The following is a 254,142-nucleotide window of genomic DNA, read 5'->3' on the forward strand; positions in this document are numbered from 1 at the left end:
TTAGACTATAGTCATTAAGGCTGACAAGCCCCTCTTTAGACTACAGTCATTAATGCCGATAAGCCCCTCTTAAGACCACAGTCATTATGGCCGACAAGCCCCTCTTTAGACTACAGTCATTATGGCCGACAAGCCCCTCTTTAGACTACAGTCATTAATACCGACAAGCCGCTCTTTAGACTACAGTCATTAATGCCGACAAGCCCCTCTTTAGCCATTAATGCCGACATGCCACTCTTTAGATTACAGTCATTAATGCCGACAAGCCGCTCTTTAGACTACAGTCATTTAAGCCGACAAGCCACTCTTTAGATTACAGTCATTAATGCCGACAAGCCGCTCTTTAGACTACAGTCATTTAAGCCGACAAGCCCCTCTTTAGACTACAGTCATTAAGGCCGACAAGCCCCTCTTTAGACTACAGTCATTAAGGCCGACAAGCTCCTCTTTAGACTACAGCCATTAAGGCCGACAAGCCCCTCTTTAGACTACAGTCATTAAGGCCGACAAGCCCCTCTTTAGACTACAGTCATTAAGTCCGACAAGCCCCTCTTTAGACTACAGCCATTAATGCCGACAAGCCGCTCTTTAAACCACAGTCATTAATTCAGACAAGCCCCTCTTTAGACTACAGTCATTAAGGCCAACAAGCTCCTCTTTAGACTACAGCCATTAAGGCCGACAAACCCCTCTTTAGACTACAGTCATTAAGGCCGACAAGCCCCTCTTTAGACTACAGTCATTAAGGCCGACAAGTGCCCTCTTTAGACTACAGCCATTAATGCCGACAAGTCGCTCTTTATACTACAGTCATTAATTCAGACAAGCCCCTCTTTAGACTACAGTCATTAAGGCCAACAAGCCCCTCTTTAGACTACAGCCATTAAGGCCGACAAGCCCCTCTTTAGACTACAGTCATTAAGGCTGACAAGCCCCTCTTTAGACTAAAGTCATTAAGGCCGATAAGCCCCTCTTTAGACTATAGTCATTAAGGCTGACAAGCCCCTCTTTAGACTACAGTCATTAATGCCGATAAGCCCCTCTTAAGACCACAGTCATTATGGCCGACAAGCCCCTCTTTAGACTACAGTCATTATGGCCGACAAGGCCCTCTTTAGACTACAGTCATTAATACCGACAAGCCGCTCTTTAGACTACAGTCATTAATGCCGACAAGCCCCTCTTTAGCCATTAATGCCGACAAGCCACTCTTTAGACTACAGTCATTAATGCCGACAAGCCGCTCTTTAGACTACAGTCATTTAGGCCGACAAGCCCCTCTTTAGACTACAGTCATTAATGCAGACAAGCCGCTCTTTAGTCATTAATGCCGGCAAGCTGCTCTTTAGACTGCAGCCATTAATGCCAACATGCCCCTCTTTAGACTACAGTCATTAATGCCGACAAGCCCTTCTTTAGTCATTAATGCCGACAAGCCGCTCTTTAGACTACAGTCATTAATGCAGACAAGCCGCTCTTTAGTCATTAATGCCGACAAGCCGCTCTTTACACTATAGTCATTAAGGCTGACAAGCCCCTCTTTAGAATACAGTCATTAATGCCGATAAGCCCCTCTTTAGACCACAGTCATTATGGCCGACAAGCCCCTCTTTAGACTACAGTCATTATGGCCGACAAGCCCCTCTTTAGACTACAGTCATTTATGCCGACAAGCCCCTCTTTAGACTGCAGTCATTAATGCCGACAAGCCGCTCTTTAGACTACAGTCATTAATGCCGACAAGCCGCTCTTTAGACTACAGTCATTTAGGCCGACAAGCTCCTCTTTAGACTACAGTCATTAATGCAGACAAGCCGCTCTTTAGTCATTAATGCAGACAAGCTGCTCTTTAGACTACAGTCATTAATGCCGACAAGCCCCTCTTTAGACTACAGTCATTAATGCCGACAAGCCCTTCTTTAGTCATTAATGCCGACAAGCCGCTCTTTAGACTATAATCATTAAGGCTGACAAGCCCCTCTTTAGACTACAGTCATTAATGCCGATAAGCCCCTCTTTAGACCACAGTCATTATGGCCGACAAGCCCCTCTTTAGACTACAGTCATTATGGCCGACAAGCCCCTCTTTAGACTACAGTCATTTATGCCGACAAGCCCCTCTTTAGACTACATTCATTAATGCAGACAAGACGCTCTTTAGACTACAGTCATTAATGCCGACAAGCCCCTCTTTAGACTACAGTCATTAATGCCGACAAGCCCCTCTTTAGTCATTAATGCCGACAAGCCGCTCTTTAGACTACAGTCATTAATGCAGACAAGCCGCTCTTTAGTCATTAATGCCGACAAGCCGCTCTTTAGACTATAGTAATTAAGGCTGACAAGCCCCTCTTTAGACTACAGTCATTAATGCCGATAAGCCCCTCTTTAGACCACAGTCATTATGGCCGACAAGCTACCTCTTTAGACTACAGTCATTATGGCCGACAAGCCCCTCTTTAGACTACAGTCATTAAGGCCGACAAGCCCCTCTTTAGACTGCAGTCATTAATGCCGACAAGCCGCTCTTTAGACTACAGTCATTAATGCCGACAAGCCGCTCTTTAGACTACAGTCATTTAGGCCAACAAGCCCCTCTTTAGACTACAGTCATTAATGCAGACAAGCCGCTCTTTAGTCATTAATGCCGACAAGCCGCTCTCTAGACTACAGTCATTAATGCCGACAAGCCCCTCTTTAGACTACAGTCATTAATGCCTACAAGCCCTTCTTTAGTCATTAATGCCGACAAGCCGCTCTTTAGACTACAGTCATTAATGCCGACAAGCCGCTCTTTAGACTATAGTCATTAAGGCTGACAAGCCCCTCTTTAGACTACAGTCATTAATGCCGATAAGCCCCTCTTTAGACCACAGTCATTATGGCCGACAAGCCCCTCTTTAGACTACAGTCATTATGGCCGACAAGCCCCTCTTTAGACTACAGTCATTTATGCCGACAAGCCCCTCTTTAGACTACATTCATTAATGCAGACAAGCCGCTCTTTAGTCATTAATGCAGACAAGCTGCTCTTTAGACTACAGTCATTAATGCCGACAAGCCCCTCTTTAGACTACAGTCATTAATGCCGACAAGCCCTTCTTTAGTCATTAATGCCGACAAGCCGCTCTTTAGACTACAGTCATTAATGCAGACAAGCCGCTCTTTAGTCATTAATGCCGACAAGCCGCTCTTTAGACTATAGTAATTAAGGCTGACAAGCCCCTCTTTAGACTACAGTCATTAATGCCGATAAGCCCCTCTTTAGACCACAGTCATTATGGCCGACAAGCTACCTCTTTAGACTACAGTCATTATGGCCGACAAGCCCCTCTTTAGACTACAGTCATTAATGCCGACAAGCCGCTCTTTAGACTACAGTCATTAATGCAGACAAGCCGCTCTTTAGTCATTAATGCCGACAAGCCGCTCTTTAGACTATAGTAATTAAGGCTGACAAGCCCCTCTTTAGACTACAGTCATTAATGCCGATAAGCCCCTCTTTAGACCGCAGTCATTATGGCCGACAAGCTACCTCTTTAGACTACAGTCATTATGGCCGACAAGCCCCTCTTTAGACTACAGTCATTAAGGCCGACAAGCCCCTCTTTAGACTGCAGTCATTAATGCCGACAAGCCGCTCTTTAGACTACAGTCATTAATGCCGACAAGCCGCTCTTTAGACTACAGTCATTTAGGCCAACAAGCCCCTCTTTAGACTACAGTCATTAATGCAGACAAGCCGCTCTTTAGTCATTAATGCCGACAAGCCGCTCTCTAGACTACAGTCATTAATGCCGACAAGCCCCTCTTTAGACTACAGTCATTAATGCCTACAAGCCCTTCTTTAGTCATTAATGCCGACAAGCCGCTCTTTAGACTACAGTCATTTAGGCCGACAAGCCCCTCTTTAGACTACAGTCATTAATGCCGACAAGCCGCTCTTTAGACTACAGTCATTTAGGCCAACAAGCCCCTCTTTAGACTACAGTCATTAATGCAGACAAGCCGCTCTTTAGTCATTAATGCCGACAAGCCGCTCTCTAGACTACAGTCATTGATGCCGACAAGCCCCTCTTTAGACTACAGTCATTAATGCCGACAAGCCCTTCTTTAGTCATTAATGCCGACAAGCCGCTCTTTAGACTACAGTCATTTAGGCCGACAAGCCCCTCTTTAGACTACAGTCATTAATGCCGACAAGCCGCTCTTTAGACTACAGTCATTAATTCAGACAAGCCTGTCTTTAGACTACAGTCATTAAGGCCATCAAGCCCCTCTTTAGACTACAGTCATTATGGCCGACAAGCAAACCCCAGCAGGGGTGTGTGTAAAAGCATTTGTCCCCAGGAATACTGCCAGTAATGTGCACACAGCCTGGGTGTCGGGGTGACACCACAGCTAGCTTTTGGCAAATGGGTTCTAAAACTCCCTGTGACAGACATAATTGTCTGGATAACACTATGCACCGGCCATGGCACTGGAGTGCTGCAGCCCTGGAGATACTATTTGAAGATGCAGTTCCTGGGGCTCAACACCTGGCTGTGTCCTGTGCACCAGTAGAACAATGCACCCATACAAAGCAGTGATATCTGTAAGCTATTCCATGGCAGGATGGATGGATGGATGGATGGATGGATGGATGGATGGATGGATGGATGGATGGATGGATGGATGGATAGATAGATAGATGTTTGAGGTATATTCTGTATGTAGTGTTGGTACGTACTACATACAGAGAATACAAATATTTCAGTGGCTGGCAAATTTGGAACCCATTAATAAAATCTTGCATTTGCCCCTCCAGTACTTCCACCTTAAGAAACCACAAAAATAACAGACGGACAATCGCCATGTTCATTACATTTTATTACCATTTAAGCAGCATATGTACAATTATTGGCCACCAAACCAGTGAAGCCTTTACACTGTTCACAAATGTCAAACTGCTTCCATGAATTGAACGTGACAACTTCCCTCTGAAATCCATGACAGTAAATGGACATTTACTTGGATGACATTTCACCAAGAGAACTCTGGGTATTGTGCTGCTATTGTCAGCAACATTTACCATTTTCTTCCCAGACAGAAGTCTGAAACATTCCGGAGATAATTTTGTGCCATGTAATAAATGGAAAGCCAGTTTGGTCCCCAAGCATGTTATTGGCATATCGCCCATTCCGAAGCTGTAAAATAAATTAAAGTCTACAAAATATAATTCTTCAATACACCATTCAATAAGAAAAAATAAAAAAAATCCCACCCGCTAACACATTATGCAGTTTTGGAACTGCAAAATCTTGGACTCCTATATTGCCCCATAAAAATTAGACACACTCTAGTATGGCATGATTACCGTATTAACCAATTACATTGCATTACAGAGTTCTAGACTGTCTAACATTCACTGGGGCCTACTAAGATATAGAAGATGAAGCTTCAGCACACCAGCTTTTATGTAACTACTATTCTGATGATGCAAATGTAGATGACAGTTGGTCATCTACAAAAGAGAGATGTATTCCAGCCAGTATGAAACGTAGGTTGGTGAAACATATTAAAAGACATGTACTCTTGGCAACATGGGATGGATTGAAACATGGACTCTGCAACCAATGTCATAGTTAAATTCTGATTCAATCTTCTGAATAACACCAATTAATAAAGGGAAGATTTATCAAAGCTTGAAGAGAGATAACATACCAACCAATCAGCTCCTAACTGTCATGTTAAAGACTGTGTTTGAAAAATCACAGGAGCTGATTGGTTGGTACTTCATACCTCGCCACGTTATCTCTTTCCAAGCTTTGATAAATCTCCCCCTAAATAATTTGATTTTCAGTGCTAATACCACACTTTAAAATGTGTTTAGTATCTCATGATCACATGAAGACAAATTTTAGTTTAACACACCTTTGGGGCAGATGTACTAAGTTGGGGAGTGATAAAGTGGAGAGAGTTAAAGTATTGACCAATCAGCTTCTACGTTTCAAAAACAGTCTGTAACATGGCAGTTAGGAGCTGATTGGTTGATACTTTCTCTCTCTCCAAGGCTTCGTACGTCGCCCGTCTTGTGTCACAAGCCTCTCAGGACCAGGTTTGCATAAGTGGAAAAATAGAACCAGCGATGTCTCCATGACTGAAGATCAGTAGATTCATCAGTAGATAGAGAGAGGACACACTTATCAAAATGTATTCCCCAAAAATAACTGAGGTATAACTGAATGCAGGACATTATTTTTAACAGTCGTATCAACAGTTTTGGAAGAGAAAGGGATAATACACAAAGCATATTTCTAAACAAATTTCAATATGTCATGTAGAATATATAGCAATTCAGGTTATCTCACCAAGGTTTCTGGTTTTAGGAGAGGGTCACATGCATCCCCTAATGTTCTGTGAATAGGTCTTCCAGAAAAAGCTGTCACTGTCAGGCTGTCTGGATAAACAGCTTTTATCAGCGGGACTGCAACACTAAAAACCATCAGAGGTAGCCATGAAACCAGGTGGCCTCCAACCATTGCAGAATTTTTCAGGCAGGGGAGAACATCTGAGGTTCTCAAAGACTCATGCAACATTGTCAATTATTCAAGTTAAAGTAATAAAATGCATATAATGGTATAGCATATATCGTTTAGCATGTTAGTTGCTTTTGTGTGCATCTTGCATCTACTTGTCTTTCACTACACATCCTTATTAAGTAGTGTAGTAGTGTTCCTCACAGTGACTGCAGGTGAAGACACTTGGTGACCATGAGACTAATTCAGATCTGATCACTGCTATGCGTTTTCGCACAGTGAGCAATCAGGTCTGAACTGCGCATGTGCAGTGCCCGCAGTGCACCGGCGCATGGCAGAGATGCAATCGGCATCTCAGCCCAACGATTGCCTCTGCCTGAGGGGAGGGGGCGGGACGGCGGCGATGGGCTGCCATGTTGGGGGCGCGGTCCGGGCAACGCAGGACCATGCGGGGGAGGGGCGGGCCGCGGCGGCTGCGTCCCCCAGTATGTCTGTGAAAGTCATCGTAGATGTGCTAAATTTAGCACCTCTACGATCAAGTCTGAATTACCCCCTGTGTCTACATGTATATGACAACATTATAATGAAACAGTAACTATTATGTACTTTATTCTTGTTGGGGGGTTTTCGGAGCCATCTTGATTGAAGGGTTTCTGAGTAGGGAATCCTACGTACACCCGTATATAATTTTATTCTGAAAATGAACCCTGGATCCTACTCTCCTAAGGATTTTAGGACATTCCAAGTTACTCTTAGGAAAATGCCAGTGATTCTCGTCCTATGAAAGATTCTTGGCAGTAAGGTGCTGAGTAATAATTTAGGTTTCCTTCCAGTATTTGCCTAATTCTTATTAGATGTAGTGTTATATTTCATATGTCATTAATTATTTTTGTATTATGTCCCACATATATTTTCTATTTATCTTTCTTGAACTTGAAATTAATTCGTTTAAAGCTGAAAAAATGTGATTCTTGATATATCAGGACCTGGATTGCCCTTAAGAAACAAGTGTAATTTTTTGATTATAACATTAAGGGACTTATGCAGAGTTGAATGTACGCCGATTTCCAGAATGCATCTGTGCATGCTCCAAAACTTGCCACACACAAGTATTGCAATGTCCTCAGCATTTTGTTCTCAGCTACACTTACGACCGCTGAGGCAGAACTGACGGTTGTCTGTGAAGGGGTGTTCTCCTGTAGACAAAGCTCAGGTAGGGTGTGTCCACGCAAATGCATCCTATGCAGACATAGACACCAATGAATATACACCTTTTTGGAATTGTATCTTTTGCACCCAGCATTGGGTAAGTGCAAGAACTCTAGGACGATGACGACATGTAGCAAAGCAGGCGCCTATGCTTCACAAGCAGATGCAGGCACATCTTGAGATGTGTACAGGTCTGCATATGTGTGAATATACCTATTTATACCGCACAATGTTTTTTTGACCCCTGCATGCCAAATCTCTTTCTGACACCAATATTATGAAAATGGTTTGATATCGATGTGGTTCTGGTCCCCAAATTTTGTGCACAAGCCAAACGGATGGATCATTTTGTGACATTTGTAAATCATTCACAGATGACTATTAACTGCAGTTACATGCTAATTGGCCCCAAAGGCATGTGACTACTCAGCCCAAAAGTGTGTAGCTCAGTTGAAAGGTGTTCCTGTAATTTGCCCCCAGAAGAGCAGCCGGATTAGTCCATGTGTGGCCAGAGGTTCTAAAGCCAAGGTACTGGTCCTACAGAGAATAACTACATAGACAATCTCTGGCTGTCTCTGTGCATAGGCCAAGTGCTGAGGCAGGCACTGGGATCTATTTACTAAGCCTTGGATGGAGATAAAGTGGACGGAGATGAGGTACCAGCCAATCAGCTCCTAACTGTCATGTCACAGGCTGTGTTTGAAAATTGACAGATAGGAGCTGGTTGGTTGGGACTGTATCTCCAACCACTTTATCTCCATTCAAGGCTTAGTAAATAGATCCCTGTGTGTGTTCAAAGGGCAGAATAAGGGGGAGATGTATCAAAGCTTGGAAAGAGATAAAGTGGAGTGAGATAAAATATCAACCAATCAGCTTCTGTCATTTTTCAAACACAGTCTGTAAAAAATGACAGGACCTCATTGGTTGGTACTTTATCTCTCTCTAATCTCTGATACATCTCCCACTAAGTATTGTTGGAGCCCCCCACCCCACCCCCAAATTACCATATATGTAACATATTAAAGTACGTTTAATTGCTTTTCAAGATTTTATACATTATTAAGGTGCTATAATCCTTTTCTTCTTATACTGTTACATGTTAAAGTTGAACGTCGGCAATAAAAAATTATGAACGGGGATCATTGCTTTGTTCCTCATTGGAAAAGCGGAGGCTTTGATACCTCACAACACAATAACACTAAAACACTGCTACCTTTATATATTTGTTGTTCATGCTGCAGACTGCATCACATCCCCGCAAGTTAAATAAGTAAAATAGGGTTTACACACGACACAGAGATAATGATGCCAAATACTCAATCATTTACTAGCCATTCTGTCCTACAGATGAACAGTCTTCTTCTCAAGCAGGTCATCCCTCATGTACGACGGCTGAACAGAATCCCATCTCTTCGTTATCATCAGAGGAGCTCTCTGATTGGGCGAGCCTGAAGCTTTATATATATTATACAGTAGATGTTTAAGTCCAATGGGCATTTGACCCACCACCTAAAGCGCGAGCTGCAGCTTGGTCATATTTCTTTGATGCATGTTGTGATGACGGACTAACTCGTCTGACCGGGCAAACTTTTTCTGACAGCTGGGCCACCTGCAGCTGAAAGGCTTCTCACCTGTTAAAGTGAAAATATCCAGTTACCATGGAATTACACCTCTGTGGTTTGAGATGACTGAAACAAAGTTCTAACACTACACTTTTGAAACAAAATATTTGGCCAAGTACAAGGATGTAGCTGATTGGAATGGACTAATTACTTCAATTGTATTTGACTTTCAAACACTTCAAGCAGAAATTTTGCCAGCACATTTAGCGTGTCAAGTACCTAGGAACTAGTAATTGATATGTTCTCATGAATATTGTTTCAGCCAATAAAAAAGTTGCCCCATGTTTGTGTTTTTCCATCCAAAAGTTGACCCCTACATCTTGTGTATTATAAGAGAGCTTTACCTAAGACTAACATTACAATAAACCCCTTCCTTCTCACCACTCGTGATACTGGGGATCAGGAAACACTAAGCTTCATGTGTGCAGGACTGACACATCATCAATGGCTGAAATTCTTTCTGTACATTCCACACAAAACCTCACATATTTTGTCTCTGTTCACTTTCATATCCTCCTGCAACTTAGCCAACATTGGGGGTCATTCCGAGTTGTTCGCTCGTTGATGATTTTCGCAATGGCGCGATTAAGGCAAAAATGCGCATGGTGCGCATGCGCTAAGTATTTTAGCACAAAACTTAGTAGATTTACTCACGTCCTAACGAAGAATTTCCATCGTTGAAGTGATCGGAGTGTGATTGACAGGAAGTGGGTGTTTCTGGGCGGAAACTGGCTGTTTTCTGGGAGTGTGCGGAAAAACGCAGGCGTGCCAGAATAGAACGCGGGAGTGTCTGGAGAAACGGGGGAGTGGCTGACCGAACGCAGGGCGTGTTTGTGACGTCAAACCAGGAACGAAATGGGCTGAGCTGATCGCAATGTAGGAGTAAGTCTCGAGCTACTCAGAAACTGCTAAGAAATTTCTATTCGCAATTCTGATAATCTTTCGTTCGCAATTCTGCTAAGCTAAGATACACTCCCAGAGGGCGGCAGCCTAGCGTGTGCAGTGCTGCTAAAATCTGCTAGCGAGCGAACAACTCGGAATGACCCCCATTGTTGTCTGACCATATCATCATACAGTCCATTAAAAAAGACCCTTGCCAATCTGGCTGGACCATTATGCAACAGGTAGCACCTATCCTTGTGTATAAATGTGTATTTCCCTATAGGTTGTAAGCTTGGGAGCGGGGTCTTCCTACCTCTATGCCTGTCTGTTATTTCCCAGTTTTGTTTTATCACTGTTGTTTCACTTGTAAAGCTCAATGGAATATGCTGCGCTAAATTAGAATCTGTTAATAAATGATACATAAAGTACAAGTTTCAAAGTGAAATCTGGACGCTGAATGTTTGTGCCTTCAGCTGATTGGACTGCCATAGCGGACCAATCAGTTAAGTTTACACCATTGGATAATAGTCTTTTACAAGTGCACCTGATGGCACGTTTGTAGGTGCACTCCCAAAGGACACTTTGAACAACTAGTCCGGGAAAAACAAAGCACCCCTAAATATGTTGGACCGCAGGTCCAAATGGCAGGTCACATGATTGAAAACATCCCAGTCTTCCATACTGACATGTTAGTAGCATCCCCTTCATTCACTTAAACTTTAAATCTTACTCCGTGAGCTCTATTTATCAGATGGATCATAAGAGTTAAAAGTTAATGGGATAGTGTTTATTACTTTTATGTGTTTCAATGGTTTTTATTACATTGATCAATGGTTTTCCTGTATAATGCGCAAATGGAAAGTGGGGAGAACGTCCCACTATAAGAAGACAAAAAAAAAAAAGGCGGACATTTTACATCAACCTAATCTGAATGCTTGTAAAAAAAGAAAATAAAGTTGATTTGTGGGGGGGAAGAATGCTCTACAGACCCTAACTAACCAGCAGCTTCTCTATCTATTAAACCACATTGAAATACACAGGCTGTAGTCAGGATCCCGGAGGTCACCATCCCACCGGTCGCAATCTCGGTAGTGGCATCCCGACGGTCAAAATCCTGAAAAATCCTTGCAGGGAGAATTACAGGTAAATTTACTAAGGTGGGAGTTCTTTAAGTAAGAATCTGAATGCCCTGCACTACTGGGTGTGTTTTTGAACAATAAACTTGTTACACTAGACCACTTGGAATACCTTGGGATAAAAAAAAAAAAGTTAAAAATAAAACCCCATTAAATAGGTCCTCAGTAGAAGGTAAATTATTATACCCAAGACTATTTTTACATGAGAGTGATTTAGTCATTTGATTAAGTAATAAAACAGCAAAACCCAAATTTCGTAGCCAAGTTATTTCGATCTATAGAGCAGATGCTACTACTAAGACAAAACATCAACGAATAAATGTGAATAAAGGTTTACGCACTTGTTTTACCTGTATGAGTCCTGGTGTGTGTCTTCAGGTGGTCAGACCTGGAGAACTTTCTCTCACATGTTTTACACTGGAAGGGCTTAACGCCTGAGAACATGAAACAAAAAGACAGTTTCTAAAGAGGCTTTATAGTATACTATGTGTATTTCTGGTCCAGTTCTATGACCAACAGACCTGCAGTAAAATGGATAGAAGAGGTGTAACGACCGAATGTTATATGTGCTCAAAGCCATTTCTCTGCATGTGTCACATACAGAGACGGAGAGAGGTGCGGCCAGCTGAAAAGCCAGGTAAAAACGGGGAACAGGAAGGACACACTGAGGTTTGGAGATAACGCAGAAGAGGGAGATGTACATACTGTACTGTAAACTGGGGACTCTCCTATGGGAATTATCATGAGCTGGGGCTGGGGCACTATTCTGGGGCATACTGTACACATGGGGGCATTACTATGGGGAAATACTATGTACTTTATAAACTTCCAGACTTAGCGGGGGACATATCAAACCTTCCATAAAGGAGAAGTTGCCTGTAGCAACTAGTCATCTTCAAGTTATCATTTATGAAATATGTTCTATAAAATGAAATCTAGAATCTGATTGATTGCTATAGGCAACAACTCCACTTGTCCACTTTACAAGGGGCCTAATTCAGATCTGATCGAAAATTTGTTAGCTAATGGGCAAAACCAAGTTGCACTGCAGGTGGGGCAGATATAACATGTGCAGAGAGAGTTAGATTTGGGTGGGGTGTGTTCAAACTGAAATCTAAATTGCAGTGTAAAAAAAAAGGCAGCCAGTATTTACCCTGCACAGAAACAATATAACCCAAATCTAAATTTCTCTGCACGTGTTATATCTGCTCGCCCCCCTGCAGTGCAAATGGTTTTGCCCATTAGATAACAAATTTGCTGCTGCGATCAGATCTGAATTACCCCCAAGGTTTGATACATCCCCCTGCCTTATGCTGCTCTGTACCCACTAGTGTGTGTATATGTAATTTTACAAACCTGTGTGTCGTCTTTGGTGCCTTTTCAGTTGATCGGAACGAGAAAATCTCCTCTCACAGTCTTTGAAGTCACACTGATATGGTTTCTCACCTTAGGAGACAAGATGTATAATAGCTTGTGTTTAATGAATGATCCTGGGATGCGAGAAACTCATCAAATGTACTAAGATTCGATTTTGGAATCGATTTCAAAATCTAATTAGATGTTCGATTTTGACAAGTGATTTTGTGTTAGGTATCAGATGCAAGAAGCCGCTGTGGTTCCTTCAATTTTGCTTTTCATACATGGTGGGGCATCTGCGCTTCACAGAATCTGTTCTGTGCATATGCAGTATGGGTCCAGCATCGTCGCGTGCAGTGCCCCCCAAGCCGCAGCCTGTCATCGTTTGGGGGCGGGGAATCCAAAGACGCAGGAGCAATGTGCACTGCATCCATCTCTGAATGAGGCCCATAATTCCTACAACCATAGTGAACCACATGTTTGGGATGCTTATTATTAGAGAAATGCACAAATCCTGGATTTATTTTAACATTGATAAAAACATCTAAAATCATGTCACAAAGAGCTGGCCTGATTCATAGGGAGACGCTATGGCGATTGTGCATGTTGACATTGTGCAAAATTGTGCAAAGGTGGAGCAACTGCGTACACATTCCTAGCGCGCACACACTTCGATAATCAGCGGCACAATTAAATCAACTGCCACGCAGCATGGCAGCCTGGACAGAGATGCCAGACGCACGCTGCTTGAGTACGGATATGCAGGCGCACGCAGCAACACACCCCAAAAATGATAGCGACGCGTCTGCGTTTTTGACACCACTCCAGCATCAATGCCCACAAAACGGTGCCTTACTGTCAATCACTCTGCGTAAAGGTAAGCGCTGCAAGTGGCATCGCTATTATATCTTGGCGCATGCGCTTAATTGCAAAGGCAATGGCATAGCGCCCATCATCTCTACTTTTATAGGCATCACAATTAATTTCCAACCAATAGAATGTTGTATAGAAGCTAAAATCGCCTGTCTGCTAGTAATCTATTATTTTGGGGATTTGTAGTTACATTTTGTGTTCGATTTGTGTGCAATTTTCAATTGGAGTGTTCGTAAAACAGGGGATCCTATATTTGTCTATGTAAAAGCACCGCTGTTTTGCTGATATTCGCTTTTGAGTGAGATTTGGTTTTAAATTGGATTTTACATTCGATTTTGCCTTTAGTAAATCTCCAAATGCAAAATTGAATGCAAAATCATTTACAATTTTTTGTACTCCTTACATACATTTGATTGACTTATTACTGCGTACTGCGATATGCAGATGTGTTACTTATTGTGCAAACTCTGTGTTTCAATAAAGCTTTATTGAAAAAAAATTTAATGTAAAATCACCCAAAAAACTAAATTGAACATTAGTAAATATACCCCTTAATCTCTTATTTTTGTGATCTGCACAATAATTATGCTTACTATGAACGAGCAGTGATCATGTAAAGACCACCTCAGTAATCTGATTTTAATGGGCTATTACATAAAATGTACATCTCTGTATCTCTCCACAACATAAGATGCCCCAATGGATGAACTACACACATCCTGTATATGAACATATCAATGTGATTTTAAACGGGTGTGGTTCATCAAATCGACAGTGTCTAGGTCGACAATGTTTAGGTCGACCACTATAGGTCGACAGTCACTAGGTCGACATGGATGGAAGGTCGACAGGGTTTCTAGGTCGACATGTGCTAGGTCGACAGGTCTAAAGGTCGACATGAGGATTTTTTTATTTTTTGTGTGTCGTTTTCTTCGTAGAGTGACCGGGATCCCAAATTAGTGCACCGCGTCCCCTCGCATGGCTCGCTTCGCTCGCCATGCTTCGGGCATGGTGCCTTCGCTCCGCAACCGCTTCGCTCGGCACACTTTACCGTTCCAATCGTAGTCCACGTGGATCGTTAAGTATGAAAAAAAAAAAATGTGACAAACTCATGTCGACCTTTAGACCTGTCGACCTAGCACATGTCGACCTAGAAACACTATCGACCTTCCATCCATGTCGACCTAGTGACTGTCGACCTATAGTGGTCGACCTAAACATTGTCGACCTAGACACTTCAGACCGGATCCCTTTTAAACACCATAGACCCGGGCTGTAGTATGGGGGGTAATTCCAAGTTGATCGCAGCAGGAAATTTTTTAGCAGTTGGGCAAAACCATGTGCACTGCAGGGGGGCAGATATAACATGTGCAGAGAGAGATAGATTTGGGTGTGGTGAGTTCAATCTGCAATCTAAATTGCAGTGTAAAAATAAAGCAGCCAGTATTTACCCTGCACAGAAACAAAATAACCCACCCAAATCTAACTCTCTCTGCACATGTTATATCTGCCTCCCCTGCAGTGCCCATGGTTTTGCCCAACTGCTAAAAAAAAATCCTGCTGCGATCAACTTGGAATTACTCCCTATATTAGAAATATTGTGCTACCTGTGTGCTTTCTACTGTGCATCTGCAGGTGGGACAGCTTAAAGTATCTCTTGTTACATCCAGGGTATGCACACATGAAAGGCCGCTTCTCATTGGTTTCTGCTGCTGACCTGACGATAGCTGGGGTCACTCCAGGAACACGTCTGACATCCTACGAGAATATAAATATATGTATAAATGCTTGTTGTTGAATTATATACAAAATCATCATTTAACACAGTGACAGTAATTGGTGTCTATCCATTAACAGAGAACAAGGGTAAATAGTCATTCCATTGCTGGTAGTAACACAGACGCAGTGCTTAAGGCACCCCAGCAGTCCAGGTTTTAAGGATATCCATGCTTGGCCACAGGTGACTTATGCCCTCATTCCGAGTTGATCGCTCGCTAGCTACTTTTAGCAGCCGTGCAAACGCATAGTCGCCGCCCACGGGGGAGTGTATTTTCGCTTTGCAAGAGTGTGAACGCCTGTGCAGCCGAGCGGTACAAAAACATTTTGGGCAAAACAAGACCAGCCCTGTAGTTACTTTTCTGTGCGATGATTGCTGAAATGAAGGTCCCGGAATTGACGTCAGATACCCGCCCTGCAAACGCCTGGACACGCCTGCGTTTTTCCAAACACTCCCAGAAAACGGTCAGTTGACACCAATAAACGGCTTCTTCCTGTCAATCTCCTTGCGATCGGCTGTGCAAATGGAATCGTCGCTAGAAGCAGTGCAAAACACTGATGCTCTTTGTACCCGTACGCCACACGTGCGCATTGCAGCCCATATGCATGCGTAGTTTTGCTGTTTTTTTAAATGATCGCTATGCAGTGAACAACGGCAGCTAGCGATCAACTCGGAATGAGGGCCTTACTTAGCACCTCAGTCTATTTGATTTAACCACCTGTGCTGAGCCATGGATGTACCTAAAACCTGGACCGTTGGGGTGCTTTGAGGACTGCATATGATAACCTCTGTCCTAGGCTGTTGATGCAAACACAACGGTTACTGAATATGCCTCAGTTAGTCTAAAAGGTTGTGGATAAGCAGGGGAACGTCCTAATCAGCCATGACTGTTCCTACAGCGTGATTTGGATAGATGCATTCATTTGCACGTATGCAGCATCTCTGTGGATGGACCTCACCTATCCATAGGCTTGGACAGTTACCTGTCATCAGTGCACCGTAGCATCAGCCCTTTCCTTGATGCATCAGTCTGAAAACAGGTGAAATTGCTGGCAGGCCCTCACTGTACTCTGCATACATCTGAACGCCCTGCTACAGCCCATTGATCAGTTTCCCACAGTTGCGCACACTTGGTTCTAGAGGGTGCGCAGTGTGAAAACGCACAAGATCCATCCTGAAACGTACTGTGTTCATGTCTGAATTACCCCCTGCCTTGATAATGCTCTGAAGCTGGAGACATGACTTCACCCCATGTTGGGCTTTTTGTGACCAAGACCCCTGCCTCCTATATCTTACCGTTATCCTGGCCACAATTATCTGGAACAAATAGTACATTACCTAAACCTGAGACCAAAGAAAGCTATTTCTGTATGGAAATTGGAAACAGGTGTTTACATACTACTGATTGGGGATATGGGCATAATTCAGACCTGATCGCTAGCAGGCGATTTTTGCAGCGCTGCGATCAGATAGTCGCCGCCTACAGGGGGAGTGTATTTTGGCTGTGCAAGTGTGCAAACACATGTATAGCAGAGCTATACAAACAGATCTTGTGCTGTCTCTGCGCAGCCCAGGACTTACTCAGCCGCTGCGATCACATCAGCCTGTTCGGGACCGGAATTGACGTCAGGAACCCGCCCTGCAAACGCTTGGACACGTCTGCGTTTTTCCAACCACTCCCAGAAAATGGTCAGATGCCACCCACAAACGCCCTCTTCCTGTCAATCTCCTTGTGAATGCCAGTGCGGATGGATTCTTCGCACAAACCCATCACTGAGCGGCGATCCGCTTTGTACCCGTGCAACGCTCCTGTGCATTGTGGTGCATGCGCAGTTTAGACCTGATTGCCCCCTGTACGAAAACGAAGCCTAGCGATCAGGTCATCCCCCATTGTTTTGCCCAACTGCTAACAAATTTGCTGCTGCAATCAACTCTGAATTGTCCCCATAGAGCGCCCAATCACAAGGTGTTATTTGCACACACATTTGTAAACTTTAACAATTATATTAAGGATCTAATTCAGATTATTTTTGATTAGCTTATGCTTGTAGTAATATACTGTAGTATAAGTGCTGTGTTCATATCAGGACAATTCATCTCTTAGTTAAAGCTGATTGCACCAGCTCATTATGGCCAAGATTTATAAAGCATTGGAGAGTGATAAATAGCACGGTGATAAGGTACCAACCAACCAGCTCCTATCTTTCATGTTACAGGCTGTTTGAAAAATGACAGTTAGGAGCTGATTGGTTAGCATTTTATCACCGTGCAATTTACCACTCTCCGAGGCTTAATAAATCTGGGCCAAATATGCTGAGTGCTGAAGTCTATAGTAGAGTCCACAATTTACCTTCACCAATCAGCCTGCTAGTATTTGCTAGTGATGTAATGTCACTGTAGCTTGTTTACATTGTCACAGATTGAAGATAATTCTCTACCCTGCTGTTTGTCCTGCTTATTGGGGATTGCCGGCTCCCGGCACACAGCATCCTGACAGTCAGAATACCAGCAGCGGAATCCTGACTGTCACAATGGCGATGGATCCCAGTGAGTATGTAACCCTAACCCTAACCCACCTGTGGTGGTGGTGCAGTGGCAAACGCAGGATTTGCATGGGGGGGTTTCCAGAACTGGGTGGAGCCAATCACGGGGGTGGGGACTGAGGTGACCCAGTATAACTAGTGTGTCTGTGTGTGTACATATATATATATATATATATATATATATATATACATATCTACATATATATATATATATATATATATATATACCGTATATACACTATATAATATATATATATTTATCTATACACACACATATATACAGTACACATATATATATATATACACATGTATTGTGTGTGTGTGTGTGTGTGTGTGTGTGCGCGCGCGCGCGTGTGTGTGTGTGTGTTTATATGTATGTATATAAATGTGTATATATGTATGCACATGGATATATATGTATTATAATTAAAATAAAGTTAACTTTTATTAAGCACTTACAAGTGCCACTCATGCAGCAAAAAAACAAACAAAAAAAAAAAATATATATATATATATATATATGTAGACCAGGGTGCGGCACTCCGTCAAAATAACTCAATGCAGTCGGTTTTAGTAGAAAATCAACGTTTCAATGTTAATACATTTTCCTGACGAAAATGTATTAACATTGAAACGTTGATTTTCTACTAAAACCGACTGCATTGAGTTATTTTGACGGAGTGCCGCACCCTGGTCTACAAATGTAAGTGTGAGGATTCAGTTTACACGTGTGATGGCACCCGCAGCAGTTTTGTTATTTTTAATGGAGTGCTGAACACTACCGTTGTTTATATATATATATATATATATATATATATAATCCAGAACAAACGACCGGCACTCTCTCATCAAATTGTTGCAGCTTTGCCGGGTGCCATACAAACACTGGTAGGTGTAATATGCAGAAAAAGTCAAGCTGTCGGCACTCCAGGCGAATAAAGAAAAAGGCTGCGTGTCAGCCTTTTTCTTTATTCGCCTGGAGTGCCGACAGTTTGACTTTGTCTGTATATATATATATATATATATATATATTATTTTTTGGGTGGAGGGGGTTTCTGGGTGCTCAGAAACCCTCCCTGCGTGCGCCACTGTGGTGGCTAGGGCTAAAACAGAGGGGGCGGAGGCTAGGGATAAGACACCCAGGGCCACCTGACAGTTCCGGTAGGCACTGGTACAAGGAGGGAGCGTGGCCAAATGGAGGGGGCATGACCAGACCGCCTCCATAAAAAAAAAATACATTATTCAGTGCACCTGCCACACAGGGGGGTGCTGCTGTCCAGGACTGCGACGTGCGGGATGCGATCACTCGTTCCTGCACCCACACAGGGAGAGGGAGAGAGGACAGGCTATCGCTGCATCTGTCAGTGACCCCAATGCATACCTTTGGGATGCCCGTGGTCGGTGTTCCGGCAGTAGGAATCTGAGTGGTGTCGGGATTCCAGGGGCCGGTCACATGGCTGCCAGTATCCCAAATGCCGGGGTGGTAACCGCATTCCTTCTAAGTTGTTTTCTTATTTATGCCCAATCACCATGATATGGAAAATACATTGTGTCCATCCTTATATTATTATACATGAAATATTACCTTCACACCTTTGTGTACAGGAGCAGAGATAATTGCAGTTACAATGTAACAATTGCAGCAACATGTGGTCTTTTTTGGGATCAGCTGATATATTTGCCTACAGATGTGATACAATATAACAGATTGTTACGTTTCGTCGACAGCAGACTGATGACGGCTGTGATTTTACGTTACAACAACCGACCTCTTTGTTTTCCCATTTCTCATCTATACATTTACCATTATGAATTGTGAAAGATAATTTCCAACTTCGGGCCGATTATACTGAAAGATATGAACGATCTTGTTCATTAATGAACGACATATCGTTCATATCTTTCAGTGTGTATGCACCCACGATGAACGATGCGCAGCCCCGCGCTCGTTCATCTTTGGTGCCGTCTCGTTTAAACATGCAAGCCATATTAGCATGCAGGGTTATGGGGCCAGGTGACGGGGGGAGTGAAGAATACGATACCGGGATCCCGACCACCGAGAATGCAGACAACCGTGCCAGGGCTATTCCCGCTCACCCCGTGGCCGGCATTGTGGCGGCCTGCTACAGTTTTGCTATTTGGCCATGCTAAAACTGTAGTGGGGCATGCTGGGATGTGTAGTTCAACAACAGCTGAAGTGCCAAAGGTTCCCCATTACTATTCTAGACTATGCAACAAGATACACCCACAGACGACATAAAGGGACAACCTATGACCAAAACTTCAAACTAGAGGAAAACACAGATTAAATGAATCCCTGTTATAAAGGAAAACAAAAATCAAATTTCTTAATACATGCAAAGGCATCTAAAGAGCCTTACTATAATTTATTGTATTTTCCCTATATCTTATCTGTTGTAATAGACATTAAGTATAAGATAAAAATATTACTATTATCAGTCACCTCATCTCTAATGATATAACTATACATTATACAAAAAGACACCCCTCCATACTTACTTGTATGCCTCTAAACACTCCATGCGTGTGTATCCGGTACTGACCTCCGCAGCTATATAACATTGGAGCGCTGTGACTGTCATTTTCATAGGTTGCCGCATGACTGCAAAAGAAAGAAAAAAAAGAAACCACTTTCTATATAAGTTAATATTCACATTAAACAGAAAAAAATATGTCATGAACAGATATAATGAGCCACTTTTATCACTGAGTTCTCTCCCCAATAATCTTGAATATCTGGGTTCAAATATTCTGTGATGTCAACTCTTTACTGAAATTTTACCTCATAAATTACTTTATATAACAGATTCTCAAAATGCAGAATCAAATCTAAGGTGTATATTTACTAAAGTGTGAGTTTTCAGAAGTGGAGATGTTGCCTTCAGCAGCCAATTGGATTCTACTTGAGATTTATCTAGCACCTTCTAGAAGATAGTAGCTAAAATGTGATTGGTTGCAATTGGGCAACATCTCCACTTCTAAAACCCACACTTTATTAAACATACACCTAAGAATCTGGTGTTAAAACACTCCCCTTTAAAACTTGAAGCGGCCATTTTGTGTGCCTAACCAAAGTTCAGCCAATCAATTCACTAGGAATATTGAAGCTTTCAGTAAAATCATATATCACTTATTGCACACAGAATATAAATAATCATCAAGCAAGACCCATATAAGTGACTGAATAGTAAAAAGTTGAAGATCATTTTTGGAACAGGCCATATATTACACAGATGCGCAAGGCTTGTGTTTATGGCCACTGATACTACACATACTGAACTGTGCATTTTAACTCTCAGCCAAAGACAGATAAATATTTTGGCTTTATGTCTTGAAGATGAGGCCATGTCTCGGCCTGATTTTCCACAGATTCTGCAACTTTGGCCTAAGAGAAAAAGAAAAAGAAATTTCTTCTTTTCTTGTAGGGCCATAGATCACTCATATAGATTTTCTTCCTTTATCCGTAAAACATGCTTAGGTCAAATATTTTTTGTTGCTAAAAGCCTGTGAACCTTTAGATATGCAGCATGCCATTTATTACAAAGCTGCATCCTTTTGTTATTACTATTGTGTCCCATACATTAGCCATTTCTTACAGAAAAACTCCCATCCTCATCCTTTACATGCAGAGTTCGAAAATTGGTCAAGGTTGATGTGTTTCCGCTCTGCAATCCTCATAAAAATCCTAAATAAATGTACATATACTGACTTGAATTCAGAGCAGATATTGTGCTTGACAGTGTAAGGTAGAGTTACTGAGTGGAGATTTATCAAAGCTTGGATAGAGATAAAGCATACCTCTCAACTGTCCCGATTCCAGAGGGACAGTCCCGCTATTCAGACACTGTCCTGCTGTCCCACTCTTGGGCCGCCGTATCCTGTGGGCTGGGGGGGGGGGAAGGTTGGGAGAGCCTGTGATCACCACTGCTATGCTCTGAGAGAAGCAGCCGGTGATCACTAAATAGGCGGTGAGGAGGTGGCTGCCCAGCTGCTTTGGGGAGCGGTGGGCACAGCCCCAAATTACACTGTGCCCCTCCATTTCAAGACACACCCCATTCTGAGGCCATGCCCATTTATTGGGTTCCGCCAGGGGTAGATTTAGAGGTGAGGCCGCCCCTAGGCACAAGAGTAAAGCACCCCCCCCCCTCTAATTGTATTATTGATTGACTATAAGCCCTCATTTTCTGATAGTCAATATAATAGAAAAATAAAAAAAGACCCTATGAAATTTTTTCTTTTTTATTATGTATCTTTTTTATTATGTATACATATTTACTAAGCGGGACAGTTTGCAGGGGCAGTGTGTGCATGTCCTTCCCGTTTATAACTCCATTCAAGTTGGAGACTGGAACAGTGGAAATAGTTTGCAGTTACTGGTACTTTTTGGGCTGACAGTACCAACACAAGCATCCAAGTGCTGCCCCCAAACAAGTGCCGCCCCTAAGCACGTACCTATTGGGAAATTCACCACTGGGTCCCGCTTTATTTTATGCTAATTGCTGATTGTTTGGTACTTTGTCTCTCTCCACTTTATCTGTGTCCAAGCTTTAATAAATCCCCTAAAACTTCTAAAATGGTAAACTGGAAGTGCAACCCATAGCAACCAATCAAATTTGTGCTATAATTGCTTTCATTTACCAGATAAATGATAGCTTGAATCTGATTGGCTGCTTTGGCAACATATACATTTTTAATTTTAGGAAGTAGTAAATTACCCCTACCCGTGTGAGCCAATAAAAAAAATTGGTAGCTGGCAAATATCAAATATTAAAAACAAGTAGAACCAGGAAGTAGTTGCCTAGTTGGGCGCACAAATATGATTGTCAATTAATTATTAAACCTTAATAAATCTTAGCTTTTATTGCTTAATCCTTCTAAAAAAAAAATCCCGCTTGCCGGGAAATATACAGCAAAACATAGAGGTTAAAATATACAACACATACAGACAAATAGGTGAGGAAAATAAAGATAAAGTGCAAATAGATTTAAAAAGCGGTACCTCCACTTATCACTCCTGCAAGGTGTATGATGAGAGATGCTGTTAATTAGGTTAAATCACTTGATATCCTATCTCTATTATAGATTTGGTATAGGGAAAACAAGTGACACACGTTCCTTATGTACCTGTGTTTGTATTCGTGTTCTAGTTAGAGATCCTCAAGAGAATATGGTGTTCCGATTGTACACTAATGTGATTCAGCTACAGTAGTTACTGTGTTGATGTTCTCAAACTTATAAAGCACAATATGCATTTATTACAATGTAGCAAAGTTTAATCCCGCAGTTGTCCCTGAAAGTATGTCAACTGTTTTATATGAAAGAGCTCTCATTATCAGATCCACAGCAATAGTATGCGGCTCTCGATGATCTGCTTATTATAATATTGGCCTTTGGCTATAGTGATGTAGCGTTATATTGTCACACAATACAGATGGTTATTATGGGTCTCTTTACCTCTTTAAGAGTAATAATATGTCCAGCTACTATTCACGGGCCCGCAAGAATAGTAATAGCACGCGGCTGCCGAAAATTGGCTAACCCTGGTAACCGTTAGTATAGTGATATAATATTATATCGCCGGGTAGTGGGATATCTAGATCTCGCAATATTGATTCAGTATACCCCATATAGTTGCCCTTATGTTTATATGTCCTTAAATAGATAGTTACACAATGCGGTTGTTAGGGGCAACGCATTACAATTTAGATGTTTACATCAATCATTCAGGGTTTGAGCCTTAATAGATTCACACTTATTCCCTAATGTTCACTGGACTGGACACTATTATTGACACTTGTGTCTCATTTGCATAACTTCAGTATTGGAAAATATCCATGCGGGTCAATTTAAACTTTGAAGTATGGGTAACTTCTGCACCCAATGCTATTCATGCGGGTTACTGCATTAAGTGTTGTCCTGAACAATTGTTTCGTTTGTCAGTATAACAAAAATATTACCATTGATAATCAATAGTGCTGCCAGCCGACTAGGGACAGTTATACATCACTACCTTTAGCCCAATATCGGCAGCCGCACATATTATCTCTTTCTACAATCAGTGGAACTGAACATACGAGTGATACAAAGTTAACACATTAACATCCTATGATATATATTTGTCATCAACATTAACTCCTTAACATATGTGATTCTTGCATGATCCACTCGATGTAGTAACCTGCTCGGATAATATTGGGTACAGAAGTAAAACATACTTTAAAGTTTAAATCGACCCGCATTGTTATCCAATACTGAAGCTGTGCAAATAAAGCATAAGTGCCAATAATAGTGTTCGGTTCAGTGAATATTAGGGAATTGAAGGGGAATCTACCAAGGTTCAAACCCTAAATGATTGATGTGAATACTTAAAGCAGAGGTTCTCAAACTCGGTCCTCAGGGGCCAGTGGCAAACGCAGGATTTGCATGGGGGGGTTTCCAGAACTGGGTGGAGCCAATCACGGGGGTGGGGACTGAGGTGACCCAGTATATGCTGGGTCCGTAAAACTAGTGTGTCGGTGTGTGTGTGTGTGTATATATATATATAAAATATATATATATATATATACATATCTACACATATATAGGGTTCACTATGGTATGCCGGCGGACAGGCTCCCGGCGACCAGCATACCGGCGCCGGGAGCCCGACCGCCGGCTTACCGACAGTGTGGCAAGCGCAAATGAGCCCCTTGCAGCCTCGCTGCGCTCGCCACGCTACGGGCACGGTGGCGCACTACACGCTATTTTATTCTCCCTCCAGGAGGGTCGTGGACCCCCACGAGGGAGAACAATTGTAGGTATGCCGGCTGTCGGGATTCCGGCGCCGGTATACTGTGCGCCGGGATCCCGCCAGTCGGCATACTGAAGACCACCCCATATATATACCATGTGTGTATATATATATATATATGTATATATATATACACACACACACACATACATATACACATATACATAGCATATTAAACATGCATATATATATATATATATATATATATATACACATACAGTAAACGTATATATACACATGTATATATATATCATATGTGTGTGTGTGTTTATATGTATGTATGTATATACATGTGTATATATGTATGCACATGGATATATATGTACTATAATTAAAATAAAGTAAACTTTTATTGCACTTACAAGTGCCACCAGGAAGACAGCAGGCTGCAGAGGACGCTAGAAAGCCATTAATAATACTCATGCAGCTAAAAAAAAAAAAAAAAAAAAAAAAAATTTTTTTTTTTTTTTTTTTTTTAGTGGAGGGGGGTTTCTGGGTGCTCGGAAACCCCCCCTGGGTGCGCCACTGGGGGCCCACACAGTGCATGTTTTGCAGGTCTCCTCATAGAATCGCAAGTGAATAATTAGCTCCACCTGTGGACCTTTTAAAATGTGTCAGTGAGTAATTAATACACCTGTGCACCTGCTGGGTTACCTGCAAAACATGCACTGTGTGGGCTCCCGAGGACCGAGTTTGAGAACCTCTGACTTAAAGTGTATTGTGTTGTCTCTAACAACTGCACTGTGTGACTAACACTTAATGCAGTAACCCGCATGAATAACATTGGGTGCAGAAGTTACCCATACTTCAAAGTTTAAATTGACCCGCATGGATATTTTCCAATACTGAAGTTATGCAAATGAGACACAAGTGTCAATAATAGTGTCCAGTCCAGTGAACATTAGGGAATAAGTGTGAATCTATTAAGGCTCAAACCCTGAATGATTGATGTAAACATCTAAATTGTAATGCGTTGCCCCTAACAACCGCATTGTGTAACTATCTATTTAAGGACATATAAACATAAGGGCAACTATATGGGGTATACTGAATCAATATTGCGAGATCTAGATATCCCACTACCCGGCGATATAATATTATATCACTATACTAACGGTTACCAGGGTTAGCCAATTTTCGGCAGCCGCGTGCTATTACTATTCTTGCGGGCCCGTGAATAGTAGCTGGACATATTATTACTCTTAAAGAGGTAAAGAGACCCATAACCATCTGTATTGTGTGACAATATAACGCTACATCACTATAGCCAAAGGCCAATATTATAAGCTGATCATCGAGAGCCGCATACTATTGCTGTGGATCTGATAATGAGAGCTCTTTCATATAAAACAGTTGACATACTTTCGGGGACAACTGCGGGATTAAACTTTGCTACATTGTAATAATTGCATATTGTGCTTTATAAGTTTGAGAACATCAACACAGTAACTACTGTAGCTGAATCACATTAGTGTACAATCGGAACACCATATTCTCTTGAGGATCTCTAACTAGAACACGAATACAAACACAGGTACATAAGGAACGTGTGTCACTTGTTTTCCCTATACCAAATCTATAATAGAGATAGGATATCAAGTGATTTAACCTAATTAACAGCATCTCTCATCATACACCTTGCAGGAGTGATAAGTGGAGATACCGCTTTTTAAATCTATTTGCACTTTATCTTTATTTTCCTCACCTATTTGTCTGTATGTGTTGTATACTTTAACCTCGATGTTTTGCTGTATATTTCCCGGCAAACGGGATTTTTTTAGAAGAATTAAGCAATAAAAGTTTAGTTTTATTAAGGTTTAATAATTAATTGACAATCATATTTGTGCGCCCAACTAGGCAACTACTTCCTGGTTCTACTTGTTTTTGTCTTAAACTCCAGTTGCAATAGGGCTGCACCCCCACTCAATAAGATCTACTAATAGATATGTAATAATAGTGGGGTTCACTAGTAAATGATGGCTGAAGTAGTCTAATTATTCCTTAAGTGTGCAGATATACCTTCTTGTCTTATCCAAATATCAAATATTAAATGGAAACAAATTGGTCACAGATCTGTATTATACTGTAGTTGGAAACAACCAGATTGTAATTTGTGTGGCCAACATACATGCATACATACATACATACATACATACATACATACATAATGAAGACGCCTTCAGCGGGTAAGGATTCAAAGAAATACCATGTAGTAACCCCTGGTACCACAGCATTACAGGGGTTCTAGGCTATCCAATGGTACATCATCTTACCACATTGTGTTCTGGAGTTAGTGAAGGCAGACATAGAACTGGACATAAACATTTTAGAAACTCAAACTGAAATGTGACATGATGCATGAATATTGTATTTATGGCGCGTGCTATAGTCAGCACAAATAGATCGCTAGGACATTCCGGAGATGTTTGTACAGGTTCCCTTGTCAACCAGAGCTGTGACAGGCTCACTGCATTGTGGAGGATTTCCGGGATGCTGAAGGAGATGCTCCACACACACACACACACACACACACTATATAATAATATATATATTTTGGGGGGAGGTCCCATTAAGTTTACAATTTTCAGGCCATTTTCTTTTTTTTCTTTTAATGAGAGGATTATTACATTTCATATACAGGACGAGTGGATCAGGGCCGGTTCTAGCCTTTTTGCGCCCCGGGGCGGGAAATAGGGGCGTGGCTTCATACAGGGGGCGTGGTCAGTTGCGCCCCCTGTACAGTAGAGTAGTGCCTCTGAAATGCTGTGCGGTGCGCGATGACGTCATCACGCACCGCACAGCAAAGGTCCTCTCCACAAAGGGAAACTAGACACGTAGCATCTAGTTCCCTTCGTGGAGAGGACCTTTGCTGTGCAGTGCGCGATGACATCTATGACGCGTCTAGTTCCCTTCACAGTGGGACACAGCGGGCAGCGGGGGGCACAGCAGTAGCGGATCTTGCCATGGTGCGGCGCCCTGGGCAAAAGTCCTGCTTGCCCGTGGCAAGATCCGCTACTGAAGTGGATCATTGTGTAGGATAGGGTCAAGGAGTCCAATGACAGTGGGGTAAATTTACAGAGCGGCGGCTATTGCATGACACTCGACATGTTTAAGCCTGAAATGTCAAATGGCAATGAAGTGTAAAGCAAGGCAGTTTTTGCTTTTATTATCATGTTAAATTTCAGGCTTAAGCATGCTGAGAAGTGGCGGCTTCCTAAAGTCTCTGCTTAGTAAATATACCCGAATGCTTCTCATGAAAAGTATGTTAAGGGAGGGATTGGAACTTTAAATTGTGCCTGAGCTTGGTTATATAAGTTGGCCTATGGGCACAAACATAGACTGAAGTAAATATTTGAATCCGTCAACAGGCAATATACCATCAGCATAGATTATTTCCATTAGCACTGCTCTGCTTTCCATGTATACGGCACTGTACTGTCCAATGTAACAGAGGATATCACAGTCTGGAACTTGGGGACAGATGTATTAACCTGGAGAAGGCATAAGGAAGTGATAAACCAGTGATATGTGCAAGGTGATAAACGCACTAGCCAATCAGATCCTAACTGTTAATTTACATATTGGAGCTGATACCGTTTATCACCTTTCACATATCACTGGTTTATCACTTCCTTATGCCTTCTCCAGGTTAATACATCTGCCCCCTGATTCCTAAAGGAAAGGGTGGGGCCCCCAGCAGTGGGGCCCACTGGGGTTTCCCCTTAATCCCTGTGGGCCAGTCCAACCCTGATAGCAAATCCCTGTCAGCAAAGGCAGCAATAGTACTGTAAGGATTTAAATCAGTATGAATATCTCTCAGAAACATGTAGCGCCTGCATAGTAATTGGGTTTGTGAGTGTAGACATTTTACATCTGCTGACTCTACATTTTATCATCTACTGGAAGAAACTTTATATGTTCTGCGAATAATTATTTTAGCTGGGGAAAAAATGTGTAAAAGCAGTAAGGATAGAAGCTATGCTATTTATGTTACCTCTTCAGAGAACTACCCAAGTTCATCTGATTCCATGTCATACATTCCAGCTGTGAGGTCATTTGGTAGAGATTATCACTGTAACAAAACAACACAAACAACACAAAAAACTTTAACTATTTAAAGCAAAAAAAATAAAAAAATAAAAAATAAATCAACATATGAAAGAGCACAGTTGGCATAGCCGGCTAATTTTTTTCCTGTGCATCAGATCTGAACCTGGAAGCATTTTGTTGCCCTGCTTCCTTCTAGGCCTCTCCCACCTCCTCCCACAGTCAAAGTTGCCACTCCCACTCGCTGAGAGTTGTGAAACAAGGGTGTGAGTTGGTCCCGCTGAAATACTGTAGCTAAGCTTTGTATTGTAGAACAATACATAATTATGGAACTGATTTGGCAATTACATCGCTGATTAGAACACGTTATGGTTTCCGTTTGAAATACGCCTATTAGGGCTTTAATTTGGGGGAAATATATCAAGCCTTGGAGAGAGATAAAGGGGTCTATGTACTAAGCCTTGAAGAGAGATAAAGTGGATGGCGATAAAGTGCCAGCCATACAGCTCCTGTCATTTTTCAAACACAGCCTTTAACATGGCAGTTAGGAGCTGATTGGCTGGTAGTTTATCTCACTCCACTTTATCTCTTTCGAAGGTTTAGTACATATACCCCAAAGTACCAGCCAATGAGCTCCTAAACTGTCACTTTACAGGCTGTGCTAGAAAACTGACAGTTGGAAGCTGAACAACTTCTCCACTTTTGCTCCTCTCCATGATTTGACAAATAAGCTTTCTCTGAGATTTGCTAAATCTCCCCCTTTGTCAATTATTTTTATGAACTGGAGTCAATATTTACAAATCAGTATTTATATATTACAGAATAGGAGTGGTTGTTTATCTGCATTGTGCACAACATTACTACATCTCCTTAAAGTAAAAAAAAAAAAAAAAAAACAGAAACTAATTAAACAAGATTTGGAGACATCTTCCATTTTTGTTTAAACATTTCTCGAATTCCTGTAGAATGTTTCTCCGGTGATAAGCAATGACCTCAGAACTCTGCGTTTACTCAGGTATTGTTTTGAAGAGTTTAAACATATATTCACACCACTTGTTTATTATAATAACTTAGAAATATTCAGAGCCTTATTTTATTAGTCATTTATACTATGTGTCTGTGAGTGGCGAGAGTTACTATGCATGTATAATGATCTCTTAGGTACTGATGTTTTGATAAGCCTGCAGCGTTCCTGCTGGCATAATATCCTGTGGCGTTACTGGTTTCTTTTTCAGGACTTTAATACTTTAAATCAGATGACGGAAGCACAATTGATACCAGGTGGTTTATTGCAAGGAGACACATTTATACACTGATTCCAGTTTATGTCAATATAATTTAACGTCAGTTTACGGTCATAATGCACAGTTATGTGTACAGACACCATGACCATCTCCAAACTGATAAACCCCATATTTGACCAAAGAGTTTTCTCATTCATATTTCTAATCCACGCAAATCGAGTCATCATGCCCCCTTACCCATGATGTTTTATTATAAGGATCAGTGATCTCTTCAGTGACATCAGATCAAGCTGTGCCCACTATGCACTGACTGTAGCTGAGGTAATATACACTCATTATATATAGGGGTCTATGGGGGTTTATTCATAAAGCAGTGAAAAGAATGGAGAAGTGAGCCTGTGGAGAAGTTGCCCATGGTCAACCAATCAGCTGCTCCGTACAATTGTATAGTATGCAAATTATAAATGTTACTTCAACGCAGATTGGTTACCATGTACAACTTTTCCACTGGCTCACTTCTCCACTCTTTTCACTGCTTCATGAATAGACCCCAAATTCTTTGTATTTTTCATATACTTTATACCAGAGGTTCTCAAACTCGGTTCTCGTGGGCCCACACAGTGCATGTTTTGCAGGTCTCCTCACAGAATCGCAAGTGAAATAATTAGCTCCACCTGTGGACCTTTTAAAATGTGTCAGTGAGTAATTAATACACCTGTGCACCTGCTGGGTTACCTGCAAAACATGCACTGTGTGGGCCCACGAGGACCGAGTTTGAGAACCTCTGCTTTATACAGTCAAAACTCTGGCTCAAATGTTAGTATGACAGGAAAGGCTCTGCCTCACCCCACCACACGTCACTGATACTAAGCCTTGGAGAGAGATAAAGTGAATGGAGATAAAGCACTAGCCAATCAGCTCCTAACTGCCATGTTACAGGCTGTGTTTGAAAAATTGCCGTAAGGAGCTGGTTGGTTGGGACTTTATCTCTGTTCAAGGCTTAGAACATAGAGCCCTCAGGGGCAGATCTATTAACCTGGAGAAGGCATAAGGAAGTGATAAACCAGTGATAAATGCAAGGTGATACACGCACCATCCAATCAGCTCCCATATGTAAATTAACAGTAAGGAGCTGATTGGCTGGTGCATTATCACCTTGCACTTAACACTGCTTTATCACTGGTTTATCACTTCCTTATGCCTTCTACGGGTTAATACATCTACCCCTCAGTCCTTAAACTTTCTAAAGAGGACAAGTGGAGAAGTTGCCCATAACATTTATCTAGTACATTCTATAAAATTATTTATTTTTTAAGACAATAATTATTATTATTATTATCCTTTATTTATATGGCACCATAAAGGGACCACAGCACCTTACAAAGTACATAGGGGTCTATTCATGAAACAGTGAATAGAGAAGTGAGCCAGTAGAGAAGCTGCCCATGGCAACCAATCAGCATTGAAGTAACATTTAGAATTAGCATACTATAAAATTATACAGAGCAGCTGATTGGTTGCCATGGGCAACTTCTCCACCGGCTCACTTCTCCACTCTTTTCACTGCTTCATGAATAGACCCCATAAACAGAAATGGTATGATCAAGATGAAAAGACACTTACAGTATAAACTGGTTGTTATGGGCAACTTAACCTCTTTAGGGGTGTATTCAATTATAGTCGGAACTGCCGTCTTGTTGGAAAGACGTCAGTTTCTGACTTTTTTAGGTCGAATCGTGATTCCACCTATTCAATGGGGCTTCCGTTTTACCGACAGGTCGGCAATTCCGACTTGACGGAAAACATGGGGATCGCGGATTAGCCGCGGATCAACGTGTTTTGTCGGATTTGCGGCCAAATCCGACAGCTTTTAGTCCCGTTTTCGACAATGTCAATCCGACTTTAAAAAAGTCAGATTGATATTGCCAAGAACGGACAAAACCTGTTGGTTTTGGCCGCAGATTGAATACTGCTTTGTCGGATCCTTTCCGTCGGAAAGGATCCGGCATGCATTGAATAGACCCCTTTAGAAGGTTTGAGACTTCTTCCCATAGCCTTACACTGGATTTTTTTTTTGGGTGGTGGAGTTACTAATTTGACCAGTGTATGGTCCCATTGTGCCGGATGACACTCCAATCCAGTTGGGTTGGATTAGAACTGCCAAAGTGAGAAGTTAACTTTGCCAGCGATCTTCATCAAACCTGTGTGAGCTCATTGGCTGATCCTCAAGCAGAGGGAAGTCTGATGCATGGACAGCTGTTTGTCCAGCATTGTGAAAGCCAGTGTGTGGTTACTATGAGTTACATAACATATCTGCTGTTTGGATGGTGTTATTAAACCCTCTAGGTAACTGTGTTCTACAATAGGAGCGGCAGCTGATTTTGTCCGCCAGCAGCTAGCTAGTCTAACGTGGAAATAAACCTGTCTGATTCAGGCCAGCAAAGAATAGCAGCATCATTCATAGCGGTGTCTGGCCTGGCATTAAGCTTGCACAATATCCTTCATATCAATTCCGAACAGAGTAGCTCTCCTGCAGTTTGCCCCCGTCATCCCGTGCTGGTCTGTACCACTACTTTTAGCAATTCCACAAATTCTTCCTGTAACGATGGTGTAATTAATACCTTCAGGACCATTTTTTTTATTAGAAATACCATCTCAGGGTTCTTGCAGCAGGAGTCTCTTGAATTGCGTTGACACATCATTTTATCATTTTAAATGTTTTCTTCATTTTGTTCTGCTGAGTCGTTTTCAACAAGTAATCTAATGTTACCCCGTTTGTCATTAATCTAAATGCATTGCATATCACTGCGTTTCCCTGGAAGGCTGTTAGCTATGTTACTAAACAGTACAGCCGAAACAGCGCCGACGCACACACACAGATCCGTCTCTGGTTAATTCATTTCATTAACCTTTCCAATTCCAGAGGGACTGTCGTAATGTTTTATTTTGTGGTCAGTGCTTTTTAACTATAGAGGTGGGTTATTGTACTCAGTGTTACAGAAACAAAGCGCCAACGTTTTTGTTTATCACATTGTAATATTGTCTATTTTATTGGTGGGTAATTGAATCAATTGTTAAATAAGTACAATTTAATATCATTTAACTGCACTTTACAGATGCTGACTTTCTGCACAGAAACAATAAAACCCACCCAAATCTAACTCTCTCTGCACATGTTATTTCTGCCCCACCTGCAATCAACCTTGAATTAGATCCTTGTGCATGATTTCAAGTTGCCCCATATGCAGCCGCATGTCCGACTATCAGCCCATATTCTAAGCGGTATGCATCTCTGCAACAGTACCCCTGCCCCCAGCCAGCCAGCAGCGAGAGTAGCCATCTTCTCTAGCAGAGGCACTTGCATCAACCCTACGCTTGGTGCAGAAGACGCAACTGAAAATGGCAAGGTTTAAGTCCTGCCACCCAGTACGTTGATACCCATAGGGTGCATTTAATGTGATTTTTCCTTGCAGCCTAAGGAGCTGCAAAGAAAGATCTACATTAAATGCACCCTCTGGGGCTTACTACTCTAGGTAACCCATAGAGTCTGAGCACTTAACCCAGAAATATATGGGTTAACACTTGTCAACCGCGGGTTTAACAGACGGGGAATCTGCATGCTAATTGAATGGATCTGGGCATTAAACCCGGAGCTTTAGCTGCACAGTAAACACAGCCGCTAATTGAATCTACCCCTTAATACGCTTAACTCAGAATTGGTCGCAACTCTAGACTCTTCTCTTGCATGCGAATACCCCATTGCCACCCTGTTGCCACCCTATAACACTTATTGAGCTGTCAGTAAGAAGCAACTGAGATGAGTCTGACTCAAAATCTCTAACAGAGGCTCTGAGTTGTGTGCACATGCTCAGTTTGCTAAAAATTGCAAGATACAACGTATTCTGAATTGCTTGCAACTCAGAATAAGGGCATTTGCACTTCTCCTCTAAGAAATCCTGGATGAGTGCTCCCAGGGGCAATTTGCCGCAAGTGGTGGGGCCAGCATGACATGATTCACAGCGAAACACGGCATCACCATTTAAATGTAGCAGTGGAAAGGGCTCGGGAGGGTTGTCTAATTCGGGACATTGCGGGAGAGCAGTAGGCAAGTAGGCGGCACTTATATTATTCTATGTACCTTGGATGTGCACAGAGCACCCATTGACAGTACTGTTTAATGTCACATCTGAGCCTGTGTTACAGTCAAAGCTGTTTTGCATCACTGTGCAAGGAAGGAAACACCTTCAAGTTTGGGTCACACACCTTGTAGCCCATCCAAATATCAAGTAGACCTAATAGGACCTTATTGAAATAATTGCTATGTGGAAATACATTGCAGAGCGAATAGATGAGAACACAGGGATCACAATCTGTATAATGAGCAGTTTATCAAGACTAGACCACGTACACTGCAAGCTGTATTTTAATAAAGCTCTATCGTGAGAAAAAAATGTTCTTGTGCAATGATGATCAATTTATAATAGGGATCATGATCCCTATGTTAGCATCAGTTTAAGCTGTTTTCACCATGACTTATCACCAGAGTATGTTGGGAATTGTCCCATACTTTCAATCATTATTAATTCATTCATTCCTTACAGAACCCACAGCGTTCCACTTCTAGTCCACCACTTCACCTTTCTGGATAGAGGCTACAGGCTAGGGAGGACAATCCCGGCTCTTTTTTTCAATATCGGGATTGAAAAATGGTCAATCCCTGGATACTCGGGATTGGGTTGAAGATTTTAAAATTAAAACCTTCAGGGATTTCCTCCCTCCCCCGGACTCACCCAGCCCAGCCCACACATCCTAGACAGGAGGGTGGGAAGGTTCACCCACTGGCTGCAGACTGCGATGTGCGGTCCAGGCGGAGCACGTCAGACAGTGCAGCGTGACCTCTGTCATGTCACACTGCGCATTATGCACAGCCGGGGTCAGGGGAGCCAGGAGGAGGGAGCCGGGCAGTGTCTGAGCCTGCTGAAGAAGTTCAATGCTGCTCGGCACTGAAAAAAACAGTGGACTGGCTAATCCCCAAATCCCCGGGATTGGAATCCCTGACAATTTTTGGCCTAAATCCCGGGATTCCACCGATCCTGATCCGGGGATTGGCCACCATACTACAGGCCAAAGCTGAGAGCTGCCACATTTAGGGGTAAATTTACTAAAGCTTCTAAAAGTGAAATGGTGGTATTGCCCATAGCAACCGATCCAATTCGCTATAATTTTCTAGGATACAACAGAGAAATGATAGCAAGAATCTAATTGATTGCTTTGGGCAACGCCATCACTTTCAATTTTTAGAAGCTTTAGTAAATCTACCACTTAGCCTTGCTTATAATTAAAAGTATACAATAGGTGTATTTGATGCAATAACGTAACGGGATCAGAAGCAGAACATGATATAAAATAAGGTAAGAAAAGAAGCCGTCGTATATCTAGAGAATCCACCTGGACCCAAAGTAGTCTGACACTGCCCCTTCCCTTTGTATCGGACTATCAGGGCGATAACAGTATTTATAAGGCTTTCATGTGGAGGGCCGGTGGAGGGCCGGTGAGGTTCTACTAGCCGCAGCTATGTGTGGCATTTGCTGAAACAAAACATCTCCTGTTTGTATGTATCACATTCTCAAACACTTCTACAGAAACAAGCTATACAATATAATACATGAGTATTATTCTGAAATAAACATTGGCAGAAAATAACAAATAAAACAAATATCTTTTTTTATTTTTACAGAGTGATTTATTTATTTTTTTGGCAGCCTGGAACTCAGTTCCTCTTCCAATTAAACAAATAATGAAACCTGCAGATAATAGATTTGTAGTTCCAGAGAATTCGAAATTGTTCTTACTCATTAATGATGTTGATTAGAACATTTCAATGAACATCTTGCTCCTAAGGTGAACTTTTGGCCTGTTGGAGAAAGAATGTCTAAAGCTACAACCCTACGATTGTTGAACACCTTGGATAATAGGTACAATAGGCTACAATCATCCTATGGACTGCGATCTTTATGACCAGTGATCTATTGTCTTTAGTTGTTGTTTTTAACTTTTATTTGAAAACTCTTACATCACAGGATGAGCATTTTGGCTTTTGTCACACATTAATCAGTAATTGGAGAGGCAGCAGTGGATTAACCATGACCTGTTTAAGGTATACTGCCACAGTAGGCTAATACACCTACTCTTTCTGGTTGTATCAAAACTCCGTCAACACTTGATAACTTAATGTGATCAGATGATTTTGCAACAATACCCTAGGTAGTGGGCATGTTTAGCCAGCTCCATAATCTTTACTGTCTGTTTTAAACGGTATCCGGACTCTAGGTCGACACCAAAGAGGTCGACACCCATTAGGTCGGCACTCATTGGTCGACAGTGGCTATGTTGACACTAGAAATAGGTCGACACAGCCATTAGGTCGACCTGAGCAAGGTCGACATGAGTTTTTCACAATTTTTGGGGGACTTTTCATACTTTACGATCCACGTGGACTACGATTGGGAACGGTAACCTTCCCAATGGCATGGCGAGCAAAGCACTATTTGGGGTTCCCGGTCACATGGCGGTGCACTATTTGGGGCTCCCAGTCACATGACAGAGAAAATTACACCAAAAAAGCATTAAAAACTCATGTTGACCTTTTTTCATGTCGACCTTGTTCATGTTGACCTACCCACTGTCGACCAATGGGTGTTGACCTAATGGGTGTCGACCTAATGGGTGTTGACCTTGAGTCTCATACCTGTTTTACACACACTTACAGTTTTCCAGTTCAGAAAAAAAAGTTGTTTACTTCCATAATTTATTATAATCATTATTATAATATCATTAGAAGTAGTAGTATTATTATTATTATTATCATCATCATTTATTTATAGTGCCACCATTTGACACATCTCTGTATAAAGTGGTCATTCATCATTCAGACCCTACCTATTGGAGTTACAGTCTAATGTCTTCAATGTACAAGTGCACACATACACAGAATCCAATTCATTTTGTCAGAATCCAGAGTAACTACCAGGATGTTTTGGAGTGTGGGAGGAAACCTGGGCACCCAGAGGAGAGCCACATAAACATGGGGAGAACATGTACACTCTGCACCAGGGGGGTAACTAGAACTTTATGGGCGCCATAGCAACTCAGTGAAGGGGCTGCTGTACCAGTGCTTCTTGAGATACACCTCTCTGCAGCAGTTGTTCATTATATGCCCCATAATAGTGCCCTAGTTCATCTTCTGAACCGTAGTAGTGCCCCAGTTGATATTATGCCCATAGTAGCGCCCTGGTTAATATTATGCCCCATAGTAGTGCCCTGGTTAATATTATGCCCCATAATAGTGACCTAATTAATATTATGCCCCATAGTAGTGACCTAGTTAATATTATGCCCCATAGTAGTGCCCCCCTAATTTTTTTAATAAACCATCGGAGTTCATATGACACACAGTGTCGCCAGTTCATATTATGCCATGTTACAATGCCCCAGTTAATATTATGCCACACTATAGTGCCTCCTCTTCATATCGTACTAAATTAAAGTACCCCATTTCTTATTATGTAACATTATAGTGCCCTCCTCATTACAATAAGCAGATCAGATTAAGACACATTACAGAGCCCTCCAGTTTATATTGTGCCACATTACAGTGCCCTCTTAACATTACAGCAGCAACGACACACTCCTCTCACTGTAAATGTAATGTCAGACAATACAGGATGGGCAATGGATTTGAACCATTTGCTTAGCAGGCAAATCGAGGGAATTGGTATGCAACTTTATAACCTGGGTCTAGGCCCCCTAAGTCTCTGGGCCCCATAGCAATGACACCTCTTGTACGCACTATAGTTATGCTCATGCTCCACAGAGATAAGGCCCTGGTCGTGAATTCAATTTATGACTTCAGTGCTGTGAGGCAGTAATACTAACCAAAATGCCACTGTGCTACAACAATGGATAGTTATATTTATGGATACAATGGATAGTGATATAATAACATTTTAGTTTGCAAATATAATTAGAATTCAGGCTATTTCTTCACACATATATGGTAGCCCAAAAGAGAGAATGTGGCAGCACTTCGAGTGTTAACGGTTTGGAATGTGCTGAGCGTTTGACAAGGGAAAACCTCCAGGATTACAGAGGTGACGACAGCTTTACTATACTACTTGATATTAAATAGGAAATCTAGCCTACCCATTGTTAGACTAAACAATTATCAGGAATGATCTTGGATGAGCATAGACGAAAATAAATGACGTGCTTTGTATTGCTGGAACTGAATGATGCGTCCGAACACAACACTTATAAGTATGCCCTGAAGGGGTGACTGCTATAGAGACCTGTAAAAATCATTAGCGTCTAAAGCGAAAATCGGTGAATTTTTTTTTTTTTTTTACTTTTATACATGTAATAGTGTTCATATATCCAAACTTATTTACTGTAGCTGATGGGCGGGTTACCACGGTCTGACCTCACACAAACAAATCACAATTGGCGCACAGCGAGCGATATATGTGTATGTGGCTGTGCGCAGAAATGACGTAGAGACGTGCGCAGTGTTCTCATTAATATGTCACATATTTCCTCTCTGATGCATGAGGTATTTTTGTTGTGCCAGACTGTTACTATTGTGTTTACTTTTCCCAAACCTGTCTGTGTGGTTGTGTGTACTCATCCTGGCTGCACCATAAAGGGAAAATATTCTGTGTAGTTGATAATTATTAGTGATGAGCGGGTTCGGATCCTCGGGATCCGAACCCGCCTGAACTTCACCGTTTTTGCACGGGTCCGAGCAACTCAGATCCTCCCGCCTTGCTCGGTTAACCCGAGCGCGCCCGAACGTCATCATCCCGCGGTCGGATTCTCGCGAGATTCGTATTTTATATAAGGAGCCGTGCGTCGCCGCCATTTTTCACTCGTACATTGGAGATGATCGTGAGAGGACGTGGCTGGCGTCCTCTCAGTTTCTATGTTCAGTGGGCTACAAATATCTGTGCTCAGTGTGCTGCAAATATCTGTGCTCAGTGTGCTGCAAGTGCAAATATCTACGTTCTCTGCCTGAAAAACGCTCCATATCCGTGCTCAGTGTGCTGCAAATATCTGTGCTCAGTGTGCTAATTGCTTTATTGTGGGGACTGGGGACCAGCAGTATTAAATAGTAGGAGGACATTGCAGAGTTTTGCTGACTAGTGACCACCAGTAATATACGTTCTCTGCCTGAAAAACGCTCCATATCTGTGCTCAGTGGCCCTCATTCCGAGTTGTTCGCTCGTTAATTTTCTTCGCATCGCAGCGATTTTCCGCTAACTGCGCATGCGCAATGTTCGCACTGCGGCTGCGCCAAGTAAATTTGCTAAGAAGTTTGGTATTTTACTCACGGCATTACGAGGTTTTTTCTTCGTTCTGGTGATCGTAGTGTGATTGACAGGAAGTGGGTGTTTCTGGGCGGAAACTGGCTGTTTTATGGGTGTGCGTGAAAAAACGCTGCCGTTTCTGGAAAAAACGCGGGATTGGCTGGAGAAACGGGGGAGTGTCTGGGCGAACGCTGGGTGTGTTTGTGACGTCAAACCAGGAACGACAAGCACTGAACTGATCGCACTGGAAGAGTAAGTCTCGAGCTACTCAGAAACTGCACAGAAAAATCTTTTCGCAATATTGTGATTCTTTCGTTCGCAATTCTGCTAAGCTAAGATTCACTCCCAGAGGGCGGCGGCTTAGCGTGTGCACTGCTGCGAAAAGAGGCTAGCGAGCGAACAACTCGGAATGAGGGCCAGTGTACTGCAAATATCTGTGCTCAGTGTGCTAATTGCTTTATTGTGGGGACTGGGGACCAGCAGTATTATATAGTAGGAGGACAGTGCAGAGTTTTGCTGACCAGTGACCACCAGTATTATACGTTCTCTGCCTGAAAAACGCTCCATATCTGTGCTGCATTGTAGTATATAGTAGGAGGACAGTGCAGAATATTGCTGACCACCAGTATAACTATATATATAGCAGTATGGTACAGTAGTCCACTGCTCTACCTACCTCTGTGTCGTCAAGTATACTATCCATCCATACCTGTGGTGCATTTCAGTTTTGCACAGTTTGCTGACCACCAGTATATAATATATAGCAGTACGGTACAGAAGGCCACTGCTCTACCTACCTCTGTGTCGTCAAGTATACTATCCATCCATACCTGTGGTGCATTTTAGTTTTGCACAGTTTGCTGACCACCAGTATATAATATATAGCAGTACGGTACAGTAGGCCACTGCTCTACCTACCTCTGTGTCGTCAAGTACACTATCCATCCATACCTGTGGTGCATTTCAGTTTTGCAGTTTGTTGACCACCAGTATATAATATATAGCAGTACGGTACAGTAGGCCACTGCTCTACCTACCTCTGTGTCATCAAGTAAACTATCCATCCATACCTGTGGTGCATTTCAGTTTTGCACAGTTTGCTGACCACCAGTATATAATATATAGCAGTACGGTACAGTAGGCCACTGCTCTACCTACCTCTGTGTCGTCAAGTATACTATCCATCCATACCTGTGGTGCATTTCACTTTTGCACAGTTTGCTGACCACCAGTATATAATGTATAGCAGTACGGTACAGTAGGCCACTGCTCTACCTACCTCTGTGTCATCAAGTATACTATCCATCCATACCTGTGGTGCATTTCAGTTTTGCACAGTTTGCTGACCACCAGTATATAATGTATAGCAGTACGGTACAGTAGGCCACTGCTCTACCTACCTCTGTGTCGTCAAGTACACTATCCATCCATACCTGTGGTGCATTTCAGTTTTGCACAGTTTGCTGACCACCAGTATATAATATATAGCAGTACGGTACAGAAGGCCACTGCTCTACCTACCTCTGTGTCGTCAAGTATACTATCCATCCATACCTGTGGTGCATTTCAGTTTTGCACAGTTTGCTGACCACCAGTATATAATATATAGCAGTACGGTACAGTAGGCCACTGCTCTACCTACCTCTGTGTCGTCAAGTATACTATCCATCCATACCTGTGGTGCATTTCAGTTTTGCACAGTTTGCTGACCACCAGTATATAATATATAGCAGTACGGTACAGAAGGCCACTGCTCTACCTACCTCTGTGTCGTCAAGTATACTATCCATCCATACCTGTGGTGCATTTCAGTTTTGCACAGCTTGCTGACCACCAGTATATAATATATAGCAGTACGGTACAGTAGGTCACTGCTCTACCTACCTCTGTGTCGTCAAGTATACTATCCATCTATACCTGTTTTGCATTTCAGTTTTGCACAGTTTGCTGACCACCAGTATATAATATATAGCAGTACGGTACAGTAGGCCACTGCTCTACCTACCTCTGTGTCGTCAAGTATACTATCCATCCATACCTGTGGTGCATTTCAGTTGTGCGCAGTATATATAGTAGTAGGCCATTGCTATTGATATATTTCTGGCATATAATTCCACACATTAAAAAATGGAGAACAAAAATGTGGAGGTTAAAATAGGGAAAGATCAAGATCCACTTCCACCTCGTGCTGAAGCTGCTGCCACTAGTCATGGCCGAGACGATGAAATGCCATCAACGTCATCTGCCAAGGCCGATGCCCAATGTCATAGTAGAGAGCATGTAAAATCCAAAAAAATAAAGCTCAGTAAAATTACCCAAAAATCTAAATCAAAATCGTCTGAGGAGAAGCGTAAACTTGCCAATGTGCCATTTACGACACGGAGTGGCAAGGAACGGCTGAGGGCCTGGCCTATGTTCATGGCTAGTGGTTCAGCTTCACATGAGGATGGAAGCACTCATCCTCCTGCTAGAAAACTTAAACGAGTTAAGATGGCAAAAGCACAGCAAAGAACTGTGCGTTCTACTAAATCACAAATCCCCAAGGAGAGTCCAATTGTGTCGGTTGCGATGCCTGACCTTCCCAACACTGGACGGGAAGAGGTTGCGCCTTCCACCATTTGCACGCCCCCTGCAAGTGCTGGAAGGAGCAACCGCAGTCCAGTTCCTGATAGTCAAATTAAAGATGTCACTGTTGAAGTACACCAGGATGAGGATATGGGTGTTGCTGGCGCTGGGGAGGAAATTGACAAGGAGGATTCTGATGGTGAGGTGGTTTGTTTAAGTCAGGCACCCGGGGAGACACCTGTTGTCCGTGGGACGAATATGGCCATTGACATGCCTGGTCAAAATACAAAAAAAATCACCTCTTCGGTGTGGAATTATTTCAACAGAAATGCGGACAACTGGTGTCAAGCCATGTGTTGCCTTTGTCAAGCTGTAATAAGTAGGGGTAAGGACGTTAACCACCTAGGAACATCCTCCCTTATAAGTCACCTGGACCGAATTCATCAGAAGTCAGTGACAAGTTCAAAAACTTTGGATGACAGCGGAAGCAGTCCACTGACCACTAAATCCCTTCCTCTTGTAACCAAGCTCCTGCAAACCACACCACCAACTCCCTCAGTGTCAATTTCCTCCTTAGACAGGAAAGCCAATAGTCCTGCAGGCCATGTCACTGTCAAGTCTGACGAGTCCTCTCCTGCCTGGGATTCCTCCGATGCATCCTTGAGTGTAACGCCTACTGCTGCTGGCGCTGCTGTTGTTGCTGCTGGGAGTCGATCGTCATCCCAGAGGGGAAGTCGGAAGACCACTTGTACTACTTCCAGTAAGCAACTGACTGTCCAACAGTCCTTTGCGAGGAAGATGAAATATCACAGCAGTCATCCTGCTGCAAAGCGGATAACTCAGGCCTTGGCAGCCTGGGTGGTGAGAAACGTGTTTCCGGTATCCACCGTTAATTCACAGGGAACTAGAGACTTAATTGAGGTACTGTGTCCCCGGTACCAAATACCATCTAGGTTCCATTTCTCTAGGCAGGCGATACCGAAAATGTACACAGACGTCAGAAAAAGTCACCAGTGTCCTAAAAAATGCAGTTGTACCCAATGTCCACTTAACCACGGACATGTGGACAAGTGGAGCAGGGCAGACTCAGGACTATATGACTGTGACAGCCCACTGGGTATATGTATTGCCTCCCGCAGCAAGAACAGCAGCGGCGGCACCAGTAGCAGCATCTCGCAAACGCCAACTCGTTCCTAGGCATGCTACACTTTGTATCACCGCTTTCCATAAGAGGCACACAGCTGACAACCTCTTACGGAAACTGAGGAACATCATCGCAGAATGGCTTACCCCGATTGGACTCTCCTGGGGATTTGTGACATCGGACAACGCCACCAATATTGTGCGTGCATTAAATCTGGGCAAATTCCAGCACGTCCCATGTTTTGCACATACATTGAATTTGGTGGTGCAGAATTATTTTAAAAAAGACAGGGGCGTGCAAGAGATGCTGTCGGTGGCCCGAAGAATTGCGGGCCACTTTCGGCATTCAGCCACCGCGTGCCGAAGACTGGAGCACCAGCAAACAGTCCTGAACCTGCCCTGCCATCATCTGAAGCAAGAGGTGGTAACAAGGTTGAATTCAACCCTCTATATGCTTCAGAGGATGGAGGAGCAGCAAAAGGCCATTCAAGCCTATACATCTGCCTACGATATAGGCAAAGGAGGGGGAATGCACCTGACTCAAGCGCAGTGGAGAATGATTCCAACGTTGTGCAAGGTTCTGCAACCCTTTGAACTTGCCACACGTGAAGCCAGTTCAGACACTGCCAGCCTTAGTCAGGTCATTCCCCTCATCAGGCTTTTGCAGAAAAAGCTGGAGACATTGAAGGAGGAGCTAAAACAGAGCGATTCCGCTAGGCATGTGGGACTTGTGGATGGAGCCCTTAATTCGCTTAACCAGGATTCACGGGTGGTCAATCTGTTAAAATCAGAGCACTACATTTTGGCCACCGTGCTCGATCCTAGATTTAAAACCTACGTTGAATCTCTCTTTCCGGCAGACACAAGTCTGCAGAGGTTCAAAGACCTGCTGGTGAGAAAATTGTCAAGTCAAGCGGAACGTGACCCGTCAACAGCTCCTCCTTCACATTCTCCCGCAACTGGGGGTGCGAGGAAAAGGCTAAGAATTCCGAGCCCACCCACTGGCAGTGATGCAGGGCAGTCTGGAGCGAGTGCTGACATCTGGTCCGGACTGAAGGACCTGCCAATGATTACTGATATGCCGTCTACTGTCACTGCATATAATTTTGTCACCATTGAAAGAATGGTGGAGGATTATATGAGTGACCGCATCCAAGTAGGCACGTCAGACAGTCCGTACGTATACTGGCAGGAAAAAGAGGCAATTTGGAGGCCCTTGCACAAACTGGCTTTATTTTACCTAAGTTGCCCCCCCTCCAGTGTGTACTCCGAAAGTGTTTAGTGCAGCCGCTCACCTTGTCAGCAATCGGCGTACGAGGTTACTTCCAGAAAATGTGGAGAAGATGATGTTCATCAAAATGAATTATAATCAATTCCTCCGTGGAGACATTAACCAGCAATTACCTCCAGAAAGTACACAGGGACCTGAGATGGTGGATTCCAGTGGGTACGAATTAATAATCTGTGAGGAGGGGGACGTACACAGTGAAAGGGGTGAGGAATCGGAGGAAGAGGAGGAGGTGGACATCTTGCCTCTGTAGAGCCAGTTTGTGCAAGGAGAGATTGATTGCTTATTTTTTTGGTGGGGTCCCAAACCAACCAGTCATTTCAGTCACAGTTGTGTGGCAGACCCTGTTGCTGAAATGATGGGTTTGTTAAAGTGTGCATGTCCTGTTTATACAACATAAGGGTGGGTGGGAGGGCCCAAGGACAATTCTATCTTGCACCTCTTTTTTCTTTCATTTTTCTTTGCATCATGTGCTGTTTGGGGACTATTTTTGGAAGTGCCATCCTGTCTGACACTGCAGTGCCACTCCTAGATGGGCCAGGTGTTTGTGTCGGCCACTTCTGTCGCTTAGCTTAGTCACACAGCTACCTCATTGCGCCTCTTTTTTTCTTTGCATCATGTGCTGTTTGGGGATTATTTTTTTGAAGTGCCATCCTGTCTGACACTGCAGTGCCACTCCTAGATGGGCCAGGTGTTTGTGCCGGCCACTTGGGTCGCTTAGCTTAGTCACACAGCTACCTCATTGCGCCTCTTTTTTTCTTTGCATCATGTGCTGTTTTGGGACTATTTTTTTGAAGTGCCATCCTGTCTGACACTGCAGTGCCACTCCTAGATGGGCCAGGTGTTTGTGTCGGCCACTTGTGTCACTTAGCTTAGTCACACAGCTACCTCATTGCGCCTCTTTTTTTCTTTGCATCATGTGCTGTTCGGGGACTATTTTTTTGAAGTGCCATCCTGTCTGACACTGCAGTGCCACTCCTAGATGGGCCAGGTGTTTGTGTCGGCCACTTGGGTCGCTTAGCTTATTCATCCAGCGACCTCGGTGCAAATTTTAGGACTAAAATAATATTGTGAGGTGTGAGGTGTTCAGAATAGACTGAAAATGAGTGGAAATTATGGTTATTGAGGTTAATAATACTATGGGATCAAAATGACTCCCAAATTCTATGATTTAAGCTGTTTTTGAGGGTCTTTTGTAAAAAAACACCCGAATTCAAAACACACCCGAATCCGACAAAAAAATTTCAGGGAAGTTCTGCCAAAACGCGTCCGAATCCAAAACACGGCCGCGGGACCGAATCCAAAACCAAAACACAAAACCCGATAAACTTCCGGTGCACTCATAATTCCCTAATTTTACTTTCCCAGATGTTCCACTTTCTCATGGTCTCATCACTCTCTAGTGACCTTCATTGGGACTACATCCTTGATTTACACCACACAATGGGAGTCATTCCGACCTGTTCGCACACTGCTGGTTGTCGCAGCGGTGCGAACGGGTCGGGACTGCGCCTGTGCGGCGCCCACAATGCGCATGACCAGAAGAAAGAAGCAACTGATCGCTTGCGCGATCGCAAGAAGATTGACAGCGGGAAGGCGTTCCGGGGCGGATACTCACCATTTTCTGGGAGTGGTGAGTCCAACGCAGGCGTGTCCAGGCGTTTTGGAGGACGGATGTCTGACGTCAATTCCGGGACCTGCATTGCTGGATCAATCGCACAGGGTAAGTAACTCTTACCCTGGTCTTCTTTTACAGGAAACTTTTTTTGCATAGAAGGACTGCACAAGCGTTCACAGCCCTGCTATGCAGAAATACACTCCCCCATAGGCAGCGTCTAGTTGATCGCACGGGCAGCAAAAAGTTGCTACGTGCGCTCAACTCAGAATGACCCCCAGTGTGTCAATATTTGTGTTCATGTTACAGTGGTGTAAAGTAGGGAAGTGGTTAACATACAGCCAGTCGGGATCGCGGCAATCACAGTACAAACGCCGGAATCCCGACAAGCGGTGAAATGCCACCGCCGGAATACCGTTGACACAGGCTTTTCTCCCTCTGTGGGTGTCCACGCCACCATTGAGGGAGAATATAACCTGTGGCGAGGGCAGCTAGACCGAAAGGGGCTTTTTAGCGATCGCCCTGCTGTTGGTATACTGACGGCTGGCATCCCATCCGCCGGTATATCATACTGAATCCGTAAAGTAATATTGCTGGTAGTCCATTTGAATAGTAGTTTATGTTTTAATGAGTATCTGGATAATAGATCTACAGTGTCTTGGTAGACAGTCAATAGATCAACATATGGTCAACAGTGCTGAAGGTCGACAGGTGCAAAAGGTCAGCAGGTTCAAAAGGTCGACATGACAATGGCTGATACACAAATGGTCCAAATGTGCCTGCAGGCCAATCTAGCACCAGCAATAGCAATGTGCGGGGCTGCGCATCGCTATCGCTGTAGAGGGTACACACGGAGCGATCATGCTTAAAATCTAAGCAATGTAGTCAGATTGCTTAGATTATCGCTCCGTATGTACCCCCCTTTAGTAGTGTGTACTGGCCTTACAAGTGATGCCGTTGTAATCTGACAATAGTTATCTCTCAGCATAAACACCCATCACCCCAGGAACACAAAGTGACCTCTTATTAAACATGTTTTGACTAAGAGATATAGAATCAGTCACTAGACATATACATGTTTGTGGCTTCACGGTTACACGCTGTTCTTTATATTTGTATCCAGAGCAAAGTTTACCAGCTATTATTAGCCTGTAAAACTAATTCTGCTACTTTGTATCTGCCTGAATGAAAAATATATCCAGTACTGCTATAAATTTGCCATCACAAAGAAGGTTTATAGCACCTGCTAAACAAACCAGTCTTTGTAATGCAATGAAGTTTTACATGCAGAAAGGGACACTGGCCCTCATTCCGAGTTGATCGCTCGCTAGCTGCTTTTAGCGGCATTGCACACGCTAGGCCGCCACCCTCTGCATTGGCAAACGCAGGATTTCTAGAGGGGGGTTTCCAAATACAGTCCATAATCTCCTACTCTGTAGAACATTGGAGCAAGTGTGGGAGTCTCGGGGAGCAGTAGAAGTACCTAGTACAGACCCTGGACATTATTGTTCACATTGGTCTTTTTATACACTGGTTACTGTATGGAATACAGTATTAATATTTAACATTATAGATGGTCTATAGTATAGGCTGTATTTAAATAATACAAATAAGTGGTCAGGAAAAGGAAAAACAAACCGTAATAAATACACAAACATAATAGAACCAGTACTGCATTTTCTAAGCACACATTCTCCCCTATCATAAGGCTCCTGTCTCTTCTACCTGGCAGCTGCTCTCTGGTCCATTGCACTGATTGAGGACTCCACTCACAGCAAACTTGGTAGATAAAGCTGCTACACTGGGCATGTGCAGCAGCTCTGCTCTGTACCTTAAACTGCATGATGTGACAGCAGCTCTAGTATTTGTATTATATATCATTGCTATTGTCATAATTTAAGCCACTTGGCATGAGGAGAGGGGTTTCCGGGCAACCAGAAACCCCCCCCCCCCCCCCTGCGTGTGCCTATGCTACTAAATAATTTGCTGCAGTTTCTGAGTAGCTCCAGACCTACTCCTTGACAGCGATCAGCTCAGTCCATTTAGTTCCTGGTTTGACGTCACAAACACGCCCTGCGTTCGGCCAGCCACTCCTGCGTTTTTACCTGGCACGCTTGCGTTTTTTAGCACAATCCCTGAAAAAAGGCCAGTTTCCGCCCAGAAACACCCACTTCCTGTCAATCACACTACGATCACTCGAGCGATGAAAAAACGTTGCTCGAGCTTGTGTAACTCTACAAAGTTTTGTGTGAAAGTACTTAGCGCATGTGCGCTGCGTACCATGCGCATGCGCATTTTTGCCATTTTTTTACTTGATCGCTGCACTTTGAAAATCGGCAGCGAGCGATCAACTCGGAATGACCACCCATGTCCACACAGTATGCTGTTAATATACCGCCCGTGGGGATCCCTGCTGACGCAATTACAACACTGGGATTCCAACTGGAGTACTATACCGACACCGGAATACCGGCGAGATATGTGATTCCCCCTCTATGGGTGTCCACGGAATGACCACCCATGTCCACACAGTATGCTGTTAATATACCGCCCGTGGGGATCCCTGCTGACGCAATTACAACACTGGGATCCCAACTGGAGTACTATACCGACACCGGAATACCGGCGAGATATGTGATTCCCCCTCTATGGGTGTCCACGGAATGACCACCCATGTCCACACAGTATGCTGTTAATATACCGCCCGTGGGGATCCCTGCTGACGCAATTACAACACTGGGATCCCAACTGGAGTACTATACCGACACCGGAATACCGGCGAGATATGTGATTCCCCCTCTATGGGTGTCCACGAAACCCATAGAGGGAGAATAGAACCTGTGGCAATCAAAAATTGCCACCGAGCCCATAAGGGGCTTCGCTGCACTCGCCTCCCTGTCGGCATACTGGCGCAATGGATCACATACCGCTCTCGTCCACACAACCTGACATCTGAGTATAGAAAATCGGAAGTTTGTATCTTTAACATTTCAACCAGCACACCAAATCTTTCCTTGGCACCAGCATTCATATGTGGCTACCCTTTGTATTGCAGATGATGTATTAGTGACTAAGAACACTGAGGGTGAGATCTATCAAGCCGTGGAGAGAGACAAAGTAGACAGAAATTAGCTCCTGCTATGTTATAGGCTGTGTTTGAAAAATGACAGTTAGGAGCTGATTGATTTGGTACTTTGGGCAGAATGCATCATAGCTAACAATGCAGGCATACCTCAGAAAATGCAGTTTTCGGAGGTTTGACCATTTTTCAGAGGTTGGACCCAGCAGGCAACACGATCTTTAGATGGCATTGCCTAATAGCAGGCTATGGGCTTCTTATAGCAGACTTCCCTTAGAGGGATTCAATAGGATACCCCCCAGCACCCCGGTGAAGTGTCAGCAACTAGGACCACAGGGGTAAGTTAATAAACTGATTCTTCATTACGACATGTGAGTGAAAATGTAGTCTCAGCTGGTTTCATGTTAAATATCTTTCTTAAAAAATAACTCCGGCCAAAACTAAACATTTAGTTCATGATGTACTGTATGTCACTAAGATAACATGCAAAATGTAACTTACCCTTGGATAAGCGTTATACCTCATAGTGTAGCACTACAGTCTCCTCTTCTACTAAAAGGGCCTGTTTAAAGCTAAACTGGCTGACCACTGGAATGGGAATTTACAGCCAAGCTGCCTATTTTAGAAAAGGACAGCAGCGATGGTTCTTTGTGACCTACAAGTGGAGCCACCATCCTAGTGTACCATTACACCCAGTGTTTGCAGTTTATCTTATCTTAGTGAATGCCAAACAAAAGTATATAAAATACTCATTGAAACCTAATAATAGCTTCAAAATGTTGAACCTTATCTTCCAAAACATCTCCTATATAATAGCCCAGATCTGTGACTCTGTGACTGTGTGCATAACGCTGGGCGTGGTTAGGAGCTCTCATTGGGTTAGCAGCAGGTCTATCACACCCAGTCCACAGCTAATTGGGCGAGAAACTCCCTCCCACACAGGTTACATCCAATGGGAGGCTCTGCCATTTGGCTGCTGTGTGTTCCCAGAGCAGGATCAACAATAGGGCTGATGGAACTGCAGCTCCAGGTCCACACCCCAAAATAGGCCCACTGCATCTGAAAGAATATAATAGCACCGCTAATGATTGTACATGATTAACCAGAGATGGATTGGATTAAAAAATGTTAAACATTAATTAAAATTATCTCATATATCAGTAGTTAAAAACAACACTTCACCGACTTAAGCTGTCTAATTTATAGTGTCCGTTCCTTTTGGAAATATACTGGACTGCAATAGATGTAGAAATCTGTATTTTAGGAGCTGATGGCACAGTCCAATTTATTACATTACCGCATGTGCGCCGCTGGAGGAAGAAAATTCCTTTGGGAATTCCCTTGAAGTAGGAGTTGGTACCAGGGTTCTATGTCCTCACCAGATTGCGAAGCATTTCTTGTTTGATAGGCACAGATTAGCCTAAGGTGAATCCGTTCACCAAACAAAGTTCTTTTTATGGAGTCCAGTATGGTCTGGGCACTTCTATTGCAGCACGTAGTCGGTGATGAGGGTAAAACCTGATACGTTTCGCTTTGGTTCCCCTTTGAAAAAGCTGCAGGACATGCAGCGAAACGCGTGCATCAGCTCCTAAAATACAGATTTCTACATCTCTTGCAGTCCAGTAAATTCTTTTTTCATCCAATCCATCTCTGGTTAATAATGTACAATCATTAGCACTGCTATTATTTTGTTTTTGTATGCATCTTGTTTATTGACAGGACTGACTAATCCTGTGGTTTTAGCAGCAGCTTTTAGAACAGTGACCCAGCTTGCGCCCGATCAATAACCATGGTTATTTTGTTCCACTGCATCTGAAACCAGGGCAGTCGAGAGCCCAGCTGGGCCCAGGTACTTTTCAGGGGGCGTGGCTTAATCACGGAAGGCATGGTCATGCACCCTTAGAAAAAAAATACTGAAAAAAAATGGTATTTTAAGCACCTCCATGGTCACATTGCAGCCCAGCACACAGCAGCGTGTGCTGGGCTGAGGTGAAGAGCTGCAGCTGCAGCTGCTGCTGCTAGGAAAGGGGAGGGGGCCTGGGCCCCCTCTGGGCCCCTCCATCAGACCTCGGTAATTTGTACCCTCTCCCCCCTTTCTCGGCTCCACTGTCTGCAACAACATACCCTCCAACTATTTACACATAAAAATCGGTACAATTTCGAAAAGTGCCCACGCCCCTTTTCCTATACTTTCAATGGAAGTTTGGAGAGCCAGAAATCGGTACAGACCATAAAAAAAAAGTACTGTACCTGCCAAAAAGGTCCAGTTGGAGGGTATGCCACTGCATCTGCAGCAAGTCTCTGCACTGTAGATAGGGGGGGGGGGAATCCTTTTACTGCAGTGCCCTATGTCCTGCTGCCAGTCCACCTACCACCTCCGGCATCAACAATCCCCACTCCCTAGCCGCGGTGCAGGTGGAACAAAAGCTGCTGTGGCCACCGGCATAGATGTGCATGATAGCCCTCCCTGCGCCGCATACTATCTGAGCCCCGAAGCCTCCTCTGCGTGGGATGTCACAGAAGTGCCTCCCCACCACAGCCAGAGGCCCTGACTCCGCAACACAGCACCTGGGCTGCCAGCCTGGAAGCCCCGAGATGGCTAATGTAACGGATAGAGTGGGTGATATCACGGAGGGTAATGTCTGGACACTGAATCAATGTACAAGGTGACAGTGCTGTGCAGTGCAGTGGGTGTACAGTGTCACTGACACTGCACAGCACTCTTACCTTTTACATTGATTCAGCGAGTCACTCAGTTCTCCCAGCCAGTCACTATTGTTAGCGCCGGTGTCCCAACACGTCGCATTACAGGGAAGTAGACGCACTAAATAAACTACAGCTTCCAACAGCCCTTAGCACAGGAGCATTCCAGCGCTAAGGGTTGCTGGGAGCTGTAGTTTATTGAGAGCATCTTTTTCCCTGTAATGCGGCGCATTGGGACACAGGCGCTAACAATAAGTCTCCAGTAGAGCCACTGCCAAAGGGAGGACAGCAGCTTAGCTGTTTCCAGGAGGAGAAGCATTACCCGCCGCCCACTCCTACAATCGCAGTACCACCGGGCCCCCACCCACCCCCCCTCTACCACCCGCTGTGGCTTCGGACCCCCTCCCCCATCCGCGGCACCCACGCACCCGCCCCTCCCCCACCCACGGCACCACCGCAGCAGCTCCTCCCCCACCCGCAGCACCTCCACAACTGCACCTTCCGCATCCGCAGCACCCCCGGACATCCTCCCCCATCTGCGTCTCCCCCGCACCCGCCACTTACCCAACCAGAGCACCTACTAGGTGATTCATGTTCACGCCGTTGCAAGGGGCTACGACCCCTTAACCATTGCACGCCCTTTGTCCGTGCAATATTTAACCACTCACACAATTATGATTGGAGGTAATACTCCATATAATAAAAATATTGAAAGCCACAAGGGCGTGCAAGGGTTAAGGGGGCGTAGCCCCTTATGATGGTGTGAAGAGCGCCCATGATGGTGTGAAGATCGCCCGTAGGGCGCAATGAATCACCTACTCTATGTTATTTAAAGAAATCCATTCGCATGAAAAGATGCTCAGTTCACATCCGTTAACCCTTCTGCTGTAAATCTGGGCACTGCGATGGGTCCCTGAAATACTCTGCACAGTGACCACAGCCAAGATTAACCATCTGGCTGTGGCCATTCATGAACTGTGGTTGTCAGTCTTCCTCTTTTTTTCATCTCCATTTTATTGTTCTATATTATTGTATAACAAATAGTTTCCATCCACTTCTTGCTAAAAAAATAATCCAGTACCCAACAACTGCGAGTAAATTTCCCTGCTGCAACTATTTATGTAGAAAGATGGAATGGGATGGATGGGCTTTGGAGTGAAATTAAAGGAAATATAGTCTTTTGGAAAAGAGAAACTTTAAAGGAACTCAGTAGTAGATCATCCTGAGTTTGTTTTGGCCTGGAGAGTAAGGATGACGAGTTCTTGACCCCTGCAGTGGATAGAGCTTTAATCTACACTGCAACTCCCCCAATCTGTAGACCCTGGAAGTGTGACTCATATAGCAGGGATAGCTTATTCACTGCCAAACAGGCCTGCAACAGGCTGGGTTCAACAGCTGCATGCTAAGTGTACAGATAGTTAAATACTTGGCTGAAAACTCTAATTACAAAAATAATATCCATGTAAAATATATTTGAAAAAACATGCTTGAGACTGCTCAGCTCTCATCAGCTAGTGCCAAAGAAATATTTGAACCAGACTACTGACCAAATAGCTACACGGCTTCCATTGGAGATTCCATCAGCAAAATGTCCTAATACAGGTGTCATGTTGAGTTGGATGCATTTGTGCTTAACATGCAATTTATAATTGCATCTGAAAATAAATGCAATAGGAGTGATAATGAGTTGGCAAAAACACAAGATGTGGCCAGACCTTCATGGGTGGCATAAGTGGCTTATCATCATCATCATCATCATCGTCATCATCATTATCATCATCATTTTGTCACTTAGACACGGGGACAAGCACCTGTAACTTTCCATTAATTGACAGGCATATGTGTATCTATGACCCAGTCTTTCTATGTCACATTTGTGCCTACACCACCACATTGCCCTTTTGCTAAGCATGTCCCCCCTCTCCCCCTTCACCCCATCCCATCCACATCATCAGTCCTAAGGGACGTTGTAAGCACAGGATGCAAATGACTCTTCATATGTCAGCAAATGTTTGTGGTGCTTTGTACGCATGTGCAGAAATAAAGGGGCAGGGTCTTTAAAAGCAAGCAACTGTACACCTGGAACAAACCATCTTGCAATACAAGGGGTGCAAATACATTATTTTTTTGTGGAAACAAATTTCCAGATATCCCTTCCCCTGCGCTCTTTAAATGATAAATAGTAAGGAAATAAGCCCGACTTATCTTAAAGCAGAGAGATCTCCTCACGTACTGCTATCTCCCGGGTTTATTCTGCACCTCAATAATAGTCACATATATTCCCCAGTGATGTTACATGTGGAAAAAGAAATTAAAACACAATCTAGTGTAATAAATTCATAACACTCTTGGTTAAAAGAAATTTTGCAACAGAGATTTTAACTTGATAATGAATATCAGTCCAACAGATAAAAAAAATCTCTATTTTAATTTTAAAATTGCAATCCAGATATCAGCATTTTTCATCATAAGCAGAAAAGAAATGTATCCATTTCACATCCCAAACTTATGGGGGTGGCCTCCTACCAGATTTCAGGATTAAAAGTGCACGTATCAAAGCTGCATAGATGTTCTATGTCCCAAAGGGAAGCCGGCTCCAATCGTGGATACTTTGTCCTCTCCTCGTCTGGTCGGTTCGCCACCAATCTCCTCCGTTTTATCCAACGCGTTTCGATCGGATGATCTTTCTCAAGGCTTGAGAAAGATCATCCGATCGAAACGCGTTGGCTAAAACGGAGGAGATTGGTGGCGAACCGACCAGACGAGGAGAGGACAAAGTATCCACGATTGGAGCCGGCTTCCCTTTGGGACATAGAACATCTATGCAGCTTTGATACGTGCACTTTTAATCCTGAAATCTGGTAGGAGGCCACCCCCATAAGTTTGGGATGTGAAATGGATACATTTCTTTTCTGCTTATGATGAAAAATGCTGATATCTGGATTGCAATTTTAAAATTAAAATAGAGATTTTTTTTATCTGTTGGACTGATATTCATTATCAAGTTAAAATCTCTGTTGCAAAATTTCTTTTAACCAAGAGTGTTATGAATTTATTACACTAGATTGTGTTTTAATTTCTTTTTCCACATGTAACATCACTGGGGAATATATGTGACTATTATTGAGGTGCAGAATAAACCCGGGAGATAGCAGTACGTGAGGAGATCTCTCTGCTTTAAGATAAGTCGGGCTTATTTCCTTACTATTTATCATTTAAAGAGCGCAGGGGAAGGGATATCTGGAAATTTGTTTCCCTAGAGTGTTTGTGTGGGTGAAGGTAACACCCTTTTCCAGATCCCCATCCTTTTGCTGCCCACATGCGCATTTTCATGCAGGTGTAAAACAAATTTTTTTCTCTTGTATTATTTTTTTGTGTATGCAGGGTAACTACTGACTGATTCTGCATGTAGCCCGTAAATGCTGGACAGCTTTTTTTACACTGCAATTTAGATTTTAGTTTGGACACACCCAAATCAAAATTGCCCGGGTGAAACGTTTTTTTAGTCCCACCCCCCGTCCCACCCCCACTCCCAAACTTAGAAAAGTTGCACCCCCAAGTTCAGTGGTATTTACACCTTTGCATATATGCAAAATTGCAATTGTGCTGTATCTCACAGTAGTGCATTCAATGTGTGTTTCACTGTGATTTACTACTGGACGCTCACACAGACCAGGATTAAAGTAACTGTTTTTCAAAACTTCCATATAGTTCTGCAACCCACACGTTTAGGAACTGTTGGTCTGGGGATACAGCAATAGTGACCATTAGTATCTTATAGTGCTATTTTCAAGATTGACGAATACTAAGGGCATTTACATACATGATGGAAACTGTCAGACATCAGAAATTATTTTACTTTTTATGTTACTGACATCTCCGTAACGGGCGTGCGAGCGGTGCCATCGCAGGGCCTGAGGGCAGCACCTTTGCCTCTCCACAGTACCAGCTAGTGGCCCTACTGAAGAAGAGCTTCCCAAAGCGTCCAAGGGATACTGAAAGCAGTGCTCTACTTCCCAGAGCTGGTGGCTCCACCTCCTAGGCATGATGTCACAGGTTTAAGGGAGGGGCCGGCACAGGACACACTGCCACCCTGTTACTACGCTGGTTACAGGTACCAACACAGGCAGGAACTCAAGCATAGCAGCCATACCATGCAACTGCCAGGTATGCAAAACTGGACGTTGAATTTTATAGATACAGTAGAGGGAGAGTATGGATGGCAAGATTTTGAAGATACCATTATAAAAAGAGGGAAAAGCACACTGTAAGGATTTGGAACACATCATCAGGTTCCTTCCTAATATAGTTTTCCCTATACCCTATTAACTTTTATGGAACACCCTTCTCTAACTTCTAACTAGTATTGTTATGGAGGTTTTTCATATAGAGAATTAAAGTAATATGACCTTAGCTGCACCTTTTTACCAACTCTTTCACTGTCTCCCACTACCACTACGGCTCATTCACATCAAAATATCATTTTTTTAACAACATCACAACTAAAACAAGTGTGTTTTAAGCATGTTCTCAGTCAAACACAAAAACGGGGCTTCTGTACTTCTACGCAAAGGTTCACTCCACTGAGATCAATGTGTTATGGAATTGACTAACACATACAAACCGCATTGCAAGCACAATGGCGTGGATGAGCCTAATGATATATTTAACATATATATACCCCTTACCATAATTCTCTGCAGCCACATCTTACAGAACTCTCTCAAGTACTCACTACACTCATCCCAAGTTCTCACCCCCATCTTGTTATCTTGATTCTTTGGACTGGAGAGGTCTCCCTGACCCCATGACTGTCCCTTAACTTTTAGAGTATGATTTAACCTTTTCGGTGGAAACATTTAAAAAATTAACCTCCTTCCCTCACTGCCCCTTACTCGTATTATTGTGGCCCCTCCCGCGGGTCACATTAAAATTGGGATATATCATTATGTTGACCTTAATTCCTGCTCCTGTTATCACTCTTTAAATTTCAGGGTCATCATTATTGAATAAACTTGGAACATTGAATTGGTGGCCCAAAATGGAGTGCTCGCCCTGACTCCATTACTGTCCCCTAATCTTTAAAAGATAATAACTCTAAAGCAGGGGCATATAATGAGAGGAATGAGCCTGTGTGCTGTCTACATATGGGCCACCTTCCCTTTCCTCTAGCCGACACTGCTTATCTGTACTCTGAGCACTAGTATACTCTGGTACTGTGCGCGGTCCACAGCAGCCATTTGCCTGTTGATTTCCCATCTGCGCAAAATGCCACTTTTGCTGTTATTTCTCAGGAACCGTGGCGGATTGTACCTACCAAGTAAAGTGCACCACATCAGTGAGTCAGTTGCAGTCCGTGACTGCACAAGCTACACTGCGACTGACAGTGACTTCCCACTGAAAGTGCTACCTGCCAATCATACACAGGACAGGCAGTCCCATTGGGAGGTGTTTTCTCCTTCTGGGACTGCCAGTACGGGCTGCAATTTATAGAGAGCCACTCCCTGCCTTCCATGCAGCCCTACCCGGCTTCTATGGGCTTCTGCCGATGCAGTCCATAGAAGCAGTGTTTTGCGCATGTGCCGTATCGATGCCACTATTGAGCATGCACCAGTCCCGGTGCCTGTCAGATCCATTGCGCCGGTGTTGGGACTCAGTTGGCAGCTGGGCAGCACAAGCAGTGGCAGCACCTCCAACCCCCCTTCCAAACAGGTAAGAGCCGCTGCTGTAGAGGACAGAAATGGATGTTATGATGTAAGAAGAAAGTGGGGCTTACATCAACATATACAGTCTACCATCCTTTGTCGAAGCATTATTTTTTGCAGGGATCTTATCTGCAAAGATGATGATGTACCAGAAGAGAAAGCACCATAGTTCAGATAAGAAGCAGGAAAGTAGATGGGGTTAGTTTGAATAAAAAATAAAGGTTTGAATTATCCTTAAAGCCATCACATTAACTTATATCTTCAGTGAAACATCTCCTGATGCCTCATAGCCCCAGACTGCCGTAATACTGTTCTGACATCATTAATGACCCGGTCCTGTCACCCACTTTGTAAAGACAGCTATGTGCCCTGCAGAGCCATGGAGGTCCATTGTCTATAGTTGGGCATCCTTCTCCTCTCCTCTTTATTCAAAATCATTGTTGAGGGTGGTGCATGATCAACCATTAGGCTCATTAGGCTGCCGCCTAGGGCGTCAGGACTTACTGGCGAGGGGAATAAAATAAATGAATTCTAAGCTGACAGTGGGCACAGAGCTTAATTAATATAACTTCCAAAGCTATTGGCCACAGCACAGCTTGTTATTTATCAAACTGCAACATGGAGGTGTTATGGGAAAACACTGGTAGTTCTCAAAGTGACCACCAAATGGCTGAACTGATGTCACCATGCCAAAACCTTTACATTATGCACACTGTGCAATAGCACCATCTGGGTCGGCTGGAGGGCTGCAAGCGATCGTCTTTAAAGTACTCCACTAAAAATGTTCTTATCTGGACCGTTAAGATTGCGGCTAGGGGGAGGGGGGGGGGGGGGAGTATGTATGTTTTAGCCTAGGTCATCTGGAAGTTTAATCAAGCAATTGATGAGGGTGATGGAACTACATAACAACTTTGAAAACACAGATTTAGTTGGAATTTGACAAGGCCCCTGCCGCAGTGTTAATGAATGCAAAATAAAAGAAAATGGGTATACTGCCACTGGAAAGCATGGGTTCCATTGTCAGACCTGTTTACATGCATGGGAATAGAAAGAACATGGGTGTAGAACCCATGGGCCAAATTTGGCTGGAGAAATGGTCAAAATGTGTTTCTAATTATGAAATGTAAGTGAACATTCTGCAGAACCGTACTGGAAATTGTGCTCATCTCTGCTCTGCATTCTGCAGAACATTGTTCTATCCCAACACTCATTCACTTTGAAAAAAAATTAAAGAAAGAATAGTGCAAACTGGATTTTTTGGAATCCTTAACGTCCTGAACCTCTGCAGCTATCCAAGTAACCCTGTTCCTGCAAGATGTGCACTACAGTTGCTAATCTGTAGGTTGTTTCCCTACTATATGTTTTTTTCAAACTGCTGCAGGATGTACAGAATCAGAGAACATCTCCCAAAGGCACCACTTACAATCCTGTAGGTCCCAGAGAGGGTGTGCAGAGCCTCCGGTTACACTTTCACTGCGGTCCACAATAGGCCATCTCTGACGTCATACGTTACTGAGCAGGGAGAAAGTAGGTAATGACCTCATACCAGTGTAGAATGAATATTTATTGGAAATTGAGTCATCCTGGGGGAAAATGACTTCCAGTTACGCATCAGCTATATGGTGCAGTTTGTACCAGTCACCAGACAGGTCTTATCAGAGTGATACAGGACTGGATCCAAGTTCACAGAGAGTTGAGAAATTATTTCCTATTCACTGCTGGAAATGTTATGAAAGGGAATATGATACTTTAAGTGTGTCTTGAACCTTCATTAAATCTTCTCTGTCAGTTGTTCTTGAAAAAGTGGAAACTCTTAAAAGTAAATGATCGTGTTTGGTAAAACAGAAATGTAGGATGTTGCTTAGTAACACTTCCCCTTACGGTCGTTTACATGTCCAAATGATTATACCTGTATTTGATTTTATAAAAAATGTAAAGTTTGTTCACACTAATTATAGTGATGGGGGGCTACACCTTCAGACAACCAAGTCTGTGTCATTTCATTCAAGGATGTTGTATTGGCAATTAGGGTGTCTTTTTTGTTTTTTATTTGCTTTTTTAGTTTTTTGGGGTTGGGGTTCCTTTATATTTCACATTATTTTAACTACTGGAGGTGTTTATTATCAGTGCCTCTTCAGTTTTTATTATTGACTAGTGTTCGCCCGTGGCTCTCCCATGTAGATGTCTGTTATTGCTCCGATTAACTAATTTTACAAAGACAGTAGTGCCATCTTATATTGTGATGAATATTGTGATGTATATTTTATGTTGTATACCTTGATCACAAAATGTCTTTGTAAATATTATTTGCTGATTTTCCATCAGGCAATTAACACAAAAAGATGCTTAGGGCTACTATCTTGTAAGCAAGTCACGTAGAGCTGCTCATGGGAGAAGCAGCTGATCCTGAGACCTACACCTGCAGTCCTGATCGTTTGTCCCTGTGACAGTACACCGATAAGCAATAATCCACAGTTTTCTATTTTTTTATGTAAACCACAGAATCTAATGCAAAGGGTAATCAATCTCAAAGTCCAATCTAAAAACACTTTAGTCAAACAAATAATATCTTGTAGATCCCAAATCCGTTGCTACTTAACCTGCAGTAGCACTGAAAGATTGCAAGCAACATGACCAGTGACTCTATGATGTGTAGTATTTGTCTTGGAGCACCAACTTCTGGATTGACATGTATACTACAACTTCATGAGTCAAGATAATCTGCCTGATCAGTGATTACTATATAGTCAGATTTTCCAGTGAAATAGATCTATATCTACTGTATGTATTTATATATGCATACATATATAACTGTTTGTGTTTGGCATGTGCAATATATATATATATACATACATACATACATACATACATACATACATACATACATACATAAAGTCATTTCAGCCTTGATGAGCCTATGCAAATTCCAAGAAAAAATGTTTTGTCTCCATAGTTCAAAAACTGTCCCGAGAAGTATATTTACTCCAAATGTACGCAACGAGTGTCAAGCATCTGTTTTTTCCTTTATTGCTCCTCCCCCTGATGTCACATTGAGATATTACATACCTCCATTTCTTTCTCTGTGACTAAGCTATACAATAGTGAAAACGCAATCCAAATTCATCCTGTAGTTTTTGTGTGATGCCGGAATGAACAGACAAACAAACAAAAATTCTCCCCCAAAATGTTTTTGTCTCCATAGTTCATACACAGTCCCAATGAGTACATTTCTCCCAAAAAAATTCTATGTACAGACACAACCATTACAACTTTGGGGGTGATTCAGACCTGATTGTAGCAGCAAATTTGTTAGCAGTTGGGCAAAACTATGTGCACTGCAAGGGGGGCAGATATAATGTAACATGTCCAGAGAGAGTTAGATTTGGGTGGGGTGTGTTCAACTGAAATCTAAATTGCAGTGTAAAATAAAGCAGCCAGTATTTACCCTGCACAGAAACAAAATAACCCACATAAATCTAACTCTCTCTGCACATGTTATATCTGCTACACCTGCAGTGCACATGGTTTTTCCCAACTACTAACAAATTTGCTGCTACTATCAGGTCTGAATTACCCCCTTTATTATAAGTATAGATATTTCCCCTGCAAATGAGAAATTACCCTTAGATCTATGTCAGCATGGCTCTATTTGTACTGCCTTGCACTGGATAGCTGACTCATTGATGGTCTAGTTACCAGGAGAAAATCACGTTTGATGCAACACGGTGATGTCACTGTGATTTTCTAGGGCATAAAACACAGGAACCAAGCAAAATGAATCCTGGATTTTTAACTATACCTGATGGGTGTCATTGTCAGCTGTGATTGGCTATAGCCTCTTTTTCTCAGTGACAGATATACTCATAAGTGACTTGAACAATGTGACGAACAGTGCCGGATCTTGCCACGGGCAAGCGGTACTTTTGCCCGGGGCGCCGCCTTCCGGAGGGCGCCGCACCAGGGCAAGATCCGCCACTGTGCCCCCCGCAGTGCCCCGCTGTGCCCCCCCGCTTTGAAGGGAACCAGACGCTACGGTCTAGTTTCCCTTCATGTAGAGGACCTTTGCTGTGCGGTGCGCGATGACATCATCGCGCACCGCACAGCATAGTGGTACAGACACTAGGGGTCATAATTGACCTCTAGTGTCTATGCTGTTCTATGGGAGAGACGTAATAACGTCTCTCCCATAGATCGAGGAGAGGAGAGGAGAAAAGCGGCGCCGCCGGCAGAGGAGGTCTGCAGCGGTCTGGATCAGGAATGGGGATGGTAAGTATACTTTTTTTAATTTTATTTTTTCTTTCAGCGTCGCTACAGGGGGCATAAATGGGGGCGTAACTGACCACGCCCCCATTTGAAGCCACGCCCCTATACTTTGCCCGGGGCGCCACAAGGCCAAGAACCGGCCCTGGTGACGTATATATGATTCTGTGGGCATACTGGAGTTCTTATACTGAATTTTGTACTTTGTATCCCCCAAAAGTGGAATCATAACATGTGTTGGTCAGACCACCCATTCTAATCCTATGCAGAGCACCCAATATGGATGCCTCACCTAGCACTTTCGTGATGGAAAGGATGAATCTCCGTGGAAGTATTCTTCATGTATGAGTATCTATTACTTTGTATTTTAAGTATTCACCCACTGCAACTAATGTAATGCAGCCAATAAGGCTCCCTTCCATGTAATATTGGGGAAATGTAACAAACCTAATATAGTACAAGTGTAGAAGTCGTCCATATCAACCCATCATCTACCATATAACATTTATTTAGTGCATTAGTGATGGCTAGAATATGATTGGATGCTATGGGCAATGCTTTCACTTGTCATGTTTACAAGGTTTGGTTCATATCAAGAACCAAAAGAAGGAAAAAAGAAACTCTGCTTTGTTGGAGCAAACTTTGGGGTCTGTTTATCAATTAATATTAATACTGCACCCATTTTTGCTGGGTATACGTAATTAATAATAAGTATTTCCTGAATGTACAGTATATACGGGGGAAGTGGGGCTTGCAGCAGTTTTCAGAGAGATCTGCTGCGATCATTTATTTTCCATTTCTGAAGCAGGGCCCATAGGAACGTATCGGGGCTGCTTATATGAAGAATTTACCAAACTCCAGAAAGCAAAGAATTCCAGAGCTTGGCCCCCAGTGACGAACCGGAGATGGATCCATAGGATCCCTCCCTGACACTTTCCATTCAGCTGTGCCCTGCTCCCAATGGATAAGTTAAGTGATCATATTAGCGATCACTTCAATTCTAGCATACCTCAGACGGTATCCGGACTCCAGGTCGACAGCAAAAAGGTTGACACACCTTAGGTCGACGCCAGTTGGTCGACACACCTTAGGTCGACATGGACAAAAGGTCGACATGGGCAAAAGGTCGACAGGAACAAGGTCGACATGGAAAAAGGTCGACATGAGTTTTTCACAATTTTTTCCTTTTTTTGGAACCTTTTCATACTTAACGATCCACGTGGACTACGATTGGAACGGTAATCTGTGCCGAGCGAAGCGGTAGCGGAGCGAAGGCACCTTGCCCGAAGCATGTCGAACGAAGCGAGCCATGCGAGGGGACGCGGTGCACTAATTGGGGTTCCCGGTCACTCTACGAAGAAAACGACACCAAAAAAACATAAAAAACTCATGTCGACCTTTTTCCATGCCGACCTTGTTCCTGTCGACCTTTTGTCCATGTCGACCTAAGGTGTGTCGACCAATTGGCGTCGACCTAAGGTGTGTCGACCTTTTTGCTGTCGACCCTGAGTCCCAGACCCCCTCAGACTCCGATTGGCATGTATATTTTAATACTTTTGGGTAATCCATACTTTCTGATTGCTGCAATAAATGGTGATAAGTAATTGTAATTATTGGGTCTAGAACCTGATCATTAATAGATATGTCCCTCAGTCAGGGCATATAGAGCTTGGCTGGGCCCAGGTACTTTTCAAGGGGTGTGGTCTAATTACAGGAGGCGTGGCCATGCACCCTTAGGAGAAAAATACTGAAAAAATTGTACTTTAAGCGCACCCCTGGCCACACTGCAGCCCAGCACACTGAGGAGAAGAGCTGGGGGGTGCCTGTGCCCTCACTGGGCCCCTCCATCAGACCTGGACCCAGGTCATTTGTACCCACACCCCCCTCCCTCTCTCAGCACCACTGCCCTCAATATATTCAAATTTAGCTTTTAATTAAGTTGGTGCTGGGAGTCGTTATGGCAGGAGGACCCCACATTGTGTGTCACTCTTAGTTCGGTGTAAGCTGCCTCGGCTTGTTATTGAAAAATAAGAGGGACCCCACACAGATTTCTCTATTTTCTAACCTAGGCTCAGAGGTCATTTGGGGCAGAGGAGGGGGGGGGGGGGGGGGGAGACAAAACCATGCCCTTTTTTTCCGTTAACCCTTTGTAAACTCCTTTGTTCACTTTTTTTGTTAATACCCCTTGAAGTAATATAAAGCACTTTTGCACAAGAGGATAGACAATGTAGATTTCCTTTCACTGGAGTTGCACCATAATTGAGATGTAATCTTAGCTTTTACTGTATGTAAGCATTCTTACAAACTGTTCCAAACCTCAGGCTTGTGGCATGTGATGGATCAATGCATAAGAATATAAAGCTCTAAAAGGTGCAATCTGTGGTTCGTTCACACACTGTGAGAATGAGCAAGAACAAACTTCCTGTAAGAAAGTATGTTCAGGAACAGAATTTTCTTAAGAAATTCAAAAAGAATTTGTGGCCAGGTAATATTGTTTTTGTGAGTATCTGCTATGCAATCAATACATATCTGGATTTTTTATTTCTATCAATGTATAACAATAAGTAAAATGAGAAATATTAGTCTTCATAGTACAGTATATACATTAGCTGCAAGAAGCTCATGCGTCCAAAATATACAGTACAATACAAGTTGCAGAAACAAACAAAATAGCCCCCACACAGAAACTAACAGTGAGGCAATGAGGCATCAGGCTACATTATTGGTATTAAGGAGGTTCTTCTTTGGTTTGTCTAATTTTTTATGTTTGCTAATAATTGGGTAAAACCATGTGCACTGCAGGTGGTGCATATGTAACATGTGCAGAGAGATTCAGATTTGGGTGGGTTATATTGTTTCTGTGCAGGTTAAATACTGGGTGCTTTATTTTTACACTGCAATTTAGATCTGTTTGAACACATCCCACCCAAATCTAACTCTCTCTGCACATGTTACTGCTGCCCCACCTGCAGTGTAACATGGTTTTGCCCAATTGCTAACTTTTTTTGTTTACTAACAACTCTGAATAACCCCCTAAATACATATCTATTGTTTGCATGTACTCTTATTTATTCTCCTCAATAGTGCCTACAACATGTGTCTCCTCACTTTACTTTTGTGGCCATTGGCCAATGATGGTTTGAGACACACTGACATATAATATAAAAATGAAATATTTCTGCAATAAATCACAAAAAAAGATACATTTATTGATACGGTACATGAATAAAAAATGAATAGTGATGTCTTCACTTTAAACTGCAGAGTCATATGCATCAATTAATATTTGCAATGCTACTCTATTGATAATGCAAATATTATCATTGTATTCCCATGAACCAGAGTTTAATGTCTTCGTGCCATTTATATGACTTGTACAAAAAGTATCAGAGCTCAGGGGGAGAAGATGTCAAAATGACTGATAATCTTTTACAGTCCGCTCTGGCCTTAAAAGACCTATAGATGAATTATTCTATGTGTTATAAAGTGTTGATCTAGACAGCTGAGGCGGACGCCTGGGGAACATACCTGTTGTATGGAGATCTCAGTAGAAGAGCTTGGCTGCCTGTACAGCTGTCAGTAGGGGTGTGACAGCCATACACTGGAGGAGGCACGGAATACTGCTGATCTCCTGCAGGGAAATCAAATCCAGTTAGCAAACCATCAAAACCACTGGGTCACTCATCCTCTGCATCAATTACCTCCCACCCCCATGTCTTCTGCACAGATTCCACAAGCAAATCACATCCTGGGGACTGCACTGATCACTAGTGATTTATAGGCTGCACTATGCTAAGCACAAGCATTTAAAAAATTGGTTGAATGTTCAATTGTCTACAGCAGACTGGACCATGTACATGTGTTAGTAGTAGGTAATATATGATAATGTGGAATTAGAAAATCAGATATTTACACAAGCTATTAATAGGAGACAAAACACCTTTGTTTCACATTAGATAGATAGATAAATAGATAGATAGATAGATAAATAGATAGATGATAGATAGATAGATAGATAGATAGATAGATAGATAGATAGATAGATAGATAGATAGGTGTGTGTGTGTGTGTGTGTGTGTGTGTGTGTGTGTGTGTGTGTGTGTGTGTGTGTGTGTGTATACAGTATGTGTGTGTAATATATATATATAAATGTGTGTGTGTGTATATATATATATATATATATATATATATACTGCTCAAAAAAATAAAGGGAACACTTAAACAACACAATGTAACTCCAAGTCAATCACACTTCTGTGAAATCAAACTGTCCACTTAGGAAGCAACACTGATTGACAATCAATTTCACATGCTTTTGTGCAAATGGAATAGACAATATGGGGAAATTATAGGCAATTAGCAAGACACCTCCAATAAAGGAGTTGTTCTGCAGGTGGTGACCACAGACCACTTCTCAGCTCCTATGCTTTCTGGCTGATGTTTTGGTCACTTTTGAAAGCTGGCGGTGCTTTCACTCTAGTGTAGCATGAGACAGAGTCTACAACCCACACAAGTGGCTCAGGTAGTGCAGCTCATCCAGGATGGCACATCAATGCGAGCTGTGGCAAGAAGGTTTGCTGTGTGTGTCAGCGTAGTGTCCAGAGTATGGAGGCGCTACCAGGAGACAGGCCATTACATCAGGAGACATGGAGGAGGCCGTAGGATGGCAACAACCCAGCAGCAGGACCGCTACCTCCGCCTTTGTGCAAGGAGGAGCACTGCCAGAGCCCTGCAAAATGACCTCCAGCAAGCCACAAATGTGCATGTGTCTACTCAAACGATCAGAAACAGACTCCATGAGGGTGGTATGAGGGCCCGACGTCCACAGGTGGGGGTTGTGCTTACAGCCCAACACCGTGCAGGATGTTTGGCATTTGCCAGAGAACACCAAGATTGGCAAATTCGCCACTGGTGCCCTGTGCTCTTCACAGATGAAAGCAGGTTCTCACTGAGCACATCTGACAGACGTGACAGAGTCTGGAGATGCCAAGGAGAACGTTCTGCTGCCTGCAACATCCTCCAGCATGACCGGTTTGGCAGTGGATCAGTAATGGTGTGGGGTGGCATTTCTTTGGGGGCTGCACAGCCCTCCATGTGCTTGCCAGAGGTAGCCTGACTGCCATTAGGTACCGAGATGAGATCCTCAGACTCCTTGTGAGACCATATGCTGGTGCGGTTGGCCCTGGGTTCCTCCTAATGCAAGACAATGCTAGACCTCATGTGGCTGGAGTGTGTCAGCAGTTCCTACAAGACGAAGGCATTGATGCTATGGACTGGCCCGCCCATTCCCCAGACCTGAATCCAATTGAGCACATCTGGGACATTATGTCTCGCTCCATCCACCAATGCCACGTTGCACCACAGACTGTCCAGGAGTCGGCGGATGCCTTAGTCCAAGTCTGGGAGGAGATCCCTCAGGAGACCATCCGCCACCTCATCAGGAGCATGCCCAGGCATTGTAGGGAGGTCATACAGGCACGTGGAGGCCACACACACTACTGAGCCTCATTTTGACTTGTTTTAAGGACATTACATCAAAGTTGGATCAGCCTGTAGTGTGTTTTTCCACTTTAATTTTGAGTGTGACTCCAAATCCAGACCTCCATGGGTTAATAAATTTGATTTCCATTGATAATTTTTGTGTGATTTTGTTGTCAGCACATTCAACTATGTAAAGAACAAAGTATTTAATAAGAATATTTCATTCATTCAGATCTAGGATGTGTTATTTTAGTGTTCCTTTTATTTTTTTGAGCAGAGTATATACAGTATATCTATATATATATATCTATATATATATATATATATATATATATATATATATATACATATATATATATATATACAGGGTGAGTTAAAAGTTGCAGTACACCCTTTTGCTTCAAAAACTGTGCAGGAAATGGGAAGACTGAATACTCCAGTAAGGTATGGGTGAGGTGGGCTATCTTTTAGGGTATGTACCAAACATGGGCGTCATCTTGAATCTAAGTCAGTTTTCCCATTTCCTGCACAGTTTTTTAAACAAAACAGTGTACTGTGACTTTTGAATCACCCTGTATATATATATATTATGTATATACACACATACACACACGTATGAGCAGCAATTTCTGAAGCAATTACGTCTTCCTTTTTTTTTTTAAATCAGGTCTTGAGAATAGAGGTGATGGAAACACATTTTTTATAAAACTTGATTGTAAAATTATAGTGTCTAGGTGTTATTTTTAAAATAAGGTAACGAATGACAAGTAACAAAAAGACTATTCAGCTTTGGTGGGATATTTTCATACACAATATGCTGTATCCTTGGCTAGACTTGGTTACTGTACACTGTACAATGAACAGACTTACCCAGAGACGTCTGCTGGCTAATGGGATCTTCATGTTTGAAGGAGTGGTTAGAGAACTGCGCTGTATGGTGAGATGGAGTATGACCATAACTTGGGGTCCCATCAAAAGCCACTGCACTGTAACCTTAGAAAACAAGACAGTGGAATTGTTACACATAATGACAAGAGAGAAGTAACAGAGTATAACAATATTATTTAGCTAATATAAAACATTCAATGACTACACATCCTACATTACAGGTTGCCCTATGTAGACAATGTGCTACAAGCTTTTTAAATATATAGGTAAAAGCTTAAGGAACTTCTTACAACTGGATATATTTGAAATTAAGCTGTGATAGTGGGGGCTGATATTTTTCCAATGCTTTGCTCTCTCTTATACAATGATCCTTAATCCTTAGTCTGATCACTGAGGACAATAGTTGGCTATCAGCTATAGACAAGTGTCATTCAAACATCTCTATGTAAAGGTTTATATATGTTACATTGCTGTCATACCAGTCTAACATGTATTTTTATTTAATATCCCATTCAGTAGAAAATCAAAATGACAGCATAGATATATTGTAACAATTCTACAGCTGGCATTACAGTAACTCTGTATACATTATTGTTTAAAGGTGACAATTCATGTCGTTTATCTATCAGTCTGTAACTACACTTATATTGTATATTTCCGTAGTTGTACTGTTTGAGCACAACTTCAAATACCACAAAGAGCAAATTAATAAACAGCATGCTGTGATATGTAGCTAATAAATAGGTTTCATATTGATCACTAAAACCCATAGGATTGGAAGCGATTATAGACAAATGAAATATTACTATTATCATTATTTATGTTTTATTAATAAAGTGCTGTCCTAATATACATTAGTCTCTGTTCCATTGGAGCTTACAGTCTAAATTTACTAACAAACATGGTCAGTTTTCACAGAACAAAAATAATAATAATAATAATAATAATAATAATGATTATTATTATTATTATTATTATTATTGTTATTATTATATTTATAGCCTAAACTAACCTAGAATATTGATTTAACAAATTAACACAAATACACTTGTCTTCCAGAAAGTATCTAGCACTTTTTAATTGGATTATTCGCATTAATAAATTGCACTGTGTTACTCCTATATAAAAAAATAAACCTACATTATTTATTATTATTATTATTATTATTATTATTCTTTATTAGAACGTCTACTTCGGTAACGAAGTGGCTCACAGTGATCCACGTTCCACGGGGTCCTGTATCCGTTATTCATAAATTATGTGATATTTTTACAAAGGAAAACAGCTAAAAATAGCAGCATCCCAGTGAATGGAAAATTACTTGTCAAAAAATAAACTCTCAATATTTATTCAAAACAAATGGAGTCAGCCCTTTATGCGGCCCGGGGATCATTAATCAAGTGCAGGACGGTCACTTTCATTAATTACTATAAGGTGAGGGGGGAAGGGGGGGGAGTGGGCAAGTTAAGAAAGCAGAGTTTTAAGTAGAAAAAAAATGCTATAAGTAATTACAATGTAGCATATTTCCTCTCCTTATCTTTATCAAGACAACCAATATTGTGCAGCGTTGGCTGAAAAATGTATCAGTAATTGATTTGTTTTGTTTTCTTGAAATAAATCTGTAAATACAGTATATCCTGTGCCGCAGGCATTGCTTTATAATGATTATGCACAATACCGATCTGGTATTCGTTTCAAATATTAAAACTTCCTATTCTGTATATCAGATATAGACTAGAAAATAAATGTATAATGTATACTATGTTACAGTTATACATATTTATGTTAGTATTATATTTGGCATTTGCATGTGTTATTATAACTTTCACTATGGCAATACTAATGTACTGTATATACGTTCATGTGTGCAGTTATATCTATATGTGTGCGTAGTATTTTGTGTACATGTGTATATATATATATATATATATATACACACACACATCTATCTATCTATCTATCTATCTATCTATATATATATATATATATATATATATATATCCATAGGTTATGTATAGAGAATTAGATAGATAGATGATAGATAGATAGATAGATAGATAGATAGATAGATAGATAGATAGATAGATAGATAGATAGATAGATAGATAGATAGATAGATATGGCTAGAGATGCACTGGAAAGTTTCATCAATGGATAGAGAGTAATTGATGTACAGTGAAACGATAAACAGTTGTGATGATATAGTAAATGACACGTACAGTACATGGTGTGTTGTGTGATGCCTTGTTGCCTGAGCTCCTTTAGTCAGTGTATAATAGAGAGCCCTTGTTCCCTACAATAGACAGACATCGCACTGGATACACAATGTGTCCAGATGATAATTCTCATCTGTGACCTTGACAAGCCCATCTGAAAGGCAGGGTGATGCTCGCTCACATTCCCTGCTCTCGCCTGACCCAAAGCATTAGGAATGTGATGCTGGCCCGTGCTACGCTCTGATACCGGTGCTCTGTAATTAGCGTCTTATCGCACAGCGCTGATTATAGGGTGCGGAAAGCCGCTAAAGGGCCGGGTCTGAGCGGGCTGGAGGCACCGGGGGGCAGGCAGAGGCTGCAGGACTGACCAAGCTCCTCTCACTATAAACTGATCATGACTTGGCAATAGAGTGATAGTGTTACATCAAGGTAAAATCTTTCCCACGATGCAGAGGCCCTGTATATGGGGTGTGTAACCTTGGCCAAGCGCCTCATCATTAGCGGTGTTCTCCAGATCCTATGCTTTCTGTGTTATTCCAAATATTTGGGAAATGTAGCAAGGATGGAGATTATTGATGGTTATAGATACAATTGCAACCCATGACAATTAACTAGGTTTTGTTTTATTAAGTTAAAATGTAAAATATAGTAATATAATTGTAATTAATATTATTTAGAGTACACCATTATATATATACACATATATATTTTTATATATATATATATATATATATATATATATATATATATACACGTCTGTGGGTTGTAATAAATATATATATAATTATTATTATTATTATTATTATTATTATTATTATTATTATTATTATTATTATTATAACCCACACAGACATGTACACTTAGGAAAACATTAATATCATAAACTATATTCCATGGTACTATCAATTTATATTTTAAACGTAAATAGTATAATGATTTTTAAATATTGTTTTTTTTAATAATATTAGATATTCTTAACGAACCTAATTTGACAACATTTGTAAATCTAACACTAATTAATATTGTATTCCTACATACTATACATACAACTTTATGCTTTGATCAGTGGCCGTATTCATTTTATCTTGCTATATACTGTATATATACTGTGACATACTTAGCTGAAAAATAAATGTTTACACTAAGTTATGTTTTTAGCAATGATATTTATGATAGTCACAGTCCGGCGAAATTACAGTTCATACACAAATTGACAAATCTCACACCAGCTACAAGATTATCATGTTCCCTGTCTTAATATAATTAATTAGTAAATACCCTTCTAACTAAAATATTCTGCAGCCTATTCATTAGGGCGAACGCGACTTTTGCACTAATAAATGCTGTTTTTTCCTGCTGTCTCCATTTTTTGTTCAGTTATGTGAACTATGGTCCCGGGACACATTTGTGCTATAAGCGATTTAAAGTTGTTTTCTGTGTTAAAGTTTAAATGGTAATGAAGGATTACAGTTACTGTGATTGTGGTGACATGTAGGTACTATGTAGTGGGCTAACAATAGCATTCTACACTACACTACACAATTATCTGCAGAATGATATAACTTTTATATATATATATATATATATATATATATATATATGTATATATATATACACATACACACATACATACATACATACATACATACATACATACATATATATATATATATATATATATATACACACACACACACACATACATATCTATATACGGTATACCATTGGCATTCTTTGGTATTTTAGCCATAGAAGGAACTACAACTCTCAGCATGTCTCTTTATTATGTCGGTTCTTGTAGATCCAAAAGAGCTGGCCAGCCACGTTTAATGCATCTGATCTAGATGTTGGACACTGTGCAATCTACAGTTGACTGTGCACTTTATGAATATACAGTAGCAACAACAGACTCGGAAGAGGTAACATTCAGAGTTTATTTAAACAATTGTTTAAAACATCTGAGAGCCCATTATGTTATTAACGTGCCATAAGTAGGTCTGAAAATACATCTAGGTGGGATATTTAGCTGACTGTTTATAGCTGCTGTACAAAATGTCATATTCCACTAAACCAAGTAGACAGGTTATGAATAATGCAGGCTGCACGGTCACACAGCACTGAGTGTATAGAGGAGGGCTGGGGAGAACGGTAATCCCCTTTATAAAGATATATCACGCTGGCCTGTGCTAGCCCTGGTTATGTAACAGCACTGTTGCTATTCATCTTGAACTTGAACGTGTACGGCAGTCATAATCTGCATGCACCCTAGGTGACCCAAGCAACCTCACACATGTTCTGTTTTACATAAACTTAACCCCAACAGAAAGATAAAAATAGTGAAGTCTGGAAACAAACAAAATAAATAAATAAATAAATATCATATTGGGCACACAAAAAAAAAAGAAATAAAAGTTTTAGTGCACAGAACAGTGACAAGTATTTGCTGGTACAGATTATATGCTGTTTAATTGAGCAAATACAGCTACTCTTAAATACAATTTATTATGTAATATTATTACCTACTGAGCTTCTCATTGGCACAATGTACTGATATTGTTCACTAAACCTTCCCACATAGACTTTGGTGATATATATATACATATATATATATATATATATATATATATATATATACATATATATATATATATATATATATATATATACATATATATATATATATATATATATATATATATATATATAGTGCAGACGTGTTAAAACCACTAGACATACTGTGTATCTCTATATTTTCACCGCATCCCCACTATATCAAAAGTAAGTGTGTGTGTGTGTGTGTGTGTGTGTGTGTGTGTGTGTGTGTGTGTGTGTGTGTGTGTGTGTGTGTGTGTGTGTACCCCCCGCACAGCAGTCTATGAGAAGAAGAACTGCAATCATGCAATGTGTAATTACAAGGCAGGTTATGGGGTGCAGTTGATGCCATGCCATGGGGTGTCCCCTTGTAACAAGGCTGGAGCATTACACAGTTTGCAGGGGACCTACCTTGGTTCCTGATGCTCTGCTGGTTCTCCAAGCAGTTGGACAGGTAAGGGGCATTGGTGAACATCCTGGCCTGCCCAGTGGGTGCCTGACTTGGAGGGGGCGCCCCGAATGCCCCATACCTGCATGCCCCAGCAGTGCCAGTGAACTGGCCGGAGAAATGGACAGTGAAGGCGCTGAGACACTGGTCCTCGTGCAGGTCCGGGTTCCAGCTGGGCTCCTGCTTGATGAAGGAGTGCGAGGTGAGGGAGGTGTATGGTGCCCCCGGGGGGAAGTCCAGGACCGGTGCCCACTGACCATTGCTGCTGACTGGCATGTTGCAGCTGCTGTTCCCGGACAGAGAGGAGACAGGAGGGAGAAGGGCATTCATATCCCGCACATCTGACCCCATCTGATCACTGTAGTGAAGGTTGCTCCACTCCAACCCACTGAAAGGTCCTTGTTCCAGGAAAAGATCAATTCTGCTGTCCAGATCCTTAACCCGGGGATCCTGCGCTTCTACAGGATCTCCACAGCCAGGAAGAATAGGTGACGATGAGGACAGGTCCCTAGGACATTGCTTGTAGTTGTGTCAGTGAGTAACCCTGTTTGTCCCGCATGAGATGTGGAGTGTGGGAGCTGCCTCTCCTTGTGTCTCCTACTTGCCAGGTCCCTAATGCTCTAATAGGGGATTCTCACTGGGAGGTGGAGTTTCAGCCTCAGCTCCATTCATACACATTCCCCTATCCACTTTCACATCACAGCCTTACTCTCCTGAACTACATTTGCCCCAATCATTAAAAAAAAAACAACAACAAAAAAAACAACATATGAAAGTGACGCACTTGCCTCATCTGCAAACCCCACAGCAATAGCAGCCCCGCGCTGGGCTTTAATTCAAGGATGCTGCAGAAATTAATTGGATCCTGTAAGTATAGTCCCCATGGAAATCAGTTGCACAGGGGTGCTAGGTTATATACATGGCTTACCACTAGATGCATGCACCCTCATATATGCACTTTGTAATAATGCTGATTCTAGGTTAGCTTTATACATGCTAGTTAGCATGATCAGTTACAGATTATTATGCTGATTGTGTTACATGTGTTTCACTGGCATCTGGTAGCTAGCAGAAGACATTATTAACTGAAATTGTATGTATGTATGTATGTATGTATGTATGTATGTATGTATGTATGTACTGTGGGCACCCAGCTACTACTGTACTCTGATCGCTTCTACATACATAAACAAGATGCTCCCCAGAGATAGGAATCTGTCACAAATTAGAGGGGAACCATCAATTACCCAGAGTGGCAAGCCCTTAAATTCACATTAAACGATAATGAACTTTCACCTTTTTCCTATCACTTACAGTGTGACTTGTTATTCCTCTTAAATACTTTCACACGACCCTGAAAACTGAAAGTTTTAATTGTAATTTGTGCCCCCGTGTGATCTGTTGGGAGGGGGGGGGGGGGGGGGGGTAAACTGGTGTTTTGCTTAGTATCATAATACAGGTAAATTAGAGAATGTTCTTGTGCGTTTATGCCGACATGTGCGTTGCAAATGAGTGAAGCAAAATCTGATGTAATTAAATCTTACCACTATAATATATAATTGTGTAACGGATATACGTTTGATTTATGTTGAATACGTTTGTAGTACATTTCCGTTTTTTTGTTTGTTTGGTGTTGATTTCTGATTTATTTTAAATATCTGATACGTATATTTATTGCCAAGCATAATTCAAATCCAATGTATTACCTTATTTAAATACCCCGTTTTGGTTAACCGTTTTTAGTAATCAGACAATGCACTTTATCAATAATTAATATTTTATCAACGCAAATATGTATTCAAACACATTATTATTATTATTATTATTATTATTATTATTATTATTATTATTATTATTAGTCTTCAAAACATACTTTCTCGTGTCTCCTAAAAAAATCTGAAAATTAAAAACTAACGAATTTGAGTCTTAAAAAAATTGCAGACAGTGTAAAACGCTTTAAAAAAAAATACTTTTTGCAAATATATTGCCTGGCCTTGAATCCCGCATCTCCGTTATACGCATGTTATAAACTACTTCTATTAGAGGTTTAAAGTTAATACAATAATGTTATAAACAATATAAAACACGAATGACAACACAAAACATCATTTCTTTGGTTATAAACGTCCCGGAGACGATTGCACAATTTACAGTACCAAGATATACTATTTCGCAGTTAATTCGTAGTTACATATTCCAAATCTACGGAATTCGAGTGCAATATTTAAAGTAAGAGACTACAAGAATTGGGTACAGACTACCTTAACTTCAAATCAAGCAGGCGGTACATGAAATGTGCGCATTATTGTTCTCCATGCAATAAAATAACAGGTGCATATACTAAATAAACGAAAACGAAAGAATGTGTGTGTGTGTGTGTGTGTGTGTGTGTGTGTGTGTGTGTGTGTGTGTGTGTGTGTGTGTGTGTGTGTGTATGCATGTGTGTATGTATGCATGTGTGTGTTTGTATATATACATAAATCATACATAATACATATGTATTGATTGTGTGTGTGTGTGTGTGTGTGTGTGTGTGTGTGTGTGTGTGTGTGTGTGTGTGTGTGTGTATATATATATATATATATAAATACTCGCACACAAATAATGTATTAATATATATAGGGGTCTATTTACTAAGCCACAGTTGGAGATAGACTCGCTGGAGATAAAGTACCGGCCACAGGCTGTGTTTGAAAAATGACAGGATCCGATTCGCTGGTACTTTATCTCCAGCGACTTTATCTCTAACCAAGGCTTAGTAAATAGACCCCTAAATTAGCTAATTCCATGGAATTATTTATATCTTAAATGGTTTATAGGTTATTAGATATGTATTGTCGCATCTTGGGGTGAAAGGGCTGCAACACTCATCTTCTCCATAGTAAATCGTTATAGTATATTCATAATATATTCATATTCTTTTCTATTGACGATCTTCTTTAGCTATTAAAAACAGAAAAAATAAAGCTTGGAGCTACAGCCATAAGAGATGCCTGTGGATGGGCTCCCCGGGTGGGTTTATAACGCCCCCACCCTAGTAACTGTGTGAGGCCTGTGGTCAGTAATCAATGAATGCAGTAATAAAGAATAGTGTCGGAGTCAATTTGCCGGTCAATTAACCAGGCCCTGCCATTGAGAAGCCCAGGCTCTGATTTAATACCCAGCCGGGAGATGATAGCCGCCTGCGTTAATTGGCAAACACCTTTCCTTCCATTTCCTCGTATTCAAATCCGCTGCAAGGTTACCGGACCCAAAATAGCCGTCTTATTGTAGCAGGGGCTATTTTCTCTCTGGTCCCAAAGTCAAGGTCAGCCAGGAGCCCGGAGGCACCGTCCGGGGAGGATACCAGAGGACAGAGAGGGGGCGAGCAGATTCACGCGTTCACGTCTACCAATACTTGCGTTTGCGCCAACACTTTACGGTAGCGCAGTGTAACATAAGCTATAAAAACATCAGGTTATTCATCGCCTGCTATGATTGCAGTGCAATACAATACAATACAATACAATACAATACAATACAATACAATACAATACAATGCTAACAGCGTTATTTCCTCTGATTGCCCATTACAGCTCAGTCTCCTCTCTGAGTACCTACATTATACAGATATATCCCTACATATGGATGGGGAGAGAGAGCATATACAGATGTTCCTCACTTACCGACCTACCTATTTATTGATCGCTCAAACTGCCGACCGGATCGCCGACCAGCTGTAAATGGCAGTTGCAGAGTAAATACAGTATTCTGCACAACATCATGTAGAGCAGCATGGCGTAGGTACAGTATGCACTATGGCATCTCAGCAGCCTAATTGCATACATAGGGTTGGGTATGAAATAGCGGTAGCCGGGAAACTGGCCGTCAGTATACCGACAGAAGCATCCCTGTCACCAGTATGCCAGCAGCGGGGCGAGCACTAGAAAGCCCCTTGCGGGCTCGCTGCGCCAGCCACGCCGCTGGCACTTATTCTCCCTCTATGGGTGTCGTGCACACCCACAGAGGGAGAATAGCATGTGGCGCCGGTGTTCCGGTGTCGGAATTTTACCGCCAGTCAGGATTCCCGACTAGTGGTATTTTAACCGCTTCCCCATACATATTGTACAGGCGCCTCACTTATCGACCGATTCGTGTAATGACCTAAAGTAGTCATAGGAATGGAACTGTCGTTAAGTGGGGAGCATCTGTGTAAAGAGAGATATGTACATATAGATGTCTAGATATAGACACACATTATATATATATATATATATATATATATATATAGTATGTAGACCTGGCGTCATTCTTTTTTCTTTTTTTTTATTGTAACCACGCAAGAGCAGGGCCTTCTCCCCTCATGTGCCTTTCTTCCTCTTACTTACACTATCTTTTACTCCATACTCCCTTCGATGGCACCGAACCCCTGGTTTTCCATACTTGTCCTATATTGTATTGAACTGTAAGTGCTGTTTTCTTCTTTTGCTCATTTGTTTATGTACTCTGTAATGGGTGCTGTATAAATAAAGGATAATAATAATAATAATAATAATACTACTACTAACAATAATAATAATATTACAGTCTTGTCTTATTAATGATTTGTTCCCAATTGTAAAGTGCCATGGAAAACACTGGCACTATATAAATGACTGTTAGTGAATAAAGCTCTATCTATCTATCTATCTATCTATCTATCTATCTATCTATCTATCTATCTATCTATCTATTTATATAATAAAAAGACATGCACCATGATCATCATTGGAAAGTTCTAATTGAAATGACAAAATAAGCTATATTCTGGAACTACAATCCTATATGATGCTAGGAGGGGGTGCTGGGAGTAGTAGTGTAACAACAGATAAGCTCTGCCATTACACTAGTGTAGGGAAATACATTTATGGGATCTGTGTTTACTTTAAAATTGGTGCCACACTTCTAAGAGAAATCCCCCCATAAATCTTACAAGCACTTATAGTCCATGCTCACCCAATATCTGTTCACACTGATAAGTCACAACACAGGGAATCTGTCTCCTTTCAAGTTCTGCAATTGGAAAAGAAGGATTTGAACTTTGAAAGCTGTACTGAAGTCTTCTGTTATTCTTGTTTGGAGTTTTAGGTTCATTTTATGTGATTGTGATTGCTATTGCCTTCCAGGGCAAGTTTCAGTTTTGGTTAGGAGTTTGTTGCAAATTGCAATGCACAGTTTATTAATGGAAAAGTGCAAAAAAATATATACATTAATATTCTTTTTTTTAGCAGACTAGGACATAAAATAACCTTTAAAAAAAACTGACTTACAGAGACATAAACACTGTAGTAGTATTAATAGTAACAATAGCAACAATAAATAAATAGTAAAAAAGTATCAGGTCTCTACATTTATTTTGAAAATAAATAAATAAACAAACAAACAGGGAAGTTGAGTCACAAGTTCATGGAATGCAGTTATTGTTGGGGGGAAATCTAAATGGAAAAAAAACACTAATATACTGTATGTTATTACTATTTGCAATAAATTGATGAGAAACAAAATTGTTATTTTAAATAACTGAAGAAATGTGAAAGAAAATGTGGCCTGTTTGTTTTGCACTGGTGAATTTTAATGTTGCTATTCATGCGATATGTTCTTCTACTCTTAGGAGGCAAATTTACTTTCAAATTATAAATGCATTCAGGCATTATAATAAAGCAATGGAGGGTGGGTGGGTTGACAAGGGTGTAAGGGTTCCCCCAGTTTGTTTGATCTGGCCTTGAATTCACCATCCAATAAGGCTTAGAGAAATTTTTAATACTACAAAAAAAATATAAAAAATAAATAAATGCTCTAGTAAACTGATGGAAGGTAGGATATGAAAACAAGATCCTCTGAGCAGGGCATAAATGTTAGTTTTTAGTAAATATCTACATGGATAAGTTAAGAAACACTCACTTTGTGCATGCAACAACTGGGAAAATTAAGTTTACTACTCTTTAAATAAAATTAGTCTTTCTATATGTAGTACATTTTGTTACATTTAGTTCTGATTGACAACTAATTATTACCATTATTATTAATATAATAACTTATAATATTAATGACATTATTAACCTTTATGACTCATATTAAATGGTCAGTGCACTACAGTCATGTCCACGTCTGGCAAGTAGGAACTTTGCTGGACCTGTGTTCATTAAAAACCTCGTAGTCAGGTAAAAAAACATTGTGCAGTTGCAAACAAGAGAAAAAAGCTATAAGAAGTTCAGTGTATAAAATATATTTCATATAGAGTAATGATATAAGGCCTTGTTCAGGTTTGTTAGCAAACCGATAAAGGACACTAATAGGCAAAACCATGTTACACTGCAGGTGGGGCAGATGTAACATGTGCAGAGAGAGTTAGATTTGGGTGGGGTGTGTTCAAACTGAAATCTAAATTGCAGTGCATAAATAATGCAGCCAGTATTTACCCTGCACAGAAAAAATATAACCCACCCAAATCTAACTCTCTCTACACGTTACATCTGCCCCACCTGCAGTGCACATGGTTTTGCCCATTTGCTTGCTTTTTTGGTTTGCTAATAAACCTGAATAACCCCCATAGCTTACAAGCTTGCGAGCAGGGCCCTCTCACCACTCTGTCTATTAACACCTAGTATTGTTTTATTACTCTTGCGAGCAGGGCCCTCTCACCACTCTGTCTATTAACACCTAGTATTGTTTTATTACTGTGTTCCCAATTGTAAAGTGCTACAGAATATGCTTCCACTATATCAATAAATGTTGTTGTTATTATTATTATTATTATTATTATTATTATTATTATTATTATTATTATATGATGATGATGATGATGATGATGCCAATCAAAATGGTCCTTTGTGCTGCTGGTAATGTTTGATTTACCAGATCAGTTTTCTATTGGCCTGACCACTCCCACTTTAAACTTGTATACCCATGGATGGTCAAGAGCTAGATGAGCTGAAATACTTTGCCCTGCTGGTAACATTCTATTGCTCTGAATGGCCACAGGTTGTTTTAGCATGGCCTGCATAATGTCTTATACTGGCATCTCCAGTCTTGAAGAATTAATTCCAGTTGTTGCTGTGAACATCTCTATTCAGTGTGATTGTAGGAACTGAAATTGAATACCCGAGTAATATTTAGAAATGTAAATGTTGCGTATTTAGCAGGGTTAGGAATATGATTCTACCATGTTATCAGGCTGCAGCAGTGGTTTATGCATTTCATTTATTTGCACCTAGCTGCAGGCCAGAGTGTATGGAATTGTTTCTGAGCCCAGGTGTGTTGCCTCAGGTAGTTATAATGTGCAGTGAATCATAACATTACCTAATCCTAGCACATGAAATCTGCAGAATAACATGGGTGCTTTTTGGCACTTTCGTAGTGACTTGAAAAGTTGTCATTTGCTTTTAATATTTTAAAAAACCTAATTCCTATGTACTGTATAATTAGCAAAATAATATATTTTAATGGGAAAACGTGCATTCCCATATTATAAAGAATTGTGTTACTCTTGCTGCTGGTATTACAGTTATTCTTGAAATTTGTCCTCTGTAATCTTTGTGTAGGACATAGGAATTGTATGATATACTGTATATCACCCCTATATGTGGCATCATTCAACCAAAACAGAGAGAAAGTTGGAAGACCTAATGATGGAACAGAGCTACAACCTTTGAAAGGATATTACAGTATTAATGATGTTCACACATATTATGGTTTGTTTTGTCACAGTGTGTATAATAAATTATCAAACTAAGGGGCAGATGTATTAAGCTGGAGAAGGCATAAGGAAGTGATAAACCAGTGATATGTGCAAGGTGATAAAGGCACCAGCCAATCAGATCCTAACTGTTAATTTACATATTAGAGCGGATTGGCTGGTGCCTTTATCACCTTGCACATATCACTGGTTTATCACTTCCTTATGCCTTCTCCAGGTTAATACATCTGCCCCTAAATGTTCCCAAATATGATCATCTAAGTTTTGCTGGCCCAATACGTAAAAATAATTTGTATGTGTGTGGGTAGGTTGGAAGATAGAACTCAGCCATCTCTTTTCTGACCATCTGATACAGGTTGTTCTGTCTGTGCACTTATCTTACAGTAGGAAAAACAACAGTTGTGAAATGTTCATTCAATTTAAATTCATAGGCTCACTCTATATCTCGGAACCAATACTATTTATTATATAATTATGTATTATGAGTTTCAAAAGAAAAATATATTTTTAATCAGAACTTGGGAAGGAGTAATTATCTTTACCTAGAAAGAAAACTCAAACATATACTTTTATGGGTGCCTCCAAAAATATATATCTTTATTGCATATATATACCAGAGGTAAAGTATGTCCCAGATATGCTATTAGAAGCCTAGAAATGCTCTAAGTGCTGTCTCTGGTTCCTGGAGAGGATAGGCTACATTCCCATGCATATTAGTAAACCGTACTGTGCATTGCCTATTCAGAGCGAGAGCAGCTATTTCAGCTCTCAATTTACTATACACTATTATTATCCTTTATTTATATGGTGCTACAAGGGATCCGCAGCGCCCATTATAGAGTACATAAACAAAAAAAGCGAAACAAGAAAACAGTGACTTACGGTTCAAGACAATATAGGACAAGTACAGGGTATATAAACATAGCAGCATCAGCAGACAACACTGAAATAGGTATCAGGGTGGCAGAAAACCGAGGGATTTGGTGCCATCGAAGGGAGTATGGGGTAGAAGATAGTTTAAGTAAGAGAAAGAAAAGCACATGAGGGAAGAGGCATTACTAGAGACATTACTGTGGTACGTGGCATTATGTGCCTCATGCCTCAGGGTCATGGCTGTTTGTAAATTAATAGTCTATTGTTTCAGCTTGTGTGGCTGCCTACACTATACGCAGGCAACTGTTATACTTTTACATTATTGGGTCAATCTACAGAATTACCTCTGCTTTATATACACCAACATTGATTCTAGAGTGTAAGCTCTTGTGAACAGGGACCTTTTTCCTATTGTCTATGTAATTCTGATTATTGTGGGTTGCAATTAAATAAATATTTATAGTTGTTAATATGTAAACCTTGTGTGTAACTGTCTAACAGACTTATGTAATTTAGTATTTTCTATCCTCTTTGTGTGTTGCTATGGGACCTTGGTTGTGCTATATAAATAAATAATAATAATAATAATAATAATAATAATAATATTGCACAAAACACAATTACACTAAAACCCCATGTAAGACACATCTGTTCATGACTTTGATGACGATAATGCTAATTGAATACAGTAATTACATCAGTTCTACAATCACCTCAGTTGTTTTATGATTCCACAAGGACTTTGCTTAAAGCAATGTTTCTAATGGTAGTAATAATTCACATTATCTTTTATTTTATTTTTCACTTGGAAAGATATACATTTAGAATGTAAGCTCTCATGAGCAGGGTCCTCTTCCCTCATGTGCTTTTACGTCTCTTACTTAACTTATCTTCTTTTCAATACTCCCTTTGATGGCACCAAATCCTTCGGTTTTCTGCCACCCTGATACTTATTTTAGCTCTGTTTACTGACGCAGCTATGTTTATATACCCTGTACTTGTCCTATATTGTATTGAACTGTAAGTCACTGTCTTCATGTTTTGCTTATTTGTTTACTCTGTAATTGGGCGCTGTGGATCCCATGTGGCGCCATATAAATAAAGGATCATAATAATAATAATAATAATAATAATAATAATAAACATAGTCTACAAAGACGTGCAAACCAATCCTCGAAAACGTCAGTCATTCCTACAGGTTAGAGACTTAACTTGTGTGACAGATATCCAAAGAAAAATGTCAGTGTGCATTCAGCAACTTCTAAGTTATTTTTCTTTAAATCATATTTTTTCCAGAATACAAGGAAATGTATGCTAATACAACGGACACATCACTCCTACATGATCTTTTTTTTATTTTACCCTTTGTTCAGCTTTAATACTGTAGAGATAAAAATGCAGCTGAAATAAAATTGTACAGACACTTTAAAATGAACCTGAGCTTCATATGTTATTTTGAGATCAGAAGGAGTGTGCACGTAGGGAGCGAGTCTCCCACTGCCCCTTACGTTAAACTTTGGCATATTGTCATCGACATCTGAGGAACGCGGAGTTGGAAACTGTTAGGTGCTCTCCACTAAGGGATTTGAATCACTCCCCGCCTGTCTATATTGTACTTCCTCTGTAACCTTACAAGCAGTGTACAACTGTAAAAACAGGCAGGAGACCAGCTATCTGTCAGGGCTGTGCAGGAACTTAGCAGAGTAATAAATAGTGGCTCTGACCTCCTTATGGCCTCTGCTAGTACCAAACTATGCATATACTCCATCTACACTGCATGTTATTGGTCTGAGAATTCCGACATGTATCCGAAAGAAGAATGAAACCAGATTAATAAACACACAGGCCTCACTATCGCACTCCAAATGAGCTTGTGCATAACACAGGCCACTGCCTAAAGCGGAAACCGCAATGGCGCACTCATTCCTTTACACAAAATACTGGTAATATTTGCATATGCATGGTATGTACTTAAATATGCAAATATTGAGATTGTGTTAGATCTTCCAAGAAAGCAAATGGAATTTAGTGGCAAACGCAGGATTTGTAAAAGGGGGGGGTTCCAAATGCAGTCCGCAATCTCCCGCTCTGTGGAACATTGGCGTAAGTGCGGGATTCCGGGGTAGCAGTTGAAGAACCTAGTATTGACCCTGGACATTAATGATAACATTGGTCTTTTTATACACTGGATACTGCATGGAATACAGTATTAATATTTAACCCTATAGGTGGTATCTAGTATAGGCTGTATCAAACATTTAGATAAAATAAATAAGTGTTCAGGAAAAGGTTAAAAGTACCAGAATAAATTAATACACAAACATAATAGAACCTGTACAGCACTTTCTAAGCACAAATTCTCCCACTTCATGGTAAGGCTCCTGTCTCTTCTTCCTGGTAGCTACTCTCTGGTCCAGTGCACTGATTGAGATCTCAGATAGATACACACACACACACACACACACACACACACACACACCCACACACACACACACAACAAACTTGGTAGAAGAAGTTACTACCACTGGGCATGTGCAGCAGCTCTGCTCTGTCCCTTAAAATGCATGATGTATTATATAACATTGCTATTGTTGTTAAAATTTGAGGCACCTGCAAAGAGGAGGGGGGTTTCCTGGCAACTGGAAACCCCCCTGCGCTTGCCTATGGAATTCACTTAGATTGCATCAACAAAATTGGGGCTTTAAAAAACGGAAAGAAAAGAAAACCCATTGATTTTGCTGTTTCTCCAAAACATTTGCTGTCTGAAACAGCTTCCTTGGGTGAGGAGGCTTAACACACACCAAGGTAAGAGCAGATAGCCCCCTGGATTTATTACTGTCTTGGGTTTTCTCTTTAGATGCCAACCCCGAGTTAGACCCCACTGCTGCTGAGTTGTGAAGGTCTTAAACTACACTATGCAATAATTGGGCAGATTAGATGATTATTGGCTGCTCCATTCAATAATCAGAGTGTTTGCTGCAACCATGGTCGATTATCATTCCAAACACAATCAGATTTGAGAACTGGGTCTGACTCACTACCAGTGGTGGCTGCTGCCTGTGGACTGCAGTTCAGAACATACATTGTATGGCTGGGGGGGTTAGCACAGCTAAACATACATGTAATATTATATGTAATGTATGTGCTGGATGCCTACCCAAAGGATCAGCAGCGCTGCTGTGTTTCACTGAGCTGTACTACTGCTGCACGGGGCCCAGCACTTAGCTTGTCTTTACTCTATAAGCCCGCCCCCAGACTCCCATTGGCTAGTTTCACAGGAGTCATGGGGTGGGTTTACAGGTAAGCAGCAGCTGCTCAGTGAAACACAGTAGCGCTGCTGATCGCCGGGTTAGGCAGCCAGCACATATACTACATACATTACATTTATGTTTATATGTGCTAACCCCCCCATGTCCTCGGGCAGCAGCCGCCACTGCATACTACACATTTGTGGAAAGCGATGAGTAGATATTGGGGGTTATTCAGGTTTGCTAGCAAACTAAAAAAGTTAGCAATTAGGCAAAACCATGTTGCACTGCAGAGGGAAGGAGAGGGGGGGTATATGGTACATGTGCAGTGAGATTTAGATTTGGGTGGGTTATATTGTATCTGTGCAGGGTGAATACTGTCTGCTTAATTTTTACATTGCAATTTAGATTTCAGTTTGAAATCTAACTCTCTCTGCACATGTTACATCTGCCCCACAAGCAGTGCAGCATGATTTTGCCCAATTGCTAACTTTTTTGCTTTGCTAACAAACCTGAATAAGGCCCATTGTGCACACTTTCCACTTCTTATCCTCTGTCTGACATTTCTGCCCATAGTTAATTTGAAAACATCATCTTTGCGACGATATTTACAACAGTTAATCATTCGGATCTGCTAGCTAGCGTGAACACTATAAATCTGATTTCAAGATCATTTCATCACTGGTAAAATCATAAAATCAGTCGGATTGTGAGCGCAATTGATCAGTGTCTACCTAGCATTGTATCAGCACTTTCTGTACGGTATTGTCAATGGCAATGTTTAGATTCTCCTTTGATAGAAGATAATATGTTTCAGTCGGCAAGTGATAAGTGCATCCGTCTCTCACATAAATCACTGCGCTAGTAGGGAGATTGGGGGTGGGGTGGGTATGGCACCATTGTCTGTGCTGAATGAACGATGGGTTTTATTTGGATGGTCCATTATCAGCTAGGTCCTTTGATGTTCCTTTACTGAGGACCTAGAGATAAAGGAAAGAGGAAAAAAAGACTGATAAAGTCAGAAAAATGAAGAAAGAAAACAGCACCTTGCATGGCAATAATCAATGATCACATCATCCCAGCCCTGTTTCATACAGATTTCAAGTATTCCAAACTTTAGTGTATTTATAACTTAGATGGGGATCCCTAAAGTCTGTAAAGTCAGGGGGCATTACATGCTTGTCTTCAAATGTAACCGAACGTAAACATTCCTGACTTTTACAAGCCATGCAAAATTAACTATATCTGACAAGACCATCAACTTTAACATACATTACAGGCAGATGTATATATTTATACCTATACATTACAGGACTTAACTGCTTACTGTCATAAACGAGATAATTAGAATGGATGACATTATTGCAACTAGAAATCAGCGGGCATTTACTAATACATAATATTATTACTACTGGCTATAAGAATTAATGTTATATGAACATAAAATGATAAATCTGGTCTTAAACAGAAATTAAATTGTTACAAGTTAACAGACCACATTGCCTTCCATAAAGAGTTACGTGTACTATTGTGTAAAATATTCATTTTGAGACCTGTAAATGTCCGCTTGTGATGTATTAGAAATTCTATAAGGCTGTTATTTTATTTCATTTGTACTTTTAATTGCTGAAATATATGCACAAAAGTAGTAGCTCACACTAGTCGGGTGTGCTAAAGCTTCCACCATGATCAATGATTTTCGATTAAATTTTTTACTATGCCTTAATGACAGAATGGGGGCATACTCATATCCGACGAGCTGCTAGTAAATAACAGCTATTAGACTGATTTCACTTTATACTCCCCCCCCCCCCCCCCTCCCATTATAGGTCACCTCTAATCAGGGGGTAACCAGAACTCTGCTGGCTCCATAGCAACAAATTGAAGGGGCCCCTGTCCTAATAATTCTTGAAGGACATCTCTCCGCAGCAGTTATTCATTTTATGTCCCATAATAGTGCCCTAGTTCATTTTCTGAACCACAGTAGTGCTCTAGTTCACATAATGTCACATTGTAGAGCTGCCAGTACACACAGTAGCCCCAATACACATTATGACATAGTGACCCCAGTTTATATTATACCACATTACAGTGCCCCCTGTTCATTCTGTGCCACATTACAGTGCTCTCCAGCTCAAATGTACCATGTTACAGTGCCCCAGTTCTTATTATGTAACATTATAGTGGCCTCCACATTACAATAAGCAGATCAGATTATGACACAGTACAGCGGCCTCCAGTTCATGCTGTGCCACATTACAGTGACTCCTTACCATTATAACATCCACTTCACACTTCTCACTGACAATGTAATGTCACACAATTCAGGCTGGACAATGGATCAGACCCAATTGCTTAGCAGGCAAATCTGGGAAAATCCGTTTGCAACTTTATAACCTGGGACCAGGCCCCCCCCCGCCCAAGTATCTGGGCCCCAAACCCTTGAATCCACTAGTTGCCTCTAGCTCATTTCAATGAATGTACTAGATTAATGATATCTAAATCTGCTTGTTTTGGGCAACTTCTCCTTAAACGGTTTGATACATCTCCTCTTATGGTTGGTTAAGGCCCTTGTATACTGGCAAACTGACTTGATAATACTTCTGAGCAGGGGCGCATCAAGGAGGTCATTCAGAGTTGATTGCTAGCTGCCGTTGTTCGATGCGTAGCGATCAGCGAAAAAAACCGGCTAATCTGCGCATGCACGACGTACGGGTACAAAGAGCATTCAGTCTCACAGCCGATCGCAAGCAGATTGACAGGAAGAGGGCGTTTATGGGTGTCAACTGACCGTTTTCTGGGAGTGTTTGGAAAAACGCAGGTGTGGCCAGGCGTTTGCTGGGCGGGTATCTGACGTCATTACCATGTCACTCGTCGCAGCAATCATCGCACAGGATAAGTAACTACAGGGCTGGTCTTATTTTGCACAAAATGTGTTTGCAGGCGCTCTGCTGCACAGACGTTCGCACTCCTGAAAGCGAAAAAATACACTCCTCCGTTGGCGGCGACTATGCATTTGCACGGCTGCTAAAAACTGCTAGTGAGCGTTCAACTTGGAATGACCCCCCAATAGAGCAGGAGACCCGTGTGCAGACTCCATCCGGGCACCCTCCGCTCTAGCCCAGAGTCGTCTGCGGGAAAATGTACCAGTGATTTTCCTACTGCACATGCACGATTGCTGGGAAAATGTCCGGTGCACCATTTTCCCAGTGATTTCTGCAACACTGCTCCTGCTGGCACGGGACTCTGGAGGGTAAGTATTGAAAAAATAGGTGCAGGGTGTGCGGAGTGGGGCCCCCTGGATCCTGGGGGTCCACGTACCTTTCATACTGCACTGATTATAGATACATCAGTGCTTCTGTGTAATTAATAACACATACAATTTTAACAAATTATTATCTTACCCAACAATTGATACATTAAAGACTCTTACAATGACTGCATTAATCCCTCTCCAAAGCAAACACAGAATTTCTGTAAGATGATGGCTCAGGTTGCTGTGCTTCAGTCGCTGGCAATGATTTACAGACAGCATGAAGAATCATTGCTGGCACTGAACTCCTCATCCTCAAATCAGTTTAGGAAAACGAAGATAAAATATAATAAAAGTCACAACTATACTACTTATCACCATACAGAAGAAAGTCAGTATACATCCATTGTTCATCAAAAAGTTTAGGGTTTTGTGAACTACTTTCTGGCTAGAGGGTAATAAAGCCTCCTTGCTAATTAAAGAGCTAGTACTGATATAAGGTGTAGATATACTAAAATGTTTAAAAAGGAAAAGTGTATGTGTAGCCATAGCAACCAGTGGCGGCTGCAGGGGTGGGGCTGCAGCACAGTCCTAAATCCAACTGCCATTGAGTCCTGGCCGGTGAGGTTTGGCACTCTTTGGAGTGGCAGTTGGTGTGGCTCTCCTATCTGAATTTTGGACTGCGTTGCAGCCTCACCTCTAGAGCCGCCACTAATAGCAACCAATCAGATTCTAGATATTTTCTAGATTGACATACATAAATGAGAGCTAGAATCTGGTTGCTATAGGCAACTTCTAGACTTTTCTTCTTTAGAATCTGTACAAATATATATTATTATTGTTACTTTTGTTAAAATAATTCTATAGTTACACCTTTTAAACCAATCTGTCGGTTAGATTCTGTTTTAAGGGGTTAGTTATATTCACAGCCGGAAGCGCTGATGGACCCCAAGACGTCATCATCAGCTGACTGCCAGACTTGGAAGATATAGCAGAAACTGCTGTACTTGCCGTACCAGATAAGTGGCTGCTAGACCACCAGGGGGCTTTTGGCAACGTCCTTACAGTGTTGACATTTCAACAGTGCGAGCGTGTCAACATTAGAACTATGACAACATTCTCATGTCAACATTATGAATGCCGATATGAAGACTGTTTATGAAATATATTACAGCCCTTTCACTAATACCCCTTTTCCATCTACATGCGGGTCTCAGCCGGGAGCCTGACACGATCGCTACCCAGCTGCGACCCGCATCGGCCCCTTTCCCATCAGCAGTCACCATCCCGGCATATTTCTGGGTTGGTGACGCTGCTGATGATGCGGCAGGGGCGGCACTGGGAGATCACATGATCTCCCAGCGCCGCCCTTCCATACAGTGTAAACGGGAGCCTTACCCGGATCATTCCCGTGTCCTACCCAGGTAGCTACTCGGGTAGGATTCCCGGGTCACTTGATCCGGGTTTTTCCTGAGGGAGCCGTTTCCACTAGCAAAAAACACGGGTAAATGCTAGAGATGAGCGGGTTCGGTTTCTCTGAATCCGAACCCGCCCGAACTTCATGTTTTTTTTCACGGGTCCGAGCGACTCGGATCTTCCCGCCTTGCTCGGTTAACCCGAGCGCGCCCGAACGTCATCATGACGCTGTCGGATTCTCGCGAGGCTCGGATTCTATCGCGAGACTCGGATTCTATATAAGGAGCCGCGCGTCGCCGCCATTTTCACACGTGCATTGAGATTGATAGGGAGAGGACGTGGCTGGCGTCCTCTCCATTTAGATTAGGGTTGAGAGAGAGAGAGAGAGATTGACCTGAGGCTGTGATACTGTAGAAGAGAGTGCAGAGTTTAGTGACTGACGACCACAGTGACCACCAGACAGTGCAGTTGTTTGTTTTATTTAATATATCCGTTCTCTGCCTGAAAAAAACGATACACACAGTGACTCAGTCACATACCATATCTGTGTGCACTGCTCAGCCCAGTGTGCTGCATCAATGTATATATATATCTGACTGTGCTCAGCTCACACAGCTTATAATTGTGGGGGAGACTGGGGAGCACTGCAGTGCCAGTTATAGGTTATAGCAGGAGCCAGGAGTACATAATATTATATTAAAATTAAACAGTGCACACTTTTGCTGCAGGAGTGCCACTGCCAGTGTGACTAGTGACCAGTGACCTGACCACCAGTATATATAATATTAGTAGTATACTATCTCTTTATCAACCAGTCTATATTAGCAGCAGACACAGTACAGTGCGGTAGTTCACGGCTGTGGCTACCTCTGTGTCGGCACTCGGCAGCCCGTCCATAATTGTATATACCACCTAACCGTGGTTTTGTTTTCTTTCTTTATACATACATACTAGTTACGAGTATACTATCTCTTTATCAACCAGTCTATATATTAGCAGCAGACACAGTACAGTGCGGTAGTTCACGGCTGTGGCTACCTCTGTGTCGGCACTCGGCAGCCCGTCCATAATTGTATATACCACCTAACCGTGGTTTTTTTTTCTTTCTTTATACATACATACTAGTTACGAGTATACTATCTCTTTATCAACCAGTCTATATATTAGCAGCAGACACAGTACAGTGCGGTAGTTCACGGCTGTGGCTACCTCTGTGTCGGCACTCGGCAGCCCGTCCATAATTGTATATACCACCTAACCGTGGTTTTTTTTTCTTTCTTTATACATACATACTAGTTACGAGTATACTATCTCTTTATCAACCAGTCTATATTAGCAGCAGACACAGTACAGTGCGGTAGTTCACGGCTGTGGCTACCTCTGTGTCGGCACTCGGCAGCCCGTCCATAATTGTATATACCACCTAACCGTGGTTTTTTTTTCTTTCTTTATACATACATACTAGTTACGAGTATACTATCTCTTTATCAACCAGTCTATATATTAGCAGCAGACACAGTACAGTGCGGTAGTTCACGGCTGTGGCTACCTCTGTGTCGGCACTCGGCAGCCCGTCCATAATTGTATATACCACCTAACCGTGGTTTTTTTTCTTTCTTTATACATACATACTAGTTACGAGTATACTATCTCTTTATCAACCAGTCTATATATTAGCAGCAGACACAGTACAGTGCGGTAGTTCACGGCTGTGGCTACCTCTGTGTCGGCACTCGGCAGCCCGTCCATAATTGTATATACCACCTAACCGTGGTTTTTTTTTCTTTCTTTATACATACATACTAGTTACGAGTATACTATCTCTTTATCAACCAGTCTATATATTAGCAGCAGACACAGTACAGTGCGGTAGTTCACGGCTGTGGCTACCTCTGTGTCGGCACTCGGCAGCCCGTCCATAATTGTATATACCACCTAACCGTGGTTTTTTTTTTCTTTCTTTACAGTCATACTAGTTACGAGTATACTATCCCTTTATCAACCAGTCTATATTAGCAGCAGACACAGTACAGTGCGGTAGTTCACGGCTGTGGCTACCTCTGTGTCGGCACTCGGCAGCCCGTCCATAATTGTATATACCACCTAACCGTGGTTTTTTTTTTCTTTCTTTATAGTCATACTAGTTACGAGTATACTATCTCTTTATCAACCAGTCTATATTAGCAGCAGACACAGTACAGTGCGGTAGTTCACGGCTGTGGCTACCTCTGTGTCGGCACTCGGCAGCCCGTCCATAACTGTATATACCACCTAACCGTGGTTTTTTTTTCTTTCTTTATACATACATACTAGTTACGAGTATACTATCTCTTTATCAACCAGTCTATATTAGCAGCAGACACAGTACAGTGCGGTAGTTCACGGCTGTGGCTACCTCTGTGTCGGCACTCGGCAGCCCGTCCATAATTGTATATACCACCTAACCGTGGTTTTTTTTTCTTTCTTTATACATACATACTAGTTACGAGTATACTATCTCTTTATCAACCAGTCTATATATTAGCAGCAGACACAGTACAGTGCGGTAGTTCACGGCTGTGGCTACCTCTGTGTCGGCACTCGGCAGCCCGTCCATAATTGTATATACCACCTAACCGTGGTTTTTTTTTCTTTCTTTATAGTCATACTAGTTACGAGTAAACTATCTCTTTATCAACCAGTCTATATTAGCAGCAGACACAGTACAGTGCGGTAGTTCACGGCTGTGGCTACCTCTGTGTCGGCACTCGGCAGCCCGTCCATAATTGTATATACCACCTAACCGTGGTTTTTTTTTCTTTCTTTATACATACATACTAGTTACGAGTATACTATCTCTTTATCAACCAGTCTATATTAGCAGCAGACACAGTACAGTGCGGTAGTTCACGGCTGTGGCTACCTCTGTGTCGGCACTCGGCAGCCCGTCCATAATTGTATATACCACCTAACCGTGGTTTTTCTTTCTTTCTTTATACATACATACTAGTTACGAGTATACTATCTCTTTATCAACCAGTCTATATATTAGCAGCAGACACAGTACAGTGCGGTAGTTCACGGCTGTGGCTACCTCTGTGTCGGCACTCGGCAGGCAGTCCGTCCATAATTGTATACCACCTAACCGTGGTTTTTTTTTCTTTCTTCTTTATACATACATAGTTACATAGACATCTCTTTATCAACCAGTCTATATTAGCAGCAGACACAGTACAGTACGGTAGTTCACGGCTGTGGCTACCTCTGTGTCTGCACTCGGCAGGCAGTCCATAATTGTATACTAGTATCCATCTCCATTGTTTACCTGAGGTGCCTTTTAGTTGTGCCTATTAAAATATGGAGAACAAAAATGTTGAGGTTCCAAAATTAGGGAAAGATCAAGATCCACTTCCACCTCGTGCTGAAGCTGCTGCCACTAGTCATGGCCGAGACGATGAAATGCCAGCAACGTCGTCTGCCAAGGCCGATGCCCAATGTCATAGTACAGAGCATGTCAAATCCAAAACACCAAATATCAGAAAAAAAAGGACTCCAAAACCTAAAATAAAATTGTCGGAGGAGAAGCGTAAACTTGCCAATATGCCATTTACGACACGGAGTGGCAAGGAACGGCTGAGGCCCTGGCCTATGTTCATGGCTAGTGGTTCAGCTTCACATGAGGATGGAAGCACTCAGCCTCTCGCTAGAAAAATGAAAAGACTCAAGCTGGCAAAAGCAGCACAGCAAAGAACTGTGCATTCTTCGAAATCCCAAATCCACAAGGAGAGTCCAATTGTGTCGGTTGCGATGCCTGACCTTCCCAACACTGGACGTGAAGAGCATGCGCCTTCCACCATTTGCACGCCCCCTGCAAGTGCTGGAAGGAGCACCCGCAGTCCAGTTCCTGATAGTCAGATTGAAGATGTCAGTGTTGAAGTACACCAGGATGAGGAGGATATGGGTGTTGCTGGCGCTGGGGAGGAAATTGACCAGGAGGATTCTGATGGTGAGGTGGTTTGTTTAAGTCAGGCACCCGGGGAGACACCTGTTGTCCGTGGGAGGAATATGGCCGTTGACATGCCAGGTGAAAATACCAAAAAAATCAGCTCTTCGGTGTGGAGGTATTTCACCAGAAATGCGGACAACAGGTGTCAAGCCGTGTGTTCCCTTTGTCAAGCTGTAATAAGTAGGGGTAAGGACGTTAACCACCTCGGAACATCCTCCCTTATACGTCACCTGCAGCGCATTCATAATAAGTCAGTGACAAGTTCAAAAACTTTGGGTGACAGCGGAAGCAGTCCACTGACCAGTAAATCCCTTCCTCTTGTAACCAAGTTCACGCAAACCACCCCACCAACTCCCTCAGTGTCAATTTCCTCCTTACCCAGGAATGCCAATAGTCCTGCAGGCCATGTCACTGGCAATTCTGACGAGTCCTCTCCTGCCTGGGATTCCTCCGATGCATCCTTGCGTGTAACGCCTACTGCTGCTGGCGCTGCTGTTGTTGCCGCTGGGAGTCGATGGTCATCCCAGAGGGGAAGTCGTAAGCCCACTTGTACTACTTCCAGTAAGCAATTGACTGTTCAACAGTCCTTTGCGAGGAAGATGAAATATCACAGCAGTCATCCTGCTGCAAAGCGGATAACTGAGGCCTTGACAACTATGTTGGTGTTAGACGTGCGTCCAGTATCTGCCGTTAGTTCACAGGGAACTAGACAATTTATTGAGGCAGTGTGCCCCCGTTACCAAATACCATCTAGGTTCCACTTCTCTAGGCAGGCGATACCGAGAATGTACACGGACGTCAGAAAAAGACTCACCAGTGTCCTAAAAAATGCAGTTGTACCCAATGTCCACTTAACCACGGACATGTGGACAAGTGGAGCAGGGCAGGGTCAGGACTATATGACTGTGACAGCCCACTGGGTAGATGTATGGACTCCCGCCGCAAGAACAGCAGCGGCGGCACCAGTAGCAGCATCTCGCAAACGCCAACTCTTTCCTAGGCAGGCTACGCTTTGTATCACCGCTTTCCAGAATACGCACACAGCTGAAAACCTCTTACGGCAACTGAGGAAGATCATCGCGGAATGGCTTACCCCAATTGGACTCTCCTGTGGATTTGTGGCATCGGACAACGCCAGCAATATTGTGTGTGCATTAAATATGGGCAAATTCCAGCACGTCCCATGTTTTGCACATACCTTGAATTTGGTGGTGCAGAATTTTTTAAAAAACGACAGGGGCGTGCAAGAGATGCTGTCGGTGGCCAGAAGAATTGTGGGACACTTTCGGCGTACAGGCACCACGTACAGAAGACTGGAGCACCACCAAAAACTACTGAACCTGCCCTGCCATCATCTGAAGCAAGAAGTGGTAACGAGGTGGAATTCAACCCTCTATATGCTTCAGAGGTTGGAGGAGCAGCAAAAGGCCATTCAAGCCTATACAATTGAGCACGATATAGTAGGTGGAATGCACCTGTCTCAAGCGCAGTGGAGAATGATTTCAACGTTGTGCAAGGTTCTGATGCCCTTTGAACTTGCCACACGTGAAGTCAGTTCAGACACTGCCAGCCTGAGTCAGGTCATTCCCCTCATCAGGCTTTTGCAGAAGAAGCTGGAGACATTGAAGGAGGAGCTAACACGGAGCGATTCCGCTAGGCATGTGGGACTTGTGGATGGAGCCCTTAATTCGCTTAACAAGGATTCACGGGTGGTCAATCTGTTGAAATCAGAGCACTACATTTTGGCCACCGTGCTCGATCCTAGATTTAAAGCCTACCTTGGATCTCTCTTTCCGGCAGACACAAGTCTGCTGGGGTTGAAAGACCTGCTGGTGACAAAATTGTCAAGTCAAGCGGAACGCGACCTGTCAACATCTCCTCCTTCACATTCTCCCGCAACTGGGGGTGCGAGGAAAAGGCTCAGAATTCCGAGCCCACCCGCTGGCGGTGATGCAGGGCAGTCTGGAGCGACTGCTGATGCTGACATCTGGTCCGGACTGAAGGACCTGACAACGATTACGGACATGTCGTCTACTGTCACTGCATATGATTCTCTCAACATTGATAGAATGGTGGAGGATTATATGAGTGACCGCATCCAAGTAGGCACGTCACACAGTCCGTACTTATACTGGCAGGAAAAAGAGGCAATTTGGAGGCCCTTGCACAAACTGGCTTTATTCTACCTAAGTTGCCCTCCCACAAGTGTGTACTCCGAAAGAGTGTTTAGTGCCACCGCTCACCTTGTCAGCAATCAGCGTACGAGGTTACATCCAGAAAATGTGGAGAAGATGATGTTCATTAAAATGAATTATAATCAATTCCTCCGCGGAGACATTGACCAGCAGCAATTGCCTCCACAAAGTACACAGGGAGCTGAGATGGTGGATTCCAGTGGGGACGAATTGATAATCTGTGAGGAGGGGGATGTACACGGTGATATATCGGAGGGTGATGATGAGGTGGACATCTTGCCTCTGTAGAGCCAGTTTGTGCAAGGAGAGATTAATTGCTTCTTTTTTGGGGGGGGTCCAAACCAACCCGTCATATCAGTCACAGTCGTGTGGCAGACCCTGTCACTGAAATGATGGGTTGGTTAAAGTGTGCATGTCCTGTTTTGTTTATACAACATAAGGGTGGGTGGGAGGGCCCAAGGACAATTCCATCTTGCACCTCTTTTTTCTTTTCTTTTTCTTTGCATCATGTGCTGATTGGGGAGGTTTTTTTGGAAGGGACATCCTGCGTGACACTGCAGTGCCACTCCTAAATGGGCCCGGTGTTTGTGTCGGCCACTAGGGTCGCTAATCTTACTCACACAGCTACCTCATTGCGCCTCTTTTTTTCTTTGCGTCATGTGCTGTTTGGGGAGGGTTTTTTGGAAGGGACATCCTGCGTGACACTGCAGTGCCACTCCTAGATGGGCCCGGTGTTTGTGTCGGCCACTAGGGTCGCTTATCTTACTCACACAGCGACCTCGGTGCAAATTTTAGGACTAAAAATAATATTGTGAGGTGTGAGGTATTCAGAATAGACTGAAAATGAGTGTAAATTATGGTTTTTGAGGTTAATAATACTTTGGGATCAAAATGACCCCCAAATTCTATGATTTAAGCTGTTTTTTAGTGTTTTTTGAAAAAAACACCCGAATCCAAAACACACCCGAATCCGACAAAAAAAATTCGGTGAGGTTTTGCCAAAACGCGTTCGAACCCAAAACACGGCCGCGGAACCGAACCCAAAACCAAAACACAAAACCCGAAAAATTTCAGGCGCTCATCTCTAGTAAATGCGCGCACCTGTGCATTTACCCGTGTTTTTTGAGCTAGTGGAAAAGGGGTTTAACACCACTGTCTGATGCACCCCATCAGGAAGGGGGGGTGGTATAAAGAGTATGACTGGGGCAGTGGTTCCAGGCTGGATGGTTTTGGTGGCTAGTAAACTGTAGTAAATTAATAATTAAAAAATAAATTAATTAATTAAATAAATACATAAATAAAACTTTCATTGCCAGAAATGTATCTTATAATACTGAAAGTAATATCATAAATCTTTTGTAGTGTATACAGTATGTTAGGTTGCTGCCATTTCACCCCGTACCCTCTCTCTGGGTGATTTACTAAAACTGCAAGTTGTATCCCCACTTGGTGTATATGTGTTTACTTTCAGTACAGAGTCATGATAGAATGAACAAAAAAATTATAATTCTTTTTTTAAAAATCTATCCTGATTGATCAATGTTACAAAAAAAAAATACAGTAAATTACTGACCTATCTCAATAAATAAAATAAAAAGTGTGACTGAACATTAAAAGAGATGTTCACTTTGAGCCTGATTCATGTTTGTGAGTAAAGCAAATTCTGTGGGGAAGATGTAACGTGCAGAGAGAGTTAGATTTGCACAGAAAATATAACCCACCCAAATCTAACTCTCTCTGCACATGTTACATCTGCCCCATATGCAATGCAGCATGGTTTTGCCCAGTTGCTTTATAATTTGTTGTACTTACAAACATGAATCAGGCCCATTATGTAATTGTTTAAGCTTCTTTGTTGATTCATTTATTTTCCTTTCTATACTGTTGTTTTGCTATTTATTTGCAACTAGGTCTTTTTTCCTGTACAAGTAATAAATGAAGGTCTATTGGAGAGAATATAAGTATATTGGAGGGTTATCAGTATGTCGGAGGGTGATGAGTGCTTAGCGCCCATTGGGCCTCGTTTAGAGCTGCACTCAGTGATGATGTTCACATAGTTGAGTTATTTTCTGCAGCTGCTTATTGGCGTTTCTATAATGGGTGCAGTGTGTGCGGTGCACACGGGCCTCTGTGTCCAGGGGGGGCCACACCGCACAGCCACAGTAAAAGTCACAGTTTCCAGAGTCTATTGCACTGTGAAGAGGAGCGAGCCCACCCGGAGTCTGCACGCTGGCCCACTCCTCTGTGAAAACGCCCCTGCTACTGGGTATGTGTGAAAATTCCTAAAAACTCCTACAGCGCATGTGTTACTGCACCCATCTATGGGTGCAGGGTGTGCGGTGCACATGGGACCAGTAGGGCCCGCACCGCACACCGGCACTCATTTCTTCAATACCCATTTCCTGGAGTCCCGCGGCAGCAACTCTGTACAAATCACTGGGGAAATGGCATGGCGGCTATTTTCCTGGCGTTCTGCACGTGCAAAGTAGGAAAATCACAGGGAAAATGGCTGCTGTGCCATTTTCCTGGAGACCTGTGCATGTGCACTAGACCATACTTACCTACTTTTGATTTCTCCTTTCCGGAAGAAGCCCAGAGAGGAGACCTCGAGGGGTGGGCCGGGGAGCGTCATTTTATCCCCTCCATGGATACGTGAATGCCGGAGATAATCTCTCCATCCTGCCTGCTTCACTAGGCAGCGGGCATTATGCATGAAATCTTCCTGCTCTTCCGGGGGTATGGGGGGCTACCACAAAAATTAGGAGCAACTTCCAGTAGAGTAGGCAAGTATGCCCTAGAGTGACTCTACTAGTGACCCTAGTGCTAGAGGGGAGGGGGCACGGATGGAGACTCCTCTATAAATACGCCCCTGCGCAGCTGCGTGCACTTCCTTGTCCGACTCAGGATCACCCATTCAGTCGCAAAGTCTAGGACAGCACTAGCTCTAAACAGAGTACTGCTCCGTATGTAATAAAAAATGTACCTCTCACGGGACATTCTGCAATACTGTGGGCTTTAGGCCTGAAAGACACCTGAGACGTGACAGCGTACTGAGAAACGTATGTCACCCTGACTTGCATCCTAGCGCACTTATATGTAGCATACCAGGAATGCTCTTTGTAATTGTTAGGCTTTCATTCATGCTAATGAGCAGATGTACTAAGGCTTGTAATAGTGATAAAGTGGAAATAGATAAACGACCAATTATCTATGAGCTGTCATTTTTTCAAACACAGCCTGTGACATGGCAGTTCATTGCTGATTGGCTGGTACTTTATCTCTCTTCACTTTATCACTCTCCAAGGCTTAGTAAATATCCCCTTATGCGGTAAGAAAATAAAGTAATAATTTCATATATTTTTGGTTTAATTCACTATTTCAGTGCCTCTGTAATGAAGGACATATTTGCACTGAGCCATGAAGCATGGAGACAGACAGATAGACAGACAGGCGTAGAGAGCTTTACAAATGACCCAGTGGGTTCTAATCCCTTCCACTGTGCACCCTGCAAAAAGTTACATTAAATATATCACATTATAATTCCCACCTTAGGATGGAGCCAAAAAAAATTAGCGGTAATTTGTAGCCCACTCTATTATTTTACTGTAAATCTTTTAAATTCTGGAACTAATTACACAAAGGATATGTCTCAATTTGTTCTGCATTAGTGCCACGACTGGGGCCACAACCAGAGCTGATTCTCAGCATCATGAAATTGATGAACTGAGACTAGAAAGGTCCTAAATAACCATCTGAAATTTCAGTTTGAGGTTACAGGGAAGAGCTCCTGACCCCTCATTCAACTTTCCGAGGAGAGAGCCTAGCACAGAGTGTGTACACTGCACCTGTAGGAGACGGGAGAAAGTAAAACTGTGTTACTGCTATGTCCTGGTCCTATTACACTACGTTTTATGTATGGATTGGGGATTTTCTGCACCCTTGTACAGTTATCACACAGGACTCCACGGGGAATATATGATTGTAAGGTTCTGTAACCCAATCAGAGGCTTTTCTGGAAAAGTTTAAAAAACAAAAACAAAAATTTGATTGGTTAATATATGTTACTCCATCAGAAATTTTGGTTAGTTCCCCTGAGGTTCTGCCCCCTTCCCTAGTAAAGATTCAGAGAGTGATTCTCAGTTTTGTGCAATCTGATGTTCACATACGCGTGGAAAGAACGTTGGGGACTGGGTGATGAGGAATGACATCACAGGTCTCCATTTAACACGAAGTGAACAAGGTTTTCTTTCCAATAAAAAAAGAGTGTTATACTGTAGATGCCTTCATTGCATGACCTATCGGAGATTGACTGTCAGTACTTTTTTCTGCCACCCTCGGAGTGGTAGGAAATATATAATTCGACACCGTGTAACTTGTACCACCAAATACATAATCTATTTGATTACGTACCCGTGTGGGCAGAATTATGTTGGTAAAACTGACCGGACATTGAGGGAGAGAATAGCGGCACACAGATCCTCTATTACAGCCACTATTAGCACTGAGCGAAGCGACCAGCCTGTGGCAAGACATTTTGCCCAGGCTGGACACTCTTTAGCCTCCTTGCGTTATATGATCATTGATCACATAGCCTGGAATATACGTGGAGGCAATAGATCCTTACATTTATTACAATGTGAGTCAAATTGGATCTAATTATTAAATACATTAGCCCCAACGGAAGCTGGGTGATGACGTCATCAGTGGGCGTTTTCACACTGGAGCCGGGAGCTGCGGCATTCACATGTGGTGTCGCGCTGCTTTATAAGGTATGTTTATGGCATTTTGTAAATATCCTGATGACAAGGTGCAAATTAGCTTTGAAACGTTGATGGTATACATCCTGCTGTTGTGAGAATTGTGTCCGGGTGCCGCCTATACAGAAGCATTTAAGAGTCTTCTTGCTGGGGTGTCTTAAGGAAGGCCCCGGTAAGGTCATCGTCTATTGGGACTGCTGCTTTCACTGTATATATATATATATATAAACAAATCTAGAAAACCACAGCACTCACCTCCCCAGAAGCGGGGTGCAATGTCTGCACTCACCACTCATAGGGTAGGGTGCATGCAGCCCATGGCCACCAACCCAAATATATACAAACAGAAAGTTCAGCACTCACCATAGCAAGCTCACTTATCCTAACAACATCATTGATGTTGTTAGGATAAGTGAGCTTGCTATGGTGAGTGCTGAACTTTCTGTTTGTATATATATATATATATACTAGGTGCTTCATCGCGCCCTACGGGCGCTCTTCACACCGTCGCAAGGGGCTACGCCCCCTTAACCCTTGCATGCCTTTCTGGGGTTCAATATTTGTATTATATGGAGTATTACCTGCATTCCTTTGTTAGTGGTTAAATATTGCACAATGAAAGGGCGTGCGATGGTGAAGGAGGCACAGCCCCTTGCGACGGCGTGAACAGTAGGGGGTCTGGAGGCGCCGTGGGTAGGGGAGGGGCAGGTACGGGTGGTGCGGCGGATGGGGAAGGGGGTCTGGAGGCGCTGCAGGTGGTGGAGGGGTAGGTGCGGGAGTGCCATGGGTGGGGGAGGGGTGGGTGAGGGGGGGGGACCGCAGATGGAGGAGGGTGTCTGCAGATGCTGAGGGTGGAGGGGGCAGGTGTGGGGGAAGACATATATGGGGGGTGGATGGTGGAGGGGGTCTGGAGGTGCTGTGGGTGGTGGGGGAGTGGGAGCCACGGGTGATGTAGGGGTTCTGGAGGCACAGCGTGTGGGGGAGGGGTGGAGTGCCGCATGTGGTGGAGGGGAAGGTGCGGAGGTATGGTGCATTGAGGAGGGGTCTGGAGGCGCTGCGGTACTGTACCTGCCAAAAAGGTAGTTGGAGGGCATGCAGTAACAGGGCCAGGACAGGAGTGACAGGGTCAGAACAGGGGTGACAGAGCCAGGATAGGGGTAACAGGGCCAGCATAGGGGTGAAAGGGCCATGATAAGGGTGACAGGGCAAGGCCAGGGGTGACAGGGACATGACAGAACACAGGGCACGGGAGAGATTGGTATAAGAGACAAAACAGTGGTGACAGACAGATGTGTCTTACCGGAGTCACTGCTGCTGGCTGCTGCTGTTCCACTCCAACCTGTTGGGATCTGCTGCTGGTGGAGACTTGGCATGGCTGACTCTCTCAGGCTGGAGTCCTGCTTCCTCTGCCCGTCAGCATCCCTCCCCCCCTCCTCAGTCACACTGCAGACCTCGCGCAGCTGCCGGGCACTGTGGTAAGGGGAGACTGGGAGTGACTGGTTAGCCCCCAGAAGACACTGCGACTGGAGGGAGGAGGGGGTCATAGCATGCACGTGGCGCGGACCTCGCGGCTGTTGGGCACTGTGGTAAAGGGAGACTGGGAGTGACTGGTTAGCTCCCAGGAGACGCTGCGGCTGGAGGGAGGAGGATGTCATAGCATGCACGCGGCGCGGACCTCGCGGCTGTTGGGCACTGTGGTAAAGGGAGACTGGGAGTGACTGGTTAGCCCCCAGAAGACACTGCGACTGGAGGGAGGAGGGGGTCATAGCATGCACGTGGCGCGGACCTCGCGGCTGTTGGGCACTGTGGTAAGGGGAGACTGGGAGTGACTGGTTAGCTGCCAGGAGACGCTGCGGTTGGAGGGAGGAGGGGGTCGGAGCCTGCAAGCAGCTCGGACTTCTGCAGCGCTACCCACTGGCTAAAGTACGGTACCTGCACAGCAGCAGGTGCCCCACAAAACTGCAGCTAAGAAGCGTGGAGTGTGCTAGAAAGTGATGCTCCTCCGCGCCAGAGAGCCCCTGCTGAGTATGCTGATGTGGGGGGTCAAGCACACAGTGAGCCGGTGCCCGTCTGTCTGTCCGGCATACCCCATCACACACCCCCATACCTCCCAACTGTCCCGGGGTTCCGGCAGCAGAGACCGATATAGGGGGGGGGGGGGGCAGGGGGTACGTACCATGGGCCCCACAGTTTTAGGGGACCCCCCGGCTGGAGTAGCTCTGTCCCAGCTCAGAAGCTCCCCCGTCCTGCCAGTAACAGCGGCAGCATTGTGCTACAGTCAGCACACGCTGCTGCATATTGGCAGGTCTCTGGTGTTACAGGGAGGCAGCAGTCTCCCTGCTTTCTTCTGCCTGTGCGGGTGTGTAGGGGGGAGCAACCACCCCCTCTGGATTTAGCCTTAGCTGAGGGGCCAAAATTCCATACAAAAAAAAAATCCAGGAATTTGAATAAGGGGGCATGGCCACGCGTCCGCGATTAGGCCACGCCCCCAGACCCACAGCAGACACAGCCATGAGATATGGCTCCCCTGTCTCAAGTGCCCTGGGCCCCCCGGACTCATAATCAGCCCCTGGGGGCATGCCAGCAGCTCACAGAGCGCTGGGCATGACCCCTCACTGACGAAAACGGGGGCCCTCCCGTGAAGCCACGCCCCCTTTTCGTTGACCACGCCCCCTTTTTGCCGAGAGAGAGAGTGTGTGTGTGTGTGTGTGTGTGTGTGTGTGTGTGTGTGTGTGTGTGTGTGTGTGTGTGTGTGCCCTCCTTCTGCCTGAGGAAAGCTGGGAGGTATGCACCCCTGTCTGCCTGAGGAAAGCTGGGAGGTATGCACCCCTGCCTGTGCCATTCCCATACCATCTGCTTCTGCTCCTAGTCTCCTATAGATTTGCCCAGATCTGTGACTCATTTGACTAACTCCGCCCAGTGTTGTGACTCCGCCCAGCGTTAGCAAATGAAGCACAAAGTCACAGATCTGGGCTATTATATAAGATATATATATATATATATATATATAATTATTTTTTAACTCGCAGCTCGGATCAAACTGCATCAAGTCACACGGCTTTGAAGAATGTGCATTAGGGTAAAGTGCACCAAACAGTACAAACAATATATTTTTCACTTGGCAGCTCAACTCACACTGCGGCAATTCAAAGGGCTTTTATTTTGTTATGTACCTGAATAATAAACACACAAGTGTACAGCGCACACATGTTGTGCAAACTTAAAATAATCAAATTTTCTTACTTTTTTATTATTTTTTTTAACTGACAATGACAATACTCACTGTAGTGCTGCTTGTGAACACAGAGCCACTTTAGATGGACACAGCACAACCAATCTAACCAGCAGAGTACAGCGCAGAACACAGTAGCATGCCCCTTGTATACATTGACTATTTAACAGTGGTTTGGGTTCCAGGTATTCCATTACTGCTTATCTGCTTTCCTTCACTCACTTACACCATCATCCCCTCTCCACTGCCAACTACAGTACCAAAGCTTTGGGTTCAGCCACTGCTGCTTATTTGGGTATCATGGGACCAGGGCTGGTTCTAGAACTTGTGGCGCCCAGGGCGAAAGTTTCCTTTGGCGCCCCCTCCCCCCGAGATGGTGAAATAAGGTTAGTGCGCACCGAAAGCGCGCGCAAAATAATGGGGGCGTGGCTTCATAGGAAAGGGGCGTGGTCAGGTTTGCTCCCTGTAGTTTTGCCCCCTGTAGCGTTGTGCACCCTGTAGAGCTGTGCCCACAGTAGCTGTTATGCACCATGCAGCTGTGCCCCCAGTAGCTGTTATGCCCCCTGCAGCTGTTGTGCCCCCTGCAGCTGTGCCCCCAGTAGCTGTTATGCCCCCTGCAGCTGTTGTGCCCCCTGCAGCTGTGCCCCCAGTAGCTGTTATGCCCCCTGCAGCTGTGCCCCCAGTAGCTGTTATGCCCCCTGCAGCTGTTGTGCCCCCTGCAGCTGTGCCCCCAGTAGCTGTTATGCCCCCTGCAGCTGTGCCCCCAGTAGCTGTTATGCCCCCTGCAGCTGTGCCCCCATTAGTTGTGGTCCCAGTAGTCGTGCCCCCATTAGTTGTGGCCCAAGTAGTTGTGCCCCCTGCAGCTGTGCCCCCATTAGTTGTGGCCCTAGTAGTTGTGCCCCCCTTAGTGTGCCCCCTGCAGCTGTGCCCCCATTAGTTGTGGCCCCAGTAGTTGTGCCCCCCTTAGTGTGCCCCCTGCAGCTGTGCCCCCATTAGTTGTGGCCCCAGTAGTTGTGCCCCCATTAGTTGTGCCCCCCTTAGTGTGCTCCCTGCAGCTGTGCCCCCCATTAGTTGTGCCCCCAGTAGTTGTGCCCCCAGTAGTTGTGCCCACTGCAGCTGTGCCCCCATTAGTTGTGGCCCCAGTAGTTGTGCCCCCCTTAGTGTGCCCCCATTAGTTGTGGCCCCAGTAGTTGTGCCCCCCTTAGTGTGCCCCCTGCAGCTGTGCCCCCATTAGTTGTGGCCGCAGTAGTTGTGCCCCCATTAGTTGTGGCCCTAGTAGTTGTGCCCCCCTTAGTATGCCAAAAGTAGCTGTGCACCTAGTAAAAAAAAAAAAAAATACTTACCAGCCCTGTTCCTGCTCCCGATCACTGCACTCTGTCTCCGGCGCCGCTCCTCTGCGCTATGGGAGAGACGTCATGACGTCTCTCCCATAGCGCTGCACAGAAAGGTCCTCTCCGCGAAGGGAATCTAGACGCTACCTCACTGTGCGTCTAGATTCCCTTCGCGGAGAGGACCTTTTCAAACCCACCGTCGCCGCCATCCTAGTTAGTAGCGGCTCTTGCCACGGCGGTGGTGCACTGGGACAGCGGCGCCCCGGGCAAAAGTACTGCTTGCCCGTGGCAAGAGCCGCTACTGCATGGGACAGATGTATTAAGCTTTGGAAAGTGATAAAATGGAGAGATAAAATGGAGAGTGATAAAGTGAAGACAGATAATCTCCTAATCAATCAGCTCCTGTCATTTTTCATACACAGTCTGTAACATGGCAGTCAGGAGCTGATTGACTGGTACTTTATCTCCATCCAAGGCTTAGTACAACTGCCCCTATGACTGCTGATGCAGCAATGTTTATAAACCTTGTCCATGTCCTGCAATGTTTTATACTGTAAGTCCCCTTTATTCTCTCTGGTTTTGCTCCTTTATATGTACTTTGTAATGCGCTGTGAACACCTTGTGATGCCATATAGAGTATATTAGACATACAGCAAATAATTATAATCATACTATAGGATAGCAGCTCCTTATACTATTACATTAAACAACAAAGTACTTAAGACAGTACATACTGTTGTGAAAGAAAAGATACAAAGAAACATTCAACTACCTTATAGCCCAGAGATCACTATGAGTAAAGCAATTAAAAACCAGAGAATAATCAATTAGATGACATCACCACTGTGCGACCATCACCAAGACAACCGCAAAACAACTGAGATAAAAAAAACAGCAACACCCAAAGACAGTAATATATAAATAAGATACAGGCATACAAGTACAGAATACGGGTCGTAGTCAAAATTTACACAGTGAAAAATGTTCACACCCACCCATACTGTCCAGCAACAAAGGTGGTCATTCCGAGTTGTTCGCTTCGCTAGCAGTTTTTAGCAGCCGTGCAAACGCTTTGCCGCCTCCCACTGGGAGTGTATTTTGGCTTAGCAGAAGTGCGAACGAAAGGATCGCAGAGCGGCTACAAAATAATTTTGTGCAGTTTCTGAGTAGCTTCAGACCTACTCAGCGCTTGCGATCACTTCAGACTATTAAGTTCCTGTTTTGACATCACAAACACGCCCTGCGTTCGTCCAGCCACGCCTGCATTTTTCCTGGCACGCCTGCGTTTTTTTCGAATACTCCCTGAAAACGGTCAGTTGCCACTCAGAAACGCCCTCTTCCTGTTAATCACTCTGCGGCCAGCAGTGCGACTGAAAAGCTTCGTTAGACCTTGTGTGAAAACTACATCGTTCATTGTAATAGTACGACACGTGTGTGCATTGCGCCGCATATGCATGCGTAGAAGTGCCGTTTTTTTTGCCTGATTGCTGCGCAGCGAACGAAAGCAGCTAGCGATCACCTCGGAATGACCCCCAATGTCTTTACCCATAGAGTTATTTTTATATTCATTTCTTGCCCATCACACAAACAAAGAGATCAGCTGAAGTGTGCTCCCTTTAATAGTGAACATATTCCTGCGGTAGCCACCTACTGAGACTTGTGCCGACATAGGAAGGGACAGATGCTCTGTCAGACTGACAGCAGCAGCAGAGGGGAAACCTAATGTGTTTCAGCATGAAATCGGATTTTCCTCTTTGTCTGCGGGAGGAGTGAGAAGTGGATAAGTAAAAGGAATTCTATATGACTTGTACTGCAGAAATTATAGCATGACGAATATACATAGGACCCCCCATGCTTTAGCTAAAAGACTTGCACAACAATGTCACATGAAGTCTTCTCAAAACCCGGCCATTGTTTTTTCTACATTGTTGGGTGGCATGCCCAATAAACAGTTATAGGATCCTGTCACAACAGCACACACCTGATTCTTTGTGATGCGTGATAAAGGGTTAACCCAAGGCTAACCAAACAGAGAGACAGAAAGGAGCTGGCTGGAGAAACACTGGGGGCTGGAGAGACAGGAGGGAACTGTCTGGAGAAACACTGGGGGGCTAGAGAGACAGAAAGGAGCTGGCTGGAGAACCACTGGGGGCTGGAGAGACAGGAGGGAACTGTCTGGAGAAACACTGGGGGGCTGGAGAGACAGAAAGGAGCTGGCTGGAGAACCACTAGGGGCTGGAGAGACAGGAGGGAACTGTCTGGAGAAACACTGGGGGGCTGGAGAGACAGAAAGGAGCTGGCTGGAGAAACACTGGGGACTGGAGAGACAGAAAGGAGCTGGCTGGAGAAACACTGGGGGCTGGAGAGACAGGAGGGAACTGTCTGGAGAAACTCTGGGGTGCTGGAGAGACAGAAAGGAGCTGGCTGGAAAAACACTGGGGGCTGGAGAGACAGGAGGGAACTGTCTGGAATAACACTGGGGGCCTGGAGAGACACGGGGGGCTGGAGAGACAGAAAGAAGCTGGCTGGAGAAACACTGGGGGCCTGGAGAGACAGGAGGGAACTGTCTGGAAAAACACTGGAGGGCTGGAGAGACAGAAAGGAGCTGGCTGGAGAAACACTGGGGGCCTGGAGAGACAGAAGGAAACTGTCTGGAGAAACACTGGGGGGCTGGAGAGACAGGAGAGAACTGTCTGGAAAAACACTGGAGGGCTAGAGAGACAGAAAGGAGCTGGCTGGAGAAACACTGGGGGCCTGGAGAGACAGAAGGAAACTGGCTGGAGAAACACTGGGGGGCTGGAGAGACAGGAGGGAACTGTCTGGAAAAACACTGGAGGGCTGGAGAGACAGAAAGGAGCTGGCTGGAGAAACACTGGGGGCCTGGAGAGACAGAAGGAAACTGGCTGGAGAAACACTGGGGGGCTGGAGAGACAGGAGGGAACTGTCTGGAAAAACACTGGAGGGCTGGAGAGACAGAAAGGAGCTGGCTGGAGAAACACTGGGGGCTGGAGAGACAGGAGGGAACTGTCTGGAGAAACACTGGGGGGCTGGAGAGACAGGAGGGAACTGTCTGGAAAAACACTGGGGGCCTGGAGAGACAGAAAGGAGCTGGCTGGAGAAACACTGGGGGGCTGGAGAGACAGAAGGAAACTGGCTGGAGAAACACTGGAGGGCTGGGGAGACAGAAGAGGGCTGACTGGAACTGGACAGACACCTGGGGGATGGAGAGTCAGAAGGGGCTGGATGGAGCTGTAGATACATTTGAGGGCTGGAGAGTAGAAGGGATCTGGCTGGAGAGACACAGGAGGACTGGAGAGACAAAAAGGGCTGGCTGGAGCTGTAGATACACTGGAAGACTGGAGAGTAGGAGTGATTTGACTGGAGAGACACTGGGAGACTGGAAAGCCAGAAGGGGTCTTGCTGGACAGATACTGGGGGCTGAAAAGACAGAATGATTCTGGCTGGGGTTGGACAGATACTGGAGGGCTGGAGAGATAGAAGGGGGCTGGCAGGAGCAGGAGACACATGGGGGGGGGGTGTCCGGAGAGACCGAAAGGGTCTGGAGCTGCAGAAACACAGGGCAGTAAGGCTGGAGAGACACAAGGTGGGATGAGGCTGAGGAGAACTGTGGGTGGAGATTATCCACAACTGTCAGAATAACTGGCACATTTCTTCTTCCTTGATCCCGCAGCTGTGCTACTGCGCATGCATGGGGGGAACAACCCCATATATTTTGCCTCTGGGTGCCTGGTATGAACTTACGCCCTTGGTTGATATCACATGCTCACCATTACTTCTAACATTATGCCACCACCCAGTGGCAGAACTAGTGAGTGGTGGGCCCAGGTGCATAATTATGCTTCGGCCCCCTCCCTACATCAGTCTCCCATGTGACATTACTACCTCCCTCCCCCCACTTTACACACACACTTACCAAATAGCTTCATTATATACGAATAGAACATATTATACAACCTTAGTATATTAATATACCTGCTGCACAAAATATTATTACAATAATACAATACTACACCCCTTAACTCTCTCCTTTCCCCCTAAAAATATATCAGTCTACAATCCTCTACAATAAATTAGTACACCTCCAACCTACGTCCCCTACCAAGTATACAATCATCCATATACATTACATTACAACCCATCCTACTCCCCAGATAATATACGTATAAACCCCCCGATAGATTACTATATCCCTAAACCCACTCCCACTCCCCCCCCCCCCCCCCCCCCCCCAAGTAATTAAGAATACACCCTCCACCTCAACCACGTAACATAAATAAGTTTACAACCCTCTTCAGGTACTTACCTCTGTTTGATGGAGGCTCTGTGTTCCCTCATACACACACACTGTGGCTGCAGCATACAGGACCCGGGGGGAACTAGACAGTACAGGCCATACAGAGCAGGAGGAGGCGGGGCCTCAGGAAAAGGTCGGGGACACGGGAACGAGGCAAAGAGAGATGTGACCTAATAAAGCCTGCAGGGGAAGACAGGCAGGATGTGCAGTGCAGGAGAGTGGGTGGGTGGGGGGGGGGGGACTCGGGAAGAGGGCATGGAGAGGAGAGTTCACTCATCGCCTGCAGGGAAGGCGTACAGGTTGAACAGAGAAGGAGGGGGGCGGGGACATGGTAGGGGGGCAGGAAGAAGGGGAAAAGTACGGGATGTCCAAAGAAGAGAGGTAGGGGGCGGGATTCGGGTAGGGAAGATAGGACAACGCACAACGCCTGCACGGAATGAGGAGGACAGGCTGGGCAGAGGCAGATGCTGTAATTGTGGCATTGCGGTACTTGGCCAATGAAACCAGAGGGAAAAAAATGAGGGGAGGAGATCTGGAGGGCAGATTACATCCCCCTGTCGCTGGGCCTCTTTTTTTCGGGGGGGGGGGGGGGGGGGGGGGGGAGGGGTTACGCTGGGGGACATCAGGTCAGATACAATGTAGACTGTAGAGAGGAGCAGAGGAGGGGAGGGAAGTGGAGTGCTCGCGGTCCTCCTTCTCTTCTCCAGCCTGATCACACCCTCCTTCTTTAGGGCCCATGGCCTGCCGTGACATACTGTAATGAGTCATTATGACTCATTATTAGTACTGCAGTGCAGATGCCAGGGGCCGACTGTGGGCCCCTTGATAGCCGCGGGCCTTGGTGCATTGCACTGTCTGCACTGCTGGTAGTTCCGCCTCTGCGACCACCAGGTTTGTGTCATGAGCTGAACTCTTACAGGATGCTTTGATAACATCCAACGGCGGCTCCTACCTTTTCACAACCAGGAGGCTGCCTCTGGGCTGAAATCCAATTCTTCAGTTGCGGTGGCACATGGTCCCTATCCATAGCGAATGCGCTAAAAATGCAGAAAACAAAATAGTTGCCTTTGCAGAAAAACAGCAGCAGGTAGGGGCTACAGCAGATGCAGTCTCTAGAAGCCGAATGAAGCTATTGTCATAACAATGGTTACCACCCACTGAAAGTGCCTTATGCTAATAACAGTCTGGACTACCCCTGGGACTGCCTGCCTGACGTGTGATTAGCAGAAAGCACTTCCAGTGGGAAGCCACTGCTAATTCACATACTGTTGGACTTGGGGGCTCACAGGGGTGTGGCATATGTTAAAGGAGAAACAACATATACATTTCTATCAAACAGAGTTATCATTAGTCAAATATTAACCTGTATTACAGTTATATAGCACTTATACTAGGCTAAGAACACAAAGACAGAATCTTATTAAGGGTGAGATGTTTCAAATCTTCTAAAGAGAAAAAGTGGAAAAGTTGTTCATAGCAGCTAATCAGCTTCTAACTATGATTTTATAGCTGGTGCTAGATAAATTATATCTAAAACCTGATTGGAAATGTAAAAGTTGGGGTGTGGAAAATGTAGAAGTGGTGGCAGTGCTCGAAGTGTGTCGGTATGAGACGGTATGACATACTGAATTTGCACTCTCCATGAAGTTTCTCTACAATCTGCAAGCATGTATTTACAGTAGCTTTGAACAGAGAGTTGGCTCTGCTCAGACAGACTAAATGTTTCAAGGCTTTTGAAAAAGACAATTTATAAACAAATGATCATACAAAAAGTAACAGAAAAATATATATACAGGTTGAGTATCCCATATCCAAATATTCCGAAATACAGAATTTTTTTAGTGAGACTGAGATAGTGAAACATTTGTATTCTGATGGCTCAATGTACACAAACTTTGTTTAATACACAAAGTTGTTAAAAAAAAATTGTATTAAATGACCTTCAGCCTGTGTGTATAAGGTGTACATGAAACATAAATTAATTGTGTATATGTACACAAACAGAGCCGGCCCTAGCCAATTTGATGTCCTAGGCAAAATTTTGTCTGGTGCCCTCTAGCACCGCCGCTAGTTCTGCATCTGACCCAGCAACTTTTGGGCAGTGGGGCCCACCGGGTGGTTAACCTGTGGGACAGTTCAACCCTGCATAATGCCACACAGTAATGCTTATAATACACATAATGCCACATAGTAATGCACCTTACACATATGCCCCACATTAGTAATGACCATAATACACATAATTCCACACAATAATGCACCTGACACATATAATGCTAGTAGCTTTTTTTTATACAACTTATGACTGCGTTTTTGTGAGATGGGGGTGGCAGGATGGGTGGGTGCGTGCTTGCGCTCGCACCCGTAAAAGGGGCACCCATATAAGGGATGTGACCTCACAGGGTATGCCATCCTTTGCAAGCCTCACCCTTTATTTTCGCCTGCTCGTTGGAAACAGATAGCAGCAATGTCCAGATACTGCCACACTTGCTGATTATACAAAAAGACCATTATCAAACATGTAGCAACTGTCCATTCTCTTCACTGTTCAGTGTGTTTGCTGGTGTCTGTTACTCCCGGCAACTGCATGCCCAGTCTGATGTGTCCGAAAGTCACACTGAATTGATGTTTCATATAGAAACAGCGCAATGCAACTTACTGACCACGTTACAGTACTGGATGGCAGGGGAATTTTACGGCATGTACTGGCTAGGAAATAAAGTGTGGGGAGAACACTGCCCATGTTATTTCCCTGCCAGGGCCGGCTCCAGGCCTACTAGCAGGGCCGTTTCTAGCCAATTTGGCTCCCAGTGCGAGATTTAAAAATGCGCGCCCCCCCCCCAATTAACATAACAAAAAATGCGCCCCCCCCCCCCCCATTAATATAAAGAGGAAAAGTATGCGAGCCCCGGCAAGGGGGCGTGACCTCGTCAAAATGGGTGTGGCTTTGTTAAGGTGGGCGTGGCCTCATCTGATCTCATCATCACGGCCACCACAGGATAAATTAAAAAAAAAGTCCTCATTTTACACATTACAGCAGGCAAGTGTCCCCATTTTACACAGCACGGTAGGCAAGTGTCCCCATTTTACACATTGCGGCAGGCACGTGCCCCCATTTTACACAGCATGGCAGGCAAGTGAGCCCATTTTACACATTACGGCAGGCAAGTGTCCCCATTTTACACAGCGTGGCAGGCAAGTGAGCCCATTTTACACATTACGGCAGGCAAGTGTCCCCATTTTACACAGCATGGCAGGCAAGTGAGCCCATTTTACACATTACGGCAGGAAAGTGTCCCCATTTTACACATTGCGGCAGGCACGTGCCCCCATTTTACATAGTACAACAGGCAAGTGTCCCCATTTTACACATTCCGGCAGACAGGTGTCCCCATTTTACACATTCCGGCAGACAAGAGTCCCCATTTTACATATTACGGCAGGCAAGTGTCCCCATTTTACACATTCCGGCAGGCAAGTGTCCCCATTTTACACAGCACGGTAGGCAAGTGTCCCCATTTTACACATTGCGGCAGGCACGTGCCCCCATTTTACACATTGCGGCAGGAAAGTGTCCCCATTTTACACATTGCGGCAGGCACGTGCCTCCATTTTACACAGCATGGCAGGCAAGTGAGCCCATTTTACACAGTACAACAGGCAAGTGTCCCCATTTTACACATTGCGGCAGGCACGTGTCCCCATTTTACACAGCATGGCAGGCAAGTGAGCCCATTTTACACATTACGGCAGGCAAGTGTCCCCATTTTACACATTGCGGCAGGCACGTGCCCCCATTTTACACATTATGGCAGGAAAGTGTCCCCATTTTACACATTGCGGCAGGCACGTGCCCCCATTTTACATAGTACAACAGGCAAGTGTCCCCATTTTACACATTCCGGCAGACAGGTGTCCCCATTTTACACATTCCGGCAGACAAGAGTCCCCATTTTACATATTACGGCAGGCAAGTGTCCCCATTTTACACATTCCGGCAGGCAAGTGTCCCCATTTTACACATTCCGGCAGACAAGAGTCCCCATTTTACATATTACGGCAGGCAAGTGTCCCCATTTTACACATTCCGGCAGACAGGTGTCCCCATTTTACACATTCCGGCAGGCAAGCGTCCCCATTTTACACATTCCGGCAGACAAGCGTCCCCATTTTACACATTCCGGCAGACAAGTGTCCCCACTTTACACATTCCAGCAGACAGGTGTCCCCATTTTACACAGTACGGCAGGTGGTGGTGGGGGGGAGGGAGAGAGAGAGAGGGAGAGGGGCTGACTTACATTTTGAAGCGGTTCTTCCCGCTCTTCAGCCGCCTCTCCCTCGTCTGCGCAGCGCTGGCCGGCTTGGCTCCCCCTTCTCCCTCCTCCCGAGTGCCCAGCTCGGGGGGCGGGGTTTCGCGGAATGACGCGATTGCGTCGTGACGTCACAACGCAAACGCGTCATTCCGCGAAACCCCGCCCCTGAGCTGGGCACTCAGGAGGAGAGGGGAGGGGGGTTTGAAAGTGCTCAGGAAGTGCCGCGGCGGGCGCCCCGTGCGGTTGCACGGCTCGCCTGCCGCAAGAAACGGCACTGCCTACTACTACCCCGAGCGAGAACATGTAAAAGCGCCCCCCCGCAACCCCTATGTGCGCTCCAGGAAAAGTGGGCGTGGCTTCTGGGAAAGTGGGCGTGGCCTCATAACTTCATATTATTAGACTATAAATAAATATATTTTCACACACCCTCTACGCATACAATTAGAAGCCTTACACATAACAGCCACAGTAGTGTTCCTTACACACACTGTCTCCAATATAGTGTCAGATACACATAATGTGCAGTGCCAGATAGACATGATATGCCCCCCAGCAGTGCCAGCTACACATGACATGCCCTCCAGCAGTGCCAGCTACACAGAATATGCCCCCCAGCAGTGATAGTGATAGCATGATAGTGTTCACTTTTTAGGGCAGGGTGCTGATCACAGGGAGGGTACATTTTTTAGTTAGGAGGGCAAAATGATGTACATACTGTAATGCTTGGTGCTCATCTACCTACATAGTAAAGCATGGAGCGTTGCTTCATGGGGAAGGTGCGTGGCCACATAATAGTGGCAATTAGCATTACACCACACTGTAGTGCAGTTAATACACACTGCACCAGGTAGAACCTCCTAGACACTTTGCGCCAGGCAGAGCACGTTAGATACTTTGCGCCAGGCAGAGCACGTTAGACACTTTGCGCCAGGCAGAGCACGTTAGACACATTGCCTAGCCACAGACGCCTAGCGGGAACACTACATGATATGCTCCCCAGCCGTGCCAGCTACACATAACATGCCCCCCAGCAGTGCCAGATACATAAATGGCAACACAGTGCCAGATATGTCCCCAAAGTTCTAGATACATACATGCCCCTACAGTGCCAGATACAGAAATGCCCCCACAGTGCCAGATGTGCCCCCACAGTGCCAGATAAATGCCCCCACAGTGCCAGATAAATGCCCCCACAGTGCCAGATACATAAATGCCCCTACAGTGCCAGATATGCCCCCACAGTGCCAGATATGCCCCCACAGTGCCAGATACATAAATGCCCCCACAGTGCCAGATAAACGCCCCCACAGTGCCAGATAAATGCCCCCACAGTGCAGATATGATCCCACACAGTGCCATGCCCCCACACAGTGCCATCCATAAATGCCCCCCCCCCCAAAATACCTGTGGCGCTGGGAGAGGGAGGAGTACTGCTGTCTGCGGGTGCGGGCGGGTGCAGGTCCGGGTGCGGATGGGCGGCCTCCAAAGCGCTTGTGTGCGCTATGTGCGCTGCGTGGCGCTGGCATCTGACGTTAGACACCGGCGCCGCTCAGCGCGCATACAAGAGGTCAAGGCCAATGCTGCACAGGGCCGGCTTCAGGTTCGAATATGGCGGCGCCAGCGCGCGGCGCCCATTAAGGGTGGCGCCCTGCGCGGCCGCTCTATTTGAACATGCCTGGAGCCGGCCCTGGTCCCTGCAGACACATGGGGTTTGCACAGGGATAAGGGACACACACAGGATGGCAGGGTTCCCCTCGCCCATGTGCACAAGCAGTATAGGTGATGTCAGATTTATTTGAAGCAGTCTTCCAAAATACACATGTGGTAACATAAGGAGCCATCCAGTAATAACCTTATATAGTCAGTGAAAATGTCACATGTCCAGGAATTGCAGTTACCAGGCTTCTGCTGTCTCTCACAAGTCAGGGGCATTCAAGCATGTCAGACTTAAAGGGACAGTGTCAATTCTATTTTAAAAATGTAAACAGCAGTGTATACAAGTACTGATTGAATACATTTAGAATGTAACAGTTAGTTTGCAGACTGTCCCTCCCAGCATGAGGAACTTTAAGGGACAGTGTGCATTCTATTTGCAAATGTAAACAGAGGTGTATACAAGTACTGATTGAATACATTTGAAAAGTAACAGATAGTTTTCAGACTGTCCCTCCCAGCATGAGATACTGCAGGGACATGCTTGGATGCCCCTAGACATGCTTGGATGCCCTAGGCAAATGCCTAGCCTGCCTATAGCTAAGGCCGGCTCTGTACACAAACTTTGTTTAACGCACAAAGTTCTTAAAAAATATTGTTTAAAATTACCTTCAAGCTGTGTGTATAAGGTGTATATGAAAGATAAATGCATTCTGTGCTTAGACTTGGGTCCCATCACCATGATATCTTATTATGGTATGCAATTATTCCAAAATATGGAAAAATCCAATATCAACCTCTGGTACCAAGCATTTTGGATATGGGATACTCAACCTGTATATTCATATCCAAGTAAATGCTTATATATTGCAAAAATACTGAAAAACAGCTTAAAACTGATCCGATGGTTTTTCAGGGGTGGTATTCAGTATGCCAGCACCGGAATCCCGACACCTGGCATACCAACAACTATTCTCCTTCTTGGGGGTCCACGAAACCCCTGGAGGGAGAATAAATAGTGTGCCCGCAGCATGGGGCTCATTTGCGCTCGCCCAGCTGTCGGTATGCCGGCGGTCAGGATCCCGGCGCCGGTATGCTGGCCGCCGGCATACCATACTACACCCGTTTTTAAGCCCCCTCCCATTTTCAGTTCAAGCTCTGTGAAGTGAACATATACATATATGCAAATTATTTTGCTGCTTAACCATTATGATTGTATATGATTGTATATGATCTTAGTTGACAGACAATATTAAATTAATGGTGATTAGCACATAGCAAATATTGTAAACAAAAACAATGTAAGATTTTTTTTTCCATTATATAGTGTTCCTGATCCTTAATGTGTGATATAATGGTATGCGGTGAAAATACCGCCCGTCGGGATCCCGGCTGCATCAATACCGATGCCGGGATCCCGAAAGGGGTACTATACCGCCACCGGAATACCGGCAAAGTATACATACATATATATCCGTGTGCGTCCTGCACTCACATCCATAAACAAACAACTTTTGGGGTTCACCCAGCGGATTCCACCTGGGGGGTAGGTCGGCAATAATATAAAAAGTTCCAGTAATCTGGGGTGCCCTCTCCACAGATAAATAATCCAGTCCGTGTTTTCAGACTTTATCCAATGGCTTTATTTGGTCGACGTTTCGATTCTCAAACAAGAATCTTTATCAAGACAAGCCTCTTTCTTTTTCACAAATTGTAGAATCCAATTAACAGCAAGTGATAGCTGCCAGGAATAAGGCAAAAGAAAACAAAAAGAACACAAAGTCTCACGGACCCAACACACAACATCACCCCAAACAGGACTAAATGCTATCTGACATCATGCAATATACAGGGTGTGGTACGTATATAGTCGATACACGCAGAACAGAAGTGTACTGTAGCACAGTGGCATTCAAGCAGTAACAGGAAAAGGAAAAAACGCCTTCACCAATACCTATCCAGTGACCCAAAGTTATACTCACTAGAGAAAACCAGACAGCTCCAGAGGTGGCATATTAACAAGGCTACTAGCCTTGATTAGAATCGAAACGTCGACCAAATAAAGCCATTGGATAAAGTCTGAAAACACAGACTGGATTATTTATCTGTGGAGAGTGCCCCCCAGATTACTGGAACTTTGTATATATATACCCCCTCTCAGCCAAACAAAAACATTTTTATTTGGCAGCTCGTACACCCCCCTACCCACCCACCCCCAGTGGCGTCGAGAGAGAAGGGGAGAGGGTACAAATTACCTGGGCCAGTGGCGGAACTAGCGAGCGGTGGGCCCATGTGCGACAAAATGGCTTGCCCCCCCCCCCCCCCCCCATCCCATCCAAGTCCACCCCCTCACCCCTGGAGAGGATCTGGTGAGGGGGACCTGCTCAGGGCCAGAGAAATGGATACCTAGCAACAGTGCTGTAACTAGACATTTTAGCACTGTGTGCAAGAAACGGCATCGGAGCCCCACCCCTGCATGCAAAACAGGGGCAGTGCGCGCCGTAGGCGCGCGCAAAAATACATAGTGGCGTGGCTTCGTGGGGAAGGGGTGTGGCCACAAAATAATACCAATTCATAAAACGGTGCACAGTAGTCTCCATTAATCCAATTACACCGCACAGTAGCACCACTACACCAGGTAGAGACCCTTTTACACCTTGCGGCGGACAGATTCCTCTTTTTACACATTACAGCAGACAGCGTCCCCTTTTTACACATTACGGCAGACAGCGTCCCCCTTTTTTACACATAACGGCAGACAGCGTGCCCTTTTTACACATAACGGCAGACAGCGTGCACTTTTTACACATAACGGCAGACAGCGTCCCCTTTTTACACATAACGGCAGACAGCGTGCCCTTGTTACACATAGCGGCAGACAGCGTACACTTTTTACAAATAACGGCAGACAGCGTGCCATTGTTAAACATAGCGGCAGACAGCGTACCCTTTTTACACATAACGGCAGACAGCGTGCCCTTGTTACACATAGCGGCAGACAGCGTACACTTTTTACACATAACGGCAGACGGCGTGCCCTTTTTACACATAATGGCAGACAGCGTCCCCTTGTTACACATTACGGCAGACAGCGTGCCCTTGTTACACATTACGGCAGACAGCGTGCCCTTGTTACACATTACGGCAGACAGCGTGCCTTTGTTACACATAATGGCAGACAGCGTCCCCTTTTTACACATTACGGCAGACAGCGTGCCCTTGTTACACATTATGGCAGACAGCGTGCCCTCGTTACACATTACGGCAGACAGCGTGCCCTCGTTACACATTACGGCAGACAGCGTGCCCTTGTTACACATTACGGCAGACAGCGTGCCCTTGTTACACATTACGGCAGACAGCGTCCCCTTGTTACACATTACGGCAGACAGCGTGCCCTTGTTACACATTACGGCAGACAGCGTGCCCTTGTTACACATTACGGCAGACAGCGTGCCCTTTTTACACATAACGGCAGACAGCGTGCACTTTTTACACATAACGTCAGACAGCGTCCCCTTTTTACACATAACGGCAGACAGCGTGCCCTTGTTACACATAGCGGCAGACAGCGTACACTTTTTACAAATAACGGCAGACAGCGTGCCCTTGTTAAACATAGAGGCAGACAGCGTACCCTTTTTAAACATAACGGCAGACAGCGTGCCCTTGTTACACATAGCGGCAGACAGCGTATACTTTTTTCACATAACGGCAGACAGCGTGCCCTTGTTAAACATAGCGGCAGACAGCGTACACTTTTTACACATAACGGCAGACGGCGTGCCCTTTTTACACATAATGGCAGACAGCGTCCCCTTGTTACACATTATGGCAGACAGCGTGCCCTTGTTACACATTACGGCAGACAGCGTGCCCTTGTTACACATTACGACAGACAGCGTGCCCTTGTTACACATAATGGCAGACAGCGTCCCCTTTTTACACATTACGGCAGACAGCGTGCCCTTGTTACACATTATGGCAGACAGCGTGCCCTCGTTACACTTTATGGCAGACAGCGTGCCCTCGTTACACATTACGGCAGACAGCGTGCCCTCGTTACACATTACGGCAGACAGCGTGCCCTCGTTACACATTACGGCAGACAGCGTGCCCTTGTTACACATTACGGCAGACAGCGTGCCCTTGTTACACATTACGGCAGATAGCGTGCCCTTGTTACACATTACGGCAGACAGCGTCCCCTTGTTACACATTACGGCAGACAGCGTGCCCTTGTTACACATTACGGCAGACAGCGTGCCCTTGTTACACATTACGGCAGACAGCGTGCCCTTTTTACACATAACGGCAGACAGCGTGCACTTTTTACACATAACGGCAGACAGCGTCCCCTTTTTACACATAACGGCAGACAGCGTGCCCTTGTTACACATAGCGGCAGACAGCGTACACTTTTTACAAATAACGGCAGACAGCGTGCCCTTTTTACACATAATGGCAGACAGCGTCCCCTTGTTACACATTATGGCAGACAGCGTGCCCTTGTTACACATTACGGCAGACAGCGTGCCCTTGTTACACATTACGACAGACAGCGTGCCCTTGTTACACATAATGGCAGACAGCGTCCCCTTTTTACACATTACGGCAGACAGCGTGCCCTTGTTACACATTATGGCAGACAGCGTGCCCTCGTTACACTTTATGGCAGACAGCGTGCCCTCGTTACACATTACGGCAGACAGCGTGCCCTCGTTACACATTACGGCAGACAGCGTGCCCTCGTTACACATTACGGCAGACAGCGTGCCCTTGTTACACATTACGGCAGACAGCGTGCCCTTGTTACACATTACGGCAGATAGCGTGCCCTTGTTACACATTACGGCAGACAGCGTCCCCTTGTTACACATTACGGCAGACAGCGTGCCCTTGTTACACATTACGGCAGACAGCGTGCCCTTGTTACACATTACGGCAGACAGCGTGCCCTTTTTACACATAACGGCAGACAGCGTGCACTTTTTACACATAACGGCAGACAGCGTCCCCTTTTTACACATAACGGCAGACAGCGTGCCCTTGTTACACATAGCGGCAGACAGCGTACACTTTTTACAAATAACGGCAGACAGCGTGCCCTTGTTAAATATAGCGGCAGACAGCGTACCCTTTTTAAACATAACGGCAGACAGCGTGCCCTTGTTACACATAGCGGCAGACAGCGTACACTTTTTTCACATAACGGCAGACAGCGTGCACTTGTTAAACATATCGGCAGACAGCGTACACTTTTTACACATAATGGCAGACAGCGTGCCCTTTTTACACATAATGGCAGACAGCGTCCCCTTGTTACACATTACGGCAGACAGCGTGCCCTTGTTACACATTACGGCAGACAGCGTGCCCTTGTTACACATTACGGCAGACAGCGTGCCCTTGTTACACATAATGGCAGACAGCGTCCCCTTTTTACACATTACGGCAGACAGCGTGCCCTTGTTACACATTACGGCAGACAGCGTGCCCTCGTTACACATTACGGCAGACAGCGTGCCCTCGTTACACATTACGGCAGACAGCGTGCCCTCATTACACATTACGGCAGACAGCGTCCCCTTGTTACACATTACGGCAGACAGCGTGCCCTTGTTACACATTACGGCAGACAGCGTGCCCTTGTTACACATTACGGCAGGCAGCGGGCCCTTGTTACACATTACGGCAGACAGCGTGCCCTTGTTACACGTTACGGCAGATAGCATCCCCCTTTTTACACATTACGGCAGGCAGATTCACCCTTTTTACACATTACGGCAAGCAGATTCCCCCTTTTTACACATTGCGGCAAGCAGATTCCCCCTTTTTACACATTGCGGCAGGCAGATTCCCCGTTTTTACACATTGCGGCAGGCAGATTCCCCCTTTTTACACACTACGGCAGGCAGATTCCCCCTTTTTACACATTGCGGCAGGCAGATTCCCCCTTTTTAAACATTGCGGCAAGCAGATTCCCCCTTTTTACACATTGTGGCAGACAGACCCCCTTTTTTGTAGAAAAGAAAGAAAGAAAGAAAGAAAGAAAGAAAGAAAGAAAGAAAGAAAGAAAGAAAGAAAGAAAGAAAGAAAGAAAGAAAGAAAGAAAGAAAGAAAGAAAGAAAGAAAGAAAGAAGAATTATACTTACCCTCTCCGCTGGCTCAGGCTCCTCGGTGCAGCGTCAGACGATTCCCGGGCAGGAGAGAAGGAGGAGGAGGGAGGTGGAGGAGGGAGCCGCAGCAGCGCTGTGTTATTGGTGGAGGCGCTGCTGCTGCTGCCCCTCTGCTTCACTATAGACTGTTCTCGGAAGACAGACTATAGTGAAGCAGAGGGGCAGCAGCAGCAGCGCCTCAACCAGTAACAAAGCGCTGCTGCGGCTCCCTCCTCCACCTCCCTCCTCCTCCTTCCCCCGTACCGCTGATCCTCTCCTCTCTGGGCGGCTGTGCGCTGCGGGCAGCGGTTGCCCACAGCGCACAGCGGCATGTAATGAGTCAGTTTGACTCATTACATGCTTTGGGCCCCTGGACAGAGGCGGGCCCCAGTGCAACGCACTGGTTGCACTGGCGGTAGTTCCGCCTCTGACCTGGGCCCAGTTCTGATGGAGGGGCCCAGGTCCTGTCCCCCTCCTTACCTGGAAACAGCAGCTGCAGCTTTTCTTCTCAGCCCAGTACACACTGCTATGTGCTGGGCTGCATTGTGGTCAGGAAAGTGCTTAAAAAAATCTTTATTTTTTTCTAAGGGTGCATGACCACACCTCCTGTGATTAGGCCTCGCCCCCTGAAAAGTACCTGTGCCCAGCCAGACTCTCTACTGCCCTGGCTGGCAGGAATGCAATGTTCCTGCGAGTGGGTGCTTCACATGCGCTAGCCATGCCCCCAAAAAGGTGTGGCTATGCCTCCAGCATGCTGTGGTCACACCCCCTCCAGGAGGGTGGGTGGGGGCCCATGAAGTTTTGTACCGGGCCCAGGATTTCTCTTGGCAGCCCTGCCCACCCCAGTGCCAAAACATTACCCCCACCCTCCTATTTATCTACCCCTATCATAGCTCCACCCTGTCACCTTGTCCCCCCTGCTGCAGCTGATGCAGAGATCAGCATAGAAGTGCTGGAGGGGGGGAACGATGTTCCCCTCCTAGCACTTTCAGTTCCAGTGCATGCGCCCTGGAATGCCGCTCGCAAGGTATTCTGGGGCACAATTTCAGGAGTGATGGCGGACACAGGCTGCAACATCACTCCCAGGGGGCCACAGTAGCAGTAATTAATTTGCCCGTCTCCTGCCCCCTACCCTAACCTTAAACCGCCTGGGGTGGTGGCTAGGGCTGATAGTGGGGGGGTGGGGGGGGGTGGCGGCTACAGCTAATAACAGGGGATGGCGGCTAGGTCTAAGACTCAGGTGGTGTGGTGGCTACGGCTAAACCCCACCTCTGACCGCATCCCCTCCACACTCCTTGCCTTCACTCTCCCATTCCTCAACCATATATTGGCCCTCATTCCGAGTTGATCGGTCGCAAGGCGAATTTAGCAGAGTTACACACGCTAAGCCTACGCCTACTGGGAGTGTATCTTAGCTTCTTAAAATTGCGACCGATGTATTCGCAATATTGCGATTACAAACTACTTTGCAGTTTCTGAGTAACTTCAACCTTACTCTGCCTGTGCGATCAGTTCAGTGCTTGTCGTTCCTGGTTTGACGTCACAAACACACCCAGCGTTCGCTCAGACACTCCCCCGTTTCTCCAGCCACTCCTGCGTTTTTTCCGGAAACGGTAGCGTTTTCATCCACACGCCCATAAAACGCCGTGTTTCCGCCCAGTAACACCCATTTCCTGTCAATCACATTACGATCGCCGAAGCGATGAAAAAGCCGTGAGTAAAAATACTATCTTCATTGTTAAATTACTTGGCGCAGTCGCAGTGCGAATATTGCGCATGCGTACTAAGCGGATTTTCATTGCGATGCGATGAAAAATACCGAGCGAACGACTCGGAATGAGGGCCCTTGTCTATTCTTTTGACCGTACCTAGGCCCTCATTCCGAGTTGATCGGTCGCAAGGCGAATTTAGCAGAGTTACACACGCTAAGCCTACGCCTACTGGGAGTGTATCTTAGCTTCTTAAAATTGCGACCGATGTATTCGCAATATTGCGATTACAAACTACTTTGCAGTTTCTGAGTAACTTCAACCTTACTCTGCCTGTGCGATCAGTTCAGTGCTTGTCGTTCCTGGTTTGACGTCACAAACACACCCAGCGTTCGCTCAGACACTCCCCCGTTTCTCCAGCCACTCCTGCGTTTTTTCCGGAAACTGTAGCGTTTTCATCCACACGCCCATAAAACGCCGTGTTTCCGCCCAGTAACACCCATTTCCTGTCAATCACATTACGATCGCCGGAGCGATGAAAAAGCCGTGAGTAAAAATACTATCTTCATTGTTAAATTACTTGGCGCAGTCGCAGTGCGAATATTGCGCATGCGTACTAAGCGGATTTTCATTGCGATGCGATGAAAAATACCGAGCGAACGACTCGGAATGAGGGCCCTATTGTCTATAATTACATGATTGAAAAGTGATGATTGCTGTATACCTGATTTTTTTTTAAATAACTAAAAAGACATTTAAATAAAGTTGATTACAGCAAATTATTTAATACATAAATATAAAATAAATAAACCTCAGACTTATAAATACAAGGGCTAATTTAGACGTTAAAAAATGATTATTACAAATGGCCTCACATGAGGGAATATGGGAAACGCTTTATCTTCATTTGGCAGTCATGCTGAACATAAGCAATGGAGACTGCATCACTGTCATATAAAGAAACAGAGTTTAGTATGACACCGTTTCACGGATGCATTTGGTGTTTGCACTATAGAGGATTGTGGTAAAATCTGTTATGTATCAATTGTGGAAAGATTTACCCTGGGTATAACTATCGTTCTGCTTAATCGTCTCATCGTTCTGCTTAATCGTCTCAATAAACTTACAGAAGCAAAACCAAAATATTTTGGACAAGATGTAGTTTAATATAATGCACTATTTTTCCTAACAAAAGATAAAAACTCAGTTTTAGGCTTGAACGCTCCTATAGACCAGAGTTTTCCAAATCCAGTCCTCAAGCTCCATAACAGACCAGGTTTTAATCTCGACAGCCAACAATTCCGACAGCCGGAATACAAGCTCACAGGCGCTATTCCCACTTGAGGGTGTTCACCCATATAGTGGAAATATATCCTGTGGCGAGCGTAGCCCTCGCCCCGCTGCCGGCAATCTGGCGGGCAGGATGCTGCTGTCGGGATACTGACAGCCGGCATCCCGTCCGCCGGGAATACATATGTATTCTGCTCAGAGCCGTAACTACGTGTGTGCCAGGTGTGCCTGGCACAAAGCGCAGTCGCTCTGAGGGCGCAACTGCCCACATCCCTATTAACGGGGCCCAAAGTCTGTGGCATTGTAATTAGTCAGACTGACTCATTACAAGCCGCCTCTGTGCTGCCGCCGGAGCGAGCATTGAACGGTGAAGTAATGTGTGATGGGAGTGTGCTCGGATCCTGATCCCCTCCCGCCCCCACACTTCGGCTGCCAGCTCCCCTCTCCTGACCCTCGCTGCCCGGCTCCCGCTCCCACACTCCGGTTGATGGTTCCTCTCTCCTGACCCCCGCTGGCGGCTTCCACATGCAGGGGCAGGCTGCACAGCTCCCCCCTCCTATCCCCCGCTGGCCGCCTCCCGCCTCCCACACGCAGAGGCAGGCTACCCGGCTCCCACCTCCTAACCCCCACTGCCTGGCTCCCACATGCTGAGGCAGGCTGTCCGGCTCCCTCGGATGCACGGATCGAGCTCCCGCACACAGAGGCAGGTCCGGCAGTTGCTGCATGAGGAGGTAAGCAGAGAAGGGACTCACACTGGAGATATATATATATATATATATATATATATATATATATATTTATTGGCTGATAACTATATATATATATATACATATATTAATATAGTTATGTGGCTGTGTGTGTGTATATGTGGCTTGGTGTGTATGTATATATATGTGGCTTGGTGTGTGTGTGTGTGTGTGTGTGTGTATGTGGCTGTGTGCACTGTGCATGTATGTATATATGTGGTTGTGTGTATATATGTCTGGCGGTCATCTGGTATGCACTTACGCCCCTCGCCTGCCGTAATGTGTAAAAGGGGGTCTCTGCCTGCTGTAATGTTTAAAAAGGGGACTCTGCCTGCAGTAATGTGTAAAACGTGGTCTCTGCCTGCCGTACTGTGTAAGAGGGGGACTCTGCTGCTGTAATGTGTAAAAACGGGGACTGTCTGCCGTAATGTGTAAAAAGGGGGACTGTCTGCCGTAAAGTGTAAAAAGGGGGACGCTGTCTTCCGTAATGAGTAAAAAGGGGGACTCTGTCTGCCATAAAGTGTAAAAAGGGGAAGCTGTCTGCCGTAATGAGTAAAAAGCGGACGCTACCTGCCATAATGTGTAAAAGGGGCTCTACTTGGTGTAGTGGCACTACTGTGCGGTGTAATTTGAATAATGAAGACTACTGTGCACCGTAATATGAATTGGTATTTTGCGGCCACGCCCCTATATTTTTGACGTGCACCTACATGGGGGGGGGGGGGTGCCGATGCCATTTCTTGCACACAGCGCTAAAATGTCTAGTTACGGCACTGATTCTGCTGTATGTTAGGGAGAATAATCTGTGCAACAAATGAAAGGAAAGTGGGTGGTATATTCCAGAGTACACCTGTTCTGTGTTCCTCCTGTGAGGATCAATGATCCTAACCTCTGCTGAATTCATACTCCTTCCACTGCCCACATTTTCTCCATTCTGAGCCGTGTCCAAAACCTAAGCCGGTTCATTAAGGGTCAGCCACCAAAAGGGATAGAAACAAGTAATAAAATGAGGGGGTTGTACAGCGCTAGGGAAGTCTACATTACAATAATTAGCATATGGTTTGATAAGAGTGCATTAAAAATGTATAATATTTTTTATGGCAATAATGATAACATAATTACAAAGAGAATACATATAGAACATATAAAACACAGGTCAACGGTATTCTGTCAAAATCTGACATGATGCTGCAATGGGACAGTGGTATGTCCAAATAAGCTAAAATGGTAACGTCAAAAAATAGTAGGTATTAGAAAGAAGTTATGCATTTCTGGGTAATTTCCAGTTAGCAGATAGTTATATTACCAGCTTGTTGTGAAAGAAATCCGTCCTGTCTTTAGCAAGAAGGATCGAATTTGGGGGTAGCTGGGGGTCGTCAATGCTGGATGTCCCAAAATTACTGCTTTTCAATTCTGGTCCTGATACTGAAGGCAAAGTGGCACAAAAGTGTCCAGTGAATAAAGTGTGTAACGCGTTTTATTGTGGAAATAGGCCCACACCTTCTTTGTTTTATATGATCTATATGGATAATGTTTGTAATTGTGTTATCATTGATTTTTCTATATTATATATTATACATTTTAATGCACTTTTAACTAGCCAAATGCTAATTATTTTAATGTTGTTAAGGCTTACTTAGCGCTGTACAACCAGGACCATAACTAGCGGTGTGCAAGCGGTGCCTTACCCACAGCGCATATGCACTGTGGGCGCAGTACCGCCAGCAGCACCCACGTGGCTGTGCCGCCAGTGTACTAGCCCAGTTACTGTTCAGTGCCAGGCAGCGGCTCGCTGCAGTGCTCAGTGTCGGGCAGCGGGTTTCTGCAGCATACTAGATGACATCTAGTACCTCCTTAAGCTCCAGTTTCGCTTCTTCCGAGTTCCAACATCCTCTTGTGTACCCGCAGCAGAAGAGCAAAGAGACGGGTGACGAGGTTGGCAGGTGGAGAAGTATAACAAGCACACAGACACACACAGTTGTAAAAGGGGGCTCTACCTGGTGCAATGTGTAAAAGGGGGCACTACCTGGCGCAAAAGGGGACTCTACCTGGCGCAATGTGTAAAAGGGGGCTCTACATGGCGCAATGTGTTAAAGGGGGCTCTACTTTGTGCAATGTATAAAAGGGTTCTACCTGGCGTAAAAAGAGACTCTACCTGGCGCAATGTGTAAAAAGAGGCTCTACCTGGCGCAATGTGTAAAAGGAGGGTTTCCCTGGCGCAATGCTTAAAAGGGTGCTCTACCTAGTGCAGTGTGTAAAAGGGTGTTGTAAAAGAGGACACTACCTAGCGTAATACGTAAAATGGGGCTCTAACTAGCACAATGTATAAAAGGGGTCTCTACTTGGTGTAAAAGGGGACTCTACCTGGCGTAATGTGTAAAAGGGGGCTCTTCCTGGAATAAAGTTTGATGGGCTCTACCTGAAGTAATGTTTAAAAGGGTCTCTACCTAGCGTAATATGTATAGGGGGCTCTACCTGGCGTAATGTATATAAGGGGCTCTGTTCTACTGTGGTGTAATGTGTGAAAGTGGGCTCTACCTGGCTAAATGTGTAAAAAAATAGGATTTTAATTAACTACTGGTAAATCCTTTTCTCATAGTCCGTAGAGTATACTGGGGTCCATTTAGTACCATGGGGTATAGACGGGTCCACTCGAATCCTTGGGCACTTGAAGAAATCAATAGTGTGCGCTGGCTCCTCCCTCTATGCCCCTCCTACCAGACTCAGTCTAAAAACTGTGCCCGAGGAGACGGACATACCTTGAGAGAAGGATTTAAAAGGACTGTCAAAGTCGAAAAATATAGCGACCTGTGATGCCTTGTACTAACCCCATGCGCTTGCCCGCTGCACGTGCACATTCTCTCCCGTGCGTGCACATATTCGCAGTTGCGTGACGGCGCCTCCACGGTTGTGCGCTGAGGCGCGTGGTATGTGTATTTATGGTAGAGTTTGTGTGCGTCTGGCGGGCGACTCGATCGTTACATAGTTAATCTAAATAGTATATTTTATAGGTTATGGTCCCTTTAATAATATCTGTAAGTATGAACCAAACAATAAATGACCAGATACCCAAGGCGCAAACACACTATAGCAGCCGTTTGAGGAAAAAAGGGCCACCAAACCCTTACAACCTATAATGCAACAAACAAATACTCAAAATAGGCGCTGAGTGTAGTTTCATATAATACTTAAAGTCCAGAATGAACGAAAAGTCCAACTCCAACAAGAGCCTCTTGTAGAAATATGCACGTCTTCCAATTCACTGGTACCTCACGATGATATGCAATGGAAAAACAAATGGAAAAACATAGTGTAATATGTCTAAAAACACCGCAATAGTCTTTTAGTCAAATAGGCTTGATATTCAAGGGTGGCGTACCCCACTCACAATGAAAAGAGTGTAACTCCACACATAACGGTATCTTTTTAAAACTGAATAGATGATGTTTGATGGCATAAATGGCGTACCATTACTCACTCAGATTGTAGTTTGGATCCTCCTATAACGGTTTCTTTGGAATGTTCCGCTCCAATCACGAATCAATGAAGTTTAAATAAAATATATTTATTAAAACAAAAGTTAAAAACACAGGATTTACAGGAGACCACACACAATGTCAGGGGTAGAAGATACAATGTGCCAGTACTGAGCCGCCGGACGATAACGGCAAAACCAGCCAGATGTGATGCACAACTACACTCCCACATGTGTGTGTGATACTACCTGTATGCACCCTTCTCCAACGCGTTTCTCCCCTTTAGTGGGGCTTTTTCAAGGAACAAGAGTGCCTGAAATGTACAGCTATTTAAATGAAATAACCGGAAATACGCTGATCAGATGTATACCTGTATCAGCTGTGTTGCTATGGTGACATATAACCACGAGGTACCACAATGCACTAGGCTTTAATTGCCGTGGTGACCTCATTGCGGACTTGATCCTCCCTTCCGCCTTGCGTGGCGCAACGTCACTACCTGTCAGAGTTGCCATGGCAACCCGTACCGTCACAAAACGGCCACGAGAAGCCTGAATCCAATTGTATATTAAAATTGTTGATGCGCACACCATATAAGTTAAAATGAAAAGATTTAGAAAAGGGGTAATAATAAACCTTAACGGTATTGGCCTCCGTGGACAAGGAAATCACTTCCGCCCATCTCGGCGGAACGTCACTTCCTGTTGTTGTCTCCATGGTGACCCGTAATCCATTCGTTCCTTTATTTAAAAAATGAAGGAAAGAGAATGATACTAGCTACGGTTTTACTAATTGTAAGATTATATATATCTATTCACCCTACACAAATATAGATTTACTTGCGGGGTATTAGTATTTACTCATAAATTATGTCAAATGGAAATAAAAGTACAAATGAAGCTATTTCGTCTAATGCATGCTGATACCTGGGACTATAATTGTGCATCACATTAAAAATGTTTTATAGGAACCATCTTAACTCAAATTCATGATTAAGACCATTGGGTATAAGTGATTCTAAATTATAGATCCACCTCATTTCACTCTTAGCTAGTCTAATCTCTTTATTATTATTTCTCCATTGGTCCTTAGTTAATTCTATAGCCCAAAATGACAAAATATGGTCTGTGGAACAATTATGTACTTCTTTAAAATGAAGTGAGAAAGGGTGAGTGACCAAACCCTTCCGTATATTTCGAAGATGTTCCGACCAACGTACCTTCAAACTCCTACTAGTTTTGCCTATATATAGCTTGTTACAAGCACATTGTATGGCATATACAGCATGTTTACTATTACATGTGATGAATTGCTGGATCTTATAAGTTTTGCCATTCCAATCAAAAGAAGAGAGCTTCCGTACTTTAGAAGGGCAGCTCTTGCACATAGCACAGTCTCCGCATCTATGGAAACCCTGATTCCTAATAGTACCCCCTAATGGTTTGTCCACAATAGCACTAGTAGTTAATTTATCTCTAAGATTCGGTGCTCTTTTATATATAAACTTAGGCTTGTCTGGTAAAATGGATGTTAATACCGGGTCCTTTTTGAGGAGATGCCAGTTCTTGTGGAACACCTTCTCTATTAGTTTATGATAACCATTGTACTGTGTGACAAATGCTAAATTTGATGGAGTGTCTAATTGAGGTTTAGTTCTTACACTTAATAGGGTTTCTCTATCCACCTCCGCTACTTCCTCCAATGATGCTTGCAAACAATGAGGTTTATAACCCTTCTCAATAAACTTACTCTTCATAGAGAGGGCTTCTACCTTATAATTTTTTACCTCAGAGCAGTTCCGGCGTAGACGGGTGAATTGCCCTTTAGGGACATTCTTTAGCCACTGAGGTAGATGATTACTTCTTGTGCTTATATACGTATTAGAATCGGTCGGTTTAATATAGATGGTGGATTCTATATTCCCATCAAAAACGTATATATGCAAATCCAAAAAATTAACTTCAATTTGGCTATAGTTAAAAGTGAAATGAATCCCTAAAACATTTGTGTTGAGGTAGGCGCAAAATTCCTGGAGAGTTGTAACACTCCCCTTCCATATAAATAAGACGTCATCAATATAACGCCACCACCGGACCAGATTCGCCTCCCAGCCATGCCCCGCCCATACGGAAATATCTTCCCATCTGGACATAAATAGATTAGCATAGCTGGGGGCGAACCTGGTCCCCATGGCGGTACCTACCTCCTGATTATAGTACTCGCCATCAAAATTAAAATAATTATTTTGAAGTATAAATGTAATACCCTTTAAGATAAAGTCACAGAGATTACTAGGCATATCACAAATGGTCAAAGTTTGTTTAACTGCCTCAATACCATCCACATGCTTGATAATGGTATAGAGTGATGTAACATCCCCCGTTACCAACCACATATCACTCTCCCATTTAACATCTTTCAGTTTGTTTAGAACGTCCCTAGTATCCTTAAGATACGAACGTCCCTCAAGTACAAAAGGTTGTAGTTGAGCATCTATGTACTGAGACAGATTGGACGTGATAGAATTCGTCCCTGCCACAATTGGGCGACCCGGGGGATGATATTCATCTTTGTGGACTTTTGGCAAAAGGTATAATACAGGTACAGTGTATTTTTCGTTGATGAGAAATTCTGCTATGTTTTTATTAATTGTGCCATTCTCCAGATGACTATCTACTAAACTACGGAGACCATTGAGGACTTTAACAGAGGGGTCCGCTCGTAATTTTTTATACGTGATCCCATCTTTTAATTGACGCATGGCCTCTTTAACGTATTCCACTCTACTCATTATAACAACCCCCCCCCCCCCTTGTCTGCGGGTTTAATGATGATGGATTCATTATTTTTAAGTTTGTCAAGGGCTAAACGTTCTTTTTTAGTGAGATTGTGTTTATATGCTGGCATATTACCTTGGAGAGCATTAATCTCATCATTTACTATTTTATGGAATGTATCCACAAAACATCCTTTCATGTGACTAGGATTGAAATGAGATTGTTTTTTAAAATTAGTTTCACTGTTATTCTGTGAAGAGTTATTTTCACTATTTGCAAAGAACTTTTTTAAAGACAATTTGCGTACAAACTTTTGGATGTCTATATATAAATTAAAAAAATTTATTTCATTAGAAGGACAAAACTTAAGACCCTTTTTAAGTACAGAAATCTCATCTTCATCGAGTACATAATCACTCAAGTTGAAGATCTTCATCATTGTATCTGTTTTATCAGACGGGTGGGAATTGATTAGAATGGGATTTTTCTTGGGGCGAAAGAGGGAACATCGCCCCAAGAAAAATCCCATTCTAATCAATTCCCACCCGTCTGAAGATGAGATTTCTGTACTTAAAAAGGGTCTTAAGTTTTGTCCTTCTAATGAAATAAAAAATTTTAATTTATATATAGACATCCAAAAGTTTGTACGCAAATTGTCTTTAAAAAAGTTCTTTGCAAATAGTGAAAATAACTCTTCACAGAATAACAGTGAAACTAATTTTAAAAAACAATCTCATTTCAATCCTAGTCACATGAAAGGATGTTTTGTGGATACATTCCATAAAATAGTAAATGATGAGATTAATGCTCTCCAAGGTGATATGCCAGCATATAAACACAATCTCACTAAAAAAGAACGTTTAGCCCTTGACAAACTTAAAAATAATGAATCCATCATCATTAAATCCGCAGACAAGGGGGGGGGGGGGGGTTGTTATAATGAGTAGAGTGGAATACATTAAAGAGGCCATGCGTCAATTAAAAGATGGGATCACGTATAAAAAATTACGAGCGGACCCCTCTGTTAAAGTCCTCAATGGTCTCCGTAGTTTAGTAGATAGTCATCTGGAGAATGGCACAATTAATAAAAACATAGCAGAATTTCTCATCAACGAAAAATACACTGTACCTGTATTATACCTTTTGCCAAAAGTCCACAAAGATGAATATCATCCCCCGGGTCGCCCAATTGTGGCAGGGACGAATTCTATCACGTCCAATCTGTCTCAGTACATAGATGCTCAACTACAACCTTTTGTACTTGAGGGACGTTCGTATCTTAAGGATACTAGGGACGTTCTAAACAAACTGAAAGATGTTAAATGGGAGAGTGATATGTGGTTGGTAACGGGGGATGTTACATCACTCTATACCATTATCAAGCATGTGGATGGTATTGAGGCAGTTAAACAAACTTTGACCATTTGTGATATGCCTAGTAATCTCTGTGACTTTATCTTAAAGGGTATTACATTTATACTTCAAAATAATTATTTTAATTTTGATGGCGAGTACTATAATCAGGAGGTAGGTACCGCCATGGGGACCAGGTTCGCCCCCAGCTATGCTAATCTATTTATGTCCAGATGGGAAGATATTTCCGTATGGGCGGGGCATGGCTGGGAGGCGAATCTGGTCCGGTGGTGGCGTTATATTGATGACGTCTTATTTATATGGAAGGGGAGTGTTACAACTCTCCAGGAATTTTGCGCCTACCTCAACACAAATGTTTTAGGGATTCATTTCACTTTTAACTATAGCCAAATTGAAGTTAATTTTTTGGATTTGCATATATACGTTTTTGATGGGAATATAGAATCCACCATCTATATTAAACCGACCGATTCTAATACGTATATAAGCACAAGAAGTAATCATCTACCTCAGTGGCTAAAGAATGTCCCTAAAGGGCAATTCACCCGTCTACGCCGGAACTGCTCTGAGGTAAAAAATTATAAGGTAGAAGCCCTCTCTATGAAGAGTAAGTTTATTGAGAAGGGTTATAAACCTCATTGTTTGCAAGCATCATTGGAGGAAGTAGCGGAGGTGGATAGAGAAACCCTATTAAGTGTAAGAACTAAACCTCAATTAGACACTCCATCAAATTTAGCATTTGTCACACAGTACAATGGTTATCATAAACTAATAGAGAAGGTGTTCCACAAGAACTGGCATCTCCTCAAAAAGGACCCGGTATTAACATCCATTTTACCAGACAAGCCTAAGTTTATATATAAAAGAGCACCGAATCTTAGAGATAAATTAACTACTAGTGCTATTGTGGACAAACCATTAGGGGGTACTATTAGGAATCAGGGTTTCCATAGATGCGGAGACTGTGCTATGTGCAAGAGCTGCCCTTCTAAAGTACGGAAGCTCTCTTCTTTTGATTGGAATGGCAAAACTTATAAGATCCAGCAATTCATCACATGTAATAGTAAACATGCTGTATATGCCATACAATGTGCTTGTAACAAGCTATATATAGGCAAAACTAGTAGGAGTTTGAAGGTACGTTGGTCGGAACATCTTCGAAATATACGGAAGGGTTTGGTCACTCACCCTTTCTCACTTCATTTTAAAGAAGTACATAATTGTTCCACAGACCATATTTTGTCATTTTGGGCTATAGAATTAACTAAGGACCAATGGAGAAATAATAATAAAGAGATTAGACTAGCTAAGAGTGAAATGAGGTGGATCTATAATTTAGAATCACTTATACCCAATGGTCTTAATCATGAATTTGAGTTAAGATGGTTCCTATAAAACATTTTTAATGTGATGCACAATTATAGTCCCAGGTATCAGCATGCATTAGACGAAATAGCTTCATTTGTACTTTTATTTCCATTTGACATAATTTATGAGTAAATACTAATACCCCGCAAGTAAATCTATATTTGTGTAGGGTGAATAGATATATATAATCTTACAATTAGTAAAACCGTAGCTAGTATCATTCTCTTTCCTTCATTTTTTAAATAAAGGAACGAATGGATTACGGGTCACCATGGAGACAACAACAGGAAGTGACGTTCCGCCGAGATGGGCGGAAGTGATTTCCTTGTCCACGGAGGCCAATACCGTTAAGGTTTATTATTACCCCTTTTCTAAATCTTTTCATTTTAACTTATATGGTGTGCGCATCAACAATTTTAATATACAATTGGATTCAGGCTTCTCGTGGCCGTTTTGTGACGGTACGGGTTGCCATGGCAACTCTGACAGGTAGTGACGTTGCGCCACGCAAGGCGGAAGGGAGGATCAAGTCCGCAATGAGGTCACCACGGCAATTAAAGCCTAGTGCATTGTGGTACCTCGTGGTTATATGTCACCATAGCAACACAGCTGATACAGGTATACATCTGATCAGCGTATTTCCGGTTATTTCATTTAAATAGCTGTACATTTCAGGCACTCTTGTTCCTTGAAAAAGCCCCACTAAAGGGGAGAAACGCGTTGGAGAAGGGTGCATACAGGTAGTATCACACACACATGTGGGAGTGTAGTTGTGCATCACATCTGGCTGGTTTTGCCGTTATCGGCCGGCGGCTCAGTACTGGCACATTGTATCTTCTACCCCTGACATTGTGTGTGGTCTCCTGTAAATCCTGTGTTTTTAACTTTTGTTTTAATAAATATATTTTATTTAAACTTCATTGATTCGTGATTGGAGCGGAACATTCCAAAGAAACCGTTATAGGAGGATCCAAACTACAATCTGAGTGAGTAATGGTACGCCATTTATGCCATCAAACATCATCTATTCAGTTTTAAAAAGATACCGTTATGTGTGGAGTTACACTCTTTTCATTGTGAGTGGGGTACGCCACCCTTGAATATCAAGCCTATTTGACTAAAAGACTATTGCGGTGTTTTTAGACATATTACACTATGTTTTTCCATTTGTTTTTCCATTGCATATCATCGTGAGGTACCAGTGAATTGGAAGACGTGCATATTTCTACAAGAGGCTCTTGTTGGAGTTGGACTTTTCGTTCATTCTGGACTTTAAGTATTATATGAAACTACACTCAGCGCCTATTTTGAGTATTTGTTTGTTGCAATATCTGTAAGTATGTTTAGTGTAACTGGTTCATGAACAAAGGAATTCCTCTTTGCATGATACGAAGGGTCAGACAGGGTCTGAACAGTGGTGTTTAGTACCTAACCGAAGAGTATTTTATTAGTAACATTCCGGCGTTGGTTTGAAAGAGATTAATCGCTCCTGCTTATAGTTATGTTTAAAAGAAGTTTATGGACTTTAAAAGTATTTGCTGTTTTATTACACATGTGGGGGGAAACCTGAGATTCCCTCCCACCTGAGCATTTTGGAATAGTCACAGCCCACCTGTTCAAACAAACCTATGACCTTTTGTTATAATGTAAAGACAGATTCCTGTGTCCAATGAACAATGAGATTGTAGGGCCCTTTGTAGTGTACTGTATGTTGTGTATATAAGAAACAGCCAGGCTGGACCAGCTCAGTCTACTCTCCACAAAAGGTTTTCATCACTGACTAACTATGGAGCTGGTGACCAGGACTGCGCAGCGATCATTCCCCAGTGTGTAAGTTTTTCTCTGTGACCAACTTACTCTCTGTCTGTATTTGCCATACTCTCTCTCTCTCACTGTTATTGTTTAGGATTAAGACGCTATTGTATATTTATGTCTAGTTATCCTGCTTAGGTGTTTCATGTTAGTGCTGTAGTGTATAAGCTGTAAACTGTATTTTTCCCTTTTCACATAGCTAAATCTCGTTAGTAAAGGTGTTGGAACCTCAGCAGGGTGTCTGTGTTTCTCTAGCTAGTACAAAGGGTTTCTGAGTATCTCAATCACTCAAACAGCTTGCTTAAATATCCAGGTTAACCAGTGGTATATCATTGCAGTATCTCAATACTAAGACTGACAGTATAATCAGGCTCTGTGTTTAAAGTTTATAAAAGTACTGTCTGTGTGTACGTTACTTGCGTACCACGTGTGAGGTCTTCATACGCAAATAGCGTACGGAGTGCGTAGCACGTGCACGAGGTTTAGCGGCCATTACGGCTACACGGTATTAGTATATAGCTAATGTTAAAACGTAGATAACGGACTCTATCAGGACAGTGGTGAGATTCGAACCAGCACACAGAAAACAAGAGGAAATCCATGCTAACCCAACTTGAACAGGAACAGCAATAGCTGAACCAACAACAATACTTAACCAAGTAACAGTGCAGCAAAACACGAAGCACCGGGCGGGTGCCCAGTATCCTCTACGGACTATGAGAAAAGGATTTACCGGCAGGTAATTAAAATCCTATTTTGTAGAGAAACCCGTTTTGCTTAAAAATTACGTCACCGGAAGTGACGTTACGGCTCGAATTCAGGACAAAACTAACAAATTTGCTATAAAAAATTTGGACATCATAAACTATTATTACTTTGAGCAAAAGGGACGCGCATGGTGTATGAGTCCAAATGTGGGACTTAAAAGACTTTATTGACTAAAGACATGGATAGAAAGGGACGTCGCGTTCCTGTAGTCCGGACCCAGGAAAAGAAAGCGGGTTACCATGACGACCGGCAGAGACCGTAAATGAATTCTGTCTCGTCGGTCGGGGACACAGGAAAACAGAGGAGGTTACTTAGACAACGGCAACAAACAGGAAGGGAACACCGGCTCGGCCATCACACAGCAGAGGACCATGGGACAAGTAGGTCTAACTATGTATAGGGTCCAGCTGTGTACCGAGCGCGGTGATTGGTGCCCGGATGGTTTAAATATTCAACAACTGCAATGTCTGACATCTTGATTTTTCAACCTGGAAAAAGACCCCAGTTCAGGATAGAAACGCGTCGGTGTGGTCCCTGCAGCTACGAATACGGCGACGAACCGGTACCCAGCAGACTTTGCAAGTGGCACGTTCCGGAAGTCCCAGGTGTAGATTCTTATGCTGTTTGAGAACTGTTTGGCCACAGTTCTTAAAGATCCCATTAAAAAATATCTTAACTTCAGGGAAAGAAGCCAATTGTTTCTGGAAGAAAATGGATAAGGCCGAAATCTGAACTTTTATGGAAATTTCCTGTTCTCACACCAAGAGACATATTTTTTCCAAATACGGTGGTAATGTTTAGACATTATCCCCTTTCTGGCTTGAATCAAGGTTGGAATAAAACTGTCCGGGATCCCTTTCCGGGCTAGAATTTGACGCTCAACTTCCATGCCGTCAAACGTAGCCGTGGTAAGTCTTGAGTGGTAAGTCTGTTGTAGAAGATCCTTGTGAAGAGGTAGTGGCCACGAATCCTCTAAGAGCATCTCCAGTAGATCCGCGTACCAGGCCCTTCTTGACCAGTCCGGAGCAATGAGAATTGCTTGAATCTTTTCCCTTTTTATTCTATTGAGAAATCTTGGGATCAATTGAAGTGGTGGAAACACGTACACCATATGGTAGACCCATGGAGTCACCAGAGCTTCCACTGCCACTGCCTGTGGGTCTCTCGACCTGGAACAATACCGCTTGAGCTTCTTGTTGAGACAATAGGCCATCATGTCGATTTGTGGAATTCCCCACCAACGTGTCAAGCACCAGACCACCTCCAGTTGATGGCCCCACTCCCCTGGGTGGAAATCGTGTCTGCTGGGGAAGTCTGCTTCCCAGTTGTCTACTCCTGGACTGAAGATTGCCGACAACGCCACAGCGTGTCTTTCTGCACAGAGGAGAATCCTTGTTATCTCTGACATTGCTGCTCTGCTCTTCGTTCCGCCCTGACGATTTACGTACGTTACCGCCTTCACATTGTCCGACTGAACCTGAATGGCATGATCTTGAAGAAGATGTGATGCCTGTAGTAGGGCATTGTATATGGCCCTTAGTTCCAGAATGTTGACTGGAAGAATGGTTTCCTGTCTTGACCATTTTCCTTGGAACTGTTCCCCTTGGGTGACTGCTCCCCACCCTCTGAGGCTTGTGTCTGTGGTTAGCAGAATGCAATTTGAATTCCGAACCTTCAGCCCTTGGTCAAGTAAGAAGTCTGAAGCCAATACAGAAGAGAAATCCTGGCCTTTGGCGACAAAAGTATCCTCTGGTGCATGTGAAGATGCGATCCAGACCATTTGTCCAATAGATCCAGCTGGAAGGGCCTTGCATGAAACCTTTCCATACTGCAGTGCCTCGTAAGACGCTACCATCTTCCCCAGAAGGCGAATGCATAGATGCACCGATATCCGGGTTGGTTTTAGAACATCCCGCACCATCGATTGGATTACCAATGCCTTTTCTAATGGAAGAAATACCTTCTGTGCCTCCGTATCCAGTATCATCCCCAGGAACGGAAGCCTCCGTGTTGGTTCCAGGTGAGATGATCCTGGAGTAGTTGGGTTGAGAGGGCAATGCTGTCCAACAACCTCTCCCTGGAGGGTGCGTTTATCATCAGATCGTCCAGGTATGGTATTATGTTCACTCCTTGTTTGCGGAGGAGAAACATTATCTCTGCCATTACCTTGGTGAACACCCTCGGTGCCGTGGAGAGGCAAAATGGCAGGGCCTGGAACTGGTAGTGACAGTCCTGTAATGCAAACCTTAGGTAAGCCTGATGAGGCGGCCAAATCAGAATATGAAGGTACGCATCCTTGATATCCAGAGACACCAGGAATTCCCCCTCCTCGAGACCTGAGATCACTGCTCTCAGAGACTCCATTTTGAACTTGAACACCCATTAAGTATGGGTTCAGTGACTTGAGGTTTAAAATGGGCCTTACCGAACCGTCCGGTTTCGGTACCACAAACAGGTTGGAATAATAACCCTTGTTTTGCAGTGGAACTGGAACAATGACCTGAGTCTGTACCAGTTTTTGAATTGCTTCCTGTAAAGTCATACTTGCTTCTTGGTAAGCCTGATTTGAAGAATCTGTGAGGTGGGAGTTCCTGAAACTCCAGTCTGTAGCCCTGGGCGATAAGATCTTTGACCCAGGGATTCTGGCATGATGTTGCCCATATGTGACTGTAATATTTTAATCGGGCTCCCACCTGTCTGTCTCCCAGGCAGGGCGGTCCACCGTCATGCTGTAAGCTTTGAGGAAGCAGAACCGGAGTTCTGTTCCTGTGAACCTGCAGTTGCTTGTACTCTGGATTTAACTCTATTGCCTTTGACGGCTGTAGAAGAACCTTTGGTTTTCCTTTTAAATTTGGCTGACCGAAAGGACTGCAGAGTTGGAGCAGAGTAGGTCTTCCTAGCTGTCCATGCACAAGCAATAGTGGGTCTCTGAGCCACCTCAGCAGCTGCGCACAGGGATTTGAGAATGGTCTCAATTTTGCGGTCAGCCGCGTCGTTTAAGGAGGCTGCCACAGGGACCGGTAAGACTATCTTACGTGACAACCTAGATACCGATGCGTCAACAATCGGTGGGTTTTCCCATTTTTTTCTATCATCCTGAGGAAAAGGGAAGGATATGAGTAATCTCTTAGGGATCTGAAACTTCTTATCAGGATAAACCCAGGTGTCTTCAAACAGAGAATTCAACTCTTTTGATGCAGTAAAAGTAGCAGAGGATTTCTTTTTTACATTAAAATATGACTCCTCATCCTCCTCTGTCCCATTATCAGGAATTTGCAGGACGTCTCTAATACCTTCTATCAGAGCCTGTACCCCCTGTGACAGAGCTGCATCCTCCCCCCCCCCCCCCCCCCCCACTGAGTCCACCTCACCCTCCTCTGCATCTGACACGTCGTCATCAGTGTTAGACTGCAGGATTTGGGCCAGTGTACGTTTTTGTGGACAAATGGTAGGGGTCTGAGGCTCTGGTATGGTGCCTGAATCTCTATTCATCAGGTCATCCACAGATTGTCTTAAGTATTGTGTCTCTTTCTCATTCTGGGATAATTTATTCGAAATATTCGAGATCATCCCTTTTTGTGAATCCAACCATGCTGGTTCGGACCCACTAGCCTGAGAATGTGTACTATCCTGAGTACACTGTAGTGATCCCCCTGGGGAAGAAAAACACTCCGCCATGCATGAAACACACTCCTTTGACATTGTAAATGTGAAATCACACCCACACACACAGGAAAAGATTAAGCACAAGTAACCTACACAGAGACCTTCTAGGGAGACACAGAGTATGATGGACCCAGCCACACAGCGCCCTTCTTGCTAATGCCAAGCTTAGCTGGGTCGCAGACTAAGCACCCTTAATAGGGGCTTAGTATTCTAACACCACTCCCCCCCCCCCTTACTATGACCCCCTGGTAGAGCTGAGGAGTTGTGAAGTCCTTGTGAAGGAGCTGCGCTTCCCTGCCAGTCTTGTCAGTGTGAGCTGCAGAGGGAAAATGGCACCGGTAAGCTGTTGGGTCCGCTCATAGTGAAGCCCCTCCCCCTTAATGGTGCGCGGTCTTCCCGTTTTATTATACTGGCTGAGGTGTTTGTGATGCTTAACAGCGGGTTAGAACCTCTGTAAGCTGTACTGCCAGTGTGGGTATTGTTTTTAGTGGCTCAGCTCGCCCCTCCCAGCGGAACACACACATAGCATGTTGTCCTGAGCCTGGATACGCAGCCTGCATGTCAGCGCTGTGCTCCATACCCTTATGCCACCATTACAGACGGCGACCCGCTAACCGGGACGCCGGATGCCTACTCACCACTCTTCTTACTTCTGGCTCTGTTAAGGGTGGCGGCGTGCTGCGGGAATGTACGCTCGCCATGGTGGGGCTTGCGAATGGTTCCCTCAGGATCTCAGTGTACTGTCAGCGGGGAACGGGACCATTAACCCTATAGGAGGTTGGGCCGTTTTCCCTCCTGAGTCCCACGAAGCAAACAGGCTGGTGCCAACCAGCCCTGTCTGAAAATAACAAACAGAAAATAAATGCAGAAAACTCTTCAGGAGCTTCCCTAAGCATGTCTGACTCCTCCAGGCACATTTTCTAAACTGAGTCTGGTAGGAGGGGCATAGCGGGAGGAGCCAGCGCACACTATTGATTTCTTAAAGTGCCCAAGGCTCCGAGTGGATCCGTCTATACCCCATGGTACTAAATGGACCCCAGTATCCTCTAGGATGTAAGAGAAAGGGGCTCTACCATGTGCAGTGTATAAAAGGGGACTCTGCCTGGCGTAATGTATAAAAGGGGACTTTACCTGGCATAATGTGTAAAAGGGGCTCTAGCTGGTGTAATGTGTAAAAGGGTGCTCTACCTAGTGTAATGGGTATAAGTGGCACTACTGTGTGGCCGTGGCGTAATTTGAATAATGGAGACTACTATGTGGCATAGTATTGGTATTATTTTGTGACCACGCCCCTTCCCCATGAAGCCATGCACCTATATTTTTGCTGCGTAGCAAAGGCGCGCATTGTCCCTGTTTTATTTAGGAGGAGCGGGGGCACCAATTCTATTTTTGGCACCGGGCACCAAAATGTCTAGATATGGCTCTGTGTACAACCCCCTCGTTTTATTAATTTTAATGCCAACCTGATTAAGTTTAAATGTTAAGATTTATTCTTCCATTGTTTTATCACATCCTGTGTTTTATGTGCATATATTTTCTGTTTGCATTTTTATTTTCTTAGCTTGTCTATATTTCAAAAAGAAAACCTAAATAAAATATTTAAAAAAATTTTCCTGGGCAAAAGTAACATAAAACAATTGCTACAAATCTGTAGGAGCCAATTGAAACCAACCCTTTTGGGCAGAGATAAAGAAGTCACGAGTGAAAGATTTGTTTGAAAACATGTGAAGGTATCCCAATGACTTATTGCTCGGAATTTTACTTCTAAGGCGATGATATATGCACATACGTGAGATCCTGCTGATATCATTTGTTATATGTTCAGCTTTAGTTCCATATATTATTTATCACAAAATGCATTTTGTATCTCAGTGAAAACTGCCATCTGTGTAGAATTATAGCATTTTTCTATTCTAAAAAACATTATCATTAATCAAGAGACATTCCCTACTTTGGACCACATAAAGCGCAGTAGGTGATTCCTGATGTAAATTTGGATCTTTCTCATCTCTTTTCCCCACAAATCCCTGTGATTTATATGGCTGACATTGTCTGCAGTTTCTGTCCTTTTCTGCTTGGCTGCCGCTCAGGTGTGTAAGAGCCTCCAAAAATGAAAATGCGTTTAGTAAGATGAGTATAAGTATAAGTAGAAGGGGGGTAATTCCAAGTTGATCGCAGCAGGATTTTTGATAGCAATTGGGCAAAACCATGGCCCTCATTCCGAGTTGTTCGCTCGGTAAATTTCATCGCATCGCAGCGATTTTCCGCTTAGTGCGCATGCGCAATGTTCGCACTGCGACTGCGCCAAGTAAATTTGCTATGCACTTAGTAATTTTACTCACGGCTTTTTCATCGTTCTGGCGATCGTAATGTGATTGACAGGAAATGGGTGTTACTGGGCGGAAACAGGCCGTTTTATGGGCGTGTGGGAAAAAACGCTACCGTTTCCGGAAAAAACGCAGGAGTGGCCGGAGAAACGGAGGAGTGTCTGGGCGAACGCTGGGTGTGTTTGTGACGTCAAACCAGGAACGACAAGCACTGAACTGATCGCAGATGCCGAGTAAGTCTGGAGCTACTCAGAAACTGCTACGAGGTGTGTAATCGCAATATTGCGATTACTTCGGTCGCAATTTTAAGATGCTAAGATTCACTCCCAGTAGGCGGCGGCTTAGCGTGAGCAACTCTGCTAAAATCGCCTTGCGAGCGATCAACTCGGAATGAGGGCCCATGTACACTGCAGGGGAGGCAGATATAACATGTGCAGAAAGAGTTAGATTTGGGTGGGTTATATTGTTTCTGTGCAGGGTAAATACTGGCTGCTTTATTTTTACACTATATGGAAACGGGGCCTGGACTGCACACCCTGGCTTATTATAATGGGATGTGCTACCTTGCTGGGACTAAGTACTGTAGTACTACAACATAGGAACAAAGGGTGCAGGTGCACCATACACCATTAAAATTATTATAACCGTAATATAATATTTGAGGTTCTTGGCATATATTGGCCAGTATATGAGCCTGCCCACCTGCTTCACGGTGACCTCATCGGACAGGTCCCTAACACTATAGGGGTTCACCTCCGGGACGCAGAGCACCCCCAGACCACCCCAGCTAAACCACCCCAGGGCATCACACAGAAAAAGGATAGGAGTGAAAGATCAGTGTTAAGCAAATGAAAGAGGCTGCTGAATATAGAAAAGAGGAGGACAGCAGTAAAGTATCAGAATGTGAAGTTTAGCTGAGCAGTGTTATAAGTGTAAGAGATATGTGAAAAAAGCGACATAAATATAAAACAAACACAATGTGATATAAGTGTTAAAAGTAAATGTAAGGTGGTGATGCCCCAAGGTGGCCCAGCCAGAGCAATACAGGGAGCCCCACGCCCCAAAAGCTCACCCCCAAACTGACTTTGTATATAATTAAAAGGATCATACCTGTGTCTTTTGTGCAGTCAGATTGTGCTGGTTCCCTGTTTAAAATCATGAGAGGCAGTGGGTGGGGTGCTAATCCAGAAATGAGGGCTGTCCCAATCCCTCAGGTGTGTATACACACACATAATATAGACTATATGGAAACGGGGCCTGGACTGCACACCCTGGCTTATTATAATGGGATGTGCTACCTTGCTGGGACTAAGTACTGTAGTACTACAACATAGGAACAAAGGGTGCAGGTGCACCATACACCATTAAAATTATTATAACCGTAATATAATATTTGAGGTTCTTGGCATATATTGGCCAGTATATGAGCCTGCCCACCTGCTTCACGGTGACCTCATCGGACAGGTCCCTAACACTATAGGGGTTCACCTCCGGGACGCAGAGCACCCCCAGACCACCCCAGCTAAACCACCCCAGGGCATCACACAGAAAAAGGATAGGAGTGAAAGATCAGTGTTAAGCAAATGAAAGAGGCTGCTGAATATAGAAGAAAAGAGGAGGACAGCAGTAAAGTATCAGAATGTGAAGTTTAGCTGAGCAGTGTTATAAGTGTAAGAGATATGTGAAAAAAGCGACATAAATATAAAACAAACACAATGTGATATAAGTGTTAAAAGTAAATGTAAGGTGGTGATGCCCCAAGGTGGCCCAGCCAGAGCAATACAGGGAGCCCCACGCCCCAAAAGCTCACCCCCAAACTGACTTTGTATATAATTAAAAGGATCATACCTGTGTCTTTTGTGCAGTCAGATTGTGCTGGTTCCCTGTTTAAAATCATGAGAGGCAGTGGGTGGGGTGCTAATCCAGAAATGAGGGCTGTCCCAATCCCTCAGGTGTGTATACACACACATAATATAGACTATATGGAAACGGGGCCTGGACTGCACACCCTGGCTTATTATAATGGGATGTGCTACCTTGCTGGGACTAAGTACTGTAGTACTACAACATAGGAACAAAGGGTGCAGGTGCACCATACACCATTAAAATTATTATAACCGTAATATAATATTTGAGGTTCTTGGCATATATTGGCCAGTATATGAGCCTGCCCACCTGCTTCACGGTGACCTCATCGGACAGGTCCCTAACACTATAGGGGTTCACCTCCGGGACGCAGAGCACCCCCAGACCACCCCAGCTAAACCACCCCAGGGCATCACACAGAAAAAGGATAGGAGTGAAAGATCAGTGTTAAGCAAATGAAAGAGGCTGCTGAATATAGAAGAAAAGAGGAGGACAGCAGTAAAGTATCAGAATGTGAAGTTTAGCTGAGCAGTGTTATAAGTGTAAGAGATATGTGAAAAAAGCGACATAAATATAAAACAAACACAATGTGATATAAGTGTTAAAAGTAAATGTAAGGTGGTGATGCCCCAAGGTGGCCCAGCCAGAGCAATACAGGGAGCCCCACGCCCCAAAAGCTCACCCCCAAACTGACTTTGTATATAATTAAAAGGATCATACCTGTGTCTTTTGTGCAGTCAGATTGTGCTGGTTCCCTGTTTAAAATCATGAGAGGCAGTGGGTGGGGTGCTAATCCAGAAATGAGGGCTGTCCCAATCCCTCAGGTGTGTATACACACACATAATATAGACTATATGGAAACGGGGCCTGGACTGCACACCCTGGCTTATTATAATGGGATGTGCTACCTTGCTGGGACTAAGTACTGTAGTACTACAACATAGGAACAAAGGGTGCAGGTGCACCATACACCATTAAAATTATTATTTTTACACTACAAATTAGATTGCAGATTGAACACACCCCACCCAAATCTAACTCTCTCTGCACATGTTATATTTGCCTCCCCTGCAGTGCACATGGTTTTGCAAAATTGCTAACAAAAATCCTGCTGCGATCAACTTGGAATTACCCCCAATAAGTAGATGAGTCCACTTTAGAAAATGGGAAATATTAGATTTTGTTCTGATCATTTTTTGTTGTTACTTATTCTCTGTATTTTTTTTTTCTTAAGCCAAATGGTGGATTGAAAATTGAAATCAATTTATATCAATGAAATTCAGTGGATAATAAAACCTGCTCTAGGATATATGCGGCAGCTCTAGTCGAGGCTATAAAGTAAACGTATTAAGCAAATAGAGGAACGCTATAATGTAAGCAATAACAACACCAAATGAAACCTATATGAGTTAAAATGTTATTCTTGATTGCAACAGAAATAAACTTGCAAAGAAACAGTGGCCCCCATTTATGAACGAAAGAAATTCTTATGCTAATTAACGTTACCGCTCGCCGTGCTTTTTTACTTGTATTCAGCATTGAAGCTGTCGCTGGCGAGCGGTAACGTTAAAACACCCGTCAGCGCTGTTTGTCAAGGCCAAACAGCGCTGACGAATGCTCTTTTTCTCCGGCGTCCCTAACTACTGCGCATGCGCCGTTGTATACATACTCCCGGCACATGCGCAGTAGTGATTTTCGGACGCGGCGGCCATTTTTGTTTTCCTGTCACTGTAGCAACCCGGCAGGTCTGATGCATGGCGGGATTGCTGTGGGAGGGGGGTGCCAGAATGCAGGACGGACACCACTGCAGCGGTGTCCATAACGTCTGCCCGGAGCAGATAAAGCAATTTTAGGTAAGCGAGCGCTATTTCAGAAATAGCGCTCGTTGTTAAATAGACTTTACTGTGCAGCAGTATAGGGAAAATGAAAGGCTAATAGTGCTGCTAGTTAGCAGCGCTATTAGCCTTGTTAAATAGAAATTGATCCCATTTACCACTTAAAACGAGTTTCCAGCAAGAAAACTCGTTGATAAATGGGGCCCAATGTTTAAGAACTTTCATGAAATGATTGATCCTGGGTAATGATGATGCAGCAAGTGGGTATCAGTGGTTGCTGCTGCCCCTGGGCTGCATCGCCGACCAAAGACTGCAGGGGGGGAGCCGTCCAGCACATATAAACATACATGTAAAGTTGTATGTAATATATGTGCTGGCTTCCTTACCCAGGGATCAGCGGCTGCAGCACGCATGGAACACAGGGGGTTATTCAAGTTGCATTGCTAAGTGATGCGACCGCAATATCCCCATCCTGTGCGTGCGTGGCCCACCAAATGCAATCGATGCACAATGAGTGTGAACGCCTGTCTAACAGGCAGTGGCTTTCGCGGGGCGGGCGGGTGTGGCAACGGAGCGTTGCATGGGTTGAGGCGCGGGAAGAACAGGGGTGGGGCGGCGGTGTTTTCGGGAAGGCTGCGTGACATCACACACAGCCGCTCTGATGAGAAAAATGGCGGCTGACACCTGCAAACGCGTTCACTACTGGGCAGGCCATTCTGCGTGCTGGACAATCTTGCCCTGCGATAGGCAGCCCCCAGCATGTGAAGGAAAGGATTGCAATCTGTACTGAATAACCACCCCCAGGCACACTGTGCTCAGCATGTCTATCTTCAATAAGCCTGCCCCCAGCCTCCTGTAAAACCAGCCAATGGGAGACTGGGAAGGGCATATTGAAGATAGACAGGGGTAGCGTCTACATTCCCTTCGTGGAGAGGACCTTTCCCATAACCCCCTGGGTCCATGTCACAACCTATTTGGAATAGTAACCTGTGGCGAGCGAAGCGAGACACAGAGCCTGAAGCGTGGCGAGCGTCCAATGGTGCATAGAAATAAAAATTCACCTCAAACGAACGGAGAACGGACAAAACACTTAGGTGCTGTAAGGGCGGAGGTTCTCTCCTGCCCTCTCGTTATGTCACTTCCAGGTCCTGATCATGAAGGTAACATAGACACAACCGATAGACAGGCTGAGCTCTGTGTGCCTGTATCTTGTGCGTGCTGCGGGATGGGTGGTGGGAGTGCGCGTGTGATCGCCTCCCCTCCCCCAGCATATCACACAGGTAGAAAGGACTGCAGTTGCCTCTCTCCCCAGTCAGCATGCAGAAGCATGTGCTCTGCTGGAGAGAGAGGCTGCTGCTGTGGGTGGGCGGGCGGGAAAGGGAGGAGGCAACGGGACCCTCCAACAGAAAAAGAGTACCTGCCGTCCACCCTCTCTCGGCGTCACTGTGCTTAGTATACATTTGAGGTTTTAAAATATCCCCCCCACCCCCCACTCAGATGACATCATTCATTACAGATTTTGTGCCCGGTGCATCACCTATGTCACCACTTTCTAGCGAATGATAAAATGATACGCTTGCGTCACTATTGCTTCAGATAGACGTGAAATGAACTTTTACTGGAGTAGTTACAAGAACAGTATAGTGATTGGTATACAGGGATACTCTGCGCTATGACCCATATGGAGGTGTCAGACGTCTGGCTGTGACTGTGATGTGCTCTGCAGGCACTGAGTCAGCAAGAAGATCATTTATGTTTACATGAATTCTCAAGGAGGCGAAGAAGTTACAATTTATTAAAATTTGCTAACAAATCAAAAAAACAAGGATTATAATTAACTTATCATTATTATTGTGATGACAGAGCAGGAAAGGGCCACAGAATCTGTGGACGTGCCGTAGACGCGTCTGTATCACTAACCTTTGCTTTCCCTCCCACTCACAATGAATAAGAAGCTGCTGTGCAGTTACAGCTCAGAACAAAATCTAATTAGTCCTTGGAGAGAGATCCTCTGTCATGTGCAGCTTTGTGGAATATGTCGAACAGAGTAGAGAGGACAAATGGAGTTAAAACCGGGGTTAGGAGGACATGAATATAAGTGCAGTAAATGGAAAAATAAGAGTGAATATATCACAAGCATTGCTAGGGGGCCCGACCCCACAACCAAGCTCCTACCATGCACACATCCACGGCTCTGCCTCATAGAGACTCAATGGGGCCCTGGGCAACATGCTGGCTTGGGGACCTCTGACACTTCTGTGTGTCAAATATAGCACATAAATACAGGTTGGAGTAATCCGGGCCCCTCGGTGCCCACTAAATCCTAACTGAAAGCCTAGAGTAATTATTGGATGATCCAGCTCGGAACCAAGGTATAAAATGACAGGTAATACCAATTACATGGGCTCTATATTATTTTACTAATCGTGTAAATGTAGGTATATGATATAGCTGCATAAATCCATAAAATATAGTAACAAATGTTAGGCACGTACGGGCTGGTATAGCAGAAGAACCAATGTAGCTGTCTTCTTAAGCGGCACACTTGTGCAGAAGCGATAACGAGACTGCGAATAGTCACGTAATTCAAAATAATATAACAAGGATAGGCACCCCATGGGTAATGGAGGCAAGGCAGCCGAGTGCTCATATAACTTCACAGTGCAGGACCCGGCTCCTGTCTCTGAGGAGTCGCCATTTTGATGTGGACTTCTTGATTGCAGCCTTTGTGAAGTGACTTGTTGGCGGGGATTAAGTTCTGAGATTAGGACACTAAGGGGCACTTTTACTAAGCTCCATGTTTGCCACAGGAATATTTGGGCATTTTGTCAATCACGGAAATTTACTAAAGAACACACACAGGGGAGTTTGTTCATATAGAAGTACAAAGGAGATTTATGGTAGACTTACCATTGTTAAATCTCTTTCAGCGATGTACACTGGATTCCACAGGGAATAACATTGGGGTGTAGAGTTGGATCTTGATCCGAGGCACCAACAGGCTAAAGCTTTGACTGTTTCCAGGATTCATTGCACCGCCTCCTCTATAGCCCTGCCTCCAGGCACTGGAGCTCAGTTTTGTTAACCAGTCCAATGTAGTAGCAGGTAAGAGAGACGGAAGATGTTATTCACATAGAACCACATTCTCACGACAAAAGAAGGGACTAGCGGCTAATGCCATACAAACCCAAAGAAGCTAAGTGCATCAGGGTGGGCGCCCTATGGAATCCAGTGTACCTCACAGAAAGAGATTTAACAATGGTAAGTCTACCATAAGGGAATAACATCGGGGATGTCCTAAAGCAGTTCCTCATGTGAGGGGACGCACTGTAGGGGGCACAAGAACCCGGCATCCAAAGGAATTATTCTGGGAGGCGGAAGTATCAAAGGCATAGAACCTGATGAACGTGTACACAGAGGACCATGTAGCCACCTTGCACAATTGTTCAGCGGACGCGCCATGGTGGGCCGCCCAAGAAAGTCCAACCGACCGACTAGAATGGGCCTTAATAGCAACAGGAGCTGGGAGCCCAGCCTGCGCATAAGCTTGTTCAATCACCATTCTAATCCATCTGGCCAAGGTCTGCTTATTCACAGGCCAGCCACGTTTGTGAAAACCAAACAGTACAAAAAAGGATTCTGACCTCCTGATAGAGGCAGTCCTTTCCACATAAACACGGAGAGCCCGTACCACATCCAATGATCAGAAGAGATGAAGTCCGGAACCACAATTTCCTGGTTAAGGTGAAAAGATGATACCACCTTAGGCAAATAACCAGGGCAAGTTCGAAGAACAGCACGGTCACAGTGAAATATCAGCAAGGGTGGACGACAGGACAAAGCGCCTAAGTCTGACACTCTCCTAGCAAAGGCAATAGCCAACAGACATATGACCTTAAATGTAAGGCATTTAAGGTCCACAGACTCAAGAGGTCAAAATGGAGACTCTTGCAGGGCATTTAAGACAACAGACATCCCATGGAGCCACAGGAGGGACATAGGGAGGCTGAATCCGTAGAACACCCTGAGCAAAAATGTGAATGTCAGGAAGAGACGCAATTTTTTTCTGAAATCACACCGGCAAGGCAGCTATATGAACCTTGAGGGAGGCTAGATGAAGGCTCAAGTCTAGGCCTTGTTGAAGAAAAGCCAAAAGTCTGGAAGTTTTGAAAGTATATGCATCATAACTCTTAGCAGCACACCATGTGAAGTAAGAATTCCAGACCCTGTAATAAATCCAAGCCGAAGCTGGTTTACGGGCTTTCAACATAGTTTGAATGACCGCCTCAGAGAATCCTTTTGCGCTCAAGAGCCACGCCGTCAAAGCCAGTCTGGCCAGGTCCGGGTAGACACAAGGGCCCTGAACGAGGATGTATGGGCGTTGAGGAAGTAGAAGAGGACACTCTATCAAGAGACCCTGCAGGTCTGAGAACCAATGCCGTCTGGGCCACGCTGGAGTGACTAGAAGTAGTATTCCTCCTACTTGCTTGAACTTCCGTATTACCCTGGACAGGAGTGACACTGGAGGGAACACGTATGGCAGCCGAAAGTTCCATGGAATTGCCAGTACATCCACGAATGCTGCTTGAGGATCTCTTGTCCTTGCTCCGAAGACCGGAACCTTGTGATTGTGTCGAGACGCCATCAGGTCTAGATCTGGTAGGCCCCACTTGTCCACTAGGAGTTGAAAGACTTCAGGACGAAGACTCCACTCTCCAGCGTGCACATCCTGCCGACTGAGGAAGTCCGCTTCCCAGTTGAGGACTCCCGGAATGAACACTGCCGATATGGCTGGCAGATGGCGTTCCGCCCATTGGAGGATTTTAGACACTTCCATCATTGCCATGCAGCTTTGAGTGTCGTCCTGATGATTTATGTATGCCACCGTGGTGGCGTCGTTGGACTGTACTTGAACAGGCCTGTTCTGTACCAGAGGCAGGGCCAGAGTCAATGCATTGAACACTGCCTGCAATTCCAGAATGTTTATTGGGAGGAGAGATTCCTCCCTGGTCCACCGACCCTGGAGAGAGTGTTGCTCCAACACCGCGCCCCAACCTCGCAGACTGGCGTCCATTGTCAGGAGGACCCAGTTGGGGATCCAGAAGGGACGGCCCCTGCTCAACTGTTGGTCCTGTAGCCACCAGCTCAGTGACAGACGAACCTCCAGAGTCATGGAGATAATTTGAGACCTGATCCGATGAGGCAGACCATTAAAGTTGGAAAGGATTAACCTCTGCAGATGGCGGGAGTGAAATTGAGCGTACTCTACCATGTCGAAAGCCGACAGATGAGGCCTAGTACTTGCATCGCTGAGTGTATCGACACTCTGGCGAGAGAGGAAGCATCTGATCTTTTCCTTAAGTTTCAGGACCTTCTCCTAAGACAGAAACAGCCTTTGGCTGTGTGTGTCCAGTAGCGCCCCCAGGTGCACCATGCTCCGAGCAGGGACCAGCGAGGACTTCTTCCAATTGATGAGCCACCCGTGGGCTTGTAGGAATTGGACCAACATCTCCAGTTGACTGAGGAGGACATCTTGGGAGTTCACCAGAATCAGCAAGTAGTCCAGATACAGCAGGATCCTGATTCCCTGACGACGGAGGAAAGCCATCATCACGGCCATGACCTTGGTGAAAATCCGAGGGGCCGTGGCCAGTCCAAATAGCAGAGCTTGGAACTGAAAATGAAGGTTGCCAATAGCAAACCGCAGATATTGCTGATGCGAAATGGCAATAGGTATGTGCAGGTAAGCATCCTATATGTCCAGGGATACCATATAGTCCTCGGTTTCCATGGCCAGCACAATAGAGTGCAGAGTTTCCATACGGAATTTGGACACTCTTACAAACTTGTTCAATGATTTCAGGTTGAGGATAGGCCGGAAAGACCCATTTGGTTTCGGAACCAGAAACAGGGTCGAGTAGTATCCCCTACCTCTCTGGGACAGAGGTACCGGCACTACCACTCCTGTTTCCAGGAGTGATTGTACAACCAGGTGTAGAGCTTGCGCTTTCAACGGATCAGTGGGGATAACCGTTGAACAGAACTGGCGAGGGGGACGTCTCTTGAAAGAGATTGCGTACCCATGAGAGACAACTTCCCATACCCAGGTGTCTGAAGTGGTCTTTAACCAGGCCTGCGCGAACTGCAGAAGTCAGCCTCCCACCCTGGGGTCCCCCAGGGGGAGGCCCGCCCCATCATGCAGCAGGCTTGTCTTGTTTGGAAGCAGGCTGACGGGCAGCCCAGGATTGTTTAGATTTTGGTGGTTTTGGAAGTACGAGCCTGTCTCGGGTACGCCTGACCTTTTGCTATACTTGGAGGTCGAAAGGAACGAAAAGTGGTACTCTTAGCCTTCTGAACAGAAGGATTAGTACTTGATAGAAACGCAGTCTTGGCTGTTGCCAAGTCAGTCACAATCTTAGTCAGATCTTCCACAAACAGTATGTCTCCCTTGAAAGGGAGTACCTCCAAGGTCTTTAGAGTCCAGGTCCACTTTCCAGGACCTCAACCACAGAATCCGGCGAGCCGGTATAGATGTAGTAGAAGCCTTGGCCGCCATGACCCCTGCATCAGCACTCCTGAAAATATTGAGAGGCTGTGGTAATATGCAACAGATAATGTCTGAGATAGCTCCTCCTCAGTTGCCTGAACCCATGCTTCAATTCCTTTTCCTGCCCAAGAGTTAGCCATAGTGGGTCTATGTACAGCACCGGTAAGAGTGTAAATAGACTTCAGGCATCCCTCCACACGCTTATCTGTCAGTTCCTTCAGTGAGGTGACAGTGGTGACAGGCAGAGTAGAGGACACCACAAGACGGGCGACATGATAGTCCACCGGCGGTGGAGTTTCCCACTTGTTGCTCAACTCCACAGGGATAGGATAACGAGCTAGCATCTTTTTAGACAGGGAAAACTTCCTTCCTGGAGATGACCAGGATTCATGACGTATGTCAATTAAGAGGTCAGAATGTGGTAAAACTACTTTAGCAACCTTCTGATGTTTAAACTTATCAGGTTTCTTAGATGTAACAGGAGGCTCAATGTCATCATCAATTTGGAGAATCAGCTTGATAGCCTCCACAAGGTCAGGAACATCAACCTGGGTTGCAGATTGCTCATTAGAAGCAACCGGATCAGTGGCTGACGAATCAGTATATTCCCCATCTTCATCGGAAGAATTATCCGAAATATTAGTGGATTGTGAGGAAGAAATGGCCCGCTTAGAGAACCCCTTGGCCCCAGAGGGACACGGGGTGGACTTTTATCTAACCTAAGTCTGATTTAATTGCTGTAACTGGGTAGACAAAGTATCCACCCATGGCGGATTAACTACAGGGACAATATGTGGCTGTAATGGCACAGGAGGCCCCACAGGGGGCGTGAGACGTGTTACAAGCATAGTCAGCATATTTGAAAAAGCTGCCCACGGTGGGTCTTGCTTGACTACAGGTGCCACAGATGGACTGGGAGATGTATGACCCCCAGTGCCTGAACCAGCAGCTAACACTTCCCCCACTGGTGAATCCATGACGACAGCACTGCATGAGGCAGGAGTGTCCGCGGATGTCCCACCCTGTGCAGCAGACATCATGTGGGATGTAGCCTTAGGATGTAATAGTACAATATAGTCAGACAAACAGCAAAAAATCCCCTGTGTTTTGTAACAGTAAATACAGAGCACAGAGGATTTAAGTGGTGTCGGGTGACTGAAAAACACAGTGAGAAATACAAACAGTATTCCCTGTGTAGCACTATATATTATATGAGACCCTGACACACCTAGTTCCCCAGGGTACAGAATATAGTGATAGCAAACGTGTGATACACAAGAGTGGGATCCACACAGCAGCTATAGGCACACTCAGTCACAGGTACAATGCAGGAAATATCACCTATAACCAGTACTTAAAGTGGTCCTAGAGAGGTGGTGAAACTCCCCCCTCCTCCCCCCGGTGCCTATGCAATAAAGGTATTGACGGCGCTCCCCACCCAAAAAGGGGTGTGGTCTCAAAAACAAGGGGCGTGATCACACAATAGTAATAATGCCCACAGTAAATAGCACCCCTAATACACATAATGCCCACAGTAGTAGCACCCCGTAATACACAATGCTCACAGCAGTAGTGCCCCTTTTACAATGCCCACAGTAATAGTGGTCCTTATGCAATGTCCACTGTACTGGTAGTGCCCACAGTGGTAGTGCCCCTAATATAGAGCCCATAGTAGTGGTGCCCCTTATGCAATGCCCCCAGTAGTAGTGCTTCTTATGGGGGTCATTCCGAGTTGATCGTAGCTGTGCAAATTTTTGCACAGCTACGATCATCTTTCCTGACATGCGGGGGGACGCCCAGCACGGGGCTAGTCCGCCCCGCATGTTAGTCCGGCCCCCATCGCAGAAGTACAAAGGCATCGCACAGCAGTGGGCCAGGGAGCTACCCCTCGCTCCCTGGCCCGCAGCGGCTGCGTATGACGTCACGCAGCCGCTGCAGCCCACCCCCCGTTCGGTCTGGGATGCCTGCGTTGGCCGGACGCGCCTATAAAACGGCGGCTAGACGCCGCTGTTTCGCCCCCTCCCGCCCATCGATCGCCTCTGCCTGTCAATCAGGCAGAGGCAATCGCTATCCTGCTACAGCCTTCCGCCATCCCACATGCGCAGGCGCACTATGGCGCCGGCGCATGCGCAGCGGGTACCCGTTCGCTTTGCTGCGTTAAAACGCAGCGAGCGAACAGGTCGGAATGACCCCCAATGTACCCAGGAGTGATGCCCCTTATGAAGTGCCCCCTTTACAATGCCCTCATTAGTTGTGCCCCCATTAGTAATGCCCTTCACGGTAATGCCCCTGTGTAGTATTGCCCCCAGTAGTAATGTCGCCTGTAGTAATATCCCCCAGTCGTTTAGCCCCATGAAGTTTAGCCCCAGTAGTTTAGTCCCTAGTGGTAATGCTCCTGCAGTTATGACCCCAGTAGTTTACCCCACTTTAGTTTAGCCTCCCAGTGGTAATGCCCCAGCAGTTTAGTCCCTGTAGTTTAGTCCTCATGTAGTTTGCCCCATGTGGTTTAGCCCTCCAGTAGTAATGCCCCAGTAGTTTAGCCCCATGTAGTTTGACCCAAGTAGTAATGCCCCCAGTAGTTTAGCCCTTGTAGTTGTGCCCCCAGTAGTAATGCCCCCCTGTAGTTTTCCCCTTGTAGTTTAGCCCCCTTGTAGTTTAGCCCCTTTGTAGTTTAGCCCCCTGTAGTAATGCCCCCAGTAGTTATGCCCCCAGTAGTAATGCCCCTGTAGTTATGCCCCCATTAGCAATGCCCTGTAGTTATGCCCTCAGTAGTAATGCGCCCCTGTAGTTTGCCCCTTGTAGTTTAGCCCCCCTGTAGTTTAGCCCCCTTGTAGTTTAGCCCCCTGTAGTAATGCCCCCAGTAGTTATGCCCCCAGTAGTAATGCCCCTGTAGTTATGCCCCCATTAGTAATGCCCTGTAGTTATGCCCCCAGTAGTAATGCGCCCCTGTAGTTCATCCCCAGGAGCTTGCCCCCTTGTAGTTAGCTTCATGTAGCTTGCTCCCAGTAGTTTGTCCCAAGTAGTAATGTCCCCTGTAGTTTAGTCCCCTTGTAGTTTGCCCCCAGTAGTAATGGCCCCCTTTAGTTTGCCCCTTGTAGTTTAGCCCCCTGTAGTTTAGCCCCTGTAGTAATGCCCCCCAGTGGTTTAGCCCCTGTAGTTATGCCCCAGTAGTTTGCTCCCAAGTAGTAATGCCCCCTGTAGTAATGCGCCCCTGTAATTATACCCCCAGTAGTAATGTTCCCCTGTAGTTTGTCTCCAGTAGTTTGCCCCCTTGCAGTTTGCCCCCACTAGCTTGCCCCCTTGTAGTTTGCCCCAGTAGCTTGCCCCCAGTAGCTTTCCCCCTTGTAGTTTGCCCCCAGTAGCTTTCCCCCTTTTAGTTTGCCCCCAGTAGCTTTCCCCATTGTAGTTTGCCCCCAGTAGCTTTCCCCATTGTAGTTTGCCCTCAGTAGCTTGCCTCCTTGTAGTTTGCCCCCAGTAGCTTGGCCCCTTGTAGTTTGCCCCCAGTATCTTGCCCCCTTGTAGTCTGCCCCCACTAGTTTGCCCCCTTGTAGTTTGCCCCCAGTAGATTGTCCCCAGTGATTAGCCACCTGTAGCTTTCCCCAGTAGACTGCCCCCAGTGGTAAGCCCCCTGTAGCTTGCCCCCAGTGGATAGCCCCCTGTAGCTTGCCCCCAGTAGATTGACCCCCAGTAGTTATCCCCCTGTAGCTTGCCTCCAGTAGTTTGCCCCCCTGTAGTTTGCCCCCAGTAGACGCCCTGCTAATACAGTCACACGTTTTAAAACAACAAAACACCATACTTACCAAGCCCCGCTCCCGCGTCTGACCGCTGTGATCCTCCTGGCATCCGCTCCCCGGCGCTATGAGAGAGAAGCGTCATGACGTGTCTCCCATAGTGCGCCCTGACAGAGACGGAAGCCAGAAGCCGGAGTCAGTAGTGAGCTCCTGCCGCTGGCTTCCGCTGTGAAGAGAGAGCTGGGCACACATCTCCATGCAGCGACTGGCACACATCTCCATGCAGCGCTGGGCACACATCGGGCGAGGTGAGCCGGAGGAGGCGGAACTGCGTTCCGTCTCCAAGTGGAACTGACGTAACGCAGTTCCGCCCCGTGTCGGCTCACTTTAAACCCTGCCTATAACAATAAAACTGCACTGGACTAGCTAGTAATTACATATAGGTATATATGTATACAGATATAACAATGCACAGTAAACACTGGATGTATATCACAGAATACTTGTACTAAATATTCAGATAACAGTACACTTGTTCTTAACTAACACTGTCTAAAATGACATGTAGAATACCTAAGTGTCTGTAAATGCACAGCGCTGATGATACAGGCGGATTTACAGATGAGACAGTGCCCGGCAGTCCTGGAGATCAGCCCAGCTAGGTAATGGCGCCAAAATCTCTTCAGGGAGTGAGGGAGAGAGAGAGATGCAGCTGCAGGGCGGGAACACCAGCAGTAGATGGCGCCCGGAGCTGGGGGAGTGCCTTATCCCCTCTGCTGGACTTCACCACCGGGTACTGTGGAGCCGTTTGCAAATGGATTTTAATAAATCCAACCTGTGCTCCTTGCCCTGGTGGATATAGTGGGGTCCCTGTGTGAAACAGTGTCCACGCCAGCAGCGCGGTCTGTCTCCTGGGACCGCGAGCGGATGGCGATTTACCTTACCTCCCCCCTTCAAGCGCAGCCACGCGATCCTGGAGAATAACAGCGGTGGTGTGCCTGAAGAAAACTGGTGTGCCTCCGCTGCAAGTACACTGGAACTAGGCTGCGGGAGTATGCAGCGCCGCTGAGGGAGGTGATGGAGCCGCAGCACAGCATGTCATAAAGACATAAGAAGAAAGTGCTGCGGCACTTGAAGTCTTCTATAACTCTTTTCAGGGCTGCCTAGCGCAGCCCCACCTGTTAGTGACCTGCACTGCAGGCACCAACTTACATACTGAGCTCCAGTGCCTGGAGGCGGGGTTATAAAGGAGGCGGTGCAAAGCATCCTGGGAACAGTCAAAGCTTTAGCCTGTTGGTGCCTCGGCTCAAGATCCAACTCTACACCTCGATGTTATTCCCTGTGGAATACCAGTGTACCCCGCTGCAGAAACATGGGTAGACGGGGACATACCATCAAATACACCATCAGCCACACTAGGATGCAATTTCCATAGACAACATTGAAACACGGGAATTTACCTATAATTGTTTTTGCAAACACACCTGTGAATTAAGCAAACTCTGATCAAACTGCACTTTTCAAGTAGACGTCTCCGCAGCAGCGTGTTCAGAGAAGCCTGCACAGGTCAGGGAGATCCGTGCAGTTCTTCTCTATGAAAAAGTGTTTAAAGTGTTCAAAATTTGAAAGCAAAACTGTGTGTGATTCCTCCCCGCCTTCACCACCACCACCCCCCTCTCCAGGCACAGTAGGCCAGGGCTGAAGCCCGAGGCTATCTTTGGCACCCCTGGGCAGTGGGTGCCAAGTTGACTGGCCATTAGTTTTAGTTGTAAAAAAAATATTGTCTTTAGCAGAAAGTACTACAGGTACCAGCAGGCCTCCTCCGCGTGTTAGTATTTGGAGAACCACAAGTACCAGCATACGGGGCATTAATGGCCCCCTGTAAAAAAAAGTTTTTTAGAAAAAGTACTCGCACACCGTGATAGTAAGACTTTAATAATCACTCTTGCACACTCAGGCAATCTTCTGCGCGATTCATGCTAGAGAAAAGGAAAAAAAAATTACACCCTGGACCTTAGCCCAAAAGGGGTTGCCAGTCCAATAGCTCAAAGGAGGGTCTGGGACTCCAGGTCGACAACAAAAAGGTCGACAGACCTTAGGTCGACGTCAATTGGTCGACCTGTACAACAGGTCGACATGGACAAAAGGCCGACAGGAACAAGGTCGACATGGAAAAAGGTCGACATGAGTTTTTTAATGTTTTTTTGGTGTCGTTTTCTTCGTAGAGTGACCGGGAACCCCAATTAGTGCACCGCGTCCCCTCGCATGACTCGCTTCGCTCGCCATGCTTCAGGCATGGTGCCTTCGCTTCGCTCGGCACAGATTACCGTTCCAATCGTAGTCCACGTGGATCGTTAAGTATGAAAAGGTTCCAAAAAAGAAAAAAATGGTGAAAAACTCATGTCGACCTTTTCCATGTCGACCTTTTGCCCATGTCGACCTTTTGTCCATGTTGACCTAAGGTGTGTCGACCAATTGACGTCAACCTAAGGTGTGTCGACCTTTTTGTTGTCAACCTGGAGTCCGGATACCCTCAAAGGATTAGGCAAATGCTGCTGTAGCCTCAATTAAAAATTTGTTAAAAAAAGGTAGATGAAATCATAATAAAAAAATAAAATAAACATTGCTGTATACTATATCGCTGGCCGTAGACATACTTTTAAAATGCTGTATAAAATCAGTATTGGAAGTAACAGTTCTTTTTTACCATAAATGTCTGGCATTTTACCAAATGGGATTAATGTTTTTTTTTGTACTTAAAAAGAGAAACGAGATTAGATACAAAATTGGTTAAACAAGCTAAAGTAATATGGAATCAGACTCCTGTAAAACATAATGGTACCACCAGCTTCATGTCTCTCCTACCGCTGCAGCAGGAGGATTCACCTCACGATTCATGTTAAATGCATACCGTTCCGTTTTCACTGGGTAATTAAGATTTTTATGATGTATTTCCATAATGCAGTGCATTCATATTAAGGGTGGTGGTATGCACTAAGAGCTGTGACACGGCAGTTATGTGGGTTCACGTGAACCATTTACCTATGAAAGCATTTAGAAAGAGTAAAAAATAAGAAACATAGGAAAAAATTGCCTGCGCATTTACTATTAAATTTACTGAGATATTTAATCCCTTAAATTCGGGATCCGGTCTGAAGATCGACAGTGTCTAGGTCGACAATGTTTAGGTCGACCACTATAGGTCGACAGTCACTAGGTCGACATGGATGGAAGGTCGACAGGGTTTCTAGGTCGACATGTGCTAGGTCGACAGGTCTAAAGGTCGACATGAGTTTTTCAAAAATTTTTGGGGGGGATTTTTTCATACTTAACGATCCACGTGGACTACGATTGGAACGGTAAAGTGTGCCGGGCGAAGCGGTAGCGGAGCGAAGGCACCATGCCCGAAGCATGGTGAGCGAAGCGAGCCATGCGAGGGGACGCGGTGCACTCATTTGGGATCCCGGTCACTTTACGAAGAAAACGACACCCAAAAAAAAAAAATCCTCATGTCGACCTTTAGACCTGTCGACCTAGCACATGTCGACCTAGAAACCCTGTCGACCTTCCATCCATGTCGACCTAGTGACTGTCGACCTATAGTGGTCGACCTAAATATTGTCGACCTAGATCAAGCCTGGCCAACCTGTGGCTCTCCAGCTGTTGTAAAACTACAAGTCCCATCATGCTTTGCCACAGTTTTGCTATTAAGGAATGCTAAAACCGTGGCAGGGCATGCTGGGATGTATAGTTTCACAACATCTGGAGAGCCACAGGTTGGCCAGGCCTGACCTAGATACTGTCGATAAAACGAACCACACCCCTTAAATTCATCCCATAGCAAAAGGCACAATGTGAGACTGGCATATACCTTATGTAAATATCTTTATACCATGATACAATGGGGGTCATTCCGAGTTGATCGCAGCCAGCAACTTTTTACTGCTGCTGAGATCAACTAGTCCACGCCTATGGGGGAGTGTATTTTAGCTTAGCAGGGCTGCGATCGCTTGTGCAGCCCTGCTAAGCTAAAAAAATATCAAGCAGAACAAGACTAGGCCTGGACATACTTACCCTGTGCGACGATCTCAGCGATGCTGGGGCCGGCTTTGACGTCAGACATCCGCCCTCCGTTCTCCTGGACACGCCTGCGTTTTCCTCACCACTCCTCGAAAATGGTTTAAAACGGTCTGGTGACGTCCAGGAACGCCTACTTTCTGTCAATCTTCTTGCGGTCGCAGAGCTTTCTTCATTTGCCGCAACGTAACCCGGTGACCCCTGTCACCGGGCAACGATGCGCATGCGCAGTGCGGCCGCCGCGCACGCGCATTCCAGACCTGTTCGCACCGCAGCAACAAACCGCTGTGTGCGAACGGGTCGGAATGACCCCCAATGTGCAATTTAACTGCAAACTATTGTCCTCTGTTATCAGTAATTTCATTAGCTAGAAGGCTTCACATTATATATACCAAAAATATCTTCCTCCATAAAAACTTTAATAATACTATATTTTTCTCTTTTATCTTTTTAACTTAAAACAACAGTATGCAAGTGATGACTGCAGGGGTGAGGGAGAGAGGGTAGTGGCATTAAAGTGCTATGCATGCATCATAAGAGGGCCACACTCCCTACCCCTAGTGTTCCAAATCCAAAAAGTGTAACATTGGGAAGTGTGAGTACAGTGGCACAGTGGTTAGCACTGTTGTCTCAGCGCTAGGGACATGGGCTTTATACTGACCAAAGCATAATGGAGTTCATACGCACACGCAGGGGGGTCCGGGTACCTAGAACCCCCCCCTTGTAAAGTGCACAACAAACAATTAGTGGGTAACATCGGCAAACTCGCCAATTTATTAATTAGTGATGTTGTGTCTTTCAAATACGTAGGCTGAGACTGTATCACCGGCTGGAAATAATGATCTATGTACTGAGAAACCTTATAGTATACAGAATCCCTAGCTGATATAATTGGACGCCCTGGTGGCACCTTCTCATTCTTATGTACTTTAGGAATCGTATAGAATACTGGTGCCACCGGGTGGTCTTGCAACAAAGCCTCCGATACAGCGCTAGTGATATCTCTGTCCCTGACTGCTTGTAATAACATCTGATGTAACTCATCATTGTATTTGCTAGTAGGATCCTTTACTAATTGACTATATACTGTGGTATCCATCAATTGTCTGTACGCTTCTGTTCTATATCCCTGCAAATCCTGGACAATAATCCCCCCACCCTTATCCGCAGGGCGAATTACGATTTGTTGATCCTTACTTAGGGTATGTAATGCCTCTCTCCCGCCTTTAGTTAGATTATCATAAAAATGTTTTTGTTTACTAACCGACTCACTGACCTTGGAGTCCTATACTCGGGCGAAACACTTTAGAGAAGCATTACTACTCTGAGGATCAAAATAAGAAGCAGGTTTAAGTTTACTAGGAACATCACTCCCCGACACAGGGTTCAAATTATGTGCAAAATGTTCTTGTAATCGTAATCTCCTATTCACTGTGTATGAGTCCACCTTCCACTGGAAATCTTCAAATGTGGACACTGGAATGAACGACAGTCCCTTGTTTAGAACTGAAAGTTCATCTGGTGTCAACACTCGCTGTGATAAGTTAAACACTATGTTGTTGCCTTTTTGGGCTTCGGTCCTCTTTTTGCGGAGCCTTTGGCTTTGTTTGCCTCGCCTTGTACAGCATCTTTTTTTGGGCCCAGCATAGCTCTGGTATTCACTCCTAAAGGGGGCTTGCCTCCCCGCTTACCGCCTGTGGCCTCACTCTCACTCTGCAACGTACCTTCACCACTTGAGGTGTCTGTTAATTGGCCCCGACGGGGTAGCTGGCCAGTAGTCACCACAGATAAAGATCTGGTGGTTTTGAAGGATAAGTCACTATTACCCAGCTATACGAGGAATAAGAACCTAAAAGATCTTTTGGTACATAATGACATCTCTGGTTATAAGAATGCCCCCACCAAAACCTCTCTCAGTAAGAAGCCTGGGTGCTACCGATGTATGGGCTGCACAACATGCAGCTACATGGAGGTGGGACCAGGCTTCACACATCCCCATACAGGCAAGTTTATTAAAATAAACAAAATTCTGACTTGTACTAACACCCATGTGATATATTTTATTCGCTGTCCCTGCGGATTATTTTACGTAGGGAAGACAGTGAGGCAATTCCGAGAAAGAATGGCCATGCACAGGTCGGCCATTAGAGCAGCTCTGGGAGGAGAAAGTCAGTCACAGCCTGTAGCACGACATTTTGCTAAATATAAGCACAATTTAGCAAGTTTGAAATATAAGATCATAGACCAACAGCCGGAATCCATCAGAGGCGGCAATAGGGACAAACTATTGTTACAGCGCGTAGCGAGGTGAATTCATTTTTTGAACACCCAGGCACCAGGGGGCTTAAACGAACAGTTGTACTTAAATTGTTTTCTCTAGATGTGAGATGGATGTCCAGGTGAACAAGGGCAGTTAAATATTCATAGAATGGGCAATATATGTATACTCTTTCTAAACTATATGTAGGCTTGGCTATAAATTTGAATATCAATGTGGCAGTTAGGTTGGTTATATGCCTCTTATATGCTTTGTTGATTGGATGAGCGCTTTTATTTATATGTATTATCCTATTTCATTAATATTAAGCATTTACTGTTACTATATTTGGAAGAATAATGTTATGTTTACGGTGGGTGTTTAAGGTACTGTCACTGAGATGCATAGAATCCGTCTAGATCTATTAAGTACGGCATGTCTCCTTATTGTATTGTTTTGTTGTTTTGGTTCCCCAGGTGAGCAGTGCACGGTAGTGACAGGGAGCGCATCGCACGTCTGAAGCGTGATGACGACATCCACCCCCGCCAATGCACTGGGCCGGAAAAGACACTGGGTGAGTTGTCAGGTGACCGGCGCATGACAGGGGTTGCGGGTTCAGCGGTGAGGCGATGACATCATCCATCCGCGCCGGCGCACTGGATCGAGGGGGACGCTGCACGAGGTGAGGGTTGTGGTATAAATGTCTGTATATTGTTCATTGTAAGTTTGGTCTGACGAAAGCTGCAATACAGCTGAAACGTTACCTGCATTTCAGGGCGCAGTCTCTGTCATTATTTCAGTTGGATCAGTTCCTCAGGAGTGCCACCCATTTGTACACATATTTCGGCATGCAGCCAGGGAAGGCACCGGGGCAGTTGTATGTTTAAGCTGGTGTGCCGGTCGTGTGGAGGATGACATATATATATATATATATATATATCTCATAGTCATTGTTCTGATAATCAGAGTAGTGGTGAATAGAAGCTGTGAACATGCACACAGCATCTAATCAGTGGAAAGAGAGACCAGGGGCACAGTCCGCAGAGCGACAAAAACGCAGTGAGACACACCCCTTTACATGAGGACACACCTCCTTTCCAGGGATTGCGGCAAGGTCCCAATATCAATGTGCTTGAAGTTGGGAGGTATGCACTATGCAGTAATAATAAAACAGCAATGAACAACCGTGGTACGGTCGGTGTATTATAATGGAGATCTGAAAGGTACTCTGTAACACCCAGACTAACTAGTGAGCATTACCAGGTAAAATAATAATAGTCATGATTACTAATACTAGTCACTTATTTGGTAATACAGAAGCCATTTGGAGAAAGGGGATCTTAACAACCCACCCTTTATCATGTAACACCCATATTATGTGTCCTGGTCAAAAGGACAAGACCCCCTGAAGTAGACAATATATAAATAAAGCGAGACACTAGAGCAGGCCTAGCCAATCTATGGCTCTCCAGCTGTTGTGAAACTACAAGTTATATCATACCCTCCCACCGATCAGCTGGCAAAGCATGCTGGGACCTGTAGTTTCACAACAACTGGAGAGCAACAGGTTGGCCAAACCTAGATGGTTTATTTATTAAAGGTCAATTTCCATCAACTGCAAATAGATGAAAATGGATCTAAATCACTGTTGGGTTTCCAGGACTAACAGTAAGACGACTATAGCTGCCTACTTGTTGTGTCTCCCCTCCAGGAGAAGCCCTGAGATGAGACGCACACAGGTGTATTTCTAATGGGTGGGGGTCCAGGGAGGCCCACACCGCACACCCATCATTTGTTATACTTACCCTCCAGAGTCCCGCGGTAAAGCAGCAGTGCTGCAGAAATCACTGGGAAATGGCGCCGCGCATGTGCTCTAGACTCTGGGATCACAGCGATGCCGCCGGCTAGAGATAAGTGGGCCCTGACAGGGCCTGCACACGGGCCTCCTCCTCTCTAGATACGCCCCTGGAGACGCTGCTTGTCACTTCGGGATAGGGGGGAGGAGACCTCAGCTCCGATCGGGCAGAGCTAGGAAACGGCAACTACCAGTGATGCTGTAGTCCCTGCAGCACTTCCTCATACGGCAAGCCCCGACCTCTGCATGACGTCATGTAGGGGGCGGGGCTAGCACTCAGCACTGCTATAAGCCTGCCCTGCAGAGAAGTGACTGAAGAGACTTCATGGGCAGAAAGAGGGAGAGAGAGAAAAAGGCAAATAAGAGGCTCTATGTCAGGGATTAGAAAGGAAAACATGTCAGAAAGATATTGTAGAGAATATGGAAGACAAAATGAGCTAAAGTATAAAGACTAAAGGGGCTTCAAAGCGTGTAGCGAGTGAAGAAAAGGGGGAACAGGTACTTGCGTGCGGTGTAATTTATTGTAAACGCAACGGAATATGCTAGAAGCTGTTAATAAAATAATACAGGGAGATGTGGACCTGTGTATGTTGTAATATAGAGGGACAGGGACCTGTGTGTGTTGTAATATAGAGGGACAGGGACCTGTGTGTGTTGTAATATAGAGGGACAGGGACTTGTGTGTTGTAATATAGAGGGACAGGGACTTGTGTGTTGTAATATAGAGGGACAGGGACGTGCGTGTTGTAATATAGAGAGTTCAGGGACCTGCGTGTGTTGCAATACAGAGGGACAGGGACTTGCGTGTGTTGAAATATAGAGGGATGGGTACTTGCATGCGGTGTAATATAGAGGGACAGGGACTTGCGTGTTGTAATATAGAGGGACGGGTACTTGCGTGCGGTGTAATATAGAGGGGCAGGGACATGCGTGTTGGAATATAGAGGGACAGGTACTTGCGTGTGGTGTAATATAGAGGGATATGGACTTGTGTGTTTTGTCATACAGATGGACAGGAACTTGCATGTTTTGTAATATAGAGGGACTGGAACTTGCATGTTTTGTAATAATGAGGGACAGGTACTTTCGTGCGGTGTAATATAGAGGGATATGGACTTGTGTGTTTTGTTATACAGATGGACAGGGACTTGCGTGTTTTGTCATATAGAGGGACCAGGAAATGTGTGCGGTAAAATATAGTATGAGTACGTAGCATGAGAGCGTGGAAAGATAAAAATTGAAGGAAACTAAAAAGCAAGAGAGATTTGGAGAAAGTAAAGGGCCAAGAGTAAAGATAATGAGAATAATATAAATATTATAAAATAAAGGAGAGACTATATAATAAGTGAGTGGAACAAGAGTAGGGCATGACAGAATGTACAAAGAAGAACGAGGAAAAAAGGTAAAGGTGAGACAATGGGGTTTGGTATGATTTAGCGAAATGAAGCCCCTTGCAGGCTCGCTGGCAAGCTACGCTCTCCTCAGTTTCTATAGACACCCATAGAGGGGGAATCACCTACCTCGCTGGTATACCGGCGGCAGTATGGAGCCCCCATCGGAATCCCGGCATCGGTATTGTGACAGTCGGGATCCCGAAGAGCGTATGTCACAATATGCTATGCTAACCGCATACCCAGGGGCGCAGCCAGACATTTGTGGGCCCCATAACAACATTTTGAAGGGCCCCATCCCAATGCTTCTAGAGAGACACTTCTCTGCAGCAATTGTTAATTTTATTCCCTATAATTGTGCCCTTGTTCATTATCTGATCAATAGTAGCGCCTTATTTAATGTTATGCCCCATAGTAGTGCCCTAGTTAATGAATTGCAGTAGTGCTTAAGTTCACCCTATGTCACATTTCAGAGCTGCCAGTACACATTATGCCGCACAGTACCCCCAATTCACATTATGATATATAGTGCTCTCTATTCATATTGTGCCTCATTACAGTTCCCCCGGTTCATATTATATAACATTATAATGCCCTCCAGTTCATTTTATACCACACTACAATGAGCAGGTCCAGGGGCATATCTAAATATATTGCAGGCCCCAAGAAAAAGTTTGTAAGGACCCCTACGTACCAACCAATGACAAAAAATGTGCACAACACATGTAACTGTGACAGGGAAGGTGGCCCCTCTCAGATCTGGGCCCCATAGCAGCTGCACTCCCTGCACCTATGGTAGCTACGCCCTTGGGCATACCAAAGAATGTAACAAAAATATAGAGGTATATTTACTAAGCTCCCGATTTTGACCGAGTTGGTGTTTTTTCTTCAAAGTGTCATCTCGGGAATTTACTAAACACAAATCTCGGTAGTGATGAGGGCATTCGTATTTTTTTTGAAGGCAAATAAATACACCATCGGTCAAACGCGCCTGTTATTTTATACAACTCGGTAATTTACTAACAATTCGTATTCACAATCACTGCCGGCAATAGCCAAACACTGCTGTGAAAAAATACAAATCTTAAAAAACAGCAGTTTTCAAATAGACCTGCATTTTTTTACCATGTTCTAATAGGCATGCACGGATCCGTGAGATCTGTGCATGTTTATCAGTGGGAAAGGCTGTGAAAGAGTTAAAAATCAGGAAAAAATTTTGCGTGGGGTCCCCCCTCCTAAGCACAACCAGCCTCGGGCTCTTTGAGCCGGTCCTGGTTGTAAAGATACGGGGGGGAAATTGACAGGGGTTCCCCCAAATTTTAACGACCAGCACCGGGCTCTGCACCTGGTCCTGGTGCAAAAAATACGGGGGACAAAAGACGTAGGGGTCCCCCGTATTTTTAACACCAGCACCGGGCTCCACTAGTCAGAGAGATAATGCCACAGCCGGGGGACACTTTTATATTGGTCCCTGCGGCCCTGGCATTAATCCCCAACTAGTCACCCCTGGCCGGGGTAACCTGGAGGAGTGGGGACCCCTTAAATCAAGGGGTCCCCCTCTCCAGCCACCCAAGGACCAGGGGTGTAGCCCGAGGCTGTCCTCCCCATCCAAGGGCGGTGGATGGGAGGCTGATAGCCTTTTGTATAAAAAAAATATATATATTGTTTTTTGTAGCAGAACTACAAGACCCAGCAAGCCTCCCCCGCAAGTTGGTACTTGGAGAACCACAAGTACCAGCATGCGGGGGGAAACGGGCCCACTGGTACCTGTAGTTCTACTACAAAAAAAATACCCAAATTAAAAACAAAACACACACAACGTGAAAGTCAAATTTTATTAAACATACATGCACACTTACTTACATACATACATACATACTTACCTAGGTTGACACGAAGCAGTCGGTCCTCTTGTCCAGTAGAATCAAGGGGTACCTGTAAATAAAATTATACTTACAAAGAATCCGGGGTAGATCGGTCCTCTTTTTAAAAGTTATAATCCACTTTGGAAAATAAAAAAAACGGAATACCCGATCCACGCACTGAAAGGGGATCCATGTTTACACATGGATCCCCTTTCCCCGACTGGTGGGACCCCCCGTGACTGCTGTCAAAGAGGGTCCCTTCAGCCAATCAGGGAGCGCCATGTCATGGCACTCTCCTGATTGACTGTGCGCTCCTGCACTGTCAGTCAGGCGACACACTGTAGATACAATGTAGCACAGAGGCGCTGCATTATATCCAATGGTGCAAACTTTGCGGTCTGCGGTAGACCACGAGGTTAAGTGGGGTCACTCTTGTCGACATCGGATAACACGAAAATGCAGAATACGACAGCATAGTAAATGAGGCGTAAAAAATTTAAAAAGTTGCAAATTCACACATTCGATGTCATTCGTATTTAATCTCCCTCCAAATCCCGACAATTACGAATCTTAGTAAATATACCCCATAGTGTATCTAGTAAAATACCCCAATAAGAAATCTAGTAAAACTAAGGGTTCAAGTTCAGAATATGGGATCCCCGGGATTAGCATAACTACACTGCTTCAGATCAGAACATCATTAAACTCGTTCAGAACATTAATAAGTGTACCCTCGTGGGCCCGCTTCGCTCACCATGCTTTTGGGCAGGGTCGCCCGCTCCATTTTGCTTGCCAGAGGTTACTGATCCCATTAGATATCAACGTGGATAGTGAAACTAGTAGGCCAGGGGTCACTGTGGCGGAACTACCGCCAGTGCAAGCTGTGCCTTGCACTGGGGCCCGCCACTGTCAAGGGGCCCAAAGCAGCACGGCATATAATGAGTCAAACTGACTCATTACATGCCGCTGTGTGCTGCGGGTCACCGCCACCCGCCGAGGAGAGGTGCGCAGCGGCCACATGGGGGGGGGGGAGTCCGAGGAGGGAGCCGCAGCAGCGTTATGTAAATAGTGGAGGCGCCACTACAGCTGTCCCTCTCCTTCACCATAGGCTGTTCTCCGCCGCTGTGAATGCTGGGATGTGCTTCCCTCATCACAGCGGCAGAGGACAGCCTATGGTGAAGGAGAGGGACAGCTGCAGCAGCGCCTCCACCAATTACATAGCACTGCTGCGGCTCCCGAATCCCCCTCCCTCCTCCTCCTCCTTCTCCCCTGCCTGGGAATCGGATCATCATCTGCCAGAAGCTGCATCGAGGAGCATGACTGCCAGCAGAGACAGTAAGTATAATCTATTCTTTCTTTCTTTCTATCTATCTATCTATTCTGTCTGCCTTAATGTGTAAAAAGGGGGACGCTGTCTGCCTTAATGTGTAAAAAGGGGGACACTGTCTGCCACAATGTGTAAAAAGGGGTACGTTGTCTGCCGTAATGTGTAAAAGGGGATGCTGTCTGCCGTAATGTGTAAAAAAGGGGACGCTGTCTGCCGTAATGTGTAAAAAGGGGGAAGCTGTCTGCCGTAATGTGTAAAAAAGGGGAAGCTGTCTGCCGTAATGTGTAAAAAGGGGGACGCTGTCTGCCGTTATGTGTAAAAAAGGGGACGCTGTCTACCGTAATGTGTAAAAAGGGCACGCTGTCTGATGATATGTGTAAAAAAGGGGACGCTGTCTGCAGTAACGTGTAAAAAGAGGACGCTGTCTGCCGTAATGTGTAAAAAAGGGGATGCTGTCTGTCGTTATGTGTAAAAAAGGGGATGCTGTCTGCCGTAATGTGTAAAAAGGGCACGCTGTCTGCCGTTATGTGTAAAAAAGGGAGGCTGTCTGCCGGAATGTGTAAAAAAGGGGAAGCTGTCTGCCGTAATGTGTAAAAAAGGGGACGCTGTCTGCCATTACGTGCAAAAAAGGGGACGCTGTCTGCCGTAATGTGTAAAAAAAAGTGACGCTGTCTGCCACAATGTGTAAAAAGGGGAACTCTGCCGTAATGTGTAAAAAGGGAACGCTGTCTGCCGTAATGTGTAAAAACGGAACGCTGTCTGCCGTAATGTGTAAAAAGGGGACGCTGTCTGCCGTAATGTGTAAAAGGTGGACGCTTTCTGCTGCAATGTGTAAAAAGGGGAATGTGTCCGCCGTAAGGTGTAAAAGGGGATCTACCTGGTGTAGTGGTGCTACTGTGCGGCGTAAGTTGAATAATGGAGACTACTGTGCACCGTTATATGAACTGGTATTATTTTGTGGTCACACCTCTTCCCCACGGACCCACGCCCCTATATTTTTTGCACGCGCCTACAGCACGCACTGCCCCTGTTTTACATAGGGGGGACTCCAATGCCATTTCTTGCACACAGCGCTAAAATGTCTAGTTACGGCACTGTTTCTAGGTATCCATTTCCCTGGCCCTGAGCAGGTCCCCCTCACCAGATCCTCTCCAGGGGTAAGGGGGTGGACTTGGATGGGATGGGGGGGGGGAGCATTTTGTCGCACCTGGGCCCACCGCTCACTAGTTCCGCCACTGAGGGGTCCCATGTTCTGAATTTGAGCAAGACTAAGCAATGACCACTGATTAGGACATTATAGTACTATACATCGTGAGAATAGACAAATGCCACCGAGCAATGTCACATCATTTTCTGTCCATATATTAAGTCAATATCTTTTAACAAGATAACAGCGTTTGTTTTGTGCGTGTGTGCTATGTGTGACCCAATAAAAATGTATTACAAAAAAAAAGCAGTATATCCAAAAGGCTTCCATGTACACCATGGAAGGGCTAAGTAGTAGAAGTAGTATGAAGTCACAGGCCCAACTGCAGCAAAAGATGCAAGGACAACTGCGTCAGGCTCTATGAAGAGGGAGTATCCCATCCCTCTCAACATACCTCAACCCCTCAACAGACCCCGCCTCCATTAGGGCTGCTTCCAGAAATTTCCTGGGCTGGTTTTCCATCCCAATCCACCCCTGTATGTATGTATATATATATATATATATATATATATACATACACATACATACACACACATACACACATGTCCTGAAATTCAAACATTCCCGAACTTAGAGTTCGAATTTAGTCCCAGTCCAGAGTCACTTTGGGGTTCCGAGTGGAACCGAGTCCTGGCTCGGGACTGTTGTCAGTTTGGAACTTGAATTTAATAACCAAACCCGGGTTTTGGATTGCATGTAAAAAATTTCAGATTTTATGATTTTAGCTGGTTTTATACATTTTTATGGATTTTTTTTAATTAATGTTTATCGATTTTAAAGGAATCCAAAACTGAACCAAAAACAGAATCCGAACCAAAACACTTGAGGGTGGTTTTGACAAAACACGATGAAGAATCAGAACCAAAACCAAAACATGGGGGTCCACACACATCTATATAAACACTGATTTCCACGCATATCTATATAGTATCATTTGGCACCACTGCTAAAAGGTGCTAATTTTATCTGTACTATTATGAATTCTGAAAAAAAAAAAAATCTGTGTACATTGCAATACAAGGTTAAACAATGAAATCAAATATCTAATTGGTTACTATAACCTTTAATAAATCTGCACTGTCTTAGGGGAGATTAAGTTAGATGCGGAAGCTGGCGCAACTTCCATGCGTTACATGCACCCTATGGAGGTGCAAACAGAATCTGTGTACCGTAGAAGATAAGTCCTCTTTAACCAATGCTGTTTCACACTCAATCAAGTAAATTTCAAATATTTGAAATCATTTCATTGTGTGATTATTTATCTGTATACTTATTAATGTATGTCCTTATTGCATGAGCTGATGTAGATGCTTAATGTGCCACACTACTAGGGCTATAGATTGGATAATCCTGCCACCCAGCCTAACCATGAGCAGGATTTATTTCCATTTGGACAGTTTTGGATTAGAACCCATGTGGAATATGCCAGTGCAGCCGATTGGTAATTAAAAACAGACAGCTTTATTTCTTAACATTTATTTACATGGCACTAGCATATTCTGTTGTGCTTTACATTTAGGGACATAATGAGCGGATTCGGTTTTACTCTGTTTTACTCGGTTCTCAAAACCGAATCTTATTGGCTCACTGATGTCACGTGTTTTGGATAGCCAATAAGATTCGGTTTTGAGAACCGAGTAAAACCGAGTAAAACCGAATCCGCTCATCACAGGTGATAAAACAAGACTGGGTAATAAGAGAGAGAGAGAGAGAGAAAGAGAGAGAGAGAGAGGGAGAGGTAAGATGAGTATTGGTCATCTGGCAACCACAGGTAAGATCAGAAATGATCCATATCCCTTTACACTGACTATTAGGGAGCACCACCAAATGTGGAGATATGGACCCAATGATTTCATCAGTACATACTGTAGCAGCATGTATAACTAGCTTTACTCTGATCCAAAACCAAAGTGTTCTGTTGGGAATGTAATGTAACGTTATCATTACAATTATTATTATTATTTTCTCTTATGTCCTGGGGTCCACATTAGTACCATGGGGTATGGACGGGTCCACTAGGAGCCATGGGCACTTTAAGAAATTGATAGTGTGGGCTGGCTCCTCCCTCTATGCCCCTCCTACCAGACTCAGTTTAGAAAATGTGCCCGGAGGAGCTGGTCACACGCTTGGGAAGCTCCTGAAGAGTTATTCTGCATTTATTTTCTTTTTTATTGTTTTCAGGCAGGTCTGGCTGGCACCAGACTGCCTGCTTCGTGGGACTTGGGGGGGGGGGGGGGGGGGGCGGCCCAACCTCCCTAGGGTTAATGGTCCCATTCCCCGCTGACAGGACACTGAGCTCCTGAAGATCCTATTTGCAAGTCCCACCACGGCGAGCGTACAGACCTGCAGCACGCCGCCACCCCTAACAGAGCCAGAAGTAAGAAGAGTGGTGAGTAGGTGGCCGGCGTCACGGTTAGCGGGTCGCTGGCTGTAATGGCGGCACAAGGGGTAGGAGCGCAGCGCTGATAAGCAGGCTGCGGCTCCAGGCTTCAGAGGCATGCTGAGGCCACAACAAACATATCCCCACACTGGCAGCAATTCTACAAGGGTTTTAACCCACTGTAGAACAGAAATTACCTCAGCTAGTATAAAGAAAAACGGGAAGACTGCGTGCTGTTATGGGGGCAGGGCTTCACTATGAGCGAATCCAGCAGCTCACCAGCACCATTTTCCCTCTGCAGCTATACACAGACAGACTGGCAAGGAAGCGCAGCTCCTCCACAAGGACTCCAGCGCACCTCAGCGGTACCAGGGGGTCATAGCAAAGGGGGGAGCAATATTTGGTGTACTAAACCCTATTAAGGGTACTTGGTTTGGGACCCAGCTGACCTTGTACTTTAGCTATAGGAGCGCTGTGTGGCTGGCTCCATTATACTCTGTGTCTCCCTAGAGGGCTTTGTGTGGGTTAACTGTACCCCATTTTCCTGTGTGTGTGTGTGTGTGTGTGTGTGTGTGTGTGTGTGTGTGTGTGTGTGTGTGTGTGTGTTTTCTTTCACATTAATTATGTCAAAGGAGTTTGTATCATGCACAGCAGAGTGTTTTTCTCATCTGGGGAATCACTGCCATGTACTCAGGATAGTACACATTCTCAGGCTAGTGGATCTGAACCAGTATGGTTAGATTCATTAAATGGGATGATTTCAAATAATTTGAATAAATTATCCCAAAATGAGAAGGAGACCCAATACTTAAGGCAATCTGTTGATGGCCTGATGAATAGAGATTCAGTAGTTATTCCAGCGTCTTAGACCCCTGCCGTTTGTCCACAGAAACGTACTCTGGCCCAAATAATGCAGGCTGATACCGATGATGATGATGTATCAGACCCAGAGGAGGGTGAGGTGGACTCTGGAGGGGGGGATGCAGCTTTGTCACAGGGAATACAGGCCCGGATAGAAGCTATTAGAGATGTCCTGCACATCCCTGACAAAGTGACAGATCTAGATGAGGAATCTTATTTTAATGTAAAAAAAGAAATTCTCAGCTACTTTCCCTGCATTTAAGGAGTTAAATTCCCTATTTGAAGCAACTTGGGTAAATCCTGATAAGAAGTTTCAGATCCCAAAATGATTACTCACATCCTTCCCGTTTCTTCAGGATGATAGGAAAAAATGGGAAAACCCACCGAGAGTTGACGCATCGGTTTTCTAGGCTGTCACGTAAGATAGTTTTACCTGTTCCTGGGGCAGCTTCCTTGAAGGATGCTGCAGACGGCAAGATTGAGACCACTCTCAAATCTCTGTACACAGCTGCGGGGGTGGCCCTGAGACCCACTATACCTTATGCATGGATCTCTAGAGCCATTGCAAAATGGTCAGCTAATCTAATTGACAGGCTAGACTCCTTGTCCAGGGGGGAGATCATTTTACTCCTACAGCATATACAGGATTCTGCTAACTTTATGGTGGAGGCCATAAAGGAAATTGGTTTACTCAACGCACGCACCACTGCCATAGACTGCGGATGCGGATTCCAGGAAAGGCGTGGAAAACCTACCTTTCACATGTGAAGCCCTTTTTGGAGATTAACTGGATACGTGGATATTCAAGGCTACGGTGGGTAAGTCTACATACCTTCCTTCCGCAGCTCCCCCGACTAGAAAATCCTACACTGCTCTAACTCTGCAGTCCTTTCAGACAGCAAAATGTAAAAACAAAACCAAAGGTTCTTCTACGGCCTTCAGAGGCAATAGAGGTAAACCCAGAAAACCAGCAACTGCAGGTTCACAGGAACAGAACCCCGGTTCTGCTTCCTCTAAGCCTTCAGCATGACGGTGGTCCGCACTGCCTGGAAGACTGGCAGGTGGGAGCCCGTTTGAGATTCGTCAGTCACATATGGGCAGCGTCATGCCAGGATCCCTGGGTCAAAGATCTTATAGCCCAGGGCTACAGACTGGAGTTTCAGGAACTCCCACCTCACAGATTCTTCAAATCAGGCTTACCAGTTTCTCAAGAAGCAAGTATGACTTTACAGGAAGCAATTCTGAAACTGGTACAGACTCAGGTCATTGTTCCAGTTCTACTTCAGCTGCAAAACCAGGTTTATTATACCAACCTGTTTGTAGTTCCACCGGACAGTTCGGTAAGGCCCATTTTAAACCTCAAGTCGTTGAATCCGTACTTACTGGTGTTCAAATTCAAGATAGAGTCTCTGAGAGCGGTGATCTCAGATCTGGAGGAGGGGAAATTCTTGGTGTTTCTGGATATCAAGGATGCGTACCTTCATATTCCGATTCGGCCGTCTCATCAGGCTTATTAAAGGTTTGCATTACAGGACTGTCACTACCAGTTCCAGGCCCTGCCATTTGGCCTCTCTACGGCACCGAGGGTGTTCACCAAGGTAATGGCAGAAATGTTTCTCCTCCGCAAACAGGGAGTAACATAATACCGTACCTGGATGATCTGCTGATAAAGGCACCATCCAGGGAGAGGTTGTTAGTCAACATTGCCCTCTCAACCCGGCAACTCCAGGATCACGGGTGGATTTTGAACCTACCAAAATCTCATCTGGAGCCAACACGGAGGATTCCGTTCCTGGGGTTGAAATTGGATACGGAGGCGCAGAAGGTATTCCTTCCATTGGAAAAGGCATTGGTGATCCAGCTGATGGTGGGGGATGTTCTAAGACAAACCCGGACTTCGGTGCATCTATGCATTCGCCTTCTGGAAATGATGGTAGCCGCTTACGGGGTGCTGCAGTATGGAAGGTTTCACACAAGGCCCTTCCAGCTGGATCTGTTGGACAAATGGTCCAGATCGCATCTTCACATGTACCAGAGGATCCGTCTGTCACCAAAAGCCAGGATTTCTTTTTTGTGGTGGCTTCAGACTTCTCACCTGAACGAGGGCCGATGGTTTGGGATTCAAAATTGGATTCTGCTGACCACAGACGCAAGCCTCAGAGGTTGGGGAGCAGTCACCCAAGGGGAACAGTTCCAAGGAAAATGGTCACGTCAGGAAGCCATTCTTCCAATCAACATTCTGGAACTAAGGGCCATATACAACGCCCTTCTACAGGCATGGCATCTTCTTCAAGATCAAGCGATTCAGGTTCAGTCAGACAATGTGACAGCAGTAACGTACATAAACCGACAAGGCGGAACGAAGAGCAGGGCAGCAATGTCAGAGGTAATAAGCATTCTCCTCCGGGCAGAAAGACACGCTGTGACGTTGTCCGCAATCTTCATTCTGGGAGTAGACAGCTGGGTGGCAGACTTCCGCAGCAGACACGACCTCCACCCAGGGGAGTCGGGCCTTCACCCGGAGGTGTTCGGGTGCTTGTCACGTCGGTGGGGAATGGCACAAATCGTCATGATGGCCTCTCGTCTCAACAAGAAGCTCAAGCGGTATTGTTCTAGGTCAAGGGATCCGCAAGCAGTGGCAGTGGACGCTCTGGTGACGTCATGGGTCTACCAGATGGTGTATGTGTTTCCACCACTCCCATTGATCTCAAAGAATCTCAATAGAATAAAAAGGGAAAAGGTTCAAGCAATTCTCTTTGCTCTGGACTGGCCAAGAAGGGCCTGGTATGCGGATCTACTGGAGATGCTCCTAGAAGACCTGTGGCCTCTACCTCTTCACGAGGACCTTCTCCAACAAGTGACATTCATCTATCAAGACTTACCACGGCTACGTTTGACGGCATGGAGGTTGAGTGTCAAATTCTAGCCTGGAAAGGGATCCCGGAAAGGGTTATTCCTACCCTGATCCAAGCCAGAAAAAGGATAACGTCTAAACATTACCACCGTATTTGGGAAAAATACGTCTCTTGGTGTGAGAACAGGAAATTTACTGCAGAGGAATTTCAAATGGGACGTTTTCTCCTTTTTCTGCAGTCAGGTATGGATGTGGGCCTACATTTGGGCTCCATAAAAGTCCAGATTTCGGTTTATCCATTTTCTTCTAGAAACAATTGTCTTCTCTCCCTGAGGTTCAGACATTTTTGAAGGGGGTTCTGCACATCCAACTGCCCTTTGTGCCTCCTACTGCACCTTGCGATCTCAACGTGGTGTTGCAGTTCCTGCAGTCGGATTGATTTGAGCCTTTACAGGACGCTGACATCAAGTTTCTTACGTGGAAGGCCGTCACACAGTTGGCCTTGGCTTCTGCGAGGCATGTGTTGGAGCTGGAGGCGTTGTCTCACGAAAGCCCCTATTTGATTTTTCCAGAAGATAGGGCTGAACTCAGAACTCGTCAGCAATTTCTTCCAAAGGTGGTGTCTGCGTTTCATTTCAACCAACCTATTGTGTTTCCAGTGGTTACCGACACCTCTGCTACTTCAAAGTCCTTGGATGTTGTGAGGGCTTTGAAGATCTATGTGTAGCGGACAGCTCGTCACAGAAAATCTGACTCGCTGTTTGTTCTCTATGATCCCAATAAAATTGGAGGTCCTGCTTCAAAGCAGACTATTGCACGCTAGATAAGACTTATTATCCAGCATTCTTATTCCACGGCAGGTTTGCAGTGTCCAAAATCTGTACAGACCCACTCTACTAGGTCGGTGGGTTCTTCCTGGGCGGCTGCCCGGTGTGTCTCAGCTTTACAGCTCTGCAGAGCAGCTACTTGGTGAGGTTCAAACACGTTTGCTAAGATCTACAAGTTCGATAATTTGGCCTCTGAGGACCTTCAGTTTGGTCAATCTGTTCTGCTGGAACCTCAGCACTCTCTCACCCGGTTTGGGAGCTTTGGTACATCCCCATGGTACTAATGTGGACCCCAGTATCCTCTAGGACGTAAGAGAAAATAGGATTTTAATTACTTACCGGTAAATCCTTTTCTCGTAGTCCGTAGAGGATACTGGGCACCCGCCCAGTTCTTCGTTTCTTCCTGCACTGTTACTTGGTTAAGTATTGTTGGGTCAGCGGTTGCTGTTCCTGGTTTTATGTTTGGTTAGCATGGCTTTCCTCTAGTTTGTGTGTGCTGGTTCGGAATCTCACCACTATCATTTTATATCCTTCTCTCAAAGTATGTCCATCTCCTCGGGCACAGCTTCCTAGACTGAGTCTGGTAGGGGGGGCATAGGGGGAGGAGCCAGCCCACACTATTCATTTAGTAAAGTGCCCATGGCTCCTAGTGGACCAGTCTATACCCCATGGTACTAATGTGGACCCCAGTATCCTCTACGGATTACAAGAAAAGGATTTACCGGTAGGTAATTAAAATCCTATTACTATCATTATTATTATTATTATTATTATTATTATCAGTTATTTATATAACGCACATGTATTCCACAGTGCTTTCACAGAGAATTTTTGGCTATTCACATTGGTCCCTGAGGAGCTTGCAATCTATATTCCCTACCACATGCACACAGATACACACTATAGTTAATTTTTGTCAACGGACAATCTACCAGTGTATTTTTGGAGTGTGGGAGAAAACAGAATTACCCAGAAATGCGCGCAAGCACAGGGATCATTTTAAATCTTTCAACTTAATATAGTTTGAACCGTGGTGGGAATCGAACCCAAGAACTCAGTTCTGTGAAGAGGAGGTCTTCAGGTTGTCGGCGGCCGGGCTCCCGACGACCACCATACCGGTGCCGGAATCCCAACCACCGGCATACCGACAGCTTTTCTCCCTCTTAGGGGTCCACGACCCCCCTGGAGGGAGAACAGATAGCGTGGCACATGTAGCGCGCCACCGTGCCCGCAAGGGGCTCATTTGCGCTCGCCCAGCTGTCGGTATGCTGGCGGTCAGGATTCCGGCACCGGTATGCCGGCCGCCGGGAGTCCGGCCGCCGGCATCACATACTACACCCTTATGAAGCAGTAGTGCTAATCATTACACCAACAGTGCTGTCCATATTGAGTTCTTCCTACCAGTATAGAGCGCCATGATGTTCCAACCCATGTTAGGGAAACAATTCAAGGAGTTAAATGCGAAGAGGAAGTCAAACATTTTTTTTTTGATTGAGGAAGGACCTTGTTCTTCCAGATAACATTCCACACCTATCCTTTCATGTTCCTAGCCAAGAATTTGTTTTCAAAATCCACTTTACATTTGGCAAAAGAGAAGCTTTGCCTCAATCGGTAAACTATTTCTCCTGCTCTTCCATGGCTGCATTCTATCACACTGACGGAGACCATTTCATACATGGGTCTATCAATGGCTAATGTCTTGGATTTTTTTCCCCGACAGACTCCTCTTTAATAAGCCTGTGAAGACCTCTTATCTCTGGTAGAGAAATGTTATATACAACATGACCACCTGGAATTAAACTTTTTTTTTTTTTTTTTTCCTGTTTCATTTTTCTTACTTTTTAATGCCTACGCTGGCCAAATTGTTTCTTGGGAATTTATAACCTCTTTTAGAAGATAAATATTTGCTTTAATTTTATATCTGCTACCCAGGACACAAAAAAGAACATAGTATACTTGTTAGAAGAAAGATGTATCTATTCCAGTGACCTAAAAGGATATCACAACGGCTTATTGTTTTTATATGGCTGGAGAATGCGAAGGCTGCAATTAGAATATTTCTACCATTAATCAGAACTAAATCGGAAAAAAAAGTGTGAGTGTAGAATACTTTTTGTGTGACCAAAATCAGATATTTCATGCTGAAAGTGATTAATATACTTCTCTGACCACATCTGTTTTGTAAAAACAAAAAATAAATAAAATTTGAGCTAAAATATATGAGTTCTGATTTCTGTAAACAATCCTCAATAGGTATGAATAAAATTTTAATTTAATTACCTGAAATATTTTTTTTCTTTGATGTTGTCAGGGTAGGGGAATTACAGAAAAGAATCAGGGGATGGGGGTACATATTTTACTACTTGAGATATTTGTTAACAGATTGTTAAATATGACAGTATAAATATGTAACTTACACTGCTATTGCATGATTTATTTTAACTGTGGTATGAAACTGTTTACACAAGCATTTTTAATTGTAATCTGTTTCTCAAAAAGTGCTTAAAAAATAATGAGAAACACAATTATCACGTTCTCAGCTAAAGTCAATTAATTTGTTATTATATACATTTTGTTGCTAAAAATGGTCACATTCCAGTACACTTTGTTTCATTAAAAACTATTTCTACTATACCAAGAGAGGAAAGGTTATAGCTAGTACTAACTCATAATTACATGCAAATGTAATAATAGTAATAAATTAATATATTTTTTTTTAGCAGTAGAAATGCAAAATGTATTATTTAAGTTACTGGTGATTATTTTAATTATTATTTAATAGGAAAGTCAATTGATTATTTGTATATTTATAATGCATCAATTGTTTAAAACAATTCTACATTTTTATAGCTATAGTGGAGGTATTTTCCTTTATAAAAAAAACAACAAAAAATAATAATTTTTTGTGTATATATATATATATATATATATATATATATATCTATAATTATTATTATTATTATTATTATTATTATTATTATTATTTTTTTAAATACAGCAAGTATGGCTCTTCTGTTTCTATCTCACCTTTCATTTCTACAGAAGCTTTATAACTTATTACAGCTACATTTACATGCAGACTTTGTCCAATGTGTTTCATTGTTATGGTATGAAATCTGCCCACACAAATCCCAGATATCACACATAATACTGTAAAGGAACAGAGTTTTGCACTAAAAATGGTACATTGTTTTTAGCATAAAATATTGATGTTTCTTCATTCTATTTATAAAGAGATATGTGTTCTAACATTTTATTATAATGGTCTATTCAGCTGTTAATAAGCACTGTTATCGTATATAGAATAATGGGAGTAATAGGACGTATTGGTGTTATCATTTCACATTTATATTCATAATAAAAATAGGAATGCCTTAAATCTTAGTAATGACTTGTAATTAATTATTGGGGTAAAATTAAATTTGTATTTTTTTACTGCTAATTTTATTATGGCACCCTTGACATCTGTGTGACCTAAAAATTATGCTTCTGGGTGTTTATTGCTTCTTCATCTCTTGATTTTTTTTCAATCTTCCTCCTTTAATGTTTTGCAGATATTGCTCCTATGACGTCAACAGCTCCATTATGCAACTGAGAAAGACCATATCATTCCAATAATGTATAAATAAGCATAACTCCTGCCATGTTTGGGGTGAGAATATAAAATATAAAGTCAAGTAGATAAATCCTTATATTATGTTTTGTTTTTTAGAAACTTGTTTAGTCTTAAGTGCAAATGGCCGCTGAGTTGTACATTGACTTCATTGAAGAACATTATTTTGGTACAAGAAAACCAAATAAACCATAAGATGGATACATTTTAATTTAAATGGACGCTTTGTTAAAAAAAAATGGTCAGACTCTCTAAGACTTCCATACATATAATCTGAAGCATTAGTAAAGTGTATATGAATTTTCTTTAAATGATTAACACTTTCGATACAAGGAAATAACAATCATCCAGTCTTCACCAAGTCTTAAACTTGATAAATGTTGTCATTATGTATTTAAGAACAAACTAAGCTAACGTAAAGGCATGTGTAAAAATGTCAGTACAACCAAGGGTGTAGCTACCATAGTTGCAGGCAGTGCAGATGCTATGGGGCCCAGAGCTGAGAGGGGCCCACCTTTCCTGTCAAAGCTACATGTGTTATATACATTTGTCACTATTGCTAGATACATAGGGGCTCTTACAAAGTATTGCCTTGGGGCCTGCAATATATCTAGGTATGCCCCTGAGCCTGCTCATTGAAATTAACATTATGAAACGTGACATTATATGAACTGGACACACTGTATGTCATAATGTGAATTGGGGGCACCGTGTGGTATAATGTTTACTGGCAGCCCTACAATGTGACATAACGTGAGCTATGGTTCAGAAAATAAACTAGGGCACTACTATGGTTCAAAATATTAACTAGGGCACTATTATGGGGCATCACATTAACTAAGGCACTCCTATGGTTCAAAAAAATGAACTAGGGCACTATCATGGGGCATAACATTAACAACTTCTACAGATAAGTGTGTCTCTAGAAGCATTAGGACAGCGGCCCCTTCAAAATGTTGCTATGGGGTCCGCAAAGTTCTAGCTACGCCCCTTAGTGCTTCCATATCAATAAACAAGGTAACCCCAGCCAAGGGATGCCATATAAAAGTGCACTTCATTATTTGATCATCCAGAAGTGCAGCCATCTCTATATAAACGGTCAGTTCGGACAGATTTATGTTAGAGCTATACTAAAGAGAAAAGACAACTGCAATGGCCCCAGAGAAGCAATTGTCGCTGTTCATCATCTGGAAAGGTTATAAAATTTATTTTCTACAATAAGAAAGATCATTTGCAAATGGTTTATCTGCAAAGTCATCCAAAGATCAGAATGTAAGATATTCCAAACAGTCTACATTCATGGACCAACAGGTCTCTGTCAACACAGTCAGGGTGTGATTCTAAAAGGCCCTACACACCGATAGATCCGCCGCCGAGCTGCCCGATGGCGGATACAGCTGATGGACGACCCGGCGGCAGGGGGGCAGTCACTCCCCCCTTCACCCGGCTCCACATAAGTGCAGGCAAATATGGACGAGATCGTCCATATTGGCCTGCATACACAGGCGACGGGGGCACCAGCGATGAACGAGCGCGGGGCCGCGCATCGTTCATCGTTGGTGCCTCCACACTCAAAGATAAGAACGGGATCTCGTTCATTAATGAACGAGACCGTTCATATCTTTGAGTATTATCGCCCAGTGTGTAGGGCCTATAAGTCTTTTCTGCAGACCGAATTTATGCAATTTATGGCATTGTGTATGTGTCTGAGATAACCATACACAAACATTAAGCAACTACAAGCAATCTAGAGTCTCTACCTATGGCTGAGTGGGTGTAACTGGGCAGCAACTGTCTGTTTGCAAGTTGGGCTGTGCAAAATGCATGCTGACAGTGATGATGGCTGCTTTCACAAGCACAAGTATAGATGCATCCAACTATGAATGCATGCGGAGATCTAACTTTATTTCCGAGCACATTACGTGGCCGATTTGTGTGCCATTCTGAATCAGCCCCTAAATGTTAAGCATTCAGTACTCTATCATCAGAAGAAGACTAGAACAGTGGTTTTAATGGAAGGGTATTTCTAAGAAGGCTTCTTCTTTCCAAAACAGGACTTCTGGAGGACAGAATATACTGGAAGCCAGGGCTGGACTTGGACTAAAAATAGTCCTTGGCATTTAAAGCACACAGGCCCACCTCACGTCAGCATCTGGCTCCTGGCATAAACTCCTCCCCTTATTATTCCTGACCCCTCCTACTTCTTAGTCTACATTCTTACAAATATAGGGGGTTATTCAGGTTTGTTAGCAAACCAAAAAAGTTAGCAATTGGGCAAAACCATGTTGCACTGCAGGTGGGGCAGATGTAACATGTGCAGAAAGATTTAGATTTGGGTGGGTTATATTGTTTGTGTGCATGGTAAATACTGGCTGCTTAATTTCTACACTGCAATTTAGATTTCAGTTTTCGCACACCACCCAAATCTAAATCTCTCTGCACATGTTACATCTGCCCCACTTGCAGTGCAACATTGTTTTGCCCAATTGCTAACTTTTTTGGTTTGCTAACAAACCTGAATAAAGCCCATAATTAATTATTAGAACAACATACAAGCATACATCATTTTCTGTATTAAAATACACACAACAGAGCTCATCCTGCAGGGGATTCAAACATGTGCCATATAGTCAGCCATTTGGTAGGTTCTGTTAGTTAAAGCTGGCACTTCATTGAAGAAGGTCACACACAAAGAAAAGGGAAGGCATTTTCCCAATTGATCAAACCCTGGCTTAGTAGTCGCAGAGGATTGACTACTGTTCACTGTAGGAATTTTTTTACTACTGGGATCCACACAACAGTACCCCCACTTAAAATTATGCCACACAGTAGTGCCCCTTAGTCGCATTACACCACACAGTAGTGCCCCTTAGTCGCATTACACCACACAGTAGTGCCCCTTAGTCACATTACACCACACAGTAATGTCCCTTATTCACATTACATTACAGTAGTTCCTCTTATTCACATTACGTCACAGTAGTGCCCCTTATTCACATTACATCACAAAGTAGTGCCCCTTATTCATGTTACGTCACACAGTAGTGCCACATATTGACGATATGCCACATAGTAGAGCCCATTCATGTTATGCCACACAATACAGCCTATTCACATTATGCCACACAGTAGTACCCCTTATGCACATTATGCCACACAGAAGTAATGCCCCTTATAAAACAATGCAACGCACAGTAATGCCCTTCACACATTATGCCACAGTAATATCCTTTACAAATTATGCCATGCAGTTGTAGTGTCACTTATAACACATTATGCCACAAAACATTATTGTCTCTTATACATTATGCCACACAGTAATGCCCCCTATACATTATGCACACACCACTCTGCAGCATCTCACCTCCTCTCCCCCTGTGTTCCTCTAGCAGCCTCAAGTGTGGATTTGATGTCGGTCATGAATCAGAGCTCGCGTACCAGCAGCCAATCAGGAGCCACTGTGACTGCTCATAAATGGCTACCAGTCTGCCACCTCCAAAAGAAAGGGGGGAAAGGAATTGGTCTTGTAGTGGCGCACTAATACATAATAATTATACACATAATATATAACTTTTATTGATTTCATATAAAAGGCCAATAACTGTGAAATATTAAAAACTGATACACAGTGACAAGACAAAGTGACATTTAGGGGTATATTCAATAAGTGTTGGATCCATTCCGACATGCATTTTTCGGAATGGATCCGACAAGGGCTATTCAATGAAAGGCCAAATCCGACTGTCGGATTTGGGCGTTCCCTGCCAGCGGTGGCGGGGGAAGCTCTCTGCGGCGGGGAAGGGGGGGGGGAGCTGGCAGTGGCCTGAGATGTCTGCTGCAGGGAGGGGGGGTGCGCTGTCAGCGGCAGTGGGGGAGATCTCTGCGGTGGGGGGGGGGGCTGGCAACGGCCGGAGATGTCTGCTGCGGGGAAGGCAGGCGGGGGTGCGCTGTCAGCAGCTGGAGCTGTCAGCGGCGGTTGGGGAAGATCTCTGCGGTGGGGAAGGGGCTGGCATCGGCTGGAGATGTCTGCTGCGGGGAGGGGGGTGCCCTGTCAGCGGCATGAGCTGTCAGCGGCGGCGGGGGAAGCGCCAGAACCTTGTTGTCTGCGGCGGCGAGGGGGGGTGCGCTGTCAGTGGTTGGGGGGGTGATGCTTGCGGCGGGGTGATGCGCTGACAGCGGCGCGGGGAGATGTCAGTGGCGCGGGGAGATGTCTGTGGTGGGGGGGGGGGGCGCTGCCAGGAGTGAAGAGCCTGGCTGGAGAAACGCCCTGCCCAATCCGACTTTTTTTAAAGTCGGATTGAGATTGTCAGAAAGGGGGCCAAAACCTGTTAGATTTAGCCCTATTTCCGACAGAATCACGCTGATCGGCGGCTATTCCTGCCAATTCATGTATCTTCCGCCAAGTCGGGAATTCCCGACTTGTCGGAAAAAAACTGCCCGTACTGAATAGGTCGGACCAGAAATCTGTCGGAAGCTGCAGTCTTTCCGACAAGACGGCAGCTTCCGACAGCTATTGAATACGGACCATAATGTTTAAAAACACACACTGTACCTACTGTGTTAGCAATGTGTCAATACAACAATTTCTATCTTTGAGTACTATGACTCTCAAGTGAATTTCACTTGTGTACTTCGAAAATGTATATTCCAAATAAATTTTAGTAATCGCGTCTCTGTGTATTTCTTCTTAATTATTGTTCAATATTAAATTATCTCATATTCTATATAATTTTCCAGGGTACAATGGGGTCTCTTCCTATTGTTCACTCACCCATATGTATCATTGAGCAATATGTGGCTCCAATGTGTGTAAATTAGAGATGTGCACTTGAAATTTTTCGGGTTTTGTGTTTTGGTTTTGGGTTCGGTTCCGCGGCCGTGTTTTGGGTTCGACCGCGTTTTGGCAAAACCTCACCAAATTTTTTTTGTCGGATTCGGGTGTGTTTTGGATTCGGGTGTTTTTTTCAAAAAACCCTAAAAACAGCTTAAATCATAGAATTTGGGGGTCATTTTGATCCCAAAGTATTATTAACCTCAAAAACCATAATTTCCACTCATTTTCAGTCTATTCTGAATACCTCACACCTCACAATATTATTTTTAGTCCTAAAATTTGCACCAAGGTCGCTGGATGACTAAGCTAAGCGACCCTAGTGGCCGACACAAACACCTGGCCCATCTAGGAGTGGCACTGCAGTGTCACGCAGGATGGCCCTTCCAAAAAACCCTCCCCAAACAGCACATGACGCAAAGAAAAAAAGAGGCGCAATGAGGTAGCTGTGTGAGTAAGATAAGCGACCCTAGTGGCCGACACAAACACCTGGCCCATCTAGGAGTGGCACTGCAGTGTCACGCAGGATGTCCCTTCCAAAAAACCCTCCCCAAACAGCACATGACGCAAAGAAAAAAAGAGGCGCAATGAGGTAGCTGTGTGAGTAAGATAAGCGACCCTAGTGGCCGACACAAACACCGGGCCCATCTAGGAGTGGCACTGCAGTGTCACGCAGGATGTCCCTTCCAAAAAACCCTCCCCAAACAGCACATGACGCAAAGAAAAAAAGAGGCGCAATGAGGTAGCTGTGTGAGTAAGATAAGCGACCCTAGTGGCCGACACAAACACCGGGCCCATCTAGGAGTGGCACTGCAGTGTCACGCAGGATGTCCCTTCCAAAAAACCCTCCCCAAACAGCACATGACGCAAAGAAAAAAAGAGGCGCAATGAGGTAGCTGTGTGAGTAAGATAAGCGACCCTAGTGGCCGACACAAACACCGGGCCCATCTAGGAGTGGCACTGCAGTGTCACGCAGGATGTCCCTTCCAAAAAACCCTCCCCAAACAGCACATGACGCAAAGAAAAAAAGAGGCGCAATGAGGTAGCTGTGTGAGTAAGATAAGCGACCCTAGTGGCCGACACAAACACCGGGCCCATCTAAGAGTGGCACTGCAGTGTCACGCAGGATGTCCCTTCCAAAAAACCCTCCCCAAACAGCACATGACGCAAAGAAAAAAAGAGGCGCAATGAGGTAGCTGTGTGAGTAAGATAAGCGACCCTAGTGGCCGACACAAACACCGGGCCCATCTAGGAGTGGCACTGCAGTGTCACGCAGGATGGCCCTTCCAAAAAATACTCCCCAAACAGCACATGACGCAAAGAAAAATTAAAGAAAAAAGAGGTGCAAGATGGAATTGTCCTTGGGCCCTCCCACCCACCCTTATGTTGTATAAACAGGACATGCACACTTTAACCAACCCATCATTTCAGTGACAGGGTCTGCCACACGACTGTGACTGAAATGACGGGTTGGTTTGGACCCCCACCAAAAAAGAAGCAATTAATCTCTCCTTGCACAAACTGGCTCTACAGAGGCAAGATGTCCACCTCATCATCATCCTCCGATATATCACCGTGTACATCCCCCTCCTCACAGATTATCAATTCGTCCCCACTGGAATCCACCATCTCAGCTCCCTGTGTACTTTGTGGAGGCAATTGCTGCTGGTCAATGTCTCCACGAAGGAATTGATTATAATTCATTTTAATGAACATCATCTTCTCCACATTTTCTGGATGTAACCTCGTACGCCGATTGCTGACAAGGTGAGCGGCGGCACTAAACACTCTTTCGGAGTACACACTTGTGGGAGGGCAACTTAGGTAGAATAAAGCCAGTTTGTGCAAGGGCCTCCAAATTGCCTCTTTTTCCTGCCAGTATAAGTACGGACTGTGTGACGTGCCTACTTGGATGCGGTCACTCATATAATCCTCCACCATTCTTTCAATGGTGAGAGAATCATATGCAGTGACAGTAGACGACATGTCCGTAATCGTTGTCAGGTCCTTCAGTCCGGACCAGATGTCAGCATCAGCAGTCGCTCCAGACTGCCCTGCATCACCGCCAGCGGGTGGGCTCGGAATTCTGAGCCTTTTCCTCGCACCCCCAGTTGCGGGAGAATGTGAAGGAGGAGATGTTGACAGGTCGCGTTCCGCTTGACTTGACAATTTTCTCACCAGCAGGTCTTTGAACCCCAGCAGACTTGTGTCTGCCGGAAAGAGAGATCCAAGGTAGGCTTTAAATCTAGGATCGAGCATGGTGGCCAAAATGTAGTGCTCTGATTTCAACAGATTGACCACCCGTGAATCTTTGTTAAGCGAATTAAGGGCTCCATCCACAAGTCCCACATGCCTAGCGGAATCGCTCTGTGTTAGCTCCTCCTTCAATGTCTCCAGCTTCTTCTGCAAAAGCCTGATGAGGGGAATGACCTGACTCAGGCTGGCAGTGTCTGAACTGACTTCACGTGTGGCAAGTTCAAAGGGCATCAGAACCTTGCACAATGTTGAAATCATTCTCCACTGCGCTTGAGACAGGTGCATTCCACCTCCTATATCGTGCTGAATTGTATAGGCTTGAATGGCCTTTTCCTGCTCCTCCAACCTCTGAAGCATATAGAGGGTTGAATTCCACCTCGTTACCACTTCTTGCTTCAGATGATGGCAGGGCAGGTTCAGTTGTTTTTGGTGGTGCTCCAGTCTTCTGTACGTGGTGCCTGTACGCCGAAAGTGTCCCGCAATTCTTCTGGCCACCGACAGCATCTCTTGCACACCCCTGTCGTTTTTTTAAAAATTCTGCACCACCAAATTCAAGGTATGTGCAAAACATGGGACGTGCTGGAATTTGCCCATATTTAATGCACACACAATATTGCTGGCGTTGTCCGATGCCACAAATCCACAGGAGAGTCCAATTGGGGTAAGCCATTCCGCGATGATCTTCCTCAGTTGCCGTAAGAGGTTTTCAGCTGTGTGCGTATTCTGGAAAGCGGTGATACAAAGCGTAGCCTGCCTAGGAAAGAGTTGGCGTTTGCGAGATGCTGCTACTGGTGCCGCCGCTGCTGTTCTTGCGGCGGGAGTCCATACATCTACCCAGTGGGCTGTCACAGTCATATAGTCCTGACCCTGCCCTGCTCCACTTGTCCACATGTCCGTGGTTAAGTGGACATTGGGTACAACTGCATTTTTTAGGACACTGGTGAGTCTTTTTCTGACGTTCGTGTACATTCTCGGTATCGCCTGCCTAGAGAAGTGGAACCTAGATGGTATTTGGTAACGGGGGCACACTACCTCAAGAAATTGTCTAGTTCCCTGTGAACTAACGGCGGATACCGGACGCACGTCTAACACCAACATAGTTGTCAAGGCCTCAGTTATCCGCTTTGCAGCAGGATGACTGCTGTGATATTTCATCTTCCTCGCAAAGGACTGTTGGACAGTCAATTGCTTACTGGAAGTAGTACAAGTGGGCTTACGACTTCCCCTCTGGGATGACGATCGACTCCCAGCAGCAACAACAGCAGCGCCAGCAGCAGTAGGCATTACACTCAAGGATGCATCGGAGGAATCCCAGGCAGGAGAGGACTCGTCAGAATTGCCAGTGACATGGCCTGCAGGACTATTGGCATTCCTGGGTAAGGAGGAAATTGACACTGAGGGAGTTGGTGGGGTGGTTTGCGTGAGCTTGGTTACAAGAGGAAGGGATTTACTGGTCAGTGGACTGCTTCCGCTGTCACCCAAAGTTTTTGAACTTGTCACTGACTTATTATGAATGCGCTGCAGGTGACGTATAAGGGAGGATGTTCCGAGGTGGTTAACGTCCTTACCCCTACTTATTACAGCTTGACAAAGGCAACACACGGCTTGACACCTGTTGTCCGCATTTCTGTTGAAATACTTCCACACCGAAGAGCTGATTTTTTTGGTATTTTCACCAGGCATGTCAATGGCCATATTCCTCCCACGGACAACAGGTGTCTCCCCGGGTGCCTGACTTAAACAAACCACCTCACCATCAGAATCCTCCTGGTCAATTTCCTCCCCAGCGCCAGCAACACCCATATCCTCCTCATCCTGGTGTACTTCAACACTGACATCTTCAATCTGACTATCAGGAACTGGACTGCGGGTGCTCCTTCCAGCACTTGCAGGGGGCGTGCAAATGGTGGAAGGCGCATGCTCTTCACGTCCAGTGTTGGGAAGGTCAGGCATCGCAACCGACACAATTGGACTCTCCTTGTGGATTTGGGATTTGGAAGAACGCACAGTTCTTTGCGGTGCTTTTGCCAGCTTGAGTCTTTTCATTTTTCTAGCGAGAGGCTGAGTGCTTCCATCCTCATGTGAAGCTGAACCACTAGCCATGAACATAGGCCAGGGCCTCAGCCGTTCCTTGCCACTCCGTGTGGTAAATGGCATATTGGCAAGTTTACGCTTCTCCTCCGACAATTTTATTTTAGGTTTTGGAGTCCTTTTTTTACTGATATTTGGTGTTTTGGATTTTACATGCTCTGTACTATGACATTGGGCATCGGCCTTGGCAGACGACGTTGCTGGCATTTCATCGTCTCGGCCATGACTAGTGGCAGCAGCTTCAGCACGAGGTGGAAGTGGATCTTGATCTTTCCCTAATTTTGGAACCTCAACATTTTTGTTCTCCATATGTTAATAGGCACAACTAAAAGGCACCTCAGGTAAACAATGGAGATGGATGGATACTAGTATACTTATGGATGGACTGCCGAGTGCCGACACAGAGGTAGCTACAGCCGTGGACTACCGTACTGTGTCTGCTGCTAATATAGACTGGATGATAATGAGATGAAATCAATATATATGTATATATAATATCACTAGTACTGCAGCCGGACAGGTATATATTATATATTTATTATGTAATGACTGATGACGGACCTGCTGGACACTGTCAGCTCAGCAGCACCGCAGACTGCTACAGTAAGCTACTATAGTAGTATGTATAAAGAAGAAAGAAAAAAACAACAACCACGGGTAGGTGGTATACAATTATGGATGGACTGCCGAGTGCCGACACAGAGGTAGCTACAGCCGTGGACTAACGTACTGTGTCTGCTGATAATATAGACTGGATGATAATGAGATGAAATCAATATATATGTATATATAATATCACTAGTACTGCAGCCGGACAGGTATATATTATATATTTATTATGTAATGACTGATGACGGACCTGCTGGACACTGTCAGCTCAGCAGCACCGCAGACTGCTACAGTAAGCTACTATAGTAGTATGTATAAAGAAGAAAGAAAAAAAAAACAACCATGGGTAGGTGGTATACAATTATGGATGGACTGCCGAGTGCCGACACAGAGGTAGCTACAGCCGTGGACTAACGTACTGTGTCTGCTGATAATATAGACTGGATGATAATGAGATGAAATCAATATATATGTATATATAATATCACTAGTACTGCAGCCGGACAGGTATATATTATATATTTATTATGTAATGACTGATGACGGACCTGCTGGACACTCTCAGCTCAGTAGCACCGCAGACTGCTACAGTAAGCTACTATAGTAGTATGTATAAAGAAGAAAGAAAAAAAAAACAACCACGGGTAGGTGGTATACAATTATGGATGGACTGCCGAGTGCCGACACAGAGGTAGCTACAGCCGTGGACTAACGTACTGTGTCTGCTGATAATATAGACTGGATGATAATGAGATGAAATCAATATATATGTATATATAATATCACTAGTACTGCAGCCGGACAGGTATATATTATATATTTATTATGTAATGACTGATGACGGACCTGCTGGACACTGTCAGCTCAGCAGCACCGCAGACTGCTACAGTAAGCTACTATAGTAGTATGTATAAAGAAGAAAGAAAAAAAAAACCACGGGTAGGTGGTATACAATTATGGATGGACTGCCGAGTGCCGACACAGAGGTAGCTACAGCCGTGGACTAACGTACTGTGTCTGCTGATAATATAGACTGGATGATAATGAGATGAAATCAATATATATGTATATATAATATCACTAGTACTGCAGCCGGACAGGTATATATTATATATTTATTATGTAATGACTGATGACGGACCTGCTGGACACTGTCAGCTCAGCAGCACCGCAGACTGCTACAGTAAGCTACTATAGTAGTATGTATAAAGAAGAAAGAAAAAAAAAACACGGGTAGGGGGTATACAATTATGGATGGACTGCCGAGTGCCGACACAGAGGTAGCTACAGCCGTGGACTAACGTACTGTGTCTGCTGATAATATAGACTGGATGATAATGAGATGAAATCAATATATATGTATATATAATATCACTAGTACTGCAGCCGGACAGGTATATATTATATATTTATTATGTAATGACTGATGACGGACCTGCTGGACACTGTCAGCTCAGCAGCACCGCAGACTGCTACAGTAAGCTACTATAGTAGTATGTATAAAGAAGAAAGAAAAAAGAAAAAAAACACGGGTAGGTGGTATACAATTATGGATGGACTGCCGAGTGCCGACACAGAGGTAGCTACAGCCGTGGACTAACATACTGTGTCTGCTGATAATATAGACTGGATGATAATGAGATGAAATCAATATATATGTATATATAATATCACTAGTACTGCAGCCGGACAGGTATATATTATATATTTATTATGTAATGACTGATGACGGACCTGCTGGACACTGTCAGCTCAGCAGCACCGCAGACTGCTACAGTAAGCTACTATAGTAGTATGTATAAAGAAGAAAGAAAAAAAAAACAACCACGGGTAGGTGGTATACAATTATGGATGGACTGCCGAGTGCCGACACGGAGGTAGCTACAGCCGTGGACTAACGTACTGTGTCTGCTGATAATATAGACTGGATGATAATGAGATGAAATCAATATATATGTATATATAATATCACTAGTACTGCAGCCGGACAGGTATATATTATATATTTATTATGTAATGACTGATGACGGACCTGCTGGACACTGTCAGCTCAGCAGCACCGCAGACTGCTACAGTAAGCTACTATAGTAGTATGTATAAAGAAGAAAGAAAAGAAAAAAACACGGGTAGGTGCTAGGTGGTATACAATATTATATATATATTATATACAATTATATATATATATATATATATATATATATATATATATTAAACTCATAAACTGGTGGTGATTATTAAACTGGTGGTCAGGTCACTGGTCACACTATCAGCAACTTGCAAGTAGTACTCCTGAGTCCTAAGCAGACAATCACAATATATATTATACTGGTGGTCAGTGTGGTCACAAACAATGGCAGTGTGGCTGGCACTCTGGCAGCAAAAGTGTGCACTGTACGTTATATGTACTCCTGAGTCCTGAGTCCTGCTCTCAGACTCTAACTGCTCCCCACTGTCAGTGTCTCCCCCACAAGTCAGATAATACAGTCACACTATCTCTCTCTATCACTTCAGCAAGTAGTAGTAGTACTCCTCCTAATGCTCCCCAAAATTACTACTGTGTCTCTCTCTGTCTCACTCTCTTCTAGAATCTCTATAAACGGAGAGGACGCCAGCCACGTCCTCTCCCTATGAATCTCAATGCACGTGTGAAAAATGGCAGCGACGCGCGGCTCCTTATATAGAATCCGAGTCTCGCGATAGAATCCGAGCCTCGCGAGAATCCGACAGCGTGATGATGACGTTCGGGCGCGCTCGGGTTAACCGAGCAAGGCGGGAAGATCCGAGTCGCTCGGACCCGTGTAAAAAAAACTGAAGTTCGGGCGGGTTCGGATTCCGAGGAACCGAACCCGCTCATCTCTAGTGTAAATGGGGGGATAACCATTTAATTCACTCTCTCAGATAGTAAATATTGGTATTAATATAGATCCCTTCCTTAATATAGTTGCCTCTATCTTATATCCTTAATTTATGAGCTGCTGGCTAGTGTCCCCCTATCATTCCATCTATTGGTCTCTCTGAGCACCGTATACGGATCAAAGTATTTGCTGCTGGCATTGGCCCTCATTCCAAGTTGATCGCTAGCTGCCGTTGTTCACCGCATAACGATCATTTTAAAAAACGGCAAAACTGTGCATGTGTATGAGCCGCAATGCGCAAGCGTGTCGTACGGGTACAAAGAGCATCGTTGTTTTGCATTGCTTCTAGCGACGATTCGATTCGCACAGCCGAACGCAAGGAGATTGACAGAAAGAGGGCGTTTCTGGGTGTCAACGGTTTTCTGGGAGTGTTTGGAAAAACGCAGGCATGTCCAGGCGTTTGCATGGCGGGTATCTGACGTCAATTCCGGGACCTTTGTCGCAGCAATCATTGCACAGAATAAGTAACTACAGGTCTGGTCTTGTTTTGCACAAAATGTTTTTGTACCGCTCGGCTGCACAGGCGTTCGCACTCTTGCAAAGCGAAAATACACTCCCCCGTGGGCGGCGACTATGCGTTTGCACCGCTGCTAAAAGTAGCTAGCGAGCGAACAACTCGGAATGAGGGCCATTATTCACTGCTCAATTGTCTGTGCAGCAGTATTAGTATCTCTAGTGAAAACCCCACTGTTAATAGTAAATAGCCTATTCATACAGTGGTTATAGTATTTAAAACTAACCACAGTTTTTAAGTAATGAACAGAATTAACTCCTAATATAGCATAGCATTCACTGATGTTAATAATATCAGCCTTTCCCCTTTTCTTTTGAATATGTTATAATGTATTGACAACAATATAACTTGTGGCAGCACCCCCAGAATTGATTTAATGTGAGAGATTGTTATATGGGTTTTTTGTTATAAAACAAACATTTTATGCTAGTGCAGTGGTAATCCCTTTTCCCTTTCCCAATAAACGCAGTCTGCCAGCTCCAATTAGCTCTTGACCGGCGCCATTTTCGAAATGATGGTATTTGCCAGAACTGCCAGATGGCCAGTCTATACCTGCTGTAAGCCCCAGTGATGCCATCAGAAATTCTGGGGCCTGGGACTGACAAAATAGGCAGGCACCACCTTCTTTGGGTTACCCTCTTCTTTGGCTGGTCTTTCTGTCCTCTCCTCCGCAATCTTCGCTCACTTAGGGGGTCATTCCGAGTTGATCGCACGCTACAATTGTTTGCAGCCCGTGCGATCAACTAGACGCCGCCTATGGGGGAGTGTATTTTTGCATAGTAAGGCTGCGATCGCTTGTGCAGCCCTGCTATGCTAAAAAAGTTTTGTGTAAAACAAGACCAGGGTAAGAGTTACTTACCCTGTGCGATGAATCCAGCGTTGCAGGTCCCGGAATTACGTCAGACATCCGCCCTCCAAACGCCTGGACACGCCTGCGTTCGCCGCACCACTCCCAGAAAACGGTCATTTGACACCCACAAACGCTCTCCTCCTGTCAATCTCCTTGCGATCGGCTGTGCGAATGGATTCTTCGTTAAATCCATCACCCAGCAATGATCCACTTTGTAGCCATACGACGCGCCTGTGCATTGCATACGCATGCGCAATAGTAACCTGTTCGCTGCGCTGTGAAAAACGTCAGCAAGCGATCAACTCAGAATGACCCCCTTAGAGCTCTAGGGCATAGTGTTTCACTGCAGCAAGCCACACCTATGTGGTGTCACATGCCATGACATCACATATAGGTGGAGCGCCATGGACCTGCAGGAACAAGTTACAGTGTGCCTATATGCAGGGAAGGTTTGTTTTTAAGAGATCATTCCTGCGCTACGGCCCACTGGTTCAGCTCTCCAGTTATCGGTGGTAGGAACCAGGGGTGGACCCCCTCTCTGTCAGGGCCCAGAACTTCCGTCCCGGCAGTCCCCCCTGATGGTTGCCCTGGTAAACCCTGATTTAAATAATAAAAATTTGCAATCATATTAAATTGTAAAGAATAGTGCACCTCTCCTGGCAACGTTTATGTATATAGGCCCTCATTCCGAGTTGATCGCTCGCAAGGCGATTTTAGCAGAGTTGCTCACGCTAAGCCGCCGCCTACTGGGAGTGTATCTTAGCATCTTAAAATTGCGAACGATGTATTCGCAATATTGCGATTACAAACTACTTAGCAGTTTCAGAGTAGCTCCACACTTACTCGGCATCTGCGATCAGTTCAGTGCTTGTCGTTCCTGGTTTGACGTCACAAACACACCCAGCGTTCGCCCAGACACTCCACCGTTTCCCCGGCCACTCCTGCGTTTTTTCCGGAAACGGTAGCGTTTTTTCCCGCACGCCCATAAAACGGCCTGTTTCCGCCCAGTAACACCCATTTCCTGTCAATCACACTACGATCGCCGGAGCGATGAAAAAGCCGTGAGTAAAAATACTATCTCCATTGTAAAATTACTTGGCGCAGTCGCAGTGCGAATATTGCGCATGCGTACTAAGCGGAATTTCACTGCGATGCGATGAAAAATACCGAGCGAACGACTCGGAATGAGGGCCATAGTCTTCAGTGCTTTGCACCTGAGAAAACTCACAGAAATAAACAAAACTTGAGATGACCCTAGTGCTGAGAGTTCCGCTGCAGTGTCAGAGGGAGGGGGCACACGAGCCCCCTCCTCTTTTCATATGCCCCTGCAGTGCAGCACCAGGCTCTTGTCACAGAGGAGTCAGCATTTTGGGGTCGAAGGGTTACACCCGGGTGCGGCCAGCACCCCCCTAGTGATGCCACTGCACAACTGCAGGGAAGCGCTTGTGTAATACCATACAACTAGTATGCTAATGCTGCAGGAGACATCTGTACGAAAAAGATGTGCATGCATTGCAGATCTGAATGCTGCGTCCGTAGACACAGCATTGCATCACCATCGTGGCCATCGATCCCAATGTTCGCGGCCCTCAGAGTAAGCAAAAGCTTACTTAGACCATCCGTTAGTACTCCTCTACTGGGACCAGGAAGTCTGCATCCAAAGACGCAGACCCTGGGCTCAGCAACATGCCCCCATTTTGTAGACTGGTCCAAGTCGCCACCCCTGCTCCACCTCCTAAACACCACAGCATGTCAATCATGCTGTGACTAAGGAGTAACTATGAGCGGTCGTACAGAATGTGTTCTGCACACGCAATTCCCCCACCATTGGGTTTACATACTAACCTGAATCGGGCCCCTTGTATAGAGCCATTTTGTTTTGAGAAATTGGCAGTAGGGAGTTTTAAAAAGCTACAATAAGGTCCATAAAGCTCCCAATTAACCAGTGGTGGCATATGTCTCAAAAAGTACGTAGTGTTTGTTCATGGCTAGCCTGAGCTTAATTTTTTGGGCAAGCAAATATAGATTTATGCACCCATTCCATACTTTATAAAGGGACAGTGTGCAACTTTTCCGTAAAAAAGGGGTGAGGTCTCACAAGAAAAGGTTGTGGCCACACAATAGTACGCCCAATTAAAATTACACCACACAGTAGCACAATCTTATTCACATTACAGCGCACGTAGTGCCCGATTCATATTACACCACACAGTAGTGCCCCTTATACATTATGCACATAGTAGTAGTGCCGCTTACACACATAATCCCCACAGTAGTAGTGCCTCTTACACACATAATGTCCACAGTAGTAGTGCCACTTACACATATAATGCCCACAGTAGTAGTGCCACTTACACACATAATGCCCACAGTAATGCCGCTTACATATAATACCACAGTAGTGGCACCCATTATACACATAATGCCCTTAGTAGTTGTGCCCCTTATACAGATAATGCCCACAGTAGTTGGTGCTCCCTACTGCAGGTGGACAGTGTAGGTAGGGAGGCGGGCGGGGAAGATGAGGGTGGCGTAATTTCAAACATGTCTCCAGCCGTGGCAGCTTCCGGCCCTAGCACAGCTTGCACTTCATGTTATGTGTGACGTGACAATATGACATCACGCTGCTTATTACATGCAAAGGACTGGCGTGCGTTGAGCAGGAGAACAGTGGTATTGAACAGGCTGGCACCTGCTGTGTTACAGTAACACAGGCTGCCAGCTTACTTGTGTGTCATGGCCAGAGTACCCTCTATTTGTGGCGGCCAATCCGCTGCATAACTTGCCTAATTATAGAACCGGCCCTGTGTTTGCTGTATGTATGTTTCCCGAGATATTATCTGACTCTTCATCAACACTATTATTACAGCGCAGTGGATCCAGGCCACAGCTAGCATGTATGGACTAAACAAGTAGCATGCAAAACCAAAATGTAACACGGCTGATTTATTTTCTGTGCTAGATTTCATTGCAATCTCTCCTCAGACTTTTAATTCCTGAGGTGAAGGACACGAGAGTGGGGGAGACAATTATTTTGCTTCTGGATTCAGTACTGAGAGCCCTATCAAGGCCAAGCATGGAGTAAAATGGGAACTAGCCAGATTCATTCACCAGAGACATGTCTTCCTCTGCTAACACCTGCTAGGCTTCAGCGAGCTTATATTTATTAAATGAAAGTTTGGTCTCTAGAACTAAAACAAGAATTTAATTGTTCCCTGCTACAGTCAGTCACTTAGATAAGAACAAAAGGGCTCTCGTGGAATTCTGGGTAACTCATTTCTATATTATCTCTGAGCCAGTGTCTGTTGCCTTGAAGGGGGTGCTGGGTTCTGCAAATTTTCAGATAATTTCCCACCTCTAGCAAAAGTTTCCATAGTAAAAAATAATCAAATGTAGTAGAATGATTCAGCAATAATCTTTTAATTGAATGATAATAAGAAAATATGTGTAATTGGTTCACAGTCTTGCCTAATTAATAAGCTTGCAAGCTATGTCTTAGCTAAGAATCCTATGTTTCATGTAAATATAAGATTTATGGGGCTGATTCTGAGTCGGATGCAGCGGTGATGTCGAATGCAGGGATTTTTTTCCTTCTGTGCATGCATCCAGAGCCCCAGTTGCAACTGAGATGCACGGGAGGCACACGGTCTCGGAAATGTCTCTCCCCACCTATGACCATCAAATCCAGAGATCAGCATTCACTACAATGTATGTGGACAACTATAAAATATTAATTTCTTAAGCTTCGAAATTTTCAGGTTCAGGACTGGTTGGTCCTCAGTAGGGGAGACCCCATTGTTTGTGGGGGTCCCGACTTCCTGAGGAAAACCAGCCCTGAGTTGACCAGTTTGAGGCCGGTTGCTCTAAGGAAGAGGAACTAGCCCCCCGGCTGGTTCAGCCTTGTGCTGGTTTATAGGAAAATCAGAGGAACACCGTTTTTCTCCCTAATTTCCCATACCAGTCCAGGCTGGGAGGTCCGGGGCTGGAAATGAAATTGGAGGGGGACCCCACGCACTCTTTTATAAAATGTAACTCTTTCAGAGATCTCATTTCATAGTGATCTGTGCAGTGCTGCTCCCAAATCCGCCTAACACAGACAGGCCTATTGTTTTTGTGGATTTGCTGCCGTTTTTGTAATGCTACGTACCAACGTGTTTGTATTGAAAGACAAAGATGTTAGAGCTGCACAAGAGATTGACATTGACGTTGGGCTTCAATTGAGAACCAACAGATGATAAAGTTTTCAAACAGAAACAGCCTTCCTACATCCGTTGGCTTTGGTTAAGTATATTTACCCCTGAGTCTCTATGGGGGTAATTCTGAGTTGATCGCAGCAGGAACTTTGTTAGCAGTTGGGCAAAACCATGTGCACTGCAGGCGGGGGCAGATATAACATGTGCAGGGAGAGTTAGATTTGGGTGGGGTGTGTTCAATCTGCAATCTAAATTGCAGTGTAAAAATAAAGCAGCCAGTATTTACCCTGCACAGAAACAAAATAACCCACCCAAATCTAACTCTCTCTGCACATGTTATATCTGCCTCCCCTGCAGTGCACATGGTTTTGCCCAACTGCTAACAAAGTTCCTGCTGCGATCAACTCGGAATAACCCCCTATGTCATAGTGTAATCATGCCAGTCTGGTGATGGTTACCTCTTGGCTTCTTGACCCCATACTGAATGGTAACCAGCAGGGCTGCCATCAGGAACCCTAGAGTTGTTCAAGTGGCATGCCCAGTGCTGCGTCAGTGCTATGCCAGCGATGAGGCAGAACTATTATAAGTGCTGTGTAAGCAATATGCCCTGTGCTGTGACAGTGTTGTACCATGCATGTCCAGTCCAGTGCTAGTAATGTGTCATTGCTATGTCAGCAATATGCCCAGTGCTGTGTGGCCAATGCCCAGCTGGTACTAACCATGGTGATGCTGCTCCTCTGAGGCGCAGACTTGGCTGCCGCCAGCAGGCTGACCTTAGTCATCCTACGTTCCCTACAACAAGCTATGCTCCGGGCCCAGCTCACAGCCACTGTCAGGCCCCTCTGGTCCACACCCTCCATCCCTGGGGGTATGAGGCGGCAGGGGATTGTGACCAAGAGGCAGCTTTGGTACAGTGGTGCGGCTCTGATAGGGATCGGGCTCTAGATAGGCTGCTGCATGTCACACACAGCCAGCAGTCAAGCAAGAAACTCTGCTGTGTATGGGAGCCAGGCACAGGGGCTACCCTGGTCACACAGCCTCCCGACGCTATTCGTCGACTTAAATGCAGGGCAGGATTGGGCTGGACTCTAGTGATCTGCTGATTGGGTACCCGCTGCAATGGGCATTCCCATCCTGTGACAGCTACATGTAAATGGAAGGGGGGAGTGTTGTGAGGAGAGGAGATATGGCTCTTGTGGGGAGGGAAGGGGGTGACTGTACAGTGGGTAATACCCTCCTGACGCATGCAGGAAAGTTCTCCCTGCGCATTGGCCCACTGTTGATACAGCTATGAGCCAGCTCTCTAACCCGGCCCAGGACTCCAGTCCCTGCAGAGTCCCCCCAATGGCGGCCCTGCTAACCAACCCAGACTATAACAGTAGGTCTGATAGTTAATTTTAAAGGACATCACTTTTATGATTTTCCACAAAAAATATTTATTAGGATTTTTTAAACACTAAGCCACAGCAATAATAAGTATCATTATCAGGTTGATAATGATGACTAGTATATATTTGGGCCAGCGGCATCTATACGTCAGTCAGGTGAGTATTAAGAGAGGAGGGGGCCTATGTGCAGTCTCTGTCTGGGCCCCTACCTCTCTAGCCGGCAGTGAACTAGACTCTGAGCACTAGGGTCACTAGGAGACCCTAGGGCTGTCCCAGAGTCTAGTGTGTATGTGCTTCAGGTGCATCTACTGTATGTGCTCAAGATACACATGTGAATATGCACACGTTTACATGCAAATTTTAGATATATGTTTGGGCCGCATTTTTACTTGCTACTCTTTCAGGCCAAAAATGATAACTGTACTAGCTCCTGTTACAGTTTGCTTTAACGTAATGTAATATCATTGTCAATAATTCATTTTTAAATATTTAGAGTAATGTTGACAGGTATAATCCTTATCTCCCTGCATATAGCAGTTTACTGGAAACCACCGCATGCATCTTTTGTGAGTTCATGGTCAGTGGGAATCCGGCAGCACAGATAGGAATTAGGAGGAATCCCAGGTTGTGGATATAGAACAATGCAGCTAGTCTCTCATCCTCCGGTATGATGAGCACTGAGGGCAGTGAGCTGGGTTCTTACAGCAAACTACAAGAGAAAAGTTTATAATCATGACATGATGAACTCATCTCTCCGCTAAAGGAGATGAAAAGCTGCAAACAGTATTTTATAGAAAGTGGGGGAGGAAGAAGCTCCTTGAAAGAGATTTATGGTATGTCTCAAACCAGACTCCTCATTATAACATGTCTCGGGTCTTCATGGGAGAAGTTTCAGCCTTTTATCCTACAAGGGTAATACACTGTGCACTCAACACAAGAGCTCAATACAAGTAGTATAACATCTACCACCAGAGTAAGAACACGGTTTTATACAAAGGAATATATAGAGATTTCATACATACTTAGCTACTTTTTCCTTCTGGTTTAGATGGGATGGAACGGGGAAGGGGGTGGGGGGAGGAGGGGGGCAGGTCCAGGTGAGAGGGGCGGGGGTGGTTTACCCATGAATCAAATCACGTGGCTCTCCTCGCATGATGCACTGTTGTGTTTTTCTGCATTACATTACCATGGCAATGCGATTCACAGCAAATGACATTGTTATGCCGCACCGTGCCCATTTCACTGGAGAAGTAAGAGTAGTCTCCCATAAATTTTGGGAGAGTCGGCAGGTATGCTTGAAAATCAGATAAAACTGTGTTTTATTAGAGATGTGCATGGACCTCCGTGTTTTGGTCTAAATTCCCCATCGTGTTTTAGTTTTGGCAAAACCACTCTCAAATAGTTTGGTTCTTATTTCGGTACGGTTTAAATTTGATTTAAAAAAATTGGTAATCATTGATAAAAATCATTAAAAACAGCTAAAAAAAATCATCTAATTTTTGCAATCCCAAACTGGAAATTTGGATTTCAAACCCCTCACTGCACTGCTAAGCCCACCCCCAATACCTGATTGCTCTACAGTAGGGATGACAATCGATTGCTGTCTGTCAATAGTTTCATGCCACTGATGTTAAGTACAGATGGTATTATCGATTGTGACCATTGATGGAGAACCACTCAAAGGCCATCCCTAGTTCTCCTGCCATTATTGCTGGTATATTTTAACAGTCTTGCCTAGGGTTGGCCATCAACAGTCAGCAACCATCAATTGTGGAGGTTCAATACTGAAAAGTCTGCATTGCACATGCACAGCCTTGAACCATTGATAGTTCAACCTACAATGGTTTCCTAGAGATTGTCAAGAACTATTGCTCCCTACATTTCCAACCTCCTCTCCCTTCATACTCCCTCCCACCCACAACGCTCGGCCAATGACCGTCGCCTCTCTTCTGCCCTGGTCACTGCTTCCCATGCACCCCTTCAGTGGAACGCGCTCCTCCGCTACATTAGACTCTCCCCGACCTTGCAAAGCTTCAAACGGGCACTGAAAACCCACCTATTCATCAAAGCGTACCCCTCCGATGCATAACCTAGTCCTTAGGCTGCTCCTGTATCCCCCTGCCCCATGGCTTGAACATCTCTGCTTTGCTTCCATACTGCCATCAGGCTTCCTCCCACTTGCTTGCACCTCATGTCATCTGTCTGTCGCCTCTCCCCACTAGACTGTTAGCTCTTCAGAGCAGGGCCCTCTTTCCTCTTGTTGAACCACTCAAAGGCCATCCCTAGTTCTCCTGCCATTATTGCTGGTATATTTTAACAGTCTTGCCTAGGGTTGGCCATCAACAGTCAGCAACCATCAATTGTGGAGGTTCAATACTGAAAAGTCTGCATTGCACATGCACAGCCTTGAACCATTGATAGTTCAACCTACAATGGTTTCCTAGAGATTGTCAAGAACTATTGCTCCCTACATTTCCAACCTCCTCTCCCTTCATACTCCCTCCCACCCACAACGCTCGGCCAATGACCGTCGCCTCTCTTCTGCCCTGGTCACTGCTTCCCATGCACCCCTTCAGTGGAACGCGCTCCTCCGCTACATTAGACTCTCCCCGACCTTGCAAAGCTTCAAACGGGCACTGAAAACCCACCTATTCATCAAAGCGTACCCCTCCGATGCATAACCTAGTCCTTAGGCTGCTCCTGTATCCCCCTGCCCCATGGCTTGAACATCTCTGCTTTGCTTCCATACTGCCATCAGGCTTCCTCCCACTTGCTTGCACCTCATGTCATCTGTCTGTCGCCTCTCCCCACTAGACTGTTAGCTCTTCAGAGCAGGGCCCTCTTTCCTCTTGTTGTCAAAGCCCTCTTCTCCACACATTTCACTCGCAGCTCTCTCCTACTCAGCGAACATCTTTACCCGCTTTTTCTCCTGCTGGTAAAGGCTCATCTTCATCTATGGCCGCCAGCCCCTAGTAATACAATGATCACTCCCTCAATACTTACATCTTAGCTGTATTATGTCTTGAGAATTGTGGTGCTCTATGTTACCTGTACTCTATATCTGTTATTTATTTACTGTAATGCTAAGTTTTGTCTCCCCGTACTGTCCTTTGTACGGCGCTGCAAAACACTTCTAGCGCCCTGTAAATAAAATGTAATAATAATAATAATGACTATTGACCATCAATAGTTACCCAATTGATAGACAACCCTGGTGTCCATTTCATTTGTAGTATTAATGTTCGGACCTGAAATAAACATATTTTCCTAATTATTGACAGCTCCATTCATAACATCTAACAAGTTAACACTCAGTAGAGTGACCTGTAAACTGCAAGTAAATCAGGTTTTCTATTCACATGCATTTTGCAGCACGGACAGCAGCTAGATGGCTGAACTGTCATTTTAGACACGCGTCTGGTAGCCCCCAGGTTCATTTTGATGGTGAGCTGCTCCACTGTAGCCTGTCCGTTGGGCCTCACGCACTTTCGTAGTCAACGTTCACCTCTCTCATCAATGGCTTGTGGTGCTTCACAGTCTCCATGTCGGTAATTAGCAACAGTGCCATATGTCCAGTCACGATACACTTTCACCACAACAGCACGCGATCAGCTCACAAACGGCGCTGTTTCAGAAATGCCACCCCCCTTGGCCCGAAAGTCGATAATCATCCCTTTTTGCAACTTTGATAAATTGCCCCTTTTACCCAAGACAGCAATGAGTGATATGTGTGCAGACAGCCTATCGCACACCCTTATCGGTCGGCATGGCGGCATTTTTGGCTGTCAGGATTTCGGCATCAGCATTCTGAACGCCGGGATCCCGACAGCCGGCATTTTAAATGCAACCCAAAGCAGCACTTCAAAGTAGATCCCCCGTTAGCAAGGATCACAACACACATACAACTATAAAAGAACCAGAGGGCGCTAGATATTGTAAAAAGGAGTACAATGGGGGTCATTCCGAGTTGAACGCTCACTAGCAGTTTTTAGCAGTCGTGCAAACGCTAAGCCGCCGCCCTCTGGGAGTGTATTTTAGCTTAGCAGAAATGCGAACGAACAAAAAAAAATTGTGCAGTTTCACAGTAGCTCCAGACCTACTCCTAGATCACTTCAGACTGTTCAGTTCCGGATTTGACGTCACAAACACGCCCTGCGTTCGCCCAGCCACACCTGCGTTTTTCCTGACACGCCTGCGTTTTTCCTGACACGCCTGCGTTTTTCCGAGCACTCCCTGAAAACAGTCAGTTGACACCCAGAAACGCCCCTTTCCTGTCAATCACTCTGTGGCTGCCATTGCGACTGAAAAGCGTAGCTAGATCTTGTGTAAAAATACTTCGCCCGTTGTGAAAGTACATCGCGCGTGCACACTGCGCAGCATACGCATGCGCAGAAGTGCCTTTTTTTGCATCAGCGCAGCGAACATTTTTAGCTAGCGATCAACTCGGAATGACCCCCAATGTCTCTCTTGGAACCGGTGTTAGTGTCTCAGTTGAAACCATTCACTTCAGTCCTCATGGAACATCCAATACATTGAGCTGGTATATTCAATGATTCTGAAAATATACCCTTCCACCAAATCATCCAAGAACAGGGGCCTAATGGTCAATTTTTAGTTTGTATCAAAAATATTTATTCTTGATAAAATGACATACAGAATATAACATTTCTTACAGAATTAGAACAGGTGTTAGAACTGCCTGAGGATACAGTCACTCCATGAAAGGCACGATTGGATTTTAAATTCCCTGTCTTATATATCACGCCATTTAGCGTCTTTGAACAACCAGTGAGAAAACTAATCTCCTGAATTGGTGTATATCTACTTACAGTTTTGGTATATACATTACGCTAATTAGAGTCCTTGAACAACCAGTGAACAACTAACTTCCTGAATTGGTATATATCAGCTTTTAGTTTTATGAATTGTACCCCTGAAAAAGTCCGACTGCATGGCCGAAAAGTGTAGGGTTTTATGGGTGTCACCTCTTTGCGTGAGGATCCTGCCATGAGCTCACACCCTTAAGGGTGTAGGCGGGAGTTTTGCTATCTTTCTCATATTAACGCCTTTGGATTTACTGTTCTTATGTTGTAAGAAATTGGATGTTTTAACACCTGTTCTAATTCTGTAAGAAATGTTATATTCTGTATGCCATTTTATCAAGAATAAATATTTTTTATACAAACTAATAATTGGCCATTGGGTCCCTGTTCATGGGTGAATTGGTGGAAGGGTATATTTCTAGAATCACTGACTATACCCACTCGATGTATTGGATGTACCATGAGGACTGCAGTGGTTTCAACTGAGACACAAACATAGGTTCCAAGAGAGACATTGTACTCCTTTTTGCAATATCTATTGCAGGGCCGGCTCCAGGCCTACTAGCACCCTGAGCGAAAACATGTAAAAGCCCCCCCCCCCACCCTCGTGCGCGCGCCGAAGGCGCGTGCGCTCCAGCAAAAGTGGGCGTGGCCTCTTGGAGCGTGGGCGTGGCCTCATGACTTCATATTATTAGGCTATAAATAAATATGTTTTCACACCTTCTCTACGCACACAATTAGCAGCCTTACACATAGGAGGGCAAAATGCCGTACATACTGTAATGCTTGGTGCTCATCTACGTACATGGTAAAGCATGGACAGTGCGCGCCGAAGGCGCGCAGCAAAAATTTAGGGGCGTTGCTTCGTGGGGAAGGTGCGTGGCCACATAAGTGGCAATTCGCATTACACCACACAGTAGTGCAGTTAATACACACTGCACCAGGTAGAACCTCCTAGACACTTTGCGCCAGGCAGAGCACGTTAGACACTTTGCGCCAGGCAGAGCACGTTAGACACTTTGCGCCAGGCAGAGCACGTTAGACACTTTGCGCCAGGCAGAGCACGTTAGACACATTGCCTAGCCACAGACGCCTAGCGGGAACACTACATGATATGCTCCCCAGCCGTGCCAGCTACACATGACATACACATGACATGCCCCCCAGCAATGCCAGATACATAAATGGCCACACAGTGCCAGATATGTAGATACAGAAAAGCCCCCACAATGCTAGCTAAATGCCCCCACAGTGCTAGATAAATGCCCCCACAGTGCCAGATAAATGTCCCCACAGTGCGCCCCACAGTGCCAGATAAATGTCCTCAGTGCCAGATAAATGCCCCACAGTGCCAGATAAATGCCCCACAGTGCCAGATAAATGCCCCCACAGTGCGCCCCACAGTGCCAGATAAATGTCCCCACAGTGCCAGATAAATGTCCCCACAGTGCCAGATAAATGTCCCCACAGTGCACCCCACAGTGCCAGATAAATGTCCCCACAGTGCCAGATAAATGCCCCCATAGTGCTAGATAAATGCCCCCAGTGCCAGATAAATGTCCCCACAGTGCCAGATAAATGTCCCCACAGTGCCAGATAAATGCCCCCAGTGCCAGATAAATGCCCCCAGTGCCAGATAAATACCCCACACTGCCAGATAAATGTCCCCACAGTGCCAGATAAATGTCCCCACAGTGCCAGATAAATGCCCCCACAGTGCCAGATATGCCCCTAGTGCCAGATACACCATGCCCCACAGTGCCAGATATGCCCCCAGTGCCAGATACATCTGCCCCCACAGTGCCAGATACACATGCCCCAGTGTCAGATATGCCCCACAGTGCCAGATACACCATGCCCCACAGTGCCAGATATGCCCCCAGTGCCAGATATGCCCCACAGTGCCAGATACACCATGCCCCCCAGTGCCAGATACACATGCCACACAGTCTCAGATATGCCCAAAGTGCCAAATATGTCCCAAGTGCCAGATACCCCCCCCCCCCCCCCCCCTATGCTCACCGCGTTGCTGCCGATGGTTCGCTTGGGCGGGAAGGAGGAAGAAGCGGAGGCGGCTGCTGCTCCTGCTGTGTGAGGACGGGGTGCCTCCGGCGGCTGTGCGGCGCCAGGACCTGACGCCGCGCGCGCACGCGCACCACTGGCTGCTGGCTGAGAGTGGGACCAGGAGGCAGGCCGGGGACGGAGGCACACAGGACCAGGCTCCAGGCTCCAATATAGCGGTGACAGCGCGCGGCGCCCATTAAGGGTGGCGCCCTGCGCGGCCGCTCTATTGGAACATGCCTGGAGCCGGCCCTGATCTATTGCCAGTGGCATTAAAGGGATTGCGACAGCAGTTGATCCACTACTTTCTTTCTTAAATAAACTTCACGGTGAATAGACTCTGTGGCAGGGCTTACCATTTAGGAAGAAGCCTGCTGCTTTTGAGGATGATGGGGATTATCTCCCTTTTACATATATAGAGGCCCCCCCAGTCACATAATGTATAGTTGATGTTTCAAGTGAGTATGACTATATATTTATTTGTTGTCTTCTTGGAGTAAATCATTATTGGCGATAATTAATATGATAATTGAGTGGTATGCTGTAAAATACGGGCTGGTTCTAGACTTTGCGGGCCCCAGAGTAAAAGTTTAATTTGCGCCACCCCCAAATTCAAAATAGAGTGTGCGCAAAAATATAGTGGCGTGGCTTCATAGGGAAGGGGCGTGGCCACAGAATAGTACCAATTCACATTACACGGCACAGTAGTGTCCATCAGTCTCATTACACCACACAGTAGTACCCCTTATGCACATTATGCCATGTTAGAGCCCCTTACACACATTACAGCACAGTAGAGCAGAGCCCCTTATATACATTATGCTAGGTAGAGCCCCTTTTAAACATTACACCAGGTAGAGCCCCTTTTATAAACGTTACGCCAGGTAGAGCCCCTTATACACATTACACCAGGTAGAGCTCCTTCTGCACATTACTCCAGGTACAACCCCTTATACAAATTATGCCAGATGGGCCCCTTTTATACACGTTACGGCAGGTAGAGCCCCTTATAAATGATGCTACACAGTAATGCTTCTTACAAGTTAGGCCACACACAGTAATGCTCCTATACATTATGCTACACTATAATGCCCCCTATATATTATGCTACACAGTAATGCTCCATACATATTGGGCCATGCACAGTAATGCTTATGCTGCACAATAATTCTCCTTTTATATTAGCCACCCCCAAGCAACTCCCCCCCCCCCCCCCCCCCACCCCCCAAATTAACTCACCACAGGGGCAGGACCAGAGCTTCATTTTTAAGATTTAAGGGAGGGAGGGGGGGTGGGGGGGTTCAGTACAATTCAAACCTTCAAATAGTTGGAGCATTTGTACTCATCAACAAGGGAAGACTGATAAGGGAAAAGATGCAAACATAGAACTGTCCAACATACCCTTCATAATTTTAAGTGAAAAAAGTACTTAAGCAGTTAAACATGGATCTAGTGTAGAAGGTGATCATTCTCCCATGGACTCCTAGTAATACTGTCCTCTGAACTGTATCCCTTCATTTGAATTGAGTGTCTCAGCATTCTACAGTCAGACCTCTCTGGTGCATTGTAAACTAAAAATAAAGCGTTGTAGATCTGCTGATGGCAGCGCGGGCTCATGCTGTCACTTCTCTGCGGTTACTTCGAGTTGTTCTAGATGCTGATGTCCTCCGTATGGTAATATGCTGGATGCCTCAGCTCCTCTCCAGGCCTTAGTACTTGTCATAGCTAAAGAGCCGCAGCTGTTTCTACTTAATGGGACACGAAAAAGAAAAATTCAAGTGAATGAATTAAGGGCTTTTTGATACAAAACTAGGTAAAGAAAACAGAAGCGTTCAAATAGTTTTGGAAAATATGTCAGGCAGGCAACCACAGCTCTGCTGACTTATGGCCAGGAGATGACTTTAATTTGTAGCAGTTGCTCTTTGGCCTTAAAGACACATTGATTTACGAAGAAAGATGATGGTATTCCGTTGAGGAGTTTCTTTTATGACCAGGCACTTTAGAAAAATGGGAACACCAGTGTACTGACTGCAGCATACTGCCAGAGTATACTAAGGGTTTTCACTGGGGTGGGATGTCTTATACATTCACATTTATTTATTTATTTATAGGGGGTGATTCTGACCTGATCGCTGGGATGCTAACTTTGCTGTCCTGCGTTCAGATAGTCGCCTCCCAAAGGGGAGTGTAAATTCGCCGTACAAGTGTGCGATCGCATGTGTACGCTGAGCTGTAAAAATCCACTGTGTGCAGCCCAGGACTTACTCCTTCAATGCGATGAGAACATGATCATCGGGGCCGGAGCTGACGCCAGACACCCTCCCTGAAAACGCTTGGGAACGTCTGCGTTTTTCCGGACACTCCCAGTAAACAGTCAGTTGCCACCCACGAACGGCCTCTTCAGTCACCTTGCGAACGCCCGTGCAAATTAAATTTTTCGCACCATCCTGTCGCTGACCGGCGATGCCCGTTGTTGTTGGACGATGCACGTGCGCATTGCGGTGCATATGCATGCGCAGTTTATTGCTGATCGCCCACTGCGCGAAAACGCACAGCAGGGATCAGATCTGAATCACCCCCATAATCTGTTCCCTTATGCTGTGGCTTACATATTTTAACACAAACATAAAGAAAGGAAATACACCATTATAAATAAATAAAGAATGTGAGGACTCTGCATCTCCCCCTGTTGGTCACACGTGGTACGTTGCTGTGTTTTGGATTTTTGCCCCGTGTATGCCAGGCCGATAATGGGGGTCATTCCGAGTTGTTCGCTCGCAAGCTGCTTTTAGCAGCTTTGCACACGCTAAGCCGCCGCCTACTGGGAGTGAATCTTAGCATATTAAAATTGCGAACGAAAGATTAGCAGAATTGCGAATAGACACTTCTTAGCAGTTTCTGAGTAGCTCCAGACTTACTCGGCATCTGCGATCAGTTCAGTGCTTGTCGTTCCTGGTTTGACGTCACAAACACACCCACTTCCTGTCAATCACATTACAATCACCAGAACGAAGAAAAAACCTCGTAATGCCGTGAGTAAAATTCCTAACTGCATAGCAAATTTACTTGGCGCAGTCGCACTGCGAACATTGCGCATGCGCATTAGTGACTATTCGCTCCGTTGCGACAAAAAAATAACGAGCGAACAACTCGGAATGACCCCCAATGTCAGAGGGGGGCAATTTACAATCGGGAAATCTCATAGAAGATCAGGAAGAGGCCTTGGTGCGGGATTCTTTCGTCGATATCTCCTATATATTTGGCTACATCTGTGACTCTGTGCCTGGCCATAACGCTGGGTGGACTCACAGGGCTGGCCGGGCGGAGCCACCTGCTTGTGACCAGTGCCAGATGGACAGCCACACACACAATCCAGCCACCATCATCACAGGGAACCAGCACTGGTCAGACACCTGACCCCACTGAGCAAGGTACCACACACCCCTCCCTTGCTTTCCCCACCACAAACACCCACTCACACCCCTAATGACACCTGCTATTCGCACCCCGCACCCTAACCCACCACAGCCACACTCCGCTAACCCCCCTCCCCAGCTCCCACCTGCAGCTTCTCATCGCCCGCAGCACGGGAGCCACCCGCACCCCCCACCCCGACCCAACACAGCCAGCCTCCAATCACCCCCGTCCCCAGCTCCCACCTCTCACATGAAGCCAGAGGACGGGAACCGACAGACAGCCGCAACTAGCACCGCTGCCTGCCTCCGCCACCCTCCCTCTCCAGCAACCTCCTCCACTATCTCTGCGGCCGCACCACGGGGTTCGGGGTGCGAAGGGTTTCCAACACACCACAACCACACTCCACTAACCTCCCTCCCCAGCTCCCACCTGCAGCACGGAAGCCACCCGCACCCCCCACCCCGACCCAACACAGCCAGCCTCCACTCACCCCCGTCCCCAGCTCCCACCTCTCACATGAAGCCGGAGGACGGGAACCAAAAGACAGCCGCAACTAGAACCGCTGTCTCCCCCACCAGCAACCTCCTCCACTCTCTCAGCGCCCGCACCACAGGAACCCTCCGCACCCCGACCCGCAGCAAAGGACCCACCCGCACCCCCCACCCCGAAACCAACACAGCCACCCTCCAGTCACCCCCGTCCCCAGCTTCCACCTCTCACATGAAGCCGGAGGACGGGAACCGCAAGACAGCCGCAACGAGCACCGCTGCCTGCCTCCGCCACCCTCCCTCCCCAGCAACCTCCTCCAGTCTCTCACCACCCACACCACGGCAACCCTATGCACCCCGAACCGCAGCACGGGAGCCACCCGCACCCCCCACCCCGACCCAACACAGCCAGCCTCCACTCACCCCCCGTCCCCAGCTCCCACCTCTCACATGAAGCCGGAGGACGGGAACCGTAAGACAGCCACAACTACCACCGCTGCCTGCCTCCCCCACTCTCCCTCACCTCCTCCACTCTCCCTCCCCCTCACCTCCTGCACTCTCTCACCGCCCGCACCACAGGAACCCTCCACACCCCCAACACACCACAGCCACACTCCACTAATCCCCTCTGCCCGGCTCCCACCCACACCCCCCACCCCGACCCAACACACCCAGCCTCCACTCACCCCCATCCCCACCTCCCACCTCTCACATGAAGCTGGAGGACGGCAACCAAAAGACAGCCGCAACTACCACCGCTGCCTGCCTCTGCCACCCTCCCTCCCCAGCAACCTCCTCCAGTCGCTCAGCGGCCGCACCACGGGAACCCAATGCACCCCCAACCCCAACACACCACAACCACACTCCACTAACCCACCTCCCCAGCTCCCACCCGCAGCTTCTCATTAGCCGCAGCACGGAAGCAGGCCGCACCCCCCACCCCGATCCCCAACATGTAGCCTCCAATAAACCCCCTCCCCAGCTGCCAACTCTCACACGCACCCCCTACCCCGACCTACCACATCCAGCCTCCACTAACCCCCCTCCCCAGCTACCTCCTCCTGCCTCTCATCACCCGCAGCACGGGAGCCACCCGCACCTCAACCCACCACACCCACATTCCACTAACCCCCCTACCCACCTCCCACCTGCAGCTTCTCATCACCCGCAGCATGGGAGCAGCCCGCACCCCCCACCCCGCTACCAATACAGCCAGCCTCCCCTAAACCCCCTCCCCAGCTCCCACCTGCAGCCTGTCATCACCCCCAGTACGGGAGCAGCCCGCACCCCCCTCCCCCAACATCCACCCTCCACTAACCCCCCTCCACAGCTCCCACCTCTCACACGCACCCCCCACCCCAACCCACCACATCCAGCCTCCACTAACCCCCCTCCCCAGCTTCCACCTTCAGCCTGTCATCACCCGCAGCACGGGGGCTACACGCACCCCCAGATCCACCCACCACATCCAGCCTCCGCTAACCCCCCTCCCCAGCTCCCACCTCTAGCCTCTCATGTCCCACTGCACGGGGGCCGGCCGCACGCCACAACTCCAACCCACCTCATCCAGCCTCCGCTAACCCCCCCTCGCCAGCTTCCACCTCCAGCCTGTCATCACCCGTAGCACGGGAGCCACCCGCACCCCCCACCCCGACCCACCAAAGGCAGCCTCTGCTAACCCCCCTCTCCAAATCCCATTCCCACCCTCTCATCACCCGCAACATGGGGGCCACCCTCACCAATGCTCCCTGCCTCCGCTAACCCCCCTCCCCAGCTCCCACCTCCAGCCTGTCATCACCCGCAGCACGGAGCCCGACCGCACACACCACTCCCACCCACCACAGCCAGCCTCCGCTAATCCCCCTCCCCAGCTCCTACCTCCAGCCTCACACATCACCGCACCACGCCAGCCGGCCGCACCCCGAACCACCACAGCCACCCTCCCCAGCTTCCACCTCTCACATGAAGGCGGGGACAGGAGCCCCAAGATACCCGCACACCGCATCAACGCTGCCTGCCTCCACCCCCCCCCCCTTCCCACCTCCAGCCTCTCGCATGAAGCACAGGACTAAATCCCCAATACACCCGCACCACAATCCACCACAGGCTGCCTCCCCAAACACAACTCCCCAGCTCCCACCTCCAGCCTCTCACATACAACGCTGTTTGACAGCCGCAACACACCCGCAGCACCACACACTCCTTCTGCATCCCCCCCCTCCACAACTTCCACATGTACACACTGCCCAGGAGCCACAGCCAAATGCTGCTGTGGACCGCACCAACACATTACTCTATATGCTGCCCACCATCCCCACCTGCCTATTTACCAGACCCCACTGTCTGCTGCCCCGAAACCCCCACAAACACATGTGCCTTAATCTAACTCTCCACACACAAAACACCTTAACCATCTTGACTCAACCACCACCCAACAACCAAAACTCCTGCAGCCATCGCCCTCAGACAACTAGGGTCAACCAAACAATAAACACACCAACACTACATCTGACTAGATTGCTTAGATTTTCAGCAAGATCTCTCCGTGTGTACCCCCACAGCGATAGCGATGCGCGGCCACACGCGTCGCTATCACTGCTGCAGTCTAGCAGGTCGCTCATTTCACCCGCTGGGTGAAATGAGCGGCCCCCCGTCTCCCCCCGCACGCTCAGCACACATTGCGCTGTGCTGAGAGGGGGGAGGGATGTGTGCTGAGCGGTTCGCCTGAGTGAGTACTGGCCGGTGAGTACTGGCCTTTAAAGTCAGGCACAAAGGAGGGAGGTTCGTGTTAAGCTGTGGACAGGGAGGGTTAAGGGGGTGGCAAGAGGGGAAAACACCCCTTTACTCACCCACAGAGGCATCGGAATGTGTGGGGCAAGAGGGCAGCTTGCCCCCCACAAACATGAGAGGTGCCGGCCAATGTACACAGGAGGAGCGATGTGCCGCGAATCGCAGCTGTGTTGGGGGCATGGCCTAATGCCGAGGAGTGTCCGCCTCCTGTGCTGCTGTGTAATCAGGGCAGGTACAAAAGTGTCTGTCTCACTCCATCTCTCTCCCTAACACTCTCTCTCTTCCTAACACTCTCTTTCTAAAACTCTCTTTCCGCTCTCTCTCCCTAACCCTCACTCTCCTCTCTCTCTCTCTCTCCTCTCTCCCTAACACTCTCTCTTCCCTCTCTCTCTCCCTAATACTCTCGATACTCTCTATCTCTTCCTAACACTCTCTCTTTCTCTCTTTCTAACTCTCTCTTTCCTCTCTCTCTCTCTCTCTCTCTCTCTCCCTAACACACTCTTTCCTCTCTCCTCTCTCTCCCTAACACTCTCTTCCCTCTCTCCTCTCTCTCTCCCTAACACTCCCTTCCCTCTCTCCCTCTCTAATACTCTCGCTCCTCTCTCTCTCCCTAACACTCTCTCTCTCCTCTCTCTCCCTAACACTCTCTCTCCTCTCTCTTCCTAACACTCTCTCTTTCTAACTCTTTCATCTCTCTCTCCCTAACACTCACTCTCCTCTCTTTCTTTCTTTCTTTCTTTCTTTCTTTCTTTCTTTCTTTCTTTCTTTCTTTCTCTCTCTCCCTAACACTCTCTTCCCTCTCTCTCTCCCTAAAACTCTCTTTTCCCTCTCTCTCCCTAATACTCTCGCTCCTCTCTCTCTCCCTAACACTCTCTCTCCTCTCTCTCCCTAACACTATCCTCTCTCCCTAACACTCTCTCTCCTTTCTCTCTTCCTAACACTCTCTCTCTTTCTAACACTCTTTCCTCTCTCTCTCTCCCTAACACTCTCTCCTCTATTTCTCTCTCCCTAACACTCTCTTTCCTCTCTCTCCTCTCTCTCCCTAATACTCTCGCTCCTCTCTCTCCCTAACACTCTCGCTCCTCTCTCCCTAACACTCTCGCTCCTCTCTCTCTTCCTAACACTCTCTCTCTTTCTAACACTCTTTCCTCTCTCTCCCTCCCTAACACTCTCTTTCTCTCTCTAACACTCTCTCTCCCTAACACTCTCTACTCTCTCTCCCTAACACTCACTCTCCTCTCTCCCTCTCCCTAACTCTCTCTCTCTCCCTAACATTCTCTCTCCTCTTGCTCCTCTCTCTTCTTGACACTCTCTCTCCTCTCTCTTCCTAACACTCTCTCTTTCTAACACTCTTTCCTCTCTCTCTCCTCTCTCTTCCTAACACTCTCTCTTTCTAACACTCTTTCCTCTCTCTCTCTCTCTCCCTAACACTCACTCTCCTCTCTTTCTTTCTTTCTTTCTTTCTTTCTTTCTTTCTTTCTTTCTTTCTTTCTTTCTTTTTCTCTCTCTCTCCCTAACACTCTCTTCCCTCTCTCTCTCCCTAAAACTCTCTTTTCCCTCTCTCTCCCTAATACTCTCGCTCCTCTCTCTCTCCCTAACACTCTCTCTCCTCTCTCTCCCTAACACTCTCCTCTCTCCCTAACACTCTCTCTCCTCTTTCTTTTATAACACTCTCTCTCTTTCTAACACTCTTTCCTCTCTCTCTCTCCCTAACACTCTCTCCTCTATTTCTCTCTCCCTAACACTCTCTTTCCTCTCTCTCCTCTCTCTCCCTAATACTCTCGCTCCTCTCTCTCCCTAACACTCTCGCTCCTCTCTCCCTAACACTCTCGCTCCTCTCTCTCTTCCTAACACTCTCTCTCTTTCTAACACTCTTTCCTCTCTCTCTCTCCCTAACACTCTCTCCTCTATTTCTCTCTCCCTAACACTCTCTTTCCTCTCTCTCCTCTCTCTCCCTAATACTCTCGCTCCTCTCTCTCCCTAACACTCTCGCTCCTCTCTCCCTAACACTCTCGCTCCTCTCTCTCTCCCTAACACTCTCTCCCCTCTCTCTAATACTCTCTCTTTGCTCTCCCAAACACTCTCTCTTTGCTCTCCCAAACACTCTCTCTCCTCTCTCCCTAACACTCTCGCTCCTCTCTTTCTTTCTCTCTCTCTCCCTAACACTCTCTTTCCTCTCTCTCTCCCTAAAACTCTCTTTTCCCTCTCTCTCCCTAACACTCTCTCTCCTCTCTCTCCCTAACACTCTCTCTCCTCTCTCCCTAACACTCTCTCTCTTCCTAACACTCTCTCTCTTTCTAACACTCTTTCCTCTCTCTCTCCCTAACACTCACTCTCCTCTCTTTCTCTCTCCCTAACACTCTCTTTCCTCTCTCTCTCCTCTCTCTCCCTAACACTCTCTCTTCCATCTCTCTCCCTAATACTCTCGCTCCTCTCTCTCTCCCTAACACTCTCGCTCCTCTCTCCCTAACACTCTCGCTCCTCTCTCTCCCTAACACTCTCTCCCCTCTCTCTAACACTCTCTCTTCGCTCTCCCAAACACTCTCTCTCCTCTCTCCCTAACACTCTCTCTCCTCTCTCCCTAACACTCTCTCCTCTCTCTCTCCCTAAAACTATCGCTCCTCTCTCTCCATAACACTCTCCTCTCTCTCTCCCTAACACTCTCTCCTCTGTCTCTCTCCCTAACACTCTCTCTCCTCTCTCTCTCCCTCCCTAACACTCTCTTTCTCTCTCTAACACTCTCTCTCCCTAACACTCTCTACTCTCTCTCCCTAACACTCACTCTCCTCTCTCTCTCTCCCTAACTCTCTCTCTCTCCCTAACATTCTCTCTCCTCTTGCTCCTCTCTCTTCTTGACACTCTCTCTCCTCTCTCTTCCTAACACTCTCTCTTTCTAACACTCTTTCCTCTCTCTCTCCTCTCTTCCTAACACTCTCTCTTTCTAATACTCTTTCCTCTCTCTCTCTCTCTCCCTAACACTCACTCTCCTCTCTTTCTTTCTTTCTTTCTCTTTCTTTCTTTCTTTCTTTCTTTCTTTCTTTCTTTCTTTCTTTCTCTCTTTCTCCCTAACACTCTCTTCCCTCTCTCTCTCCCTAAAACTCTCTTTTCCCTCTCTCTCCCTAATACTCTCGCTCCTCTCTCTCTCCCTAACACTCTCTCTCCTCTCTCTCCCTAACACTCTCCTCTCTCCCTAACACTCTCTCTCCTCTTTCTTTTATAACACTCTCTCTCTTTCTAACACTCTTTCCTCTCTCTCTCTCTCCCTAACACTCACTCTCCTCTATTTCTCTCTCCCTAACACTCTCTTTCCTCTCTCTCTCCTCTCTCTCCCTAATACTCTCGCTCCTCTCTCTCCCTAACACTCTCGCTCCTCTCTCCCTAACACTCTCGCTCCTCTCTCTCTCCCTAACACTCTCCCCTCTCTCTAACACTCTCTCTTTGCTCTCCCAAACACTCTCTCCTCTCTCTCCCTAACACTCTCGCTCCTCTTTCTTTCTTTCTTTCTTTCTTTCTTTCTTTCTTTCTTTCTTTCTTTCTCTCTCTCTCCCTAAGACTCTCTTCCCTCTCTCTCTCCCTAAAACTATCTTTTCCCTCTCTCTCCCTAATACTCTCTCTCCTCTCTCTCTCCCTAACACTCTCTCTCCCTAACACTCTCCCTCCTCTCTCCCTAACACTCTCTCTCTTCCTAACACACTCTCTCTTTCTAACACTCTTTCCTCTCTCTCTCTCTCCCTAACACTCACTCTCCTCTCTTTCTCTCTCCCTAACATCTCTTTCTTCTCTCTCTCTCTCTCTCCTCTCTCTCTAACACTTTCTCTTCCATCTCTCTCCCTAATACTCTCGCTCCTCTCTCTCTCTCTCTCCCTAACACTCTCGCTCCTCTCTCCCTAACACTCTCGCTCCTCTCTCTCCCTAACACTCTCCCCCCTCTCTCTTAACACTCTCTCTTCGCTCTCCCAAACACTCTCTCCTCTCTCCCTAACACTCTCTCTCCTCTCTCCCTAACACTCTCTCCTTTCTCTCCCTAAAACTCTCGCTCCTCTCTCTCCATAACACTCTCCTCTCTCTCTCCCTAACACTCTCTCCTCTGTCTCTCTCCCTAACACTCTCTCTCTCCCTCCCTAACACTCTCTTTCTCTCTCTAACACTCTCTCTCCCTAACACTCTCTACTCTCTCTCCCTAACACTCACTCTCCTCTCTCCCTCTCTTTCTCTCTCTCTCCCTAACATTCTCTCTCCTCTTGCTCCTCTCTCTTCTTGACACTGTTTCTCTCTCTACCTGACACTGTCCCTTTCTATCCCTCACTCTCCCTGACACTTAGTCTCTCTCTCTCTCTCTCTCTCTCTCGTAGTAGGAGGCCGTAGTATGGCCGCCTCCTCCCCGGAGGCTCCACCCCCAGCATACGCAAAATGAGGATCTATCTTGCCCTCCCCAGCCCATAAATGTTCTGACACCCCTTCTCACCCCTGACAGTCTTTTTTGCACCGGGATCCCGGCGTCAGTATTACGATCACCGGGATCCCATGCGCAAGGATATCATACTGATCCCCCTATTAGTACACCTCTTAATGCCCAGAGGGAAGGGCGATCCTGAGGCCATAGTTCCCCAGAGGTTTCCCCATAAGGGGGTTTTTCCTCTCCTGAGTGCTGAAGGATGACTCTTCGTGAGTCCAGAGGTGTAGCTTTATGCCATACTCAATCTCATGCCCGTCCCTGCAATGTATAAGAAGTAAAATAATCGCTAATGTGATCACTTTACTTCTGGGTTTATACCCTGGCTGCGCTACTTCACATGTGCATTCGTCAAACTGCATATGTGAGAGCAGACAGTAATGCAGAGGGATCCCAAGGATCCCTCTCCAGGGAAGAATTGCATAATTTAGCCCACAGGCTACAAACGCCATTTAGAAATGGCATTAGCTGCCGGGCCAAGCTCAGAAATGCTTTGCATTCTGGAGCTTGGTGAGTTTCACAGTTTACCAACTGCCATAGAAACTTTTGGTGGCTGCCTTTGTGATCACAATAGGAGGAATGCAATAGATGTCTCCAATATCCATTGCAGTCCCCAATACATACATTCAGGGCCTGTTTAATATTTGTGGGCAGTCTCCAAAACTGACTGTTTTTCGGAGATGTCTCGCAAATATTATTTGTTAAATATTCTTCAAATTAAACTTTTAATATTTTAGCATAAACTAAAAAATGTTTTATGTATTCATTGACTGAGTCTCCGTTCTTTACTGAATGCTAATTTCAAAGGGTCCGCATTACTCTACTGTCCTGCTGGTGCTCCTGACCGGCTGCATAGCAGCGAGACATATATTTTATATACAGCACTCTTGGGGAGATGTATCAAGCCTTGGAGATAAAGTGGAGATGTCCAAAGCACCCAATCACCTTCTGTCATTTATCTAGCACAATACATGAAATGATACCTGTAGTTAGAAGCATCATTTGCTTTGGGCAAATACCAAACTTTATCTCTCTCCGCGGCTTGATACATCTCCCGGAAAATATCATGTCTTCTTTTCACTTAATTAACAAGTTAAGTTAATAATTGACAATGTCTTTTTCTTGGAAACAGGGTAAGAAATTCCCAGTATAAGATAATGTTAAAAAGGATTTCCATCTTCCGATAACTTTCTAATGACTTGTCAACACCCTTCTGGTACATTTACTTTGATTTATCATTCACGTTTCTTCCATGCCATTCAGGGGCGGATCGAGAACTTAACGTGGCCCTGGAAATAAATGAAAAGTGGCCTCATGTAGGTTGGAGTAAGTCAGCTATAAGCGGGGCCCAACACAAACTGGGGGTTAGCAAATTGTTAGCATTAGCCACAATGGTAGTAAGCAAGGCCAATGCAGCATGGTAGGCAGTCACAGCACCAGCAGGAGGATCCTGTCACAGTAAGTGGAGATCACACCAGTGGGTGAGGTATTGCACTGGTAGGCAGTCACAGCACCAGCAGAAGGATCCTGTCACAGTAAGTGGAGATCACACCAGTGGGTGAGGTATTGCACTGGTAGGCAGTCACAGCACCAGCAGAAGGATCCTGCCACAGTAAGTGGAGATCACACCAGTGGGTGAGGTATTGCACTGGTAGGCAGTCACAGCACCAGCAGAAGGATCCTGTCACAGTAAGTGGAGATCACACCAGTGGGTGAGGTATTGCACTGGTAGGCAGTCACAGCACCAGCAGGAGGATCCTGTCACAGTAAGTGGAGATCACACCAGTGGGTGAGGCATTGCACTGGTAGGCAGTCACAGCACCAGCAGAAGGATCCTGTCACAGTAAGTGGAGATCACACCAGTGGGTGAGGCATTGCACTGGTAGGCAGTCACAGCACCAGCAGAAGGATCGTGTCACAGTAAGTGGAGATCACACCAGTGGGTGAGGCATTGCACTGGTAGGCAGTCACAGCACCAGCAGAAGGATCGTGTCACAGTAAGTGGAGATCACACCAGTGGGTGAGGTATTGCACTAGTAGGTAGTTACAGCACCAGCAGAAGGATCCTGTCACAGTAAGTGGAGATCACACCAGTGGGTGAGGTATTGCACTAGTAGGTAGTTACAGCACCAGCAGAAGGATCCTGTCACAGGAGGTGGAGATCACACCAGTGGGTGAGGTATTGCACTGGTAGGCAACACACCAGGGTGAAAAGCAGGGCTGCCATCAAGGGGGTGGCCTGTGTACAGTTGTCCCAGGCCCGGCCACTCTGACAGAGTGGAGGGCCTGGGCTGCACAAACAGCCAGCCATGGCTATTCCTGGCATATCTGGCTCTGGGGGCATATCTGGCACTGGGGGCATATCTGGCAGGCACTGTGGGGGGCATTTCTGTATCTGGCACTGGGGGCATATATGTATCTGGCAATGGGGGCATATCTGGCACTGGGGGCATATATGTATCTGGCGCTGGGGGCATATCTGGCACTGGGGATATATCTGGCACGGGGGGCATTTCTGAATCTGGCACAGGGGGTATATCTGGCACTGGGGGCATATCTGGCAGGCACTGTGGGGGCATTTCTGTATCTGGCACTGGGGGTGTATCTGGCACTGTGGGTGAGGTATTGCACTGGTAGGCAGTCACAGCACCAGCAGAAGGATCCTGTCACAGGAGGTGGAGATCACACCAGTGGGTGAGGTATTAAATGGTAGGCAGCACACCAGGGTGAAAAGCAGGGCCGCCATCAAGGGGGTGGCCTGTGTACAGTTGTCCCGGGCCCGGCCACTCTGACAGAGTGGAGGGCCTGGGCTGCACAAACAGCCAGCCGTGGCTATTCCCGGCATATCTGGCTCTGGGGGCATATCTGGCACTGGGGGCATATCTGGCAGGCACTGTGGGGTCATTCCTGTATCTGGCACTGGGGGCATATATGCATCTGCACTGGGGGCATATCTGGCAGGCACTGTGGGGCTTTTCTGTATCTGACACTTGGGGCATATCTGGCACTGGGGCATATCTGGCTTGATAATTTTTGGCCAAAATATCTGTCTAAAATATTTTTTGTAAAGGTGTGTGTGTGTGTGTGTGTGTGTGTGTGGGGGGGGGGGGGGGGGGGGGGGGTTTGGGGGACCTGCCTTTTTTATTTCAGTCCCGGGCCCCACAATTTCTGGTGGCAGCCCTGGTGACAAGTACACACATTAAATGATTACTACTACTTAATCCAACAGCAGGGAATGCCAAAGATTAGCACCGACTTGGTAAAAGATCATTATAAAATAGATCATTCTTACTGGGGTCTCATCCATTGCTAAACATAAACATCCAATATTCTTACATTTTTCCTTGCAGTGTAAAAGAAAAAATAAATCACAATGCCTCTGTCTACCATTCCAGTGAGAAATAGTCAATACAAGGAGCATCCTAGTGACCCCCATACAATGCCAAAAGAGCATCCCAGTGACCATCATACAATGCCCATAGCAACCAACCAGGTTCTAGCTATCATTTTATAGAATATATTTGATAAATGATAGCTAGAAGTTCATTGGTTGCTATGGACGTCAAATTCTTTAGAAGGTTTTCCACATCTCTCTCTTGGGTATTGCCGCAATGCTTATGGTAGTGCCCAAATCTCAGGATTTCTCCCCACCATGTTGTAATGCCGGTAGGACAAGATGTGGCGTTGGAGCTCCTGAACTGGCATGGCCCTGCCCGGCTCAGATTAGGCCAAAGATAAAAGAAAAAAGTCATGTTACAGAGCAGTGTTATTAGCTAATATGGAGATATTGGTTACACATATAGGGCCTGATTCTGAGATTGACATAAATATCTGATGTTTAATGATATGCGCATGAGCGGGCACTGCACACGCGCAGATCGGGTCCCGCAACATTCTGAGAAACCTCAGGGTTACTCGATGATCCCGTGCTGCCCCTTCAGATGCAGCAGCACATTACAGAATCCTGGGCTACTTTTTTACTCAATACACGTCATGTAGCGTTTGCATAATTCTGCGCAACTGCAGAGGAGCCCTTAGCGTTCACCTCTGAATCAGCCCCATAGGCAGGGGCTTAACTAGAACTTTGTGGGCCCCATAGCAACATTTTTAAGGGGCCCCACAACTCAGGACTCCAGTGAGAGAATGGCAGCAGGGACATAGAGACATAGAGAGTGATGGCAGGGACACTGAGAGAGGGTTCCGGCAAAGACATAGAGACAGGCAGCAGGGATTTAGGGACAGAAAGAGGCAGCATGGGCAAAGAAACAGATAGAGAGGCAGCAGGGACATAGAGACAGATAGAGGGTCAGCAGGGACTTAGGGAGATGCAGTTGGGACGAATAGAGAGGCAGCAGGGATGTAGGAACAGATAGAGGCAGCAAGAACATAGAGACAGAGAGAGTGGCAGCAGGGACACAGAGACAAAGAGAGTGGCAGCAGGGGCACAGAGAGAGAGAAAGAGTGCGGGCAAAGACAGGATAAGGCAGCAGGAACTTAGGGACAGAAAGAGGCAACAGGGGCATAGATACAGAGAGAGAGACAGCAAGGACATAGGGACAGATAGAGAGGCAGCAGGGACGTACGGAACAGAGAGAAGCAGGAGGGGCATAGGAACAGAAAGAGAGGCAGCAGGGGTGATGAAACAGAGTGAGAGGCAACAGGGATGTAGGGACAGATAGAGGGGTAATTGCAACATGCAATAAAATAAAATAAAAAACAGAAAAAAATGAATAAATGAACAATGTTAGCAATTCTGCATATATAATATATGCCCAGATAAAATACATATAAAATCCCAAGTTTAAAGGAAGCAATGACAGGCCGCTTCTGTTGTCATAACAACATTACATGTACAGCGGTAGCAGAGACGGCTGGATTAGGTGTTATACACAGCTATTACTCTGTCACAGGTTACTCAGTAATGCTGTATAGTAACATAGTATCTAAGGTTGAAAAAAGACAATTGTCCATCGAGTTCAACCTATTTGTGGTCTCCTATGCACGATTATTTTGTATAAAATTTTGACTGAAGTTGATGACTGCCGTTACGTTTTACCCCTCTTTTTTATAATCACCATAGTGCGTGACTATGCCCTGTAACCCTGGATATCCTTATCCATTAGGAATTTATCTCTCCCATTCTAAAAGGTGTTGACTGAGTCGACCATTACAACTCCCTCAGGCAGGAAATTCCAAACACGTATCGTCCTTACCGTAAAAAAGCCTTTACGACGTATTGTGCGGAATCTCCTCTCCTCTAACCTGAGCGAGTGTCCAAGAGTTCTCTGTGTTGATCTAACCAAAAACAAGTCCTGCGCAAGATCTGTATATTGGCCCTCATTCCGAGTTGTTCGCTCGGAGATTTTCATCGCATCGCAGTGAGAATTCTCTTAGTGCGCATGCGCAATGTTCGCACTGCGCATGCGCCAAGTAACTTTACTAAGAAGAAAGTATTTTTACTCACGGCTTTTTCTTCGCTCCGGCGATCGTAGTATGATTGACAGGAAATGGGTGTTACTGGGCGGAAACACGGCGTTTTATGGGCGTGTGGCTGAAAACGCTACCGTTTCCGGAAAAAACGCAGGAGTGGCTGGAGAAACGGTGGGAGTGCCTGGACGAACGCTGGGTGTGTTTGTGACGTCAGCCAGGACCGAAAAGCACAGAACTGATCGCACAGGCAGAGTAAGTCTGAAGCTACTCTAAAACTGCTAACTCGTTTGTGATCGCAATATTGCGAATACATCGGTCGCACATTTAAGAAGCTAAGATACACTCCCAGTAGGCGGCGGCTTAGCGTGTGTAACTCTGCTACATTCGCCTTGCGAGCGAACAACTCGGAATGAGGGCCATTGTCCCTTATATATTTGTAAATGTTGATCATGTCCCCTCTTAATCTCCTCTTTTCCAGTGTAAACATGCCTAGTATTGCAAGCCTTTCCTCGTATTCCAGCGTCTCCATACCCTTAATTAGTTTGGTCGCCCGCCTTTGAACCTTTTCTAGCTCCAGGATATCCTTTTTGTAGTAAGGTGCCCAGAATTGTACACAGTATTCAAGGTGTGGCCTCACAAGTGATTTATATAACGGGAGTATAATATTCTCGTCCCTAGCATCTTATTAGCATGCACGCATCTATCCCGAATCCAGAAATACAGAGTGCCCGACACATCGCCAAGACAACAGGTGGAGAGGAAATGAAGCAGTCACAGTGCCGTCTCCATGGGAATGGAAACGCAGTGAAGGAGATTACGGAAGCATAAAAGATGGCAGCAGATAGACACCGGGCCAGAACACGTGACAAATATCAAGTGACATTAGTGTTAATAGAAAAACACACTGTTGCTCTGGAGATGTGAACTGTTTATGGTCACATGATTTAGAGGAGATCTATGATTGGAGAGAGACCAGCCTTAGCAGTTATGTATTTTTCAGTAGGGAGAAGTGAAGGGATTGGATATTATGGGTATATAAGGATTGTTTGGATGGACTAGCAACACTCATTACCTTGAAAAAGACCACAGAGCGGGTTGAAATGCATTAGTGGAGATCAGGCAACTGGAGAGTGCAAGGAGGACATTACCTTAAGGAGCGGAGTGCCTACGAGTCTACCCGGGATACCGCATGGTGATATATCATCCTCACTATGCCTTTTTAGAACAGATTAAAACCCAGTTCCAAGATTTCTGGTAATTACCCATTTGCAATCCCTGCCTGTCTGATCCCATTCTTGAGTGTTGTGTACATGTACCTTTGGACTTATTTTATTGTATGATGTGTCCTTTTTTATCACAAAAAAAAAATGTATTATGCTATGTGTCTTTTTACTCTTTCTTGCATGTACTGAAAAAATATGAGACACCATTGAAAGAGGCATTTAGCACAGTACTGATGAAGTTTCTATTAGAAAAAAAAATGAGGATTTTGGATTCTATGTTTTAAAGGGACAGTACACGTTATAAAGGAAAGTGACTATATTTGATCCTAGCGCCATCTAAGGAATCACTCACCTTTTACATTTCTCAAGAGTAAGTATACCTTTTTACAGATAACTCAAAGGTATGCAACAGGGTAGACACACCGGGAGGGGTTTGTAGGAGGATCTAGGTAGACTGGTGAAGAATGTGGCAACTACAGTTTAATACCAAATCATGCACTTGAGTCTCATTAGCACAAAGGCTAAATAAAGAATTAACAGTACTATAATGGAAACTACTGAGGGGGGTTGGGACCAATATATATATCAGGTAGAGTATCCCTTATCCAAAATGCTTGGGATCAGAAGGATTTTGGATAATGGATTATTCCGTATTTTAGAATATTTTAAAAATGTTGCCCCCACTATAATGCCAGATACAAGTAATGCCCCCAGAATAGTGCCCCTACCATCGTCACCCAATCACCTATCCCCTGCCACCCTCACTCATTCACCTTCCCCCTCACCCAGTCACCTGCCCCCTGCCACCAGGGGGGTAGTGGGCGCACAGCAGTCCTGGGTCCGGCCTCTCTGACAGAGAAGTGAGGGCCCGGACAGCTCATACCGCTGTCTGCCCACCGCCAGTCCATCTACCGCCATGCACCGTCCACCCGCAGTTAGGGTTGCCACCTCGTCCCTAATTCCGGACACATAATATTAATTACACAGGTTCTGTGGCTGATTAAAACCAGGTGAAAAGGAGTCTTGAAGTCAGCCAGCCACAGAACCTGTGTAATTAATCTGTGTCCAGAATTAAAGTGGCAACCCTACCCGCAGTGCTCTAATGAAAACGTCCCTCCCAAGATGGTCTCCGCCTCAGAGGAGACAGTTTTTAAAGATACTAGAAGAGGCCTCATAACTGTCTACTCTGAGACGGCAGCCATTTTTGGAGGGTCATTTTCAGTAGTTTGAAAGCAATCAGGCGCGAACAGCGCTGCGGCCCTCGCCTGGACATTAGAGTACTTGCATCTAGGTGAGGAGAGCGGCCACCGGCTCTGTCCTTCCAGCAGCGTGATCTGCCCCCAGCTCCAGCCAGCACAGGCAGTATGGTCAGGTTCAGCAAAACAGATGAGCTCAGAGTGCAGAGACACCCTGCCCCCGCTCACTGGCTGCCCCAACAGAAGGCCGGCACCCTACTGTGGTAATGGCACTACTATATTTTCTCCTACATCTGTGTGGTGTGTGAGTGTGTGTACACTGTGCTGCTGAGTGTGTGTACAGTGTGCTGCTCTGTGCCAGGGACACCGCTGGGTTGCCAGGAGCGGGGCATATAAGAGTCTGGGCAGGTAAGCAGAGCAGCATCGTGCTGCAGGTGAGATGCTGGACGGGAGGTGATGGAGTCGCTCCCCTGCTCGCTGCTCTCGCTGGCCATGCTGTGTGTGCTGCTGGCCTGTGCTGGGAGGCTCCTCCTCAGCCTCAGTCTGCTGGCCCTGCTCCAGCCCACTCCCAACCTCGCTCTCTGCTGATGACCGTAGCCCATTCCTGCCCACGGTGCTGCCGTTGCCGCTGGGGGGTTGCGGCTGCTGAGCCGGCCCCTGGTCATCCGTAGGTGCTTGGACGAGGTGGGCTACATCCCGGAGTAGGGGCCGGAGCCGGATGGACACCTCTAACCTGGTCAGCATTTTGGCTCAATTTCCTGCCAACGTACCACATAAGGACCCCTGGCCAGGGGCTGCATGCGGGCCACGGGCCGCAAGTTTAACACCCCTGCTGTATAGTTATTAGCGACAGAAGGGGTGGGGGAAGGAGACAGGGACGGTCAGAAGATGTTGGATTTCAAAAAGAGGGGAAGCTGCAAGTGAAAGTAATTAAAACAGGTAATTGACAAGTGCCGCCAACAGCGCCCCTTACCTTGCAGCGCTATTTGCGGTGCCCCCTCCGCCCACACCTAGTTACGGCCCTGCTACGTATATACCTCTCCCTATTAAGATGCTCCTGGCTGCTGGTTGAATCCTTTAAGCACAGCTCTGGCTTGGGGCTCCAGATAGAAATGGAGGGCAGAGACAGCTTCCTGCACATGTAGGTCGGCTCTCTGTCAGTAGTCCAGACACTGTAGGGGCCGTAATGTAACGCGTTTCCCCGCTTTCAATTGCTCAATCAGTGGCTTCCTCAGACATAAGACATGTTCCTTAACACCCTGTATCTTTATCCAGTTGTATCTGTATCTTTATCCAGTTCTATCTGTATCTTTATCCAGTTGTATCTTTATCCAGACTCATCCTATCTCATTATATCTCTGAATAACGTAATAGAGGTAAGGGAGGTTCTAGGCTGTGTCTGATTTAGTAGCATATCATACAGTATGAGAATACTGAGCTATCATCTACCATATGTACCGAATCGATATCTTACGAGAATCTAATAAACGCAGCTTTGGGTTCAATGACCAAAGAGAAGACCAAGGATGGCCAATTGTTTTGTGTAAGTTTGGATGTTAACCTTATCTGAGGGATTGCCATTAATCATTCTTAGTGCTGAGTGATGTGAGCATAAAGCAATAACATCTCTGAGAGTCTCATGTGATTTTGGAATCTTATAACGTCTAAGCCATGTGTTTCCACAGTCTAGCAAATGCATTTCAGAGACAGGATCAAAGCAGGGATCATTTCAGGATGTATAAAATGAAGCAATTCTATACTTCATTGTGCATAAACTCCACTTCAGGGGCAAATGCAGGATTTCTATAGAAGTGGGTTTCCAAATGCATTCCATAATCTCCCACTCTGCAGAACATTGGAGCAAGAGTGGGAGTCTGGGGGAGCGGTAGAAGAACCTAATACCCTCCCCACGTGTTTGTCTATGCACTTGGTCATAAAAGATGGTAAAACTTGGTTATAACGGTTCGCCATATCTGGCATAAATTATAACATCGGTACTTAGGAGAGAGACTGGTGTATAACTGTTGCTTCTATGTATATATTTTCCTTCTTTATATACAACTACAACGCAGACCTCCAACATTTGAAAGGAGGAAGCCTGAAGTATCACACCGAATAATGGGGCTGATCCTAAATCAGACGCAATGCTGATATTCGCACAAATGGCTGATGTTTTTCAACTGTGCATGCGCCTAAGTGGCTTTAAAGTCACACAGCACAGTTGTATCAACGATTGGGACGCACGGTCTTAGAAATGTATTGGAGATATATTGGGCGGTGGCTATTCAGATGCGCAGAAATGCACTGTATGATGGGCGTGTTATGTTTCACATAACTGGCTGCGAACTCAGAACTTCTTTGCTTACACTGGAGGGGTTGGGTACAGGTGATTGGCGGTAGGGATCCTGGCGGTCAGCATACCTTTGCCGGGATCCCGGATTGCCAGAGTTCCGGCAAGGGGGCAAGCGCAACGAAGCCAATTGCGGGCTCGGTGGCTCGCTACAAGTTCTATTCCCACTCTATGCGTGTCGTGGACACCCACGAGTGGGAATAGTCCTGGGACCCCTGCCGGCATTCAGGCGGCCGCAATCCCGGTGTCGGTATGCCGACTGCTGAGATCATAACTGCATCCCCATTGGAGGCCATACTCGGAAAGGACACTGTGCACCGACTGTCTAAAGATGCATAAAGTGGGCGTCCCAGTCCTTGCACAGTCAGACGCACACTTGTACATCAGCAGAAGAGCTTTTACCAGCAGTAGCATAAAGTTGCAGATGCGACTACAGCAAAAGACGCTGAAGCGGTTGCAGCTATGTGCAACTCTGAATCAGCCTCATGACTGGAGGTAGGAGGATGTTATACCGGAGATCTTTTTGTAGTATGCTGCAGAAACACCTTCAAACCCAGGGACTTTACTCTCTTTCGGATATTGGGGCCATTCCGAGTTGTTCGCTCGCTAGCTGCTTTTAGCAGCATTGCACACGCTAGGCCGCCGCTCTCTGGGAGTGTATCTTGGCTTAGCAGAATAGCGAACGAAAGATTACAAGAATTGCAAATAAATAATTCTTAGCAGTTTCTGAGTAGCTCGAGACTTACTCCTACACTGCGATCAGCTCAGCCCGTTTCGTTCCTGGTTTGACGTCACAAACACGCCCTGCGTACGGCCAGCCACTCCCCCGTTTCTCCAGACACTCCCGCGTTTTATCCTGGCACGCCTGTGTTTTTCCGCACACTCCCAGAAAACGGTCAGTTTCCGCCCAGAAACACCCACTTCCTGTCAATCACACTACGATCACTTCAACGATTAAAATTCTTCATTCCAACGTGAGTAAATCTACTAAGTTTTGTGCTAAAATACTTAGCGCATGCGCGCTGCGTACCATGTGCATGCGCATTTTTGCCTTAATCGCTCTGTTGCGAAAATCGGCAACGAGAAAACAACTCGGAATGACCCCCATTTAGCAGTAAGGGATATCTCTTCTTCTGTGATCTCTTCACTGAGACATCCAGCAGTTCAGTGAGAAAGTTTAGGGAGGGTGCCTTTAAAACAAATGTGCTAAGTACAGTTTCTTCAGTGGTACCAGTAGGGGGTGATACGTTCTGTAAGTTGGCAGAATAATATTAAAATGTGCAGACAGATTTAGAGTGGGAGGGAGGGATCATCCAAGTTCAGTTCTAGATTGCACTGCAATGCTAAAATAGAACTGTTCAAGGTTTGTGTATACTGGTAAAAGTGGCATTATTTCCCTGTATGCCAAAACCAAAAATATATATATTTGCACCGTTACACTGTATCCGATTCTGAGGTGGGAGTAAGGCAAAAAAAAGGCTGTGCTCCTTGGTAAAACCATGTTTCAGTGCAGGTGGGGCAGATGTAACATGTGCAGAGAGATTTAGAGGTACATTTACTAAATTGCAGGTTTTTAGAAGTGGAGATGTTGCCCACAGCAACCAATCAGATTCTAGCTATTATCTTGTAGAAGGTGCTCGATGAATAAAAAGTAGATTCTGATTGGTTGCTATGGGCAACATCTCCACTTCTAAAAACCCGCACTTTAGTAAATATATGCCTTAGGTTCATGTGGGGTGTGTCAAAACGTAATTCTAAATTGCTGTGCAAAATTGCATGCTAAAGCAGCCAGCATTTACCATGAATGGAAAAATAATAAATGTATAAGTACTCCTTGCACTGCAACATGGTTTGTCCAAGTGTACAGTTATTTGCTCTTTTCTGCTTTACTTCCACGTCAGAATCAGGCTCATTGTGCCATTTGTCAATGAGCACATTTGCCCCCGAAGCTCCTGATCCACCATTCTAAGGACCTAATTGAGACCTGATCGCAGCAGCAAAATCTTTCTCTAATGGGCAAAACCATGTGCACTGCAGGAAGGGGGGCAAATATAACACGTGCAGAGAGAGTTAGATTTTGGTGGTTATATTGTTTCTGTGCAGGGTAAATACTGGCTGCTTTATTTTTACACTGCAATTTAGATTTCAGTTTGAACACACCCCACCCAAATCTAAATCTCTCTGCACATGTTACATCTGCCTCACCTGCACTGCACATGGTTTTGACCATTAGAGTAAAAAGTTGCTGCTGCGATCAGGTCTGAATTAGGCCCTAAGCCCAGACATTATCTATACTGGGTTTTTTTTGTGTTTGTATCTGTTCTGGGGGGGGGGGTTTGAGGGGGAAAAAAAAGTGTGAGGTGAAAAGCCAGAGGGAGGGGGTTGAATCAGGTGTGAGTAATCAGGAGGAGGAGGGGCTGACTAAAACAGCTGGTTGAGCCTATATAATCAGTGATTAGACTCTTTGGAGCTTGCTCATTGTAAGGGCTTGTATTTTTAAGTGCTGCTTGGATTTGTAAGTGTGAGTTGGTAACAGAAAAAGGTGAGTTTTATAATACAAAATCAGGAACACACATATTTGAAAAGACAATTAAACTTCTGGTGAGGCTGCAAGGGGCTGACCTTGTGAGTGAGTGGGTCTCTTGGAGTAGCAGAGGGGCTGTGATTGTGCGTGTGTGAGGGGCTTTTTTTTTTTTTTTTTAAGCAGGAGCTGGAAGCCAAGTGAAAAGGAGGTGCAGTGAGCTGGAACAACTGCAACTGCTAAGTGGAGTATAGGTGCCGCAGGAGAGAGTACTACGGCTGCATAAAAGTGAAGGACCAAGAACCGCACAAAGATAGATAAGTATAAGCCAGCTTAATTATTGTATAAGTGAGATTGTTTGTCTTCTACCTTTTATTTTTGCTGCTTTTTCTTTGAGAGTAACAGGGAGTTAGACCTTACAAACAATATGGGAGGGGCTGTGATTGGGGACCTCACTCAGTGCATGTCGTGCAAGATGTATGCACACCTGGAGCTACCGGCCCAGTGTGATTACATCTGCACGAGGTGTGTGCAAACGGTTGCCCTGGAAGCCCAGGTAACTGATCTAGAGCAAACCGTTACGCGACTGAGGGAGATTCACAATCTCGAGCAAAGTTTAGACAGAACGGTGGAGGAGTTGCGGGAGGGGTCACTGGTAGAAGAGGATGATGATCAGGTAGCCAGCTGGGTCACAGTTAGAAGGAAGAAAAAGAGGGGGAGGCTCGACATCTTTGAACTATCAAACCCAAACAAATTTGCCCGACTGGACGAGGAATCGGAGGATGATAGTGAAGAAATGACGGTGCCAGAGGAGACTGCTCCCTCTAGCATCCAGAGGAGCGGTCCCTCTGGCGCGGTTGGGATAAAAGATAGTGAGGTACCTAGTCAGATGGTGGTGGTAGGGGATTCTATCATCAGGAAAGCAGATAGGGCAATCTGCTACCGGGACCGTGATCGCCGTACAGTCTGTTGTCTCCCGGGTGCTCGGGTACGGCACATCACGGACCGGGTAGATAGATTGTTGGGAGGGGCTGGGAAAAACCCGGTGGTCTTGGTGCACGTTGGCACCAATGACAAAGTTAGCGGAAGGTGGGATGTCCTTAAGAAAGACTATAGGGACTTAGGAAAGAAACTGAAGGCAAGGACATCTAAGGTAATATTCTCGGAATTATTACCCGTGCCACGCGCTAGTCCAGGGAGGCAGAGGGAGATTAGGGAGGTAAATGTGTGGCTTAGGGATCGGTGTAGGAAAGAGAGGTTTGTGTTCCTGGAACACTGGGCGGACTTCTCAGTCAGGCGCCATCTCTTTTGTTGTGACGGATTGCACCTGACTGAGGAGGGGGCAGCGGTGCTGGGGGGAAGGATGGTTAGAAGGTTGGAGGAGATTTTAAACTAGGAGCCTGGGGGGAGGGTTTAGCTAGAAACTACGGGTCATGCAGTGAGAATAGTGGGGATGGCGGTAGTAAACGAAATGGGGGAGAAGTTGGGGGGAGGGTAAGAGCAGGCGGTAAGGTTACTTACATGGGTACTAAAAGAGATTTTACCAAAGCACTAACCAATGACGATTACAGGTCATCATTGCTACATAAGGTGAAAGATGTCCCTAACGCAAGGGAAAATACTTATCTTAGTTGTATGTATGTAAACGCCAGAAGCATTACTGGTAAAAAGGATGAACTAGAAATTCTTGCAGCAAGCAAACAGTATGATATTATAGGCATTACTGAAACTTGGTGGGACGAATCTCATGATTCGACAGTCAATCTAGAGGGCTATACACTGTTTAGGAGAGACAGACTAAATAAAAAGGGTGGAGGGGTGTGTCTTTACATAAAGCCGTTTTTAAAACCTGATATACGGGAAGATATTCAGGAGGGGACTGTAGACACTGTCGAGACATTATGGGTAGAAATTGCATGCGGGGATAAAGGAATAAAAAAGTTAGTATTGGGTGTATGCTATAGGCCGCCTGGTATCAACGCATCTGATGAGGAATTGTTACTAAAGCAAATTGAAAGAGCAGCAGGAGTAGGAGACATAGTAGTGATGGGAGATTTTAACTATCCAGAGATAAACTGGAAAAACGATTCATGTGATACTGCTAGAGGCAATATGTTTTTAAATACACTTAAGCCCAGTACTCACGGGCCGATCAAGGAGAGATGCGTGCTGAGCGAACCGCTCAGCACACATCTCTCCTGCCGCTCAGCACAGCGCGATCTGTGCTGAGCGTGCGGGGGGAGACGGGGGGGCCGCTCACTTCACCCAGCGGGTGAAGTGAGCGACCCGCTAGATTGGCCTGCATGCAGGCCAATCTAGCAGCGGCGATAGCGATGTGCGGGGCCGCGCATCGCTATCGCCGAGGGGGCTACACACGGAGCGATCCTGCCGATATTCTAAGCAATCTAGTCAGATTGCTTAGAATATCGCTCCGTGAGTACCCCCCTTAAATGATAACTACTTAGTTCAACTAATTGAGGAACCAACTAGGTACAATGCAATCTTAGACCTGGTATTAACAAACAATGGGTATTTGGTATCAGGTATTATAGTATGGGAACCCATAGGAAACAGCCACCACAATATGGTCACATTCAATATCAGTTTCCATAAACAGCCCTATACTGGCTCAACTAGGACTCTAAACTTTAGCAAAGCAAATTTTGAAAAGATGAGGGTATTTTTCAGGGATATTGTGGATATTGAATGGAAAGGTTTGTTTTTAGGAAAAAATACTACGGAGAAATGGGAGGTACTAAAATTCCTGCTAGCTAAAAATACACTCAAATTTATTCCTACGAGCAGCAAAAAATAAGAATTTACTCACCGGTAATTCTATTTCTCGTAGTCCGTAGTGGATGCTGGGAACTCCGTAAGGACCATGGGGAATAGCGGGCTCCGAAGGAGACTGGGCACTCTAAGAAAGAGTTAACAGAAATTTGGTTTGGTTCCGCACAGGAAAAATGTGGTAATGATGAACATAGATTAATACACAGATTGTAGAAAACTGTTCAGGGAATGACCAACGATACTAAGTTTAAATTTAAAGATTCTTAATGAAGACATCTAAATAATTATTTGAGTTGGTGGTGCTCCCAGAGTCAGTCTCTAAGAAAGAATTAGGACTACCTGGTGTGCACTGGCTCCTCCCTCTGTGCCCCTCCTCCAGACCTCAGTTAAGGAAACTGTGCTCGGAAGAGCTGACACAATAAGGAAGGGATTTGGAATCCCGGGTAAGACTCATACCAGCCACACCAATCACACCGTACAACTCGTGATACTATATCGAGTTAACAGTATGAACAACAACTGAGCCTCACGAACAGATGGCTCATAACAATAACCCTTTAGTTAGGCAATAACTATATACAAGTATTGCAGACAATCCGCACTTGGGATGGGCGCCCAGCATCCACTACGGACTACGAGAAATAGAATTACCGGTGAGTAAATTCTTATTTTCTCTGACGTCCTAGTGGATGCTGGGAACTCCGTAAGGACCATGGGGAATATACCAAAGCTCCCAAACGGGCGGGAGAGTGCGGATGACTCTGCAGCACCGAATGAGCAAACTCAAGGTCCTCCTCAGCCAGGGTATCAAACTTGTAGAATTTTGCAAATGTGTTTGAACCCGACCAAGTAGCAGCTCGGCAAAGTTGTAAAGCCGAGACCCTTCGGGCAGCCGCCCAAGAAGAGCCCACTTTCCTCGTGGAATGGGCTTTTACAGATTTAGGATGCGGCAGTCCAGCCGCAGAATGTGCAAGTTGAATCGTGCTACAGATCCAGCGAGCAATAGTCTGCTTAGAAGCAGGAGCACCCAGCTTGTTGGGTGCATACAGGATAAATAGCGAGTCAGTTTTCCTGACTCCAGCCGTCCTGGAAACATATATTTTCAGGGCCCTGACTACGTCCAGTAACTTGGAATCCTCCAAGTCCCGAGTAGCCGCAGGCACCACAATAGGTTGGTTCACATGAAAAGCTGAAACCACCTTAGGAAGGAATTGGGAACGAGTCCTCAATTCCGCCCTATCCATATGAAAAATCAGATAAGGGCTTTTACAAGACAAAGCCGCCAATTCTGATACACGCCTGGCCGACGCCAAGGCCAACAGCATGACCACTTTCCACGTGAGGTATTTTAGCTCCACGGTTTTAAGTGGCTCAAACCAATGCGACTTTAGGAAATCCAACACCACGTTGAGATCCCACGGTGCCACTGGAGGCACAAAAGGGGGCTGAATATGCAGCACTCCTTTAACAAAAGTCTGAACTTCAGGCAGTGAAGCCAGTTCTTTTTGGAAGAAAATCGACAGAGCCGAGATCTGGACCTTAATGGAACCCAATTTTAGGCCCATAGTCACTCCTGACTGTAGGAAGTGCAGAAATCGACCGAGCTGAAATTCCTCCGTTGGGGCCTTCCTGGCCTCACACCAAGCAACATATTTTCGCCATATGCGGTGATAATGTCTTACGGTCACATCTTTCCTAGCTTTAATCAGCGTAGGAATGACTTCCTCCGGAATGCCCTTTTCTTTTAGGATCCTGTGTTCAACCGCTATGCCGTCAAACGCAGCCGCGGTAAGTCTTGGAACAGACAGGGCCCCTGCTGCAGCAGGTCCTGTGTGAGCGGCAGAGGCCATGGGTCCTCCGAGATCATTTCTTGAAGTTCTGGGTACCAAGCTCTTCTTGGCCAATCCGGAACCACAAGTATAGTTCTTACTCCTCTCCTTCTTATTATTCTCAGTACCTTGGGTATGAGAGGCAGAGGAGGGAACACATAAACCGACTGGTACACCCACGGTGTCACTAGGGCGTCCACAGCTATCGCCTGAGGGTCCCTTGACCTGGCGCAATATCTTTTTAGCTTTTTGTTGAGGCGGGACGCCATCATGTCCACCTGTGGCCTTTCCCAACGGTGTACAATCATTTGGAAGACTTCTGGATGAAGTCCCCACTCTCCCGGGTGGAGGTCGTGCCTGCTGAGGAAGTCTGCTTCCCAGTTGTCCACTCCCGGAATGAACACTACTGACAGTGCTAACACATGATTTTCCGCCCATCGGAGAATCCTTGTGGCTTCTGCCATCGCCATCCTGCTTCTTGTGCCGCCCTGACGGTTTACATGGGCGACCGCCGTGATGTTGTCTGACTGGATCAGCACCGGCTGGTGTTGAAGCAGGGGTCTTGCCTGACTTAGGGCATTGTAAATGGCCCTTAGTTCCAGAATATTTATGTGTAGGGAAGTCTCTTGACTCGTCCATAGTCCTTGGAAGTTTCTTCCCTGTGTGACTGCCCCCCAACCTCGAAGGCTGGCATCCGTGGTCACCAGGACCCAGTCCTGTATGCCGAATCTGCGGCCCTCTAGAATATGAGCACTCTGCAGCCACCACAACAGCGACACCCTGGTCCTTGGAGACAGGGTTATCAGCCGATGCATCTGAAGATGCGATCCGGACCACTTGTCCAACAGATCCCACTGAAAGATCCTTGCATGGAACCTTCCGAATGGAATTGCTTCGTAAGAAGCTACCATCTTTCCCAGGACTCGCGTGCAGTGGTGCACCGACACCTGTTTTGGTTTTAGGAGGTCTCTGACTAGAGATGACAATTCCTTGGCCTTCTCCTCCGGGAGAAACACCTTTTTCTGTTCTGTGTCCAGAACCATCCCCAGGAACAGTAGACGCGTTGTAGGAACCAGCTGCGACTTTGGAATATTCAGGATCCAGCTGTGCTGTTGTAGCACTTCCCGAGCTAGTGCTACTCCGATCAACAACTGTTCCCTGGACCTCGCCTTTATAAGGAGATCGTCCAAGTACGGGATAATTATAACTCCCTTTTTTCGAAGGAGTATCATCATTTCGGCCATTACCTTGGTAAATACCCTCGGTGCCGTGGACAGACCAAACGGCAACGTCTGGAATTGGTAATGACAGTCCTGTACCACAAATCTGAGGTACTCCTGGTGAGGAGGGTAAATGGGGACATGCAGGTAAGCATCCTTGATGTCCAGTGATACCATGTAATCCCCTTTGTCCAGGCTTGCAATAACCGCCCTGAGCGATTCCATTTTGAACTTGAACCTTCTTATATAAGTGTTCAAGGATTTCAAATTTAAAATGGGTCTCACCGAACCGTCCGGTTTCGGTACCACAAACATTGTGGAATAGTAACCCCGTCCCTGTTGAAGGAGGGGTACTTTGGTTATCACCTGCTGGGAGTACAGCTTGTGAATCGCCTCCAGCACCGCCTCCCTGTCTGGGGGAGTAGTTGGCAAGGCTGATTTGAGGAAACGGCGAGGGGGAGACGTCTCGAATTCCAGCTTGTACCCCTGAGATACCACTTGTAGAATCCAGGGATCCACCCGTGAGCGAACCCACTGGTCGCTGAAGTTCCGGAGACGGGCCCCCACCGCACCTGGCTCCACCTGTGGAGCCCCAGCGTCATGCGGTTTACTTAGAGGAAGCGGGAGAGGACTTTTGTTCCTGGGAACTTGCTGTTTGGTGCAGCTTTTTCCCCCTACCTCTGCCTCTGGGCAGAAAGGACGCGCCTTTAACCCGCTTGCCTTTCTGGGGCCGAAAGGACTGTACCTGATAATACGGTGCTTTCTTTGGCTGTGAGGAAACATGGGGTAAAAATGTCGACTTCCCAGCCGTCGCTGTGGAAACGAGGTCCGAGAGACCATCCCCAAACAATTCCTCACCCTTGTAAGGCAAAACCTCCATGTGCCTTTTAGAATCCGCATCACCTGTCCACTGCCGAGTCCATAATACTCTCCTGGCAGAAATGGACATTGCATTTATTCTAGATGCCAGTTGGCAAATATCCCTCTGTGCATCTCTCATGTATAAGACTACGTCTTTAATATGCTCTACAGTTAGCAATATAGTGTCCCTGTCCAGGGTATCAATGTTATCACAGGGAATCTGACCACGCAGCTGCAGCACTGCACATCCATGCTGAAGCAATAGCCGGTCTCAGTATAATACCTGAGTGTGTATATACAGACTTCAGGATAGCCTCCTGCTTTCTATCAGCAGATTCCTTCAGGACGGCCGTATCCGGAGACGGTAGTGCCACCTTCTTTGACAAGCGTGTGAGCGCTTTATCCACCCTAGGGGATGTCTCCCAACGTATCCTATCCTCTGGCGGGAAAGGGTACGCCCTTAGTAACTTTTTGGAAATTACCAGTTTCTTATCGGGGGAAACCCACGCTTCATCACACACTTCATTTAACTCTTCAGAAGGGGGAAAAACCAGGTTGCTTTTTCTCCCCAAACATAATACCCTTTTTTGTGGTACCAGGGTTAATGTCAGAAATGTGCAGCACATTTTTCATTGCCGAAATCATGTAACGGATGGCCCTATTGGAATGTACACTAGTCTCATCGTTGTCGACACTGGAGTCAGTATCTGTGTCGACATCTGTGTCTGCCATCTGAGGTAGCGGGCGTTTTTGAGCCCCTGATGGCTTTTGAGACACCTGGGCAGGCACGGACTGAGAAGCCGGCTGTCCCACATCTGCTATGTCATCAAACCTCTTATGTAAGGAGTTGACACTGTCACGTAATTCCTTCCACATATCCATCCACTCAGGTGTCGACCCCGCAGGGGGTGACATCACATTTATCGGCACCTGCTCCGCCTCCACATAAGCCTCCTCATCAAACATGTCGACACAGCCGTACCGACACTCCGCACACACACAGGGAATGCTCTGACTGAGGACAGGACCCCACAAAGTCCTTTGGGGAGACAGAGAGTATGCCAGCACACACCACAGCGCTATAAATCACAGGGATGTACACTATAATGAGTGATTTTACCCTATAGCAGCTATATATATATTGTATTTGCGCCTAAATTTAGTGCCCCCCTCTCTTTTTTACCCTGTTGAGCCTGGAAACTGCAGGGGAGAGCATGGGGAGCGTCCTTCCAGCGGAGCTGTGAGAGGAAATGGCGCCAGTGTGCTGAGGGAGATAGCCCCGCCCCCTTCACGGCGGACTTCTCCCGCTTTTTTTATGGATATATGGCAGGGGATTTTACACATATATAGTCTTAATGACTATATTATGTGTATTTTTTTGCCAATGTAAGGTAATCTTATTGCAGCCCAGGGCGCCCCCCCCCAGTGCAGTGACCGGAGTGTGAGGTGTGCATGGGGAGCAATGGCGCACAGCTGCAGTGCTGTGCGCTACCTTAATGAAGACCGGAGTCTTCAGCCGCCGATTTCCTGGACGTTCTTCTTGCTTCTGGCTCTGCAAGGGGGACGGCGGCGCGGCTCCGGGACCGGACGACCGAGGCTGGGCCTGTGTTCGATCCCTCTGGAGCTAATGGTGTCCAATAGCCTAGAAGCCCAAGCTAGCTGCAAGCAGGTAGGTTCGCTTCTCTCCCCTAAGTCCCTCGTAGCAGTGAGTCTGTTGCCAGCAGATCTCACTGAAAATAAAAAACCTAAATATACTTTCTTTTCTAGAAGCTCAGGAGAGCCCCTAGTGTGCATCCAGCTCGAGCCGGGCACAGATTCTAACTGAGGTCTGGAGGAGGGGCATAGAGGGAGGAGCCAGTGCACACCAGGTAGTCCTAATTCTTTCTTAGAGTGCCCAGTCTCCTTCGGAGCCCGCTATTCCCCATGGTCCTTACGGAGTTCCCAGCATCCACTAGGACGTCAGAGAAAAAGGAATAAAAATCATAAACAGATGTGGCTTAACAAAAAAATTAAGGAATTTATGGGCAAGAAAAGGCGAGCATTTAAAAAATACAAATCTGATGGGGAAGCAGTCATTTCAGCACTATAAGGAATGTAACAAAATATGCAAAAAGGAAATAAGAGCGGCTAAAGAAGAAACTGAAAAACTAGTAGCAAAGGAAAGCAAAGCTAATCCCAAAAAATTATTTAAATACATTAATAGCAAGAGATTAAAGAAGGAGAGTATAGACCCTTTAAAAGACAAATTGGGAGTCTTAAGCAAAAATGATAATGACATAGCGGACACACTAAATGAGTTTTTTTCAACAGTATTTACTAGAGAGGACCCAATCAGGGACTAACATATAATCTCAATAATGAGAATATCACACTGATAGTTACTTATTTAAGCGAGGAAGTAGTCTGTGACCGATTAAAACATTTAAAGTTTAATAAGTCACCAGGTCCCGATGGTATTCACCCAAGGGTTCTAATGGAGCTTCATTCTGAACTTGTAAAACCGCTATTTTTGATCTTTAAGGATTCAGTAATATCAGGTATGGTTCCCAAAGACTGGTGTATAGCGGAAGTAGTGCCTATATTCAAAAAGGGAAGTAAAGCTGAACCAGGTAATTATAGACCAGTTAGTCTTACATCTATAGTGGGGAAAGTATTGGAAGGTATTCCAAGATATAGTATTCAGAAGTTCCTTGAAGTCAATAAGGTCATTAAAAGGAATCAACATGGGTTTATGAAGGTCAGATCCTGTCAATCCAACTTACTTGGCTTTTATGAAACAGTAAGCGCAAACCTAGATCAGGGTAAAGAGGTGGATGTAATCTTTTTAGATTTTGCCAAAGCGTTCGATACTGTACCACCACACATGAGACTTATCTACAAGCTACAAGAATCAGGGCTAGGAAGCACAATATGCACTTGGGTCAAAAATTGGTTAGATAATAGGGAGCAGCGCGTTGTGGTTAATGGATTTTTTCAACTTGGCCTGAAGTGCTAAGTGGTGTGCCGCAAGGCTCAGTATTAGGACCGCTATTGTTCAATATTTTAATTAACGACCTAACAGAAGGTCTAGAGAGCATGGTGTCAATTTTTGCAGATGATACCAAATTGTGTAAAGTTATAAATGCGGAGGAGGATGCTGAGTCGCTTCAGAACGACTTAGTTAAATTAGAAGCTTAGGCAGCGAAATGGAGAATGCGCTTCAATACAGACAAGTGTAAGGTAATGCACTGTGGTAACAAGAACAAAAATAACACCTACCTACTAAATGGGGTAAAATTAGGGGATTCTGTACTGGAAAAGGACTTAGGTGTCCTCATAGATAGCAAACTAAGCAGTAGTACCCAAAGTAGGACTGCAGCAAAGAAGGCTAATAAGATATTAGCATGCATAAAACGGGGAATTGATGCTAGGGACGAGAGTATTATACTCCCGTTATATAAATCACTTGTGAGGCCACACCTTGAATACTGTGTACAATTCTGGGCACCTTACTACAAAAAGGATATCCTGGAGCTAGAAAAGGTTCAAAGGCGGGCGACCAAACTAATAAAGGGTATGGAGACGCTGGAATACGAGGAAAGGCGTGCAAGACTAGGCATGTTTACACTGGAAAAGAGGAGATTAAGAGGGGACATGATCAACATTTACAAATATATAAGGGGACAATATACAGATCTTGCGCAGGACCTGTTTTTGGTTAGATCAACACAGAGAACTCGTGGACACTCGCTCAGGTTAGAGGAGAGGAGATTCCACACAATACAGCGTAAAGGCTTTTTTACGGTAAGGACGATACGTGTTTGGAATTCCCTGCCTGAGGGAGTTGTAATGGCCAACTCAGTCAACACCTTTAAGAATGGGTTAGATAAATTCCTAATGGATAAGGATATCCAGGGTTACGGGGCATAGTCACGCACTATGGTTATTATAAAAAAGAGGGGTTAATTGGAACGGCAGTCAGCAACTTCAGTCAAAATTTTATACAAAATAATCGTGCATAGGAGACCACAAATAGGTTGAACCCGATGGACAATTGTCTTTTTTCAACCTTAGATACTATGTTACAATGTTATATTACTCTCAGTATTAGCTGTTTTTCTGGTATACGTTTAAATCGCCAGCTGTCGGAATCCCTGTGTTCAGGATACCGACACCGGAATCTCGCAAGCTGGCAATGCCGGCAGTCAGAACCTGTGGCCAGCGCAGCGAGTAGACTCTTTGCCCTCATCCCGCTGCCGGCATACTGGCGGCCGGGATGCCTTTGTCGGTATACTGACGGCCGGCATCCCAGGCATCGGTAAATCATACCGAACCTGACAGGTATGGGCATGCAAAATAGATCCGGCAGGCAAAGTCCCCTGCTTCAAAGGGCTGCATCGGATGCAGCCCATAGATGTTAAGTAAGGCTGACGGATTCATGACAGAGATCCCTGCTCCTCTTTCTCCATACAACATAAAGCAAATGTTTATAATGAATGCTAGTGGTATCTGGCACTTGCCATACTTAATAAAATATTTGAGTCTACATTTCCGTTATGTAGGAGCGTCTGTGGTGAGGATGTGCCTTAAGATTGCAGCCTCTGGAGAACGTGCCCTAAGATCGCAGCCTTTGGAGGACATGTCCTAAGAATGCAGCCTTTGGCAGACGTGTCCTAAGAACGCAGCCTTTGGAGGGCGTGCTCTAAGATCTCAGCCATTAGAGGAAGTGTCCTAAGAGTGCAGCCTTTGGAGGATGTACCCTAAGAATGCAACCTTTGGAGGCCGGACCTTAAGATTGCATCCTTTGTAGGACGTGCCCTAAGATCTCAGCCTTTGGAGGACGTGCCCTAAGATCGCAGCCTTTGGAGGACGTGCTTTAAGATTGTAGCATTTGGAGGAAGTGCCCTAAGAATGTAGCCTTTGGAGTGTGTGTCCTAAGATCTCAGTGTTTGGAGGACGTGCCTTAAAATCGCAGCCTTTGGAGGATGTGCCTTAAGATCACAGCCTTTGTAGGACGCGCCCTAAGAAAGTAGCCTTTGGAGGACATACCCTAAGAACGCATCCTTTGGAAGACGTGCCATAAGAACGTAGCCTTTGGAGGACGTGCCCTATGAACGTAGCCATTGGAGGGCGTGCCCTAAGAATGTAGCCTTTGGAGGATGTGCCCTAAGAACGCAGCCTTTGGAGGACATGCCCTATGAACATAGCAGTTGGAGGGCGTGCCCTAAGAATGTAGCCTTTGGAGGAAGTGCCCTAAGATCAAAGCCTTTGAAAAATGATTGCATCCTTTGGAGGACATGCCCTATAAGATTGAGACCTTTGGAGGACGTGACTTAAGATTTATAAACGTGCAGTTTGTTCAGTTTACAATCGATTACATGCCTCCTTGTTTCTTCATTTAGTGAGCTGCCATGTGTTTTTGTGTTGATACGTATTCACCACTGTGTACCGTTTCCTTAGTGACTACTAATGTCCATGAGCCCTCTTCCAAACATTTATATGGTCCTGGAATCCTGTGATGACTTCTAATATCCTTATTCATCACAGTAAGAGGTACATTTTCCAATATATAATACTAATGGAAGGCATTCATTTTGCCGGCTGTCGTGATCCCGGCTGTCAGGATACCGACGCTGGAATCCCGACACCTGGTGAAATACTGGTGGTCGGAACCCCGACCGTTGGCTGGAATCCTCACTGGGGTGGTGGTCCACGCCACCACCCGAGGGGGAATATAACCCTGTGGCGAACGAGGGGACACGCTGCTCTCGCCGCCGGTATTCTGGCTGTCGGGATCCAGGCGTCGGTCTCCTGATCCAGGATATCATACAGAATCCAATACTAATATATATTACTATTAATAGTTTTACTTCCAAACAATTCTCAGTATTGATGGCACTTGAGATAACACAAGTTATTTATGAACATAGATTGGGTATGGTTCCACTAGCTACAGATAGCATTTGTCCAGATAATCTATAAAACTATAACAGTTCAGAAAGATGATTGTAAAATAAAACTGATGGCTGAAACCCAAGCACTGTAAAAACACAGATATTCCGAAATATTTTCCAGATAGTGTAATACATAATAATTCTTTTGTTGCTGACGCTGGTAACTTTCAGTATAAGAGTTTTCAACTGGCTGGGATAGTTTTTATTATGTCTTTAGCCAGTTCAATTTACTTTCTGATTAACCAGCCCTTACTTGGGACTGAGGACCCGAATCAGAGAAGTTCACAAAGCCGATGTTCCACGGCACTGAGCGATTATTGGCAGACTACGCATGTGCTGCATTCGTATTGCGCATGCATCAAGATGCCGCTGCGGACCCGCACACAGTGAATATTCCTATGTAAAGCGATTCACAGGAAGTGACCGTTTGGGGTGTTAACATGATGTTAGCGGGGAGTGGTTGTTAAAATGCATGCATATCATGGCCGTTTTCGGGGGGCGTGTGTCTGACATCAGCTGTGGACTCTGGCGTACAAAACCATGGCGCCTGTGTGACTACTATCGCTGCCAGTCTGTGCAGACAGATCTACCCTTCCGCTCAATGTTTCCCATTCTTGCATATAGGCTCTGCATGCACAAACAATTGTGAATGAGTTGTGGTAGCTCCGCCGGGCGTCTCTTTTAATTTCTGGGCGTCAGCTTCACTTGCTGATACCGCGTACAAAACCGCACTTGCAGCTGCATTAGCGTACTTCTCTGAATCAGGCCCCGAGGGTTTTTATTATGGTTAAAGCGTGTGTGTATATATATATATATATAATAAGAATTTACTTACCGATAATTCTATTTCTCATAGTCCGTAGTGGATGCTGGGACTTCCGTAAGGACCATGGGGAATAGCGGCTCCGCAGGAGACTGGGCACAAAAGTAAAAGCTTTAGACTAGCTGGTGTGCACTGGCTCCTCCCCCTATGACCCTCCTCCAAGCCTCAGTTAGGATACTGTGCCCGGACGAGCGTACATAATAAGGAAGGATTTTGAATCCCGGGTAAGACTCATACCAGCCACACCAATCACACTGTACAACCTGTGATCTGAACCCAGTTAACAGTATGATAAACGTAGGAGCCTCTGAATAGATGGTTCACAACAATAAACAACCCGATTTTTTTGTAACAATAACTATATACAAGTATTGCAGACAATCCGCACTTGGGATGGGCGCCCAGCATCCACTACGGACTATGAGAAATAGAATTATCGGTAAGTAAATTCTTATTTTCTCTGACGTCCTAGTGGATGCTGGGACTTCCGTAAGGACCATGGGGATTATACCAAAGCTCCCAAACGGGCGGGAGAGTGCGGATGACTCTGCAGCACCGAATGAGAGAACTCCAGGTCCTCCTCAGCCAGGGTATTGAATTTGTAAAATTTTGCAAACGTGTTTGCCCCTGACCAAGTAGCTGCTCGGCAAAGTTGTAAAGCCGAGACCCCTCGGGCAGCCGCCCAAGATGAGCCCACTTTCCTTGTGGAATGGGCTTTAACAGATTTTGGCTGTGGCAGTCCTGCCACAGAATGTGCAAGCTGAATTGTACTACAAATCCAACGAGCAATCGTCTGCTTAGAAGCAGGAGCACCCAGCTTGTTGGGTGCATACAGGATAAACAGCGAGTCAGATTTTCTGACTCCAGCCGTCCTGGAAACATATATTTTCAGGGCCCTGACTACGTCCAACAACTTGGAGTCCTCCAAGTCCCTAGTAGCCGCAGGCACCACAATAGGTTGGTTCATGTGAAACGCTGAAACCACCTTAGGGAGAAATTGAGGACGAGTCCTCAATTCTGCCCTGTCTGAATGAAAAATTAGGTAAGGGCTTTTATATGACAAAGCCGCCAATTCTGAGACACGCCTGGCTGACGCCAGAGCTAACATCATGACCACCTTCCATGTGAGATATTTTAATTCCACAGTGGTGAGTGGTTCAAACCAATGTGATTTTAGGAACCCTAAAACTACATTGAGATCCCAAGGTGCCACTGGTGGCACAAAAGGAGGCTGTATATGCAGTACCCCCTTGACAAACGTCTGAACTTCAGGCACTGAAGCCAGTTCTTTCTGGAAGAAGATCGACAGGGCCGAAATTTGAACCTTAATGGATCCTAATTTTAGGCCCATAGACAGTCCTGCTTGCAGGAAATGCAGGAAACGACCCAGTTGAAATTCCTCTGTGGGGGCCTTCCTGGCCTCACACCACGCAACATATTTTCGCCAAATGCGGTGATAATGTTTCGCGGTTACATCCTTCCTAGCTTTGATCAGGGTAGGGATGACTTCATCTGGAATGCCTTTTTCCATCAGGATCCGGCGTTCAACCGCCATGCCGTCAAACGCAGCCGCGGTAAGTCTTGGAACAGACAAGGTCCCTGCTGGAGCAGGTCCTTTCTTAGAGGTAGAGGCCACGGGTCCTCTGTGAGCATCTCTTGCAGTTCCGGGTACCAAGTTCTTCTTGGCCAATCCGGAGCCACGAGTATAGTTCTTACTCCTCTCCTTCTTATGATTCTCAGTACTTTGGGTATGAGAGGCAGAGGAGGGAACACATACACCGACTGGTACACCCACGGTGTTACCAGAGCGTCCACCGCTATTGCCTGAGGGTCCCTTGACCTGGCGCAATATCTGTCCAGTTTTTTGTTGAGACGGGACGCCATCATGTCCACCTTTGGTTTTTCCCAAAGGTTCACAATCACTTGAAAGACTTCTGGGTGAAGTCCCCACTCCCCCGGGTGGAGGTCGTGTCTGCTGAGGAAGTCTGCTTCCCAGTTGTCCACTCCCGGAATGAACACTGCTGACAGTGCCACCACATGATTTTCCGCCCAGCGAAGAATCCTTGCAGCTTCTGCCATTGCCCTCCTGCTTCTTGTGCCGCCCTGTCTGTTGACGTGGGCGACTGCCGTGATGTTGTCCGATTGGATCAATACCGACTGACCCTGAAGCAGAAGCCTTGCTTGACTTAGGGCATTGTAAATGGCCCTTAGTTCCAGGATATTTATGTGAAGAGACGTTTCCATGCTTGACCACAAGCCCTGGAAATTTCTTCCCTGTGTGACTGCTCCCCAGCCTCTCAGGCTGGCATCGGTGGTCACCAGCATCCAATCCTGAATGCCGAATCTGCTGCCCTCTAGAAGATGAGCACTCTGTAACCACCACAGGAGAGACACCCTTGTCCTTGGAGATAGGGTTATCCGCTGATGCATCCGAAGATGCGATCCGGACCATTTGTCCAGCAGATCCCACTGAAAAGTTCTTGCATGGAATCTTCCGAATGGAATCGCTTCGTAAGAAGCCACCATTTTTCCCAGGACTCTCGTGCATTGATGCACAGACACCTGGCCTGGTTTTAGGAGTTTCCTGACTAGCTCGGATAACTCCCTGGCCTTCTCCTCCGGGAGAAACACCTTTTTCTGGACTGTGTCCAGAATCATCCCCAGGAACAGTAGACGTGTTGTTGGAATCAGCTGTGATTTTGGGATATTTAGGATCCACCCGTGCTGACGTAGCACTACCTGAGATAGTGCTACTCCGACCTCTAACTGTTCCCTGGACCTTGCCCTTATCAGGAGATCGTCCAAGTAAGGGATAATTAAGACGCCTTTTCTTCGAAGAAGAATCATCATTTCGGCCATTACCTTGGTAAAGACCCGTGGTGCCGTGGACAATCCAAACGGCAGCGTCTGAAACTGATAATGACAGTTTTGTACCACAAACCTGAGGTACCCTTGGTGAGAAGGGTAGATTGGGACATGGAGATAAGCATCTTTGATGTCTAGAGATACCATATAGTCCCCTTCTTCCAGGTTCGCTATCACTGCTCTGAGTGACTCCATCTTGAATTTGAACCTTTTTATGTAAGTGTTCAAGGATTTTAGATTTAAAATTGGTCTCACCGAGCCGTCCGGCTTCGGTACCACAAACAGCGTGGAATAATACCCCTTTCCCTGTTGTAGGAGGGGTACCTTGAATATCACCTGCTGGGAATACAGCTTGTGAATAGCGTCCACTACCGCCTCCCTGTCGGAGGGAGACGTTGGTAGAGCAGACTTCAGGAACCGGCGAGGGGGAGACGTCTCGAATTCCAATTTGTACCCCTGTGATACTACCTGCAGGATCCAGGGGTCCACTTGCGAGTGAGCCCACTGCGCGCTGAAATTCTTGAGACGGCCCCCCACCGTGCCTGAGTCCGCTTGTAGAGCCCCAGCGTCATGCTGAAGACTTGGCAGAAGCGGGGGAGGGCTTCTGTTCCTGGGAAGAGGCTGCCTGGTGCAGTCTTTTTCCCCTTCCTCTGCTCCGGGGCAGAAATGAGTGGCCTTTTGCCCGCTTGCCCTTATGGGGACGAAAGGACTGAGTTTGAAAAGACGGTGTCTTTTTCTGCTGAGAGGTGACCTGGGGTAAAAAGGTGGATTTTCCAGCCGTTGCCGTGGCCACCAGGTCCGATAGACCGACCCCAAATAACTCCTCCCCTTTATACGGCAATACTTTTACTCTAAGCAGCTCAGGAGAGCTACCTAGCATGCACCCTTCTCGGCCGGGCACAAAAATCTAACTGAGGCTTGGAGGAGGGTCATAGGGGGAGGAGCCAGTGCACACCAGCTAGTCTAAAGCTTTTACTTTTGTGCCCAGTCTCCTGCGGAGCCGCTATTCCCCATGGTCCTTACGGAAGTCCCAGCATCCACTAGGACGTCAGAGAAATATATATATATATATATATATATATATATATATATATAGATATATAGATATATATATATATATAGATATATATATATATATATAGATAGATGTGGATCTGTCACAACTGAGGGCCTGAGCTGACGGGAGGCAGCCTCAGTTGTAGGGGCTGAGATGTACCGGAACCTGGGAGGTTGTATCAGACCCCTGGACATGTAAGTAACATGAATAATAACTGCCCGAAGGCGTGACCACGACAACTTGGATAAAAGTCAATGATGTTTATTATGACAACTCCGCAACACAGCAGCAGTAAAAGAAAACATAAAAGTCAGCAAAGAATAAAATACAGTTCCTGGGTACTACAGGGTGGCAGGAGCCACAGGGCACTGGTAGTGTGAGATAGTTCTTATAATCTTCTAGATGGAAAGTCCTTACCAGGCCCGACTGTAGCAATGGAGATAACCCAGGATTGTACCAGCTGGTGTTCCAGGAAAAGCTGGGTTGCTGAAGATAAAACGGCTGCTGTGGATACTGGCTGGAACCAGACTGTTGTTAGCACGGAGTGGATACTGGCTGGAACCAGTTAAATAATAAATGAAGCTTGAGAGCGATGCAATATGAATGAAATGTAGCACTTGAGAGCGGAGAAATAATAATACCGGTGGAGAGTGGTAAAGTGTAGAAAGGACACCGGCCCTTTAAGAGAAGCTGTACTCTGCTGGAAGCTGGGCTGGAAGCAGGTAATGTTGTAGCTGGAAACAGATGAATCCACAATGGATCGGAGAGTCAGGCTACACCGCAGGTGGAATGCTGGTGCGGGTCTCTATGGTGGAAGTCTTGAGACAGGAGCTGGAACCTGGAAGACAATCACAGGAGAGAGACAAACAGGAACTAGGTTTGACAACCAAAGCACTGACCCCTTCCTTGCTCAGGCACAGTGTATTTATACCTGCAGCAAGGAAGGGATTGGCTAGGCAATTATGCAGATTAACAATACTGACAACAGATTGGAGGAAATGATCAGCTGACAGAATCCAAGATGGCTGCGCCCATGCAGACACTTGGAGGGAAGTTTGGTTTGTAATCCATGTGGTAATGAAAACAGTAATGGCGGCGCCGGCCACTGGAGACAGGAGACGCCAGGCTGACAAGTGCACATCCAACCACGCGGACACAGCGGAGGCCGCGGCTGACGTAATCGCCACTCTGACACTCTGCATGCAGAAGCTCAGGGACGGCGGCGGAGGCCGCGGGAGACGCCATGCCAGATGTAATATGGCGTTACTGTGACAGCGTCTCAGAGAGACAGGAGAGGATGCAGGAATGTGAACATTAGGATAACAGATGGGATCCGGTCCTGGAGCGCTGAGCCAGCCTTAGGAGGCATCTGATGGGTAAGAAATGGCGTCCAGATACCCGGATCGTGACAGCACCCCCCCCTTTAGGAGTGGCCCCAGGACACTTCTTTGGCTTTTGAGGAAACTTGGAATGGAATCTCCGGACCAAGGCAGGAGCATGGACATCGGAAGCATTGGTCCATGAACGTTCGTCAGGGCCATAACCCTTCCAGTCAATAAGATATTGTAGTTGACCGTAACGGTGACGTGAGTCCAGGATCTTGGCTACTTCATACTCAACGCCTCGTTGAGTTTGGACTTTCGGAGTTGGAGGAAGTGAGGAATGAAACCGATTCAAGATCAGCGGTTTCAACAGGGAAACATGGAATGTCCTGGGTATTTTTAAGAAGGGAGGCAACTGAAGTCTGTAAGCAACAGGATTGATGACTTGTTCAATCTTGAAAGGACCGATATAGCGAGGTGCAAACTTCATACTGGGAACTCTTAATCTCAAATTCTTCGTGGATAACCATACCCGATCACCCACCTTGAGCAGGAACTGCTCGACGCTTCTTATCCGCAAACTTCTTGTACCTGAACGATGCCTTGAGCAGAGCTGATCGTACGCTCTTCCAGATATTGGCAAACTGATGCAAGGTGATATCCACTGCGGGAACAGAAGTTGCTGGAAGCGGTTGGAACTCAGGGACTTTAGGGTGGAATCCAAACTTAGTGAAGAATGGTGTTGAAGCAGATGAAGAATGATACTGGTTGTTATGACAGAACTCGGCCCAGGGAAGTAATTGAACCCAGTCATCTTGAGAGGAGGACACATAGATGCGGAGGAAGGCCTCCAAGTCCTGATTCACCCTCTCGGTTTGACCATTGGTCTGAGGATGGTAAGCCGTGGAAAACTTTAGCTTGACTTGGAGGACTTGACATAAACTTCGCCAGAATTTGGCTGTGAATTGAACTCCTCGATCTGAGATAATTTCTTCAGGAAGACCGTGGAGTCGGAAGATCTCTTGTATGAATACTTGAGCCAACTTGGAAGCTGACGGAAGACCGGTGAGAGGAATGAAGTGTGCCATCTTGGTGAACCGGTCAACTACCACCCAGATGGTATTGAACTTGTTGCACATGGGTAAATCTGTAATAAAATCCATCGACAAATGGGTCCAAGGTCGACGGGGAACAGATAGTGGAACCAGTTGCCCTGCAGGCGACTGGCGGGATACCTTATGTTGAGCACACTTTGGACAAGATGCAATAAACTCCAAGACGTCCTTTTTTAGAGTTGGCCACCAATAGGACCTAGAGATAAACTCCAGGGTTTTTGGATACCTGTATGTCCGGCAAAACGGGAAGCATGGGCCCAATGCATGAGCTTCTTCCTTAGCATCAGTTTCACAAAACTTTTCCCTGATGGGGGCGTAGAGTCCATCCCTACCGTGGAGAATGCCAACGGATTTATAATAGGATGCTTGTCTGAAGACTCCGACTCATTTTCTTGCTCCCATGAGCGGGAAAGGGCATCGGCCTTGCGATTCTGAGAGCCCGGACAGAACTGGAGTTTAAAGTCGAACCTGGAAAAGAAAAGTGCCCATCTGGCCTGACGAGGGTTGAGACATTGTGCGCCTTTCAGATATAAAAGGTTCTTGTGGTCTGTAAGTATGGTGATTGAATGAGAAGCTCCCTCCAACAGATACCTCCACTCTTCTAGAGCGAGCTTGATGGCTAGCAACTCCTGGTTGCCAATGGCATAGTTGCGCTCAGCTGGGGAGAACTTCCGGGAGAAGAAACTGCAAGGGTGTAAATGGCCATCTTTAGCCCTCTGAGATAACACCGCTCCTACTCCAACGGAGGAGGCATCCACCTCTAAGATGAAAGGAGAGTCGATGTTAGGCTGTTTCAGAACAGGCGCAGAGATGAACCTTTGTTTTAAAAGATGAAATGCTTGCATGGCTTCTTCAGACCACTTGGACGGGTTAGCACCCTTCTTAGTGAAAGCAGTAATAGGCGCCACAATGGTGGAAAAGTCTCGTATAAACTTTCGGTAATAGTTGGCGAACCCCAAGAACCTCTGGACCCCTTTGAGGGTTAAGGGTATCGGCCAATTTTGGATTGCTTGTAGTTTCTCAGGATCCATCTCTAGTCCGGAACCGGACACAATGTACCCTAGAAACGGAATGGACTTGACTTCAAAGACGCATTTCTCTAATTTGCAATAGAGATGATTGACACGGAGACGGGACAGAACCTCTTTAACCCAAAAACGATGTTCCTCTAAATCGTTGGCAAAAATGAGGATATCGTCTAGATAGACCACGACATGACGGTATAGAATGTCTCTGAAGATCTCATTGACAAAATGCTGGAAGACAGCTGGAGCATTGCTCAATCCGAAGGGCATGACGAGGTACTCATAATGTCCGTCACGGGTGTTAAAGGCGGTCTTCCACTCGTCACCCTCACGGATCCGGATGAGATTGTATGCACCTCTCAAGTCCAGCTTTGTAAAGATGGTAGCTCCGCTAACTCTGTCAAAGAGCTCAGTAATCAGGGGTAAAGGATAACGGTTCTTGATGGTAATGTCGTTCAAACCTCTGTAGTCGATGCACGGCCGCAGACCACCATCTTTCTTTTTTACAATAAAGAAGCCTGCGCCGGCTGGGGAAGAAGGTCGAATGAACCCCTTTTCTAGGTTCTCTTTAATGTATTCCTCCATAGAATGCGTCTCAGGCAGAGACAACGGATAAGTTCGGCCTCGAGGTGGAACCTTCCCTGGAACGAGATCAATCGGGCAGTCCCATTCTCTATGAGGAGGAAGGATATCAGCAGAAGCTTTACTGAACACATCCGTGAAATCTTGATATGGAGGAGGTGGAACATCAGACGACCTGGGGGAGGAAGAACAGACAGGCAATACTTTAAACAAACAAGTCTCAGCACAGGAGGAACCCCATGCCAGGATTTGCGTAGTCGTCCAATCAATTGTAGGATTGTGAAGACGGAGCCATGGAAGGCCCAGGACCACAGGATGTGTGGCTCTTGGAATCACTAAAAAAGAAATAAGTTCGGAATGAAGAACTCCCACTCTCAGACGAACTGGTAGAGTCCTTAAAGAAATAACTGCATCAAAAATTTTGCTGCCATCCACGGCAGTTAAAGAAATGGACGAAGGAAGTCTCTCGGTGGGTAGGGACCACCGTTTAACATAGGCTTCGGTAATAAAGTTCCCAGCTGCTCCGGAATCAAGGAGGGCAATGACGTTCCGATAACGTTGAGCAACTTGAAGCGAGACTGGGAGATTACAATCTTGAGGAGATGGAGAGGAGATCATTACTCCTAGCCGGCCCTCTCCTTGGCGAGCTAGGATTTGGAGTTTCCCGGACGTTTGGGACAGGCATTAATGGTGTGAGACGGAGCTGCAC

General features: G+C 45.2%; 1 protein-coding gene and 1 long non-coding RNA gene across 9 annotated transcripts; one reads left to right on the plus strand and one right to left on the minus strand.

Moving 5' to 3' along the window:
- Positions 1–4,852: 4,852 nt before the first annotated feature.
- On the minus strand, positions 4,853–74,111 carry WT1 (WT1 transcription factor). 5 transcript variants are annotated; one of them, XM_063944465.1, is made up of 9 exons: positions 73,327–74,111; positions 68,090–68,212; positions 65,267–65,369; positions 28,722–28,799; positions 20,437–20,539; positions 15,204–15,354; positions 12,724–12,813; positions 11,718–11,801; positions 4,853–9,358 (listed from the first exon to the last, which is right to left on the minus strand). In XM_063944465.1, exons 1-9 carry the CDS (start codon positions 73,712–73,714, stop codon positions 9,237–9,239), a joined length of 1,242 nt encoding a protein of 413 aa, XP_063800535.1. In that variant the 5' UTR covers positions 73,715–74,111; the 3' UTR covers positions 4,853–9,236. The 5 variants fall into 5 exon arrangements, with proteins under 5 accessions (XP_063800535.1, XP_063800534.1, XP_063800537.1 ...); XM_063944464.1 differs by having other exon boundaries at positions 11,709–11,801; XM_063944467.1 differs by lacking the exon at positions 73,327–74,111 and adding an exon at positions 70,327–70,379 and having other exon boundaries at positions 11,709–11,801.
- On the plus strand, positions 70,531–226,037 carry LOC134968899 (uncharacterized). Of its 4 annotated transcripts, none has more exons than XR_010189353.1 (4): positions 70,531–70,752; positions 72,125–72,242; positions 163,909–164,114; positions 181,554–181,823. It is a non-coding gene; the product is annotated as an uncharacterized LOC134968899 (long non-coding RNA). The 4 variants fall into 4 exon arrangements; XR_010189354.1 differs by lacking the exons at positions 70,531–70,752; positions 72,125–72,242 and adding exons at positions 73,988–74,230; positions 225,200–226,037 and having other exon boundaries at positions 181,554–181,651; XR_010189355.1 differs by lacking the exons at positions 70,531–70,752; positions 72,125–72,242 and adding exons at positions 73,988–74,230; positions 183,667–183,858 and having other exon boundaries at positions 181,554–181,651.
- The last annotated feature ends 28,105 nt before the right edge of the window (positions 226,038–254,142 follow it).

The sequence above is a fragment of the Pseudophryne corroboree genome, chromosome 11 (assembly GCF_028390025.1).
Source record: "Pseudophryne corroboree isolate aPseCor3 chromosome 11, aPseCor3.hap2, whole genome shotgun sequence".
Lineage (NCBI taxonomy): Eukaryota > Metazoa > Chordata > Amphibia > Anura > Myobatrachidae > Pseudophryne > Pseudophryne corroboree.

Excerpts from the sequence above, each read along its gene's own strand:
- WT1 (XM_063944464.1), bottom strand. The coding sequence starts at position 73,714 with ATGGGGTCAGATGTGCGGGATATGAATGCCCTTCTCCCTCCTGTCTCC. Across the intron at positions 12,814-15,203 it reads GCACAGTAGAAAGCACACAG|GTGAGAAACCATATCAGTGT; the intron begins GTAGCACAATAT and ends TTGTCTCCTAAG. Across the intron at positions 9,359-11,708 it reads GACTCATACAGGTAAAACAA|GTGAGAAGCCTTTCAGCTGC; the intron begins GTGCGTAAACCT and ends TCACTTTAACAG.